Source organism: Podarcis bocagei (assembly GCF_964188305.1).
Source record: "Podarcis bocagei genome assembly, chromosome: 4".
Classification (NCBI taxonomy): domain Eukaryota; kingdom Metazoa; phylum Chordata; class Lepidosauria; order Squamata; family Lacertidae; genus Podarcis; species Podarcis bocagei.
Window position 1 is genome coordinate 5,802,972 of NC_138128.1, and position 229,582 is coordinate 6,032,553.

General features: G+C 45.5%; 6 protein-coding genes and 2 long non-coding RNA genes across 21 annotated transcripts; 3 read left to right on the plus strand and 5 right to left on the minus strand.

The window, feature by feature from the left end:
* Positions 1-7,443: 7,443 nt before the first annotated feature.
* On the plus strand, positions 7,444-25,275 carry LOC308584952 (cytochrome P450 2J5-like). Of its 2 annotated transcripts, none has more exons than XM_081190353.1 (9): positions 7,444-7,661; positions 9,981-10,143; positions 11,984-12,133; positions 14,410-14,570; positions 16,118-16,294; positions 16,808-16,949; positions 18,183-18,370; positions 19,075-19,216; positions 24,646-25,275. In XM_081190353.1, exons 1-9 carry the CDS (start codon positions 7,494-7,496, stop codon positions 24,936-24,938), a joined length of 1,584 nt encoding a protein of 527 aa, XP_081046479.1. In that variant the 5' UTR covers positions 7,444-7,493; the 3' UTR covers positions 24,939-25,275. The 2 variants fall into 2 exon arrangements, with proteins under 2 accessions (XP_081046479.1, XP_081046480.1); XM_081190354.1 differs by lacking the exon at positions 24,646-25,275 and adding an exon at positions 19,805-20,323.
* Positions 25,276-43,029: 17,754 nt separating this feature from the next.
* LOC308584975 (cytochrome P450 2J4-like) lies at positions 43,030-55,481 on the minus strand. The gene is made up of 9 exons (XM_081190388.1): positions 55,207-55,481; positions 53,265-53,427; positions 52,293-52,442; positions 50,067-50,227; positions 48,936-49,112; positions 48,574-48,715; positions 48,189-48,376; positions 45,292-45,433; positions 43,030-43,617 (listed from the first exon to the last, which is right to left on the minus strand). Exons 1-9 carry the CDS (start codon positions 55,384-55,386, stop codon positions 43,439-43,441), a joined length of 1,482 nt encoding a protein of 493 aa, XP_081046514.1. The 5' UTR covers positions 55,387-55,481; the 3' UTR covers positions 43,030-43,438.
* Positions 55,482-73,440: 17,959 nt separating this feature from the next.
* On the plus strand, positions 73,441-90,027 carry LOC308584993 (cytochrome P450 2J4-like). The gene is made up of 9 exons (XM_081190415.1): positions 73,441-73,737; positions 77,599-77,761; positions 79,328-79,477; positions 80,206-80,366; positions 80,720-80,899; positions 82,615-82,756; positions 87,554-87,741; positions 88,401-88,542; positions 89,195-90,027. The coding sequence occupies exons 1-9, from the start codon at positions 73,567-73,569 to the stop codon at positions 89,371-89,373; spliced, it is 1,476 nt and encodes a 491-aa protein (XP_081046541.1). The 5' UTR covers positions 73,441-73,566; the 3' UTR covers positions 89,374-90,027.
* A 765-nt stretch (positions 90,028-90,792) lies between these two features.
* Positions 90,793-118,965, minus strand: CAPN10 (calpain 10). 8 transcript variants are annotated; one of them, XM_081190247.1, is made up of 14 exons: positions 118,943-118,965; positions 115,732-115,820; positions 114,316-114,462; positions 110,406-110,537; positions 109,094-109,290; positions 106,781-106,998; positions 105,639-105,780; positions 104,007-104,173; positions 103,089-103,372; positions 102,200-102,402; positions 100,423-100,678; positions 99,020-99,225; positions 97,380-97,425; positions 90,793-92,605 (listed from the first exon to the last, which is right to left on the minus strand). In XM_081190247.1, exons 2-14 carry the CDS (start codon positions 115,732-115,734, stop codon positions 92,576-92,578), a joined length of 2,031 nt encoding a protein of 676 aa, XP_081046373.1. In that variant the 5' UTR covers positions 115,735-115,820; positions 118,943-118,965; the 3' UTR covers positions 90,793-92,575. The 8 variants fall into 8 exon arrangements, with proteins under 8 accessions (XP_081046373.1, XP_081046369.1, XP_081046374.1 ...); XM_081190243.1 differs by lacking the exon at positions 118,943-118,965 and adding an exon at positions 118,802-118,942; XM_081190248.1 differs by lacking the exon at positions 118,943-118,965 and adding an exon at positions 118,802-118,942 and having other exon boundaries at positions 114,316-114,519.
* Positions 118,966-120,227: 1,262 nt separating this feature from the next.
* On the minus strand, positions 120,228-150,488 carry RNPEPL1 (arginyl aminopeptidase like 1). Of its 2 annotated transcripts, none has more exons than XM_081190125.1 (11): positions 149,442-150,488; positions 143,072-143,212; positions 141,103-141,254; positions 140,071-140,187; positions 138,398-138,633; positions 136,192-136,305; positions 133,249-133,361; positions 131,333-131,441; positions 126,593-126,820; positions 125,114-125,256; positions 120,228-123,395 (listed from the first exon to the last, which is right to left on the minus strand). In XM_081190125.1, the coding sequence occupies exons 1-11, from the start codon at positions 150,471-150,473 to the stop codon at positions 123,123-123,125; spliced, it is 2,658 nt and encodes an 885-aa protein (XP_081046251.1). In that variant the 5' UTR covers positions 150,474-150,488; the 3' UTR covers positions 120,228-123,122. The 2 variants fall into 2 exon arrangements, with proteins under 2 accessions (XP_081046251.1, XP_081046250.1); XM_081190124.1 differs by having other exon boundaries at positions 138,386-138,633.
* Positions 150,489-150,739: 251 nt separating this feature from the next.
* On the plus strand, positions 150,740-153,575 carry LOC308585151. The gene is made up of 2 exons (XR_014007083.1): positions 150,740-151,693; positions 153,510-153,575. It is a non-coding gene; the product is annotated as an uncharacterized lncRNA (long non-coding RNA).
* ABCC5 (ATP binding cassette subfamily C member 5) lies at positions 153,471-198,120 on the minus strand. 5 transcript variants are annotated; one of them, XM_081189923.1, is made up of 30 exons: positions 197,962-198,120; positions 193,716-193,899; positions 182,254-182,414; positions 181,847-182,002; positions 181,354-181,501; positions 176,878-177,111; positions 175,896-176,069; positions 174,952-175,099; positions 174,378-174,526; positions 173,800-173,907; positions 171,955-172,305; positions 170,672-170,743; positions 170,189-170,313; positions 169,798-169,870; positions 169,227-169,430; positions 168,477-168,620; positions 168,178-168,280; positions 167,460-167,644; positions 166,173-166,319; positions 164,960-165,089; positions 163,744-163,897; positions 163,501-163,629; positions 163,147-163,333; positions 161,967-162,056; positions 160,694-160,883; positions 159,393-159,552; positions 158,167-158,245; positions 157,146-157,259; positions 155,560-155,724; positions 153,471-155,098 (listed from the first exon to the last, which is right to left on the minus strand). In XM_081189923.1, exons 2-30 carry the CDS (start codon positions 193,842-193,844, stop codon positions 154,997-154,999), a joined length of 4,311 nt encoding a protein of 1,436 aa, XP_081046049.1. In that variant the 5' UTR covers positions 193,845-193,899; positions 197,962-198,120; the 3' UTR covers positions 153,471-154,996. The 5 variants fall into 5 exon arrangements, with proteins under 5 accessions (XP_081046049.1, XP_081046050.1, XP_081046051.1 ...); XM_081189924.1 differs by lacking the exon at positions 197,962-198,120 and adding an exon at positions 196,999-197,023; XM_081189925.1 differs by lacking the exons at positions 174,378-174,526; positions 174,952-175,099; positions 175,896-176,069; ... (4 more) ...; positions 193,716-193,899; positions 197,962-198,120 and having other exon boundaries at positions 171,955-172,420.
* A 1,014-nt stretch (positions 198,121-199,134) lies between these two features.
* On the minus strand, positions 199,135-212,760 carry LOC308585244. The gene is made up of 3 exons (XR_014007191.1): positions 212,624-212,760; positions 202,158-202,276; positions 199,135-199,537 (listed from the first exon to the last, which is right to left on the minus strand). It is a non-coding gene; the product is annotated as an uncharacterized lncRNA (long non-coding RNA).
* Positions 212,761-229,582: the final 16,822 nt, after the last annotated feature.

Genomic DNA, 229,582 nt, shown 5'->3' on the forward strand with positions numbered 1-229,582 from the left:
CGCCGAGACCACATAACACCAGTTCTGAGAGATCTGCATTGGCTCCCAGTACATTTCCGAGCACAATTCAAAGTGTTGGTGCTGACCTTTAAAAAAGGCGAAAGATTTATATGATCTGAGAAGAAGCCAGAGTATAATGACCTTTAAAGCCCTAAACGGCCTTGGTCCTGTATACCTGAAGGAGCGTCTCCACCCCCATCGTTCAGCCCAGACACTGAGATCCAGCGCCAAGGGCCTTCTGGCGGTTCCCTCATTGTGAGAAGTAAGGTTACAGTGAACCAGACAGAGGGCCTTCTCGGTAGTGGCGCCCACCCTGTGGAACACCCTCCCTTCAGATGTGAAGGAAATAAGTAGCTATCCTATCTTTAAAAGACATCTGAAGGCAGCCCTATTCAGGGAAGTTTTTAATATTTAATGCTGTATTGTTTTTAAAACTTGATTGGGAGCCGCCCAGAGTGGCTGGGGAAACTCAGCCAGATGGGCAGGGTATTAATAAATTATTATTATTATTATTATTATTATTATTATTATTATTATTATTATTATTATTATTATTATTATTGAGTTACCACCAGTCTAGCAAATATTCATTGTTCCTCATTCATTGCTTGTGCACAAATATCCGGGACCGATTTCTTGCAGTTCTCCTGTGTGTTTCAGAGACGGCAAGGGATTAGCTGAATAAACTATTTGGTCAGATCTATGTTCTGAGCTGTGAGTGTATTATTTGATAAAGGATGAGCTTTTACATGCCACCCCAGTCTCTGTGAGCGCTACAAGATTCTAAGGGTTGCAGGCACACTATAAACAGGAAATGAACACATAGCCACTGTGGTTTTAAACTCGTTCATTTCCTGTTGATGGAAAAGTTGTTGATGTTACAGATGGCCTGACCTGCTCCTATGGATCAGATAAGAAACTAAATAACTGATCAAGCTGGCCGTAATGAGGTCACCACAGGTGTCCTATACTAGCCTACACATAAAATCTTCTTCACAATTTTCTATTTCCTTCTGGAAATAGTCCTTTTGAAAATAGCAGGAGTAGCAAGAAGGAGCAAATAATTTACTCGATGAATATTGAAGAAGGCAAGCTGCCCCCTGGTGTATACAAAGTACAAAACTGGGTTTACTAACCACAAAAATGGGTTGTTCCACCGCCCTCAGAAGCTTAGGGTGGTGGCAGTCCAGGAAAGGCATTATTTGTAGCGGCCCCTAAGTTGTAGAACTCCCTCCCACCTCTTTACCCTAGTTTTTGATACGTGAGATGCGTATATTTTTAGAACCCACCTTATTTTTATAATATAAAGTTGTTCATCATCATCATCATCATCATCATCATCATCATCATCATTGTATAATATTGAGCCAGGCAGAGGGCCTTCTTGGTAGTGGCGCCCTCCCTGTGGAACCTCCTCCCACCAGATGTCAAAGAGAACAACAACTACCAGACTTTTAGAAGACATCTGAAGGCATCCCTGTTTAGGGAAGCTTTTAATGTTTGATGTATTACAGTATTTTAATATTTTTTGGGAAGCCGCCCAGAGTGGCTGGGGAAGCCCAGCCAGATGGACGGGGTATAAATTTTTTATTATTATTATTATTATTATTATTATTATTATTATTATTATTATTATCATTATTATCATTATTATCATTATTATCATTATTATCATTATTATCATTATTATTATCATTATTATTATCATTATTATTATCATCTTTAATAATCTAAATCCACATCTCTTTGAAATTATACAGTCATACCTCATGTTGCGTCGACTTCAGGTAACGTCTTTTCAAGTTGTGTCCCATGGCAACCCAGAAGTACCAGAATGGTTACTTCTGGGTTTCACCGCTTGCGCAGAAGCGCTAAATTGCACCACGCGCATGCGCAGACACGGCACTTCTGGATGAGAACACTTCAAGTTGCGGATGTGCCTCCGGGAGAGATTATACCCGCAACTCGAGGTTCCACTGTAGTTGCTATCCCTCTGGATTTTGACATACCATATGCGTTGCGTGGCAAATCCCCTCCCCCCCATGTGAAATGAAGACCCCGGACACATTATTTAAGGTTAATGGGCATAAAAGGCCACAACTTTATTGATTACAGGAATTTAAAGGTATTGGCCTTAGGCATTGGCTCCTATCGAATACCCGGCATGGAGAAGGGTTATCCACAAGCCGTGGGAGTCCTGTTGAAGTACGCCAACTAGGATCCCACGGAGGCCCTTACCTCCCTAGGTTTCGGACAAGGCAAGGCCCCCCGGAGTCCTCTACCAGACTATCCTTTTCGTTGGGGGAAGGTGATGGCGCTTCCTTCCCCCTCATTTGCATAACAATTACCCCTGCCAGTGCCTGACCGCCAATCAAGCAAAGCTTGCTGCCAGTACTTTCAAACCTGTAACCAACTCCTAATCCCTGCTATGATGTCCCCCAACCAGATATCATTTCCAGCATCTGACAGATGCACACCATGCAATCTGTAGAGGGCTTCGTTGCTGTACTGGATGCCTGGGTGGTCTATGACACACCCACCCAGAGCTGCCACTCTACGTGCCACAGCCCGCTCCAAGACCTTTCTTGCTTTATTGATTCCAACCAGGTTCAAACTATCCCTCCATGTCCTCCTCTCGAGCAACGAGGACCACAAGATGGTAATGTTTGGATAAGCCGCCATCAGATCAGCAAAATCGTCAAAAATGTTCCATCTCAAGTCTATAGCTTTGCGGTACGCTAGGTCGTTCTCCCCCAGCTGGATAACCAGGGCATCAGGTGGGCCCTCAGAGGCTGCTCTCGCCATCACGGCTGGCTTGAATTCGTTCCAGCGCATCCCCCTTTGTGCTATCCATGCCAGCTCAACATTTGCAGGTAAGTTCACTTCAAGAACACTTCAAGTTGCGGACGTGCCTCTGGGACAGATTACATTCGCAACTCAAGGTTCCACTGTAGTTGCTACCCCTCTGGATTTTGACATACCGTATGCGTTCTCATAATTATTTAAACCTCTCAGTTTGAGTTCATTAACCACCTCTTTCGTCTGATGCGTTTGCTGTCAAAGTATTATATCTGCTTTGTCATTATTCAGTAATGTTTCTGTCCTCCTTCTTTTCATCATCAGCGCTTGGACCTGTGTAGGAAAATGGTTGTTAGTGCCCATGTGGCAAGATGGGCGCGTGGATGGAAATTTACTGCAGCCTGACCTTTTGGCAGGGCAGGCTGTGCTAGGCATGATGAGCGCGTGAACACCTCATGCAATCCTAATGATTGGCCCACGTAGCATAGCCTGATTTATTACGGGGTCTGGTGTGATGACCTGATGCCAAAATATAGCAACTTCTTTGTCTGCGGGCAGAGGCAAGGTTGCATTCTTCTGGTTGTTACTTTTGGAGTACGGAACACAGTGAACGTTGGGCTGGAGGCAGAGAGTGTGTTTTTTTTTACTGTACACAATAAATGTTGGCTGTTAGGCTCTTTTCATCTCATCTTGGTGTGAGGCTGATTTTTTAACGATGGCGAGCGGGTTCTCGTCATTTGGTGCCCCCGTGTGATTGACTTCGGACTCCACGTCGTTTCGCTTCGTCAAGCGCTCACCTCGCCCGGCAAGGGTTTCTGACGCGTCTTTCATCCACTTTGGATCCCGGTGAGTGCTCCCATCCCCTTTCGCCATTATGGGGCAGTCTCTTTCTCCGCCACAGAAAAAGTTTTTTGATTACCTTAAATTTCTTTTGGCCAGCAACAGCCTTGTCGTTCCAGATGCTGATCTTAAGTCCCTTATAGAAGCCCTGGACACTCACTGCCCCTGGTTTCCCCAGGATGGCAATTGGGATTTCAAAGACTGGGGGAAAATAGGGCGATTTTTCCAAAACCATCCTCAAATTGATGTCAAAGTTTTGCATGCCTGGTGTAAAGTTTACAAAGCTTTGTCGAGCTTAACTCCTGCGAATATCCTTCTGGCTGCTGCATCGGCTGCTTTACCTCCCCTCCCGGCTCCCACGTGGCCTTCGGAAACACTGTCTTATCTACCTCCTAAACCGCCAGACATTTCTCCTTCGGCTCCTCTCATCCCTCCCCCACATTCTTCGCTTTCTACACCTCCCATTACCACTCCTCTTCAAGAGTCTCTCCGCGCTGCTGCTCCGTTGCTGCCTTTTAATTCTGACACTCCAAATCTTTTCCCTGTAATTGTTCCTGCCGCCCCGGGGGGAGGCCCAGCCCGGCATGAACAGTTTGATTTGAGATTCATAAAGGAACTGTATTCTTCTGTCAGGGACAATGGCTTGCATTCACCTTACACTCTGGGACTGTTTGGCACTATTTTTCAGCAAAACCTGATACCAGAGGATGTAAAATTATTAGCCCGCACTGTTATGCAGCCTCATCAAATGATTTTGTTTATACAAGGTTGGCACTGGGCCTGCCAACGTCGTGCTGATGGGATTCGAAATAATCTTAACAATGCTGCACAGGTTGCTCACCAGGCTGCTTTGGCTGCCGCCGCCGCTGGTGCTCCTCCACCTCCAGCCCCTGTTATGTTGACCCAAGCTGATGTTCTTGATGGGTTAACGGGCAGAGGCAATTTTCTTACCATTGCCCAACAGCTAATTCTCGACCCTCAGTACTGGGAAGCCACTACAGCCGCTGCCCAAGAGGCTTTGGCCTCTGCCCCTGATGACAAGAATGAGCGCGGTGGCCGCTGGGGCAGCGTTAGACAGGGCCCTACAGAGCCCTATGGACAATTTGTTGATCGCTTGTATAATACCCTCAAGCGGCAAGTTCAGGATGTGGCGGCACAAGAAGTGATTGTCCGCCAGCTTGCGTTTGATAATGCAAATGAGGACTGTAAGCAAGCGCTGCGCCCTCTGATGGCAACATCAAATATAGCCATTGCTGATATGCTTAAAGCCTGCCAGTCTGTGGGCACTGAGACGCACAAAGCCCGCCTTTTAGCCACGGCTTTGTCCTCCACTGTGTCCCAGAATCCTGCCAAAGATAAAACCTGCTTTGGATGTGGCAAAGTAGGCCATTTTCGTGCGCAGTGCAGATCCACCACGCAGCAACGTCGCCCTAGCACAAAGTGCCCCATTTGTAAGAAGGGTTTCCACTGGGCCAACCAGTGCCGCTCCGCTGCGCCTCAACAAGGTCAACAACAACAACAAAATCAGCAGCATCAACAAAACCAGCTGACGGGAATTGGATAAAGAGTTACTTGGACCTGCCCACCTCCACTCTGTCTCCACTATTTTCTGCCCTTAAAGGACATAAGGATCCAGCAGACAAGATCACAGTCACCTTCCACAGCTGTTCCAGTGTTTCCTGGCACGTTGAAAGGCCATCTTCATCCCTACCACATTGGCCCCCCTTCCCCCTAGGAAGCCACTGCGACTACCAATTACCATTATAGTTTTGCCGCCTCTTGTTTGGGAAATGAGCCTGGCTTTGAAGGATGCCCTCGCCGGACTGGCATCGCTTGGGTTTTGCCCCCCAATAGCAACCATCCCATCTGTGTCATCACGCTTCATTGGGCTTGGACTTTTGGCTCAGCAGTGCAAGGAGCAGTACATCAGACTTATTTACAGCAAATGGGCTCCTGTGTCTGCAGACATGGTTGTGTGGCTTCTTCTGGATTGTGGTTTTTACATGCCAATAATCGAGCCACGAAATATCACGCAGGTTGCTCGGAAGCGGCCATTGGAATAATTTACCATTCTCATCCTTATTGCCCCCCCAAGCAACCAGTTTGGCATCGTCGCCATTGGCCCCACAATTCTACTTCACACGGGTGGAGTCCCTCTGTGGACATTATGAAGCGCCGCCTTCATCGTGCTGCTCTTTTGCAGAAGGCCTGGAGGCCTGAACCATATCATCAGATTTGGAATAATAATACTTATGTTAGAGACATAAATCATTTTGCTTCTCTGCTTAATCTTTCTGATTGTTGGGTGTGTACGCATATTCCTCCTCAATCGAAAAATTCTGGCATTTTATTACATGGTATTCCTGTAAATGCTTCATATAAGATTAGCAATAATATGAAGGACAATCGTACAAGTTCACCTCCTGTGTTTTTATCGCTTGTTGAAATAGCGTCTCATTGTTTTCGTTTCAATCATAGTAGCAGTAAATTTTTAGGTCATTATCCATATTGCAATTGGACCTATGAGTATGTTAATGGATCTTCTTGTTTTCTTAATGTTACCACTATGAGTGGTAGGCCAAAAGTTTTAGTTAATAATGTCATAACCTACATGACTTATGACCAACAGGCTGTGTGTAGAGATTTTTATGTTTGGTTCGACTGGATGAGAAAGAGCAGTAAATCTACATGTTTGCTTCAATCTGATTTATGGTTACTCTGTGGCACAAGGGCCTACAAAGAAATCCCCTCTGCTTTTTCTGGAACCTGCACTTTAGGAGTAGTGATACACCTGGTGTATAAAATGGACAAGCTCCCAGCAGTTCGTTTGCGTAACAGAAGGGAAGTACAATCACCTATTTCTCATTATATAGGGACAGCTATCTCTAGGTCTCTTCTGCCCCCTTTAGGTGTAGCCATGAATTACCGTGATCTGCATAGATTGGCAAACTGGACTGAAGCCTTGTTTAATTCTACTATCTCGGCTTTGAAAATGATTAACATGGAAATGTCGGAAATAAGAATTGTGGCTCTTCAGAATCACTATGCTTTAGATGTAGTCCTTGCATCTAAAGGTGGAGTTTGTGCTTTGATTCATTCTCATTGTTGTATGTATATAACTGATCAATCGACCAATATCTCCGCTACTATTGATTATATGGAACAAATGATAACCCATAATCCTTTGAATCCACCTGAAGGTTTTGATCCATGGGATTGGTTATTTTCTTGGTTGCCTAATGCAGTATGGTTAAGAAAAATATTATTGATTGTAATTGCATGTATTGTTGGCTTTATTATGGTGTGCTGTTGTATTCAATGCTTGCCTTCTTTGATTTCTCAATGTACTGCATGGTGGTATCGACCAAGACCCACCACAGGGGTTACAAGGGGAATTTATGTTGCAAAATATAAACGCTTAGGTAATGAGATATACGATTCTGATTAAGGTTCCCTCTTATAATATAAATATTATTCTTCTGGTTGTTACTTTTGGAGTACGGAACACAGTGAACGTTGGGCTGGAGGCAGAGAGTGTGTGTTTTTTACTGTACACAATAAATGTTGGCTGTTAGGCTCTTTTCATCTCATCTTGGTGTGAGGCTGATATTTTACCGATGGCGAGCAGGTTCTCGTCAGACCTGTTCCTGGAATGTTCCTGCAATGTACTTGATCTACCGGCATGTGGAGTCCTTGTCTGAAACACCTTTGAGGTTTGGTAACTGTCACTGTTGAGAAATATACAAATGCTGGAGGCAAATCTGTAACGCCTTCTCTGCAGGAAGAATATGAAAAGCAACCCAACCTGCCTCAGACATCCCAGAGCAGAGCTGAGGCTTAAACCTGAGGTGGCAATGGAGATCAGCAGCTGCCTTGCAGTTCTGGCGGTGTCTCTCCTGAGTCTGCAGTTCTTGAAGCTGCAGTGGGCAAGGCGCCACTTCCCACCTGGACCACTTCCGCTACCTCTCCTGGGGACCCTGTGGTGCTTTGGCTCTGGATGGCATCAAGACACCCTCTCCAAGGTACCCTTTTTTGCATATTAAGGGTTGTTTCCTAATATGAGGGTGTAGCAGTAGGACCTCCCAGCATCTGGGTCACAGAGGAAGGGCCTCTATTTGTTGCTCCAGACACCGACCCAGTTTCCTGAAGGCTACTGGTGGCATGTGAGGTGGGGTTCTTCACCACCCCTGAAGGCCACAGGCTGACTTATGGGGCACAAGGCAAACTGCTTATTGCTGTGCCTTCCAATACCTCCCCTCCTCTCTCTCTCCCTCTCCACTCTGCCTGACACAGGGGTGCCAACTTGAGTAAAACATTGAGGGGTCCCAGGTAAGCCACGTCCCGCATAATCAATCACAAGACGCACATCATTTAAATGGCAGTGTCCATCAACTTGGGGGGGGGAGGACCTGGCCCCCTCAAATATTTTATTGGGGAGGCTGAAGGGACCTCTACCCTTAGGAGTTGGCTCCTGTGGCCTGGCATGTGCACTCCAACTCATGTTCCAAGGCATGTTATAATTCTGCCCTCCCTCCACCAAATAAATAGTAGGGAATGGGTCAATCTGTCTGTTTCAGTTTCTAATTTTTTAATTTATTACAATCCCACCACGTATGGTAAAATGTCCCCTCCTTTTCCTTACACTTCCAACACATATTTGAGCTAGTTGGGGTGATATGATATGATAGCCATGTTCAAATATATAAAAGGATGTCACATAGAGGAGGGAGAAAGGTTGTTTTCTGCTGCTCCAGAGAAGCGGACACGGAGCAATGGATCCAAACTACAAGAAAGAAGATTCCACCTAAACATTAGGAAGAACTTCCTGACAGTAAGAGCTGTTCGACAGTGGAATTTGCTGCCAAGGAGTGTGGTGGAGTCTCCTACTTTGGAGGTCTTTAAGCAGAGGCTTGACAACCATATGTCAGGAGTGCTCTGATGGTGTTTCCTGCTTGGCAGGGGGTTGGACTCGATGGCCCTTGTGGTCTCTTCCAACTCTAGGATTCTATGATTCTATGATTCTATGATTCTAGTTTTATACATTTTTCCTAGCTGCACTGGTGTCATATACCATCTATACATCATCTTCATATAATTTTCTTTCAACAAAGAACAATCTGTAAATTTAAAATCAATTTCCCATAACCTTTCGCAATCGTCCATCATAATATTATGACCTGTATCTTGTGCCCATTTGATCATGACTGATTTTACCTCTTCATCTTTCGTCTCCCATTCTAACAGTATGCTGTATGATTTGGATAATTAAATAACCTTTAAAAGAGGGGAGGGGTATTGTTTTTGTTTGCTATGTTATGTGTTTTTATTTTTTCCTATTGTAAAGTGCTCTGTGATCCTCAGATAAAGGGTGTTATAGAAAATAAATAAAATAAAATAAAATAAAATAAAAACTATCAGCTTATCCCAGGAGTTTAGAAATGTTGGAAAAGAGGAAATTTTCGGAAAGAGGAAAAAACTGGATGACATTGCAACAAAGATGTAATTACCCTTTGTTGCAATTTGGCTGTGGAATTTCATGGAGTTGGTCCTGAGCACAGGTCATCAAGGTGAATCATTCAGAGCAATGTAAAGGTAAAGGTACAGCGCTCATCTCGCTTTATTGGCCGAGGGAACTGGTATACAGCTTCCGGGTCATGTGGCCAGCATGACTAAGCCACTTCTGGCAAACCAGAGCCGCGCACGCAAACGCCGTTTATCTTCCCACAGGAGCGGTACCTACTTATCTACTTGCACTTTGATGTGCTTTCGAACTGCTAGGTGGGCAGGAGCAGGGACCGAGCAACGGGAGCTCACCCCATCGCGGGGATTCAAACCGCCGACCTTCTGATCGGCAAGTCCTAGGCTCTGTGGTTTAGACCACAGCGCCAACCGCGTCCCGCAATGCAAAATAGCATGCTGCAAACCCAATTTGTTGCTTTAACTGCTCCTGTTTCTCAAATCATACCAGTCATGGACTTTTCTAAAGCATGGGGTTAGTTGGGTCATGTTGCAGAGAAAGTTTTCAGCTGTGCACAACTGGAAGGGACACATTGCAGGTGGTTGGCTATGTTTATTTGAACCCAATGCCCTGCACTAATTATGCTCATACAGTTATGCTTTTTAATTTTATTGTTTAAAATACTGAATTCTGCACATAGTGTAGAAAACAATACAACAGAATAGGGGAAAAATGATGAATCACATTTTGGTGGACAGTACATATAAATAATATAGACGACTAGTGTCCCTGGTGCTATTTTTCTACAAAAAGAAGTGCAGGAACTCACCACGAATGCCTCTCTTGTTCTCATATATGCCTTTTTAATTTTAAAATGACACAGCTGTCCAAGGTTTACGGGAAGGTCTTCACCATCTGGGTTGGGCACAAGCCGATGATTGTTGTGAATGGCTTTCGTTTGGTGAAGCAAGTGCTCAGCAACTACTCGGAAGAAACCTCATGTCGTGTAGTAACGCCCTTTGTCAGAGACACAATGAAAGCAAAGGGTAAGTGTAACCCATAAAATCATTCCCACTGCCCCCACCTCAATGTTGTTGTTGTTTAGTCCTTTAGTCGTGTCTGACTCTTCGTGACCCCCTGGACCAGAGCATGCCAGGCACTCCTGTCTTCCACTGCCTCCCGCAGTTTGGTCAAACTCTCATTAGTAGCTTCAAGAACACTGTCCAACCATCTCGTCCTCTGTCGTCCCCTTCTCCTTGTGCCCTCCATCTTCCCAACATCAGGGTCTTTTCCAGGGAGTCTTCTCTTCTCATGAGATGGCCAAAGTATTGGAGTCTCAGAACAGTGCTTTCCGTAACCCAATAAGAAAGATATGAACACAATAAAATTCAATTAAAACTAGTTTAATTGATTCAATGAAATTGATCCAGTGATGCCAGCTTCTCAAAGCCTGGTAGTCATTTACACGTTCAGTGCACAGCTGCCGCCCTCTAGCCTCTTAGTGTTCCAACTTTGGGAATTACTGGTCTAAGAAATTATTCTTCTATTATGTTCTGGGTCAAGCCCCCACCCAGGACACCTGGGACTCCCATTTGGATATCTGGGTAGCAGCCTTCCCATGATACACAGCTCCCTGTGGAACATCCACCCATCAGATGTCAAGGAGATAAAGAACTGTACAACTTTTAGAGGACATCTGAAGGCAGTTTTTTTAATGTTTGACATTTTATTACATTTTTATACATGCTGGAAGCTGTCCAGAGGGGCTAGGGAAACCCAGCCAGATAAGAGGGGGATGATGATGATAACAATTCCTAAAGAAAATATGGCAAGTAATGGTGTTCATTCAATAGCAATAGTGGGTCCACTTACAATATACTACATGAGAATCAGAAAATTTATCATGGATAAAGATATGAAGAAGGAAGGCCTGACCGGGGGCGGGGGGGCTGGAGTGGGGAGGGAGGGGGGGAAGTAAATCGGATGGTATTTTGAATTGATTTTGTTATGTAAGCCTTTTTTTCAGAAACCATATAGATTAATCTTATGTAGTTAGGCATTGTAGTATGAATGAATTTTGTTCTGTATTCTTTGTTTTATAGAATATATATAATAATGTTATGTTACTAAGCAAATTTAATAAAATAGGAGGGGGGAAGAGAATCAGAAACTTTATTGTTAGTTAACCTTTGTTTTGCTTTGTATTTATGTGCTTAAACCTTGATTTTTTTTAAAAAATGAATTTATTTTGTGTTTGTTAAATTTATTTTGTGTTTGTTAAATTGTTGGCTTTTGTCATTTTTTAATATACTGACATGCTCTGTATTTCGTATATTTGTATTTCGGCGTTTTGAATGTTTGCTGCAAGCCACATTTGACACAGCTTGTTGCAGAAAACCGGCATATTAGTAAACTTACAGGGAGCGGTGCTGGCATCTGTCTATCTCGAGAAACAATGAAGGAGTGCGCCTTGTGGGTGAGGTCAAGCTGTTGGAAGGCTGCAGCGCCTGCTGTGGCCGTAGAGACCGATGTGGGAGAAACATGTTTTGTTGCAGCTGGGGCAGATGAAGGTGCCGGGTTGTGCCGCTCCAGATGCAATGTCCCACCTTCTCCCAATATCCACCTATTCCAAAGAACGTTTGTGCCCTTAGGCCTTACTCACAGTCAGTTCAGGGGTGCAACCAATGAGCAGGGTTCTCGTAGACTTAGAATTTCAGAGCTGGGGGTGCGTTGCAAGAGGGAACTCCAGCAGGTGGCAGCAGAGAGGCTGCGGATGGTGCATTGGAATAAAGCACAGCAGTCAAGCGGCTGTCTCTTGGCCATGTTTTCTACAGATGGTTGGCTTGCAAAATTCATTTCTGAACAATAATATCTTGCTGCCCTTAGGTATCCTGTTTTCAAGTGGCCACACCTGGAAGGAGCAGCGGCGTTTTGGGATATCTGTGCTCCGATCGCTGGGCCTTGGAAGAAGAAGCATGGAGTTCTGTGTGCAAGAGGAGGCTGGCCACATGGTGGAGTTCTTCGCAAGCAAGAGAGGTCAGGAATATCATTGATTCTAAGGCACTTTTCCTAACACCAGGAATGAACCAGATCAGTCACCACCAACCAGGTCCCTCCAGATGTATTAATAATAATAATTTTTATTTATACCCTGCCCTCCTCAGCCAAGACCGGGCTCAGGGCAGCTAACAACCAATAATAAAAACAAGTTGATTGAAATACAACTTAAAAAACAGGATTAAAATACCACATTAAAACATTAAAATGCAGCCTCATCACAGGAGGAGAAAGGAAAAAAGAAAGAGGGGGAAGGAATCAAATTGATTCCAAGCCAAAGGCCAGGCAGAACAACTCTGTCTTACAGGCCCTGCGGAAAGAAATCAGATCCTGCAGGGCCCTGGTCTCATGAGATAGAGTGTTCCACCAGGCCGTAGCCAGTGTTGAAAAGGCCCTGGCTCTGGTTGAGGCTAATGTAACTTCCTTAGAGTCCGGGACCTCTAGGGTGTTGCTACTTATGGACCTTAAGGTCCTCTGTGGGGCATACCGGGAGAGGCGGTCCCGTAGGTACGAGGGTCCTAGGCCGTGAAGGGCTTTAAAGGTCAAAAGCAGCACCTTAAATCTGACCCTGTACTCCACCGGGAGCCAGTGCAGCTGGAAAAGCACTGGGTGAATATGCTCCCATGGCAGAGACCCCGTGAGGAGCCTCGCTGCAGCATTCTGCACCCGCTGGAGTTTCTGGGTCAGCTTCAAGGGCAGCCCCACGTAGAGCGAATTACAGTAGTCAAGCCTGGAGGTGACTGTCACATGGGTCACTGTGGCCAGGTTGGGGCGGGAAAGGTAAGGGACCAACTGCTTAATGCGGCAAAGGTGGAAAAATGTCGCCTTGGCTGTTGCTGTAACCTGTGCCTCCATGGAAAGGGAGGTGTCAAGGATTACACCCAAACTCTTAACGGAAGGCAATGGCACTAATTGGGCTCCCACAAGAGAAGGGAGTTGGTCCCTCATCCCCGTATCATCCTGGCCCAGCTAGAGGACCTTTGTCTTCGAAGGATTTAGATTTTGGACTGCAGTGCCCATCATTCATAGAATCATAGACTTGTAAGGGATCTCAAGGGTCATCTAGTCCAGCCCCCTGCAATGCAGGAATCACAGCTAAAGAATCTTTGACGTATGGCCATCTGTCATGGACTGGTGGGATGCAGAGGACTGATGGGAGGCACCAGCTGGGGAACTCCCAAGGGAAGAAGGCTCAGAGCCCAGGGAGTGGTGGTGGGATGGTGATGAGTGGTCAGTGGGAGAAGATTGGGAAGAGGAGGTGTTGGAAGCCGAAGAGGCAACAGGGTTTAGTGATCAGGAAGAGGCTGAGGCAGAGAGCTATCCAGAAGCAGAAGCAGAGGCTGGCGAAGAGAGAGGGCAAGAGGCAGAGATGAGGCTGGCTGCTGCTGAAGCTAGGAGGACTCTCCTTCCTGCTGTGACCAGCTCCCCTTCCCGCTGGTCTCCCAGAACATGAAGAGGGATGAGTGAAGACAGGCAAGATGATGAAGCCTCAGATTGCTTGGGAAGGAGCCGGAGAAGGAAGAGACTTAGGGAGCTGTGGAAAACCGGGGACTTTTAGTCCTTGAAACTACCTCATAGCGGCAAATCCTACCAGGAAGCGTTGCTGTGCTAGGCCTGGCCTCCAGAGCTGTCTGTGTTTTTTTGAATAAAGAGTTAACTTTGCTGGAGCCGTGTGAGTTATTGCTGACTCCAGCTGCATCCAACCACTGCGTAAAAACCTCTGGTGAAGGAGAGTCTACCAGATTCCCAGGGAGTCTGCTCCACTGCCAAACGGCTCTTGTCTACACTGACATGGGCTTATGAGTATTGTTGTACAAAACATCCGGAGGGAACCAGGTTGAAGGCTGCATCCATGAGGACTGGTGTTAACAGGGGAATGTGAACAGTTTTGCTGGATCAGAATAAAGGCCCAGGAATGGCTGCATGGAGAAGCAAACAATCAGGTCACAGGGGGGGGTGCAGTCTGTTTCTATCTGCTGTGTGTCCACTTGGTGCCACAATGATGTCAGGTGATTGGCAGGTAGGTTGCCCTGCCCACTTGTCAAAGTTGGCCCCTTGGAGTGGATTCCTTTCCCCCTGTGATCAGAAGGCCTAAAGGAGCAATATGGTTAAAAGAAGAGCAAAACAAACAAGTTGCCCTTAGAAGGGAGCAGGAGCTGAACGATTATGCAGATAAACTGTATGTGACCTTTCCAACACACATTCAACACTGCTCAGAGTGTTCATTGTGACAGAGGACACCTGTATTTTTCTAGGCGAATCTGTAGACCCTAGAACCCCCCTCTTCCATGCCTTCTGTAGTGTGATCTCCAACGTAATTTTTGGACACCCTTTCGACATTGAAGACAAAGTGTATCAGAAGCTGATAGAATGCATTGAGTACGAAGCACATTTTTTCCTCTCCACATTTCATTTGGTGAGCGACTTTGCTATTTTGCTATATTATATTATTGCAAGACAAAATGTCATCATCCTGCAGTTTGCACAGTAGCTGATAAGCTGTGAGGGGACGGGGGTTAGGATGATGTTTAAAGGGAGAGGGTTGCAGGTAAGTGGGGTTGGTGAGCAATGCAAGTGGCGGGGAGCAGCCTCTAGTGTGTATTTATACCTGAAGGAGCGTCTCCACCCCCATCACCCAGCCCGGACACTGAGGTCCAGCTCCAAGGGCCTTCTGGCAGTTCCCACACTGCAAGATGTGAGGTTACAGGAAACCAGGCAGAGGGCCTTCTCGGTGGTGGCACCTGCCCTGTGGAATGCCCTCCCATAAGATGTCAAGGCAATAAGCAATTATCTGACTTTTAGAAGACATCTGTAGGCAGCCCTGTTTAGGGAAGTTTGTAATGTTTGATGTTTTATTCTGCTTTTAATCTGTTGGGAGCCGCCCAGAATGGCTGGGGGAACCCAGACACACACCACACACACAATCTTACCAGTTTTGCAAGGCACTTTCATGCCACCTCTTGCCTGGCCTGATCCTTCTTCTGTTTGAGGGAGGTACCAGCCATCAGGGAGAATGTGCTGGGGAAAGTTGATTCCATTTGTGAAAGCTTGATGGGACACCTCAGGCCTACTTGGTGTCAGCAATCCAATGAAGAGACATGAGCAGTGGGACACCTGAGCCAATGTAGAGCTGCACTTAGAGTGCCAGACTAAGACCAGGGAGACCTAGGTTCAAATCCCCACTGGGCCATGGAGCTCCTTGGGTGACCAAGGGCCAGTCACTGCCTCTCAGCCTAACCTACCTCACAGGGCTATTGTAGGGATTACCGTATTTTTCGCTCTATAAGACACACTTTTTTCCTCCTAAAAAGTAAGGGGAAATGTGTGTGCGTCTTATGGAGCAAATGCAAGCTGCGCAGCTATCGCTGAAGCCAGCAGAGGAAGAGCTCTTGTTCTGCTGGCTTCCCAGAGAAGCGGGAGGAGGAACAGAAGGGAGCACTTACGGAGGCTCTTCCGTCCCTCATCCTGCTTTGCTGGGAAGCCAGCAGACCAGGAGGTGCTGCGCAGCTCTCCCTCTTGCTGTGTTGGCTTCAGGAATAGCTGCTCAAAGCCTCTTCAGCAAAGCAGGAGCGTTCCTCCCGCTTTGCTGAAGAGGCTTTGCGCTGCTTTCGCTGAAGCCAGCAGAGCAAGAGGGAGAGCTGTGAAGCACCTCTTGTTGTGATGCCTTAGCCTGATCCTCCCTCCTCCTTCGTCTTCAACAACATTCGATTCAGAATATATTTTTTCTTGTTTTCCTCCTCTAAAAACTAGGTGCGTCTTATGGTCGGGTGCATCTTATAGAGCGAAAAATACGGTAAATGAGGAGGGAACCATGTCCACTGCCTTGAGCTCCTTGAATAAAAAGATGCCCATTGAGGCATCTGGTTGGCTACTGTGAGAACAGGATGAGGACGCTGGACTGGACGGGCCATTGGCCTGATCAAGATCCAGGACTCTCCTTACGTTCTCTCTCTCCCCCTCCAGTTGTACGAACTGTTTCCGTGGCTGATGCGCCACCTCCCAGGACCCCACCAGAAGGCCTTCTCATGCTTGGAGCATATCCATTCATTTGGAAGGAGTGAGATCAGAAGGCACAAGGAGAAGAGGGAAACAGATGAACCACGGGATTTCATTGACTTCTATCTGGATGAAATAAATAAAGTAAGTGGCTGTTGGAATGGGGACAATTTGCTCTTCAAAGGCTCTGAAGGAACACCATTCTCTGTAGGTTGATGGGCTCTGTCCAAAGCGTGGATGTATGAGTCTGCCAGTTTTGGTTTTCTCTTCTTCTTTCTTAGCCTCAAGTCCAGTTTGCCACGTTTCTGCATAGCTTGTGGATTTATTTATTTCATAAGATTTATATACTGCTTGATAGTTTTAAAAAGAGAAAAAACAAAAAAAAAACCCCTCAAAGCAGTTTACAAAAGGAATAAAACAATGAATTTGTCTAGTGTTGGACTACTACCTGGGAGACCAGGATTCGAATCCCCACTCAGCTCACCCCAGTGACCATGGCCCAGCCACTGCCCCTCACAGCCTAGCCTACCTCACAGGGGTGTTGTGGGGATTAAATGAGGGTGGGGGAGAACCATGTACACTACACCCCTTGAGCTGCTTGGAGAACAAAGATGGGATATCCGTGCAATAAATCAATATATTCATTGTCAACAACAGAAGGATGACGACCCCGAATCGACCTTTGACGAAGCCAACTTGGTTCATGTCATTTACGACCTCTTCACAGCCGGGACAGATACTGGTTCATCCACTTTGTGCTGGGCTCTGCTCTTCATGGTGGTTTATCCAGACATCCAAGGTGAGAGCCGGGATGTCAATGCTCTTGAAATGTTTCAGTCCAGAGGGAGTTTGTGCAGAAGCTGGGCACCGGAAAAGCGGAAGAGGGCCGTGGCCCAAATCAAGTACAGTTTTTTTAATGTGGTGTGTGAGAGAGAAAACCCACATATTCATTGTTGGTTTGAAAAGTTCCTAAGCATTTCTGTACACCCACATCAACATGTAACAACTAGGGCAACTCATTGTATCTTCTGGTATAAAGCCCTGTCCTGATGGCACCACCAGTTTTCAATATGTCTTTCTGCCCCCGTGATTTGGAACTCAATAGGTGTCCATGGTCACCATATTGTATTACTGTCAAAATGTGTATATTTGGAGAAATATGCACAGTTTCCCTCTTTTTTCCAGTCTTCAGGTCTCTTTATTTCTTCACCAGTTTGCAAATTCCACTCCCTGCCCCATGCTCCTAGTCCTCATGATAATCTGTCAGCATTTTAAGTGCGTATTTCTTCCCCCAAAACCACATTTTTGTATGCAGTGTTTGCCTAATATAGATACTTTTGCAATATCTAAATAATATAAAGCATTTCCCCCTGTTATTTTAACTACGCCAGGCACACCTTTCCCTAATACACATATTTCTGTACACATTTTCTATTGGGGAATTGCATGACTTTCAGGGCTGGTGCTCAGCGGCCATTTCTGATACTTTGAATCACTCTGAGCTTGTGTTGGAATGCATTAATTGTTTGATGAATTTGTGTTTGTTTGGGTTTTTTGCCTTATTTATACACTGTTGTGTTTTTTATATGATTATAGAGATTGTAATGTTTGTTAATTTTTATGCTGTTGTTAATTGTGAGACACTTTGCACTCAATACTGTTTTTGCAAATGTGGGATGCAAATAATAGAATGATAGAATTGCAGAGATGGGGGGGACCCAAGGGGTCTCTCTTCCAACCCTCTGTGATGCGGGAATCACTTTTATTATTAAATTGGGTCAAATCAAATGATTTGGAGAAGTGCACATTTTGAAGAGTAGTTGTGTTTTGGTACTTGTCTTGTTTTGAAAGGGGCGAAATGGGAATTTGTATGCAAATCAAGCAAAATTTCATCCCCACCCGTATCCTTAGGAATTCATTTCCACCTCAATTACAAATGTCTTTATGGACTGAGGGTGCCGTAGGGTTTCTAGAGCTGCGCAGTCATCATAGTAAGATTGCTTTGGTTCTAAATGTGAACATGATTCCACAGAGAAAGTTCAGGCCGAGATTGATGCTGCCGTGACACGTTCCCAACGCATCTCCTATGAGGATCGGATGAACCTGCCCTACACCAATGCTGTCATTCATGAAATCCAGCGCTACAAATACGTTCTCTTGGTTGGAAATTTCAGGCAATGTGCAAAGGATGCAACTATTTTCGGTTTTCCCATGAAAAAGGTACAGAACTTCCCCCCCCCCCACAACAAAATTAAAATTTAGTGCACATCCTGCCAATAGCTACACCGATGAGAGTCTTCTAGATAATGGGCAGCATGTGCCCAGCAGATCAAGTCTCCCTGGTTTGTTTATACTCCACACTTCCTCACAAATGAATCCCAAGGCTGCTAACAAATACATCATAATACAAAGTACAATCAGGGCTTTTTCCCCCAGCCAGAACTCACTGGAAATCAGTTCTGGCACCCCTCAGGTGGGTGCCATCGCCATTGTAAGAGAACAAGGGAGGTATTCATGGTGAGTTCCTTCACCTCTTTTTCTAGAAAAACAGCACTGAGTACAATGATAACAAAGCCCACCTAAAATACCAATTAAAGGCATACAAAACAATCATAATGAAAGAAATTGTGCAGTAGTCTGACTTCCTGCACCCCTATAATGTTTTCCTGAGCTGGGCTCAGGGAAGAATTTCAGGAGTCACAGATGCCCATATTAAATGAGAGCTAGATTCTTCACTGGCTTGGATCAAAATCTGAGCCTTGGAAGAATTACAGGATTCCTTTCATGTATGTCTACCAGCCGTCCCAGCCTACCAGAGCTCTCCTCCCTTTCTGTTTATCTGGCAACTCAAGGTACCAAAAGCAGCATTATACAGCGGTCCGAAGGCCAGGTTAAACTCAGGCAGTTTGTGTCTCTCTTTGCAGGATACAGTAATTATTCCTGATATAGCATCTGCACTATATGACCCTGAAGAGTGGGAGACGCCTCACCAGTTCAACCCAAACCACTTCCTGGATAAAGAAGGGAACTTCTTCGTCAGAGACGCCTTCATTCCATTTTCAATAGGTAAATGTGACTTGCCATTCAGTGCAGAGAGCAATGTAATGGCTGGTTCTAGAGCAGAGTTTCCCAACCTTGGGTCTCCAGCTGTCTTTGGACTACAATTCCCATCATCCCTGACCACTGGTCCTGCTAGCTGGGGATGATGGGAGTTGTAGTCCAAAGGCAGCTGGAGACCCAGTGTTGGGAAACACTGGGCTAGAGCAAGGAAGGGTGGGGCTACATTTTTTCAAACCAAGGACCACATTTCCTTTTGGGCAAGATACAAATGTGGGCAGGGCAGCGAATACAGATGTTGCCTTGTGACAGTTTTCTACGCACACTCCCTCTGTATCCCCAAATCCAGGCAAAAACACCCAAGAAGGGTATGAAGGAGGGTTGTTGAATGGTGCGACTCAGGAGGGCATGGGATCTGGGGGGAGCGCCAAGGGCCAGGTAGAGAGGTCTTAAGGGCCACATACCTTAGGCCTGAGGTATCCCAATCCCTGGACCAGAGACGTCAACACAACATGGGCGAAATCTCTTGGAAAACCTTACGTTGTTGGCCACCCTAAGCTGTCCAGTTATTACAGTGGGTAGTATCTCCTTCCTTAGGGAAGCGTCTCTGTCTTGGGGAGAATCTGGCGAGGATGGAGATTTTCCTCTTCTTCACTAACCTGCTGCAAGCGTTCACGTTACGGCTGCCTGATGGCGTGCGGGAGATCAACACAAACTCTGTGAGAGGAGGGTTAGCTGTGCAACCGTATCCTTACATGATCTGTGCTGTTCCTCGCAAGGCTAGAGCTTGGAAGAGGGAACAAGAGGCTAGCCCAGAGAGCCTAGAAGCAGACGTCACCAAACCAAGCTGTTGTAGTTTAGTCGTTTAGTCGTGTCCGGCTCTTCATGACCCCATGGACCAGAGCACACCAGGCACTCCTGTCTTCCACTGCCTCCCGCAGTTTGGTCAAACTCATGTTCGTAGCTTCAAGAACACCGTCCAACCATCTCGTCCTCTGTCGTCCCCTTCTCCTTGTGCCCTCCATCTTTCCCAACATCAGGGTCTTTTCCAGAGAGTCTTCTCTTCTCATGAGGTGGCCAAAGTACTGGAGCCTCAGCTTTAGGATCTGTCCTTCCAGGGAGCACTCAGGGCTGATTTCCTTCAGAATGGAGAGGTTTGAGAGACTTCCGGGTTAGCGCGAAAGGCTAATGGCGGATTCCCTCCGAGCTCCGGAGGAAATCGGCTCTGTAGAAGACGGGTCTTGCCGCGGCGGCGACGTGGGGACCCTCAGAAACCACAGGCGCTGAAGCCTGTGGACCTGGTGACTCGGCAGGCACCATTTGCGCCCCCCGACCTGCGAAGGAGCCTTTTTAAAGGCTTCGGAGCGGGGGACTGAGAGTGGCGTGGTGCTGAGAGTAAACCGCTTCTTCTACGGAGTGAAGCCGCAAGCCATGGCCAGAGAACGCTGACTTCTTCCTTTGAACATTTGGACTTTAAAAGTAACAACCCGTGAGTAGTACAGAAATTGGAACTAAAAATCGCTTTTTCTGAATTTGGCACGATCGAGGGAGGTGCTAAAAGGAAGTCCGTCTCCCCTTCCTGTAGACAAATTAAAGCAAGAATTGATAACTAAGGTTGAGAGAAAATCCTTCTCTTTACAGGATAAAAGCTATTAATTCCACGACTTGGCAATATAAGTAACTGTGCTGGAGGATAAGAACTGATTTTAAGAGCTGAAGTGCAACCCCCCGGGACCCGGGAGTGATCCACAAGAGAGCCTGCTGAGGAGACATAAAGAGTTTGACAGCTGTCAAATTAGCTGTCAAAGTTGGAAAAGGAAAAAAAATTGGTTTCTGCTATCTTTGCTGGTTGTTTTTGTTACAATTTGACTTTAAACTGTTGAAAACAAAGAAGAATAGAAACAAATTAACTTGAATGTTGATTTGGAGGTGGAAGGAATATTAAGTAACTAGAATCCCTCTAGAGGGGGTTCTGAGACATTACAATGGCTGCAGATGGAAAAATACAGGATGAGCTGGATAGAATGTTTTTTCTCTTGGGAAAGTTACAAGGTCAGAGTGAAGCTTTGGCTACAAATGCTACAACTTTGAATTTAAAAGTAAACAAACTTGCTGTATGTGTCAAGGACTTGACTCAAGAAACCTATGCAGCTGAACAAGAAGAGATATGTGCTGTTTCAGAGGGGTGGGAAGGAGGAGCTGAAATGACGCAGACGACAAAGGAGAGCCAGAGGCCTGCTAAGATAGATGCTAAGAAAAACAAGATTTGGATGATGAGAGCTTGGTTTGAATTAGAGAATGAAGAATGGAGGGATCTCCCTATCGGGAGATCTGAAGACCTACGGATTACAAATCTGATCAAGGCGAAAGTTGGAGCATTTGGGACATTTGGACTTAAAAGTAACAAGAAACAAGATTTGGGCTCCACTTTTGAACATGGAGGTCTGGTTGGAAGAAACATAGACCCTATTGGGACAGAGCTTCTCCAAGAACTGATGTCTAATATAAAGGACTACCAAAAAAACCGGCAGAGAGGGACTGAGAGAGATTTGAGGGCCTCGGACGTGAGATCTCCAGGCTGATAGTGGATGGACTGATGGACATCTTTTGGGGATGGAAACCGGGAAAGGGGGGGGTGAGAGTTTTGGAATCCAAAGGGTGTATAATTATATGGTTTTTTTTGCTATTTTGTTTTGCAATAAATATAAAAATTGGGAAATTCGTGGAAGGGAATTTGGGCCGACCTTAGAAAAGGGTGTAAAGAATGAGTATTGTTGTTTAAATTGAGGTTTATAAGTTAAAACTGGTTAATTAAGATGAATTAAGTATAATAATAATAAGGTAAAAGCAGGGGACAAGAGCTAAATTATTGGAATTGGAATACAAGAAGGGGAGGTGTGGGGAAGTCAGAGAAAGAGGTTAAGGAAATAAGGATTTTTAAACTATATTTGTTATTCGTGTTGTGTTTGTTTGTGTCTTTGTGTTTGTTTAAAACTTTAATAAAAATGTATTAAAAAAAAACACAGAATGGATAGGTTTGATCTTCTTGCAGTCCATGGGACTCCCAAGAGTCTCCTCCAGCACCATAATTCAAAAGCATCAGTTTTTCAGTGATCAGCCTTCTTTATGGTCCAGCTCTCACTTCCCTACATCACGACTGGGAAAACCATATGTTAACTATACGGACCTTTGTCAACAAGGTGATGTCTTTGCTTTTTAAGATGCTGTCTAGGTTTGTCATTGCTTTTCTCCCAAGAAGCAGGCGTCTTTTAATTTTGTGACTGCTGTCACCATCTGTAGTGATCATGGAACCCAAGAAAGTAAAATCTCTCACTGCCTCCATTTCTTCCCCTTCTATTTGCCAGGAAGTGATGGGACCAGTGGCCATGATCTTAGATTTTTTGATGTTGAGCTTTAGACGATATTTTGCGCTCTCCTCTTTCACCCTCATTAAAAGGTTTCCTCCTCACTTTCTACCATTAAGGTTGTGTCATTTGCATATATAAGGTTGTTGATATTTCTTACGGCAATCTTAATTCCAGTCTAGCCTTTCACATGATGAATTCTGCATATGTTAAATAAGCAGGAAGGCAATATACAGCCTTGTCGTACTCCTTTCCCAATTTTGAACCAATCAGTTGTTCCATATCCAGTTCTAACTGTAGCTTCTTGTCCCACATAGAGATTTCTCAGGAGACAGATGAGGTGATCAGGCACTCCCATTTCTTTAAGAATTTGCCATAGTTTGCCAATGAAGCAAAAGTAGATTTTTTCTGGAACTCTCTAGCTTTTTCCATATCCCTCATGTTTGCAATTTGGTCTCTGGTTCCTCTGCCCCTTCGAAATCCAGCTTGCACTTCTGGGAGTTCTCAGTCTACATAAAGCTTAAAGCTGCCTTGTAGAATTTTAAGCATAACCTTGCTAGCGTGTGAAATTAGTGCAATTGTGCTGTAGTTGGAACATTCTTTGGCACTGCCCTTCTTTGGGATTGGGATGTAGACTGATCTTCTCCAATCCTCTGGCCACTGCTGAGTTTTCCAAATTTGCTGGCATATTGAGTGTAGCACCTTAACAGCACCATCTTTTAAAATTTTAAATAGTTCAGCTGGAATGTCATCACTTCCACTGGCAAGACGTCCATATCTTTCTGGTATAATTCCTCTGTATATTCTTGCCACCTCTTCCTGATGTATTCTGCTTCTGTAAGGTCTTTTCCACTTTTGTCCTTTATTATGGTAATCTTTGTACGAAATGTTCCTTTCATATCTCCAATTTTCTTGGACAGATCTCTGGTTTTTCCCATTCTGTTGTTTTCCTCTATTTCTTTGCATTGCTCGTTTAAGAAGGCCCTCTTGTATCTCCTTGCTATTTTTTGGAAATCTGCATTCAATTTCCTGAATCTTTCACTATCTCCCTCACATTTTGCTTGCCTTCTCTCCCCCACTATTTATAAGGCCTCACTGGACAGCCACTTTCTTACATTTCCTTTTCATTGAGATGGTTTTCGTTGCTGCCTCCTGTATAATGTTACGAGCTTCCATCCATAGTTCTTCAGGCACTCTGTCCACCAAATCTAAATCCTTAAACCTGTTCCTCACTTCCACTGTGTATTCATAAGGGATTTAATTTAGATTGTATCTTACTGGCCCGGTGGTTTTTTCCTAATTTTGCTATGATGATCTGAGCCACAGTCTGCTCCAGGTCTTGTTTTTGCTGTCTGTATAGAGCTTCTCCATCTTTGGCTGCAGAGAATAATTAATCTGATTTCGATGCTGTCCATCTGGTGATGTCCATGTGTAGAGTCGTCTCTTGTGTTGTTGGAAAAGAGTGTTTGTGATGACCAGCTTGTTCTCTTGTCAGAACTCTATTAGCCTTTGCCCTGCTTCGTTTTGAACTCCAAGGCCAAACTTGCCAGTTGTTCCTTTTATCTCTTGATTCCCTACTTTAGCATTCTAATCCCACATAATGAGAAGAACATCCTTCATTGGTGTCATTTCTAGAAGGTGTTGTAAGTCTTCATAGAATCAGACAATTTCAGTTTCTTCAGCACCGGTAGTTGGTGCATAAACTTGGATTACTGTGATGTTAAAAGTTCTGCCTTGGATTCGTATCGAGATCATTCTATCATTTTTGAGATTGCATCCCAGTACAGCTTTCGCCACTCTTTTGTTGACTATGAGGGTGACTCCATTTCTTTTACCGGATTCTTGCCCCCAGTAATAGATATGTGGATTCTTGCCCACAGTAATAGATATGATGGACATCTGAACATTCGCCCATTCCCATCCATTTTAGTTGACTGATGCCCAGGATGTCAATATTTATTCTTGCCATCTCATTTTTGACCATATCCAGCTTACCAAGGTTCATGGTTCTTACATTCCAGGTTCCTATGCAATATTTTTCTTTACAGCATTGGACTTTCCTTTTGCTTCCAGGCATATCCGCAACTGAGCGTCCTTTCGGCTTTGGCCCAGCCGCTTCATCAGCTCTGAATCTACTTGTACTTGTCCTTCGCTCTTCCTCAGTAGCGTGTTGGATACCTTCCGACCTGAGGGGCTCATCTTCCAGCATAATAACTTTTATGTGCCTGTTGTCTTTGTCCATGGAGTTTTCTTGTCAGGGATACTGGAGTGGCTTGCCATTTCCTGCTCCAGGTGGATCACGTTTAGTCAAAACTCTCCACTGTGACCTGTCCGTCTTGGGTGGCCCTGCAAGGTATAGCTCATAGCTTCTCTGAGTTATTCAAGCCCCTTCGCCATGACAAGGCAGTGATCCATGAACCAAGCTACTTTCCCATGAATCCTGATGGAGAACACTCAACTGCATTGGTTAAGAAATCTGATGTTGCTGAACAGGAATTCCTCTGTAGAAACCCAGTTTGTGGGTACAGGGCTTCCTAACCAAACTCAACAGTGATCTTCTAGATGTGAATGTCTTCCAGCTGCTAATTTATTTGCAATACGATTCAACACTTGTTTTCAACTGGGACCTTCTGCATGCCAAGCAGTTGATCTACCATGGCTCTTTTCCCTAATTGCAATAAGGAATAAACCAAGTCATAATAATAATAATAATAATAATAATAATAATAATAATAATAACAATAACAATAACAATAACAATAATAATAATTTATTATATATACCCCGCCCATCTGGCTGGGCCTCCCCAGCCACTCTGGGCGGCTTCCATAGAAACCAAAAATACAGTAAAATATCACACGTTAAAAACTTCCCTGAACAGGGCTGCCTTAAGATGTCTTCTGAATGTCAGGTAGTTGTTTATCGCTTTGACATCTGCTGGAAGCGCGTTCCACAGGGCGGGCGCCACTACCGAGAAGGCCCTCTGCCTGGTTCCCTGTAGCATTGCTTCTTGCAATGAGGGAACCGCCAGAAGGCCCTCGGCGCTGGACCTCAGCGTCCGGGCAGAATGATGGGGGTGGAGACGCTCCTTCAGGTATACTGGACCGAGGCCGTTTAGGGCTTTAAAGGTCAGCACCAACACTTTGAATTGTGCTCGGAAACGTACTGGGAGCCAATGTAGGTCTTTCAAGACCGGTGTTATATGGTCTCGGTGGCCGCCCCCAGTCACCAGTCTAGCTGCCGCATTCTGGATTAGTTGTAGTTTCCGAGTCACCTTCAAAGGTAGCCCCACATAGAGCGCATTGCAGTAGTCCAAGCGGGAGATAACCAGAGCATGCACCACTCTGGCGAGACAGTCCGCAGGCAGATTGGGTCTCAGCCTACGTACCAGATGGAGCTGGTAAACAGCTGCCCTGGACACAGATTTGACCTGTGCCTCCATGGACAGCTGTGAGTCCAAAATGACTCCCAGGCTGCGCACCTGGTCCTTCAGGGGCACAGTTACCCCATTCAGGACCAGGGAATCCTCCAAACCTGCCCGCCTCCTGTCCCCCAAAAACAGTACTTCTGTCTTGTCAGGATTCAACCTCAATCTGTTAGCCGCCATCCATCCTCCAACCGCCTCCAGACACTCACGCAGGACCTTCACTGCCTTCACTGGTTCTGATTTAAAAGAGAGGTAGAGCTGGGTATCATCCGCATACTGATGAACACCCAGCCCAAACCTCCTGATGATCTCTCCCAGCGGCTGCATGTAAATGTTGAAAAGCATGGGGGAGAGGACAGAACCCTGAGGCACCCCACAAGTGAGAGCCCAGGGGTTTGAACACTCATCCCCCACCACCACTTTCTGAACACGGCCCAGGAGGAAGGAGCGGAACCACTGTATAACAGTGCCCCCAGCTCCCAGCTCCTCAAGACGGTCCAGAAGGATGCTATGGTCGATGGTATCAAACGCCGCTGAGAGATCCAGCAGAACAAGGAAACAGCTCTCACCTTTGTCCCTAGCACGCCGGAGATCATCAACCAGTGCGACCAAGGCAGTTTCAGTCCCATGATGAGGCCTGAATCCCGACTGGAAGGGATCCAAATGGTCCGCTTCTTCCAGGCGTGCCTGGAGTTGTTCGGCAACCGCTCGCTCAATCACCATGCCCAGGAATGGAAGATTTGAGACTGGGCGATAGTTGGCCATCGTGGCCGCATCTAAAGATGGTTTTTTAAGAAGCGGTTTAATAACCGCCTCTTTCAGTGGGTCTGGGAAGGCTCCCTCACGGAGGAAAGCATTCACTACCCCACGAAGCCCATCGCCCAGCCCTTCCCGGCTAGCTTTTATAAGCCAGGATTGGCAAGGATCCAGGAGACAGGTGGTTCGTTTCACTCGTCCAAGCAGCCTGTCCACATCCTCGGAGGTAACAGATTGGAATTGATCCCACTCAACTTGACTAGACAGAACTCTAGCACTCTCCCGCCCCGGCCCTGCTCCCATGGTGGAGTCTACTTCTTCCCGAATCTGAGCGATTTTATCTGCAAAAAACTTTGCAAAATCATTGCAGGAGAACATTGCAGGAGAACATTGCAGGAGAACAAGTCATTTCAATCATGTGTCGGCCATGTATTGATGAGGAACCTAGCATATAATGAAACTGGTCCTTGCAGGCTACAGAAAGATACAGCTCTTTCACATGAAGGACAAGCATGAGTGCAGCTTTCCCAGAAAGCAGCTCAGGTTTCGCACAAATTGTAGCCCCACGCATATCAATTTTCTGGCTCAAACTTCATCGTTCATGGGCTGGTTTATTGGCAAACCACCCTCTCAGCCTGAGGCCCTGTCTGTATTGTAGTAATAATACTGACCTGCTATACAGGATTGCTTCCTTGCCAGTGTAGGTGCCTTGCCAGTATCATGTTTGAGGCGTTCCCAAAGTAAAGGATGGATTGAACTCTGATTAATAAGAATACACACAGAGGCTTGAACCAGCAAGACTCTGGGAAGGGTGCGTATAATAATCTCTCTCCCTCTACACCTCTGCCCAGGTCGTTTTATTCACAAAAGAACTTTTTACAGAGTGTTCGTAAGAACCAATCAGATTTCTTCTGAGCATTTCAACAAACCCCACGTGGGGAAAAGTTAAACTACCTAAACTAATTAAGCACGGGGTAAACAAAGAACAGAACTACAAAGGAGTACATTTGGCAACCCCGGAGGTGATAAACAAGCAATATACTTGATAAGAAGGATGGCTAGGAGGACAGCGATCATTATCACCTTCATGTGAAACCTGTTTCCTGGCCCTAAGATTAACATCCTAGGATTAACATATCAGAAAGGCTACTTCAAAGAAACTTGCCCACTGTCTTTGATGACCCAGGATGCCTGCCTGGCTGTGTATGTGACTTGTGAAGAAAGAGAAATGGAACAGGGATGCAGAGATGTGGATTGATCAAGAATCATATCAAAATAGTTCAAACCCAGTCAATGCAATGCTTTCATTGCTGACACAGATGGCTTACTCTATATTTGTTATAATTCCTCATAGCAATCCCACCTGATCACCACATCTCACCGTTTTTATTAATTTTTTATTTTTTAAATTTTTTATTTGTTTTGTTTTTGTTAAGAGTTTAAGATAGTAGAGATTAAGGTAGCAGAGGTACTGTGTTCTCTTCATGTTCATGTATGTGTTCTTGTATCACATAAAGACATCTAGCAGACATTCCTAAAGCAAAGTGCAACAACCTTTGCCTATTCTTTTCTAAAACTGAGCAACCAGGCAGGACCCATGTTAGTCTGTTGAGGCAACACTGAGCGTCAGATAAATTTGCAGGAATGTAGTTATAACTTCTTGGATTACACGTGAAAAACCAGCTATCTGGTAAGAGCACATGAGCATAATTAAAAGTAATCTGCTGAACACGTGAACAATTCCAAGTTGGCCTTCCTCCTTTCCAGACAGTGATCTACTTTCTTACTGCAGTTCACAATCTGAACACAAGAGGTGTCTGGCGGTGCTGCAACTCTAGGTGTTTATAACGAGATTGCGTCCAGGGGTAACTTTTGTGTCACTGTTCCCCTATCATGGAGATTGGTATAACTAATGATACCTTTAGAAATCCATTTAGAGAACCACTTTCCCATGTGTGTGGCATGTGCCATGTGAAAGGCTGTGTACAAACTGGGATTATACAATTTCCTAAGGTAGTGTGCATATCATGTTTCACTCAGACAAAAATGAGAGACATTAGCAATTTCAGCTAAATGCATTCACATATTATAGCTATGACTAGAAGAAGTTTAAGGGGAAGATAGATACAATGAGTACTAGGTATCAAGAAAACAAATAATATACATGTTAAAAGCAGCATAGAGTTCAAATTTAGCTGAGTAATTAGAGCTACTAAAAAAGTCTCTGGTGCTTCTGGAACATCATGATGCTGAAATCGTGTCCTGGCATCAGAGGTCAAGGTCTTCAGCATTCCCCATGTCACCTTTGGGCATTCCTCAGCCTTTCGAGGATGAGGACGGACACGATGGACTTTTGCATGGGGCTGCTGAGCCTGTAGAGGTGGAGTCAGGGTCATGGTCCTTGCAAAGTCCGGAAGGGATTCTGCAGGCCTTTGTGCCAGTGCATGTCTTGGCCTATAGGGATGGATACAGCGACTTGGAATCCACACAGGACCTGAGGAAGTAAGACCAGTAGGGCATCCTTGCCTCTAGGTAATTAAAGAACCAGGTCCCTGTCACTGTGGGTTGGGGAGCTGCTGGTATGTCACTAGAGAGCGTTCCAGAAGTCATTCCAGAGATACCTCTTTCCTAGAATGGCATTCCATAGGAGAAAATTTATTAAGAAAGGAAACAGTTACCGTATTTTTCGCTCTATAAGACGCACCAGACCACAAGACGCACCTAGTTTTTGGAGGAGGAAAACAAGAAAAAAAATATTCTGAATCTCAGAAGCCAGAACAGCAAGAGGGATCGCTGCACAGTGAAAGCAGCAATCCCTCTTGCGGTTCTGGCTTCTGGGATAGCTGCGCAGCCTGCATTCGCTCCATAAGACGCACACACACTTCCCCTTACTTTTTAGGAGGGAAAAAGTGAGTCTTATAGAGCAAAAAAATATGGTAATTGATTTAAGGTAAAGAGAACAGGAGTTAAAGCGCAGGAAGGACATCCACCAACAATATCCTTACCTTGTGTCATAGGAATGAAAAAAAAATTGTTATCAGCTGTATAATTCCCTGATGAAAAAATGCATGGGTATCAATTGCATTAGAAAATAACGGACAGAAGGATTTTAGAGCAGAATCAGCATATAGATTTCCTTCTGAAATTATATCTTTGAATCCTGTATGGGAGCAAAATGTGAGCAGCATAGAAAGGCATAGTTCTATGTGTTAAGAGATATTTCGGTGTCAAGAACAAAGAGAGTAGATTAAAATCTAGCATAGGAGAAAGATAGGAATTAGCCAAATGTGATAAAAAAATATCCCACTTCACACAAAAATCACAAAATGCAGTGGAAGTGCAGGCTGGTCTCTGTCAGTTTTCTGATTAGCTGCAAAAAAATATGCCAGTTATTTTCAGAATCCTTATACATAGAAGTGTTGAATAGGAACCTGTTTTTGGACAGAAACCAATTTTCAGGGTACCTGTTGAATTAAAACTAGGCGTGACTCTTTAGGAGGGTTAAAATAAACTATCCCAAGTTAATCAGTAAAAGCAAACTGATAGGAAAGAGAAGAACTCATTAAGGATTCGTGCTCCTGTTTTAGAAAAAAGCAAATAACGAACAGCAATCTCAAATCCGGTGTTAGGCAAATATAGCCACTTTAAAATCACTATTCTATCAGCAGCGTCTGGGGGGAAAAGTAGTTCTGTAGGTGAAAACACTGTATTAAGGAAAATCACTTGTATGGAGTGACTCCAAAACTCTGCAACTGCTGTAAAATAAGTTCATTAGGAATTTTAAGTTTAGGGAGGAAAGGAGAAAAAACAGTCTGCAAAAAGCAATGAAGAATGAGTCTCACTGCCTGAGGTGGAATCAGACCTGTATGCTATGTCTTAATTTTATAAACCATCATAGGGCACTGGAACTGAAAAGTAGCAAGTTCTGCTGTCAATAGATTCAAAGCAGCACTGCCCTTAGTGGCATGGCGCAGATTTGTCACAGGAGCAAGTGTGTTAGAAGAGATAGCTGGCTCTGCTGATTTAGCTTCAGTAAAATCCTGACAATCAGCTGGCACAACAGTCTTTGTTCTCCCATTCAAACCCAGGCTGGAAGGCCATCTGTTGTGGCATTGCCTGTCTTTAGCAGGATGCACAGAAGGAGACAAAGCTGCTGCTAGGAGGGCAGATTTGTGAGTCTTGGTGTCAATATTCTGGCAAGGCTTAATCATTTGAGCAATCTCTGTTTCTGGCTTCTGGTACATCGCTTTAAGAGCAGTCTTGCAATCAGCATTTTCATTTGCATAAACCAATTGTTTCATTAAAACTTCAGAGGCTTCAAGGTTTGGAATTAAAGTACTGGCTCCTCTTAGCCCATCAAGAATGCCATGCAAGCCATTTTCTGTCACACTTCGCTTCAATTTTTTAAAAACTGTGAAGGACAATGGTTCATGGGCTCTCTGTCCCTGTGCATTCTGAACAACAGGACAGACTGATAATAACGGTAAGGTGTCAGCTATTTTTTCGTCACTGCTTCCTTCTGCCATATTTGAAATAACCAATTTTTGCACTGTGGTCTGAGCCCCTTGTGGGCACTGGTCCACGGAAGGTGGCATGGAATTTACATTCGACCCAGGCAAATCTTTAGCAAAGGAAGGTGCCAATGGAATTACCTTTGGCATGACCTCAGAGGAGAGAGGCTGGAAATCTAGAGGCTGAAATGGAGGGAACAATATTATGGTATTTTTAAAGGCAGCTATGAGTTGCAACAATGTGGGAGCATTCACAGAGACAGTTGGTGATTGCAGTAAAGGGTTAGCGAGCTTTCCAACTGCGTCTGTACACAAATGCCAGGTATGCAAGATTTGTACAGATGCCTCAGGATGTGTATGGAGTGCATCTCCCAGCTCATTCCATTTCTTAATGTCGTAAGTAACCCCCTCTGGAAACCAGGAGCACAATCTCGCAATCTCTAACAACAATTTTTCTACTAGGGGTGCTAAATGCTTATCATGCCCTGCCTGAGCTAGCAAAAATAACAAATTATTCCTATGCTTTTCCTGCCCATGTGAAAGCTTGCTTCCCATGACATCACCTGAAGGGGTATAGACGCGTGTCTTTGGGGCTCGTTCCGAGCGAATGAGATCCTAAGTCCGGGAATCGTTTTGCGAGAGATGATCCACCGCGACCGAGGGATAGCAGGTTGCTAGCTCTGAGGGGAGTCCAATCCTGGGGGTTTCCTTTTGTTGAGGTTTCCTTTTTGCTTTGCCTCAAATGCTGAGGTTTCCTTTTAGCTTTGCCGCACACGCTGGGTTTTTGTTTTTTTTTTTACAAGCCTCACACAGTTCCCTTTTAGGTTTGCCTCACACGGTTTCCTTTTTAAGTTTGCCTCACACGGGGCACCACTTGAGGCGTTCCCAAAGTAAAGGAAGGATTGAACTCTGATTAATAAGAATACACACAGAGGCTTGAACCAGCAAGACTCTGGGAAGGGTGCATATGATAGTCTCTCTCTGTGTCTCCAGCCCCCCTCGGCCCAGGTCGTTTTATTCACAAAAGAACTTTTTTACAGAGTGTTTGTAAGAACCAATCAGATTTCTTCTGAGCATTTCAACAAACCCCACGTGGGGAAAAGTTAAACTACCGAAACTAATTAAGCACGGGGTAAACAAAGAACAGAACTACAAAGGAGTACATTTGGCAACCCCTGAGGTCATAAACAAGCAATACACATGATAAGAAGGATGGCCAGGAGGACAGCGATCATTATCACCTTCATGTGAAACCTGTTTCCTGGCCTTAAGATTAACATCCTAGGATTAACATATCAGAAAGGCTACTTCAAAGAAACTTGCCCACTGTCTTTGATGACCCAGGATGCCTGCCTGGCGAAGCAACTGGGTTGTGTACGTGACTTGTCAAGAAAGAGAAATGGGACAGGGATGCAGAGGTGTGGATTGATCAAGAATCATATCAAAATAAAAAAAATTCCTTCCAGTAGCACCTTAAAGACCAACTAAGTTAGTTCTTGGTATGAGCTTTCGTGTGCATGCACACTTCTTCAGATACACTGAAACAGAAGTTGCCAGATCCTTCTATATAGTGAGAAGGTGGGGAGGGGTGTTACTCAGAAGGGTGGTGGGAATGGGAGATTGGCAGATAGCTGAGAGAGCCTGTTGACGACTCTTAACGACTGTAATAGCTCTTACAGGAAAAGGCAAGGGGTGAGAAGGTGAGAAATGGTTTAGTCATGTATAGTGAGATAAGAATCCAATGTCTTTGTTCAGCCCAGGTCTTTCCATGGTTTTAAGTTTGGTAATGAGTTGTAATTCAGCAGAGAAGAGTCGTCAACAGGCTCTCTCAGCTATCTGCCAATCTCCCATTCCCACCACCCTTCTGAGTAACACCCACCTTCTCACTATATAGAAGGATCTGGCAACTTCTGTTTCAGTGTATCTGAAGAAGTGTGCATGCACACGAAAGCTCATACCAAGAACTAACTTAGTTGGTCTTTAAGGTGCTACTGGAAGGAATTTTTTTTATTTTGACTATGGCAGACCAACACGGCTACCTATCTACTACATATCAAAATAGTTCAAACCCAGTCAACGCAATGCTTTCATTGCTGTCACAGATGGCTTACTCTATATTTGTTATAATTCCTCATAGCAATCCCACCTGATCACTACAATGTTCACCTAACTGCCTGCTTTCCCCAGATTTTCACATTGGGGCATGAGTTTCATTTAACATCCTAGAGCCAAAAAGGGTAGCAAAAACCAATTACATCTTATTGTGAAACTACTGCTTTACTTCATCAGGGGAGTCCCTCTTCATGGTCCCTATGCAGGATGCAGGATATGCTATGGGGGCCAGGAAGGAGGGGCCTTTTCAGTGGTGGCTCCTCCCATTTGATATTCCCTTCCTATGGAGGTGGGTTTATGGGTTTGGGCAGCTGGTTAAGACTCGCCTTTTTTCAGTGGGCATTAGGAAGAGAAAAGACGTGGTTGGAGAAATCAGCTGGTTGCTGCTGCTTTTAATAAATCACTGTTTTGTAGGTTGTTCTACCTCGTTGTGTACTTCAGGGACTGTGTTATTTTATGCATTCTTTTTTCCATGTTTGACTTTTATAAACCACCCTTTGTACATGCCACAGGGTGGTTTGGAACAACCACCCAACTGGATAAATGAACGAAATGAAAGAAGTGGACTCACTATCAGGGTTTGAGTAAACACTTGCAATTAAGAAAACAAGCAAAAAAAGTTAAGTTGTAATAATGGGGAAATAACAAAGGGTAAGAAGTAATGTGGAAAATATGATACAAAATTGGTAAGATTATAACAATATTTAATTAAAAGATTATAAAATGAAAGTAGAAGAAAACAGGCAGGAGAAGTAAATATATAATGAATCAGAAGAGGAGGTTGGGGGAAGTGGGGCGGTAGGGGTTTATATATCTTTTTTAAAAAAAAAAACATTGATTGTGATGAATATAAAATCTGCAGAACTCAATAAAAACTATTTTAAAAAATGAATGAAATGAAAACAAGGTGAGAACATCAATGTATGTTACATATGCATTATATAAGGGTCTGGTGACTTCTGTTTCAGTGTATCTGAAGAAGTGTGCATGCACATGAAAGCGCATACCCAGAACAAACTTAGCTGGTCTCTAAGGTGCTACTGGACAATTTTTTAATTTATTTTGACTGTGTCAGACCAACACGGCTACCTACCTGAACATATGCATTCTGTTGATTATAATTTATTTTATATTGCTATATGAGGTCTCAGGAGAGAAAATGATCTACTATTTTATATGTAAGTTAAGAGAGGTGTGTGTGTGTGTGTGTGCGTGCGTGCGTGTGTGTGTGTGTTTAATTTCTGTTGGGAAACCGCATAATATTAATATAACCTCAGTGGAGGTCTTGCTCTGGCATTGGAGGGGACACTTTGAGCAATATTCTACTAAATAGTTGAGCAACTCAGAAGACTTCCACTTGCAAAATGGGACTCCCTCCCATCTTCTCTCCCCCCATGTGACACCCTGCAGCACCCTCAGGTCTGTTCTGAAAGGTTGGGGTGGGAAAACTTGAATACAGTGGTACCTCGGGTTACATACGCTTCAGGTTACATACACTTTAGGTTACACACTCCACTAAGCCAGAAATAGTGCTTCAGGATAAGAACAGAAATCAGGCTCTGGTGGCGCGGCGGCAGCAGGAGGCCCCATTAGCTAAAGTGGTGCTTCAGGTTAAGAACATTTTCAGGTTAAGTACAGACCTCCAGAACAAATTAAGTACTTAACCCGAGGTACCACTGTATATTTAGGGGGTAGTGTGTTTGGGGGAAGAGCAGGGAATCCCCATTGCACAGGTGGAGGTTGTTCTGCTCATGCAAGCAGTCACTCATTGTGGCAGCTGAATGCTTTGGGAAGCATCTCTGGGACTTAATGATAAAACGAAATGATTCAATACGTTACTGGACACCTTGGAAAAGAGGCCAGTTGTTCACGGAGCTGAGAAGCCATGACGTCACCAAGAAATTTCATTTGCCATCTGGACATACAAAAACCTCTGGAGTACTTTTGCATTTGTACAAAAACAAAAGGTCCTTCTTGTAATCAACAGGGGAACAAAAGAACAAATGAACACAGTAAAGCAAGGCAGTGTAAAAAAATAAAAGCCCAAGAATTAACCAGATGTCTGGGGGAAGGGGCAAGACCGAAACCTGAGCTAGTGTTCAGTTTGCTGTTATCTAATATTTTGGTTGTGAAGTTGGAACAAAAGCAGTTTCTGTAAGCTTAGATGGGGGGGGGGCTATCTTCTATCTCTCAGTTTCTCAATTTTCCGGTCATAATGTCAGTCTGCCCCAGTTCCACAGCCGTTTGCAATTTTTGTAAGAGTATGCATAAAAAATTCATATGCATGTTTGTTCTCGCGCCTCTGTATGTACCCCCAAAATATCCATTTTCATGTCTTGCGCCATCCCAACATTTGCTTAAAAGCTTTGGTGAAAACTCCAGAACAGATTTAGGAGACACACAGGGCTTGAAGAAGGGGGAATCTTCCATTTTGCAAGGAGAAATCCTTGCCCTGATGGAACCAGTGACTTAGGACTGTAACCCCATGTAAAAAATAAAATAAAATACAGTGACCTCTTAGAAACCAGGGGCTGAAAATCCAGCATTGTGATTTCCTCTCCCATCCATCCTCTAAGATCAAGAGCATGGAGCCTATGGCATCCCAGATGTTTTGGGAGCCCAGCTTCCATCAGCCCCAGCCAGCATGAAGCGCCCAAAGCCTTATGGGAACAAAAAGTGCACTCATGAATGCATCTCAAAATCTTCTGCAACCTTGGACTTCTCAGGAGACAAATTCACCTGGAAAGTGTTCCCAGAAAGTAAAACCACTGACCTAATAACTTATGTACTTCTATGTCCCATGGCTTTCATTCTCTGATTTATCCAGTAACCTGACTTTCTTTTCAAAAAATCACATTCCATTCAAACACACACCACATGCTGCAATCCTCCCAAAAGTATACCAGTTTTAATGGCAGACCAATTATTGTAAACTGTATGGTGGATTACTTCAGCATAGAAAGTGCTTGTCTGTGTGCACACATCTGCATTTAGGAAATAATTTGAGATGAGGGGTATGGTGACCATCCCAATGTTGCTGGACTTCAACTCCCATCAGCCTCAGCAAGCAGGGTCAATAGTTGGGGACGATGGGAACTTTAGTCCAGGAATTTCAGGTTCCACTGCCCTGTGTTGAGCAGCAAGAGTTCAGCACCCTGGAGAGCTCCAATGTTCTGCTTCAGATGGGGCAAGGAACTGGGTGGGCTAGGGGGGAAGGGCCAGGAACTTGCTGGACTCCCAGCTCCCATCAGCCCCAGCCAGCAGGGCCAATGGTCAAGGGTGATGGGAGCAGGAGCCCAGTGTCCTTGGGGTGTGTGTGAGGCGTTCCCAAAGCAAAGGAAGGATTGAACTCTGATTAATAAGAATACACACAGAGGCTTGAACCAGCAAGACTCTGGGAAGGGTGCGTATAATAATCTCTCCCTCCACCCTCCGGCCCAGGTCGTTTTATTCACAAAAGAACTTTTTTACAGAGTGTTCGTAAGAACCAATCAGATTTCTTCTGAGCATTTCAACAAACCCCACGTGGGCACAAAGTTAAACTACCAAAACTAATTAAGCATGGTTAAGGGAAGTTCTCTCTCTGCACATAACTGTCGCATTATGGGAAAGTATTGCTTCTTTTCTCTTGCATTCCAAAGCCATCCAAAAGCAAATCTCTCATTTGCAAAATCGTACACACCACATTAAACAGGACGTTGGACTTTCTGGCCTGTGGGACTCATTCACCCAGTGGCTCACTGGCTGGTTGCCAAACCTGAATTGACTTCGTAATCTCTTTCAATATGCCATTGTTATAATATGTATATTGATTTTGCTATGTTGCTTCCTCCAATGCATTCCTGGACTCATCAGTCTCTTGTCTCGGCTTCTCTCTCCCCCTCAGCCACCCAATAAAATCACTGCTGCCTACTTTGCAAAATTACAGCACCAGCAGTAAACATTAGGGGAGATGTGGCGAACTTATTTTGGGCATGCGCTGGCAGACCACGTATCCCGAAATATTTTTGTCCCATCGACCCTGGCGAACTTATTTTGGGCATTCGCTGGCACACCACTAATCCCAAAGTATTTTTGCCTTATTTACCCAGAACGCCTTGCAAACAAGAAAAGAAAGGGGGAGATAAAGGGAAGTTCTCTCTCTGCACATAACTGTCGCATTATGGGAAAGTATTGCTTCTTTTCTCTTGCATTCTGGGAAGTCTTGCTTCTAAGCTTTGTTTTGCTCACGCTGCACAAGCTGTGCTGATGCTAAGACATTCCATCATCACCCTGGTACGTTCTGTTCACCTTGAGTTTACACCATATCAATCTGTACTTACCCCTCCTTGTACATTCCTTTTTCGTACCACTCTGGTACGGGCAGTCCGAACCCATGCCTGCGTAAACTCCGCGTTCCTTTTCCCAGTCTATGACTAATGTCTTATATGCAATAATTAATGTCTTGTATGCAACCCTTGTTTTGAACTTATGTTAACCAATCAGCAACAAGCACACGTGGCAAACGCAGTAATATTCAATAAAAGGGAGTCTCCGAGGCTTGCTCGAGAGACGCCTCCCGTATGACACCTATCTACTCATCTGTCGTTTCATTTTCAATCCAATAGCATGGGGTAAATAAAACAGAACTACAAAGGAGTGCATTTGACAACCCCAGGAGGTGATAAACAAGCAATACACATGATAAGAAGGATGGCCAGGAGGACAGTGATCATTATCACCTTTATGTGAAACCTGTTTCCTGGCCCTAAGATTAACATCCTAAGATTAACATATCAGAAAAGCTACATCAAAGAAACTTCCTACTGTCTTTGATGACCCAGGATGCCTGCCTGTCAAAGCAACTGGCAGTGTACGTGACTGGTCAAGAAAGAGAAATGGAACAGGGATGCAGAGGTGTGGATTGATCAAGAATCATATCAAAATAGTTTAAACCCAGTCAATGCAATGCTTTCAACGCAATGCTTTCCTGCCAACTCCATCCGGCCTAGGGGGCGGGGCCTGCACTACCACTACAGTTTAGAGGCCTGAGCAGCTACCGGCAGCAATGGACAAAATGGTTTTAAATGTTTTAATTGCTTTTAATTTGCAGCACCTTAAATGGTGGTTGTTGTTTTTTATAATATTATATTATTTCATTATTTTATTTTTGCTTGGGGTGGGATAAGCATTTAGTCAGCGCTATTGTTTCTTGCTTTGTTTTGTTTTGTTCTGTTTTATTATTATTATTATTATTATTATTATTATTATTATTATTCTGTTAAATTATTATATAGTTTGTATTTTGCTTTTTAAGGGGAAGGATCATGGCTGCCTGGGAGTGGGCCTCAGCCAATAGATTGGGTGGGGCAGGTTCCACAGGAGGGGATGTATTGGGACACCCGATCTCAGTGATCACGGGCAGGAGGAGGAGTTATGCTAAGACCAGACCATGTCATTACCGAGGAGGCAGGTTTAGTCGTTTGAGGATTATCCCTGCCTCCAGGTCTGGTCCTCACCAGAAGGATACAGTAATCAGCAAGGGAAACCCACATGACCTGAAAGTGTTGCTGTGCAATGCCAGGTCAATGATGAATAAAACCACTGCCATCCACGACCTGATTGTGGATGGAGGACTTGACCTGGCATGTGTGACAGAGACCTGGTTGGATGAAGCAGATGGGCCTGTCCTTGCCACTGCTTGCCCACCTGGTTTCTCTTACGCACAGCAACCCAGGTCATGTGGGCGGGATGGGGGGGTTGCAGTGATTTTTAGGAAGTCATTAGTCTGCACCAGCTGTCCTATTGGGAAGACCCAGTTTTCTGAGTGCATGTTCTGGAAGTTGGGCAATAGGGGCAGTACAGGATTCCTACTGGTGTATCGACCCCCCGGCTGCACCAAGGATTCCCTGCCCGAGCTGCTTCAGGTCGTGGCGGATATGCTCCTGGAGACACCTAGCTTGGTTGTCCTGGGGGATTTTAACATCCATGCCGACACGACCTTAGAAGGGGCCGCTCGGGACTTCGTGGAAAGCATGGCCTCCATGGGGCTGTCCCTGAATAAGTTTGGCCCAACTCATAGCCGTCGACATGCCTTAGACTTGGTGTTCACCTCTATGGATGTTGGTGATCTGACACTAACTAAAAGCGAAACAAAAGAAGTGCCAAGGTCAGATCACTTTCTGGTGCAACTGGACTTCTCCGCAACCCTTCCCCTCTGCAGGGAGGTGGGACCGATTCGGATGGTCCGCCCCCACCACTTAATGGATCCAATTGGCTTCCAGAGAGTGGTAGGGGATGCTTTATCCCAAGTTGATGGCCTTTCAGCTGATTCCCTGGTGGCACGCTGGAATGCGGAGTTAACCATGGCTATTGACTGTCTGGCTCCGAAGCGCCCTCTCCGATTGCATGGAGCCCGGACAGCCCCGTGGTTTTCCCCGGAGCTGAGGGTGATGAAACAATCGTTGAGACGGCTAGAGCGCCGGTGGCGGAAAACTCATTCTGAATCAGACCGGACACGGGTTAGAGCTCAACGTCGAGCCTACCAAGTGGCAATGGCGACAGCGAAGAGGGTCTTCTTCGCCGCCTCCATTGCATCTGCAGAAAACAGCAGCAGGAGACTTTTTCAGGTGGTTCGCAATCTATCGGAACCACCTGTACCACCGGGGCCTGGTAGGGACCCCAAGATCTCCTGTAATGCTTTTGCAAAGTTTTTTGCAGATAAAATCGCTCAGATTCAGAAGGAGGTAGACTCCACCGTGAGAGCAGGACCAGGGCGGGAGAGTGCTAGAGTTCTGTCTGGTCCTGTTACATGGGATCAATTCCAATCTGTTACCTCCGAGGATGTGGACAGGCTGCTTGGACAAGTGAAACCGACCACCTGTCTCCTTGATCCTTGCCCATCCTGGTTGATAAAAGCGAGCCGGGAAGGGCTGGGCGATGGGCTCTGTGGGGTGGTGAATGCTTCCCTCTGTGAGGGAACATTCCCAGATCTGCTGAAAGAGGCGGTCATTAAACCGCTTCTTAAAAAAACATCTTTAGACCCGGCCAATTTGGCCAACTATCACCCAGTCTCAAATCTGCCATTCTTGGGCAAGGTAGAATCATAGAATCATAGAGTTGGAAGAGACCACAAGGGCCATCGAGTCCAACCCCCTGCCAAGCAGGAAACACCATCAGAGCACTCTGCTTAAAGACCTCCAAAGAAGGAGACTCCACCTCCTTGGCAGCAAATTCCACTGTCGAACAGCTCTTACTGTCAGGAAATTCTTCCTAATGTTTAGGTGGAATCTTCTTTCTTGTAGTTTGGATCCAAGGTGATTGAGCGGGTGGTTGCTGAACAACTCCAAGCACGCCTGGAGGAAACGGACCATTTGGATCCCTTCCAATCGGGATTCAGGCCTCACCATGGGACTGAAACTGCCTTGGTTGCGCTGGTTGATGATCTCCGGCGGGCTAGGGACAAAGGTGAGAGCTGTTTCCTAGTTCTGCTGGATCTCTCAGCGGCCTTTGACACCATCGACCATAACATCCTTCTGGACCGTCTAGAGGGGCTGGGAGCTGGGGGCACTGTCATACAGTGGTTCCGTTCCTTCCTCCTGGGCCGTGTCCAGAAAGTGGGGGGGGGGGAATGAGTGTTCAGACCCCTGGGCTCTCACTTGTGGGGTGCCTCAGGGTTCTGTCCTCTCCCCCATGCTTTTTAATATCTATATGAAGCCGCTGGGAGAGATCATCAGGGGGTTTGGACTGGGTGTTCATCAGTATGCAGATGACACCCAGCTCTACCTCTCCTTTAAATCAGAACCAGTGAAGGCGGTGAAGGTCCTGTGTGAGTGCCTGGAGGCGGTTGGAGGATGGATGGTGGCTAACAGATTGAGGTTGAATCCTGACAAGACAGAAGTACTGTTTTTGGGGGACAGGGAGCGGGTTGGTGTGGGGGATTCCCTGGTCTTGAATGGGGTAACTGTGCCCCTGAAGGACCAGGTGCGCAGCCTGGGAGTCATTTTGGACTCACAGCTGTCCATGGAGGCGCAGGTTAACTCTGTGTCCAGGGCAGCTGTCTACCAGCTCCACCTGGTACACAGGCTAAGGCCCTACCTGCCTGCGGACTGTCTCGCCAGAGTGGTGCATGCTTTAGTTATCTCCCGCTTGGACTACTGCAACGTGCTCTACGTGGGGCTACCTTTGAAGGTGACCCAGAAACTGCAATTAATCCAGAATGCGGCAGCTAGACTGGTGACTGGGAGCAGCCGCCAAGACCACATAACACCAGTTCTGAGAGATCTGCATTGGCTCCCAGTACGTTTCTGAGCACAATTCAAAGTGTTGGTGCTGACCTTTAAAGCCCTAAACGGCCTCGGTCCTGTATACCTGAAGGAGCGTCTCCACCCCCATCATTCAGCCCGGACACTGAGATCCAGCACCGAGGGCCTTCTGGCGGTTCCCTCATTGCGATAAGTGAGGCTACAGGGAACCAGACAGAGGGCCTTCTCGGTAGTGGCACCCGCCCTGTGGGACAGCCTCCCATCAGATGTCAAAGAGATAAATAATTACCTGACATTCAGAAGACATCTTAAGGCAGCCCTGTTCAGGGAGGTTTTTAATATGTAACGCTGTACTGTTTTTAACACTGATTGGGAGCCGCCCAGAGTGGCTGGGGAAACTCAGCCAGATGGGCGGGGTATAAATAATAAATTATTTATTATTATTATTATTATTTCATTGCTGACACAGATGGCTTACTCTATATTTGTTATAATTCCTCATAGCAATCCCACCTGATCACTACAGGGGGGGCCACAGTTTCCCCCGCCCTGTGCTGACATACACAGGCCTAAAGGTTCTAACTTTGGAATTCTGATTCAAGACTATTCCTCAAAAAATGGGTGGGGGTGGTTGAAAGCACTTCTCTCCTTGGCAGGGAGAACTTAGTTCTTCATGTTTCAAGATGAAGAAGGTTAGAGAAAAACAAGGGGTTGTAATCAAATGAAAGTAAAATAGTATTAATTTAAAGGGTGTGTTCTCTCCCTTGTGATTCCTAGCAACTGGTATTCAGAGGCAATGCTTTTAACACACCCACACTAACACCAGCAAAAAATGATCTTGTGGCTGGCCTAACTATGGGGAAGAAAAGGAAAATGGTTGTGAGCCATGACTTGGTGTTAATGAACTGGTGTTGCCAAGAGACCTCAGCAGAGCATGAACAGAAACAAGTCTGTCCCAGATACGACTGATCTGCAGCATCCAGCAGTAGAACAGAGTAGGAAAATAATTCTCTATGCAAAAAAGAAAGCAAAGCAGAAAACTAAGCGACACAGGAGGAAATTTTTAACTGATTAAGATCTTCCATCCTTGTGGGTGTTTTCTGCACCTTTTTGAATAGAAGGCTGGAGCAGTGTTCATGGAAGCTGGACATGATGTCAGGTAAGGTCAGAAGAGAGAGACAATGCCCAGTTAGGGTGCCTATGGCTGAAAGACAAGAATAAAAAGAGCTGCGTAATGTTGAAGTCATACCTTAGACCAGTAATTCCCCAAATGTTTCTGGACAGTGACACCCACCTTCTTGGTTCCATAAACTCATCCCCAGGGCCCTATCTGCCCTTACCCTCTAAAAAGGATTATTCATTATAGTGGTTTGACAAACCCACTAAGAAAGATAATAACACAATAAAATTCAAAATAGTAACAACTTCACATTTATTCAAAATCCAGTTTAAAATGTTTCATCTAATTAATTCTACAAAACGGAAGAACTTGACCCAGTGACCCCAGCTTTTCAAAGTCTCTTAGCTGCCCCCCCCCCACTAATGCCCCTGCCCCTGTGGGGTGATATTGCCCACTTTGGGATCCACTGCACTCAGACCTTATGGACAGGTATTGTTGTGTATTTTCAGGCTTTTCCTTTGCAGTCAGGAGGTATAGAAACTTATTCCTTGTCTCACGACAAAAGTTTTGATTCTCAGGACTCTGAAGAAGCTACGCAACCCCACACCAGAAGACGGATGCTTTGGGTTAACAGTACAGCATGTTTCCACCTTGCAACTTTTCCTAAACAGATTTCCAAAGACATGAGATGCCGGGTCTATCGAGGGATAGCGCAGATCTCAAAGTAGTGAGGCTGCAAAGTGCCCCCCAAAACAGGCTCTGTGTTGACATCTTTCGTCCCTTCCGCCAAGTGGAAAGTGAACGCCTGCAGGAGGTTGGAGAAGAAAAGAAACAGCTCCGTCTTGGCCAGGTGATCTCCCAAGCACACTCGCTGCCCTGTAGGAGGAGAGAAATGAAGTCAGGCTGTGCACCGTAAGGACATAAGGAGAGCTCCGCTCTTGGATCAGGAAAAGGGGGGCCCATCTAGTCTGTTCTCACAGTGGCCAACTAGGTGCCAATAAATTTACATCCATTGCCATTTGGAGAACTCTTAAGTTGAAAAGCAGGGCATACCTTTCTTAGAAAAATAATATCCAGATCTTTCACAACACTTTTGCTCAGTATTGACACAAAACCCCACCACCCTCTGCTGCTGCCGAGGGCCTGAGGCTAAGCGCTCATTAGTGTGACGACTCCAGGTTCATCCCAGGGCATGAAGATGCATTGGGAGCCTAGAAGGGGCAAACTGGATTCCCATGGGGAAATCTGCTGACCTGGATCAGTGGCGGAACATCTCCAGGAATGGCTTAGAACAGGCATAGGCAAACTCGGCCCTCCAGGTGTTTTGGGACTACAACTCCCATCATCCCTGACCACTGGTCCTCTTAGCTAGGGATGATGGGAGTTGTAGTCCCAAAACATCTGGAGGGCCGAGTTTGCCTATGCCTGGCTTGGAAAGTCCTCCTTCCCTGCCCCACATCTGAAACCCTGGAAAGACACCGCCAGGGTAGACAAGGCAGCCCCCGTGTTTCTATGAAAATGAGCCCCTCCTAAGAAAATACGTATTCCTAATAGCCATGATAGCTTGTCTCCACAGCTGGAGAGGCAGAAATGCTTCCAAATACCAGTTGCTGGAAGCCATGGAAGAGGACAGGGCTCTTGCGTTTGAAACCTGCTTTGTAGTGATCAGGTGGGATTGCTATGAGGAATTATAACAAATATAGAGTAAGCCATCTGTGTCAGCAATGAAAGCATTGCGTTGACTAGGTTTAAACTATTTTGATATGATTCTTGATCAATCCACACCTCTGCATCTCTGTTCCATTTCTCTTTCTTGACAAGTCACGTACACAACCCAGTTGCTTCGCCAGGCAGGCATCCTGGGTCATCAAAGACAGTCGGAAGTTTCTTTGATGTAGCTTTTCTGATATGTTAATCTTAGGATGTTAATCTTAGGGCCAGGAAACAGGTGATAAAGGTGATAATGATCGCTGTCCTCCTGGCCATCCTCCTTATCATGTGTACTGATTGTTTATTACCTCCAGGGTTGCCAAATGCACTCCTTTGCAGTTCTGTTTTGTTTACCCCAGAAATATGTGTGCTTAATTAGTTTTGGTAGTTTAACTTTGACCCCACGTGGGGTTTGTTGAAATGCTCAGAAGAAATCTGATTGGTTCTTACAAACACTCTGTAAAAGTTCTTTTGTGAATAAAACGACCTGGGCCAGGGGGTGGACAGAGAGATTATTATACACACCCTTCCCAGAGTCTTGCTGGTTCAAGCCTCTGTGTGTATTCTTATTAATCAGAGTTCAATCCTTCCTTTACTTTGAGAACGCCTCACTGCTTGAAGGCATCTCACAGGTGTCTGGTTGGCTGGCCACTGTGAGAACAGAATGCTGGACTAGATGGGCTATTGGCCTGATCAAGCAAAGCTCTTCTTACGTTCTTATGTTCTTCATATATGCCTTGGGCAGCCTTTGGCGTGCTACTATGTCTTTCAGCTCCCAACAATGCAAAGCAAAACCCTCAAGGAAACCACCAAGATTTTGTCTCCAGCCTTTTCATCTACCTAAAGAAAATGGGATGAAGGCTTCTGGACAAACGAAATTTCCATCCTTGTCAAGGAAGTGGTTGGGGTTGAAGCTTTCAGGCGTCGCCCATTCGTTGGGATCGTACAAGGCAGAAGCCATGTTTGGAAAGATCATGGTGCCCTGGAAAAAAAGAGTCAGAGATTCAGTCCTGCCTTGCTCCAGGGAAGCAGACCATACACTCAGCTCTCAGTTCAGTAAAACCCCTCTCTCAAATATTTGCATGATTCGCTACCAAACTGGAGAAGCAGAGGGCTCTGGCAAAGAGAGATTCAATTGGCCTCTTGTTGGCCAGAGATAATGCTCTGAGCATCTTCACCTCTCAGGGATGGTGCAACATCTTCTGCGATGGGGAAAGACACAAAGGCTGTGTGGACACCATACTTGTACAGCACATTTAGTGACGATGGCTTCCCCCACAGAATTCTGCACACTGCAGTTTATTGAGGGTGCGGGGGGCTGTAGCTTCATTGTGGATAAACTACAGTTCCCCTGATTCTCTCTCTCTTTTTAAAAAATGATATTTATTGAAAGTTTAAAATTACAGAAAAAAGTGAAAAAAACAAAGAGAAAAAAGAGATTAAACAATACAAGTCAATACATATAAAAAGGGGGGGAAGAAAAAAGAGAACAAAACACACAATACATCAAGACCAAAAACAAAAGCAAAAAAATTAAAAATAGATCCAATATTTCCATATCTTTATCTTTCATTAACTTGTTTTATCGACTTCCTCACACCTCCCTTTTTTGTATTCTAGTTATTAATTATTTCAGCAAATCCTTTCCATCTTTCACTATTTTCTGTCATTTAATTATCTTAATTCATTTTAACCTTATCTTACCATAAAAAACCCTAAAACTTAAAACTTATTTGTACATAACTCCTTATAACATTTCTACTAAAGCCATATAGTTTCATTCCAACATTTTTCTAACACTCATAAATTTTACAATATTTCTCTAAATAAATTTTTAAACTTTCTTCCAATCTTCATCCACCGTCTCTTCACCCTGGTCTCTGGTTCTGTCAGTCTTTTCTATCCATTCCATCTAGTCCATCAACCTGGTGATCTCCTGTCCGAGGCTCTTAACTCTTTTCCATGTCCCTTCTGCAGATCTTCTTCATATTTATACCTACACTTTACTTTGTCTTCTGCTGATCTTGCTCTTAATTTCCTTCCTTTGTCACTGAGGAGTAGATCTCGGGGAGACTCCAACCTAACAATGTCTTTATCCCTTCTCGACAAGTCAGCCCATTCTCCATAGACAGGGCCAAAATCCAAAACATATTTCAAAACACGTTTCAAAGTCCCTCCAAAGTTAAAGGCCCCACCACTCCAATCTCCCCCTGGCCCAAAACCAGATCCCAAAGGCCAGAACATCCCTGCATAAGGGGATCTTTCCAACTCTCCTTCTCCAATCCAAGCGGGACTCCATCTCTCCAAATCTGGCTTTCTCCAGATTCGATCTTCAAAAGCAACAGCTTATGCTCATACAAGGCCGAGGCTCTCTCCACTTGTATTGCTTGAGGTTCAACAACAACCTCCTCCTTTGTCTTCTCCTCAGCTTACCATGTCAAAGCAGATTCCTGGGTCGGTTCCTGAGTAGTTTCTTTATAAGTATTCACTTTTTGTCCCAAATCAATCCTTTTTTGTCCAAAGTTGTCAATGCTGGTAGTCATCGCATCCATCTTCTCATGAAGCTGTTCCAATAAGGCACTTGTTTTGCAAAAAGCAATCACTAAGGCTTCTTCTGTCCACATTCTTGTCCAAGGTCAAGTCTAATTCTCACGGTCTTTAATCTCTACAGCTGGAGACTTCCCCAGCTCCACTCCTGCAACAGTTTCAAGAGCTCCCTCTAGGGGAAACAGTTTCTATTTGTATCTGTCTTTTTTTTAAAAGCGGGTCCAGCAACAAAGTTAACAAAGTTAATTTCGATTTTCAGATATTTTGCTCCTTTCAAGTGCAAAAGGAAACATTGGAATCAATATGTTTCTCTTGTTTAACTATCTTGTCAACATACGTTTTATTCACAGTCAATGAACTTTCCCAATACATCGCTCCCTGGCAGCCCGTTCCCAGGTTCAAAACAGTGGTAATTTATCTTTCTTCACTCTCTCTCCTGCAGGCTTAAACAATCTAAACTTTCCCCCTCTTCTCCTGCTTCCAAGGGGGGTTTAGTGATTTTAGCCAATGGAGATTTAATCCTTTACAAAAGACTTTCCAGACTTTAGCTTGCAATGTCTTTGCTTCAATCTATTTACAAAAGCGGAAGGCGGACTTCCTGTTTGGAGCCTTCCTGCTTCGGTGCCAAATTAAAGATGTTTAGTAATCCAATTTTCCATTTTACTCATGGGTAGTTGTTTAAAGTCCAATTGTCCACAGGAAAAAGTCAGCGCTCTCCGGCAACAGCAATGTGGCTTCACTTCGTGAAAAAAGCAGTCGATTCGAAGCACCGCGCCGCTCACCCCACGTCGCTCCGGATCCCCAAAACCGGGTTTCCCCGCAAGTAGGGGAGGCGCAAAAGGTGCCAGCCGAATCCCACATCCACAGGTTTCTCCCGCCTGTGGTTTTTAATGGGTCTCCGCCTCGCCGTGGCGGTCCAGACCCTGATTTCCACAAAGCGGATTCCTCCCGGTCAGAGGAAATCCGCCACTGCCGGAGGCGCTAACCCGGAAGTCCCAGTTCCCCTGATTCTCTGGGGGAAGTCATGTGCTTTAGATGTACGGTGGGCAGAATGTCATTTCCTGCCCGATAAGAAACATGGCCAGCTTTCCTTTGATGGTAGAACTAAAAGTGGTATCTGATAAACCTCTGCCGCATTTTCTTAGACATTTGAAGGAAGCGGGGGATGTGGGCAGTGGAGGTTCACTTACCCTCTTAATGGTAAACTGTCGAATCATGGTGTCCTTCACACATAACCTGGGCAACCCAACTGCGATGATGTTGCTGAATCGCTGGACCTCATGGATCACGGCATTGGTGTAGGGCAGCTTCTTGCGATCCTCGCCGCTGATCATTTGACCAGGAGCCATAACCGCATCAATCTCCTTCTGGATTTTCGCTGAGTGGAATCCAAACACATTCATTTATTTACACACACAAAAAAGCGCATGCAAAACTTTTTAGAAAATTCATCCCAACACAACGGTTGGTTGGCATGAAAGACAACGTTTTGCTTTCTTCCGCATCATTCAGAAGACGCAGCAGTTGAACATCATTTGCACAATTCGAAAGTGGTGCAGCGTTACATCATCTCACCTTGGATGTCTGGATAAAGCACCATATACAGAACTCCCCAGTAGAGAGTGGTGCTGGATGTCTCTGTTCCACCCAAGAAGAGGTCAAATATACACTGGATCATGTTACTTTCATCGTAGGCTGGTTTGGGCTGGTCTTTCGTCTGCAGAAGAGAAGAAATAGAAAAATGGACACACCTAATGTCACCCTTGCAGCTGTAAATTTTCAAGGGCTTGCAGCTAAACATTCACAAAGGAGCATTTCCCAGCAGGAAGAAAAATACAAATTCTAATTGGGGGTGGAGCAATTGCTCAAATTATGGAGAAGAGGATGAGGACAGCACATCCTGAGCAGTTCTGGTAATGAACAAAGAAGCTACTTACTTTCTCTATCTGAGCAAGGTAACTATAAATGAAATCTTGAGGGTCATCTGGGAGTCCTGCAATCTGGTGCTTGTTGATCTCCTTCCTTATGAACGAACACACAAAGTCTCGGGCGGTCAAGGCCTTCTTGTGAGGCCCTGGGATACACTTCATAAGCCAAGGCATGACATTATAAATCTGGGGAAAGAGACATGAACAGATGGAGGTGCGGAGAAAGTTGCTGCGCAGTATTAGAGCACCTGTCCTGTGCACAGAAGGGGACAGGTTCGATCCTTGTCATATCCAGGTAGATCTGGCAATGTCTCCACATCTGCAACCCTGGAGAGTTGGTGTGGACAATACTAGCTGGAACCGAGGTCTGACTCAGTGTGAGGCAGCTTCTTCATGTCCAAGGCAACCATGGGATCGCTTATCTCTATATGAACCTTCCCAAGCAATGTTCAGGTCATCTGGGAAAGCCCTGAAGAGGCTTAGGTGACAGTTACAAGGAGCTGAGCCTTCGGTGGAAATCCCTCCCTAGAGAGGCCTGCCACACTCTTTCAACTATAGGGCTGGTTGAGGCCCAGCTGCTTCAGAAGGCCTTTTAGGTAGTAGGCTGAAATAGGATACCCTCCAACACATCAAGGCAAAAAACCGGGTGCAGGTCTTCCAGGGCAAGTCATGTGACCCATGCGAGAGCGTGGCCCTGAGATTGCGGTGCCCAAAATGGGCACCATGCTCTCATGAGAAAAAGTGGGGTGTCCCGGTTTTATCAGGACACTTGAAGGGTATAAAATAGTTCAATAATTTCTGAATTGCACCAGAAAATACTTCCCATAATTGACGTGTGAACAGAACATGAATCAAGTTTGGTTTGGGGTAGAACTTTGAAAAATTTCTAGCTCATCTTCAAGTTCACTTACATGTATTTAAAAAAACAAACTTTTTGGACTCCTTGGGCCTTCAAACTTAATTATCATAATTGTTGGGGAATATTGTAATTGTTAAATATCATAATAAATACGATTGTATTTATTTCCTAAGGAAATTCTTCCCTCACCACAAACTGTCTAGCAAAAGTGAAACCTTTTACTGCTGTTCCTTTCGGGAAAGGAAATATTGAAAAGCAAAGCAAAATAGCGGCTTACTTACGTTGTGACCGAGACTGCCAGCAAATTTGAAAATGGCCTCCATTGCTTCCAGGAGCTCGTGAAATTTCTTGTCCTCGGTTGAGAAGCGATGCCCAAACACCACGGCGCAAATCACGTTGGAAACGGCAAGGGTCAAAGCGAAGGACGGATTCATGGGTTTCCCTGCAATTGGAATCATCAAGTGCCCATTTGTGAACAATCCTGTCAATGTAGCAGAAGAAGCAGCAACCAACCTTTGCTCACCTGGTGTCCTTCAGATGTTTGGGACTACAATTCCCATGAGTTTCTGGATGCAGCTTGGTCACGTAAGGCTCAGATAGTTGTCGTGGCTAGAAATGCCTTTTACCAACTGAAATGAGTATGTCAGTTATGACTGTTCCTGGACTGGGAAAGCTTGACCAAAGCAGTTCATGCATTGCTTATTTCAACGTATGAATGCTGCGACACAATTGCTGCCAGGAGCGAGGCCTTGTCAGCATATGACATCTGTGCTCAGAGACCTGCAATGGCTGCTCATTTGCTACCCAGACAAGGTCAAGGTGTTCCCGTTAATATATAAAGCCCTTAACAACTTGGCACCTGAAAGATCGCCTTACCCAATATATGCCTAATTTGTAAGAACTCCATCTTTTAGTTTCTTCCTATTTCCACCACACTTTGCTTCCTGTTGTTGGATAAGTTGTTTTTTGTCTGGTTTTTGTCCAGGGTGGGGCAGGGGCTGCTTTAGGAAAATTCATTTGTTGTTATTCATTATTATTGTTGTTGTTGATTAAATTTCTATACAGCCTTTCATCCAAGCATCACAGAGCAGTTTACAAGATAAAAACACAAAAATCCATGACATAATTTGTATACCTGCAGGTCTCAGGGTAGCTACACCACAAAAATCACAATATACACAAAATACATAATAAAAACAAAAACAACTCAATAAGCCAGCCCAAAAGTTACAAAATAGTCAGCCAGCAATGCAGGATCTGACCCCAAGATAATTCCTACACAGCTGGCTATTTTGTAATTCTTTGGCTGGTCTTAATAAATATATTATTTTTGGGTGAGATGTAACCATAAACAAAAATAGCCAAAGTGTGTGTTGGCGAGAGGTGGTGTGGGAGATGCTTCAGAAGAATTGCCTCAGTGTGGGCCGTGATGTGATTTCAGAACTGTAGAAAACTTAAATTCAGAAGTAAAAGAGAAGCGTTTCTTTCATATTACAAGTCTGAGATAACAAGAAGTTCTTATCTCACCCATGCTTATTGTTTCAATGTGAAGCGGCATCGTTTGATTCCTGGGATACCTTAATTGCCTTGCAAGACCAAAATATTTTGATGCTGAAATTCTCTCATTGAGTAATGTGGCAACAGAGATATGGGGACACTTTTCTGGATTAATCTGAAGAATCAGCCATGGCCTCTGCACTCAGCCAACCCAGGATGAAGATCTGAAGAGCCAGCATGGAGCAGCAGTTAGAGTATGAAACTAAGATTTAATAGATCCAGACTTACACACCCTCTCAGCCTTGAAGCTCACTGGTTGACTTTCATATATCACTCTCTCACACCCTAACCTACCTCACAGGGTTGTTGTGAAGGTAAAAATAGTTGGGGGTAAGGAAGATCAGTGTATCCTGCCTTGAGGTCCTTGGAAGGAAGCTTGGCTATAATCGCAATAAATACAAGTATCCAGTGCTTTTTTTCTGGGGGGACGCATACCCCTAAACATTTTGTGAATCTAAGTTTGGCCTCATTGAGGGGCAGTATTAGGGTGCGGTATTAGGGTGCCCTAAACATTTTTAAGGGGGGTGAAAGCACTGCAAGTATCTATTACAGTTCTTCATACAAGGTTTGAAAAAAAAAATTTGGCTACACGATTTCAAAAACCTGCTGGTTTTCCCTTGGTCTCCAGCCAAAGGTATTTTGTTTGGTGTTTTCGTCTCCTCTTTGAGAACAGGAGAAGAAAGCAGGCTAAAACTGGAATCCAGTGCAATCAATATTTATGGCTTGCAACCATTGGTCAAATAGATGCCTATTAGCACAGACATAAAACATGAATAAATGCATGTTCCATCTAAGATGCAATCAAAACTAAGAGGAACCTTAAAACTTCCTGAGGTTGCTCTTAGATTTAGCTTGCTGAAATTAATGAGAGCATAAGAAGAAAACAGGGTTCTGGACTGGAAAATAAATTAAAGGGCACATTCTCCCTCCAACCCTGAGCTGTGCCGTACCTTTAGTGCTCCTAAGGTTCTCCACCAGGTGATAAGCTTCATCTTGGATCTGGTACTCCAAAGTCCTCTTCCCCAGCCCCAATGTCTTCAGAGTCATCAGCGAGAACTTCCTCTGGTGCTTCCATGTACTGCCCGTTGACAGCAAGATACCTGGAGGCATTGAAAGTCAGCTGCGGACTGCTGCAGTGACCCATTATTTGCATTCAGAGCACAGAATCCAAACCTTTTCGAACTATGCCAGGAGGTTGCCACCAAAGCCCTGTTTCCAGTGCCAGGACTTTGACTAGCATAGACCCTGACTCCAGCTACAAAAGCTGAGGCTGATAAAGAAGCCAAAGAGCGTATTAGCTGTGAGCCCTGGAAGACCTCCTTCCATCTGTGCTGGGGGGGCGGAGCCCTGAAGGACTGATGGATGGATGGACTGACTCCAGCTACAAAAACTGAAGCTGATGAACAGACACTTGAGCTGAAGTATTGCTTGGGTGTGGAAGGGCGGGTTGTTGCCCTTATTGATTTTTTTTTGTATCTTTGTTTTATATCTTATGATTTATGCAAAATATGTTTTATTTATTGTTTATGGCTAATTCTATCATGATCATACATGATATTTCATGCCATAAGCTGCCCTGAGCATCAATTTGTGGGAGGGGATCGCAATTAAGTCCTTGTGAAAATTCATCAGCATTTGGGTGGAAATCTTTGCAAAACAGTTTCCCCAAATATAATGCAAAAGGGATCTGGGAGGAGCTGCAAGCCCCTCTCTCTGGAAGCTGAGGAGCTTGTGGGGTCTTGCTAAGCCAAGATTTGCACCGTGTGAAACAGCCAGTTGATTTCATAAGCAATAGGTTTCTGAGCACTTTATAACCAAAGTGTACTAAAGAGGAACTCCACTAAAACCACAGAGCCACTCCTTCAATTCTGCTATGGGAACAACATGACCCTCTGGTTCCTAAGCAAGCGAGACAGCCTTACCTTTATTGTTTGCCAGAGCTCTGAAAAACGGGACTACTGGCCGGCCAACTACATCTTCTGGGTGGGTGGTGAGACCGTCTTTCACAGCTTGGAACCCATCCAGAACTACCACAGGGTGAGGACCAAACCATACAGTATAGATGTCCCCATAGGATTTTGCCGCCTGTAGGAAAACACCAGGGAAGCTCAGGCAAATAAAAACCACACCCAACCTTTGAGCAATTCTGTTCTTAGTTTTGGGTTGGGCTAAGTTCATTAAAGTCATGCATCGCTTCCCAATTTTAAAAGCACCAAAGTTTTTTGGTTGCAGCGAAGTGTCTAGAAATGCCATAACAAAACCGTCTGAACACATTAAAAACAGCAATACAGTATTATATCGCTGGCGAGGAAAACAAAGAGGTCTTTGCTTGGTGACTAAATGATGGCAAGGTTGGTGCCTGGCAGGGCTCACTGGGCAGAGTGAGGCCACTTTGCCCTCCATGCAACCTTCTAAAGCCATCAGAGCCACGTACGGTGGCTCACAAGGGGCTCGATAAACCTTACTGATTGCTTCACATTGCAATCGGCTATAAAGAGGAGATGGGCTGAACCTCATTGCCAGACAGTGATGGGTGAATCTGAGAGTTTGGGCATCTCTCAGTTTCTCACTTTCTCAGTCTTAAATTCAACCCTCCACATTTCTGCAGCAATTTGAAATTTTGCTTTTGAATCCTCATGAAAAATCACTCAGCATTTTAGAGGGAATTTCTCCTAATAAACCTATTTTTGCATGCAGTAGAATCATGGAATCTTAGAGTTGGAAGGGACCCCAAGGTCATCTAGTCCAACCCCCTTCAGAGCAGGACTCTCAGCTAAGCCATCCATGACAGATGGCCAGCCAACCTCTGTTTAAAAACCTCCAAGGAAGGAGAGCCCACCACTTCTTGTGGGAGACTGTTCCACTGCTGAACAGCACTCACTGTCTGAAAGTTTTTTCCAAACGTTTAGTCAGAATCTCCTTTCTTGTAACTTGAAGCCATTGGTTCAAGTCCTGCCCTCCAGAGCAGGAGAAAACCTGTTCCCTCTTCCATGTAACAGCCCTTATTATCTGAAGATGGCTCTCATATCTCCTCTCACTGTCCTCTTTTCCAGGCTAAACATACTTTACGGACTTTATGGATAGAAAGAAAAGTCAAGGTAGCCTATAAGCAAAATATAAATCTATGGCATGCACAATGCAACTTTAAGATTCTAACTTAATAAAATCAGTATCCTAGCCTAATGGCCAATAGAGTCATCTTCATATGCTATGACACTGACAAACTGGAAATAGCATGCAGAATCTCATGAAAACAAACATTGTGCAAAGCCAGTATCAGACATGTTTTGATTGATCAGCCTTCTTCTGACAGATAAAGAATACAGAATTCCAACTTGAGCATGAATCCAGAAGGTATAATTGCTTTTACGATGTGCTGCAGCAAGAATTCATTTCTAAATTTCCAAATTTTAAAACACAGAGACTTTTAACAGAGCACACTGGCCAACCCTCCCCCCCCCAAAAAAGTAATCATCCTAAAGAAAGGCCAATACCCTAATTTGAAAATGAGGGGGCTGTGGCCACAGAGACCCCAGTATTTAAAAAATCATTTGACAACCAAGATTTTAGCATATCCAAAGTTCCAAAACTCAGAGCATCAGAAGAAGCCCTAAGATGAGTCAGACTATTGGTGCATCCAGTGACTTGTCCATTGTGACTTGCAGGTGATTTTTAGGGTTTTAGAGAGAGAGGACTACCATCAGATGCTGGAGACCATCTGCATGAACAACGGATGCTTGACCACTGAGCTTGACCACCCTTCTCCTATCAATCTCCTCTTATCAACCCACTGGCCATTACGCTCCCTTTGCTACTGCCCATTCCTCTATCCTGCCGGCCAGTCAAACTGCTGGAAACAGATACCTTGGTCAGGCTCTCGCGACTGACGTTGAAAAACTTCACCTGCCATAGGCATCCGATAAAGGGGAGAGGCGTTGGTCCTGGAGGGAATTGTCGTTTTCTCCATTGCAGCTTCACAAACTGGACAATCAGGAGGCAGAAGAGGAGGAGGAGGAAAATGGAACTTAGTGCCGGCATTTCCATGACTCTGAGTTGCAGAGAGGCACGAGTCGGGCACCTTGCGCTCTTTCCCGTGGGTGTGAGTGCATCTCGTTTGCTGTGCCTGAATTTCAGGGCCTCCCCCCCCCCCACGCTGATTTCAGATCCTGTCTCTGTACACCTCCAGGCAGGCACTTTTCCTGCGTCGTAACATGTTCAGAAAATTGTTTTATGGAAAGTTTATTAAAGTCCTCCCTCGCCTGAATATGTCAGATCAGTGTAGGAGGGATTAAAGTTACGAATTAATTTAAAGATGACAGCTGACACATTTGGTTGACGTTTCCCTGGTGCATCAACTGCAGCTGTAAAAAGTATGGTTGAATGAGCACCTCTTAGGTAAAAATCTGTCTTTTGTCATACTTCCTTGGTGCATTTGCTTTTAACAGCTTTTACGTTTTGTGTGCTTTATGGACTCATTGCTCACTTTTCGTTTGGAAAGCAATGGAAAATAATAATAATAATAATAATAATAACAACAACAACAACAACAACAACAACAACAACAACAATAATAATAATAATATCTGATTTATCTAACCTACTCTACTGGAGAAGACAGAAGTTCCTGGCGTGCTTTGGTCCATGGGGTCACGAAGAGTCGGACACGACTAAACGACTAAACAACAACAACACTTTACTGGAAGACGAAGAAATACAGTGGTACCTCGGGTTAAGAACTTAATTCGTTCTGGAGGTCTGTTCTTAACCTGAAGCACCACTTTAGCTAATAGGACCTCCTGCTGCCACCACTGCAGGATTTCTGTTCTCATCCTGAAGCAAAGTTCTTAACCCGAGGTACTATTTCTGAGTTAGCGGAGTCTGTAACCTGAAGCGTATGTAACCCGAGGTACCACTGTACATTACAGTCTCAGGAAACTGCAAATAATCACAGTATCCACTAACATCAGATGCAATTATTAAAACTGAGAACAGAAACAATGAAACTTTCACACAATTCAAACAAAATGCCCCCCCCTTTCCTTTTTACAATAATCACTGAAACATCTACTACTTAAACAGGCAACCTACTTGAGTGACTTTTCCCTCATTTTTGTTTTGGGAACCTATCATTTAAATAGTCAAAAGAGATCTGCCAAGTAACAAGCTTGTTTCCCACTGAGAGCAGTATTTTAGGGCCAGGTGAGATCTTTGCCTGGGGCAACTGGTTTTCACTGGGCTGGGTATTCCTGCCAGGGCTGTGTGGTCTAGCCAGCCATGAAATGAGGATGTAACTTAGCATTCCTACAATAGTGCGTATATAGCAGACATAAGTCCTTTGGCATAAATTTGATTCATGGCAGGCAGTATAAGTTTTTACCAAGTTTTTGCCAAGGTTATGGCACTGTCCTGAGCCTCTTTAAAAAACATTTTAACAAAAAGCCAAAGCTCTTCACGCATCACTCTGCAACCCAGATCTGATGGGTATATTCCACTGAGTAACTGAGCACAGGTCACAAATGACGTCTATTTTATTGGTATCAAATAGCTGAACCAATATGTTTTGAAGTGCAGCTTTTTAGGGGCCCAGGGAAATGAGAGACAGCTGGTGCCAGAGAAATAATATTAATAATGATGAATAGCAATGAGGATGATGAGGAAGAAGTTGTCAAACCTTATGCAAACTAAGGCATATCAGTCTGGAATCAAAGAGATAGATAGGTCAGTTCAAGAGGTTGAAGATACAGAGATAATCTGGGAGGCCCTAATATAGGGTGGATCTAGACACAGAAAAACCCCCACTATAAGTAAGTCAGAAATTAGATCGTTATAACAAAATAAAAAAATCTCTATGGAAAATCACATTTTAAAATTTCCTGCTCTCTGGCACCATCTGGTATTGCATGTTTATAGCGCATTCAAATCGCTGTTTCATTACTAATGTAGCTGAGTCCACCGTCTGTTTTATCCCACGCGGAACCCTTCCTCTGCAAGCTAAGTTGCATTCAAACATCCAACATGAACAATCACACAAAAAACATTCAAACACCTAAACATTTAAAACCAATCAGTTCTATGAACAACAAGAAGAAGAGGAGTTTGGATTTGATATCCCGCCTTTCACTCCCCTTCAGGAGTCTCAAAGCGGCTAACAATCTCCTTTCCCTTCCTCCTCCACAACAAACACTCTGTGAGGTGAGTGGGGCTGAGAGACTTCAAAGAAGTGTGACTGGCCCAAGGTCACCCAGCAGCTGCATGTGGAGGAGCGGAGACACGAACCCGGTTCACCAGATTACAAGTCTACCACTCTTAACCACTACACCACACTGGCTCACAATTAGTGAGATTCAACAGTAAATTAATAGAAGCAAATTGAGTCATAAAACCAGCCTGTAGCCAACGGCACCTGACTACGTGCATGCTGACATTATCAGTTGCCAACAGATTGCTTCTGTGGCCTGGAATTTATGCCTGTAGCTCAGGGGTCAGCAAACTTTTTCAGCAGGGGGCCGGCCCACTGTCCCTCAGACCTTGGGGGGGTGGGCGGACTATATTTTGAAAAAATAACGACCGAATTCCTATGCCCCACAAATAACCCAGAGATGCATTTTAAATAAAAGGACACAATCTACTCATGTAAAAACATGCTGATTCCTGGACCACCTGCGGGCTGGATTTAGAAGGCGATTGGGCCGGATCCGGCCCCTGGGCCTTAGTTTGCCTACACATGCTGTAGCTTTTCCAGGGATGCATTTCGTTCTTCACACCTTCTAAAGATAAAACAAATGATGATGAAACTCTGCCTCCCACTCTTCCATTCTGTCCACCTGGTTCCCTTCTGCCTTGACCAAGTTCCTTCCACACAGGCCTTTCCCATCTCATACGCCCTTCTACTCTGAGAGATTAGACTGACAACCAAAGCATAAATTTAGAAAATTGTTTTGGAATTATAATCAAAGGAATTGCAAATACATGAAAAAGGTGTCTTATTATGGCACTTGGAAGACCAGCGGATTTATTGTGGCACTTGAGGCCACATGTTTCTGATGAAAAACTTCGTGCAGCAATTAATCTTCCTGCTGCAAGACTCCTTGTGTGTGTGCATGTGTCTGTTTGTGTACAATAGCTAAAACAGCTGCTAAGGCAATAGTAAGAATGCTCATTCAGTTGTCTTCAGCTGCTTCCGTGCTGGGCAGACTAGGGAGATGTGGGAGAAATCTGATTCTGTTCACATTTAAAAACAGTGCTATGTAATTTGCAATTTCCAAAAGAGGATGTGAAGCGAAGTACAACCATCCCTGGAAATTCACACCTCTCCGAATTTTGCAAAAATCCATATACTAAGGTGTAGTGGTTAGAGTGTTGGAGTAAGAGCTGGAGGTCCAGGGCTCCAATTCCAACTCAGTCATGAAGTTCATTGGGTGATCTTGGGCCAGTCACTGCCAGCCTATCTCTCAGGGTTATTGTGGGGACTGAATGAGGAGGGGAGAACCAGGCACACTGCCTTGAGCTCCTTGAAAAAAGCTGGATATAACTGCAATGAATAAATAAAACGAAGTATGCATAAAATTCAACGTAAGTGAAAATAACATACCAGAAAGATTAGGCAGAATTGCATAGAAACACGTGTTTAATTGAGGACATTTGCTGGTGAGTTTTTACGAGGACATTTTTAAAAAAATTAAACCAATCCAGAAATGTGGAGAACTGAAACTTACAACTGGAAAAATAAGAAACAGAGAAACCACAATGAGCAGATTTCCACGTTTCCCTCCTATACAGTAGCTAACACTTCCTTCACACTTTTTAGAAGGCATCTACATATCATGATCAACAAAGAAGCTGAACAGGTCAACGTAGGAGTTGGACTAAGAAAATCGCCATCCTCATCATTTGCTCTCCAAGGGATGCTCTTTGCATGGTGGCAAGAATAATACCATTGCTCACTTGTTCTTCTTCTCCTGCTGACTGGGGAGGAACAGGTTGTGGCAACCCGTTTGTGGGAGGTTTTAATGTGGCTTTAATCAAAGCATATAATCAGTGGCTTGAGGTGGTTCCCACAATTCAAACCTTCAAAGTAAAGCTGGCTGAGGAGAGATCGGATCTCAACACCTGAACAGCAACTTTAGCTTGAGACACATGTTAAGGACAGCGATGACTCATGGCTGTTGTCAGACCGGTTTCTCCAAACAGATCCATGAGGAGAGGCATGCAATTAGAACCAAAACCTTGAGATATCAATAATTGCACAAGCTTCAGACCAGAGCTGGTTAGATTTCTGAGTTGTCATCAGACCCTGAGTCTGAGATGAGCCAGGAGCCAAGAAATAATACCCGTGAGAGCAGCCAGCGGTCAGGATCTGACAGTCAATGAAGAAACCAGAAGCTGTGAGCAAAGGCTCCATTTTCAAGTTCTTGGTTTTTAAAAAGAATCCTCTTGTATGTGCCATTTTTAATTGATGAAGTAAGCTGGCCTGGGAAGGGCCAGAGCTCAGTGGGAGCGTATTTGCTATTCAGGCATGTATCCCAGTGTCACGGTCCGGTTTACAGGTGGTTGAAGTCCTGGTGGAGGACGTCGGGACCAGGGGCAAGATGGCGGGGTGGGAGCAGGAATGAGAGTCTGGAAGCCAGGAGTCCAGAAGCCAAGGGTCCAAGGCTCTGGAAGCAAGGAGTCACGAAGCCCAAGGCAGAAAGCGTGTTGCTGTGGCAAAGAGCCAAAGGGAAATGCTGACCTTATATCCCTTTCCGGCTCTTGCCACCAGGTGCTGTGAGTTACCAGTCGGCCTCACCTGTGCGGCCATGCCTTGCCTCTAGAGAACAAACTTAGGAAAGCCCCAGTCCTGCGAAGCCCTACCGGTCACAGGGCCTGGCTCCTGCACGCACTCCTGACACTGAGGCTCAATTCCTGGAATCCCCAGGTAGGGCTAGGAGAGACCTTCTGTCTGAAACCCTGGAGAGATGCTGCCAGGCAGAAACCTAGATCTAAAGAGAGAAAGCTGTGTTTCAACATTATGTAATAAATGTCTCCCACTGATTTCAATCTGACTAAAGTGTGGCTAAAGTTCTCTGGACTGGGCTCTTGTGGATGCTTGGCTGGCTGGCTGGCTGTTGAAAGTGTTTGCCACCATTCCACTATGCACCCAGGACCATAGCTGTCAACGTTTTCCTTTTTTTAAGGGAAATTTCCTTATTCCGAATAGGATTCCTCGCAAGAAAAGGGAAAAGTTGACAGCTATGCCCAGGACCCCCGGGGCCTCTCCCACAATAACAGTGACATGACATGAAGCGTCGTAAAATATCCCTGAGCCATAAAAGAGCTAACAAATTTTAGTAGAACGGGCTCCGCAGAAAAACCCAGCTGCAACTGCCTATTGTGGTAAGAATTCACAACACGAAGCATTGTAACACTGAACGTTGTAAAAGGTTCAAAGGCGGCAACACCCTAAAGACAACAAAGTGAAATCTAATTTCAGTGGGTGTCCAACTCTTTTATTGAATAAATGTGATTATTCCTCGCACGTTTCACTGACAAGTTGTTACTTAGGAAGGGGGCCAGAGAGGGAGAGATGGTATAAACCGGCATTTTGAGAAGCTCCAGAGCCGGTTGGCAGTTATCTGGGCCCATTCCCCTCTGCTTTCAGGTCCATTTACAACAGCCTTGGTCCCCCTGGCTGATGACATTTGCTGACAGGGGGAGTGTGACTCTGCTTGATCACCTTGATCTCTCTGAAGGTTTTATAACCATTGAGCGGGGAGCTCTTCTGTAGTGACTCTGGGCAGTGGTGGGGTTGGAGACCCTTGTATTACAGTAGTAGATAGGTAGCCGTGTTGGTCTGCCATAGTCAAAATAAAAAAATTCCTTCCAGTAGCACCTTAAAGACCAACTAAGTTAGTTCTTGGTATGAGCTTTCGTGTGCATGCACACTTCTTCAGGGTATCTGAAGAAGTGTGCATGCACACGAAAGCTCATACCAAGAACTAACTTAGTTGGTCTTTAAGGTGCTACTGGAAGGAATTTTTTTATTTTGACCTTGTATTACAGTTGTTCTCATGGAACTTTGGAGTGTCAGGCATAGCCCTATTGGCTTTAGCCCAAACGTAGCAGAGTTTTCCTGCACAGCAAAGAAGCTAGTTGCGGCAGTAATGACTAGTCAGCTAGACTCAGAATAACTATTTACAGGATTTATTAAAAAGGGAAAAATAAAACCAGCAGAGTTTCTGCATACAAATAAAAGCAAAATAAACCCTCTCTTTCTTTCTCTCTCTCCCTCATAACCATACACAGCACTTCTAACTCCTAACACACCTCACATCAAACTGTGCTAGCAATCCCTAGATAACAGAGTTGAGTGCTGCTCGTTAACCAATCAGAGTGAGTAGTTTCTAGGTCAAGCAGACCTGGGCTTTCTGCCAAGAGTAAATTGCCACCAGCTGGAGTTAATTGGTGAAGCTAGAATCTGCAAGTTTCTCACGAGAACCAATTAATAGAAACTGAAACCGAAACTGAACACCCCCTCACAGATTCTGCTGAACAATTAACACCAAGTACACCTATGTAGGAGATTATTTTTCCAGCAAACCTAAACCCTTGCACATTCGCTTGTTCTTTATCTTTGCCAATGGTTTAGTTAATACATCTGCTACATTTTCTTCACTTGACACATAAGTACAGGTGATTACATTGTCTTGTACACAGCAACGTACATTTTGGTATTTTACAGAGATATGTTTTGAACGCGATTTGAAACCCTCTGTTTTACTTAATGTTATACAAGCTTGATTATCAATGTAAACTTGTACTGGTTCTCCACAATTTACATTTAAATCTGCCATCAAATGCTTGAAATAAATCACCTCGTTGCACAATTCACTCAATGTGGCGTACTCTGATTCCGTTGATGACACACTTACAACGTCTTGCTTGCGTGACCGCCAGCTGATTAAAGCTCCACCGACCATTATAACTAGTCCTGTGACAGATTTTCTATCTGGCAAATTTCCCCAGTCACTATCACAGTAGCAACTCAACATTTCATCCTCTGAAGAATTTAATTGTAACATATAGCCAATTGTCTGTTTCAGATACCTCAGAACTTGTTTTACCCCTTTCCAGGCATTTAGTGTGGGTTTTGAGACCAATCTACTTAATATGCCTACTGCGTAGCTAATATCAGGTCTGGACCACTGTGCTAGATACAATAAACTTCCAATTACAGAGTGATATACATCAGGATGTTCAAATTCAGGACTCTCATCTATGTGAAGTGTTTTTATGAAACCTGGATCCATAGGCACCACTGCCCCTTTGCAATCCTGCATCCTGTATGTAGTCAGTAGTTGTTTAACTTTGTTCTGCTGACTAATTAGACAGCTGCCATCTTGGGCCCAGCACACTTCCAACCCTAGATATGTCCTAACCGGGCCTAAGTCCTTCGTACACCCACCTGCAGCCTACAATCTTTGCCCCCTCAGGTGCTGCTACTGGTGTAAAAACCTTGTGCTCATTCAGAGAGGACATCTCTTCCTCCATTGCCTGTTTCCAGAGCTCTGCCTCCTCTTTTGGTAACTTTAACACCTCCTGAAAACTCTTGGGTTCTGCAATTACACTAAACACATTTGCAGTATCTGGGGAAAAACGCACCGGAGGCACTCCTTTGTTTTGTCTTTTAGATCTTCTGGGAGAAAATTTTTCTTCTGACCCACTTTCCTCCTCAGAACTACGACCTCTCTTTTGTTGCTTAGCAACTGGGCTCTGGCTAACTCCACTTTCTTGAGAGCTCTTATCTGAACTTTCCTCCCCCTCAGACTCTGATTCTCTACGTTTACCTTCAGAGTCATGGAGCTCCTGGGAAGGTTCAAACCAAACCTCAGTATTGGCATGTAGTCTCTCCCAGCCACTATGTTCACAAAAACTGGCATTCCTGGAGATCACAATGCCATTTGTCCCTTCAGCAAAGCGGAAACCTTTTCCCAGCTCCTGGTAACCCACAAACACTAACTGTTTGGTCTTAGGATCTCCCTTCTTTCTCATTTGTTTCGGAATTAATACCCAGGCTTTTGATCCAAACACATGCAAGTGGTCAATTTTAGGTTTTTTCTGAAACAATTTAAAGTACGGGGTTGTACCTATTGTTTGATGAAAGAGCCTATTTTGGAGATAACACGCGGTGAGCATGCTCTCCCCCCAATAAGACATGGGTAAATCAGCATCATCAAGCATGGCAAACATCATATCTTGTAAAGATCTGTTTTTTCGCTCTGCAACGCCATTCTCCTCTGGGGAAAAAACGTTCGTTTTTCTATGCCCAATGCCACGCTTTTGTAACCAATCTTTAAAGGCATTTAACATAAATTCGCCACCTCTGTCCGTCTGAATCCTTTTGAGTTTAACAGACAGAAATCTTTCCACAGATGCCACCCAGCCTTTAAACTTAGTGAACACGTCACCCTTATTCTTCATGGGAAAAACCCAAGAATAACGCGTGGCGTCATCCACAATTGTTAGTGAAAAACGCGATCCACCCCTGCTTACAGCAAATGGACCAATTACGTCCATGTGAACCAGCTGTAGCGGTGACTCACTAACTCTGTCACTTCTGGGGTAAGAGACTCTGTGGGTTTTAACCTTTTTACACACATTACAATCAAGGTACTTGTTACAACTCTTTAAATTACCCCCATCAGCCAATTCAGACATTTTTAGTACACTTTTCCAGCAAGCATGCCCCATTTTCCTATGCAATAAGTGCACACAGTTGTCATGTATAGCTTTGTTATTCACTGCAGGCTGAGATTTACTGACTACTGCTGCAACTTGAGATCCTGCTTTAAGCCAAAACAAGCCTCCCTCTGACTTAGCAGTGCCTAAAATCTCACCAGCCTTCTTAATAATGCAACTGTCTCCTTCAAAATACACTTTAAACCCAGCTTTTAGCAAACAATCTACAGACATCAGATTGCTCCTTAATGACGGCACACAAAGTACATTTTGCAGGCATTCACGAAGACAAGGAACATAAACTGCACCCCCTGAAATCACTTCGGAAGTACTTCCGTCTGCTAGAGCCACCTGGCTGCGCTGTGCTGAGTTCTTGGAAACAAACAATTCATCTGAATTTACGATGTGGCGAGATGCTCCCGAATCGACCACCCAGACCGCTTGTTTCTCATCAGCAATCTTGACCTCGCCGGTCACCAGCTGAGCCGACTGTTTTTGTTTGAAGAATTTCTTTTTCCGCTGCTGCTGCTGCTGATCTTGTCTCTGCTCCTGCACCGGCAACTGAGACTTGACCAACTCCGGACATTGTCGTTTTAGATGCGCTGAAGACCCACATCGGAAACAACGCCTAACAGCAAACGCTGACTCCTCACCAGTACGCTGCTTTTGCTTCACCTCTGGCACGGCATGAGAACTCCTTCCAAACTGCCCGCCAGTAGAAGCCTCTGCAGCCACCGACCTTTCTTGCCTCTTCTGCCATTCTTCAATCAAACGCCCAGTAACGTAACTGACTGATAAATCATGCTCCGGTATGCCTTCTAGAGACAAAACTAAATTATCCCAGCTTTCCGGGAGAGAACTCAAAATAATAGCCACCTTCTCCTGCTGGTCTAATGCACAGTCTCTTTCCTGGAGCGCAGCAAACTTTAACTGTAAACTGTGTAGGTGTTCCTGCATTGTAACCCCAGGCTGTAACATTGCCTTGTACAATGCCTTGCGAATGAACAGCTTGGAAACCGCTGTCTCACGCACATGGAGTTCTTTAAGTGCTTGCCACACACCTCTAGCTGTCTTGATTCCCCTCACATACGGCAACTGGGAATCTTCCAGCCCCAAGACAATTGTGGCCCTTGCTCTTTGGTCTTTATCGAGGTCTTCATCATCAGGCTTCGTAGGAAACTTACTCACCACTTGCCAGAGACGATCCCTCTGCAGCACTGCCTGCATGCGTTCCGACCACAGCAAGTAATTGGAGTCATTCAGACGCTCAAAAGCCATCTGAACTGGTTGTGAGGCCATCTTGAGAGCGATGTCCCTGGAACCCGGAACCAGCTACTCACGACCACCGAGAGAGAAAACAGGAACCACAGCACCCAGCACTCACACGCTGCAGCTGTTGTCCTTGTGTCCGCTGCGTCACCAGCTCACCACGGTCAGGAACCAGCCAGGAACAACAACTTCTGGAACTACTGGAACCAACGCCGTTGATGCTGACACCACCGCAACTCAGGCTGGCAGCACAATGCCCATAACCTCATGGAACTTTGGAGTGTCAGGCATAGCCCTATTGGCTTTAGCCCAAACGTAGCAGAGTTTTCCTGCACAGCAAAGAAGCTAGTTGCGGCAGTAATGACTAGTCAGCTAGACTCAGAATAACTATTTACAGGATTTATTAAAAAGGGAAAAATAAAACCAGCAGAGTTTCTGCATACAAATAAAAGCAAAATAAACCCTCTCTTTCTTTCTCTCTCTCCCTCATAACCATACACAGCACTTCTAACTCCTAACACACCTCACATCAAACTGTGCTAGCAATCCCTAGATAACAGAGTTGAGTGCTGCTCGTTAACCAATCAGAGTGAGTAGTTTCTAGGTCAAGCAGACCTGGGCTTTCTGCCAAGAGTAAATTGCCACCAGCTGGAGTTAATTGGTGAAGCTAGAATCTGCAAGTTTCTCACGAGAACCAATTAATAGAAACTGAAACCGAAACTGAACATGTTCTGCTTCTACCTTCAGGTAACAACAACAACAGTTATTATGGCTATCAAATTCGTATGTTGTTGAGAAGATGTACCAGGCACAGAGCTGGCCCAAGACATTTTGCTGCCTGAGGCAAAGGACAAGATGGTGCCTCCCCTTCCATGTTCAGAAGGTGGCTGGTCTGAGAAATGACTCAAACATCAACGCTGGCAACAGGATAGCAGCATCCCCCAGCACACCTGAGGGTTGCTGGCTAGTTCAGTGGGGGCAGAGCAGCCACAGAGGCAGTACTGCTGCCACCCATCAGCAACTTCGCCCTGAGGTAGTTGCTTCCTTCTGCCCAATGGTTGTGCCAGCCCTGACAAGGCACTTTCAAATTGCTTTGCAATGTGCGGTCGCAATCCTGCGTTGGACAAAATGCTCATTGGCATTACAAATGCCTCTTCCACATTAGGAAGGATCGGAAAGCATTAGGTAGAGCAGTGTTTCCCAACCACTGTTCCGCGGCACACTAGTGTGCCGTGAGATGTTGCCTGGTGTGCCGCGAGATGTTGCCTGGAGGGAGGCGGGCGAGTCGGGCGGCGAGAGGCGGGGCGGCGGCGGCGAGGAGAGGCCACCCAGCGCGGGGCTCTCGCCATCTGCCTGCCTGGCTGCCTGCAAGCTCGGCGGGCAGCGCCTCCGTCCGCAGCGCCCGCCTCGCGGCTCTCATTCCCTGCCCCTGCCAAAGCTCACACAGCCAAGCCGCACTCTCCTTCCTGCCTCGCTTTGCTGCCTCCTCCCCCCCACCCCCAAAGCTTGGAGGTTCCCCGGCAAGGGGGAGGGGAAAAAATTGAAACTTACACTTTCGTGCGTCCCTCCCGGCGTGACGCTGCGCGCTGATGTCACGGGGCTGTAATGGTGGTGTGCCTCGAGATTTTTTTCATCAAACAAGTGTGCCTTTGCCCAAAAAAGGTTGGGAAACACTGAGGTAGAGCACATTCTGTAAGCAGAAGGTCTTCTGTTCCATCCCTGGCATCTCTAATTAAAAGGACCAGATGATTGGAAACACTTCTTGAACGTCTCAAGAAGCCAGAGCTGGTCTTGGGTGAGTGTTACAACACAACGTGCAAGAAAGTGATCCAAAAGCTCAGAAATTTGGCACATGCTATGGGTACATGCTACAGATCCAAGCTTGGGGCATGATACTGTTAAGTTTGCACATGCAAAATGTGGGCTGATATGGCTTTGTCACTCTAATTAAGAGATCTGATTTAAATGAGACAAATGCCTAAATAATTAATACCACAATTTAGAAGATGTCTCAATATGTTTACTATTACAACTTTACCATAATCTTGCTCAGCAAAATGTACATGAATCTATGCAAACTTCATTGCAACTCTGTGAAACTGGTTTAGCGTAGCCTTGGCAGCCCAAGTGCTAGGAAATGTGTGGCTAGTCTTTCCCCCTGGCAAATATTCAGTTTACTGATGATGCAACTATTCTTTACCGTTGCTGTGTTGCCATGCAGTATTTCTTTTAATTAAAAGCTGACAGACAGACAGACAGACGGACAGACAGGGTTTTATACTTTGGAAATTATCCCAAATTCAGGGGGTGGGAAGCCTCATATTTCACTTATTTACAAGGGCTCTTGGGTCTGTAATAGTGTACAGCGAGTCTTGAGCCCAGCTCACATCTGCAGGCAATCTCTACGGATGCAGTTTAAAAGGTGGTTTTAAAAATGTGGGCTGGGGGCTTCCTCAGTAGGAGTCTGTCAATGGGAAGATCAGTAATGTGTTCCCCTCTGCTCCCAGCTTCGTGAATTGTCTGTCTTTCATTACCTTGAATGGGGTCTACTGCCGATGGGAGTATGAGATATGATAGAAGTATGTTAATGGGTTTTTTATAGCTGCAGATAGTCCTACGAATGGGCAGGAGTCGGGGTCTGAGCTGAGTGCTTGGCAGATTTATTCATTCATTTGGGGGGTTATAGGTCTCCTTTCTCCTCTGAGAAATGAAATACTCCAACTGCAGCAAAATATTAGAAACAGGAGAAAGCAAAAAGTCAACAGAAAAACAACCTCTTAAATTACATATACCGTATTTTTTGCTCTATAAAATTCACTTTTTCCCTCCTAAAAAGTAAGGAGAAATGTGTGTGCGTCTTATGGAGCGAATGCAGGCTGTGCAGCTATCCCAGAAGCCAGAACAGCAAGATCCCTGTTGCTGTTCTGCTTTCTGAGATTCAGAATTTTTTTTTTTTCTTGTTTTCCTCCTCCAAAAACAAGGTGCGTCTTGTGGTCTGGTGTGTCTTATAGAGCGGAAAATATGGTATATAGGAGGGAGCAGTAAAACATGGAACCCCCCCCCCCAAAAAAGCTAGGACTAAACAAAAGAAATCTGTGCAACATATAATTCAAGAGAGAGCTGGGAAAGTGCAATGAAACCAGTAGAGGATGTTGTGATGCTCACCTGACCTCCTGACAGATGTGTTGCTTCTGCTTATTGGGAAGAAGAGGTGGAGGTTCAGGGGAGGTCAGCACAGTGTATATGCACTGGCAGGAACACCAGATTAGCCCTGATGGTGTGGTTGCACCACATCCACCTCAGACCTTTCCTGGTAAGCAGCAGCAATACAGCTGTTGGGAGGTCAGGTGAGCACTGCCACCCCACCAGGCTTTCTGCTGCTGAATGGAACAAGAGAGAGAGAGAGAGAGAGAGAGAGAGAGAGAGAGAGAGAGAGAATTTTTTTAATAATAATATTTATTAAAGTTTCATAAACAATCAAAAGCTTCAAAATTTAAACATAAAATACAAAAACCAAAAAAGCTACAAAAATGAAAAAATACAAAACACATAGAAGTACACAATAAAAAAACAGTTAACAGAATAGAAAAAAAAGAAAAGAAGAAAAAACACCAAAAAACAAAACAGAAAAAAATAGTATTTTCATATCTTATACTTCATTCACTAGTTTCTTGACCTCCTCACGCCTCCCTTTTTGTATTCCAGTTCATATATTTAGTTCAGCAAATCCTTACCCTCTATCATTTATCCTTACTCAACATCTTAACCTATAATAAATATATATTTTCCACCATTGTCAATCCCTATTTACATATTCTTATTGATCTTTTAACCAACACCGCTTATTTTCAATCCAACATCCCTTTAACATTCATTAATTTTACAGTATTTCTGTAGATAGTCTTTAAATTTTTTCCATTCTTCTTCCACCGCCTCTTCTCCCTGGTCTCAGATTCTGCCAGTCATGTCTGCCAATTCCATGTACTCTATCACCTTTATCTGCCATTCTTCCAGGGTGGGTAGATCTTGTGTCTTCCAATACTTTGCGATGAGTATTCTTGCTGCTGTTGTTGCATACATAAAGAAAGTTCTGTCCTTCTTTGGCACCAATTGGCCGACTATGCCCAAGAGGAAGGCCTCTGGTTTCTTCCGGAAGGTATATTTAAATACCTTTTTCATTTCATTATAGATCATCTCCCAGAAAGCCTTAATCTTTGGGCACGTCCACCAAAGGTGAAAGAATGTACCTTCAGTCTCTTTACATTTCCAACATTTATTTTCGGGCAAATGATAGATTTTTGCAAGGGGTCATATACCACCTATGACTGGGGGTCATATACCACCTATAGATCATTTTCATAATATTTTCTCTTAGGGCATTACATGCCGTAAATTTTATACCTGTGGTCCACAACTGTTCCCAGTCAGCAAACATAATATTATGTCCAACATCTTGTGCCCATTTAATCATAGCAGATTTAACCGTCTCATCCTGAGTGTTCCATTTTAACAGCAAGTTATACATTCTTGAAAGTATCTTTGTTTTAGGATCTAACAGTTCTGTTTCCAACTTTGATTTTTCCACCTGGAAGCCAATTTTTTTATCTAGATTAAAGGTCTCTCTTAATTGGTAATAGTGAAGCCAGTCTCGCACTTTATCTTTTAATTTCTCAAAGCTCTGTAATTTCAATTTGTCTCCTTCCTGCTCCAAAATTTCCCAATATTTTGGCCAGAGAGAGAGAGAATTTGACTGCCAAGTGCACAAAAAATTGCATATCCCACACACTCCAGGGAAAAGGCCCTTTCCAGGCATCCTGCCCACCACCTCAGAAAGCAAAAGCATGTGTGAAAGGGCTGCCCCAGATTATCTCAGAGGGCAAGCAGATGCATGGCAACCGAAAAAGGCATCAAATTAAAAACATGCCAACTTTTGGGCACAAAGAAAATAGTGGGAGCACACTAATGAGTGATCGTAGTTAAGCCCTTCTGGGTCCAGGGAGCTTCACTTCCTTGATTTCCAGTAGTGTTGCCAAAAGAGGGAGGGGAACAGCCTACTTTGTTCCTGTGCTTTTAAAAGCACCTTGATTTGTAAAAACGATAGTCTCACCGATTGCTAATATCTGCAGATCAAGCTGCTTCTAGAAGCACGAGTTCATAATTTCACATTTTAAAAAGCTGTTTCCCACACTGCTGACTTCGTTAATCAAGTGCACAAGTCTGAGTTTGTTTTTCAGATTAGAAACTAAAAAAGGTCACCCCAGTCCTCCTCTTCAGTTACTACGACATTCCCCAGGTGCAGATCTCTTTCATCCACAGCTGTCAACTTTCAGATTTGAAAATAAGGGATCAGCAGCCTCACCTGTCCCCGGGGCCAGTCTACGGGATATCTAACAATCCCGGATAGCAGTGGGAAACGGTGCTGGAATAAGGGAATTTCCCACTAAAAAAGGGAAGGTTGACAGCTATTGTTTCATCGCTTGCATTTATTTTGAATACCTAGATAATTGTTTTGCTAGAAGAGAGAGAGAAACAAACACGCTGATAAGATGTTGGTTTCCCAACAAAAGAGTTTCCCATAAGTGACATCTTCCTGTTCCCCTCAAGCATGGTGTGGAAACCCATTCTGTGAGTCACCTGGCAGATACCTTGGCATCAGAGAATACTCATAAATCACACCTTAAGTAATGACAGATTAAGGAACGATCTCGACAGTATGGCAGAGATTCATGACCAGCTGTCCTGACTCTTTAAATCTGAGAAGAAAGCAGTTGAGTGGGGAGAAAAAAGTGAGCTCAGGTTATGGCAAAAAAGCTCTGGGGCTGACATTGGCTGAGATGACTGGCAGAATCCGTGATCAGGGGAAGGAGACGGCGGAAGAAGAATGGAAGAAGTTTAAAATTTACCTTAAGGACTACTATAAACTGCATGAATGTTAGAATGTCGAGGTTTTGAGAAAGAAAGGGTTACAGCGATATAAGATTAGAATGAAGGAAAGATTAAGAGGACAGAGGCTTGACAGAACTATTTAGAGGTTGCTGAAAAACTTTGGACATTGGGATACAGAAAGGGGTGGTATGGGGGAGTCCGAGAAACAAGGTTTATGAAAAAAAGGGTATGAAACTATACATGTTTGTATGTCTTTTTATATGTTTGTATTGTTTTAAAAAAATTTTTTTGTAAAACCAATAAAAATCTTTAAAAAAAAAAAAAAGCTCTGGGGCTGAATGATGGGAGTGGAGATGCTCCTTCAGGTCAGCAGCAACACTTTGAATTGTGTTCAGAAATGTTCTGGGAGCCACGGTAGATCTTTTAGGTCAGGGGTTGGCAAACTACGGCTCCCGGGCCGGAGCAGGTCCACCAGGGTTCTAAATCCGGCCCGCCCGGCCATTTAAGAACATGCCATGAAGCCGAGACTCCTGACAATGACGACGGGAGGAAGAGACGGAGTGGCGGCAGCTCTGCCAATCAAACGCCGCACCTGGTTTACCTCAGCGCGGGGACGTCTCTGTCGAGCAAACACCGCGCTGTGCTGAGGTAAACCAGGCGTGGCGTTTGATTGGCAGAGACGTCCCCGCACCACACTGAGGTAAACCAACCACGGCGTTTGATTGGTGGAGCCGCCGCCACTCTGCCTCTTCCTCCTGCCACCCCCGCCCTGGTGCTCCTGTGGCTGCTGCTGCTCTGCATTCCCATGAGGGGGGCAGCAGTGGCGTTCCTGGAGGACAGCCGGCCCAGGCTGGGGCTTAGCGGGGTCACCGCCGCCGCCGCGCTCCCATTAGCGGCCGACATGACGGTGGAGGATGATGAGGCCAGCGGCGAAGTGGCCCAGGCGGCCTTCACCTCCGGGGAGCAGGAGGATGAAGGGGCGGAAACGCTCACACGGGTGGCAGCTGCTGGTGAGGCACCAGCTTGTCCTTGTCTCCATCTCCAGGTTCCTTGGAGAGGGACACTGGGCATTGCACACCACTCTCAACCGGCTCCTGCAGGCTCCCGACTTCCGAGGCGCCCAGCTCCCGTGAGCACGCCAGCCCATTCTCCAATACTTCCTGTCTGGCCCATGATAGTGTCTGAGGGACAGTGAACTGGCCCCCCATTTAAAACGTTTGAGGACCCCTGTTTTAGGTGTTATAATAAATGCATTCTATCCTTAGAACAAAGGAAGGAAGTCAATATGTGTATATGTATGTAATGACTAGAGTAGAATGACGATATGGTTTTATTTGTAGGTGTGTGTTTTTGTTTTTTGTGTGTGCGCTTTTTTTCTTGTGTGTTTTTTTTTACTTCCCTTGTTTGCACTGTTTTATTTTGGATTCAATGTTTGTAATTTTTGTTACAAACATTGAAGGAGCGTCTCCACCCCCATCGTTCTACCCGGACACTGAAGTCCAGCACCGAGGGCCTTCTGGCGGTTCCCTCACTGCGAGAAGCCAAGTTACAGGGAACCAGGCAGAGGGCCTTCTCAGTAGTGGCACCCGCCCTATGGAATGCCCCCACACCAGATGTCAAAGAGAACAACAACTACCAGGCTTTTAGAAGACATTTGAAGGCAGCCCTGTTTCGGGAAGCTTTTAATGTTTGATGTATTATAGTATTTTAATATTCTTTTGGAAACTGCCCAGAGTGGCTGGGGAAGCCCAGCCAGATGGGCGGGGTATAAATAATAAATTGTTGTTGTTGTTGTTGTTGTTGTTGTTGTTGTTGTTGTTGTTGTTGTTGTTGCAATTTTGCATTGAAAATAAAAAAAATAAATAAATAAATGCATTCTAAATGCATTTACTAAATGCATGCATCAGGATGAAGTGCAGGTGAATTTTCATGAGGAGTTAAGGAAATAAATAAATCATGAACTGTGAAGAACTGAATTTAAGATGGGGGAAATGAGAAGCTGGGAGAAAGCAACACTGAGACAGAGTCATTCATCCCTACCTGAGATTCATTGGGAGCCATCCCTCCTTTCTCCAGTCCTGCCCAGCTGACCTCATCACCGGCCGCTGAGCCAGTGAGAGCTCAGAGTGCACAGTAGGTGTGGCTTAGTCAAATAGTGGGGGGCCCCACACTCATTAATACCATTTTAAAAATAATAATAATAATAATAAACCAAAGAAAAAGGAAGGGAGAGAAAGAGAGGCAATGTGTCTGCAGGAGAGATGACTGCAGACACATCTCTTAGCAATAATTAGAACCAGGAGGTTTTCTGAAGGAGAGACCGAGGACAAAGGATGAAAAGGGACGTTTAGGGGGATGATTGGGCTAAGTGGACTTTTCCTACTCACAGTCCTCTCTCTCTTCGTTATACAGTTTCTGAAGCTGCTATGGGCGCGGACTCACTTCCCCCCAGGACCGACGCCTCTTCCCGTTATTGGCAATTTGTGCCTCCTGGATTTTTCCCTTAAGAAAGAGATTCTTGCTAAGGTAATTATTGGCTGGTGGGCAGGTAGGGGGGGGGACAAAGGCATGGTGCCCGGGGTCAGGATAACGTGGGTCATTTGCCCAGAGCTTACTTAAGCATTGTTTTGATCATTACTACGATATTGGCTGAGCCCCCAGAGGGCATCTGGGGAGAGATTAGAGACAGTCAAACCTGTCCATTTTGGTTTCTCAGTTTTCTGATATTAAGTTCAGATTTCCACATTTCTGCATTGGCATGCTATTTTTTAAAAGTCCTTGTGAAAGACCTCCCCAGCATTTTTCTGCAAAAATTTCCCAATACACACACGTTTGCAAGAGATTTCCCCTAATGTAATGCATTCTTATATGTTATATCCACTAATGTACCGGTATGTAATGCATCTCGATGCACACGTTCCCCAAATATGCACATTTTGGGGTCACATTATTTGATTGGGAAACCACATTGCAAAACTGAGAGAGGTGCAAATTTCAAAGGATAACTGTTTCGGTTCACGTCATGGTTTCATGAAGTGTATGTTCAGGAGTTTCATATTAACGAGTGAACAGAAGCAAATTTCTTCCCCATCTCAAGGAGGGTTGGACTAGATCAGGTCAGCAAAGTGTGTTTAGAACAAAGTTAGGGACCTTCAAGCTGGGGAAAACAAAGATAATTAAGTAGAGGAAAGAGAAAGAGAAGATTGCAAAACTGAGTCTTCTTACCTGCTTTATTGGTGCCTCGTGTTTCTATACAAATTCTCTATTTACTTTTAACCCAGCAAAGTTGAATTAGATATCCTTCATCTCCCAAAAGAAAAGAAAAGAATTTATCTGGGGTCCCTTGATTTTTATTTTCTGTAAAAAAATTAAATAAATAAATAAAAAGTTACAGGGACCCTGGAAAGCCACTGGCAGTCAGTGTAGACAATGCTGAGGTAGATGGACCATAGCTGTCAAGCGTCCCTTATTTGGCGGGACAGTCCCTTATCCCAGCGCCATGTCCCGCTGCTGTCCCTTATTGATGATGTCCCTTAAATAAGCTACTGAAGGTATTGGGGCCCTTTCTATGTCCAGCTGTCCTTTGTCAACAACAAATTGTTGCTTTTTTTGTGTTGAATATATGCTATATGGTAATTTATGGACCTAATATGTATCTAAAGCCATTTGCACGCAACAAAATATGTATTTTATCAAAGTAATTGTTGATCCCTTATTTTGGCTGCTGCTCCCTTATTTTCAAATCTGTAAGTTGACAGCTATAAGATGGACCTTTGGTCTGACTCAGTAGAAGGCAGTTCCCTATGCTCCTCTCCTAGTAGGTTCCCAGCTGACTGCTGCATGGCAGGGGCAGAGATCTTTTGCCCTCCCCAGAAGGCACCATGAGTCAGAAGGTTATTTAAAAAGCAACTTGTTTACCGAGACGCTCTCAAGTTGGTTAAGTAGTCTTTCCAAAGGCAAAGAAGTCTTCTGTCTGAAAGAAAAGGACTCCCCAGGAAGGAGAGATGGTAATCTCCACACTCGTTCTCTGGCTGCTGCTTTAGTGCCCTGCGGCCATATATATCATATTCCAGTGCAATGCTAAACCATAGTTTTAGCGCTATGCACATGGTCAGCACTGCGCCTCAGGCTGGAGTGCTCCCCCTAATGGTGGGTGGGCTGGGCCCACATCAATTTGCATGCATTTGCAAATTGCAAGTTCATTTGTAAGTCTGTATCTGTGCGCACACAAAGAATACAAACAGGCGAAACTTCTCAGAAGTGCCAACCAAAAAAAAAAAAAGGTTGACAATACATTCCAGAACACTGGTTCCTTCTTTAGGAGCAATTGTAAACGTTCAAATTGTGCCTTTACAACCTTGTGTTTTGGACCACGATTCCCATCAGCCACAGGCAGCACAGTCGCCAAAGTCGCACTGCAGTTCACCAGGAGACTTTTCGAGGCAAGACTTTTGGGAAGCCCTATGCAAGGTGTCTCCCCGTATTGCCAGGCAGCAGCCTGTGGGCAGCCAGCCTGATCTGGTCTTCTGAATGCCAGCAGTCATGGAGAACCTGGCAGGGCAGATGCCAGCACCCGAGGCTCTCTCTAAAAGTACTGCAGTTCTTGAGGGAGAAGGCCCACCATTGGTGCTCCATGACTCAGCAAGGAGCCAGCTGTGGCACACCCAACCAGGCGGGATACTGGCTTGGTCCTGGAGTGCCCAACCAGATAGCTGCCAGCATCAGGGACCAGAGCAGAAGTAGCAGCCAGGAAGGGCAGGCCTGCTCCAGGGTTGTGGTCATGTGGCAGCAGAGCCTGGGCAGCTGGGATGGGATATGCCCATTTCACAGAAGGCGAATATGCCTCATGGTAGGGCTGGCACCCCTTCCTCTAGCTGCTACTTCTCCACTCCACGTTGTACATACTAGCTGCTCCCAATCTTGTTTACACATTGCACTGCAGACAAGTAGAAGTTGTTACCACATACGTACAAGAGTTTGTGTGGTTAGAGCATGGTGCTGATAATGCCAAAGTCTCAGAGTTGATCCCCCTACGGGACAGCTGCCTATTCCAACTCTATGGTTCTGAGGCTCAACTATAGCAACCAACTAGACGACTGTACAGCTCAAATATTTGTGCACAAGGTACATAGATTGTACCTTCATCAGTGGCGTGGCGTGGGGGGTGCAGGGGGGCCCGGCCGCACCGGGCGCAACATCTGGGGGGGCATGCTCACACTCGCAGCTCTCTGCCCCTACCTGGCTCACTCACTCTCTCTCACTGCAATGCTGGCTGTGCGAATCCGATCTGAGCTGCTGGGTCGCCACCCACTGTGGAGGGGGGGGGGTGCCAGGCGTGTGGTGCGGAGAGAGAGCGAGGGACTATCTGGAGGAGGGACAGTGCAGCAGCTGCCCAGCGCAGCGCTGAGCGCGGGAGAGAACCACACCAGTCCAGACCAGGCAGCAGCAAGAAGCTGGCGGCGGCGGCAGGTTAGGGCCGCAAATTACTTGCCTTGCCCCGGGTTAGGGGGCGCAAATTACTTGCCTTGCCCCGGGTGCTGACAACCCACGCTACGCCGCTGACCTTCACTGAACGTTGCATGTGAACAACCCTGCAGTGATTTGGGGTTAAAGGACTTCATGTTCCTAACCTCTGCAATCTTTGTAACAGTCCTCTAAGGCAGGTCAGTATCCATAAGAAAGTAGTCTCCAAAATTTTTCACGGTCAAGGCAAAATCTGAACTCAGAGCTTTGTGGTTCACAGAACTGCATAATTCCCAGACCCCAATCCTTTACTGATCCCTTGCTAAAATAAAAATACCAGAAAATCTCCTTTCAGCTCACTTCTTCAGCTGTGGTTTTAACCAATTTTTAACCACACTGTGCATAGCTAAACTATGGAACTCCTTGCCACAGGAGGCAGTGATAGGTTTCCTGTGGGCATCTGGTTGGCCATTGTGAGAAGAGGACGCCGGACTAGTTGGGCCATTGGCCTGATCCAGGAGGGACCATCTTATACAGTGGTGCCTCGCAAGACGAAAAGAATCCGTTCTGTGATTCTCTTCGTCTAGCGGTTTTTTCGTCTTGTGAAGCAAGCCCAGTGACGGATTAGCGGATTAGCGGATTAGCGCTATTAGCGGCTTTTAGCGGCTTATCTGCTGATCGGATCAGCTGATAAGCGGCTTAGCGGCTTAGAAAAAGGGGGAGGGGAGGGGGAAAAACCAGCAGGAACTCGCAAGACATTGTCGTCTTGCGAAGCAAGCCCATAGGAAATTCGTTTTGCGAAGCACCTCCAAAACAGAAAACTCTTTCGTCTAGCGAGTTTTCCGTCTTGCGAGGCATTCGTCTTGCGGGGCACCACTGTATTCTTGCTTTTTAAAAAAATAAAAATGATAATGAACTTTCTAGTTAGCAAACATCTATGGAGACATCTACACCATCTGGGCGGGAACCATGCCTTTTGTCGTGCTGAATGGATACAAGGCAGTGAAGGAGTGCCTTGTCACTCACTCAGAAGAGACTGCGGGAAGAGCGCTCTCACCTTTCTATAAGGATCTGATGGGCGAAAAAGGTAAACACCAATATTATTATTTTCTTGGAAATTAGACTAAAGCAGATCTTTGGTGTCCTTCGGATGCCTTGAACAAACAGGTGACAAGAAGAAATTTGGTAAACTCCTGGCACAGAGATACTGCAGAGCTGCAACTCTTTAAATTCTTCCTGCCAACTGAGGTCCAATTTCAGTTTTTGACATCACCCCAACTCTTTCTTAGTATCCAAGAGATAGATAGAGATAGATGATAGATAGATAGATAGATAGATAGATAGATAGATAGATAGATAGATAGATAGATGATAGATAGATAGATAGATGATAGATGATAGATAGATAGATAGATAGATAGATAGATAGATAGATAGATAGATGATAGATAGATAGATGATAGATAGATAGATAGATAGATAGATAGATAGAGTGGTACCTCGGGTTACATACAGTTCAGGTTACATACGCTTCAGGTTACAGACGCCGCTAACCCAGAAATAGTGCTTCAGGTTAAGAACTTTGCTTCAGGATGAGAACAGAAATTGTGCTCCGGCGGCGCAGCAGCAGCAGGAGGCCCCATTAGCTAAAGTGGTGCTTCAGGTTAAGAACAGTTTCAGGTTAAGTACAGACCTCCAGAACAAATTAAGTACTTAACCCAAGGTACCAGTGTAGATAGATAGATGATAGATGATAGATAGATAGATAGATAGATAGATAGATAGATAGATGATAGATAGATAGATAGATAGATAGATAGATAGATAGATAGATAGATATGAAATATGGAATCCTGTTTCAGGGATATTAAAATAAACTGTTTTCTTTAACGCTTTTATGAATAGAACAGATGTTAACCTTTACAGGTTTGAGCACTATCTGTGCAGAGCACTATCTGTGCAGAGTATTTACACATACAATGCTATTTTTCTAGAAAAAAAGAAGTGCCAGAAATCACCGCGAACACTTCCCTTGTTCTCTTAGAATGGCAATGGAGAGGCGCCGGAACTGAGCTGCCATGTAGCATTACAAAGAATCTGTCATTCACATTTCTTTGTGACTGCCTAATAACTTAATTGTCACAGCCTGTACCTTCTGCAATGCATTTCCCTCTGACCTCACTGCTTCCCATCCTGCCAGTAGCTGAGGATATCACTTTGTGCATCTTACGAAGTGGACTGTGGTCTAGAAAGCTCACACTGGCCTTTGTCAACCTGGTTCTCCCTAGATGTTTTGGATGACAACTCCCACCAGCCCATCCAAGCCACCTGGAGAGCCCCAGGTGAGCAAAGACCGGCTTGTGCCATAGTTAATTTGCCAGCCTTCAAGGCACATCTTTAACTGTTTAGCCACAATGGATAAATGCAATTGAAAGAGTCTGTCATTGCCAACATTATTGCGGAGGGCAAAAGATATATTCGCCCGTCGTGTTACAGCTGCGCTGCTTGACACAGAAAAAGGATTTTCTTTGTGATCATGGTATCTGTTGTGATCATGGTGTTTGTTGTTATATGTTTTGTTCTTTATGAAAACGCTAATAAATATTCATTTAAAAAAAGAAAAAGAAAAAGGATTTTCTTTTGTGTCACACAGGCATTTATCCTACGAACAACCATAACTGGAAGCAGCAGAAATACTTTGCCATGATGGCACTAAGAAGCCTTGGGGTGGGGAAGAAGCACCTGGAAGACAGAATTCACAACGAAGCCCACCAACTCCTAATGGCAGTGGCAAGCAAGGAAGGTAAACTCACAGCCAGGCAGCTTTCAGTTTTTGATTATGATAGCTCTCTCCACACGACACATGATCTGGGGTTCCTTGTTGCAATGGACCGATCTGCAAGGCACTCAGAAAACAACTGTGCAGAAATGAAAGGGTCCAGCCCCGTCCCTCTGGAATTCATCTGACGGCTGATGCACTTGCCAAAATAACTGGTTATCTTGCAAAGTGGTGGACACAGCTTCCTTACAGCGCTTGCCCTGCACAGCAGCTGTTTCCAAGTGATTCAATTAGCTTTTAATTTGGGATGAGATAAGTCCCTGCCCAATACCTTGAGCAGGTTTGTTTTGTGGCTATGAACTCATCTTCTGCCAGTTCTGCCACATATGAATTCAAAGCGGAGTGTGGACAAAATGAAACAAACGAGGTTTGCTACAAGAGAGAGGGCCTTTTCAGTGTTGGCACCCCAGAGGTGTCTGGCTAGTGCCAACATGACAATCTTTTTAGGTGCCCGGTGAAGGCGTTTCCGGTTGTAAATGTTTTTTACTGCATTTAAAAAAGAAACTTTATTATTTTTAAAAAATAAATGCAAAATACAAACAACATTGAACATATTGATACAAAGGGTGGGGGGGGGGACTAGAATATATTAGTGGGAGGGGAAGAAAAAGGAAAAGAATACCCTACATTAATTCATTAGCGATGGTGTGTGAGTGTGTGTACCATGCCACTAATACTTCCTGCATTCACAGGTTTAGCCTTTGACCCCCAGACCCCCATAAACCACGCTGTGGCCAACGTCATCTGCTCTTTGCTGTTTGGGCATCGCTTCGCCAGTGAGGACGACTCTTTCAACCGACTGATAAAAGCCACCTATTTGATCGTCTTCATTCCGGCTTCTTTCAGGGGTGGGGTGAGCTTCCTTCTATTCCTGCTCTTGTCCTCTTGAAAGCCGTTTTCCGTTACGCTTCCTCAAATTAAGTGAAAACAGGGACCTTTCCGCTCAGGGTCCTTGTGTTCTCGCCCCACACAGTGCATGCTGCAAAACTCCACCTATTTTCTGGGTTTGGCACGACCAGCTGCTGCCTTCCTTTTTATTCTTTTGCAAGATCAATCTGCATGCTTTGCAGAAACATTGCATTCTTCTGAGAAATGTCCGGCCTCCCCTTTCCAGCACATTAAGGTTACCTCAGAGCCGTTTTTTGGGTCACTCGGAATTAATTTCATGACAGTCCTCCTCACCTGCATTTTCCTTTGTTGCCACAGGTATATAATGTTTTCCCGCGGATTATGCGCCGCCTACAAGGGTCGCATCAACAAGCGTTTGAATACAACAACTTCCTCCATGCCCTTGTGAAGGACGAGGTCCAAAGCCACCAGGAAAGATGGAAGGAAGGTCAAGAACCAGAGGATTTCATTGACCTCTACCTGGACCAAATGGCAAAGGTAAGAACATGGCTTCTGTCCAGTTTCAGCACCATGCCTGTCCTCCTGAGGCAAAGCGGCCTTGGGCAGGGCTCAGCATGGCTGCTAAGAACAAGCCGGGCTCTGATGTTGCTTCACCCACAGCCAGCTAGCTTTAGGGCACATTTATAGCACTATCTGAAGAAGTGTGCATGCACACGAAAGCTTATACCCAGAACAAACTTAGTTGGTCTCTAAGGTGCTACTGGACAATTTTTAAATTTTTATTTATTTATTTAAAGCACTGTGATGCTGCTTTAAGCAGCCACAGATTCCCCCAAAGAATTCTGGGAGCTGTGGTTCGTTAAGGGTCCTGACAGTTGCTCAGAGGCCCCAATTCCCCTTCACAGAACTTCAATTCCCAGAATTCGCTGGAAATTAGGGGTGGAATCCCTACTACAGTGGTACCTCGGGTTAAGAACTTAATACATTCTGGAGGTCCATTCTTAACCTAAAACTGTTCTTAACCTGAGGTACCACTTTAGATAATGGGGCCTCCTGCTGCCACCGCGCCACCGCCACGTGATTTCTGTTCTCACCCTGAAGCAAAGTTCTTAACCCGAGGTACTATTTCTGGGTTAGTGGAGTCTGTAACCTGAAGCGTCTGTAACCCGAGGTACCACTGTACTCTGGAAATCATGCTAGAAAGGCCCATGAAGACCCTGACAGAGGTTGAATGGGCCCTAAATGTAGCACCTCCGTATTGATGAATTGCATTTATATGCCACTCACAGAACGTCAGAAGTCCTCCGGGCAGTTTAAAACTCAGTGCCAAATGCAGTCCAGAGTCCAAAACAATTAAACTAGTTAGCAACAATAGAAAGCAGCAGAAGACAAACTATCTACAAACAGGGCTGGTCCACATGAAGGAAGATGAAGCGATTGCCTCAGGTGGGACGATCCACAGTGGCAGCAGATCCAGCCTTCAAGGGATGCCTCACTTGTAGCAACGGCTACGGGACACCCCTTGGAGGCCGGATCTGCCTTTCCCACAGCAGTACCCCCCTCGCAATACCACCTCAACAGCAGCCTCTTGCTGAATAGGAGGGTCTGCTGGTCTCCTTCCTCCCCTAGGAAGGAAATGGCAGGGGCTGCCCTCTGGGGTCTCCTGGGCTCTGCACCCACCTGGCACGAGTGGGCCCCTTTCCCCCACACAACGGCCTTTGATTCCTAGTTCAACCATCGGGTCAGATTGATTTGATTCTGCCCCCTGTGTGTCTGATGTGGATCTTCACTCCCTGTTCTTTCCTGGTGGGGAAGCCCCGCCATTTTGTGGTTCACCACAGGTGCCAAAATGTCTTTGAGCTGGCCCTGTCTACAAACCAGCCTAAGCACAGCAGCGGTAAAATCAATTTTGAAGCAGCAAAGAGGAAAAAAGTTGGCACAAGAATCTGAAAATATCCGATAAATATAGCTTTGTGCTTACCCTTCCGAATGTTGTTGCTCATTATTTGGAAGCCCCCCCCCCCATTTTCTGGGGGGCAGGGATAGGCTGGGAGTGGGGTATAAGTATCTGCAGAGAAAAAGGAGTGTTTCGGGAGCCCTGGCTGCTCAGCAACTGAATCTCTGGCAACTGAATCTTTGACTCATGACCTGGCTCTGCCTCCAAGCCTGGCTGGCCAAAAAGGCCAAGGAAACTTCACAAGCACCTCTTGTTGGATAGGGATCCACTAAGCTTTTCTGCATTCTGCCCACAGAGCAAAGATGAGCCAACATCCACTTTCAATGAAGACAACTTGGTTCAAACTGTAGTTGACCTCTTGATTGGAGGGACCGTGAGCACCACGACTATCCTCTACTGGGGATTGCTTTACTTGTTAAAATATCCAGACGTTCAAGGTGGGTCACTCATCATCATCATCTGCATCATGTTATTTGCAATCCGCCTTCCCATACTTAAAACCAGAGGTTTACATTTGATGTGCGGAAAACGCATCAAGAAGTACGCAGCCCAACTGAACAGTTTCCACATTAATCGTAACATGATCTAAAATAAAGATGTACAAAAATTTAATATCAATAACAGCAACAACCCCCACTGAACCCCCAGGGCCAAGGGTCTGTTCAGCAGCCTCAGCTTTTGTAGCTGGAGTCAATCAGCCAGGGCTCCACCCTCCCTGGCCAGGTGTAAAAAGGCTTGCAAGGCAGGCAGCAGGTCTTCCAGGACTCACAGCCAAGGTTGATGCCATTGCAAAGTGTGTTGCTAATGCTGATTCAAGAACTGTATTGCCCAGTCCAGATGTAAGCATGTGCAAGACTGTGCATGCGACCCAGGAACATCAGCTGGGGATGAGCATCCATGACTGTGTTGCAATGGGAATGGGAATGCCCATGTCATGTACGCAGAATGGTATCAGAGGTCATTGTTTTATGGTCCACCTTGTATTTGCCAAATGCAGGGCAGAACGGAATACGGTGCCTTCTAACCAGTGGTGTGGTGTAGCCAGTGTGGTGTAGTGGTTAAGAGTGGTAGACTTGTAATCTGGTGAACTGGGTTCGTGTCCCTGCTCCTCCACATGCAGCTGCTGGGTGACCTTGGGCCAGTCACACTTCTTGAAGTCTCTCAGCCCCACTCACCCCACAGAGTGTTTGTTGTGGGGGAGGAAGGGAAAGGAGAATGCTAGCCACTTTGAGACTCCTTAGGGTAGTGATAAGGCGGGATATCAAATCCAAACTCTTCTTCTTACATCCCTAGCCTAAGCTGCACATTGCATGAAATGTGTGATCCCATTGAACATGTCTGGATTTGGGGCTAAAACAGCACATGTTGTAGAGCAGTAGTTCCATAAACTCTTTCCCACTGCCCCCGACCCGACCCTGTAAAAAGCATGATTCAGAATAGCGGTTTGCACAACACAGCAACATTCAAAGCAGTAACAGTTCACTGCACATTTAGTCCAAATTCAATGAAAATCGTTTAGTTTAGTTCATTTGACAAAATTGATTAACTTGGTCCAGCACCCTTCTGTTGCCCCCTGGCCTCTTAATGCCCCCCCAGGTAACCCCGCCCACTCCCAGTGGGTGGTACCACCCACCCTGGGTCCCTCTGATGCAGAGCATGATTAAGAGCAAGACTAAGTTTTCTCCCCCTGCGTTGCTGCCATAAACCACCCCTGCCCAAGCTACTGTTTGCATTGGAATGGGACTCAGCTACTGGGGTCAGCAGCAACTTCAAGGGGGCAGGTTTTTTCCAGGACCATGGAGAGAGGAGGAGGAAAATCAGCTTCCCACTGGCCAGAGTTTCAATCCTGACTAGGCCCACCCGCTGCTGTTTAAAACAAAACAAGAAACACACCCAGGGACATTCAGTACAATGTAAGGCCCCCATAGAGAAAACACCCATAAGTAGAGGGTCGGTAATACTTTTGTGATGCTGTTGCATTACAGTTAATATAGTTCTAAATGCTGTATTTTGCCATGGGAAGATTTTGTTTCGAACAGCAATTACAGTGGTGCCTCGCAAGACGAAATTAATCTGTTCTGCGAGTTTCTTCGTCTTGCGGATTTTTTCGTCTTGCGAAGCACGGATGCACCCTGGTACTGTATTATAATGGGATAGCGGGCAAAGCACAAAGCGGGTCGCTCCCTAGCAGGAGGAGTTTCCCCAGCCTGGAGGATCTGTTGCCAGGAAGAGGCAAAGACACCCCCTCCCACCTCCCCACAAAAACAGCCCCCCTTCCTCTGTCGCCAAGCCTTGCCGCGTCTTTGCTCCGCCAAACCGCGTCCCACATCAAAGCCCCAGCCCGCTCCTCTGCCTCTCTCTCCACGAGGTGCCAAAGGAAGTTCGAGCCCAGGAACCGAGGGCGGACGCACGAAGCACCCGGCGCGGACTCTCCCTTGCTCCCCCCGTTACCTTGCGCCACACCGCTGGGCTCCCCCCAGTCTTGGCAGCTGCTCCCGGCTTCTTCCCACCCCCACAAAGGCGCCTTCGCGGCGGCCCAAGCGCAGTGGATGCCTCCTCCTCCTCCTCCTTTGTCCCACTTCCTTCTGCCTTCGCGCAGTTAGGGCAAAATGGAGCAGCCACGTGGGGAGGGGGAGAGAGAGAGAGAGAGGCAGAGGCGGCGCAGAGACCCAGCCAGATCTGCTGGATCCCAGCCCACCTGCCTCCTCTGTGCCCTCTCCAGAAGAGGATCCCTCTGGAAAAGGTAGGTCACTCCCTCACTCGCTCCCTGCCAGCCCAGTTCCCGCTTCAAAAGGAAACAAACTCACAAGACGTTTCGTCTTGCAAAGCAAGCCCATAGGGAAATTCGTCTTACGAAGCACCTAAAAAACCGCAAAACCCTTTCATCTTGCGAGTTTTTCGTCTTCCGAGGCATTCGTCTTGCGGGGCACCACTGTAAAAAAATAATTGAATGCATTCAACAAATAGACTAGCTAATAATGACTGTAGAATAACAAAATTGCAAAATTCAGTCGACTACATGTGTGAAACTCCTAAAATTACAAAGTAAGCTGACAATGGTGCAATCCCAGATTAAAGAGCAGTGAGAATTGAGTCAGACTTGCAAAGCATTTTGCAAAATATTAAGAGAGTTGGAGGAAGGGTGTGAATCTCCTGTAACAGGAGCGAAATGAACAGGTCTAGGCAGAACCTTGAAGAGTTGGGTCTCACTTCCTGCTGAACCGCCGCAGGCAAAAGTCAACCAGTGTAGCTTCCCTGTCAATGTGTTTCCTTACCGGGGGAAATTCTGCCTGCCATGTGGCTGTGAAAGAAATAGGAGAGCTTGAGGGTAAAAAAGCAGGGTGACCACAGCATATTGGTATGGTCTGGGGCAGTATGTTCTACAGCCTTGCATTAACTTACAAGGCACATTAACAAGGATACCCCAAACTCACTATATCGCTGCCTGATCACTGAGGTCTGTGGCAGAGTGAGTGGCCCTCCGTGGCTCACAGCTACAGCTTGCAACTATCAGGAGCTGTACGTTCAGCATTGTGGGCCCAATCCTGTGGAGCTCTCCAAAGGCTGAGATCAGAGAGGCCCTTCTCTGTTGAAGTTCGGGTGTTTTTTATTCCAACAGGCATTTCTGGTTTTAGGGTGAATTTTAACTGGCTTTGTATTTTGTAATTCAGTTTGTGGAATTCAGTTTAGTGCTAAGAGGCTGGTATTGAGCAATGGAATGTTCTCCTCCTGCCAGGCACCTCCAGGCACATTCCAGGGGTGTGTGAATCAATATATACTGTCTTTTTTGCACCATAACACTCACTTTTTTCCTCCTAGAAAGTAAGGGGAAATGTCTGTGTGTGTTATGGAGGGAATGCCTATGGGTGGCATGCCTACGGATTTTCCTCCTCTAAAAACTACATGCGTGTTATGGTCGGGTGCGTGTTATAGAGCGAAAAATACGGTAACTTGTTGAAATAAAGGAATCAACCTTATGACGGCCCATTTTCCATATGCCTCAAGTCCAAAGGGTCCAGGGCAGAAATGGGGAACCTGCAGCCCCTCCAGATGTTGCTGAACTACAATTCCTTTCAGCACCAGCCAGCACGGCCAATGGCCAGGAATCATGGGAGTTGTAGTCCAGGACCATCTGGAGGTCCACAGGTCCTCCACCCTTAAAAATAAAATTTTGAAAAATGAAAAATGAAAGAGGGAGAGTTTCTTCACATGTGGTGGACATGTAAAAAAATGAAAAAAAAAATTGGGATATGATTTATAACGAATTGAAAAAAACTGTTTAAATATACCTCCCCCCAAAAAAACAGAAGCCTTTTTGCTGGGATTGATAGGAGACGAATTAAGAAAAGCAGATCAGAGACTGTTTATGTATGCTACGACTGCTGCCAGAATCTTAGTAGCCCAAAAATGGAAAACTCGGGAAATACCAACACTCGTGGAGTGGCAGACAAAAATGGTTGAATACCGGTACAGTGGTGCCCCGCAAGACGAATGCCTCGCAAGATGGAAAACCCGCAAGACGAAAGGGTTTTCCGTTTTTGAGCTGCTTCGCAAGACGAATTTCCCTATGGGCTTGCTTCGCAAGACGAAAACGTCTTGCGAGTGTTCCAATTTTTTTCCGATTCCCCCCCCCCTTTTTCTAAGCTGCTAATAGCCTTTTAGCCGCTAAGCCTTTAATAGCCGCTAATCCGCTAAACCGCTAATAGCGCTAAGCCGCTAATAGGGTTGCTTCGCAAGATGAAAAAAACCGCTAGACGAAGAGACTCACGGAACGGATTATTTTCGTCTTGCGAGGCACCACTGTATGTAGAATTAGCAAAACTGACCCACAGGATCCGTAACCAAGAGGAAACAAAGTTCAAAAATGAATGGAGTAAATTTGTCGAATATATAGGTAATAACTGTAGAAGTTTAAAGACTGTAGTAGGATTAAAATAAATTTTGTGATGTGTATAGAATGCTATTAAGAATCTGCGAAAAAAGAGAAAATTTAATAAGAAAACCTGTTGAGGGGAGGAAGTCCATGCACGATAGTGTGTTTAGAAAATAAGTAGAGATATGATTGTGGAATGTTAGAGTATTTATTTTGTTTATGTTAAAGAAAACTCAATAAAAAGCATTTAAAAAATAATAATAATAAAATAAAATAAATCCACGAGGTGGTATGAGGAAATGAAGACTAACAAGTAAGAAGGATTCTGCTGGCATCCATTAAGGGAATTATTTATCTGCAGAGAAAATCCATGAGGAAATAGACGCCGTTCTGAGACCTTCCCACGTCATCACTTACGAGGACCGGATTAGAGTGCCGTACACCAATGCTGTGCTTCATGAGGTGATGCGCCATTGCAATGTGTCCATCACTGGGCCTTTCCGGAAATGCTTGGAGGACATCACTTTGCTGGGCTTCCCCCTTAAAAAGGTACAAGATGCTCCTTCCCCCAAAGGCAGCACAGGCGGAAAGGTGGGGTATGAATAAACAGAAAATAAATATAATAATCATTGTGACCATTATTGGCACCAGTCAGGAGCTGGGATGCTTTGGGTTCCTCCAGGCAGCCTGTTTATTTGATTACATGGAGGGCAGACAAGGCCCTGTCTTGCAAAAAGGTTTGCCCATCAGTTGTTTCACACGATTTTGAATCATGTTTCTCATTTGTTTTTATTTTGCTTATTTATTTCATAGAATTCATACGCTGTTCGATTTTTTTTATTTTTTTATTTTTTAAAAGCAGTACAGTTGTACCTTGGAAGTCGAACAGAAACCGATCCGGAAGTCTGTTCGACTTCCAGAACGTTCAGAAACCGAAGCGCGGCTTCTGATTGGCTGCAGGAAGCTCCTGCAGCCAGTCAAAAGCCGTGGAGGCCCGGTCAGACGTTCAGCTACCAAAAATTGTTCGAAAACCGGAACACTCACTTCCGGATTTCAATTGTTCGGGAGCCAATTTGTTCAAGATCCAAGGTACAAAAAGGATAAAATAGTAATATTATCTCTAGAAAGAACTAACAAGGATGTTCTGATGGCAACAATTAATTTGCAAACTCATCCGAAGTAATTCTCTCCTTCTCCCTTTTGCGCAGGGGACCCTGGTGCTGCCCAACCTTCACTCGGCGCTGTATGATCCAGAGTACTGGGAGACCCCCTGGACCTTCAACCCGGGGCACTTCCTCGACTCGTTTGGCCGGTTTGCGAGCAATAAAGCCTTCTTGCCTTTTTCGACAGGTAAAGAACCTACTCCTTCTCCTTCCCAGGATGCAGACTTAATGGTGAAATCCCATACCATGGTGGTGATGATGATGATAATAATTATTATTATTATTAATACCCCGCCCATCTGGCTGGGTTTCTCCAGCTACTCTGGGTGGCTCCCAACAGAAAATTAAAAGCACACTAAAACTTCAAACATTAAAAACTTCCCTGAACAGGAATGCCTTCAGATGTCTTGTAAAAGTCAGGTGGTTGTTTATTTCCTTGACATCTGATGGGAGGGCGAGCGCCACTACCAAGAAGGCCCTCTGCCTGGTTCTCTGTAACCGCGCAGTGAGGGAACCACCAGAAGGCCCTTGGAGGTGGACCTCAGTGTCCAGGCTGAATGTTGGGGGTGGAGATGCTCCTTCAGATATACAGGACCAAGGCCGTTTAGGGCTTTAAAGGTCAGCACCAACACTTTGAATTGTGCTCAGAAACGTACTGGCAGCCAATGTAGGCCTTTCAGGACAAGTGTTATATGGTCTCAGCGGCTTCCGAGTTAAACAGACCACCTTTGATGATAATTGGGTAACATCAAATGAGCATGACCAACACAGTAGGCAAGGGCTTGGAATTGTGTCTTTCTTTCATGGAAGCCATTCTGTCCCTTCGGATTCTCCTGCAGGCCGCCGGTCCTGCGTGGGAGAACCTTTGGCAAGGATTGAGCTTTTCATCTTCTTCGCTAACCTGCTGCGTGCCTTCAAGTTCCACCTTCCAGATGCAGAAAAGGAAGTCAACATGGAAGCCATTAATGTAGGTACCTGTCAGCCGCACCCGTATAGGATCCTGGCAATTCCACGCTAACCCAACCTGGCTGCAATTTCCTTCCAGGAGAGCTGGGTGGGCCGATGGGGAGATGTTGGAAGAGCCCGTGTCATCCATTCTCATTGCCAGCAGTGGCTTGCAAGCTTCTTAGAGCTGCCACCCTCAACCTTAGTTACCTGTTGCTCAGGTGAACTTCAGCTTGCACCAGGAGAAGCCTCCCGGAAAGAATCAATGAATGGCCATTTTCTCCCTCTCTCCAGGTGAGAGATGGAGAAGTGGCTGAGAGAGAAAACCCAGGTGGGAGCTGGGAGGAAAGGCAGCCACAGGTGACAGGTGTGGCTTCCACCCAAGGCTTGCGGGTTAATTGCAGCGAACTTTCTGGAATAACAATTCTGCACCTCCCCCAATTCTTATGCTGCCATTTTATTTCTTTGTTAGGCATTCTTCTCTCTCCTGTTCATTTTTAAGTGACTAAATTAGGTTAGTTTATTCGTAGTGTTTTATACAACTCAGTAGGGATTGGTTCCTTTGCATTTACTTATTGACAGTATTAAATCTAATTGTTCCTAGTATGTCTCTTGAAATGTTATCCTGACTCTTTGGGAACCGTTTTGTGGAGATCACACTTCGTGAACCCGATGGAAGTGGGCTGAGGTTCATAAAAGCTTGTGCCATAATAAATGTGTTTATTAAGTGATGAAAGATTCTTTGTTGCTTTATCACAAATACCATGATAGCCCAGGTTTTGAACACCTGCCACGCTTAATTCCATGCTGCTTCCTGTGTCATTTTGTAGACAGCAACCTGGAATGTAAGTGTTTGCCTTTCTCTGTAGCTAAACGGTTATAACCAGACCGCACCAATGACTGCAGGAGGCGCCAAATAAACCATGCAGGGCTGGGTACTGTGCATATTGACAGCCCTTGTTATCCATTTAGGAGAGATACCATCTCTTACCTCCAGGATCTTCCCACCCACCCTTTCCCACTAACACGGAAGGAAAAGGAGATTGCATATACACACATACATATATACAAATACATACAGGCACTCCCTGGTCTCCAAGCTTGCTCTGCTTTTCCTAATTTCCCGTGGTAGCATGTTGGAGCAAAGCAACAAAAGGGATATAGGGAGTGATTGCCACTACAAAGAAAATTGCCTTTGCTTTTAGAAAAGCTGCTCTGCAATCCCAGGCAAGAAATATTTTTTTCAGATGCCTCATTCTGTTTCCTGTACAGGCCTGTCAATTTCCTGTATCCAAATGGGGCAGACAAATTGAAAACGTAGACAGTTGCAAAGTCTAGTGGGCAACAGAGATGCCTGGAAGAGTTGTCTATAGCAGAGAAAAATGAGGCCATTTTCCATTTTCCTTACCGTTTTCAACACACAGACACAACCAGCAAAGCATCACCGTGAAAAAGCACCACAGTATAAAAGAACACAACTCACCAAAAAAGCTCGTGTGAACGGAATGCCATTTAACATTTTAATATATTATTTTCAAAAGACATTTCACCGACGACCTCATTTATTAAAAAAAAATACAATATTTTAAAATCTCACTTAAGAAATGCTTTCCAAGGAAATCTGGAAAAAGATCAGTTTGAACTATAGAGGCATAACTCTCCCCAACTAATAATTTTAAAATTATAGCTCTTCTTAAATCCGTCACGTGCAATTTCCTCCCCGCAAACAGTTTCAAAACAATGCCTTATTACAAAGGGGATTATTCTCGCTTCTCCAGCTCACATTCTCCTGAAAGAAGCTCCTTAGAATCTCCCCAAGCAGATAAACACAACTGTTTAAATAACTTAAATAAATAAATAAGACGCTCTGGGCAACTGCAGCTCAGCTGCTGCAAGATCAGGCCCACCAAAAGGCTCACCTATGCGGCTAACTAAGGCAGGAAATTCCAGCCAGGATTATTGGGAGGTTTTTCCTTCATGCCTCACCAGATCCTGGCCAAGGTGGAGCTGATCGAGTGGAGGGAATCACCGAAATCAGGAGGCGGAGAGCCTGAAAAAATGAACGTTGGAGTGCGGTGGAAGAGCACAGTGGGAAATTGAGAAAAAGGAATGGGAATCCAATGAGGCAGGAACAGAAGCACGGGGTTGGGCTAGATGACCCTCGGGGTCCCTTGCAACTCTATTCTATGGAGCTGGGAGAGGAATCCAGTTTAGACAGAGCTGTTATACCTCCTGAGTCCTGTCCTCTTATCGCCCTCCACGCGATACTCATTTTTTGGGGGGAGCCTTGACCGTGAAGGACTAAGCCACTAAGGGATATGATGCGAGGTTTGCTAAGGGGATGGTTTTCCCAAGCAGTTTTGAACAAGTCTGCCCAACAGCCAACCTGCCTTTGTGGGCTGAAGACAAATAGGTTTAGAAACGTATTTTTTTCACCCTTCGGTTAACTGTTCACAGGTGGAGACAGGCAGGCTGCTCACTCACTGGACCCGTTCACGGTTATTGTCTCGAGGCGATACTGGTTCCATATATTATTAATTATTACTATATAAATCTGGTTTTATTTTTTGTCTTGCACATTTTAATGGAGAGCAAGATAGAAATGCCTCAAATAAAATAATGTAAGCCATCTCCTGCATTTACACCTCGTTTGGGGCAGCCAATACAGTGGGGGGGGGTGGATTGTCAAGCACCTAAGACGCTGCACCCAGCTGCGAGTGCCGTCTTGCATATGTGGAAAGCATCGCTGGCTGCAATCGCCATCTTTTAAAAAACTTCCTTCCTGAAAGGATGGTAGCATTTCCTGTCTGCTTCCTCCTGGCCTCCTTTCCCTTCTGTTTCCAACGCTTACTTGGTTAACGGTTTGGTCTCTGAGAAACCGACTTCCACTATGAACACACACACACACACACACACACACAGGGCAAAAGTCTCACCACCACAGAATCAGAACAGATTTGAACACAGCACATGCACAGCGGTGCCTTTCCGCCGATATTTAGTGAACGAAGTACACCAAGCAAAGTCCATGGATCTCGACACAGTTCATACGGGGGTATTTGAAACAAACAAACAGAAGAGGAATTGGAGGTGAGATTTCCTTCCATTTGATTTTAAAGAGAGGGTGACTAAGAGGACCAGATGCGACTCCGCCTGGGGGGAAAACCCAGTTGGGCCCAACATCCATTTGGATCGTTTCAGGTTAAAGCAAAAACAGCGTTGCCCTTCCCAAGGCGCCCGCCACTTCCTCCCTTGCTGGGTGTGCCAATTCCAAATTACATTTTCATCACAGCTTTGAAGGAGACCTGCAGAATGAAAGAAAAACAAACATGCACGCTGTTGGAAACAAAAACAGAAAACTGCTGTTTTGTGGACTCCCCCCCCCCCCCGTCCCAAAGCCTTCAAGAAAGAGTCCAAAGGATAAATCCACACAGTCAAGATGTCTGACACGAATGGCATGGAATTCAGAGAAGCTGCGCTCTTATAAGCAAGCAGAGTGCCTAGTCCTCCTGATATGTCCAGAGAGGGCTTTCAGTACACGGATGCTAGTTAGAGAGAGGTGTGCTTCTAGGGTGGGAGTCTGAATCGGGTGCTAAGGGCCTTTTAAAGCAGATTTTAGCTTGTCTATGAAGCAGCACACCTGAGCTCACAGCTACCAGGGCTGCATCATTCAATAACATCCCAAACCTCTCTGGAAAGGGTAAGATGTGTGCCCACTTAGCTGACTTGATCATCCAAGTCGTGTTATATGTCTTGGAGAAGACTTACATTGTTTGTTGATGCTAGATTTATGTTAGGAGTTGGGGAGTGCTTAATATTTATATTCCGCCCAGCCGGCTGGGTTGCTCCAGCCACTCTGGGTGGCTTCCAACACATATAAAAGCATAATAAAACATAATAAAACACTTTTCAACACAGGGCTGCCTTCAAATGTCTTCTACAAGTTGCGTAGTTATTTATCTCTGATAGGAGGGCGCCGCCACCGAGAAGGCCCTCTGCCTGCTTTCCTGTAACCTCACTTCTCTCAGTAAGGGAACCGCCAGAAGGCCCTTGGAGCTGGACCTCAGTATCCGGGCGGAACGATGGAGGTGGAGACGCTCCTTCAGGTATACTGGGCCAAGGCCGTTTGGGGCTTTAAAGGTCAGCACCTACAATTTGAATTATGCTCAGAAACGTACTGGAAGCCAATGTAGGTCTTTCAGGACTGGTGTTATGTGGTCCTGGCGCCCACTCCCAGTCACCAGTCTGGCAACCGCATTCTGGATTAGTTGTGATTTCCGAGGCACCTTCAAAGGTAGCCCCACATGGAGTCACATTGCAGTAGTCCAAGCGGGAGACAACCGTAGCATGTACGACTCTGGAGAAACAGTGTGTGGCATTAAGGAACTACTTCTGAATATGTGTTGTGTCTAACTTGCACTCAACTGACCCCCACAAGAATTCTGGCCTGCACAAGCGTGTTTGGAAAATTACGAAGGTTGCTCTGTAGAAATAAACTTTAAAAAGGGATATTCTAGGTCTGTATTTCTTGGCTCTGCTTAGGCTTCTCCATGGTGATTTAAAAACAAGCCAAGTAAGAACTGTCCACAGAGGAGTGGAGATTTGGCTGTCTGGATCTGCGTATAATAACACTGGCCTACCTCAGAGTTGTTGTAAGACCAGCAAGGCTTTAGAAAGCCTCTTCGCCACCCACCCCCTTCGGATGTTATACCTGGCTACTCTCTGCCTTGCTCATCCAACTCATAAATCACAACTGCTGGCAACTTATTTAAATGGCTATTTTCAGGAGTGATTTTGAAAGCCTTTTTATTGTTCTAAGAAATCTATGCATATAGGCAACAAAAGCTGTAAGAGGAAGGGATGTTAATGCTTTTAAAGCAGGGATGAGGGATTTGTGGTTCTCCAGATGTTGCTGAATTAAAACTCCTACCGTCCCCGGCCTCTTGGCTCTGCTGGTTGCAAGGGCTGATGGGAGCTGGAGTCCCTCAACATCTGGAGGGCCACGGGTTCCCCATACCTTCGTTTTACAAAGTCAGCTTAACATGACCAAAGCAGCTCACAGACCAGCAAATTAGTACCAGGGCGGCTTGTAAATTCGGGACTCTCAAGAAGACACGCAGCAGGATCCCATTTGGAGATTGCATTCCCCTTTTTTATATAGTGGGAAGATCAAGGGGGGCAGAACAAATATGGGGTGCCTGGAGTGTTTTGCTATTAGATTTTCTCTGGGATTTTCGGTCAAAATAGCTATGCCAACCCAAAGGGCTCTTTCGGGCTCCTTATAACTTCCTTGGGAAATAGAAAGGATAGCTCAGTTGGTTAGAGCATGGTGCTGGTAACGCCAAGGTCACAAGTTCGATCCCCGTATGGGACTAGGCGATCCTCAGGGTCCCTTCCAAATATGCAATCCTATGATAAGATGAAAAGAGGTGGCTGTTTGGCCTGATCCAACCCTGGGGCAGGCTTGTTCATAACAACAACAACAACAACAACAACAACAACAACAACAACAACAACAACAACAACAACAACAACAACAACAACCGCCCACCTGGCTGGGTTTCCCCAGCCACTCTGGGCGGCTTCCAACAGAATATTAAAATACAATAGTCTATTAAACATTAAGAGCTTCCCTAAACAGGGCTGCCTTCAGATGTCTTCTAAAAGTCTGGCAGTTGTTTTTCTCTGGTATGGGGGCATTCCACAGGGCGGGTGCCACTACTGAGAAGGCCCTCTGCCTGGTTCTCTGTAACTTGGCTTCTCGCAGGGAGAGAACCGCCAGAAAGCCCTCGGAACTCGATCTCAGTGTCCAGGCAGAACGATGGGGGTGGAGATGCTCCTTCAGGTATACTGGGCCGAGTCAGGCAGAAGACATCACCTCGTTCACGTTGTCTTCTGAGCCACTCCAGTGGTCATTTCTCAGAGCACTTGAAAGGTCCAGAAGAGCCCGCCTCCAAGGTCTCTTCCAGACAGTCTGTCTGTTCAGTATTCACCCCGATTTGTTTGCAGGGAGACTAGGCAACACTGGCTTTTGAATGACATTGAGAGAGCCAGTGTGGTGTAGTGGTTAAGAGCGGTAGTCACGTAATCTGGGAAACCGGGTTCGCGTCTCCGCTCCTCCACATGCAGCTGCTGGGTGACCTTGGGCCAGTCACACTTCTCTGAAGTCTCTCAGCCCCACTCACCTCACAGAGTGTTTGTTGTGGGGGAGGAAGGGAAAGGAGAATGTTAGCCGCTTTGAGACTCCTGAAGGGGAGTGAAAGGCGGGATATCAAATCCAAACTCCTCTTCTTCTTCTTCTACTGTTTCTGGGAAGGTTAGATGGTGTTGCCTCAAAGCAAGCAAGTTGCCCTGCCCTCTCCTCTGCATTCCCCCCTCACTTTCCTTATTGCACAAGGTTTCTCTTGGGGAAACTCGGGGACTGCACAGTCAGCTACAGTTGCCCAATCTGAATTTCCCTGTGTGTGCTGGAATCCCACCCAAAAAGAACGACAGTCTGGACGTGCCCAGGAAGTGCAAGGGCAGGGGAGAAGGGCACCCCTGGGAGCCACGTCTGCAGTAACAGGGTGCCCAGTGTCAGCTGAGGCAGAAGGTCCCTCTGGGTTATTCAGGGAGGCACACGAAGGAGGACCCCAGAGGGTGATCTCAGGGTCCGGGGCGGTTTACATGGGGAGAAGTGGTCCTTGAGGTATTGCAGTCCTGAGCCATTTAAGGCTTTGCAGGTCAAAACCAGCACTTGTAACTGGGACCGGAAACTAATTGGCAGCCAGTGCAGTGCATTAAAAGAGAAAGGGGTTGTTATTATTATTATTATTATTATTATTATTATTATTATTATTATCAGTCATACCTCTTGTTACGTTTGCTTCAGGTTACGTGTTTTCATGCTGCGTCCCATGGCGATCCGGAAGTACCGGAAAGGGTTACTTCCGGGTTTCACCGCTCACGCAGATGCGCAAAATGACATCACGCGCATGCGCAGAAGTGGCGAATCACAACCCGCATGTGTGCAGACGTGGGTTGTGTTCCTTTCATGTTGCAAACAGGCCTCTGGAACGGATCCCGTTCGCAACCAGAGGTACCATTGTATTATTATTACTATTATTATTATTAATTGAATTTATATGGAAGAACTTCCTGACAGTAAGAGCTGTTTGACAGTGGAATTTGCTGCCAAGGAGTGTGGTGGAGTCTCCTACTTTGGAGGTCTTTAAGCAGAGGCTTGACAACCATATGTCAGGAGTGCTCTGATGGTGTTTCCTGCTTGGCAGGGGGTTGGACTCAATGGCCCTTGTGGTCTCTTCCAACTCTATGATTCTATGATTCTATGATTCTACCTCCCTATACCCAGAGGTCTCCGGGCGGTTCACAGAATAAAATCAAAATATAAAACCACAAAATACACAATCAAAATCAAAAAAACAACCCACTCGTAAACCACTTTGATGTTTTGTTTTTTGTACAAAAATCAATCAGTGTATAAATTTTATGAAATAAATACATGTCTGGATGGCACCAGATTGGGGAAGGCTGAACTCCATTCTGATGGGTAACAGCTCTCTTTCCAAGAATCTGGATAGGAATCTTCCAGCACCACTGAGGTGTCTCACTGAGCCAGACCCTTGGTCCGTGGATACCTCAGTATTGTCTACACTGACTGGCAGCAGCTCTGCTCTCCAGCCCAGGCCTACCCGGCAATGCCACTGGGGTTGGAACCTGTGCACATGCACAGCAGATGCTCCGCACTGAGCTATGGCCCTTCCCTCCGCACGAGGCAGGAAGAGAGGAGAGGGGCAGAGACTGAAACTGATGGGAGGAGCCTCGAGGAGGAGAGCCCAGACAAGCCTACAAGTCACTGTCCGCTCTTGGAATCGGGGCGTGCTCTAAGTCAGCCTCAGCCAACCTGGCTCCCCCCCCTGTCTGGGGCCGATGGGAGTTGTAGTCAAAAACAGCTGGAAGGCACCAGTCTGGCCTGATGCTGCTCTAAGCGACTGCCTCCTGTGCCAAGCTGAGAATTTAAAAATGCAATTAAAAACACAATTAATTTAACATGAACTGATTTTCAAAAGTGCCACTTGCCTCTTGCAGCCTTTGCCCCAAGGTCTCCTTGCTCCGAATGCTCTTCCTGTGCAAAAGAAGATATTACTATTGCAAAATACAATGTAGGGCCAGTCCTACATCATTCACCAACAGCTTCAGAGATATCCTGAAGGAGCCATTTTTTGCTGCTGCTGCTTCCTTTGCTTCACACCTTGCCAACACTCACCACCCGACTTTGCCATTAGAGGGGCTAATGAAAGCATGAGCTACAAATGGCAATTTCTGTTGAGAATGGGAAATAGCTGTCTATTTTTTACATTGCTTACACTGGCACCATTGGCATCAATAAAATATTATCTTAAAGGTTTCAAAATAGGTAAGGTAAAGGTAAAGATAAAGGAGCTCTGGACGGTTAAGTCCAGTCAAAGGCAACTATGGGGTGTGGCGCTCATCTCGCTTTCAGGCCGAGGGAGCCGGCGTTTGTCCACAGCTTTCCAGGTCATGTGGCCAGCAGGACTTCTGGCAGAACAGAACACCATGGCGGAAGCCAGAGCGCACAGATTTCAAAATAAAACAATACAAAGGAGGACAACTACAAAATGTGGCAAAGTTAAATAGAAATATAAATAAGAATGAGAGAACGCATTTCAAAAGAAGACATTACTTAAAGGAAGTCAAATATACCGTATTTTTCCATGTATAAGACTAGGTTTCTTAACCAAAAAATTAGGTTTAAAATTGGGGCTCATTTTATACAAAGGGTAGTGCTGAGGGGTGTTTTCTTAATTTGGAGTCCCCCAAAATAGAGGCACCTTATACATGGAGGCATCTTATACACAGAAAAATAAGGTATTATGTTTTTATTATTTATTACAGTGGTACCTCGGGTTACATACGCTTCAGGTTACATATGCTTCAGGTTACAGACTCCGCTAACCCAGAAATAGTGCTTCAGGTTAAGTACTTTGCTTCAGGATGAGAACAGAAATCATGCTCCGGCGGTGCAGCAGCAGCGGGAGGCCCCATTAGCTAAAGTGTGGTGCTTCAGGTTAAGAACAGTTTCAGGTTAAGTACGGACCTTCAGACCGAAGTAAGTACTTAACCTGAGGTACCACTGTACTATGAATTGTTCATTGGTGTACGTGATATTCTGTGCATTTTGTTATGTTATTAAAATTACTTTTAAAAACCTGGTAGTGAAAAATTGTTTTATATTTATAGTGTGGATCAGTTCCTAGAACAGGACTCTCAAAGAACAGGACTCCCCAGCCAAAATGGGGGGAGACAAGACAAGGCAGGTGCCCAGTCATGTTTTGCAAAGACATCCATGTACAGTGGTACCTTGGTTCTCAAACTTAATCCGTTCTAGGAGTCCGTTCGACTCCTGAAACTGTTCAAAAACCAAGGCACGGCTTCCTACTCGCTACAGGAGCTTCCTGCACTCAATCGGAAGCCGCAGAAATACTTACTTCCGGGTTTGCAGCGTTCGGAAGTTGATTTGTTCGACAACTAAGCCGTTCGAGAACCAAGGTACCACTGTATTCTGAACCTGGTTGTCTCCAGATATTTTGACACTCCAACTCTCATCGTGCTGGAGCTGATGGGAGTTGATCTTTCCAAACATCTGGGAGGCAACAGGTTCAGGAACACTGATCTAACAGAAGCAAACATGGCTTTACCTGTCTATTTTGGTAGCTACGATCACCGTGAAGCTGCCTTCTGTATCTGGCAAATACGTAGAAGGAACAATGGCGTAATTCCCTGAAGAGAGGCGGCACAGCTGGCTGACTTCCTGCGAGTAGCAATGGGGAACACAACTAACCACCGGCTCCAAGTGCAGGAAGGAAGACGAAGGCATTTTCACGTTGTTGTTGTCGCTGGGGACCTAAAAAGGATTGCAGGCTGTTAAGAAGGCTGTGACCTTCAGGTATCAACTCCCTTAAGTCAACAGCTGGGCTCAATTGTAACACAAACCCAAAGTCTGCCCACAAATCATGGTTTGTTTAAGGCCAAGAAACCAACATCTGTGTATGCAACTACAGCAGCAAGAATACTCATCGCGATGTATTGGAAGACACAAGATTTACCCACCCGGGAAGAATGGCAGATGAAGTTGATGGACTACATGGAATTGGCGGAAATGACTGGCAGAATCCGAGACCAGGGGGAAGAGTCGGTGGAAGAAGATTGGAAAAAGTTTAAAGACTATTTACAGAAATATTGTAAAATTAATGAATGTTAGAAAAATGTTGGAATGAAGTTATATGGCTTTAGTAGAAATGTTATAAGGAATTAAGTATAAATAGATTAATAGAGAATTAAAGGGAAAAATAAGGTTAAAATGTGTTAAGATAATTATAGGATAGAAAACAGAGGAAGATGGAAAGGAATTGCTGAAACAACTAATAGAAGTGGAATACAAAAAGGGAGGTGTGAGGAGGTCATTGAAATAAGTGAATGAAAGATAAGATATTGAAACTATTTGATGTGTTTTAAATTGTTTTTGTTTTGTTTTGCTAGTTTAATTGTTTTTGTTAGCTTAGTGTTATGTATTGTTTTTGTTTTGTATTGTTTATTTTTCTTTTCTTTTTTTGTAATGTTTAAATTTGTAGGAAAAGTAATAAATATTATTATTATTTTAAAAAAACACAAACCAGCATGTGAAACTGGGGTTTGCAAGTCACAGCTTGCACTAACCACAGTTTGCTTTTATGCCCAAATTCAAAGATGGCTGATAAACCACATTTGAGGCTACTGGTCTGCCTCAGGAAGGAATTGAACTGCCTCAGGAAGGAATTGATCTTCAGTCCCAAGAAGATAGGAGAGAGAGAGAAAGACAAACAAAGACAGAGACACAGAAGCAGAGAGAGAAGCAGTTCCAAACCATGGTTTATCGGTTGTACTTATGGAAACTCCATAAGTGTGGGTTCTTAATCACAGTTAGCCATGGCAGAAAAGGCCTGTTCTTGTGTTGCCACCATCTGGACCTCAGGTGAAGGAGGCACATGAAGAAGGGCCTCAGAAGATGAATGCAGGGCCCGGTCAGTTCATATGGGGAGAGTAGGTCCTTCAGGTCACCTACCTGGAAGATGTGAAACCCTATTGGGCGGCACTTGTTATCTGGGCAGTGCTGGCGGAGGGCAATCTTGATGCTGCTCTGCCCCACGCCTGCGGGGACGGAGAAAGGGAAGCAGGGGTTGGTGTGGAAGGACGGGAAGTTGCGGCTGCCGCCGGCGTTCTGCCCTTTCCTCCAGCAGCCCTCCAGCCGGGCTGTGTCCCACTCGCCCCCCGGGAGTTCTTCGCGGATGGCGTTGTCAGGCGACGGGAGTTTTATCTCACTACAAAGGCAAGGCGAGGAGGACAAAGAGAAGAGATGGGGGAGAGAAGGGAGAGAAGTAGGGTTAACAAAGGGCACTTCTAGACCACAGAACCCATCATGGTGGTTCTGCGTTAAAAGGTCAACCCCCATTGGTCAGAAAATGGAAAGCGTAATGCTGGTGGACAACAAAAGAGGTTTAAAGACTGTCTCAAGGCAAATCTAAAAAAAATGTAGTATAAACACCGACAACTGGGAAACACTGGCCTGCGAGCACTCCAATTGGAGAACAGCCTTTACCAAAGGTGTCATGGGCTTTGAAGACACGCGAACTCAGGAAGAAAGGGAGAAACGTGCTAAAAGGAAGGCACGCTTGGCAAACCGTCCCCATGATCAACTCCTGCCCGGAAACCTATGTCCCCACTGTGGAAGGACGTGTGGATCCAGAATTGGCCTCCACAGTCACTCACGGACTCACTGTTAAAAACTGTGTTAATGGAAGACAATCTTACTCAGCTACAAGGGATCGCCAAAAGAAGAAGAACCTGGGTCACCAAACCCATATGTGATCCCTTAAATTGAGATTCATCTGGACATGTTATGCTTCTCTAAAATAAGTTATATCCTGCTCCTGCCCACTCCAACCTGGCTTAAGACCTGATTTTGGAGGGGGAACCACACTGCTTGATGACCTGCAGTGGGGCAGGGACCACTTCCTGGTTCTCTTGGAACCTCTTAGTGGCTTCTCATAGAACTGTAGAGTTGGAAGGAACCCCAAGAGCCTTTAGTTTAACCTCCTGCAATGCAGGAATCACATGATGGATGGCCACCTAACCTCTAGTTTGAAAACCTCCAGTGAAGGAGAGTACACAAACTGCTGAGGGAGTCAGTTCCACTGCCGAACAGCTCCTACTGGCAGAAAGTTTGTCCTCTTGTTAGGGGAGTTGGGCATGTTTAACCTGGGAAAGAGGAGGCTGAGATGAGATATGATTGCCCTCTTCAAGTATCTGTCACACAGAAGATGGGGCAAGCTTGTTTTCTCCCATCCTGAAGGGTAGGACTTGAACAAATGGATTGAAGTTACAGGAAAGGAGATTCCGACTAAACATCAGGAAGAACTTTCCGACAGTAAGAGCTGCTTGACAGTGGAACTGTCATGGACTCTGCATCCCTGGAGGATTTTAAGCAGAGGTTGGATGGCCGCCTGTCATGTACGAACTAGCTGAGATTCCTGCATTGCTGGGGGTTGGACTAGATGTCCCCTGGGGTCCCTTCCAACTCTACAATTCTATGATAAAGCACTTGCAGTAACAGTGCCCACCATTATTTAAATCACAGGGTGGGAAATCTCAAGACGCAGTTTCACACCGACTGCCAAGCTCGGTGGCACAGCACCTGCCTCCCAACCCTCAGCATCTCCAGGACAGAACTTGTGTCTGAAACTGTGGTGAGATGCTGCCAGCCAGAGTTGGCAAAACTGAGCTAGACGGACTCGTGTGCCACCCTCCCTCCCCACGCTGCATTTCCATTCTTTCGGATGCACCTGAGGGAGATTCTTCCGCTGGAGAAGACCCGAAGCAGGAAGTTGCCCTCAGCATCGTTCAGGAAGGTGCTGGGGATGACCAGGTAATAGCCAGGAGGGAGGTCACAATGTAGGTGCACCTCTCGGTTGTAGGAGTGGCAAACGGTGCTGGAAACTGGAGGAGCAGAGAGCGTCTTTGGGAGGCTGAACTGTTTCTTTTCGACCTGGAGGGTGGAAAAGCAATGGCAGTGCTGCAGAGGTCTTACAAAGTCTTACAAGTGGTCAAGGCAAACACGAAGCAGGAACACAAAAGCATTCGTGTCCCCTGGAAAGAGCTGTTTGTGCTTTGCCCCAGGAACCTACTGCAGTGTATACAAAGAAAGCCCCCATAATCTGGCCTTAGAACAGGTTTTGTGCTCAGCAGTATTATTATTTATTAAATTTGTATACCGCCTACCACCCATATATTTCAGGGCAGTTCACAAGATAAAACTACAATGGCTTAGTTGCTGAATGTGAGTGTTCCAGTTTCTGGACATTTTTTTGGAATCAGAAATCAGGAAGACCAAAATTTTAACAGGGAATGGGGAAAATTTATAATTTATCTTAAAAACCACTGTAAACAGCTAAAATCATTATTAGGATTGGAATAACACTTGTAGTTTAATGTTGAATTTTGGATATAATGGAGATGTAAAAGCTTTGGATTATTATAAAAGATGCAGGAGGAAATGGTTAACAAAAGGACCCACAAAGGGGAGAGAGAATTTCAGGAGAATCTTGTCTTTCTGTTGGTTGTTGGATAATTGACTGTAAAACTTTAAACTGAAAAACTCAATAATTGTATTTTAAAAAAAGAAACATTCTGTATAAAGAGGCGGCCCAGATCCCCCCCCCAGCTGCTTGTTACCTTCCATATGTGGAGTCCCACCGCATGGTAATTTTTGCCTCGGATGCCATCGTTTAAAGCGGGATCCGCTTCCACTAAGCGGGGCCAGTTGCGGATCCTGCCCGCCCAGTCGGTGCTGTGCTTGCGGTGTTTCTGCAGGAGGGCAATGCACACCTCGCTCTGCTCAAAGACCCTCAGCCAGAACTTGGGGTTCATGGGGAAGGTGCTGTTGTTGCGGCAACCGCCTGCGGACTGGCCCCTCACCCAGGACCCGTACAGCTTCTGTGTGTGGCTCAGCACTCTGTCTGTGGGGAGAGATGGGGGGGGGGGATACTGTATTTTTTGCTCTATAAGACACACCCGACCATAAGATGCACCTAGTTTTAGAGGAGAACAAGAAAAAAAATATTCTCTCCCTCTCTGTTTAGCACCCCTTCAGAGAAGCGGCAGGAGAAACGGAGCCCCTTCCATTTCTCCTCCCACTTCGTGGAAGGGGCGCTGCACAGCTTTCCCTCTGCACAGCGCCTCTCCAGCGAAAGCTGCACAGTGCCTCTCCAGCGAAGTGAAGCCAGGAGAGCAAGAGGAATCGGTGCGCACAGATCCCTCTTGCTCTCCTGGCTTCAGCGAAAGCAACGCAAAGTCTCCTGAGCACAGTGGGAGGAGCGCTCCTGCTGCGCTCACGAGGCTTCACGCGGCTATCCCTGAAGGCAGGAGAGCAAGAGGAATCGGTGCGCACCAATCCCTCTTGCTCTCCTGGCTTCAGCGATAGCTGCGCAGCCTGCATTTGCTCCATAAGACGCACACATATTTCCCCTTACTTTTTAGGAGGGGAAAAGTGAGACTTATAGAGCGAAAAATACGGTATGCACACATCGCATCACTGAGCCAGAGCAGCATTTGGGGTCAAGGGGAGACTGCATCGCTTTCCTTGCGTCCTACCAGTGTAAAGGCTCTGAAGCTGTCCTTCTTCAGTAATCGGGTACCCAGTTATGATCTCATCAAATTCCGCAAAGAACTCCTCCTCTTCGACCCAAAATTCTCCTTCCTGGATCTGGGACAACAGCTCTGCAGCAACCACAGGGTCCAGTTGGCTCCACCCTGGACCACTGAAGAACAACAGGCAACAAGGACAAACATGAATGTCAGTGCGGGGGCTAGAGTGCCGGACAAGGACCTGGGAGACCGGGGTTCAAATCCCTGCTCAGCTCACTGGGTGACTTTGGGCCAGTCACTCAATCTCAGCCTTATCTACCTGACAGGGTTGTTGTGAAGATAAAATGGAGAGGGGGGGAGATATGGGGAATTAATATAATAATAGATACATTTTTTATTATGACTATTATCATTATTCACAATGTCGTTCAGTGTTTCCCAAACTTGGGTCCTCCAGCTGTTTTGGGACTACAACTCCCATCATTCCCAGCTAGCAAGAACAGTGGTCAGGGATGATGGGATTTGTAGTCCCAAAACAGCTGGAGACCCAAACTTGGGAAACACTGGACATGGTACTTTAACGAAATACCAAAGATTAGGTCCCTACAGCAAAATAGAAATTTCCCCTCAACTAGCCCTGCAATGTCACTCTGAGGCACAGTGGGAAATTAGTATGGAAGCTGCCATTTTAATTTCCCACAATGCCCCAGGACCAGTGCTACATCCAGGGCATTGGGGAAGGGCAATTAAAATGGCTCCTCCAAGACACCCTACAAGAGAGAGGCCAACTGGGCTGGCAAGTTGGGCTCCTGGGTGAAATGGAGAACTACAGCTCCTGTGGTTTTAAGAGGTGTATAGAAGACAAGGTATGCCATCTGAAAGTTCGTCTTGTCCACAAGTCCTTAAGGTGGAGGAAGGGGCTCTGTCCTCTTCCCCACCTGGACACCTTCCTGAGAGGCAGCCTATCTGGGCATCTCCCACTCTACGTCTGGTTTGGCCTGACAGAAAGAGCCAAAAGTTGCCATGCTTCATTGGCGCAGAAAGACGAGAATGGTTGTTGGCACACAGGCCAGTAACAAGCAGCAAAGGTAGGTCTACATTTCCTGTCTTCTCCGTGGCGAGTATGTTAGCAAAAATATAACCCTCTTCCCATTGGGGCGCACTGCCCCACCAACCTCAGCCAGCCCCCACCTGCCTGCCTCCTTACTTCCAAGCAGTCCAGAAGGTGGCCCTGGTTGTCAGCTTCCTCCTCCTTAGGCCCTCCTTTGTAGGGCTCAGAAAGGATGGGGGCGGAACTAGGATGAGCTGGCTCTGCCTGTCAATGGGCTCTAGCGCCACCTAGGGTTGGGCTCCCTGCATCCTACCCTACCAGCCTCAACCAGTCATCAATGTCCCCCTTTACAGCCCTTCAAAGAAGGGAACTGGGCTGCGAATGGGGCAATTAAGAGTTCTGCCACCACTACCAATGTATGAAGAATCCTCCCGAACCAATATAAGCAACTCGCTTCCTGGCTTGAGGACAGACCTGAATAAGCATTTATGGCGTTTGCAAATGGCATCCGATGAAAGGCCCACGCAGGGACAGAAGCACGGCACAGGAGCATTCTTAAGAAACTGGCATGTGGAACACCCACTCACCCCTCCCTCCAGGGCCCTTTCCAGCAACGCCTTCCCCAGGGGTTACGGATCCGCAGCAGGATGATCTCCTTCCGAGACACTTTGGAGAGGTCCTGCATGTCCACAACGATGAAGGCATGGAACTCCCCCAGTTCGCTGGTACCTGGGCATGCGGAGAAGGCAAGCAGTGGTTTAAAAAATGAGCAGCATTCATTTCACAGAAATGCCCCACAGACATGCAAACATCATCTCTTTGCAATGGCAGCTCCCAGTTTATGGAACCCCCTGCCAGTTTATGGAACCCCCATGAGTTTATGGAACCCCCATGAGTTCCCAGTTTATGGAACCCCCATGAGTTTATGGAACCCCCATGAGTTCCCAGTTTATGGAACCCCCATGAGTTCTCAGCAGCTGCAAACTAGCAGCTCATTGTTTACACCATGTGATTCATCTGATGTTTCTGAGCATGAGACAGGATGTTCAACGCTCTTCTCAGGGTTGTGTTCTCAGTGTAACTTGAGACCTTCCTGTTGTTGCTGCAAAGGGGGAGTGAGTGAGTTGTACGGAGGTTTCTGAGAGAGCATACATGCTTTGTGCAAGCTCGTGTACAGTGTACAGTCCGGGAATAAAGTAGAATGGATTAGACTACTTTCAGACTGTTTTTCTTTCTTCTGCTGACATGCAAGGGGAAAGGCAGTGTGCATCTCTCAAAAGGGGAGTGTCGCTTATTACCGATCTCCCTGGACTGACCGAAGACCAGCCCGGGGCAGATCACCGGCAACAGGCCCCAGTGCCTGGGAAGAGGAGTCAGCCTTTCCCGAGGGGGCCATTCGCCAACACCCCCTTCCTATTATCTTTCTCCAGGCATCAGTTCAAGGTCTTATTTATTTGCAGAAAACTTCAGTGCAGCCAGAGTAACTATACTGGGATAACAGTATCGCTAATGGTTTTAGTTACGCTTCTGGTTACTGTACTGTGTTTTAGATTATGGTTTCGAATGCTAACTGCACCTCAGCAATGAAATACAAGGGTGTGATTGTCAAAACCTTGAAAATGAAAACCGCTTACAACAGACGCATTTCAGAAAGCGGCTTGGCCATCCACAGGCTTCTTGCCCAGCTAAATTCTGAGACTGAAGAGGCTTTAAAGAGCTGCATGTTTACCTTGCCGTGAGCTGAAGACGGAGCAGCTCATTACGCATTTCTCTTTCAAGTTCATCAGTCTCCTAAATACCGCCTTCTCCAAAACTTTGCCTGCCCTCTCCCTTTCTGTGCTCCGGCCTGGGTCTTTTAGGGACCACCTCTCCGCAAGGCCTCCTGTCAGATCCACGAGAGCGTCAGCAACCTGGCCTGCCCAGAGCTGTTCGTAAGATCCATGCACCCTAGAGAGAGAACACACAAAAACTCCAGGACATCATACCAGTACTTCAAAAGAAAGCTGAAGTTGGTGAAAACATGTAAAGTCCCTGCCAATGCTTGGGAAATCCGCTAGTGCATCAATTAGTGGCGAATGTATCAGAGTTACTGAGGTGAGTCAAGCCTACTAAATATTTTTGGTGGCTAGAAGCTTTCGGTGTGTTTTGCAAAACCAGGCAACTCTGATACATTGGGCACCAGCAGCCAAAATTATCCACACAAATGGAAAACGCTATGTCATCCACGCGTATTTTTGTAAGGAAGAAAAATAAGTGCACCGGATTTAGAAAGCATCTAGAATCCTGCTGAAAAGATTTTTGTTTAGAAAAATCTGAAGAGGTAACTAACTTTTCCACAATTTCAGTCCTCACTAAGCAGAAAGCACAGCTAAGGGCAATTCTGGAAAAGAAAACAAGGGCTGCAAAGGACACACAGGCCACGTTTGCATGTAACACTAAACCATGGTTTAGTACTGCATACAGGAATGGAAATGAGTCTGAGCCAGGCCTTGGGCTCAAACCCCACAAAAGTTACTCCCATGCTGCTGGGAGAGTGACGGGGCCAGCATCTCCTTCCAGTTCCTCCTAATCTTAGCTTCTTCTTGAGTGTGAACCAAGAGTGGTGTTTCATCACAAACCCTGGCCAGTTTAACAAGCCAATTCCACAACCCATAATTCAACAGGGGCTTGTTTTAAAACTGTACAATGCATAATTTTTCTTGATTTTATCCACTAGGAGAACCCCATCAAGAGTAGCAGGTAAGTCTTTGCAAGACGTTTTGTAAGGTGAATTATTTGAAATACAGCAAAAAAGACAATGAGAAGAATTATTAGTTAAGGGCATTAAAGGTAATATGGAATTAAGAAAAGTATAAAGGTAAAGGTACCCCTGCCCGTACGAGCCAGTCTTGACAGACTCTAGGGTTGTGCGCTCATCTCACTCTAGAGGCCGGGAGCCAGCGCTGTCCGAAGACACCTCCGGGTCACGTGGCCAGCGTGACGAAGCTGCTCTGGCGAGCCAGCACCAGCGCAGCGCACGGAAACGCCGTTTACCTTCCCGCTGGTAAGCGGTACCTATTTATCTACTTGCACCCAGGGGTGCTTTCGAACTGCTAGGTGGGCAGGAGCTGGGACCGAACGACGGGAGCTCACCCCGCCGCGGGGATTTGAACCGCCGACCATGCGATCGGCAAGTCCTAGGCGCTGAGGTTTTACCCACAGCCACCCGCGTCCCAAGAAATGTATAATATATGATAAATAATGGTAAATAAATCATCAGAGGCATTGACAGAAGTCCAAAAATATTGTATAGGATGAGAAGTTATGTTGTATGAATGTTGGAATTAATATGTTAAAAATTAATAAAAATGTACAGTGGTACCTCGGGTTACATACGCTTCAGGTTACAGACTCCGCTAACCCAGAAATAGTGCTTCAGGTTAAGAACTTTGCTTCAGGATGAGAACAGATATTGTGCTCCGGCGGGGCAGCAGCAGTGGGAGGCCCCATTAGCTAAAGTGGTGCTTCAGGTTAAGAACAGTTTCAGGTTAAGAATAGACCTCCGGAACAAATTAAGTACTTAACCCAAGGTACCACTGTATTAAAAAAAAAGAAAAAAGGAGCAGGTAAGTCACAATAGGAACTGTCATCCTATAATTAAGTTCCTGGGATTTCTGGGCTCGTTTCTCTCCCAGATGTTAAGGAGACCTTTTGAGCCCCTAGAGGGCAAAAGTTTGGCCTGTCACTTGGCTCTGCCCAAAGAGGAACAAGGCAACAAAATGGACTGATTGTCAGTCCTAAAAGATGAGCTGTTTGCCCTTAGGGAATTATCAGGGAAATCCTCTCATTTTGTATTAATTCCCGGTGTCAAAGTAATGAAGCCAGGCAAGCTTTCAAATGTTTACGCCCCTTCAGGGTTCTTCCGACCACTTCCATGTGTGGAAGATCACACACAAAAGGAACACTCAGCGCAACCAAGACTTGTTTGAAAATTGCTGTGTGCATCTGTGCAGCCAGGCACCCGCTTTGCAATCCCCTCCAGGGCAGGTCCCTCCACACTTACTTGGCATAGGCCTTTTCCAGGAGAGGGAGCCAAAACACATCTTCCGTCTGGCACTGGGAGAAGCAGAGTTTGCCCCCCAGGCAAGGTAGGCGGTCATCTATGGTCACCTCCACCCAGTGCCCAAATTGCCAGACCCGGCAAGTGAAACAGCCTCTGTATTTCTCATCTCTCCAGCTGGGCTGACCCGGAGGTATCACCTGCGAGAACAAAACAAGAGCAAGTCAGAGGGAACAGGAGCAGGCAAAGGCTTTTGCATTCTGCGTTTGTGGGCTTGCTGCTTGAGGGTGTAGGCGCCCGAAGACTCCTTTCCTTCCTGCCTTCTTAAAACATAGCAAGATTCTAGTCCTTATGGCTACAGGAAAAAATCTTAAAATCATATGTGCAACCTGGGGAAATTGCACAAGGAGCAGGGCAGTCCTTTGGTAACTTACGGCCCCTTCTCTACTCTTCCAAACACACCTTGGCCAGACATCTGTATCTATTCTTCCTCTCATTTCCTAAACAGAAACGTCTGCTTAATATGTGAAGTTTAATCTGACTGGGAATCAGTGGTGAGATTTGGAGTGATTTAAAGGACCTGTTTTGAATCAATCAGGTAATAATAATGCGGTAAAAGTAGAAGTACCATCGATGAAAGATTGGCGACATCAATTTTTTGAAATGATTGAATTAGCAAAAATGAGGGCAACAATTAGAATGCAATCTAATCAAAATCTCAAACAGGAATGGAAATGCGTAGAAGACTACATGACCAACAAGAATTTATTGATTTGTATAAACTGATTTCACAAAGTTAAGTTAAACAGATATATAAGAATGTATGTTTAATTATTAAGATACAAAAATACAATCACAATAACAAAGTTATAAAATAATAACAAGGAAGTTATGCCCAGGTGGAGGGAAGACACAGGGCAAGAAATAAGAAGCAAATAAGAAATGGCTAGATGTTGGTACATAATGGAATGTGAAAATGTGAATTTATACAATGTAATATAATGTAATGTGTATTACTATGTAAAAATTTCATATTTTTATTGTGACATTAATAAATTAAATAAAATAAAATAAAAATAATGCAGTAAAATGCACCTTATGTTTCAGAGGCACTGTGCCAAGCTAGACTTCCTGGTGCCAAAACAGATAAGAGTCAAACATCCGCAACCTGTTGTCTTCCAAGTGTTTTGGACTGAAACTCCCATCCATCATGTTGGCTGGGGCTGGTGGGAGTTGTAGTTCAAAACATCTGCAGAGAACCAGACCGTAAGAACATGGATCCTCTCCCAATCAAAGGAGCAGCACTGTCCTGTACCTTGGCCAACAAGTATTTGCTCTTCTGCAAAGCGGCACAGGCACACAGGAACCAGCAGTCTCCCAGCATCCCTTGCTTGACTTGCCACTCATATTGATTGTCGGAAAATAATCGAGGTGTAGAACAAATCTCCTGGTGGGGAGAAAGAGACAGTGCAAGTTTACTGCTAACTTTTTATAGAGCCAATTGTATTTCAGGATTAAACAGCAAGGCTCTGGGATTCTGCTTTGAGTGGTTTTACAGAACAGGTTGGTTCTATTCCTTGGAGGTTTTTAAGCAGAAGCTGGATGGCCATCTGTCACGAATGCTTTAGTGGAGATTCCTGCAACTGCCGGGGGTTGGACTAGATGACCCCCAGGGTCCCTTCGAACTCTACGATTCCATAATTCTATTGCATGTTCTGTACTTCATCATTTGTGACTAAGCCAGTGCTCCCCGCTCCCTGCCCGATTCACTTGCTACCTATTTTGAAAAGTTGCAGAATTAGTTAAAGCATGTAAGTAATTTTATTATTTTATTATTAATTTGGGCTCTTTTTTTGGTAGTTAAGGAACATGTTTTCCTCAAATTAAGCATGAGGCAATTGTGTAACAAGTCACTGCTCTGGAAAAATCTGGAATGGTGTGATCATACAGGTACTCATTATCTATAAATGGGCAGCTGCTGTCATGGGTCATAAATCAACCCTCAGATGCTGTGCACAGAGGTGGAAAATAAACCTAAGGTTTTAAGAATGGAGAAGCAAGTTCTGGGGAGAGAAACAAATGGTACTGTAAGTTTCCACCAGCTAAGACAGGAGCCGATTGTTTCGCACCAAAATAACCTCCGCTTGCCCCATCCAAAGCAAACCTGCATTTCCTAGTACAGCTTCCCCACTGTTTTTCAAATGTGCATGAATTTTTTTTTATAGTAAGGGACACGGGTGGCGCTGTGGGTTAAACCACAGAGCCTAGGACTTGCCGATCAGAAGGTCGGCGGTTCGAATACCCACGACGGGGTGAGCTCCCGTTGCTCGGTCCCTGCTCCTGCCAACCTAGCAGTTCGAAGCATGTCAAAGTGCAAGTAGATAAATAGGTACCACTCCGGCGGGAAGGTAAACGGCATTTCCATGCGCTGCTCTGGTTCGCCAGAAGCGGCTTAGTCATGCTGGCCACATGACCCGGAAGCTGTACACCGGCTCCCTGGGCCTGTAAAGCAAGATGAGCATCGCAACCCGAAAGCCACCTGTGACTGGACTTAACTGTCAGAGGTCCTTTACCTTTACCTTTATGTCTGCATAAAGACAGGGGTGCCCTGTTAAAAATAAAACGTGGTTTTGCAAACTTTTCACCTGAAGCACAGGAGCAGGAATGAGGTTGATCTGGGATTCTATTTGCACAATTAGAATGGAATGAAGGAGGGTGGGGATGAGTGTGTTAACAACACCCCCCCCAAAAAAAAACAATTAGAGGAAAACACCGGCTGTACCCATGGAGGCTCCTCACATGATTTCTAAATCACCTGGGAAGCATCCTTCCCCACAATTGAAAAGGCTCCCTGTTTCAGAAGCTGACCCTCCACATTGGCGAGGACAAAGAGACTTGCATCCTTGTTCGCACTCTGCCTGACCACATGGAGTACTAAAATGCCTAGATTGAGTTGATGTGGCTCAGGCCAGCTGGGAAACCCAGTTCATTGCAGATTCTATGATTTTATGAAATTAATAATCCACCATGGCTGCTCTTAAGAGCCTCACTCTTGTCCTCACCCTGGGATGATTAAAACAAAACAAAACAAAACAACCCAACAACTTACTGTATTTTTCGTTCTATAAGACACACCAGACCATAAGACACACCTAGTTTTTCGAGGAGGAAAACAAGAAAAAGAATATTCTGAATCCCAGAAGCCAGACCACCAAGAGGGATCGCTGCGCAGCGAAAGCAGCAATCCCTCTTGCTGTTCTGGCTTCTGGGATAGCTGCGCAGCCTGCATTCGCGCCATAAGATGCACACACATTTCCCCTCACTATTTAGGAGGGGGAAAGTGCGTCTTAGTTAGCAAAAAATACGGTCAATTTGTTATTTGTTCGGCTACTCACTAGGATTTTGCTTTAAAAAAAAACCCCACATCAGTCAAATGGTCTCTATGGCTGGTGGGTTTTGAATGTATTTTATTTATTAATTTAATTTTAAAATTTACACACCACTTGACAGTAAAAAAAACCCCTTCTGGCGGTTCCCTCATTGCGAGAAGTGAGGCTACAGGGAACCAGACAGAGGGCCTTCTCGGTAGTTGCGCCCGCCCTGTGTAACGCCCTCCCATCAGATGTCAAAGAGATAAACAACTACCTGACATTCAGAAGACATCTTAAGGCAGCCCTGTTCAGGGAAGTTTTTAATATGTAACACTGTACTGTTTTTAACACTTGATTGGGAGCTGCCCAGAGTGGCTGGGGAAACTCAGCCAGATGGGCGGGGTATAAATAGTAAATAATAATAATAATAATAATAATAATAATAATAATAATAATAATAATTACTAAAACAGATTAAAATTGCCCCAACTTCCTAAGCAGGTGGGTAGGCTTGTCTAAACAAGAATGTTATTTGCAGGCACCAAAAAGAGTACAGTGAATGTAGTGATCAGGTGGGATTGCTATGAGGAATTATAACAAATATAGAGTAAACCATCTGTGTCAGCAGTGAAAGCATTGCGTTGACTGGGTTTGAACTATTTTGATATAATTCTTTAAATTAATACTATTTTACTTTCATTTGATTGCAACCCCTTGTTTTTCTCTAACCTTCTTCATCTTGAAACATGAAGAACTAAGTTCTCCCCACCAAGGAGAGAAGTGCTTTCAACCACCCCCACCCTTTTTTTTAAGAATAATTTTGAATCAGAATTCCAAAGTTAGAACCTTTAGGCCTGTGTATGTCAGCACAGGGCGGGGGAACCTGTGGCCCTCCCTGTAGTGATCAGGTGGGATTGCTATGAGGAATTATAACAAATATAGAGTAAGCCATCTGTGTCAGCAATGAAAGCATTGCGTTGACTGGGTTTAAACTATTTTGATATGATTCTTGATCAATCCACATCTCTGCACCCCTGTTTCATTTCTCTTTCTTCACAAGTCACGTACACAGCCAGGCAGGCATCCTGGGTCATCAAAGACAGCGGGCAAGTTTCTTTGAAGTAGCCTTTCTGATATGTTAGTCGTAGGATGTTAATCTTAAGGCCAGGAAACAGGTTTCACAAGGTGATAATGATCGCTGTCCTCCTGGCCATCCTTCTTATCATGTGTATTGCTTGTTTATGACCTCAGGGGTTGCCAAATGTACTCCTTTGTAGTTCTGTTCTTTGTTTGCTTAATTAGTTTTGGTAGTTTAACTTTTCCCCACGTGGGGTTTGTTGAAATGCTCAGAAGAAATCTGATTGGTTCTTACGAACACTCTGTTAAAAAGTTCTTTTGTGAATAAAACGACCTGGGCCAGGGGCTGGAGGCACACACAGAGAGATTATTATACGCACCCTTCCCAGAGTCTTGCTGGTTCAAGCCTCTGTGTGTATTCTTATTAATCAGAGTTCAATCCATCCTTTACTTTGGGAACGCCTCAGTGAAGGAGCCTGCTTACTTGATCTCAAGAGGCAGGGAGTTCCAATGTGCAGGCGTTGCCACACTAAACAATCGAGTGCTCAGAGATGTGGAACGGGTCAAAGGATAAACCAGGACATTTGTGGTATGAAAAGTTACTGGATTTCACCTGGAAGTTACAGCACATGCACTGGTTGGAAGTGAAGCAGTTTGACTACTCCAAAACCTTGGCAGATGCAAACAGTATTGAAAGTGGGATTGCGTTTAACTGCCCTGAGCACAAATCATCACGAAAGCACAATAAATAGGGTGAGTGGAGGACCCAAGACAAACCTGAGGTCTCAGCCAACAAATCTCCCCCCTGAAATGAGCCAGAGGAGTCGAGTAGTTAAAAAAGAGAGAGTCATCGTTAGCCGGAAATGCGAGATCCTTGTAAAGATCTCCCTTGAGATCCAACGGCTCCCGGTCTCCCAGCATCTTCTATGATACAGCAAATATTTGCATCAACGTCAGAGGCTGCAGGACTCCAATTTAAACCTGCAACCGTATCAGAAAGGAGGGAAAGGGACCACAGTTATAAAGATACACACTGTCAGAAAAGAAAGGGTGGTGGGAAAGGAGAGAAAGCAAAGAAGTCATAATAATAATAATAATAATAATAATAATAATAATAATAATAATAATAAATTTATTTATACCCCGCCCTCCCTAGCCAAGACTGGGCTCAGGGCGGCTAACACCAAATATAAAAACAACTGATTAAAATACAACTTAAAAACAAGATTAAAATACAACATTAAAATGCAGCCTCATTTCAGTAGGAATTCAAATCAAAAACTTTTTGGGGATGAAAACGTCAAATCTTCACCAAGGCCAACTATCCAGACTGGTCCTACATGGGCCAGAAAAAAAGCCAGGGAAGTCCCCAAATAGGAGTTCCATCACAGCAGGAAAAAGGAAAAAGGAAAGAGGGGGAGGAGATCAAGTTGATTCCAAGCTGAAGGCCAAGCGGAACAACTCTGTCCTACAGGCCCTGCGGAAAGAAATCAGATCCTGCAGGGCCCTGGTCTCATGAGACAGAGCGTTCCACCAGGCCGGGGCCAGTGTTGAAAAGGCCCTGGCTCTGGTTGAGGCTAATCTGACTTCCCTGGGCCCGGGACCTCTAGGGTGTTGCTATTTATGGACCTTAAGGTCCGCCGTGGGGCATATCGGGAGCGGCGGTCCTGTAGGCCCCCAAAAAGAGGCTCCTTTCTAATACAAGATCTCGGGATCACAGAATGGACTAGGCAGGAGGTTTTGAGTCAGATAAAAGGAAAGACTTCTTCATGCAAGGCATAGTTAACTTACAGAACTCACTGAGAATGGCCACTAGCTTTGAAACAGGACTGATCAGATCCCTGGGCTGGTTAGGCATGACAGCCAAAAGGAGCCTCTAGCTTCAAAGGCAGTATACCTTTGCACAAAAGATTCAAGAGGCAGAGAGCAAGAGAAGGCTGTTGCCCTCACAACTTACTTGTGGGCTTCCCAGAAGCACCTGGCAGGGACCGTGAAACTTTTGGGAGTCCATTAAAGGAGGGATGTTAGGGAAGAGAACTGCAACGTCATTTAGGGATGACTTTGCGCTGTTTGTGGACAAAGTCCAGAGATGCTCTAAAATAGCAGAAGCGAATGCTCTCCTTACCCTATAGGTAGCCAAGAAAAATCAGACTCCTGCTCCCCCTAGCGTGAAATGAACGTTAAGTCACTTACCATGCCTGCTCTCTGTTTCCGTCCCTTTTACCTGCAATAGTCTTCATTCAGAAACCCCGGATACATCCTAAAGAACCCACAAGCTGGGTCTATAAAAATGGGGGGGGGGGAGGTACAGAGAAAGGAATCAGTTTGAATGGGGAAAACCACACTCGATACTAGTGATTCCCAACCTTTTTTTGGCCGTGTCCCACCTGAGCATCTCTAAAATCCTGACCCCCCCCCCCCGTGACATATAATTCTTATTATTCAAAAAGGGATCTCCTATTCACTCGGAGTAAGCCTAAAAGGCCGTTAACTTGGTCTAAACTCATTCTCAAATTGCCTCACTTAAAAATCAAATTGCCCCCCTGTGGGGCGTGTGGGAACCACAGCTCTACACGGTGAGGAGCCGAGTGAGAAGCAATGAGGTTTTCCCGGCCTTTCAGGCAAAGCAAACAGAATCAGAACTCTGTAACCGGAAACTCCAAATTTCTGCCCCTGATATAAATATAATTTGCTGTTCTTATGAGGTTGGCCCTGGCTGAGGCGGCGATGGTGATGCCAGCACTGCCAGAACAGGATAGGGAGATATGGCAAAATAAATGAACATTTTCCCATTTACTTGCAACAAGCCCCATTGGCACTATAGATATAAAGCAGTATTGTGCTTTAAACCATCAAATCTTCCCCAAAAGAATCCTGGGAACTGTAGTTTGTTAAAGGTCCTGAGAGTTGTTAGAAGACCCTCCTCTCCTTGGGGGCGCTTCAATTCCCGGAGTTCCCTGGGAAGAGGGGCTGGTAGATCCATGGAGGGGGACAAGGCAGCTCCTAACAGCACCATTAACAAACTACAGCTCCCAGAATTCTGTTTATGTTGTTGCATGACTTGGCACAAATGTATCAGGTGTTCGGAGAAGAATGCTGCCTTTTCATTTATCTAGGATTATTTTTAAAGGGCAGTGTTTATTTATATTTTATATTTACACCTTTTATTATTATTAAACAACTATCTGACTTTTAGAGGATATCTGAAGGCAGGACTGTATAGGGAAGTTTTTAATGTTTGACGTTTTACTGTGGTTTTATTAATTGTCGGAAGCCGCCTAGAGTAGCCAGAGCAACCCCCCGTCAGATAATAATAATAACGATAATAATTGTATTTTTAAATTAATATTTTGGATTGCTCTTTGCAAATCGCTTAGGGGTTTTCTCTCAGGTAAAGTGGTATATAAATGTTGTACAATAAATAAGCAAACACAAACAGCGTGCTGCCCTTCTCATGTGGAGGCAGTTTGAAGAGGCCGCTCCCTTCATCGCCAAGGCAACCCTGCTCACACTTCTTCCCCACACAATGCCAAGCAACAATGAAATGCTCACAATAGCCCCCACAGAAAAACCCCATTTATGGGTCTTTGCGCCCACACCACATTTAAAGCACATGACTTGCCTATGCCAAAGAATCCTGGGAACTGTAGTTTGGAGAAGTCCCTGGCACTTGTGAGGGGGAAAACTACAGTTCCCAGGGTTCTTTTTTGTGGGGGGGAGTCTTGCGCTTTAAATGTATGGTGTGTGGATGAGACCGCAGGCATCCTTGGACACAACTGACCCCCCCAAAAAGCGACATCAGAAGCGCAGCAGAGCATCTTCACCCTCAGCAACCCCAGATTCACCATAACCAACATGGATGTTGCATCGCCAACACCATGTTCTTTCATGCCATCAAAAGCCAGTGACACCTCATGTCCCTTGTCTCCCACAAACGCACGCAGGGCCACACCGGTGGACATGTCAGCCTACCCCCTCAGGGCTGGATTGAGACCTTTAGAGGCCCTAAGCGATTTAAAAGATTTTGATGACTCCGTATATGTCTAATTCAGCCGACGCAACCAACAAACATGCGAGCTTCAGTGGACCGAGTGGCGCTTTGCCAGTTGACAGATTCTAATTTTGTTGTATTTCCAAGATTAATGTATACCATTAATATCTATTATTATTCTATTATTATTATTATTATTATTATTATTATTATTATTATTATTATTATTATTACTATTATTTGTGTGTGTGTGTGTATATGGAAACCCAGCCAGATGGGTGGGGTATAAAAAATAAAATTATTATTATCATTATCATGCATTTTTTTCATTTATGTAGTAGGTTTTAAATTGCTGTGGTGGCCCCCTTCTCTTGACGCTTATTTTGCCTCATGGTTGATCTAGCCCCAATCCCCATCTTTCTCACCGCAGATCCAAGCTATTTCTTCATTACGTTCCTATCCTACCTTTCCTCCAGGGATCCCATGGCGGTCTCCTTGATTCTCCCCTTCCCCATTTCACCCTCACTACAACCCTGCGAGGCAGGTTAGGTTGGGAGCCAGTGACAGGTCACCCGGTGAGCTTCATGGCTTCCCAAGGCCTGGTGGTGCAACACCCCAAGCCAGTATAATGCATCTATATGCATGCCATCCCCCCCAGCCCCATCTTCTAAATCTGTGCTTTCAGCTGCTGTGCAACAGGCTGAACTTTAATCAGGAAAAAAAGAGAGAGGAAGGCAGCAACCCACTTCAGGGCAGGATGATAATTTCCACAACAACTAAAAAGCCCAGGCGCCTTGTTCTGTGTTGCATTGCATCGCCATTCCAAGCAGAAACCCAGCACCCTGGACCACACCGAAGGCCTGTCCATCCCAGTCTGCCCAGCAAGCCGGGCCTCCCTGTTTTGCGCGCCCAGCACCTGTGAGTCACAGGTACAGTGCCTCGGAACATGGAGGCTCGCTAGATGCCATGCCCGATCGCTGCCGATTGCGCACCCCCTTTTAGCGCCCTTCAAGCAAATGGCCACCTCCATTTCTGGATGGCAGCGAATTCTAGCACGCCAGGTTCCCCGCCTGGAATCAAGGCAAAGCCATGCCTGGGGCAGCCCTACCTTGGCTTCCGCTTCCTCCCCTTGCCCTAGCAAACAAAGCCCCTCTTGTTCTCTTCCCATGGCAAAGCAACTCTGCAGGCAGGCAGGCATGGTCGTGCAAGCAAGCAAGCAGCCCCTTTCGCCCCTTGCACAGCGCGCTCTGCATCCATCATCCCCGGTCCCACCTTTCAGCCAGATCGCAGCGGAGATCTCCTCTCTCCAGCCAACCCAAAGGAAGGTCCGAAGCACACAATGCAGCCACGACCAATGGCAAAACCCCCTTGTTCCCGGTGCAAAACACACACACACAAACCCCCGTGCACTACCTTTGTAGCCTAGAAAACTACTATTCCCATCATGCATCTGCGACGACGAGCTGCAAGGCTCCCAGCATGCATTGCTGGCCGGAGGAACTACACGTCCCAGCATGCCCTTGGCTTATTTCCTCCCTCTCGCCTGTGCAAAACTGTCCCGGGGTTGTTGTTTTTTTCTCCTTTCAGATCTTTGAGCGTAGGCAAGCTGTGCATTTTCTAAAAACAGTAACTCAAGCTCTGGCATAGAGTGCCAAATAAGAGGAATGGTTAGTAGCACACAAAAATGGAACCTCCCGGTTATCAACCCGCATCTGTTCCGGCGCATAACAAAATCTGGGACTTGAGCTGCCTTGAATTCAAAAACTGGGCTCTCTCGTCTTCTGCAATGTTTGCTGTCCTTGCAGTGCAGACCACAGCTTGTTAGGGCTTTTTAAAATACCTGCTGGCAAGATAAATCTTAGGATCATTCCAGTTCTTTTCATTTGCACCCGCCTCCCCTCACTTAATTGCACATGGAATTTCCCTTTTTTTGCAGTTGCCACACACCGACCCCAGGATCTCTTTCTCTGACCATTCGCCACCAGTTCAGATTCTATTCGCATATACGTGAAGTTACTGCTGGCCAAAACTTGTTAGGTGAAAGCTACATTAAAACACCAACCAATTTATTTATTGTCCCCCCAACAAATATCCTGGCTATACCCATGGTCCATGCCTACATGCCACCAGTGATCCTGCTCTGCACTGTTATGGATCCGTTGCTAATCCAGCTTTAAAGAGCACGCAGACTCCTAGCTACTGGGTCAGGCTGTGATTGCTCAGTACTTAAATCTCATTACTACTGTATATAGAAATTAATCACAAAGAAGCAACCAACATTGAGCAAACCAAGAAATTCTTAAGGTTTGCTGAAAAATACTTGCTGAAGGGGTCTTACATCCTTCCCTGGGGAGGGAGCTTTGAACCTGGAATCACCCGGCTAAGCACTGTTAATTTGCCCAGGCATTTTAGGGATGACTGCTGTTAGGTTTTGTGCTGGTGATCTTAACAGTGCTCAAATTGATTTAGTGTGCATAGTGTTACTGTTTTAAAATTTTGTAACCCACCATGAGAACTGGATGGCAAGTGGTCCATTAATGCCCAGAAATAAGTAATTAAGTGTGCCTCTGGCAAAGTCTGTGAAACTTGCATCAATACTTTCGTGCCCTGCTGTGATATTTGTCTGGGGTAGGTGGGTCTGAGGTTGAGACAAGCATAGATGGTGCAGTGGGGGGTGGGAAAACAGGCAAAACAGAGATTCAGAAAGTCACAAAGTTTAGTTTAATTCAACATTTATCAGTGATGTTATCATAAGGCATCAATGTACGTTTAAAAGGAATTTCCACCAGGGTTACATACATTCTCTCCGGGTTGGGGGGGGGGAGGATTGGAATAAAACAGAGGCCCAAGGCAGCCCAGGGTGCAAGGTGGGGGGGGGCAAGACTCTGCCAGGCTGGAACTGCTGTCAAAGGGGGGTGCATGCCAAGAGTGGCCAATTGTTTGCAATGTATCAGGTGGGTGTGTGGAAAGGGAGGGAAACCCCCACCATATCCCCCACTAATTTTAACTAAATTTAATCTCTGTTGTGAGGGAGAGACGAGCTTGCTGTGACTTCAAGGTACCACAAATTAGGTGAAGCATCTTTCCGATGCCTGTAGTTCATTATTGCTTTATCAAACTTTGAGGCGAAACACTGACGCTGCCTGAAAATCAATTTAAAATCAAAGAATGGGTGGGGAGAACAGATATGTAAACAGCAAGCACCTACTATTTTTGTATGTTCGGACTGCTTCTGAGATGCCTCGCTCCTGTCTGCGATATGAGTTGAATGTGGCCTCTCTTTTTCCAGAACTGGCGACATTAACCAATGTTCTTGTTGAAATGTGGTGGCCACGAGCGCTGGCAAATCCCATGGCTGCTCCACACTACTTTGTGCAACAGACAGGGAAATGAGGAGGGGAATTGTGTGTGTCCAAAAACTGCAAGGGAATCACCGACTGCAAATCCCAAGGAAGAGTCCGCCACGTGTTCCCCAAGTGCACGGGGACAAGACATCTACGGTGGGGGGGGGGGACTCTTCGGGCTGAGAAAAGCAGTGACGTTTCAGCAAAGGGAGGGCCAGATACACGAAGTCACACACCCTTATCAGACAAAAACACACACGCTGAATATAGAGCAACCTCCCCCCCCCACACACACCTGCAATTTGCACTGCCAAAAAAAACCAACCCAGTTCATTTCAACAGATCCTTTTTTGGTGATGCAAACTGTAGGTGCTGGGAGCCTGATACAGATCGGAGCCATGGTGTGAGAGGTCAAGGGCTTTTATCCCCCTTGGGTACGCTCCCCATCTGGACCAAGTCCCAGTGCCTGCAGTTTGCTGCTTCCTCCCTCCCTCCTGCAGCCAGCACAGAACTCAAGTAGGAGGAGGGCCAAAGAGGAGACGTTCAGGGAGCCTGATGGGAAGCCTCTGAGGTTTGCATCCATCCAGCCCATGAATCAAAGGGCTCCCCATCTGTTCTTTACAGGATCACAGCAGCAAGCACCAGCATATTCTCACCTACCACGAAGCGTTAAGCAGCCCTTCGGGCACACTCAGCTCTCAAAATGGCAAACAGAGTTAATTTAAAAACACACACGCATTCCTATACTGCCTCCACCCCTGGAAGATATGGCAATTCCCAGCACCCTGTTTGATTTTCGTTGGAAGCCTCTTTGTAGACCTATTTGTTCAATCCTCAGCTCTCTGCTTCTTGCAGAAAAAGGCGCTCAGAGAGAGATATTAAAAACACAGCCGCTCCCACAGCAGGAAAATGTGACGCTGCACCATTTTGTCCACTTCCAGCCATCTTCTGAAAGATGCACCAATGCCTCTACATACGGTTGCCCTTCCATTCACTTTTGACAGACGGCAGTTCGGCTGGCTGGTCAGAAGGGCATTGCATAGTCAGTCTCTGTTTCTCTCTGCCTAATGGCCAGGAAGGAAAGGCTTTGCTGGTGGGCAGCATGGCTCTGATCTCAAGAGACGGCTTTGGAAGAAGCTGGCTTTCATATTCAATGGTTGCTTTCTCATCCAGAGAGAGAGAGAGAGACTTAAAAATGTCCTTAGCCAAGACACAGGCTGAACAGGACACAAAGCGTATCATTCTGCACTCAAAACCTAGCCTGTTTGTCCATTCCTATGACCACTGGGAAGCACCAACAGACCAGAGAGACAATCCAACAGAATCTTCACTTCTTCTGGCCTCCTTTAAAATGAGCAGGATTTGCACATTTAACAAATGTGGAAAGTTACCGGAGGATTGTGCCTGAGTTTGCCATTGCATCCCATTTGTTAATTTGCAATATGAGTTGGGGATGCGAGTCATCCTTACCTGCTGTTTTCAGAGCTGCGTTCCAGACACTAATGAAGGATTTGCAGTGTAGTTTTAGGAAAACAGGCCCCCGGCCCCACTGCAGTTAGTTGAGTGGGTTTGGGTGTCAAACATCCCGCAGAGGAGAAAATCAGAAGTGAAATGAGGGAGGATTTCAAATCCACCCCCTGTCTCCTAGCCTTTAACGCCTGACCAGCTTGATGAAACCAAGGCATTGCTTGAAGGCATTGTTCTAAACCCTCCACCTCCTGAGTAACACAGTAAAAGAGCACAAAAACGGAACAGACTCCCCCATCACTCCTTTTCTGTTCTTTGCAGAACACTGCCAAACCTTCAAATCTCCATGATCCTGATCGTGTTCCCCACTCCCTTTACTTCCTTGTCAGTGCACAGCCAGTGGCGACTTTGCCTCTCTGAAGGCCTGGAGGACACAGACCCTCCCAAGTGCCCGAGAGAGAACTCTTCCCGCTTGCAGTGGGAGAACAAAAGTCGCCCTGGAATCCACATTCATGATGCATCAAGTCAACAGATCCATCCCATAACAGTTCCCGCTTGCAGCTAGAAGGGGAGACATCCCTGATATCTGGCTGTGCCAACGAATCGGGCACCGGAAGGCACATTTGTGTGTGTAATGGGGGCAGGGGTGGGTGGGAGCGACGACAAGAGATCCAGTCTCCCCCCCAAGCTGTGGCACAGAGGGTCAGGAGGCAGCACTTGGTTCACGTTGCCCCTCGCCTGGCTGCTCCTCCACTTTCAAAGGCCCGGCATGAGCTGGGGAGCTAAGCAGACACGTTTACGTCCCTGAGAGAAATGGCACTGTGTGCAGCTTCTGGGGGCTTGTCCTCTACCACAGCAGCCAGAGGGTCTGCCATAACAGCTGCCGCATCCATGGCAAGGAGCGGGTTCAGGCCCTGCGTTAAGATCTGCTGAATGGTCTTCCGCAAGTTGGGGTGCAACTGGTTCTGGGTCTGGTAGAAAATGTCCAAGGCAAACGACTTCAGGGTGCCGGTGCAGAGGTCCTCGTACAATGGAATCGTGTACATCCGCGACATCTGCAATACAAATGGGACTCAGTGACCGTACAAAAATAAATATGCATTCTGGTTTAGAGCTAACAAGGAAAACTGATAGATTGGTGGTACTGCATAAGCCAGCCAAAGGACTGACCTATTATTATTATTATTATTAAAATTTGTATATCACCCTTCATCCAAAGAGCACAGGGCCGTTCACGACATAAAAATACAAAATAAGAACACAAAATACATAACGAAACAAAAACAAACCAATAACCCTCTCCCACAAAAACATTTTTATTATTGTGCAAACACATTATTCTTGTATCCTAGTAAAAGGAAAAGTACTAGAGAGCACAGCGGCAGATATGTTCTATGCAAATGAGACTATTTTATTATTTTGCTAGTTATACTGTTTCAAATGTGCCTTTTATATTTGACTTCACTGTTTTCTTTTGAAATGTTTAAGATAATTTTTTTTTTAACTTTGCTCTGCTAAAGGTGCATTCTGCAGTCGTCCTCCTCTGCAGTATTTCTTAAAAAAATGTTTAGGATAGTATTTTAGTTTCCTGTGAAATGTGTTTGAATGTTAATTGTATTTAACTGTACACATTATATTCAACTTTCTTCAGTAATGTTTTATTCTGAATTGTTTTATTTCCTGTTTTAATGTAGGTTGTAAACTGTTTTGAGATTCCCCCCCTTAAAAATATAAAGCAGTATAGAAATGAAAATAATAATAATAATAATAATAATAATAATAATAATAATAATAATAGGGATTCAAAAGTGAAGATATAAATATATTGGCTTCTTAAAATCTACTGAAACACCATGAGTTGCACCCAAGATACACTCAGACGCACTGAACTCTTAACAAAATAAAAAAATTCCTTCCATGCATGCACACGTCTTCAGATCTGAAGACGTGTGCATGCACACAAAAGCTCATACCAATAACAAACTTATTTGGTCTCTAAGGTGCTACTGGAAGGAATTTTTTAATTTTGTTTTGACTACGGCAGACCAACACAGCTACCTACCTGTTAGCGATGTCCATTAAATTCATTGAGTCCTTCTTGTTACACCCTCATCTCTTCTCATCTCTTATCCCTCCTCTCTCCTCTTGGGCGATGCTTCTTCGCACCATTCCTACCCAGAGTCAGTGTGGTGTAGTGGTTAAGAGCGGTAGACTCGTAATCTGGTGAACCGGGTTCGCCGGGTCCTCTCCTCCTCCTCCTGCAGCTGCTGGGTGACCTTGGGCTAGTCACACTTCTTTGAAGTCTCTCAGCCTCACTCACCTCACAGAGTGTTTGTTGTGGGGGAGGAAGGGAAAGGAGAATGTTCGCCGCTTTGAGACTCCTTCGGGTAGTGATAAAGCGGGATATCAAATCCAAACTACTCCTCCTCTTCCTACCCACATCCAAACTTTTCCTCCACCTCTTGATTCCCTCCTCCGTGTAAAGCACCTCCTACGGATCAGGAAGTCTTGGTTTGGCTCCCAACCTTAAACTCGGCAGGCGGCCTTTGGCGAGCCACCCTCTCTCAGCCTCAGTCCTCAGCCTGCGCTACAGGAAACATAATACTGACCTGCCTAACCTCATCCAGCCCACCAATGAGTTCAGCCACCAGTTTCCACGTGCCGACAAACTGCACCACACACTCGGTCAATCAGCAGGAGTTCCAGGGTTGTTTCATGCCCAAATATCATGCACCCGAGAGACGCAGGGTGTTTTTAATCTGGAAGTTAGTACCTGGTTTTCCAAGAAGCGCCGGACTTTGTGAAGATCGGGATGGTAGTCGTTGCGGACAATGATCTGCAGCCAGCGGATGCGAATCTCTGCGTTCATGCCATCCAACTGAGCCGAGTAGCACTCAGAGAGCTTTGATATCACCTCTGAAGAGCACATACGGAAACGTTCAGAAATGGAACCAGGAGGCCTGGCAATTCTCCAACCCAGAAGGGCTTCAGACCCTTGAGAAGACTGAATTTGCAAACCTAAGTCAACCACACCTTAATGCAAAAAATGCCCCTAGATTTTAGTCTGCCTCTGGCTTCCTCTGAAGTTCGTATAAGCGAAGGCAGCTAACATTCACTGCCATTCACAGCATGGCTGCTTCAGCTCATATGGTGAGATGCTCTGAACAACACTAAGGAGGAAATGAAACTCACAGGGACATAGGAAGCTGCGGTGGATCGTGCAGGTCCACTGCTCCATCTAACTCAATACTGTCTGCACTGGCTGGCAGTGGTTCTCGAGGCACAGAGACCTTTCTCAGCTCTACCTGGAGATGCCAAAACCAGACCTGGAATTTTTTTGCATGCAAAACATGGGCTACCCTTCCAAACTGCAGTCCTACCCCCAAACTGGCTACAGGCATGCTGATCCCAGAGGTGAGTGTAACAGTTAGACCGGATCTTTGCAATTTATAAAAAATACATGCTTTTGCCGTCTCTAGAGAATCCACAGCTGTGAAACACTGGCCAATTTGTTTCTCCAAATGGATGTGGCGAGATGCAGCGTCTTGCGACCATCTCTTTTGCTTAGGAGTTTGCAGTGTTTCCTTGCTGGCTAATAAGCCACCTGGCTGTCAGAGTCTATTACTGATAACTCTGGAAGACCTGAATATTTATTATTTGGTTATTGAATTTCTATACCACTTAATATATTAAAAGTATCTCTAAGTGGTGTACAAAGAGCTTAAACAACAGCAGACGACTTAGATATTACAAAAATAAACAGTTACAAATTAGAATGTTACATTAATACAAAGTTATGTGGGGGGGGGATGGGGAGAGAGAGAGAGAGATCAATTCATTTTCCTTCTGACACATCCGCCTCCTCAGCCTCTGGATTCTCACCCAGGGCCCAAACAAACTCTCAGCAAGTCCACAAAAGTCTCACAACAAGAATAGTTCCTGGAAACAGCAGACATCACCCTAGTCTCCCACTCTTTGTGAGAAGGCACAAGGCATGTGATATGTCCTCAGGCTGTCCACAGCTGTGTCCCATTCAGCTGCACTTGCCACACCCAGTTTCAGGTACAGCAGGCTTATCAAGTTTCCCAGGGGATCCTGTCCTCTCGTCCTCCAGCTCCATACTACTGGCTGGTCACTCATGCCCCCATTTTATACTTAGGGCCATATGGACCTTTTACTCGCGACCTTCCAATTATTCTGTCTGAGCTACGTAGGGACTCAGATGCTCACCTGCCAGCTCAACAAAACTCACCTTCGGGCAGCGGAGACCCGTCCAGCAGCCTGTCAAGGAAGAGCACGGTCTGGAACGTCCGCCATTCTGCGATATCAATGCTGCCAGCAGCAGCCACAGCATCCAGAGGCTCTGTAGTCCAGAGGCTAAAGAGCGTCTCCACGGGGCAGGTCAGACTGGATCCCTGAGATAAGTCTGGCTCAATTAAAGGAGGACCCGTCGCATTGAGCCAGCGTTCAAACTCTAGTCCTGCAACAGACACACAAAACAGAATCAGACAGGGAGCAGCCTTCTTTTCAGTCAGGTTTCTGTGAGTGTTTGCAGCTATGTTATACTGGATCAGGCTGCTGGCAGAACACTATCAGAACTTTCTTGCACTCCCACCACTGATGGAAGAACGTCCCTTCAATATGTTTACATTTCCAGCATTTGTTATCCACCTTATACATCTTTGCCAATTTTACGGGTGTCATGTACCATCTGTAGAGCATTTTCATCATGTTTTCCTTCAATAAGGTACATGCCGTAAATTTTATATTCTCTCTCCACAACCTTTCCCAATCCTCAAGTTGAACATTGTATCCAAAATCCCTTGCCCACTGTACCATCACCGATTTTACTTCCTCATCCTTCGTATACCACTCCAACAGTATTTTATACATTTTTGACAGATTTTTATACTCATTATTTATTATGTCTTTTTGGAAGTTTGATTCTTTTTCCTCATAACCTTTTTCCTTCAACTCTTTTTTAAACATTTCGTTTACCTGAAAGTAGTGCAGCCAATCATATGTATATACCTTAACTTGATCGTATGATTTTACTTTCCATCTCCCTCCTTCATTGGTTACCATTTCTCCATATGTTCCCCACTTTGCTCTCAGGATGGCCATCTGTCTTGGACCCCTTAGTTGAGATTCTTGCATTGCAGGGGGTTGGACTAGATGTTCCTTGGAGTATCTTCCAACTCTACTGAAGGAATGATCGCCAGGCGTGGAGCACACTTCCACCCGCAGACAAAGCCACAGCTGTCTGAACATCATGCCCTCTATCTAACCTTTGATCTCTTAGTGGTCTGCCGTGCCCTGTCTGTGACCTTTGTCTCCTTCGTCATACACTGTGCAAGGGGGAAAATGATGCGGTGGAAACAGGTGCCAAAATAACTTTGTACCACCCCACGATCTGAGGATTGGAAGATGCATAAAGGTCACAGTCCAAAATGTATCTGACTGGTTTTGCATATTGTGCTAATAAAAGGAGCCTCCACAGAGCTAGCCGGCAGCTTGTCTTGGAGCATGCTTGCCAGCTTGCTTCTGCACAGCTCACCTGCAATACCAACTCCCACCTCATGCCTTCACTTCACTCTACGATTCTGTGATTCTATGAAACTGGGACGTTCAGAATGCAAGACATGTGCTCCACAACAAAGTAAAGCAAAGCATGAGCCCCAAGTCTACGGACCATGTGCCAAGGCAATCTTAATCTCCAATATCACAAAACAATCATGCCTCTCCCTTCTCCCCACTCCAAGCCCTACTCAGATAATGCCATGAAATAACACTATTATTGTTTACACTGCAGTCCTTGGATATGACACAGCTTGGGGTCAGGAATCCTGGAAATCATCTGCCCCAGTACAGATCACACCAAGCTTTTAAGATCTTCCAAGGAGACCCTGCAGGTAAGTTCATGACCATTATTATTATTAACATTTCTATACCCCCCCTTCCACCTGTAGGTTTCAGGACGGTTCACAACATGAAATGCAAAATAAAAAATACAGAAAATATATAATAAAAACAAGAACTGAGCAATAACCTACTTCCCTTCCCACAAAAACATTTAAAAGGGTATCATATGTTAATTAGCCCAAGACCAGGTAGAAGAGGAATGTTTTTGCCTGGTGCCTAAAGGTGTATAACGAAGGCACCAGGTAAGGCTCCCTGGGGAAAGCATTCCACAAACGGGCAGCCACTACAGAAAATGGTTTGTCACCACATGGCACTGCAGAAGTGGGTCTTCTTGATGAGAGCAATACCCTATGATATCCCCTTCCTTGAGTTATCGGTGAGGTGGAGACTGCAATGAACTTTAAATGCTGCTTGAAAACTCTTGTGTTTACCCAAACTTCCCTGGACTCTGACTCTTAACTTTTTAATTTTCTGTTTGTACAATGCTCAGTTTGTGACATGTTTGGCTGTATCCAACAAAGAAGGTCCAGTGAAATTAATGAACCTCAGTCAGTCACATCCATTATTTCCAATGGGTTTATTTGGAATAGGGCTGACATCGGATACAACTCCTATTTTCTTCTTTTAATGTAGATTTTAGCAATGGATCAGAATGGAAGATGGAATATATCTGGTAAGGCTTGGGCTGGATATAGAAGGTTTTTTAATATGACCCAGGGCTACGGTGATTCAATGAGCAGGTGACCTACAGGGAATATCTGGAGAGATGCACACAAAAGGATTGGACTTGCATGGTCTTATGCTGGACCACTTTGAAGAATTGCAGGCATCCTTGCCAAAACAAACTAACAGTGGAGGCTGGCATTCCAGTTAACCACATGTGCTTTGACAGGAAAAGTAGATGCACACCAGATAAGCCTGATTTGCCACCCGATCTGCATGTGGGGTTCATTTTGTTGCTCTGAGCAGTTTCAATTTCTCTGAGACACAACCCCACGGCTTTGCACAAATCTGTGGGTTGTTTAAAACACAACCCTAACAAGTAGCAGGGTGTCAAAGGCTGTTGAGCAGGGAGTGGCAGGCAGTTCCACAGGCTCAGGAGGGCCTTCAAGGAATTTTGCAGCAGTTTAACCTGCCTGCTCAGATGGAGGAGCCAAGCGCACCCTCGCTTGCTTCTGGGATCAGCTCCACCTTAGGAAGAGTACATACTCTAGAAGACAGGCTAGAAATCCACCACATAAAATCCACAAAATGTGAAGATAGGTGCCGTCTCTACTGAAGACCTTCACCATTCAACAAGCCTTTTAAGTGGAGTTATTATTATTATTATCCTACTCTGTATCTGTATTGGATCTGAACTGTTTTTACACACGAAACTGTCTTATGCATGGCTTCATCGCTGATGTTTTCACTGTTAAATCACTTCAAGGTGTTTCATAGGAAGCAATTCATAAATGGAATTAAATAAACAAGCGACATAATTCTGTCGAGCCTGGTTTTCTTTCTTTCTTCTCCTCAGCACCTTTTAGAGATGATTTTCATGATGGATCCTTCTTTCTGCTTTCAGGCACAACACCAACCAGTCAGAGAGGGGAAGGAGAACAGGGGCAAACTCTTGAAACTGCAGATGGTAGCCCATGGAAAATATATAGCTTGAAACTGAGCAGCAATTAAATTAAATGCAAATACAAGCCACGCAGCTCTCCACATGTCTTTGCTGCAGGCCACACCCTGTTAAATACTTCCCTTTTCTCCTCCCAGCTCTAAGTGGTGTGAACTTAGAACAGCAACAGCATGAACTATATTCAGATTCCAGTATCAGTGATGAGTCAGCCATCGAAAGCAATTCACAGTTGTGACTTCCTTGAACCAAGCCCCTGGCTTCTCCTCCTTTGCTACGAATTGCAACCTACAGATTTAGCTTAAGCTGCAACAGTGCAAGAAACAGTTGAATCACTGGCAGGCCGGAGGGGACAGCTCTTTGCTGCTTCTCATAGAATCATATAATTGGAAGAGACCTTCCATCGACCCCCTGCAATGCAGGAATCGCAACTAAAGCACCCAGGACAGGTGGCTAGCCAAGTTTCCAATGAAGGAGAGTCCACCACCTTCTAAGGAAGTCTGCTCCACTGCTGAACAGCTCTTACCTACGGGACCCTCGTACCCACGGGACCGCCTCTCCTGGTATGTCCCACGGAGGAGCTTACAGTCTTCAAACAAAAACATCTTGGAGGTCCCGGGCCACAGGGAGGTTAGGCTGGCCTCAACCAGAGCCAGGGCTTTTTCGGCTGTGGCTCCAATCTGGTGGAACACTCTGTCACAAGAGACTAGAGCCCTGTGGGACTTGACATTTTCCACAGGGCCTGCAAGACAGAGCTGTTCCACCAGGCCTTTGGCCAAGGCACAGTCTGACCCCCTCCTTTGGTAATCCTCATAGAACTCTAGCCCAATGGTTGCCATTAATTTGATTTTGAATTGATTTTAGAATGAATTGATTTTAGAATGCTGTGTTACTTTTATTGTTGTTAGCCGCTCTGAGCTCAGCTTCGGCTGGGGAGGGCGGGTTATAAATTATTATTATTATTATTATTATTATTATTATTATTATTATTATTATTATTACAGACAACAAGTTCTTCCTGATGTTCTTGTAACTTGAAGCCATTGGTTCAAGTCCTACCCTCTGGAACAACATTAAGCAAGCTTGCTGCATCTTCCATATGGCAGCCCTTCAGATATTTGAAGATGGCTATCACATATCCTCCCAGTCTCCTCTTTTCCAGGCTTAACATTCCCAGCTCCTTCAACCGTTCTTCATCAGGCTTGGTTTCCAGACCCTTGGTTTCTCCCATCCCATTCCAGCCTCTACACCACCTGACTGCCAAAGAGGCCCACACAAAACATCATGACTGTGGAGCTGTCCCCTCTCTCTGTCCCTGTCTGAATGGCACAACAGCTGCTGCACTGCACACCCACGGAATGAAGTTGATGTTAGCGCAGAAGCTCCCAGGGTCATTTATTCTCACCGCGCTTCAACGAAAGCAAAAGCAGCCAATGTGTTCTTCTCTACCTGTTCTGCTCTCAATGCATTGTTCTTTCAGTTCTGGAAAAAAAGCCAGGAAGGAATCCAAGAGATCTTGGGCCACAACACTAGTGAACTTGTACTTCTCGATGTAGGCCTGGAAAAGAGCCGGGAGAATGGGTCAAGGAGTTGGCAAGTTTCAGGGGAAAGAGAAAGACAGTTAAGTAGCAAAATCATATAAATAACGGGGAAGGAAGGGCAATAACGGAGAAGGCGAAGGGGGATGGAACAAGCATGCAGAGGAAAAAGTGAGATGCAACAGGTAAGGAAAGTCTATTTCCCACAGGAGACTGCATAGGGGAGAGAGACAGAGAGACAGAGAGAGAGAGAGAGAGAGAGAGAGAGAGAGAGAGAGAGAGAGAGGAAGGAAGGAAGGAAGGAAGGAAGGAAGGAAGGAAGGAAGGAAGGAAGGAAGGAAGGAAGGACTTATGTAAACCCACATTACCACCAACACCCCAAATCATGAAACTCCTTCCTCCTAAAGATTCACTAAAGGACATTCATCTGTCACAAGAACTTCCTTTAAATTATTTGGCACTTCAATCCTTTAGGAAGGCCAGGCTGAATGCAGAAATAAAATATATAATGCTCCAGAAAGTTGTTGGTAATTGGAGAGCAGGGATGCAACTGGCTTGCACGACAGGCAGCATCTCTTGGCGTACATGAACACAAGGCTCAGGCTAATCGCAGAACGAGCCCGAAGCCACGCCTGAGAAAACCAGTGGAGATTTATCTAGCATACATTGCCATGTCAGCTGCTTAGATCAGATTAGAACAGTATGCCCCGCTTTTCTATTAAAATATCACTCAGAGCAGCTTACAGTGAAAAACAAAAATACAATATAAGGATACTAAAATGAAACAATCAACGTATTAATATTAAGAACAACAGTAATATATATCCCCGTTCCTGCTCCTCTTGCTGCATCCAGCCCAGCAGTTTCTGGAGCTCTGACTCAGGACCCCTTAAGCATTGCCTCACTTTCCAGGCATCAGCTCTTCACCTGAAGACCACCAGCACCAGCCTCTATTTTCTAACTGCTGCTTACTTGATTTCTTCCTTAACACTTGTGGGGATGGGGGGACAAGCAGTGAAAGGGGGGTCTCTGGCAACATGTAGGCCACATTCTCAAGATGGGTGTTTGCCATGAAACCCCTTCTGTCTTGTATTCCTTCTCCACTACCTCCCAACTCATTGCTTTGACCGGTCTTGAAAGACCTACACGGGCTCCCAGTACGTTTCCGAGCACAATTCAAAGTGTTGGTGCTGACCTTTCAAGCCCTAAAGGGCCTCAGCCCAGTATACCTGAAGGAGCATCTCCACCCCCATCATTCTGCCCGGACACTGAGGTTCAGTGCCGAGGGCCTTCTGGTGGTTCCCTCATTGCGAGAAGTGAGGTTACAGGGAACCAGGCAGAGGGCCTTCTTGGTGGTGGCACCCGCCCTGTGGAACGCCCTCCCACCAGATGTCAAAGAGAAAAACAACTACCAGACTTTTAGAAGACATCTGAAGGCAGCCCTGTTTAGGGAAGCTTTTAATGTTTAATAGACTATTGTATTTTAATATTCTGTTGGAAGCTGCCCAGAGCGGCTGGGGAAACCCAGCCAGATGGGCAGGGTATAAATTTATTATTATTGTTGTTGTTGTTGTTGTTGTTGACTGAGTTGTTTTAACTGGGACCCTTTGCTGATCTATTTCACTGAGCGGTCTCCTGCAGAGGTATCCTCATCTAACAGCTATTTTCAAGCCCTTGCTTAAAGCATGCCAACTGCCTCTCCTCCTCCTTTTCTAAATTTGACATCCCTCTCTTTCTCCTGGGTGTCTCAAAGGGAAATGCATACAGGCAAGAGTCTCACATACATGCACACGGACACACCCCGCCTCTGAAACCCAAGTTACTAACTCGAAGGAAGGCATCAAAGCGTGCTGGGTCTCCACAGAGCTGAGACAGGTAGTAAACAAAGCAGTAACCTTTCTCGTACGTGAAGAGGTTCATCAGATTGCTAGGATTCACACCTGCAAGAGCGAGGGATGGGGGATAGGCAAGGGGAGGGGAGGGAAGGGAAGGAGAGAGAGAGAACACAGTAGTATCTTGGTAAAGCTGCAAGCAAAAATGCCATCAGAAGCTTCCTTGGTCCACAGCTTTCCCCCCTCCTCCTTAGATTACGGCTTTTAATGACTTATTTATACAACATCACCAGTGTCTATGGTGCTCCATAAAGTTTCAGAAGCAAAACATGAAACAGGCCCCTGCAACCCCACATGCCAAGAGTTTGCAATCTAGAGCAGGAAATGGAGAAGGCAAGAGAGAGAGACATGAATCTGTGGTCACAGCCACACTTCTTCAACCAGGCATTTGGTTGATTAGGATTCTATGGCTTTTAAAATCTGTTTGTGGGGGGGGGGGTATTGGCTTATTTTTGTTTTATTATGTATTTTATATTCTCATTTTCTGTTTTTCTGCTGTGAACCACCCTGGGATAAAGGAAAGGAAAGGAAAGGAAAGGAAAGGAAAGGAAAGGAAAGGAAAGGAAAGGAAAGGAAAGGAAAGGAAAGGAAAGGAAAGGAAATCAGGAAGACCAACATTTTAATAAGGAATGGGGGAAATTTATAATTTATCTTAAAAACCATTGTAAACAGCTAAAATTGTTAGTAGGATTGGAATAACACTTGTAGTTTAATGGTGAATTTTGGACACAATGGAGAGGTAAAAGATTTGGATTGTTCTAAAAGATGCAAGAGGAAATGATTAACAATAGGACCCACAAAGGGGAGGAGGGAAATCGAGGAGATTCTTTGGAATCTTGTTTCTATGTCGTATGTTGGATATGTGACTGTAAAATTTTAATCTGAAAACCCCCCACAAATAAATAAATTTATAAGAAGGGAAGGGAAGGAAAATAAAAATAAAATAGCACCCTTGTACCACTTTCATAGTTTCCTCTAAAGGATCTTGGGTACTGCGGTTTGTTAAGGGTCTCCTAAGAATTCTCATCACTCTTTACAAACCACAGTTTCCAGGGTCACTTGGGAGAAGCCACAGCTGTGAAAGTGGTGTAAGAGTGTTTCCTGGAGGAAGCACACAAAGAAGGGCCTCAGATGGTGATCACAGGGTCTGGGTTGGTTCATATGGGGAGAGGCGGTCCGTGAGGTATTACCATCAAGTTATCTAGCAGTTAGGCCTTAGTAATCTCCTGGGGTTCTTACAGTGCAATCCTACAGAGTTCAGTGGGGCTTAGGCTTACTGTCAGGCAGTAAGCACAATTCCAAGTGTTGGTGTTGACTTTTAAGGCCCTAAACTGCCTCGACCCAGCATACCTGAAGGAGTGTCTCCACCCCCATCGTTCTGCCTGGACGCTGAGGTCCAGTGCCGAGGGCCTTCTGGCAGTTCCCTCACTGCGAGAAGCAAAGCTACAGGGAACCAGGCAGAGGGCCTTCTTGGTAGTGGCACCTGCCCTGTGGAACGCCCTCCCATCAGATGTCAAAGAGAACAACAACTACCGTATTTTTCGCTCTATAAGACACACTTTTTCCCTCCTAAAAAGTAAGAGGAAATGTGTGTGCATCTTATGGCGTGAATATAGGCTGCACAGCTATCCCAGAAGCCAGAACAGCAAGAGGGATGGCTGTGCAGCGATCCCACTTGTTGTTCTAGCTTCTGGCTTAACCGCGCGAAGCCTCTTCAGGGCAGGGGGAGCCTTCATCCCGCTGCCCTGAAGAGGCTTCGTGCGGCTATCCCAGAAGCCAGAACAGTGAGAGGGATCGCTGCGCAGCGATCCCTCTTGCTGTTCTGGCTTCTGGGATTCAGAATATTTTTTTTCTTGTTTTCCTCCTCCAAAAACCAGGTGCGTCTTATGGTCTGGTGTGTCTTATGGAGCGAAAAATATGGTACCTGACATTTAGTAAAGGTAAAGGTACCCCTGCCCGTACGGGCCAGTCGTGACCGACTCTAGGTTTGTGCGCTCATCTCACTTAAGAGGCCGGGAGCCGGCGATGTCCGAAGACACTTCCAGGTCACGTGGCCAGCGTGACGAAGCTACACTGGTGAGCCAGCACCAGTGCCGCACACGGAAACGCCGTTTACCTTCCCGCTGGAGAGGTACCTATTTATCTACTTGCACTTAGGGGTGCTTTCAAACTGCTAGGTGGGCAGGAGCTGGGACCGAACGACGGGAGCTCACCCTGCCGCGGGGATTCGAACCGCCGATCTTACAATCAGCAAGTCCTAGGCACTGAGGTTTTACCCACAGCGCCACCCGCGTCCTGACATTTAGAAGACATCTGAAGGCAGCCCTGTTCAGGGAAGTTTTTAACATGTGACATTTTGATGTATTTTTAATCCTTGTTGGAAGCCGCCCAGAGTGGCTGGGGAAACCCAGCCAGATGGGCTGGGTACAAATAATAAATTATTACGATTAGTAGTAAGGACTGCAGCCTTATAGACCCTTCTGTAGTCAAAGAATGTAAAGAAGCAGGGAGATGAGGGAAAGAAGGGAACCCGGCAATGCAGGGACGTGTTGTGGGACTGAAATCCAAAATAACCACCTCCATACTTTATCGCGAAAGCTCGTTGCCTGCCCCTAATTTAGAGCAGCATTTTGATAACAACTTCCACTGTGCTGTGATATTTCATGCTTGGCCTCTCTCTGCGACACTGAATTTGCTTTGTGGAACTGACCCAGGATGCAGCCACCTATTTCAGGCTTCAAGGGGTGGAGGGGTGGGATGAGATTACAGCCATGATAGCAGAAGCTCATGCATAACAGGAAGCCAGAGGTGGTCAGGGTGAGCCGGCCTGTTTTATAAAAGCCGAGACCCAGCCGGCTAATCTCAACGCAGGACATACCTGGCTCCAGCTTCACCTGAAGCTTGCTAACAGGGTTGTCCTCCCCAAGGAGCTTCATCTGCCTGTGGAGGGCATCAAGGCGGAAGGCAGTCTCCAGGCACGTAAAGGCAGCACCTGCACACGAAAACAAAATGTGTTGGTGCCTGAAGCCTGCAGCCCAAAATCTGGCTGTGCATTTCAAATATACATGTGGACTTCAGCTTCCCTTCCCGTTGCAGCTCCTAGCCACCTCTTTTCTCTTATCATTCTCTCTCCCAGTCCCTCCGGCCCTCTCACACACCTCCTGTGGCCTTCTGCTTTTGCCTTCCCTCCTCTGGACTGCTCCCAGTTCGAAACCCCATTTCTTAACCTCCCCGTGACCCTCCCAATTAGGCCTGCTCTCTTCACGGGACCTCACCATTCTGACCCAGTCCTTGCTACCATCTGAACAGCTCACCCACTGGCAGACTGTCCCCACCCTTCTGTGACATCATGGAAGGCCACCCAAACACAAGAAGCTACATTGCCAAATTGCAAAACCCCTCAATCTTGGCATTATAATTAACATTCAGGGAAAGAAATTAGTTCATTCAGCCTTACAACAATTTTACAGAGAAGGGGTGGGCACACTTCAGGTTTGTGGCATCTGCTTCCTCTGTTTTTCACTAAAACCCCAAGGGAACCCAACTGGAGCCAACTGCAAAATAGTGGGTAGGATATAGACTTGGAATCGGTGCACACGCTTAGCCCAGGAATTTATATCCAGAACCTCAAATGAGCTCATAGTCCTTCCACACAAAAATCCGCTCCTGGTTTCCCCCGAAAGCTTTCTTTAGTTCAGCAGCTTAATTTAGAGAATTCTGATCTACTGCAGATTGCCCAGACATCTACCAGTTGATTGCAATCAATCTTCTGCCCGCAACTGCTGTGAAGTAGGTCACTGCTTCAGGAACTGGTGAAATGAAGGCCAAGAGCAAGCAGCTAATCTGAGATAAATGACTAAGTTGAAATCCTGGGTTTCCCAAGAAACGCCCAGTGTTCAGCAGAGGAGATGGCACAGGATCTCAAGGAAGCAGGTGATGGAATGGTGTAAACTTTAGGGCTGTCACCCTAAAGGCAATTTTAAATCAAATTATGTGACAGCTGCTACCACACGTTGAGCTGTTCAAGTGCATCACATAAACTGGGACATTTTCTGCATGGAACTGGAAACCTTTTCATGTATCAGTTAACCAAGAATCAAGCTGCAACCCACAATTCATCGACTCCAGAGTAGTCTCATTAAAATTCAGTTGTTTCCGTTTCAGTGGTCCAATCTCTCCTCTGATTTCCTATCTTATTTGTCTTCAGAGGTCAAGGTTGGGTATGATTAAAAGACTAGGAAAGCAGGATTCTTGGTTCGGTACATATAAAAAGATGGAGGGGGGATTTTGCTTGATGCTACTGTTACATGTGTGCTGATGTATCATTTGATTAAACAGAAAGAAAAAAGGTTAACAGCAATTGTGAGATGATACAGGATTGCAGGACTCTGCAACCTGACTACCCTTCTAGAATTAACGTACTGAGACAAAATACTGAAGCAACTTTTTTTAAAGCTAGTTCTGGACTAGTTAAGCTTCTCTCTTCTTGCCCTTGGGATACTGCTTAAACAGCCCTCGCGTTAACTGTAAGGTTGTTATTGTACTTCACCAGATCTTAACCTATTATAGTATTTTTAAGAATGGATTCCAAATGTCACTGAAATTCTCCATGACAAGTCTGCGTTTATATGCAAGTTGTTCATACGTTGCGAGTTTGTGTAAGTCTTCAATCCAATCGTAGAAGGGAATTAGGGCTACTCGAGGCGGGATCTAAAACCCACTTCAAATAATGGTTTCAGATCTTGATTAAATAATGATGGCTTTCGCCAAAGGATGGACAAACTGCTTTACGGATGTCGGGAGACAAAGGGGAAATTTGCTCCCGGGAGGGGAGGAGCCGTGGGGAGGTATCTTGAGCCTGGCTTCCAATTTGTTGAGAAGGGTTATTTGGGAAGTATCAGGAGCTCCAAGAGATCTAGAACGTCAGGATTGCAGCTCCCTGATGCTTGGTTAGGAACTGTAGATGCTATAAGAATGGCAGCTCTTGAGGGCCCCTGCTAACGGCACCCAGGTTGCTGAAACAAGCTCTTCTTTTCAAATGATGTAAACAAGGTCACGGAAGCGCCACCTACCCTGCCGCTTACCATAGGTCTCAGTGGTGATCCGGCGCTGAGCGTAAGTGGCCAGCCCCTCGCTCAGCCACATCTCTTCCCACGTGGCATTGGTGACGGCGTTGCCAAACCAGCTGTGGGCCACTTCGTGGATGACATCGATGATGAGGAATTCGTCGCTCTCCAGGATGGAAGAGATTATGAAGGTGAGGCAGGGGTTCTCCATGGCGACAATGGGGAAAGAGGGAGGAAGGAAAACGATGTCGTACCTGGAAGGGACAAGGAGGGGGCGGGCAGGACGCAGGTCACTCTCAGGACCTTGGAGCCATAATTCTCACAATTGTGTGGAAATGCATAGAGGAGTCCTCCTTCCCAGCAGTGGAGGACTTTGGGCTCTCAATTTCAGCAGCGCCCTGTGAGAGCCTCTCGAGCTCTGTTCTAAAGCATTGTTTTGGTGCCCCAGTGCGACCTCACCAATCACGCCACCCTAAAACTGCCTGTTCCCAGTCTCTCCTAGCCCATCTGTGCACTCTGGGTGCAGTGGGAGGAGCACTGCCATTTAAGCGGTAGGGTTGGCTGTATGTTACACATCCACCACTTCTCAAAGGAGCTGAGAGCGGCAAACCTGAGATTTTCCCATGTTATGGGGGTAGATTAAGACAGGGACTGGCTTTGTGCCCTGTAACACACTGCACAAAATCAGTTCTGGAGTTCCTTTATAATGGCACACAATCCAATGGACTAGCCCCTTATTTATCACAGTCTTTCTACTTGCAGTAGGAGAATGAAAGAATAATGCAGCCCTCCACAGCTACGGCAATGCCTCCCCTCCCACATTCACCTGCCACCATTTAAGAAGGATGTTGACAAGCTGGAATGTGTGCAAAGGAGGGCAAGGGTCTGGAAACCAAGCCTGATGAGCAACAGTTGAGGGAATTGGGTATGTTTAGCCTGGTAAAGGGGAGACTGGGAGGAGATACGATAGCCATCTTCAAATATCTGAAGGGCTGACTCATGGAAGATGGAGAAAACTTGTTTTCTGCTGCTATGGATGGTAGGACCCGAACCAATGGATTCAAGTTACAAGTAAGGAGATTCCGACTAAACATCGGGAAGAAATTTCTGGCAGTAAGAGCTTTTCAACAGTGGAATGGACTCCTTCAGAAAGTGGTGAGCTCTCCTGCTTTGGAGATTTTTAAACAGAGGTTGGATGGCCGTCTGTCATGGCTGCTTTCATTGAGATTCCTGCATTGCAGGGGGTTGGACTAGATGACCCTCAGGGCCCCTTCCACCTCTATAATTTTATTCTATGATTCTATGACTCCATAAAGAGCCTTGAATAATTGTTGTATTCTTGATTGAGGGAGGCTCATTATAGCCGTTTGAAAAACCACCATTTAAAAGTCTAACATTTCACCCATTAGCTCTGGATTCTGATCCTTTTGCACTCTGTGTCAGAATGAGCCAGACTTTATATTATTCCACGTTTTCTGTGCAAGGAAACAGCGTGCTCACAATTTGTCAAAGCACCCTTAACTTCAGAATAAAACCCTTCCGGATGAGGCACCCATTGGACACCTGATACCATTCTTGGTACCCAAAAGGTGTGGGTGGCAGGCTAGAAAAGAGGCCCTTGGAACTCCTGAATCACTGCCTCTACAGATACCTTCAAGTTTATTCCAAAAGCGTGAATGCACCAAACCTACCTTCCCCATATATAGGGCCCATAGAGGCTCTCTGCAGCGCTGAGCCAGCGCTCAACCCGACCCGAGAGTTTGCTGATAGCTGTTGACAGCAGGCATGGTTCCGCCCACACTTTGCTCCTGTTACAAAGACAGCAACAGTCAACTCACTGACTTCATGCTGGTTCCGCCATTCATATCATTCACTAGTGATTTTGGATCCCCGTTACAAAAACTAAAATAGACATTTGCAGACAATTTCAAGGTCAGGAGTTGTCAACCTGGTCCCTACCAGCCAGTAGTGGGCATTTCAGGATTCTAGGTGGGCGGGAGGGGGTTCTACGGCACAAGCTGAATCCTCCTTCCATCGAGGACTGGTGGGCGGTAAGGAAATGTTACCATCAAGAAAGATGCATTAGTGGGCAGTAGGATAAAAAGGTTGACTACCCCTGGTCTAAGTATAGTTCCTGATTGATGATTAGGTAAAAGCCACAAATATTTTCCTGGATATGGAGATGCCACACTGTGTGGCAGGTGTCTTGTGGCACAACTAGTCAGCAGTGTTCAAGCTGCACAGGTCTGATCTACAAGTGTGCAGTGTCCCATGTCACCAGGAACAGCTTTTCCTGATCCATCCGGCTCGATGACTTCCAAGCACAAGCCTTGCATTTATGCATTAGCCTGGTTGCCGCAGGTGAGCAAGGATTCCGTGCAGGCGAGCAAGCGGGCTGGTGGAGGAGGCATAGACTGCTCCATCCTTCCTTGATCAGTCCACTTGGTTTCTGTGACAGAAAGCAGGAGAAGGGAAGTCTATTCCTCCACCACCAGCATGGAAATGCAACAGGCCAGAGGAAGGCACCTGGGTCACTCTATCCCTTCTCCACCACTCTGCTCAGTAGAAAGCAGTTTTCTACTCTTCCACCACCAGCACGAAAATGCAGGCTAGTAAAAGAACAATGAAAACATACAGGCTAATGAACTTTGTGGGTGCATTTGAAAGGCTGCTAAAGCAGCTCCTCACAACGAGCACAGCTCAGGCAGACAAAAGTAGCTTACCTAGGACCAACGTCTGCAGGTACAAGGTCCCCTGCCACCAGTGCCACAAGGTAAGCAGGAATTGGGTATTCCATGTAGAACTGATAGGTGCCCTCTTCTTCCTCATAGGTGCTTTGGGTAGCACTCATCAACACTTGCATACCTGCAGGAGCCTGGGAAACAAGCAATGGGCTGTCAGGATGCTCTACGGGCCAAGGAGACTAACAGCTGGTTTGCACAACACTCAGTTGCCTAGTCTGCACATCCCAGCAAGCTAAACTGTGCCTTACCAGGACTGTATGCAAACATGCAGAGTCCTGGAGAGGAGCAAGCAGCCACTTTGCTCTTCCCTGGTCCTTTTTGTTTTTCTTGTGCTGCGCTGAGCTAAGCCAAGGTTTGACTTGGCATGACATCCAAGCACAAGGAGGGCTGTAACTCAGGGGAAGAGCATCTGCTTTGCCTGCACAAGATCCCAGGTTTAATCCTTGGCGGCTCCAAGTAAGGCTGGGGAAGGCTCCCTATTTAAACCCTGGAGAGTCGCTGCCAGCCTGTGTTGACAATACTGAGCTAGATAAACAAGGCAGCAAAACCAAGGCAGCAAACAAGGAGCAAAACCAAAAAAGGAGTGGGGAGCGGCTGAGAGTTCTTCTCTGGGAACTCACATATTCACTGTTTGGTGACATGCAAACCAGGCAAATGTGCACTAAAAAAAATAAAAATTGCCCATGCAATCCAAATTCCTAAGACAAACGGAACTCTATACAAACTGTGAAAATTGAGCAGATTTTCATAATTTCTCCAAGTCTGCATAACTTTTTGTTGCTCTGCCAGTCACTGGTAGGTCAAAAGAGCAGTAAAGGGTACTAAAGCCCCAGCTCCTACCATTGGGAAATCCTTCCTGCCAACCCTCTGGCATCTGAGATAACAACAACAAGAGATTAGACAGCCAAACAGCTTTTTCTAGGAAGGATATTCAAGAGGTGTGAGCAGCATCGGTTGAAGCAAGATGTCTCTGCCCTAGCCTGGGGTGAGAAGAAGGGGAGATTGTGATCCACTAATATAACAACTAGCCAGTTTCTCATGGACCAGTATTGTCAGCCTTTCAAAAAGGATGCTGAATCAGACTTCAATTTGAACGTCAGGCAGCTACATTTGTGAGCGAGCGTTAATGCTCAAAAGCATTTAACGCAAATTAGTTATGCCTTAAGAGAGCCTCAAGTGTGTACTCTTGCTTTTTAAAATTTAAAGCACACCCGTGGACTGAGGGTTCTAGTAATAAACAAAACAAAAAAGCAATCCCACACAAGTCTGAAGTCAGCTCAGCCTAATCCTCCAACCACTTGAGTGAACAAGAAGAAGAAGAAGAAGAGTTTGGATTTGATATCCCGCCTTTCACTCCCTTTAAGGAGTCTCAAAGTGGCTCACAATCTCCTTTCCCTTCCTCCCCCACAACAAACACTCTGTGAGGTGAGTGGGGCTGAGAGACTTCAGAGAAGTGTGACTGGCCCAAGGTCACCCAGCAGCTGCTTGTGGAGGAGCGGAGACGCGAACCCGGTTCACCAGATTACAAGTCCACCGCTCTTAACCACTACACCACACTGGCTCTCAGGAGACACAGATCAAAGTCTCTTGTGCTGATTGAAAGGGATCAAGAGGTATAAAAGACAGTGGCTCATGGATGCCCAATAATTTTTATTTCAGAGTCCAAATCCTGAAGAAAAAGAACCAGAGTTCTTTGGGAAGAGGGGGATGCTTAGAACCTGACTGCCTACCTGCACATGGCCTTCTGGCAATAAACCCAGCAGATAAAGGAAAAGTTGTTAGCCAAATACCCATCCCAAAAGTATTAATATGGTATAAGGGAAAGCACCAAACTTTTTTCCTGAGCAGGTCTGTTCAGACAGATCCCAACATTTCACAGAGTACAGCAACCTGAAGGACTGTTTCTCCTCCCTAAGGAAACGGTGGTTTGTTACAGGCTTCCTCCTACCTTGACAATGGCGGAGTAAGTACATTTCACAGCTGGCGTGTCAAAACAGGGGAAGAAGGAGCGGTTGCACACGGAATGGCCTTGCGTGAAGACAAATGGCTTGGCGTTGCCGTAGGTCAGCTCAGGATCCAGCCACCAAATCTAATGGAAGCAACAAGAAGGAATGTCTGAGAAATGACAGTAATAAAAGCAATGGCCCTAAGGGAGCAGAGAGTATTTTTTAAAAGAGTGAGACGGGTTTCATTTTATTAAACTGCACACATCACTCATGAGGGAAGGGGAGAAGGAGGCAGACAAGCTGGCAAATACCCCACCCTGTGTCTGTCCATGAGTAAGCCAGACTGTGTCCTTTTCCAACACTGGCACAACCATAGTGGAGAACCAACCAAATGCCCTGTATGAAAGTGAACCAGGAGAGGCAGGCAAAGACACCACCGCAGTTTATCCATGTTGAAAGCTGTCTAATTGTTAATAGTTAATTACTTAGCCAGTCCGTACCACTACTACTTAACACACCAGAAGGAATGGCTCCTCCCAGACGTACCTCATCACCACTTCAGATCACCAATTCTTTGCTCTACCAAACTCAACTGCCTTGAGGAAACATACCAAATGCCATCTCTGCATGCTTTTTGCCAGCAAGCTCAAGCATCAATTTTTGTTCAAGAAAGGTGTTTAAAATAACACTGACAGATGCCCAAGCTGGTGTCATTTCCACATTGCTGCTGCTAGTTTTGAAGTATTGTTCTGTTTGTAACAGGTATTTTGTTTTAAATGTTTGATTCATGACTTCAGGCATTCTATCAAAAAGTGACAGTAAGCTTTATAAATAAAAATGTATATTCAGAGAGCATCAACAAGTCAAGGGCTGGCTGGTTTCTTCCGAACAGACTTATTTGTCCCACACTTTCCCATCATGTGTGCTTGAAGGTTTTCCGTTTTATCTTTTCCCTGGTGCCATACATCTGCTCTGATTTCACAAACCAGAATAATAGCACGTTTCTCTATGCTTGATTTATAGCAAAGAAATAACTTCTCTGTGTAATTGCAGGCAAATTTTCCCCCCATGTGATTGTTCTTCTCAGCAACCCTAGCTCACCTGACCTTACCATAACTGGAATCCTCCGCACTGGACTAAACTCCACTGGCGGCATCACAATGTGTACAAGTGCCATTAGAAACAGAATTAAAATGCAATGCCAAAAACAGCAGCAGGACTTACATATATGCCTAATTTCTACATACACAGCAAGCCTTGCTCACAGTGAATCCAGATGGCCCTTAGCCACGTGGTAGCTTAACCTTTGCTTCTGCCGTCCAGATGTTTGGACTATTATTTATTATTTTTATTTATTAAATGTGTATACTGCCCCACACCCGTAGATCTCAGAGTGGTTCAACTATAACTCCCACCAGCACAAGAACATAGGAAAAGCTCTCTCATACTAAGAATGGAAGCCCTTTTTGGACTATCTCGGAAATATTATAGTTTGATGACCTTGCAAGCGGGATCTGAAATGTGAGCAACAGAAGGAATTAGAGAATATAGTATTGATATATTGGTATAAGAAGGTATTGTGCAGCAAGCGGGGGACTGAAACACAATGGAAAATGGGGCGGGAAGTTGAGATAAGTTAAAATTATTATGTATTGAAGTATATATGTCCAACTTTTGAAAATTCTATAAAAATTATTACAAAGGAAGCTACCTCATAGTGAACCAGGCCACTGGTCCACCTTGCTCAGTACTGCCCACACTGACTGGCAGCAGCTATAAAGGGTTTCAAGCAGGGGATGTTCCAGGCCATACCTGCCAGCGACTGAACCTGAGACCTTCAGCATGCAAAGCAGACAGCTAGGCTGGCTGGAGGTGCTGAGAATTGTAGTTCCAAACATCCGGAGAGGACCAGGTTGGTAACTTTCCACAGTGTGCATGCAGTCAGCTGGCAGCCTGGTCATCTGTCCTACCCTGCCAAGTGGTGCAGAGAATCTGACTATATTCCTGCCCTTAATCAGAAACCCAGAGGAACAGTAAGAGTTTCCTCACTTATCCGGACAACACAGATCAGCAGAGGGAAAGTACTGAAAAGGCTGCTGCTACCCCTCAGCTTCCAGCACCAAGCCTGTTGGCAGCCACATCATGGACTTGGCATCAAAGGAATTATGCATGGTCAAAAACACACTACATTTTACATTCTTTTTCTGATTCAATGATTAATCTTTCGGTTGGAAGAAATAATCCAGGAGTCGTCCCAAACTAGGTTGCCCAGGCTCCAGACACAGACACTCCCATATTAGATCAACCCTCTCTCTCTCATGGCCCTCAATCATAGCTGCATGTTGGGCCAGCTGTGACGTCGGTAGCCAGCTGACCAATCCCCTCTCTTCGCCCTCTCCCTATTTTTAAAAATTCCAAGCTCTAAACAGGACGGAGAGATTCAAGCATGCCATTCATTTAGTGGGCATCTAGCTAGTTCCATAACATTTCGATCTCAAGGCTACAAGCCTATTTTTTATATATATTTGGACTTTTACGGTAAAGACAGTTCAAGCCTTCCTACAAATCTGCGCTTTACGCCAAACAGCATAAGGAGAAATGAAATGCTCATAAAATGTGTGCCTTGTTCACTTGGAAAGAACAGCAAGGGAGGAGTGCAGAGAAACAGAAGGAAATTAATCCAGAGCTGTGTCAACATTTCGAACGAAATGGCACAGAGGTCTCCAGCTGTCTTGACCACGGGCAGCCTTCCAAGAGGCAGCACAGAGAAAAGGCCTTTCCACTGCCCTCTTTTTAGAACCTGGTGGACAAGCATGGCTTGTTCCATTGTCATGAAAAGCACACAACAGTAAAGATAAGAAGTTCAATTGTCCGATTATCACAAAGAGAGAGAAAAAGATTTACGAGAAAAATACCAACCATTTATGGATAGCTGCTCCTATAAGTGGGTTAAAGCCCTATTTTCTCGCCCTCACCTATCAAACAGGGTGAAGAGGGAATGGAAAGGCCCTGAGGATTTGAAATAAGGATGGGGAAATCTAAGTAAATACTACATTGTCCAGCAGTTGATTTCAAACAGATGGGAAGGAGCAAATAAATTCCAGCACAAAAAAGGATGATGGCCAAAGGCAACAGACTCTGTCATCCCAGGGAGGGGAGGGAACTGCCTCAAGAGTTAGCCTCAGCATTGTATAAGACCCAGTGCTTTGTTGTGGTGCACGATGCTATGGAGAGTGCTAGCCCTGTGCAACTAATCACCAAAGTATGTAAAAATAAAAAAGGGAATTATAGCTCTGCAACCCTCAAAGAGCCTTAGGCCACCCTACATCCACATGATCAGGAGACTGTTCCCTTTGAGACACTCTAGAACTGTGTCCAGCCCATGTTTTGTTTGCCACATTGCTCTCATGGCAGTATATGCAGAAATTAATAAGGAACTGGGAGTGCACACCCCAAATTAAGCTTTGGGGCATCATATACCAAACACCCACCTCCAGAAGAGTGGTATCTATGAGACACCAGAGCACTGTGTCCACCTGGTGTCATTTCTGAGCAATTCACTGAAAAGTATGCTAGATCTACATCAAGAACTGCCCGATGTATGTGGAAATGAGTAAGAAACTGGGATTGTGCACACCACAAAACCAAGAGACTATCACTTTTGGACTGCCCTAGCATTATTTCCAACTCAACTCTTTCTTTTTGCAAAAGACACTGTTGGCCATGCTGCCCCATGCAAATATTTGCAAATAAATATACAAATAAGGGACTGGAGCTGCACAGCCCACAATAGGCTTGGGGCCACCACAAATCATACTCACCCAACCAAAAGACTGTCACCTTCAGGGTGCCCTAGCACTGCACCCAAGAGCATTGGATCCACACTAATAATTGCCAATGCATGCAGAAATGATCCAGGAACTGGGGTTGTACATCTGGCACTAAGCTTTGGGGGTTGAATTAGAGGACACTTCGAACTCTATAATTCTATGATATCAATAAGACTATTTCATTTTGGTGGAAGGGACTGTCAAGTTCCTTCTTCTTCTTTTTATTGGCTATTATTTACATAGGAGCTGCCTACCTGATCGTCTCTTGTAGCAGATACGTTAGGGTGACTCAAAGGCAATAGTCTCTTGCTTGCAGAAGTGCATAACCCCAGCTCCATATTTTCATATACGTTGGCCATTATTGGTGTGGGCACAGCCCAGCATGTGTGATGGTGTCTTGCACCAAAATGAAGCATTCTGTGGCGATTCAAAAGCAACAGTCTCCTGGTTGTACCAGTGTGTGATTTTGTGTGGCCCACATCGGTTGGGTGCACGCCCCCAGCTCTTTATCCATTTCCCCTTATATACTGATAATAAATGGAATGGAGGAAATACACTTCTCAGTATCCTGAGCCAAATCAAAGCACTGGGTGGCTGCAGTGCTAGGAGTGTCTCATAGAAGATACTCCCCTGGAGCTGCAGGTATAAGACTTATTATGGTAGCCCAAAGCTTTGTTTGGAGTGCACAGCTCCAACTCCTTATTTGCAAGTAGGATTACCATGTGTTAAAAAGCACTGCACAAAATCAATGGCTTGATAGAGAAGAATTATTGAGGATCTTGAGGATCTAAAAGGGGAAAGTCACAGAGATATACAGCATACCCCAAAGCTTATTTTGGGGTGCAGTGGAACGTAAGCCAATTGCTTACTGAAACTGCTCATATCGCATCGTTGCAAAATGTCTTGGGGAACTGGCAACTAGATACCAACACCAGTCCTATTTGCCCCTGGCAAACTTTTTAAAACTTTTTTAAAGAATCCTTTAAATTCTGGTTTCATGAGTGTGCTGAAAATTCTGTGCAGGGAGATCTCTAAACCCCCCTCACAGCGTATCCAGGATTCTCTGGGGAGAGGGAATGGCTCTTATTCCAAATCTCAGTCTCCTTGACTTAACTGCCTTGTGATGGTACCATCCAAGAGTGTCCTTGACAGCAGTTCCCCAATTCTGACCCTACCTTCTAGAAAGAATGTGGAAAAAAATCAAAATCTGAACATCTTCTGGAAGTGATATAATATCCTATATAATAGAGAGGATAGAGAAATAGGGAGCGGAGGCAACATTTTAAAGAAAATGTTATTCCATGAAGATGTTTTGTTATGCATTCAAGTTATTATCAGACACCTGTTAAGTCTTTGAGGTGGGGGGAGTTGAGTTCATTACAAATGCCATGTTCATTGGAAAGGATAAGGCAGTGTTAGCAGCTGTCACAAGGTGACCTGTAACAGATAAAGAGCAAAGTATCGCTGGTTGGAGAGTGAAGGGAAGGGGAATTCAAGTGGATCCCTGCCCCCACCTGTCCCACATGCCTACTTGCAGAGGAGACTTTCCAATATTTTAAACCAGTTGCATATGGTATCCAAACTGGGAAACTGTGCATTAAGGGCTCATTGGTCCTGGTTTGATATTCTGATATGAAGGGAGCCTTCAGACCAGTTTTCTAGCTCAGATGTCAGAGGAAACTGTGGTTAACAAACCAGAAATCTCCAATACAGTTGGGTACACAAGAGGATGAGGGAAGCAGAGGGGAAAGGAGCAACTGAACTTTATTAATCATTTGTTGTTGGGTCAGCCCCATTACGTTTGATGCAGACCAATGTGGCATGACAGCTAACGTGATGGATTTGGAGGTAAACCTCAGAGAAGTCTTTCCACATATTTTTGCCTGCCACAAAACCCTTGCCTGTCGCATAGGACGCTAGAATGCATTCTAGGAAACACTGAATGAAGAGGAAGAACCTTTATGGCTCTCCAGGTTGTGTTGGCCTCCAACTCCCATCAGCCCCAACCAGAAGGCCAATGGCCAAGAATGGCAGAAGTCATAATCCAATTATATATGGCAGACCAGTTTCCTGTCCCTGCTCTGGAACGTGCATCAATTGTTCTGGTTTTCTACATCTAATGGTCTAGCTACCACTGTGGCAAAGTTCCCCACTTGAAATGTATTTAAATGCATTTTTTTTTATTCTTTTTATCAACTTGTCACTCAAGTTATTTTTCTGCATCCCTTACTGTCAGTTTGCATTTCTTTTTCAATAATCTGCTTTCTTTTTCTTGTTCCCGTCCCCTGGATAAGGCCTCAGTTTCCTTAAACAAAGCTGGCCTTTATAACTTCCTTGACTCTGTTGTTTAACCACGCTGGTATCCTCTTAGCATCTTCCGTACTCCACCCGAGCTCATGTCAAAGGGCAATCAGCTCCAGATCTGCACAGCCTCCATGACCATCACCCCCACTGCAAGTTATCCCCTAAAATGACACCACGAGCACCACCCACCCACCCCAAAACACAATCTTTGGGGTTGCGCAGAGAAAGGGGCACTTACAGCGGGTGCATCAATGGTGGTGTAGCGGATGATGACCTGGAAGGGCTGGTGAGGCTCCAGGGAAGACGGTAAGGAGATGGTGAGGGCCGAACCGTAGTCCGTGAAGGGGTCCACCCTGAAGAAAAGCGGGCATGGGGCCACCGAGGCCGGCGCAGGGTCGTCGGGGAAGGTGGGAATGGGTGGAGGGGGCACCCCAGGCACGAGAGGAAAGTCGGAAAAGGAGCACGAAAAGTGGTTGATGGGGCTGGCCGGGGCAGCGAGGGGGGAGTGGGGGGCAGCCGCTGCCCCCCTCAGGGCACCCTCGGGGTCCGGCGGAGGGGTCCCATCCTGAGGGGCAAGAGGGCAGTCTGGTGAAACCAGGAAGTCGGGGGGCCCCGCCACCGGGCAGCTGTGGTGGCAGCGGTGGGTGGCCAGGGGGTCTGCCGGGGGCCCGGGGCCCGCCAGCTCGGGGGCCAAGGGCGGTCCCAAGGCCGAAAGTGCACTGGGGGTGCTGAGCGGGCAGTGCGGGTGGGGGTCCGAGAGGGGCGTGGGAGAGGGGCACCCCCCCGTGGGCGGGGAAGGGCAGCGGGTCAAGAGGCGCCCGGGGGCCGGGTCGCTCCTCTCCGGGCCGGACAGCTCCGAGGAAGAAGAGGAGGAGGAAGAGGAGGAGGCGGGAGCGGGGTCCCAGGCGGGGCACCTCGGGGCGCCATCCCCGCCGCCCCCAGCCCGGCTCTCCGCGCTGCCCGGCGAGGCGGCGTCGGGGAAGACGAAGCCGCAGCGTCCCCCGCCGCCGCCACCGGCCGGGGAAGGCCGGAAGGCGACCGAGGCGACCCGCAAGGCCGGGTGCGCGTCCAGCACCAGGGCCTGCCGGCGGCTCTGGCTGCCGCTGCTGCCGGCTCGGCGTCCCCGCCGGGCGCACAGCTCCAGCACCGAGCAGCCGGCCAAGGCGCGGGCGTCGGGCCGCAAGTGCAGCCCCAGGCGGAGGTGCCGGAGGCGGAAGAGCGAGGAGCTGGAGGCCGAGGCCACGTCCGGGGGGCTCTCCGAGGCCGCCATGGGCGGAGGGCGCCGGGCGGAGAGAGGCGCGCGCGGCGGCGGCGGCAGGCGGCCCAGGCGGCGGCTATGTGAAATCCATGGGCGGGAGGCGGCGGCGCGGCGGCGGGAGGCTCGCGCAGGCCGCTCGGCAGCGCCAGGAAGAGGCTCGGCCCGGCCCGGCCTGGCCCTGCCCAGCGCCGGGGCCTGGCTGCCTGACGGACGGGCTGACTGGCTGCCGGGCTGGCGTGCGGCGCCTCGCCGAGGGTGCGGGGCCGTCGGCCGCCGGGAGGCGCCCGAGGGAAGCGGGAGGCGGCTCGGGGCCAGGAGGAGGCCGGCAGCGGCCAGCAGGGGGGAAGGGAGAGCGGCGGAGGAGGAGGAGCGGAGGCCGAGGCCTCGCCGTGTGGACGGCCACGGAGAGGATTCGGGTCGACCCTTAATATATTTCCCCCAGGCCAATTATTTCGTTTTCTCTTCTTTGGGAGACACATTGCACTGAAAAACAAAGCCAAGCAGAAGAGACTCTGCACATGCTCTGGGGCATTGTGTGTTGGCAGGGCGTTTCAAAAACACACACACACGGACGTTAATTTTAAGTTTGAAATCCAAAAAATAGGTTAAACACACTCTTTGGGCAGAGCAGCTTTTCCCATAGTACAGGGGTTCTCAAAACCTTTTTCTCTGGGCAAGTGATGCAGGTATATTTTTGTTTTGTAAACATGGGAGGAAATTCACACAGCTCTCCTGCCTTTCAGCTGGGTCACTTCCTGTGCGGAGAAGTGGTCCTTTTGGTACTTAGGCCCTGAGCCGTTTAGGCAAATCATTTTGCCTACTGAATCAGTATGCCTGCTTGTTAATAAGTTTTGTCTCCTTTATCTAATCTCAGGACAAATCAGAGTGTTGCATCCAGGTTATAAAGAGTAGACCTACTGAAATTACTGGTCCTGAATAAGTCATGGTCATTCATTTCAATGGGTCCACACTGGGTAGGGCTAATATTGGATACAAGCCAGTATAAAGATTTGTACCTACTAAAATCAAGAGCAAAAATGACCAAACATTCACAGAGCTGGATTTTTGCTTAAGTGTTCAATTACAATAATGAATCATCTAATAAAGGAAACCAGCTTGAATTACTTTTTCCTTGTTTTTGTTTCGGGAGCCTATTATTTCAGTTGTCAAGAGATATTTGCCAAGAAGCAAGCTGGTGTTCTGCTGAAAGCAGTATTTATAAGAGCCCTGTGGTAAAAATTTCCCTGCGGCAATTGTTTTAACACGGAGTGGGGGCAGGGCTGCTTGTGTGCTGGATCCATCCCCTGGCCAAATTTCACCTAGCTCATGGCATCAAGTGCACATTCTTGTTGTGCCCTTTCCAGCCTTCCCCTTGGGAAAGTTGAGGTGGCGCAGGAGTGTTGCGTGCTGCTCAAAGGCGCCGCTGAAAGGTGCACAATAGCATATGCCCCCAACCACCTGGCAGGTGAGGAGGCAAAGAAAGCTATCATACCTTTGCCTCTCCTCAGCTCTGGATTGGAGGAGCGGATTCCCTAAATGACTTTGTGGTGAGTAGTTCCCACTTAACTCAGTGAACGCTACTCCTGAGTAGACATGCATACAGCTGCTCAGCTTCTTTACTCCTGTGATAATTTGCTTTCTCAAACCATGCTGTTAACCAATCAGCATAGAAATAAAGCTTGATCCTTAACTGCAAGGGCACCTTCCATCCTGGCATGGAACAGATTATTACTTTTGCAGAGCCAACAGAAGCAACTGCCCTTCTTACCATATACATTGATACCTCTGGTTACGAACTTAATTCATTCTGGAGGTCCGTTCTTAACCTGAAACCGTTCTTAACCTGAGGTACCACTTTAGCTAATGGGGCCTCCGGCTGCCACCGCCGTGCAAGTCCAACCCCCTGCCAAGCAGGAAACACCATCAGAGCACTCCTGACATATGGTTGTCAAGCCTCTGCTTAAAGACCTCCAAAGTAGGAGACTCCACCACACTCCTTGGCAGCAAATTCCACTGTCAGGAAGTTCTTCCTAATGTTTAGGTGGAATCTTCTTTCTTGTAGTTTGGATCCATTGCTCAGTGTCCGCTTCTCTGGAGCAGCAGAAAAATAACCTTTCTCCCTCCTCTATGTGACATCCTTTTATATATTTGAACATGGCTATCATATCACCCCTTAACCTCCTCTTCTCCAGGCTAAACATGCCCAGCTCCCTTAGCCGTTCCTCATAAGGCAAGGTTCTTAACCTGAGGTACTACTTCCAGGTTAGTGGAGTCGGAACCCAAGGTGTTTGTAACCCGAGGTGCCACTGTACAGTGATTTTACTTACCCCTGTCCCAGCATTGCTTTCTTTAAAACTACAAGTGTGTTTGATGACATTTGTGCCCCGCCTTTGCTTAAGGAGTTCTGGGGTTCTCCCCTCCCCTCCCCTCCAGCCTCGCAACCACCTTGTGAAGCAGATTAGGCTGAGAGACAAGGGACTGGCCCACTCTCCCGATGAGCTGCATGGTGCAGTTTGGAGCACGGAGTCCTTAAATCTGGGTCTCCCACTCCTAGAGTCAAATACTTTAGCCGCAAAGAGACACTGGCTCTTCCTTACACCTCTGCAGAAGGGATGTAGCTTTGTGTCCCCTTTACTGCTTTGCACTGCAGTTGGGATGCAGCCAGTGCTTCTGAAGAAAGAGCTTCAGCTTGATGTACTAGGGATGTTGATTTGTTCATGCAGCTGACACCCAGTGCTCCCCCCCCCCACAAAAAATAGGTGCCAGTACTTACCATGAGGTTGTTAGAGTAAGTATCCAGATGGGCGGGGTATAAATAATAAATTATTATTATTATTATCACACTTTTTAACAACAACAAAAAAGAGGTGCCTGTACTGCGTACCCTTGAGTACCCCCTTTAAAAAAACCACACTGCTGGCACCAAGTAGCAGCAGCAGGGCAAACGCCATGTACTTTATTGCTGGGAAGATCCCCACCACGGCCCAAATAATAGAACGCACACAAGAGTTTTACAAAGCCCAAAATAGTTTTTATTCACTTTTTCAGATTTCTGTCTCAACAAGACAATTTGCAAACATGCTAAGGCTATAAAATGTCCAACTGGACCAAAGGGGGAAAAAAGAGGAGAAAAAAAAAGACATGCAACGCTGACCAATTTTAAAATCACAGCTATTACAAGACTGACCATGCCCACCTGGGCTACTGGCCCCAGACAACAGGGATGGTGTACAGTAACCATGGTAACGTACCACACAGGACTCAGCACCTGAGGTAGGTCTCTTTACAGTAAGAAAATAAAATTTCCTACACCAGTGTTAAACCCTGATCAGCAGGAGCCTGCTAAAAATTGCAGTGGTGGTGGTGGTGGGAGGGATAGTTATAGTAACAAATATGCAGAAAATAAAAAGCTTGCACGCAGACAGAGTAGGGCAAAGAATTAATTGTTACAAACACCCAAGTATCTGAAAAACTTCCCAAGTGAAGTATTAGCGTATTTAGATCACTAGATCTATAATTCAGCAGAGGCCACTTTGAAAACTTTTGCAGACAGCACCAGGGTATCAATCTGATGGTGGTTAATTGCTGTAGTTCATTAATGATGGATGGATGTGCTCAGCAAAGCAGAAGCAGTTTGCATTTCCTTTCTATAAAATATAAACCGAACTCTGCCAATAGAGAATGTGTATTCACATTCCCTTTATTGCACCAGAGCAAGTGGCAATGAGTTTTTCTTTAAAGGTACCTAATACTAATGTGTGGTTCTTCCTCTCTTGCTACTGACAAAGCTCATTTATGAATCTCACAAGAGACACAAAGAAACCTGACCCCCACTGCAGGCGTGTTATGGGAAACAGCTGCCACTACTTCCATGTGCCCTAGCAATGTGCCAAAGAGCATGATGGGTCTGAGGAAACCAAGCCACATCAACAGAACCCATCTCTCCTCTGTGAAGGACAGTGACAACAGGACACAGGAGGAGACAAGGGCAAAAGCCCACTTCCATCCAGAGATCTGGGAAACTCCAGCGCTAAGAGAAAACAGACTGCAGAAGACGAAACAGGGTCTAACGCAGCCTGGAAAATCCAGGTTCCCAGTACCGTAAAACTGTACAAAAATGATAGAAAAGAATATGCACTGGTATTAACACAGCGCTCATTTTAATATAAAATAAACAGCTTACATTTCCACTGTAAATATAGGCTATGTACAGAATTCTGTATAGATATAGCTACATGTATAAAGCTTCAATATAGGCCTCTTGATAAATTTATAATCATGGCTCCCTGAGCCATTTTGTAGAGTGCATTTAATAGCAAAAAACTAGTAACAAGAATATGGAATAAATACCATAATAAAAACCATAAAGAACCCTCCTTACAGTACTTTTTAGAAAAGAACTGAATCATGACCCACAATGCTAAAAATTAAAAGATGAAAAGGCAATAATCTGCTTGGAGAACATGAAGACAGAGGAGTTCCTGCCACAGGCAGAAACTGTTACCCTCCCAATTAAAGTGGCATTGCCCTGAATTTTAGCCCTTGACAGCAATCTTATTTTCTGCAGCAGCAAACATGGCATAGAAGCGAGAGTTCTCATTGGACAGGAGAACCGATGGAGTATCAAATTCCATCACCTAAAACAAAAATTAAGGGGGAGACCATTAGAGATACATGGAATGTATACCATTAAACCTTTCATTTACCAAAAGGAGTAACATTTGAGTGTAACAACAACATTAAAGCAGTTAGCCTTCCTCAACCTAGTGCCCTCCATATGTTTTGACTATAGCACCCATCAGCCCCACTCTGAAGCTTTCAAAAACTAGTTTTAAACCACCCCAACAAAGAACCTGTTCAGATTTTCCTTAAAAGTCTCTAATTAAGGATATCAAGCCACCTCTTTAAGGCAGTGTGTTTCACTGCTAAATAGCTCAGAAGTTTTAACATTTAAACCAGACCTGAGATCTCTCCTAATTATGTAAGCATTGCACAATTCTGTCCCGGGTTGAAGAGGGGCTCGTTGCATCAGCTTGAGAACACTAGTTCTGTGTGATCTTCTGCGGAGGGGGGGGGGGAAGGTTCATTTCTTGCTCACCTGTCCTTGCATCAGAACCATGATCCGATCAGAGCCCAGAACCGTATGCAGGCGGTGAGCAATTGTCAGCATTGTGCAGTCTGCAAATGCCTCCCTGATAGTCTCCTGGATCAGCAAATCAGTCTCTGTGTCCATGGCAGCTGTTGCTTCATCCAGGATCAAGATCTGAATAGAAAGCGTAACATGAACGTTGTTAAAAATAGAGACATACGCCTCTCTCAGTGCTCCCAAGAAGGACCAAAAAATGTAACAAAACGAAACAAAGCCCTAACAGAAGCTGCCAAGAAAACCAAAGTGCAAGTAGGAAAGTAAGTACAAATAGACAAATAAGCCAAGAGAATAAATAAAGTACTTTTCCTAGGTGAGGGAGGGAGACTAAACAGAGAGAGTAGTCACAGGGAGCTGCCTCTCATGGTGGGAATCCATAGACCTTAGTTGTCTGGAGTCCTCCTGCTCTGCCCCAGGGAACAGCCCACTATGAAAGGACTCAAAGGATCCACTGGGTTCACCAGGTGTTCCTGAACTGCAACGCTCATCATCTCTGAACATTGAACATTGGCTGACGGGGAGTTGGAAGTCCAACAGCATAAAGAAGGCACCAACTTGGTCACCCAACAGGGTCTTAACCCTAGGAGGCTGAATTCTACTTTGCACTGGCTCTCTCAATACAAAAATATAGTGCAAACTTGAAACACCACCTTAGTTGGGGGGATTAGGAGGGGGAAGCATATTAGGCTGTTGGGATACATTGGACCCCTTTTATTATTTACTATGACTCTAGTATTTCACCTATGCATTTAAAGTTTCTGTTTGCTCCCTCTTCTGCTTCTTTTGCTTCAGGTCCTCCTAATAGCCCAAAGAGCCTAATAGCCAATAGCCTAATTGGTGGGTTGGATCTTTTCCCTAGGCACAAGGCACAGGCTTGTTTGCCCCCAAAGAAACAAAAAATAAATTGCAGGATTTTCTCTCTGTACGTGCTTCTTCATTGCAAAAAATTAAGTTGATATTGTGGGGCCCAGTGTACCGCAATAAATTTTGTGTCCAGCTAGGAGTCTGCTGGACCCCAATAGCAGATTGATACTGTCAGGGGTTCAGAGACAGAGGCACAGCCCTGACAGATACTATCAGAATAAATGATGGATAATGGTTTTTTTAAAAAAGGGACTGCCAAAAACTTCAAACATATGCTGGCTTTTATTGTTTCCTTCTTTTTAAATCCAACACGTGCATGCAATGTGCATCATAGTAGATAAATGCCCTAGTAGCGTAACAGGAAAGGAGCTGAAACTGTATGCACTCTTCTGCCTGTGCAGATGAGGATAGACCAAGCAAGGAGGTAGAGGATACAAGGAGGCAAAGGATACAAGGCGGCAGAGAGTAAAATGCAGAAAGCTAAACAGGTTTCACTTCTGGGATCAGAGGATGTGTACTCTGAACAAAGACAGCATTCTAGAAAATTATCTACAGTAAAAGATGTGGTAGCCAGTTGACTATTGCTTTAATCCTGACATTGGAACAAGCTTTTCTTAGGGAAGAAGATAATATGCCAAATACATATGGCCTTTGTCTTCTACACACCAGCTCACCTTACAACGGCGCAGTAATGCCCTGGCAATACAAAGCAACTGCCTCTCCCCGACAGAGAAGTTCTCGCCATTTTCCATCACTTCGGATTCAAGTTTCATGGGCATCTGAGAAATCTGAACCAGAACAAGGGAATAGAGATGGATCAATGATGTGGTCTGGCACTGTTGCAGCACAACAGTGTTTTCCAGGGGCACCACAACTGGTTATGAGAAAAACGAAGTGTGTCACAAGAGTCCAAGCACCTCTCATGCAAGGAGCACGACACACAGATCCAAGATTAAAAGTAAGCATTCTCCTCTGATTTTTAGAAACCTCCAGCAAGGACCACACCCCACACCAGATTAACACAGCATCACCAAGAAAGAGCCCTACCTCAGTCAACAGTGTGCACAAGAATTCATCTGGCAAGGTCCTTTATTAATTTAAAGCATCTGAATCACTTTTACTCAAAAGTGAGTAATGATCTCTGACCCTGTAAGCGTGCAGGTCGGCAGTGATCTTGGAAACCATGTACAAATTGTATGCATATGTGTGTCCTAAAAGCTGTTATCCAGATGGGTTATGCTGACCCCCATTATGTGCATCACTGCACATCTGTGCAAGTCTCCTTAATCCTTCTTCCAATTTTCCAGTTGTTTATATGAGCCAGGCCTCACTCTAAAAAACAGAGCCAGCAAGGGTATGTGACCAGTTAACAAATGTTCTTAACTTCAAGCCAGATAATTTGCACCTTATTAGCTTTCCCTGCATTTTTTTCCTTTTACAAAAGAAGATAAAGGACTTGTTTCAGTCAATCCTATCCAATTGCTCTATGCCTAAAGGAATGACCAAGGGTACCCAGATGGGTGGGGTATAAATAAGAAATTTATGATGATGTTGATGATGATGATTGCTTGCTAGAAAAACTTTTTTCTCATGCAAATGGGATCATGGTGACACTGGCAACCATCTTACATAGCCATGGTGCTCCACTTGGGCTGCTAAAGAACCCCCAACCCTGTCACCAATCCCCTTACTTACACAGTCCTTCATGTGAGTCCTCTCCAAAGCATCCCAGATTTGCTCTTCACTGTACTGTGTGAAAGGATCCAAGTTATATCTAGAGGAGGGAAAGAGTGTGACAGGATAGGATCACCAATTCTCTTCTCGAAAGGCATGTAAGCACCCACCAACACACAAGCACCATAGAAATCAGGCCATCTTCAAAAGACAACCTCAAGGAAGCCAAAATCAAAGATGAATTGCTCCAAACCAGCCACTTTGCCCAACGCTCTAATGCCATACTAAGCGGACATGTTTTTGTGACTTTCTACAGCCAGCACCACTGGCTTAGAAGTCCATAAGACTGAACCATCTTTGTTCACACAGGTTAGGTAAAACTAAGGCGTGCTCCCAATAACAAGTGTCTAGAGCAGAGGTGGCGAACCTGTATTGGCCTGAAGGCCAACCCTCCAGGGGCTGTAGAACTAGAGTTGGAAGGGACCCTGGGGGGTCAATCAAGTCCAATCCCTGCAATGGGTGGGCTGAAACCACCAACCTTCTGGTTAACAGCCTGACACACTGACCCATTGCGCCACAGAGGACAATTGTGGGTGTGGCCACCATATACAGTTACACACAGAGAGAGCCACACAACCCTCCCTCCTCGGTTGAAATCACAGATTAACTGTGGAGTGGGGCTTATCAACTGGGTGACAGGAGAGAGGGAAATCTGTATCCCTCATAAGAGTGCTGGGCTCTGCCCAACCCACTGCTGGGTCTATGGTATTATTATAATCAGCTCCCACTCCCCAAATCAGTGATACCTGAGGGTGGGATGGGGGAGAAGCTCTTGACCTGGGGGTTAGTCGCAATGGCAACCATTTATCACAGAATACTTAAACCAACTTTTCCCAACCTGGTGTCCTCTGGCTGCTGCCAGACTATAGCTCCCATCATCCCTGACCATGAGCTATGCTGCATGGGGCTGGTGGGATTTTGGAGTCCAACAACAACTAGAGGGCAACACATTGAGTAAAATCGAGTCAATATTTAAGCAGCACTAAGACCCTTAATTCAATTACCTTTTGCCGTACAAAAGGAACAAAATGGGGACAGTGGAAGTAGACAGCAGCAGTGAATCACTGCTCCATGTCCCAAGGCAATGGAACTCCTATTGTGGCTAAGGCAATTTCATTTGAAGGGTGGCAAGTGAGGGAGAGGAAGATGCAAGCTCTTTTCTACCTCTGGCTATGGGTGAAACTAACCTCACGGTACCACTGAACAACACAGGCTCTTGAGGAATTATGGACAACTTGCTCCGGAGATCTGCTAAGCCAATGTCATTGATTTTCACTCCATCAATTTTAATGCAGCCTCCTGACAGTTCAACCAAGCGGAAGAGAGCCATTCCTAGAGAGGACTTCCCTGAGGTGGAAAAGCAAGGAGGAATTAAGGGTTAACTGGTGACTTCTGTAACACACAGTCATGGTCCAAGTCCAGACAACAGACAGAAGCAAATACATTAAAAACTCACTCCATGAATGGTTAAAATTAGAGGTGCCATGTCAGCCATTTAGCAGCCAGAGTTACTTTTTTAAATTTGCCTAATAAATTTAGATTCCACCTTTCAAGCAGTTCACAGCTTAACATGATGGCTTATAATTCAATAGACATAATATAAAAGTGAAATGGGACAAGGAGAGGAGAATAATAAAATGCAGGTTCTATGGCCACCTCTGACTGCAATTCTGAGAGTGAAGGAGCCAAAAGACTATAATAAAAACAACTCTGACCAGAGAAAAAGCCATATTCCTGGGAGGAACCCAAAGACACTCAATTTATTTATACAGTGGTACCTTGAGTTACATACTTAATCCATTCCGGAGGTCCATTCGCAACAGGAAACCGCTCCTAACATGAGGCGCGCTTTCTCTAATGGCGCCTCCTGCTGCTGCAGCGCCACTGGAGCGCGGCTTCCGCTCGCATCCCGGGGCAAAGGTTGCAACAAGGGGCATCTACTTCTGAGTTAGCAGAGCACGTAACCCGCAGCATTCGTAAGGGGGACGGTACGTAACACAAGGTACCACTGTATTTATTTATAAAAAAAAAATTCTATACTGCTATATCTTAATATATATCCAAGTCACTTAAAACAATACCAACATAAAATAAAAGCATTAGAAAGACAAAAAGAAACATCAGCAAACCATTTTGGAAGGATGTGCTCTTTACTGCCTGCATAGGCCTGGCAGAAATGAAAGGTTTTCAAAAGGCGTTTAGAAGTTGGCACAGAAGGTGCCTGCTGAATCTCTCCTGGCAGAACATTCCGCAGGATTGGGCCAACGGGACTAAATGAAGCCAAACCATCAAGTTTTATTGTAGTGGGTGTGTCAATTGTGCAGGTGCATATAGTTGCCAATGTGCAGCGTGTTCTTCAGAAATAACAAGACACATAAGCCACTAGGTGGCTCCAGTCAGCTTTCATTGGTACTGATGGCAGCATTTTCACAAAGATACATAGGGCTGGATTTCAGCTTCCTGGAGTGTTGCCTAGATGTGTCCTTACCTGACCCTGTCCTTCCCACAATGCCAATCTTTTCCTTGGGTTTGATGGTGAAGGACACTTTCTTGAGGACAAGCGGCAAGTTCTCCCGATACCGCATTTCTGCATTTTCGAAGATGACTTCTCCTTCCTGGGGCCAGTCTTGAGGGGGAGCCTTGTTCTTAATCCGAGCTGGAGCCTCCAGAGAAAGAGTCTTAGAAAGTTGCAGAGGATAAAAAAAGAGGTCAGGTGTTAGCTGAGAACAGTGGCCCCAGGAATATGTTCTCATAAGAGACTACAGCTGGTAACTGACTCTTCAACACAAGCAAGATTCAACAGAAACTGACACATCATGCATGGGAGAGATGGTGCAGCTCCTGACCTCGAAGCATTTCTACTGAGATCAAGGCACTCTTTCCCTCAAATCCTCAGTCATGGAAGCAAAATACCCCATGATGATGGGACAGCTCCTCTTACATCCAATTTGGGAACAAAAGTGTCAGAAGCTTCTGGAGCAAAGAGCTGTCTCAGTTACAGCTATTGTCCAAGGTATTGGTTTCTCAGAGAATTCTCTCACCCCTCCTCATTGCATAAACTGGATGCATTATGACTACATAAACTTTTGGGGATAATTATTGGCAATGCGGGGAATAAATCTAGGACATAGAGGTGACCTTCTGTCAAACTCTTTTCTCAGCTCTCTGTTGAATATTGCTGTTGTATATTGCTGTTGTATTTCCAAAATTTTATTTTTGAGAGCAGATTAACTGATATTCAGTTCTGACAGCCCCTAAAACTGAGGGGGCGCCTCCTCCCAGTGGAGATTTCAGACGCTTCCTGAAATGGATGGGAAAAGTCACCATCACAAGATCTCATCCCCTTCACGAACAGAACATTCCTTCTTTCTTTATTTTGACAAGTGTTCTTCCTGGAGTTCAGTTGCCAATACTGTACAAGAGTTACACTGTGCCAACACAGTGCAAAGTAAAGTGATTTCATTTAAACAACAATCCTCCACATTTTTATGATCATGCCACCCACACAGTTAAGCTCATGTCACAATGTGTCAAATTAAGCCAATTTTTAAAATATATTTTTCATTAATGCTTTTAATGAAATTTCCTAAAAGAAATGAAAATTAATGCAGTCAAATGATACAGAATAAATCAAGACAAAGTGTTATATACATACATGTAAAAATTAAGCCAGTACAGAGCACAGTTAAATGGCTGGAGGGACTTTTCTATAGACAGGTCATCTAAGACCAGTAAAAGCAATAGAAAAATATTTTGGGTACCTTGATATAGTGGTCAATCCTCTCCACTGAGGTGAAGCGGGCCTCTGTCTCTGAAGCTAGCCTGACTGTGAACTGGAATAACCCTGTGAGCTGATGACAAAACAGACAAGGACAAACAAACAAATAAATAAATAAATAAATAAACAAACAGACAAATAAATAAATGCATTTTAAAAGAGAAAGCTTCTAAGGACTGGTGATAAACATTTTAGATTAATCTGAGTAGTGATATGCAAGGAACCAATATGGAATCTGAACTATTGCCAGAACAGTAGAAGAACAACATGAGAATTATAAGAGGCTCTTATATTTAACCTAAAGAAAGTTATTTGAAACCTCAAAGAAAGCAATTTCATTCTACTCTTTCCTCCTGTTGTCCTACTAGTCTGTAGGTAATAAGAGTCTGTGTTGGTAGCCTATTGAATTAATTGACCACAAAGGTGTGTTTTCTATCCAAATATAATGGCATTTTAAAATGAAAAACACTATTTACTTTTAAAAATTAAAAACAGCTTCTGAACACAGGCTAGTGGTTATGATTTCTCATCTTAATTTAAATCTTCTTCCCCTGGAATTCTTTGTGAATTTAGCTTTCCAAGTAAACATCAAACATTAATGATTTCCTTATACTGGGCTGCCTTCAGCTGTCTTCTAAAAGTTGCAGTGTTATTTATCTCCTCGACATCTGACAGCACAGGGTTCCACAGGGCTGGTGCCACCACCAAGAAGGCCCTCTGCCTGGTTCCCTGTAACTTCACTTCTATACTGGGCCAAGGTCGTTTAGGGCTTTAAAGGTCAGCACCAACACTTCAAATTGTTCTTGGAAACATACTGGGAGCCAACGTAGGTCTTTTAGGGCTGGTGTTATATGGTCCCAGTGGCCACTCCCAGTCACCAGTCTTGCAGCCGAATTCTGAATTAATTGTGGTTTCTGAGTCACCCTTAACATAAATGCAAAAAAAGAAGAAAAGCTCCATGGTATTATGTAATATCACAGCAATCCAGCCAATGTCTGTGGGCTCAGACAGAGAGGCAAAGCAGGGTGGCCAGTTTTTAGCTTTTATTATAGATATGGTCAAACAATGAATTTTTGCTACTGCACAAGAATGGTGTTTCTACTTACACCTGGAGTTCAAAGATTCAAATGCAGTTTTGAAAACTTCAGAAGGGAAGCCATTACCTGAACAGCATAGGAGATGGCCAGCCCAGCATAGGCAGGCGAGATCTGGCCGTGCATGAGAACAATCATTAGGCCAGTGGTCGTAATGAGGGCAATGCTGACAATATCCAGTCTGACAGCGAGCCAGCGCATTGCACAGCTGAACAAGTAGAAGGGTGATTGATTGTCATCCAGCAGTTCTTGATATCTAAAAGGAAAATGATGAGAAATATTAGTAGGATTCTAGGTAGCTTACCTTTGTTTTAAATGCAGAGAAATTTCACCAAAAAATGACTGCAGTCAAATGACAGCAGTCAGTATATATGGAGTCCAGTAACATGCAAATACTGTGTTTCAGAGAAGTAGAGCAATAACCTGCGCAGAAACTCCTGCCCTTTATTGTATGCGTGGATTGTAGAGAGGCCTTGAATGCTTGATGTGATGTGTGACAGGAACGGGGACTGTGTAATGTTGTCCAGACGCTTCAGCTCCCGAATGAAGACTCTGCAGAAAGAAAAGAATCAATTGGAAGCGCGAGATATCTGGCCCTGCAAACTACTCGTGTCACCTGTCTGGGGGAACATGACTGCAGAATCCCTGAACAACGGTTGCGTTTACCTCGATACAACATGCAGCACTATAAAAAGGACGACAAGGGGCCCAACTGCCATCAGGAACCATGGAAAGACACCAGAGATCACTCCCACACAGAAGAACACCAGGATGACGTTCTGTATGAACATTTCCGCTTGAAATGGCAGGCGAACATCAACTGGAAAAAAATAGACGGAGATGGCAGTCTTCACATAGGAGACTGAACACAAAAAGAGTTCTGATCTGGTAAAAGCTCTCCTTCAGAAATTCAGGTCTCACTTCTACCCAGGAAACAGAAACTTACCACCATATTCTTCCAACCCAGGCCATATCTATCCAGAACTCTAATTCTGGCTGTCACCATATCTACAACTTGGTGTCACCATATCTACAACCAGGCTTGTTCAGCTACAGAAATACCAACCTGCCATTTTAGGAAAAACCCTGACCCACATCTTCATTTGGAGCCATGCTCTCCCCTTTCATCTATATGCATTTGTGGGAAAAACCTTGCTATATATATGGAATATATGGAAAATAACTGTTTACAGCTGAAAACGCTGGCAGCATTAAGATAAATTCAATAGAGTAAAAAATAATAATTGATGGATGTAAAAGTGGAAAACTGATTTGAATGGTTATAGTAAAATATGCAGGGATGTATATGCAAAATGAACCATGGAAGGAGAAGAAGGGAAGTCACTGGATATTTTAACGTTTGTAAAATGTTTACTTGGAATTGCAAAATTGAAAATTTAATTAAAAATAATTTCTAAAACCTCACTAGTTTTCATACTAGAAAAAGTCAATAAGGACTTCCCCTGGGCTGCTTTGGGAGGCAGAGAGTGGGGTATAAATTTGACAAATAAATAAAAGAAATTACTCTGCCCCACCAGTCATAGATATGTTTCATATTTTACATGCATTTTTAAAAGTTTCCATAACATCTGGCGGGGGGGTGTTTCAACATGCTAAAAAAAAGCATGTGGTACAGTCTTATTGGAACCACACCACTTCAAATTGGCAGTTATTCTTGTATATTTATTTTCCACATGGGTATGGGTTGCATGCTTGAATGTCAGCCATTTTTTTAAAAAAAGAATCTACACATAGAAAGCTTGCCACCAGAAGAGGTAGCCCTGGCAGAAACACATCCTTTCCACAGTTACCAGTTAGTCCAAACTCTGTAAGTTAGTCACTTACAGAGACCAGGTATAGGTCATTAACAGAGACCAATTACCTTCATCCATGTCTTTGGAGAACCTATTAAGAATTCGCCCTGCAGGAGTTGTATCAAAAAATTTCATAGGGCTGCGAAGAATCCGTCGGAAGAGCTCATCATGGAGCCTGGAGGAGGCTCGCAATGTCCCCTGCAATGAAAATAAAGGAAGTTTATGGAATTAGACAAAGATATCTGGTATATGCACTTAAAACTAGGCTGCAGAACCTACAGCTCTTCAGATGTAGATGAACTCACAGCATCCCTGACCTGCCTGGGGCTCATGGGAGTTGGTCCAACAACATCTGGAAGGGCAGATTCACATCCCTGGCTGACAGGCTTCAAAATGGAGATTGACAGAACATCTCTCAATATCCTTCCCACCAGCTCCTTTCAAAAGAAGAAGCTAGGCTACTGCAACCGCAAGGAAGCATCACTCCTTTCCTTCCTCACAATGCAAGAAGCGAAGATTCCAAAAGAAAAAGCAGACTGTGCAGAGAGCCCTGGGAATGCTTTCTAATTGATATCTGGGATGACTCAAACTTGGGTGGTGGCAACTGGACTGAGGGGGAGGGAGAATCTTCAGTCCATGGGTAAGCCAAACAGGGTTCTCATTTAGCTTGCAAGTCTATTTTCCCCAAGTCACCTGCTCCACACCTGACATTGTATGCAAAATCAGGTGCAGACACAGCTGAAAATGAACAACTGGGAACCTTAAAGGATGCATCCAATGTTTCCTTGGAAAGTGGGGCTTGTATTCAGTACTCTTTAAATCTTCCACCAAATGCCAACCTTGCTGGGACTGCTTACTGCACTCAAGAGCAGCTCCCAAGCACAGGCAATCCTGAACAAAGTCAGGTTGGCAGTTGGTGCAGATTAATGGTGGCTACAAACCCTGCTGGGATCCCCTGGGCTCAGGAACTCCAGAGTGGAATGAAACCCAACCGAAAGCAGATTTGGCAGCCCAGCACCAATCAGCTGTGGCTGCAAATCCCATTTTCAGCAGGGATCTCCATTTGTAGCCCAGTTTGAGTGTGCTTTCAATTCTTTCCCTTGAATCTGAGTCACCTGACACATCACGGGTTGACAGGCAGGTGCCAAAAGGAAATGAAGGAATATTCCTCTGCGATACGACACAAAGCCAGCTCACCTCAGTAAACCTGGCCATTGGGCTCTGCTGCACAAAACGAAAAAAGAAGCCATTCTGTTCCTGCCTCTGGAGACATACACATACCTTGACAAAGACGACGCCACGCACAACCTTCAGAATCAGCATGATACCCATTGAGAGCGCATAGATGCCAGCATAGTAATGCATATGTGGGTTGTCCTTCATACTGCTGCTCACAACCGTTTCATTTCCCAACATGAGAGTAGTGTTCTATTAAAAATCAAGAACATACACAGTATATAGATCTGCCCTGTTTCACAGTCAGTTGACAAAACTTTGTACTAGCCTTGAATTTCTATATTTCTACGAATGAAACTGCTGGTGGAATTTTTAGAGTTCTTCTGGAAGTCTAGGATAATACAGCTAAATATACACTTTAACATCGAAGCAATTATTTAATTAAACCATCAAATCAGGCTCACAAGTTTGTTCTTGAAACAATATAAGGCCACGTTCCCTCTGAGAAAAAGTTATTTTGGCTGACAATTATCTTGGAAAAAAACTTTCCCTTGTATACATTATTGCACTTACAGATCTGTCATTCTCCATTCTTTATCCTAGCTCTTTCTAGATACTGGACCAACAGACGCTGTCTCTCAGCCACCTGGTTCTGCTCCAGTATCAAAGCCTCCCTAGAAATAGTTATTAACAATTTTGATTACTAGCTCTCTAAGCTCATTTTGCATATGATTGCTATAAGCTTAAACTACCCCGTCTCCCAAAGAACTTACTTTCTTCTTGTTGTAAATTTCAACAACCTACAAGGAACATGTGGGTATAGTAATATCAACCTACCCTACAAGACTTAAGTACAGTCAAACCTCGGCTCCTGAACGCCTCCATTTTGGAACGTTTTGGCTCTCGAACGCCAAAAACCCAGAAGTAAATGCTCCAGTTTTAGAACATTTTTTGGGAGCTGAATGCCCGACGCAGCTTCCGCGTGAGTGAAGGAAGTTCTTGCAACCAATTGGAAGCCGCGCCTCGGTTGTGAAACATTTCAGAAGCCGAACGGGATTATGGAACGGATTACGTTCGACAATCGAGGTTTGACTGTACTGCAACAAGACGATGTATGTAAAGCGCTCAGAATGTCTGAAAACACTTTATAAACGACAGGTATTTGTGATCCACTGACTGACAGGATGGTGTTTTAGCAAAGCTGCTGTCTGGCTGCTTCTCACCCTTGTTATGGGAGGATTTGCAGGTGGGCCTGTAGTTCTGTGGGACAGCACATGCCTTGCAGGATCTAGCCTGGCATTTACAGCTAAAAGGACTGCAGAGACCATGTGATCCCATGAAGACAATCTCTTCTTAATCCACTAGCAAATCAAATATATTGTTGGCTCTTACCCCACTGCCTTGCTTGATCCAGTAACTCAGCCACCAATTGCTGAATGCAGTGCTGCCCACATTCAATATAAAGAGAGCCATGATGATGATAAAAGCAATGGGGCCTCCAGCTGCTTGGATATAGACGCCGTAAACTGACCAAGGGACAGAACCTTTGCCTTTCTCTTCCAGCTGCATGAGTTGACCTAAAACACACACATACACAGAAGGGGGGGGGAGACAGAGAAGCAAGAAGTGAGCAGACTAACAAGGCAAGACCCAGAGACTGCTATCTGTACTGTGAATGTTTCAGCATCCTCCTTAAACAGATTTCCCTATCTATGCACGGCATATAGTTTTAGAAAACAAATAGATTGAAATGATTAGTGGGTCAGAATTAAGTTCTGCTCTTTGTTCTCTCATATAAAGACAACTCATATCAGTATTCAGGCCCTCACATCACTCACTGCAAGTTTACAAGTGTTAACACAAATTTCTCTGTCCAGATGCTGTGTTTTAATGATTAACCAGCATCTCTGTGGCACACAAGAACTTAAAGCTTCAAATGCCAAAGGGCAAGATGGGTCGTCCACACCTAAACCAGGTTGTCAGCTGTATTGAAAACCATCTGGAATGTACTAAATCCAAACAGAATACACTCATGGACTAGATCACTTTAAGCCAGAGTTCCATTTGAGCAGAAGTAAGTTTGCATGCATTTCTGGGTGGAAAACGGTACCTTCTTCCTTCTTGACTGCTTTCTCTTTCTTCACAGATCCTGTTTTAGTGCCTTTATCTGGGTGCCTTTTCAATGAATTGTTTGTGGTTTTCTTTAAATTAATCTGGGGGGGAAACAAATGGGGGGAAATGGACACAACCTATTTTAACTCCGAAACAGCACATTCAACAAAGATAATTGCAGAGACGGTTCTCAGTAGAAACTTCCTCTATCCACAAGAAAAAAACCAATGACTAGTCACTTTCCATGAGAGCTGCAACAAATGGCTTGCAAGCATAAGAAAAGGTAGTAACAGATACCTCAATGTGTGGAGTCTCTCCCAGTTGCAGGTTATTAAAAATGGTTGCATAGTCACCATTCAAATTCATCAGATCCTCATGGCTTCCCCTCTCAGTGACACAACCCTCTTTCATGAAGATCACTTCGTCACAATCCACAAGATACTACAAGGCCAAACACAGGGAGAGAATTATTACTGTGTGAGGTTGCTATGCCCAAATTCCTTTTTCATTTCCCCCTCCCTGATGTTAATGGGTTATCACAATTCCATGAAGCAACTAGCCCAATAATATAGGTTTAATTACAATTACACCAAACAGTACTTCCATCTGTTTATCCTGAAACTGTGTCTAGTCAGCTTTACTGAAGAACATCGTTACTGTTTTTTTGAAAGCAGTTTATTTCTGTCTAAAATGCCCATCCCTGTTTTATGATCCACTAGATTTTTCCAAACTTGAAAACCCAACTGCTGCAGCCTCATTTCCTTATTCTGCACATTAACCACCAGGTGTACTGTGCATGTGGCTGCAGTTATTTAATTCTGGATGCATTTCCTTGGTTTCTCTCTGCAGACTCCCTTGGCTGCCTTCCCCTCTGCGCTTACACTTAACATAGTGAAGATGCCTCTTACCTTTCCCCTCTGTGGAGCGATCAGCAATTTGGGCTATACAGATTAACAGCTACTCTCAACAGCGGCATCTACCCTCATCCAAACTTACTTTTCCCACGTCAAACTGATGGAGAGGCTGAGGGTAGAACCACAAGTGTACCTGCAGCTGGTGGGTGATAAAGAGAACTGTTTTTGACTTCATGTGCTTCCGTATTGCACTGTTGAATATGTGGTTTCCAACATGGGCATCCAAGGCGCTGAGAGGGTCATCAAGGATGTAAATGTCCTTGTCGCTGTACAGAGCTCGAGCGAGGCTGATTCTCTGGCGCTGCCCCCCACTCAGGTTTGCGCCTCGTTCACCAATCTAAGTTAAAGATGCTTTGTTAAAGGATCTCCTTTTTTATCACTTAAGATGAAACATTACATTTATATCCTGTCCTCCTTCCAAAGACCTCAGAGAAGTTGCACGATAGCCCAGCAAGATGGGAATCAGTGTTTATTGGCCCAAAAACAACAAAGGCCTGCACTACGTTTCCTCCACATTTGAGCCAAACCACCTAACTGCTATAGCTCACTGGGCTTGTGAATCCTGGGAAGTAAGTGCAGTCAAAGGCAGAAAGAGAACATGACATGGCCAACAGACCAGTACACCAAAATAAGGTGTGTGAGAGTGCCTGGCCTTATAGTGAGCTGTTTGCCCTGGGAGAGTGGCTGCCTAACAAGATTCCTACCTCTGTCAAGTCTCCATTAGGTAGGATAGCCAGATCAGGTCTGAGACAGCAGTCATTCAGCACAGTGTTATACCTGGAAAAAACACATTTTTAAAAAGCAGTGAACAGCAACATTTCCAGGTATGGTGTTAGCTGCAACAGAGGAAGGAAGGACTGAAAAGGAGCTACGAAAAATTAGAAAAGGAGCAAATATACCAAAGAAACCAAAGGCCAGAAATTGCAAACTTTTAATCAGACTAAGGCAGGCAGTACATATTACAAAAATGCTTCAGAAGGCATGCAATGATAGTACGGAAATAAAGGGACATATGGAGTATCTTTTTTAACTCGCACCAAGCTGAACCAAGCTGAACATTTGCAATTTGTCAGTATATCACTACAGCTTACAAACCTTTCTTCTTCAAACTCCTTCCCGAAGAGGATATTGTCTCTAAGTGTTGCATTGAGAATCCAGGCCTGCTGGGCTGCGTAAGCAAATGTTCCATCCACAGAAATGCTGCCTTCCAGCAGAGTCATCTGAAACAAGCAGAAGAAAATCGAGAAATGATACCATTCCACATCTGTATGGGAAAGGTTTTCCCTCTTATACTCCCCCCCCTGCCCTGCTCAACCTCTCGAGCACAAAAAAGCATAGCTTGTTTCAAGTTCAGCATGCATAGCTATTTAAAACTTTTTAAGATCTTAAGCATGCCTCACTTGTTTATGATCCAAGTCTGAGGTCTGATAAATTATTTATCATGTGGACTAAAGGTACATTGAGCAAAATGCAACTGCTGGTGGCACAGAGATTGTGCTCCTCTCACAGGCAGAATGCAAACAGAGCCAGCAAAACAGACAGCGTGAAAAAATAAGAAAACATGAGATTGTTTCTCACCTGCCCTAAAATGGCTGAAATGAACGAGGTTTTCCCACTCCCCACGCTGCCACAAATGCCAACAAGTTTCCCCTAGATTAGACCGTAAAAAGAAATGTTATTCTAACAGAAATAGTATTTCATGGTAGGAAGCAATCTTAACAAGTGCAAGGGGTGGGGAGAGGAATCACTGGCAATATTAGATTATATACAATTGGGAGGCGGGGAGGGAAGGAGGCAAGAAATCTGCAGTACTGGAGAAGGCTACCCTCAGCATTAGTATTTTTAGTGTCACATCAGTTCCCTTGCCAGGAAGTTGCCAATATCTTCTGGACTTACTTGCCACAAAACAACTTCCACAAAACTCAAACTATAGTAAACTCAAAGCAACGACCAGCACAATTCTATGCACATTGGTGATTACTCCCATGTAAGCATGCACAGGACTGCAGCATCAGTTTTTGCATTTTAAATTTTTATTTAGATACACTTATATTTCACCTTTCCTTCAATAAGTTCAAGGTGGCATATCTAGTTCCCCTCCTCCCCATTTTATCCTCACAACAACCCCTGTGAGGTAGGTTAGGCTGAGAGTGAGCGGCTGGCCTAAGGTCACCCAGTCAGCTTCATGGCCAAGTGAGGATTTGAACCCTGGTCTCCCGGGTCCTAGGTCCAACACCTTAACCACTATGCCACTGGCTCCACACTGTGTTGAAGGGAAGTCACTTTAGCCTTTCACTTAATTATACACAGCACTGGTGTTTATGTGTGAAAACCTATAGGAGCACTCACATGGACCCTTCCTGTGGGGCTATATAGTAGGTCACAGCTCTGTAGCATGCCTGACCCTCTTTTCAAGACTTAATATAGTGGTGCCCCGCAAGACGAATGCCTCGCAAGACGGAAAACTCGCTAGACGAAAGAGTTTTCCGTTTTGGAGGTGCTTCGCAAAACGAATTTCCTATGGGCTTGCTTCGCAAGACGACAATGCCTTGCGAGTTCCTGCGGGGTTTTTTTTCTTCCCCCCTTTTTCTAAGCCGCTAAGCCGCTTATCAGCTGATCCGATCAGCAGATAAGCCGCTAAAAGCCGCTAATAGCGCTAATCTGCTAATCCGTCAATGGGCTTGCTTCGCAAGACGAAAAAACCGCTAGACGAAGAGAATCACAGAACGGATTCTTTTCGTCTTGCGAGGCACCACTGTACGTGTATTATTGCACTGATGTACTGAAACTGTATTTGCCGCAAACACAAAACACAGCCTTTTAAGTTCTGATGCAAAGGAGAGAGACTTTTGATTCCTCACCTTCTTGATTTCCAGGTCAACATTGTAAAGAACCCTCTGCAGCCGGACATTTGCTAGATGGACGTTTTTGTTCTCCTCCTCCGGGCTTGGTGGGTCGTCGCTGTCCACTAAGAGTTGACCCTTCTGCTCAGCTAGCATCGCCTGCTGTCCCTCGCGTTGCTGCAACTTCATCTTCTCTTTCTTGCCCTTCTCTTTCTTGCCTTTTTTCATTTTAGGAGTCATCTTTGGGGAGCTCTGGACACTGGCATGGGAGGATTCCCATGCCAAGGTGGCATTTTTCACCTCTATGGCGGTGTGTGGGTTGGCTGGTTTTTTCCTTACCATATGAACCTCTTCCATTAGAAACAAACTCTGATAGGAGTTGTGAGAGAGGTGCAAAGATGAGACACCTGGTCAAGACTGGAAGGGGACAAGCCTACGGCACACTCACGCAGCAACACACATCAGGCTATACAGTGGAAGGAAGCTGAAGAGCAAAAGGTAGCTCATTAGTGAAAACTAACTCCAGGTCCACAAAAGGGCCTGGCTAGCCATGAATGTGGTGGTTCTCAGACAGAGAGTCTTCTGCAGAGTCACCATTCTCTGGACACAAATATGGTTAGGTTCAATATTGTCCGTCCCCCCCCCCCCATTCATCTTGCATTTCAGGGTTTGGAGGATGACATAGAGTGACAGGAGGAAGCAGAGGAAAGGTTTGCTCATTAGAAATCCCACAAGACTTAGGGATGCAAAATGTTTCTTAGCCAGTGTTCGGGGGGGTGGGGTGGCTGAATTCCCTGCACAAAATTCAGTTGCCTAAGAATTTGACAAGTTACAAGAAACTCTGAGGATAGTACAGAGGCTCTTTATCATGTTTTCCACCACATCCATATACACATATAGTCTTAGGTTCCACAATATCTGTCCAACAGTTTAGCACAGAAAAATCAAATGAAAACCAAACAGTTTCCAGTTAGTTAAACCGCTATTTCCAACCAATATGCACCTTTCCCTCAGATACCAATTCCCTACCCAGAAATAATGATGGGAATTGCACTGGACTACTAAATTAGGTCTACTCTACTCTGAGCAAAACTCAGTTGATTCCTCTTTGTATCTTTTTGTAATGATTCTGCTGCTGCTCTCTCAAATAATTAAAAATAATTAAAATGGGCTAAATCGCTAGCTTGCTTGAGGAATTTCTGAATGTTCAAGTGCCAGTAGCTTAAAGATCCAAGAGCCATTTATGCATATAAAATGTATATATACATACATATGTAAAATGGCTTTGGCTTTGGGGAAAGAGTTGGGCTCCAGCCAAAAACTCCTAGAAGCCCAGAGAAAAAGGGGAGGGTGTGGTATATCCAAGCTGCAGTGTGCATCCTGGTTGTGTTCTGATATGCACTCTCAACACACACAGGACAATGGTGAGGTCTAGCAGCCCGGACAGCTCTCTGCTGCAAAGGACTGAACATCCTAAAATAAGCCACAGAATCTCCTGTAACTCACAGGGATTCCACAGAAGAAACAGATATGGTTTTCTGAAGATTGAAAGTCACTGTTCTAAGCAACCAACTGATACTATAAACTATTATGGTTACCTATATTCCTTACAGTAGCCTGAAATCCTCACGTTTGAAAATGCATGTATGACATGCTGTCCATGTTTCTCTACAGGCTTGTGCTTAAGAAGGATGCAATCCTACACTCACTTTTTACAATGGAGGTAAGTGCATACTTTAAGATTTGAGTCAGTATATTACAGTAAAATGGCCAATCTTGCAATTTCAAGAGAAGTCAATAATGTCTACATCACACCCTTCTTGGGCTGAAAGGAGCTAAAGTAGCAAGGTTGCGACTGCTCACCTTAAATCTGTCGGCTGCAACAGATGCTTCAGAAAGAGACTTCACAGAAAAAGGTGTGACTTTCAGAGCAAAGGTCATTGAGTTGAATACTGTAACCACAGTAAAAGCCTGAAACACAAATGGAAGAATTTTTAGCACAATATTTAAAAGGATGCCTCCTCCTGTATCAGCCTGCTTGAGCATTAACATCAGCAAAAGAAACCCTGCTTGTAGCCCCAGCCCCTAATGAGGGGGGGGGGGGAGAGAGAGAGAAGTGCGTGTGAGGGCCTTTTCTGTGGTGGCCCCGTCCCTGTGAAATAACCTCCCCTTTGAAGTGCTTTGTGCACCCGCACTGCTGACATTCCACTGACAGGTGGAGACAATTTTGTCAAGGCCCTTGAGGATAGGAGAAGTTGGATCCTAAAGTTGGTAATTATTGCTTTTATCTGTTCACCCCTGATTTTTCAACTACCAAGGTGGAGGAAAGCTCTCTCCACCCAATGTAATGGCAATGGGAAGAAGCGTCACAGACCAGAAGCAGGTAAAGGATAATTTCAGCCACCCAGCCTGCCCATTCCCATGTCTGAAGTTAACATTACCTGAGCTGCTGTTAGATCATAGCCAAGGATCATATGAACAGAGAAGGTCACCACACTGGCAATGACTACAACTATGGGAGCCACTCCTACAGTGATGCTCTGGACATATCCAACACGTTCCAAGATTTTGCGTTCTTCCTCTCTGATTTCTGAGAATAGAGAACACAACCGCAAAACACATGAGACAAGCAGAACACGCAGCACATGCATGAAGCTCTCCATGTTAGTTAGAGAACTTTCAGTCATGACATCACAGATATGTTCCAGAACTAAACTTATCGTGGAACAAAATGATGATATAGATAAGTACTAATACCAAAGACAAATAATATGCCTATGTTTTAGGTTTTAAAATGCCCAGCACTGGAGCGCGTCATTTTTAAGACTAGCAATCCCAAGAATGAATGCAGATTGGCTCTCTCATTACAAGCAGCCATACAAGTTCAACAACAGTGAGAAAGAAGTTTCCAGTGTCATGACCAGGTTTCAGCCGAAGCAGAGTGCTAAATGATCTAGCAAGGTCTCTTTCTTGCCAAATTGTTGGGAGGTGGAGAGAAAGGAAACTGACACTCACTTTGAACATTCTGAGAGAAGGCTTTGACCCAGGCATACATTTTAATGAACTTAATGTAATTAAGAACTTCATTCATTTTCTGGACACGCTCATCGGTTACAGACACACACTGCCTTCTGAAATAAGCTGTGAGGCGGGATGCAAACATCTGCAATGAAAAGAGGCACCATAAAACCCAAGAGCAGACACAGTAGGATCACCTTTAACAACAAACAACACATATTAATCAAAGTTCACCAGGGCTGTGCAAGGTGACTTAATGGTGGTTTTCTCATCTCTAGGGGTCTTGCTGCCCAAGAAGGCAGGAAGGCTATCTGAAAGCATCCAGACACAGGATAAGTGGCAGGGAGCATTAAAAGGAAATAACAAAGTCTGCCATGAACAAACCACATTTCATTTCTCTTGCTTAAAGCTACAACTTTCTAAATGCAGTAATATTATTCAGAAGACTGGGTTTTTTTAGAAAACAATTTTGGGTTACGTTTTTATATGTCAGTCATTGCAGTAGTTTTAAAACACTGTTTAGATATTGTATGTGATGTACTGTGTGCAATATGATTAACATTATATAGTGTGTATTTACTAAATATATTACTTGGGGTATTTTTTAAAAAATGTATGTTTTTAGACTTCATGGTTTTTACAGACATTTCCCTAAATAGTTTCATCAAAAAGCATTGGGAGCCATATCTATTTGTGTGGTTGACTTCTTTGCAGATTTACTACAACTGTAATTGATCCTTATTTCTGTGTATCATCTAGCAAAGAAGATCAGTGTTTGACCTTCATATGCAACCACCAACATGCAGCTGACACACTTTTTCCTTTACACAAAGGAAGTGCTACTCATTTAAAAAAAAGCATCACATTTGATTGAAGCAGACTTTCTGACCTTTCCTTCCTAAATACATCTTCAGCTCATAGGCAGATAGGCACCTACTCACCATTGCTGGGTAGAAGAGAATGAAGACTGCCGATCCCAAAAAACCTGTTGGTCCCAGTATGATGACATTATAAACCATGCCAAGAATAGCAACGATAGGACCTCCAGCCAACAAGCTACCCACTGCTGTCGCCTCATACATTCTCTGTCCATCATTAGAACACATGTTTATGAGCTGAAACACAATGCAAATGAAAGATGACCAGGGAGAAGAGATGCACATTATCCTCAGAAGATTTAACTCCTATTATTTACAGGTAGCTTTTCTGCACATGTGCATTCAAAGCAGTGTACAACAACAATTTAATTCATTTTGTTTTTTAAAAAAATTACCAGTCAATGAAATTGAACACTAAAAGGCAGCTATGGAGCAATACGGCAAGAAAGAAAGAAACTCCAAATGACTGTTCAGATCCAAAGGTGGGGAAAGAAAACTCCCCAGCAAGGGAATTCCACGTTTTTGAGTACCACTGCAGAAGAAGCCCTGCACTTGATATCCATCAATTGTATGGCCAGGAAGGGCCAACCGTATCGCTTGGAGAGATTCATATGGGTGATGCTGGACTTCCAGGTAAGTCTGCCCCTACCCCACGCCAAGCCAATTAAGATGAAATGCAAGAGCAAAGGCACTTGCAGATAAACACTCCTTGAAGCAAGCATAGCAGACCATTTTTTGCTTCCCACCTTCAGAAGTCTTGTTATTCTTCCTGGCTTTACTTTAACCAGGACTAGTTCAGATAATGACTAAACAGCATGTTATCAGAAGGCACTTGGGACAGGTTAAGGCTATGGAGGGGAACACACAGAGCCCTCTACATAAACTGCTTGCCTGAGTTAACTGTCTAGCTGGGGGTTGTATCTGCTTGACTCGAACTGCAGGTTACTCTGAGTATGTGGGGGCATCCCCACACCACCCACTCCCACCTCCCCGCCCCCAGCTATTTTTGTTTTTTGCAATGGCAAAAGGATGCCTTTCAGCCTACCTCTCCCAAAGACTTTTCCTTGATATTTTTCAGCTTGAGTATTTTCTTAAAAGCCATGGTAAGGATAGCTCCGCGCAGTCTGACCCCAGTACGGTAATTTAAAGCCCAGGTTAAAGCCAAGGACCAGGAGCGCACTATCTCTGTCATTAAGAGGCCAAAAACTAACAAGAGGCTGTACTGCAGGTTGGGCTCCGTTTGCTGCGTGTATTCAAGGAGGTGTTTCACAACAAAGGCCTACAGGGAGAAATGCAAACATGCATGAACACCTCAATGTGCCAGAGGAACCATTTAATTGTTTTATGTTAAGTTAGAAATAAGGAGCTACTTCATTTCCAGTAAGAAATATGTATTGTTGATTGGAAGTCTTTGGAACCACAGCTATTAAATAATCCATGCTGAAAACAAGCAGTAAAGTTAAAATTCCGCAAGTGAAATAATTTCGAATTTTTCAATGGTTTATAAGAAAATCCTGCTCCTTGAGGTAATCTAACTTAACATAAATCTGTCAGTTAGCTGAAAGCAATCCATCATCATATTCTTTATAATAATCTGTACTTATGCAAAAACTGAGCACATCTTTTTTAAAAATAAAAAATAAAAGATATACACATGACATTAAGACCTGTTTTATTTCTTTGTTTCAAACGTGCTTATTTGATAAAAAGGAACAAATGTACCTACAGTTGAACTGGGGAAGAGTGTGAGAAGGACATTTTGCAAAACATTCCTGAAAATAAACATCAGCAGTTTAATAGTAAAGAAAAGGACAAGCAAGAAAATAAAAAAGGCGATAGCAACAATTAAAAAAAAAAACGCAACCCTTCTCCCACTCCACCCCGGCCTCCCCCCTCAAAAGACAAAAACAATTTTACCTCGGCAATCACATTTCAAACACCACCTGCAAAGAGAGAGGGAAACAGCACCAAAGCACAAGTCCCCCATCGCGTGTGCTGACCAAGGGGCACAGTGCAGTACACAACTCACGTTCATCGCAATATTAAGTACTAATAAATGGAAGCAGTAGCTTTATTATTATTTTGTAAAGTGCCACCATATTAAAATGGATAAAAACATCTCACAAACACTGTACAAAAGAAAAGAAAAGAAAGGTGCTGTGGAAAACATACAAATCTGCACACACAAGGAAAAGTTATACAAGGCCTGAATCCAACATACAGTCTGGCTTCCGACACAAAACCAAGTTAAAACTTCACATACACACAGAATTTAAACGATACATGAAAAAGCAGAGCCAGTATTTGTTCACAAAGTCCGAGGAAGAGCGAAACTTGTGCGGCTAGTCAGGAAGACTTCCAAGGCCAGGTGGGCTTTCGTGATTGGTTTAACAGAGCTCTACTACGATAAGACTTCCCAGTCGGACTTTTTCAACGATGCCTACAGATGCTGGCGTTTAGGGTTCTTTAATCAGAGCTGAAGTACCTTTGCCAACCACAAAAATCTGAAACCAAGGCAGCGGTTTGGGAAGGCTTTCAGAGTCCGCAGGAAGTCCTCTTGACTAAACTAAGCTTTGCAAATCAGAGTTCTGTGCAACACAAGAATGGATGGGAAACGAACGCACACTGCTTCAAGCAAAGGTAATAGCTGCTAAAGCCCAGCATCAAGTGACAGATTAAAAAATGGAGGCAGAACAAGCACGTGAGTCCTGAGGTAGTCAACTCTGAATGTCATAATCGAGAACTCAACTGTATAGCATTTCTCCCATGCACTTCCACGTGCACATGTTAAGAGCCAGGTGTCCATCATGTTCCCAAAGTGACCATTAAAAGCACAAAAAGAGAGCCTTATACAAATTCCTGATCAAAGTGCAACAGCTCATGTTTCAAGGTTATGTAAGCCAGCTTTCTCCTCCATTGGCCTTGCTTTACATCCTTCATGTTCAAGACATAGCAGGCTATGCAGCTGGCTTGGTGTTACTTAAGCAAGAAGGTATTTGGTTCTTTCCTAGCATTCAATCCTACAAAGGCAGCTGAGTCAGTGGAAGAGCCAATAACTCCTGAGCCAAAACCTTACAACACACTGACAGGTGTGGTACAGGGAAAAACGTCTCTAGCAGAGCATGTGCAACATCAGAAGGAATTCTCTTCTTCTCTAATTTAGAGTGTTCCTTTTTATTGCACACGAAATCAGAAACTCCAGTGTAGAATAAGAGATGTTGCTTACACTTTTTTAAGATCTGAAGAAAGTTGTTATAGCAATATTAAGAGGGAAAATGACAACATTTTCAATCTTATAACATTGTTTTTGGTTAAAGCAATGAAGAGAATACCATCATATAAAACTGTACAAAAATTATAGCTACCAAAACTAGCAGAGGTATGGGAAATTACTTCTGAAAACTATCATGGAAATAGCTGCCCTTAGCTGCCTGACTATCTTAAGCATTCCCATGAATAAACGTCACCTTACCTTTCATCTTGGCGTTGGATTCTGCCCAGCTTGACTGTCTCATTCTGATCGCAGAATACAGCCATCCTGGAAATTCTAAAGAACAGCTTCTGTCATTGGTTCCACTACAGAGAAAAATCCCTCCCAGCTGCATCCAGCTTTTACAGCACAAAGGAAGCTGTGGCTGGAGTTGAACTGGAAGAGTTGGAGGCTTACCTCAAATAGCTCCCCCTTCCAACCAACCCCTCTCCCCACACCCCACAATACACCTTCTTCAAAAACTAAATGAGGAATCAAACTGCACTTCACTGCAACAGGAACTTTTGCTGTTCTTCCAAAGAGAAAAAGCTGCTTCTGAGCATCATCCAAACCCAAATTTAATACCTTTGGCAGGACTGAGCAAACCTGAACATGAAATGCTTAGCAGCCCCCACAATAGAACATATTTTTAAAAGATGATCTCATTCTGAGCTCTACAGGCATTAGACAAACCCATGTTGTCTCAACTGGATGAAGGGTTAACATGAGTCTGAAAACAGTGCCAGGAAAGAAATTTTTACAAAATATACTTTAAAGGGGGAGGGGGCAGACTATTGCACATTTGGATATACAAGGAACTTATGGACAGTAACACCTCTATGTTTAAGAATTTTAAGAACTGCTGCTTCCCATTAGCATACCATGTTTACTGCTGAGAATGGCAATTTGCAAAAATGGCTCATCTTTACTTAGCAATACAAAAGGGTAATTTGGGTGCTCTGGTTTCAAGCACCACTTTCACATGAAAAGATTTAAAAACAAAAAACCACTGATATTTCAGCATGAACAGCAATTAGGTTTCAAAGTAGTGAGGTAGTAAGGATTCCTCTCTTGTTCCAGACAACAAACTCAATTAATAGAGTTCTTCATTCAGAGAACACAGGTTACTGAGTAATGGAGGATGTGCACAGATTAGGTACATCCTAATCCTGCACAGAGTATATTCTATTCAGTTCCTTCCTGTCTTGCAGTTTGGTTTGATGGATTGGAATCATGTAGTCCAGAGACATAAGGGACAACTCTGCTACCGACTCTATGCTAGAGGTAAGAGCATCCACAGGGCCCTGTAGTGAAACAATGACAGAAGCTCTTCTTGGGGGAAGCTTGTTCTGATTAAACCTCATTCTTACTGGCAATTAAAAGCATTATCAAATAAAGCCACTTGCAAGTGATTCAAAGTTCCACCACCAGCTATTAACAAACAAAACAGAACAAAGAAAACCAAGAAAAACTACTTACTCCCTTCTTAACAAGGAACGCAAGAAAACTTTCGAGATTTAAGAAAATGAGTGGGATTTGGAAATTTTTAAAGAGAGAGAGACAAAAGACAAGACTGTTTTTAACATTAACCTCAGCTGTACTTACCCAAGCATTGAACCATCCCGCTTAACAGCACACTGAAATGTGTACTACAAGCAATAACACTGCTCCTACTCCTCAAGGGAAATTTGTAGAGAATAGATTTAGTCAAGATGTTAAAGAGTAAATCTTGCACAGCACGTGCAACAAACAGGCGACAAAAAAAAATGCTGTGAATGTCAAGTCCTACATGCTGCATCTTCATTACCAGCTACAGTCTTCCAATCATGCCACCAGAAGGATAACCTATCCGACTGCCTTTTCAAAGAAGTCGAACAACACTAGCTCTGCAGAATCCTCTGAGCCCTGTTTCCTACAGATCTTAAGAAGTGATTTAGTACCAGCACTCCATTCCATTTCTTGCAGAGAGCACTCAAAGCAAGTGACCTAACAAAGGACTGCTTTGCTGCTTTCCCCCAAAATTCATCACCCTCCCGTATCCAGCCACCTGGTACAAACAATAAAAACCGCCACATACACACAGAACAGTTTGAAAGCTTTAAGATTCCTGCAGCATTCTGAAAAGACTTATTCATTTTCTGCAAACTGCAAGGCATATTTCTAACTAATCAAAACATTTCGAAGATCCTCTGCAAGAACTTGGAATACATTAGCACTGGCCATGGGATGGAGCCCACTCTGGATGTTAGACAAAGGATGGATAGTACTTACTGGTCCACTGAAGCCAGCAAGTTGTGTGACCATCAAGCACACTATGGAAATGATGAGCCTAGTGCGACAGAAGACCCATACGACCCTTCGGAGAGAGGCATCATCTGGCCCACGTTCATGCAGTTCTCGCTGCCACAATCTTTCCAGCCTGGAACAACACAAAATACAGATGTAAGGAATCTCACCTCCATTTTCTTCAACATCAAATAACATGAACTAAATGGGACAAGAGTAGGAAATTTTTAATAAAGAAAGAAGGAGAAAGAAGAAGATCCAAAGAGAAGCCACTGGCATAGCCCTTAATTAGGACACACACACAAAATGGTCTTCAGTTCATTTCTGAAGGTGAGGAAGAAGACAAAGAAAACAGATAGGAGAAATTTCCAGAAAGAAGTAGTCAGAACAGCCTTCAATCACCACCTGACACAACATCTTACAGTAGGCTATCCCAAGGAAGGCAAATCTTTTTAGAGACAACATAGCAAAAACATACCTTCTGCAGTTAACCTCCGACGACTCATGGGTTGATAAGGACCATACATCTTCTGTGAACAGTTCTCCTTTCTTATAGGCTGTTCGTGCCAGAGGAGTAAGCCAAGAGAATGTCAAATAGGAGAAAAGTCCGGCATTGTCTATTGGATGTCGATGTCTACAATTAGAGAAGAGATATCATAACAAAACCAAAAGCATAAAACACACTACAGCTTTCAGAAGTAAAATAAGACATTTAATTATTCAAGATGGTGGCTGCCACTTTTTCTTAGAAAGCTTAGCTGTATGAGTGGGAACTCAGTTTTTAAACTCAAAGTTGCTATTTTTCCAACAAGCATGCTTCTATCACCTCTAAACACTTCTATTTTCAGGTCAGCTGTGTCTGTAGTTTAATACACCAAGTCTTACTTTGAAGTAGTCCGGATAGGTTTCATCAAGTTCAAGCCATGGTGATATTTTCCTCTGTGATGGCCCTTATCCAACACGCCCAAGTGAGAATTTGTTGGGACATCTAATGGAAGACCTTCTGCCCGAGCAGCTGTTTCCAATGCATCTTGGAATTCAAATGGCTTGACAGGAGAAAATAGAATGCAAATAAATTGGATTTAAAAGCATTTTCTGCCTCAGTCCATTTCATATCTTAAGGATCCTAGCAGAATGGCAGAGCACATACTTTGAATACCCCACTTCAATCTCTGACACCTCCAGGTAAAAGTGGGAAAGACTCCATCTAGAAACCATGGCTAGGCACTGCCAGTCAGTGCTGACAATGCTGAACTAGATAGGCCAGAGGTTTGAACCTGTATCAGTCACCTTCCTGTATTCCAAGCAATTCCATGGCCCTGCTTAATGGGGGCTAGTGCATTCCCATCTACAATAGGAAAACCACAGGATTGCTCTTTGCTGGAGGGAATGGCATCAGATCATCTTTTATCTTCTCCTCTGACTGAATATCTGGTGACTGGCAGACTGCATCATATCCCTCAGAGAAACACTCTGAAGACCACCAGTAGTTTGCATTTAAATTATAATCCCTCAAGCAATATAATCCCTCAAGCGACATTTCTCCTATGGGCCTGAGTCATGGAGCACCATATTGCCAGGGGAATTGAAATCTACATAGCTACAACACAGCCCTCCACCACCTAATGCAGTGGCATATGTAGAATCTACAGAATTCCAGCTTTCCAGGGGCAGATACCATAACTACTACTTCTTCTCCTCCTCCTCCTCCTCCTCCTCCTCCTTATTATTATTATTAGAGAATTTATAGAGCATTAAGAAAAGGCAATACCAGTTCTAGGATAAGAAACTAACAAGGTCTTTTGTGGTGCTTCCAGCAAGCTGGAGCCAGGACTTCTATATGTCCTGCCAGGATTTTTCCTTGACCTTACTCACTCCTGTTGCATGCGTCTGAAAATTGAAGTTCCATTTTGCTGTTATGGTTAATAGCCACTGATAGACCCATTCTTCCTTGCCTGCCTTTCCTGACTGATGAAAATAGTTCTCATCTGGTACATTGATATATCTGATTTGTTTCTTTCTGGCAACAGCCAGTGAATACACCCAGAACAGTTTTCACAAGATCCTGTTAACAACCAAAGTTAGTAATTTCCAAACACTGGATGAAACAGGTGCGACACCATTTAGTTAAAGCTGCAAATTAATGTGGTTTCTCCACCCACCTCAGAGCAGCTTTTCAAAAATGAATTTCTAACTTGCTTGCTTTGGATAATTTGAAAAGGATATTCTGTGTCATGCAAACCCATTTCATTGATCTGTGCCAACCCCAATTCATCAGGGAGTTCAAAATAACAAAAAGCTTTCACTTCATTTCTCAAACAATTCGAAATCCTCCAATCAGGAGAAATTCTGATTGCTCATTAGGAGAGAGACATTTGCTATGTACGCACCAAGGTTTCCATAACTTTATCCATTTGTCCTACAAAAGTCATAGCGGACATGACTCTTAAAGAAACAACAATTCCTTCCTACTTGCATGCAACTTGGAAAAAAGTATTTATTCTTCAAAAGGAAGGAGAAGTTATTGCATATACTACCAAGCTCTGGAAGCCCAGAAACTGTATCCTTTCTACATAACCAATCACAAACCATGAGCTGCATTACATAGTCTATACTGTATTAGGGTAGTCAAATTAGGCCTAGCAACAAAGGATGCCCTTAATAAGGCAGAGCTAAGTCCAGCTGTTATTGTTCCTTGGCCTAGAATACCACTCCTGAAATTAAATAGCAAACACCAATTGTCAGGTTTTTTTAATTTATCAAAACTCACCTTTTCAAACAGGGGAATCTGTAGATATCAAACGTGTGACAGAGAGTGGAATGTTCAGTTAGGATGTAGGAAACCCAGCCCACTCATTCTTGAAGTGGGATTGGGCAAGTCACTAATTAATTTACAAGAATGCCACAAAGCTAAAATACCACATGAAGCTGCTAGCAACAAGAATACCCAATACTTTACAGATTCTTTTTTTAATAATGTACTTTAAAGATGTGCTTCATAATTTTACTTACTTACAAGACAGATGACTTAATGACTTTTTACAGACAGGAAGAATCTAACAGTATAATCTAACGGAACAATAGTATAATCTAATCTCCAATATATAATTAAACAATTGGTGGTGTATGACACAACCTTTGACTAGTGCCTATGTGGTACAGAATACAAATTGAGCTGAAGAGAGTTAAGGTGTCAGAACATGCCATTCTATTCTTCAGAAGAATAACTCTGCCTCTTCACTCAGTAACATGGCAAGTATTTGAAATTTTCCTGGCCACTGCTCTGCTCAAAGCACCAGCCTCTCTAGCACATAACGAAGATGTTATTTTGCATCTTCATCTTGTAGCCCAGTCGAGACACAAATGTGACTTCCAATAGCATAGCCTCAAGTGAATTACTCAAGCCCTGATTAACTTTTCAAAAACCTTCTCCAGTTTGCCTCAGAGCTCCCACGAGACACAGTAATTGAAAATCCTATCATCCTCTATAATCCCACACACGAAGCTATTACATGTGATTTGAAAATCACAAGGCCTTTATAGCTGTTCATTTTCTGAAACCATACTAAGAAGGTGGGGAAGAGAGAGAGAGAGCACTCATGAAATAAAACAGCCAATAACGTACTATACTGTATGCATGTAGCTCAGCATAAGAGAAAACTGGAGGTGCAGGTGGTTAACCTTAGCTAACCTAAACAGGTATTGCTTCCGGAAAGAAAAATTACATTGCAGTACATATTTCATTTCAATGACTAAAGCAGATAAGAGAAAGCTGCAAGCACCAATAACTGGTTTACAGGGTTTTCTAGGAAGGTTTTTTTTAAAAAAAAAAAAAAACCCTATGAAGGAACCCTAAGATGGTTGGATAGTGCCTTATACAGTCATACCTCCTGTTACTTCCGGGTTTAGCCGCTCGCGCATGCGCAGACGCTCAAAATGATGTCATGCACATGCGCGGAAGCGGCAAAACGCGACCCGCGCACACGCCGTTGCGTCTTACGTTCTGTTCAGGATGCAAACGGGGCTCCGGAATGGATCCCGTTCGCATCCCGAGGTACCACTGTATGCCTTAAATGAAACTCCTGCAACCCAGCTGGTGTCAAATGTATTGCTCTACTTTCCTTTGGACCACATCAGCAAAGCCAAGAGAGGGGTCTTTTGTCTGGGCAGCCCAGGACCTCCAAACACATAGTGCCCTTGCTGCGGCCCTGGGGAGGTCACTATGGTGTTGCTAATGCAGCAGTCTGACTTCACCCCCAGAGGCGCACTCCATTGTCTTTCAAGACAGACTGATGCCAACAACAAAGTAGTTACGGTAAATTAATCCATGTGTTGCCTGGTCTGGGATAATGGCTCACCAAATATGGGTCCTTTAAGGGAACATAGGGGGGGCTCCATGCCAGAGAGCAAGTGCGTGGGCTTCTCTCCCTCAACTGTCTGAGTTAGAAACACAAAAGGCCAGAGTTGACTGTTGAATTATGTGAGCTATAATCTGGAAGCAAAAGCTATAATCTGGAAAGGCACAGAGAGAGAGAGCACACCATGTCTGACTTCTCCTGGAATCTAAGGCTGTGGTGACGGGAGAAGCAATATCCTCTTAGGGTGTTAATGCTGTGAACCCCTCAGTCATAGGATCAGCTTGTATTGTTGACAATCACCTGTCTCAAGAGACAATGGAGTGCGCCTCTGGGGCTGAAGCCAAACCAATGAAGAATCACAACGCCTGCTGTGGCTGCAGAGGCTGGTGGCAGTAATAGTAGTAGCGGTAATAGTAATAATTCATTATTCATATGCCACCCAGCTGACTGGGTTGCCCCAACCTATCTGGGCCGCTTCCAACAAATTAAAATGGATCTGTGTAGGGTTTGCTCCTTAGTTTTTTTCTCCCAAAGATGTTCCACAAGGCAGTGGGTATGGATTTTCCCTTGGGTTATGTGTGTAAGTACATATATGCATATACATATGTACATATACATGTGTGTGTGTGTGTGTTGTATATATCTGTAAATAAACCATATATCATAAAGACACCAAGTCTCCACTGTGTCTCATTCTGAACAAAACATGAACTCTGGGTAAGCACCTGGAACCCCCAGAATCTTACAATGCTTGGGGATTGGGATGGCATGAAACAATATTTTTATTGTAAGCCTGTTTATTTTACTGTATTTTAATGTTAGTATATTTTCTTATCTTGTTCTAAACTGCCCTGAGATTCCCAAATAGGTGGTATGTAAATACAGTTGTACCTTGGTTCTCGAACAGCATGCGTTCCAGGAGTCTGTTCGACTTCTGGAACCATTTGAAAACCAAGGCATGGTTTCCAATTGGCTGCAGGAGCATCCTGCAGCCAATCAGAAGCTGCTCCGGCCTTTCCGCTTCCGAAAATCGTTCGAAAACCAGAACACTCACTTCCAGGCTTCGACCGTTTGGGAGCCGATTTGTTCAGGAGCCAATGTGTATGAGATCCAAGGTACAACTGTACAGTACTTTAATAAATAAAATAAATTACTTCCCTCAGTCATGTCACAAAGTCAACTAAAAAAGAGCCTAAAATAATGTAAAGGAGCTCTTCTACCTGGAAGTACTACATCAATCCTTAAACATTTCTGGGCCACGACAGCATAATGCACAATTACTACACAGCTACAAGCGCATTTCTCATCCTTACTTCAAGGCGTCACAGGCCATTAATGCAGGTATGAATAGTGTTCCTTTGGTCTTCAAGCCACGGTGGAGCAGGCGGGGGACCATACAGAAAAAGAGCATCTACCCCTGCAATTCTTCCATTTTAAAGTGTATAAATGGCATGCACCTCCTAAGCATGTATTTGCACTGTAAAAATATTCAGAACCTGCAACCCTGGACTCATATGCTCCTAGCCCTGCCCCCATCACCCTTTAAGATTACCCACATCATTAAGATTACGCACATCTTGCCACCTAGAACCACATAAACTGTTGTTAACTTATGGTTCGCTGAAAGAAGACAACTCCAAACCATTAAGTAACGGTCTTAGCAAACTTTGATTAAGATTAACAACAACTTAGTGTTTGGACGCAATGTTAAACTGTAGTTAAACTAAAATGGAACTAGAAGGTTCTGATCTCTTCCTCACAGCCAGGGAGGGGGGGAGTACACAAGGCTGAGGTTCAGTGCAGCTTACAATATACATATATATGGCAATGTATAATCTCTGGATGGTGGTGGAAAGAAACCACAATCTATCTTAAAAAATTTATTTTACAAGGATTCTGCATTATAGAAGGGTACAGCTGCAGCTAGCGCTTTAGTGGCCTCATAGTTGCTGACAAGACTGAATTATGCATTGTTTGTTTAATTATTACATTATTTCTACAATTAACTTAATACACTCTAAGAACAGAGTTTTGGCTGCCCACAAGAGCAACTTGCATTTCCTCCCTGAATACTTAGCTGTGTAATCCAAAAGCTCTACTGATATTTTTTAATGAAATGCAACTCAAAGAGAACATTACAATCTTTTCTGAATATTAATTTTCATCAGCCAGAGTACAGAGAATCCAGTCCATTTTACTCCTTGTTTGCAGAGAATTAGCAGGAGCTTCACCAAACTGGATTAAGTACCAACTTATTTGCACTTCTACAGTCACACAATTAAGTTTCTGGCTCACTAGTTGTCCCTGCAGTTAAGAATAATGAAAAGAACAGCAATGCGTCTGCCAGAAGCACAGTGAAATTTAACAATCAATAATTTTATGCAGGGCTGTTCTTCGCAGATCAGGGGTTGGGGTCATAGTGCGCAACTTATCACAACTCTAGGAGTATTTGGGTCCTCTAATTATTGAGAAGTCAAGACAGCAGAGAGCAACACATTCATGCAGCATAACATCCTGCCCTCCAGATGCTTCGAACTACAGCTCCCTTCATGTCTAACTGCTGGCCATGCTGGCTGGAGCTGATGAGAGTTGTAGCCCAAAACATCTGATGGGCACCAGGTTGAGGAAGGCTGCAGTAAAGAGACTGTCACATCGTTATGCAAAGCTCCATCATTTTAACCTAGTTTAAATATTTGCCTAACATAACCAAAGCTGCTAGGGTTCTTCAGCAACATGCTTCCCTAAAACCACTGACGTAAAATATGAATACAACTCTCACAAATAGTTACTCAATTCAGCACATTTACATAATGTGTTCCTTGCACAGTCTCTCCTCACACTGTGTGATTTGTGGACTTCCTTGCCAAGCAAGGTGTTAAAAAGGCTTAGTTGCAATAAATTACAAAAAACATGTAGCCTGGAGGAAAGAATAGCAAGAGTTTGATCACTTCAGCAACTTCGTTTCTACATGTCTTTTATCGTTCTAGCAAGGCCCTTCATTATTTCAAGTGACAATTTAATACTTTTGTTTTTCAACGAGGGCCACAGCCAAGTTTTGGGTTTGGTTTTTAAAAAAATAGAAAGAAAGAATGTGAAAGGGCGCACTATTGCAACATTTCCCATGTCTCCTCCATGGGATGCAGAAATGCCTTCTGTCCACCAAGGGCATCTGAAGGCTAGGCTGCAAGGACACAGGAGGGGCCTGAATTGCAATGACAGAAAACAACAAGACCCGCCTAGTGGCTGCCTGGCACAGCTGGGAGGAGAAAAGAGAAGGCGAGTACAGACCAAACACCCTCAAAAAGAAGAGGGCATGAACAATAGTTCTGCAAGAAAAGAGGAACTTAGATATATATTGTTAAGGAGTTAACAGGATAGCTTCAAAGGGGAGGCTAGGCAGATGACAGAAATTGCATTGGTAAGAGCAATCCAGGAGTGCTATGAAGCAGAGGCAAGCCAGTGATTATATGGCATTGCCATGTGGGGGGGCATGAAGCTGCCTCTCACGCTGCAGTTTTATTTATCGAGAGTCTAACACAATAGAAAACTGAAAACAGAAGGTCAAGTGTCGTGTGATGGTAGGAATAAAAATAATTCTATAAGAATAGCTTTGTAAGTTTTATATACCGATCAAGGGGAAATAAACTGGTAATAAGGTACCCCAATGGAAAATGGACAGGTGTGAGAAATACAGTATTTAGAACCAACATAATTAATTAGGACCATCAGAAGTCCCCAGATTTATAAGACAGGATTATGATACTGTCTGTTTTTAATCTCTTTTCTAATATTTCATTATGTGGATTAGCCTCTTTTTCCCTGTTGCTGCACAGACTTGGAGAGCTCAAATGAAAACTCCAGAATGACAGCAGGTCATAGCAAGACTGATTTCCTGTCTTGTTTCAGGCAAGAAAATGCTACTTGTGAATCATTCTGAACACAAGGAACATAAAGTGTGGAAGAGCATACTGTCATGGTCCAACATTTTTCCAAGCATGAATGATGACAAAAGGCTGTGTAGCCTACACTGTGAAGTGGAAAGGACACAAGCAGACCAGCTAAATTTGTAAATTTCATTGCTGATACCAAGAGGATATTTCCTCCCACTCCACTGGATAATCCTTTCACTTTTTAAACTTTAACAGGGCCACAAAACTCACTGTTCTGGGTTGAGTGGCAAGGTAGTTAGTTGAAGGGGAGTAAAAAATAGCCCCAGATCAGTTTAAATCCAAAGAAACTCAGTCTCCTCTGATGCCCTCACACACCCGCAAAATTGGCTCCAAAATGCTGGGAGATATGCTCTGGAGCAAATAGGGAGGAGGACACAGAAGAAAGAAGGGGAAGCCCTGTTGGATACAACCCCCTAATTCTGATTTTGATAAATGTTTGGCTCAGCCCATTTTTGCAACACAATTGCAGCTCTCTTGATGTGCGTATCCAGAAATGGATATTGTATTATCCATGCTTTCGACACCTTTTTAAACTCTTTCCTCCACAATTTCACAAACATTGTTCGCAGATACTTAACAGACCCACGTTCAATTGGCCAGATTATGATAAAGGAAGCCTCCAAGGAGAGCAGAGAACATTAAAAATATGCTACATTAGCTGCACAGTCCACAGACAACTACCCCTAGCTGCTTCAAGCTTCTTTGCTGAGAATGTTACACAATGCATAAACCCAAGCTAGGACATAAACCAATCTGAAGAGCTATCAGACTACAGTGGCTGCAATGCTCTCAAATCCTTGTAGTTTAAAGAGAATGATGCCTGCCTATAGAAACACTGTTGTCACCAGAAATGTGCCACTTAAGTGCTACTATTGCAGTGTTTCCCAACCACTGTTCCGCGGCACACTAGTGTGCTGTGAGATGTTGCCTGGTGTGCCGCGAGATGTTGCCTGGAGGGAGGCGGGCGAGTCGGGCGGCGAGAGGCGGGGCGGCGGCGGCGAGGAGAGGCCGCCCAGCGCGGGGCTCTTGCCGTCTGCCTGCCTGGCTGCCTGCGAGCTCGGCGGGCAGCGCCTCCGTCCGCAGCGCCCGCCTCGCGGCTCTCATTCCCTGCCAAAGCTCACCCAGCCAAGCCGCGCTCTCCTTCCTGCCTCGCTTTGCTGCCTCCTCCCCCCCCCCACCCCCAAAGCTTGGAGGTTCCCCGGCAAGGGGGAGGGGAAAAAATTGAAACTTACACTTTCGTGCGTCCCTCCCGGCGTGACGCTGCGCGCTGACGTCACGGGGCTGTAATGGTGGTGTGCCTCGAGATTTTTTTCATCAAACAAGTGTGCCTTTGCCCAAAAAAGGTTGGGAAACACTGTACTATTGGATTCTGGATTTCACCAGTGGAACCAGCTTAGTGAAAGGTCACCACCAGCATTTGAACACAGGCATTCTAACTTCCCCTAACTATGAGAGCAATATTCTGCTGAGTCACAAACAACAGCAGGAAGCCTATAGCATTAAGGAGAAGCTAAGAGCTGGCACTGCACTTGAAACTATGGCCCACAGCGCAGTCTTTGAGGTTCCAAGCTCTTATGGGGCACCTGCTTAAAAAAACAATGGCAGGGGGAGTTTTCCATTAACTCACTTGAACACATTCCTTCATTTGGGGGCAGGAGCAGCAGCACAAAAGCACCACATATATTGCAGCATAAGCTTTTATGGGACAGAGCTGCATCTTCATCAGATGCAACAAAAAAGAAGATGCAGCCCTGGCTCAGTTCACATCACAGTAAGAGGGTTATAGGGCTGGGCAATATTCAACATTTCAAACATATTCAGCATTTAAACATGGTGTGATAGGAATTTTATGATCTTAGATATATCAAAATGTTCATAAATGTACTAACCAAGCACGTACATAGATCAGCACAGGAAGACCGACCTGGAACCATTTTGATTCCAAAACTGAGCAAATGTTTTCTCTGCAAGGTCAAAGTGGGAAACCTCCCCACTGTCTCTTTCCTCACAAATCCTGTCTTAAGGGCACGTTTAAGATATGAATAGGGTGTGAGCCTGTGACATGGCCCAGGAACTAAGTATTTATCATTACAAAAGACTGGCCAGGCTACCCAGGAAATCCAATCAAGTAACCTGCCAGACAGGAGATAAACAATGACAGGGGAAAAACAACATTCAAATTTCTGTTTTAAGACCGACTTTTCTGTGATGTAGGTATGATGTATCTGAGGGGTGGTCTTGATCTAAAGGGTGGCAATTCCCAAGTCTTTATAAGGCCTTGCGCACCATTTTCCTGGGTTCCTTCTCTCTCCTGCTGTTGAGGGGAGCACCCTGTTGCAACAGATCCATAAAGATCAAGCTTGCTAGCTGCTTTGCTTCTCAATATTCTCTGGTTGGCCTCTGTTATTCTCTCCTACCAATAGGGAACCTATGTAAGGACTCTATATGGGCTCTTGAATACTCCATAAGGGAAAAGGGCAATTTTTGTTTACAATTTTTGTTTGCCGCAAGAGCTGAGGCGGTTTCACCCCAGCACCTAGCAGGCTGGGACAACACAGCCTTTTTCTATGGCTCAGCTGGGGCACAAGAGGGCTCCCACTAACAAGACTCAATGTCAAAATAAAAAAAATCCTTCCAGTAGCACCTTAAAGACCAACTAAGTTAGTTCTTGGTATGAGCTTTCGTGTGCATGCACACTTCTTCAGATACACTGAAACAGAAGTTGCCAGATCCTTCTATATAGTGAGAAGGTGGGGAGGGGTATTACTCAGAAGGGTGGTGGGAATGGGAGATTGGCAGATAGCTGAGAAGAGCCTGTTGACGACTCTTAACGACTGTAATAGGTCTTACAGGAAAAGGCAAGGGGTGGGAAGGTGAGAAATGACCTGGTCTGAACAGAGACATTGGATTCTTATCTCATTATACATGACTAAGCCATTTCTCACCTTCTCACCCCTTGCCTTTTCCTGTAAGACGTATTACAGTCGTTAAGAGTCGTCAACAGGCTCATCTCAGCTACCCTTCTGAGACCCCTGTAAAGAGACCCCTGACCATTAGGTCCAGTCGTGGCCGACTCTGGGGTTGAGGCGCTCATCTTGCTTTATTGGCCGAGGGAGCCAGCATACAGCTTCCGGGTCATGTGGCCACACATCAAGAGCAAACTGGTTGACATTCCACAGGTGCATGCATGATTCGAAGGGTGCATTGCTTTAAAAAAAGCAGGTGATGAAGCATCAGCACCAAGACATACAAGGTTCGATCTACAGCACCTCCATTTAAGATCTTGGGTAACAAGAGTTGGGAAAACTAATGAAAGCAGCTGCCACACAAATCTGACTCTACTAGGCAAGTCCATCAGCAAGGATACACCAGTACCAATAATAGCATATAAATAAGCCAGTGACAACCACCAATTTCATTCAAGCAGACAACAGGGAAAGTTTCTACTATCCAAGAACTCTCCTTCCTTGGAAGTTTTTAACAATTATATAATTCTGTGATCTGTGAGAGTGTATCCTCATCACAGGTCTCTTTACTGCATGACACATAATCTACTGGAATCTGGCACACAGTATTTTCTGTGACAGCAACTGTGAAATTCTGTTTGCTTGTTTGTTTTTATTAAATCAGTGGTTTAATAAAATCAGTGGTTTTTATACCACCCTTCATCTGAGGATCACATGGCAATATAAAAACACAAAAATACATAACATAGTAACAAAAATTACCAATAAAACACATCAGTTTAAAAGGCCGCAGATGGGTTTAATTAGCCAAAGGCCCGAGAGAAGAGGAATGTTTTTGCCTGGCGCCTAAACATGTGTAACAAAAGCGCCAAGTGAGCCTACCTGGGGAGAACAATCCACAAGTGGGAACCCACCACAGAGAAAGCCTGTTCTCATATTGCCACCCTCCGGACCTCTACAGGCTCTTCATATGTTCTCATTATAAATATGAAGCTGATGTAATAAAATTAAAACTACTAAACTAGGCAGTTCCAAAAGCTGCCACTCAAAAGACAAAAATCATAGCTCCTGACCTTGTGTTTGTCTTGCTGGTAATTCAGCCCATCTTGTTCTTCATGTTGGCCTGGGCTGCCTCTCTCCCTCACATTTCTATACCCAGGACTGGGTATAACATATTCTTTTCCTAGATCGATATCTTTCATCTTCTCCTTCTGTTAACGCCAGGGTTAACAAATGTTATCTGCCACACAGAAAACTCTGGAGGAAAAAGAGACAAAGCAATCTTGCATTAGAATCATCACACCCCGTATCTTCTTAAAGGATGTTTTAAACAAGCTTGGATTGCAGTTTTTGAATCCTATAGCAACATATGACCATGCTACTATCCTTCCGTTACCACCTGCAGGTCCATGTCAGAAATTAGGCAAGCGCCAGGCACATTTTGTGACTGGTGCGGGTCCAACTGCTGTCACACAGAGATCTCTTAATGCCAGGTTGGTGATTGGGGAAAGCAAAATGTCACTTTGAGAAGGATCTGAAATATTTTATTTCAAGCTTGAATTTGATTTATTCTGGATTGTTTTATTTGATGTTTTAATGTGTTGTAAACTGCTTTGAGATTTGTTCTTTACAATTTAAAGTGGTATAGAAATGGAATTAATCATCACCATCATGAATTTGGAGGGGGGGCGGTGCCGAGACATTCCATTGTGGCAACTGTAACCTAGGTCTAAGGTGCCATTGGGCGATTAGATTATATACCTGAGTGTCTAACATTGCTGCAGATTATATATACAGTGGTGCCCCGCAAGACGAATGCCTCGCAAGACGGAAAACTCGCTAGACGAAAGAGTTTTCCGTTTTGGAGGTGCTTCACAAAACGAATCTCCTATGGGCTTGCTTCGCAAGACGAAAATGTCTTGCGAGTTCCTGCGGGGTTTTTTTCCTTCCCCCCCATTTTTCTAAGCTGCTAAAAGCCGCTAATAGCGCTAATCCTCTAATCCGTCAATGGGCTTGCTTTGCAAGACAAAAAAAACGCTAGACGAAGAGAATCACAGAACGGATTCTTTTCGTCTTGCGAGGCACCACTGTATATCCCATGCACTACCCCAGCAGTGATCTCAAAGTAAAGAGAAACACACACACTACTCCCTAAAAAGTTTGTCATGCAAGTTTCAGAAGCAGCATTGGGAGTCCATGTGCCTGAAGATAGCTTTATCATCTGTTCTAAAACACTTCACAATTCTTAACATGCAGCAGGATATCTGCAAATGCAGAACCCAGCCATGATCTTGACAAGCACAGAAAGGTCATGAGGGACTAGTGTATTTGACTGAACAGACCTATCAACACACTCCTGAATTTCACTACATGTTTCCGAAAGAAAAAAGCACAAGATGTAGCAATATGAATAAAACTAAGCTTTTGTCGGACAGAACTATGCATTAGGAAGAATGGAAACCCAGCTATTCTAAGCAGCACAAGGCACAAAGTTGGCTACAACAAAACACATACTTTAAGTTCCTAGAGACAGAAAGTGGCAAAAAAGGGCTTATGCCTCATGGTAACATAAAAAACAAATTGCAGTTCTTTCCACAGCTGTAACAGACTAGTCTATAAGGAGTTATGGTACTTCCAGGGACAGTGTCTATGGGTGCCAATCTCCACAACAATTGTTGCTATTTCAGACTGAATATCCATATCAGCAAGGAAGGTATAATTGCTATTGCACAAATATAGCAATAGCCGCTCTAAGCATCCCAACGGGAAGAACATATTCCTTTTAGAAATCTGTTGTTTAATCTTTATTCTTATAGGACCCCACTCAAACTATTTTATGTTACTCATAACTAGCTAAGAATCTTTTTTGCACATAAATCTTTCAAAGAAACAGGTTTATTTTTAAGGCAAGGGAAAAAAGATGCTGTCACTTTTGAAGAAATGCACATGCAGAAACAAGCTGTTATTCTCTGCAAGTTCAGTTGAATGTTATCTTACACTATGCAATAGTTACAGCCAGTGCACTGTATTAATGCACCTCACACTGTCTCAAATGTGGTACAACTAATACAGCAACAATGCAAGTTCAGTGTATTAGTCGCTAAGGCTGCAGTCCTAATCTTATGTAATGGAGTAAACACCATAGAATTCAATTGGTCTTCGTTTCAAGTAGAAAATAGTTGGGATCGCACTGTAAGCAACTATACCTTCCATAGGAACTCCTTCATGTTACTATGTTTTCATCCTCCCAATGACGTCCATATTCCTTTCCTCACCCTTTTTTAAGGTTATGGCAACAAATCAACTGTCTATAAAGCCATCCCTTGGGGTGGGGGGTGGGGAGTCACCTTGATCTGGTGTCATTGCCTTTGATACCCCAAGGGCATTTAAAGCAGTCTTTACAAAAAAAAATAATACATCATCATAGCAGATCTATGAAACAGCCTCAGAGTGCATGAGTCTGCAATATCTTGCTATGTTGCCATGAAATAATCATTTTTGTCATTGGTAAAAACTGCACAAGTCTTCACATGAATTTAAAGATCTTTAGAAAAGCTATTTTGCATTTGACTTGTTCCAAGGGATCTATACTGAACCCCCTCCCCCAAGAAAAAAACATTCACAGAACACCACTCCCTTATAAAATTTCTGGGTAGTCAGGAGGATGATTCTGCATCCTCTCTCTGTGCTGCCAGATCTGATGCTTGGTCATCCATTACTTTGTTTGCAGCACCATCTGTGGGGCCAATTTATAAACAGCAGCAAGCAGTTCTTGTTTTAAACAACACTTTTAATGCATAATTTTAGAACTGTGGGGCAGCGGCGGCAGCACCTATCCTCTGTTTCTCAACCCTTACGTCTCTTGAAAGGTACCCAGCACTAGACAGCCTCTCTTCTGCCACTGAAAACAGCAGCAGCAACGTAAACAAGGGAGGGGTCCTCAAACTGTAAACTGCTCTGCATAGGCCATTTCACAATCCCATTCACTTCCATGCAGATACCTGAAGAGGGTGAAGGGCTGCCTTTTAAAAAGCACAGCAAAGTGAAAGAGGGAGGACTTGTTTGGATGCCTGAAAAATCATTATTCTTTGTCACTAGATTTGTAGAAAGATGTGCTGTTCTGCAGGAGTGTGCAAGGGAGGGAGCATCCTAAACCACTGGTAGGGCAGGAGAGGAAAAACACCAGGTCTGCACCTTCTTATCTCTCTCTCTCACACACATACACACACCAATTTCTGTATTCATTCATAGGCTCCCCCCGCCTCCATAAAGAAGTTACAAACAAAAATTCAAGGAGTGCAATCCGAATCACACTTACTAGAGAGTAAGGCTGCGATCCTAATGCCAGCCACCTACCTGAGAGCAAGCCTATGTCACTATTGAGCACGGTGGGCCTCCCTCCCAAGTAAACAGGCACAGAAGTGGTCAGCCAGCCCTTCAGAAGGACTCCCAATGCCCTCTCCCCCCAGTTGCCCCCCCCCCCACTTAAGGAAAGTGATGTCTGTTTCACTGCCCCCTTCAAGGCTCTGCCCCAAAGGTCTCGGTGAGAAAGAGCGTGGGTGGCAGAAGGAACTGCCCAAGTTTGCAAAACGAAGAGGAAGAAACGAATCTAGGCTCCTGAATAAACTGGGAATGATGGGGAGGTGGAGGTTTTTTATTGTTGTTTTTTTGCTTGGGGGAGAAGGAAGAAAGGAGGAAATGAGATTCCACTTCTTACTGGAACCGAGGCTGCGTCAGCAATTAGGGAAGGCCGACCTTTTGGTACTGTTAATCTGACTGCATATGCAAATCTATAGATAGATATGTATGTCCCCTTTCCAATCCTGCCCGTTCCTGGCCCCACCCCGCACGAAATGTCTCATGCATTGATAGGCCGCCGCCCCCTCCCATAAATCAATTACAAAGAAAAAACCCCAGCCCAAAGTCAAAGGTATGGGGGGGGGGAGAGGGGCGCCTCCCCGGCGGATCTCTTTCAAAATGTCCTCCTTCTCTCCCCCCGCACCTTCCAAAACACCCCCCCAAAAAAAACCCCAACAGCCTCCACCTTTTCTTTACAAGGAACTCCGTTCAGAGTCCAGGGTGGAGAGAAGGGAAGTCTTCAGGAGCAGCTCCCCCCAAAATATATATATAACCCCCCCCTCACAAAAACGACGCCTGAGGTCCCCATAACAGCCCCTGCCCCCCAAAAAAGGACTTCTGAGGAGAACAAACCTCATTTAAGCCGTCCCCCCCTCCTCAAGTGTCTTGTGAGGGGAGGGGGGGCATTTCCCCAATTTAAATAACCGGGGCCCCCCTCTATTTGAATAACCGCCCTCCTACCTGGCTTGAGCGACAGCGCCTCTACAGCCCTCGGCGGCACCGGAGCCACAACTGGGGTCAATAGGCAGCCCGAGAACCTCAGAACGGCTCCTCAGTCGCACTGCGCCTGCGCGGGCACCCGCGGGCAGCCCAGTCCGCTACCACTTACCACCACCACCACCAGCAGAGTCTTCTTTTCCCCTCCGTCGCGGGGTGCTTCGGGAGATGTAGTCCGCGTTCCCTGCCGGTGCCCCTACTCGAGCAGCGGAGAGGTACTACGCATCCCACAAGGCAGCGCGTGGGGCGGCAAGCCGGCTCCTTTCCCCGCAGGCTCCTCCCACTTTTATCCTCTCCTCTCGCCGGCCGGGTCCTGAACGTTCTGAGCGCCTCCCGGGTCCTTCTGGGCGCTTCACACGTGCGCTTCCCACCCCCTAGGGCGGCGCACGTGTCCGGGGGGTGGAGGGTTCCCAGCTCCGGCTTTGGGGTATATTACAGCGGGAGCTGCAAACGGCACGAGCCGGTTTTGAGCTGCGCGGACCCGTGCGAGATTTTCCCTGGTAATGGGGTCCCATTGAACTGAATGGGGTGCTGTGGGGCTCGCTTCTGTAGGCCTGTTGTCGCTGTTAATCTGCAGTCTCTGCGCGCGCGGTGGTTTTGGGGAAAGGGGAGCTTCTCCCCACCACCACCCGGAATGAGCTCCGTTGGATTTTTCTTTGTAAAAAACGCCCATAGGATTTTGCGCTGGTGCTGAGCCGGGTTCATAGGATGCGCGGAGTGGATAGGAGTGGTTTAGTTTTATTTGACAAGGTTCATGTACCGCTTTAATCAACAAAAACCTCATAAGTAGTTCAGATAACCAATGTAAAACATTCAGTGCGAGTACCAGTAACTTTAACAACAAACTGGTCTCGGGGTCGTTGCTTCTACCCCCACGTTAGGAGAAAGCTTTCCTGCGTTACAGCGGGGTGGTCTACACATGACGCTCTTGATCCCTTCCAACAAGTCTATGATTCTATGAAATGTACATCAAGTTTATCATAGAATCTTAGAGTTGGAAGGAACCCCCAGGGTCATCTACTTCAACCCCTTGCAATGCAGGAATCTCAGCTAAAGCGCCCATGAAGATGGCCATCCGACCTCTGTTTAAAAACCTCCAAGGAAGGAGAGTCCACCACCTCTCGTGGGAGTCTGTTCCACTGCTGAAAAGCTTCTACTGTCAGAAAGTTTTCCCGAATGTTTAGTCAGAATCTCCTTTCTTGCAACTGGAAGCCATTAGTTTGAGTCCTACCCTCCAGAGCAGGAGAAAACAAGCATGCTCCCTCCTCCATGTGACAGTCCTTAAGATATTTGAAGATGGCTATTACATCTCCTCTCAGTCTCCTCTTTTCCAGGCTAAACATACCCAATTCCTTCAACTGTTCCTCATAAGGCTTGGTTTTCTGACGCTTGATCATCTTGGAAACACTCCTCTGCGCATGTTTCAGCTTGTCAACCTCCTTAAATTGTGGTGCCCAGAACTGGACACAGTATTCCAAGTGTGGTCTGACTAAGGCAGAATAGAGATACTATTACTTCCCTTGATCTGGACACTAGACTTCTGTTGATGCAAAGTAGAAGTAAAATCAGTATTATCAATGGGCAGGGAAACAAAAAAAAAAAACCCAAAATCCTTCCAGTAGCACCTTAGAGACCAACTAAGTTTGTTACTGGTATGAGCTTTCGTGTGCATAGCTTTTCTTGTGGCTGCCACACTGAAAGACTAATTGCTAGCAAGTGTGGCACAAACGTTAGTTGGCACTTGTAAAGGTGCCAGTTCCTCACACCAAAACAGTCAAGTGGGCATGTATTGAGAGTAAGGTGGTCTGTACTTTGTGCCATTCATTGCATTGTCCTCTGATAACCATTTGCAGTTCCATCCTGCCCACACTACGCTGCTGGGAGCAATGATGCAGCTGATGAGGTGCACTCTAGTCTACGGAAGCATATGCTGTGATGTGCTATTGATAGCAACTGGCCTTAATGGCTGTATTTACCGTCAGTATCAGAAGCAGCGCATAGTTTCTGAAACTCACAGGAGAGTTGCAGTTGCGTTCATGTCCTGCCTACAGACTTCCCACGGGCATCTGGCTTGCCATTAGGAGAACAGGGTGCTGGACTAGATGGGCCATTGGCCTGATCCAGCCCTAAGGCTGGATGTCTAGGATATGGGGCAGGGAGAGTTAAAAGGCCACGAATGCCTTGGTTGTGGCTTTGTTTCAAAGCTGCTTCTGTGTTTTATTTCTGTAGCATTTTACATAGTTACTATCTTAGTCTGCAATCAACGCACTTGCCTGAGAGGAAGCCCCGTTGGCTTTAGTGTGGCTTACTTCTGAAGAAAACATGTCTAAGATGGCACTGTTAATTATTTTCCTGTATACTCCCCTGAGAGTTTTAACTGAAGGGCAGCGCTGACATTTTCTAAATAAATACATGAAATGCAAGCACTCCATTAGATCCTAGCAGGCCCAGAACTCATGCAAGAGAAGAACAAGGTGACCTACTTACAAGGATAGTATAATTAGCAATGGCTTCCTACCTTATTGACCACCTCACTTGAGGCTAAATATGTAGCATCTGCTGTAGGAAGGAAATGCTTGGGCCTTGATTCAAAACCCAAGTAAGTGAGAGTGGGAAACGGTTGCTGCTGAGAGGCAAAGCTAAGGCCAGAGAAAATAGAATAATAGTCATCTAGTCCAACTCCTGCAATGCAAAAATCACAGAATCCCTAACGGGTGCTCCCTCCAATCTCTGCTTTAAAACCTCCAGTGAATGAGAGGTCCATCACCTTCCAAAGCCCTTTCCACCCATTTAACAGCTCTTACTGTTGGAAATGGTGCTGGAGGAGACTCTTGAGAGTCCCATGGACTGCAAGAAGATCAAATGTATCCATTCTTCAGGAAATCAGCCCTGAGTGCTCACTGGAAGGACAGATCCTGAAGCTGAGACTCCAATACTTTGGCCACCTCATGAGAAGAGAAGACTCCCTGGAAAAGACCCTGAGGATGGGAAAGATTGAGGGCACAAGGAGAAGGGGACGACAGAGGACGAGATGATTGGACGGTGTTCTCGAAGCTACCAGCATGAGTCTGTCCAAACTGTGGGAGGCAGTGGAAGACAGGAGTGCCTGGCGTGCTCTGGTCCAGGGGGTCACGAAGAGTTGGACACGACTAAACGACTAAACAACAACAACAACTGTTGGAAAATTCTTCCTAATGTTTTCTCGGAATCTCTTCTCATTTGAATCAATTGGTTTGGGTTCTACCCTCTGGAGCAACAGAAGACAAACTTGCTTCATCTTCCATGGGACAGCTCTTCAGATATTTGAATAAATGGCCAAGGGGTAGCTTGCAATAACAGGCCAATCTAAATGTAATTTGGATATTTCTCCTGGAGCAAAGTATGGGGGAAGTGCTATAGTTAATTTGCATATGTAAGTTATTGCTACAGATGATTTGCATGCACTCATTTTTACAGTCCATGCTCCTCATATGTAGAGCAGGGATGGCAACCCGTGGCCTTTTGGATGCTGTTGGAGGGCTCCCAACAGCGCCAGCCAGCAGAGTCAAAGGTCAGCGAAAACAAGACGGGGGGGGGCGGTGTCCAGCTCTCAGAGGATGACCTCCAAACCATCCTAAATATCTTCGCAGAAGCTTACAGAAAGCTTGGCCTATCACTCAACATCCAAAAAAACCAATGTGTTGCACTAACAAACACAAAAATTTTCAGAAATAGACTTGAAAGAGAAATTGCTGAATTACAAATTATTACCAAACTTAAAACCATGGAGAGACCTGGTCTGAATAGAGAAATTGGATTCTTATCTCATTATACACGATAAAGCTATTTTTAGCCATCTCACCCCTTGCTTTTTCCTGTAAGACCAATTGCAGTCATTAACAGTCGTCAACAGGTTTACCATGCCTATCAGCCAATCACCCCTCCCCACCCTCTCCTTACATATAAGGGTCTGGTGACTTCTATTTCAGTGTATCTGCAGAAATGTGCATGCAGACGAAAGCTCATACCAGTAACACACTTACTTGGTCTCTAAGGTGCTACTGGAAGGAATTTTGTTTTGTTTTGTTTTGTTTTTTGTTCAAATACAAAACAACCCCTCTGCAGCACCACAAATCCAACTCAATAGTATAACATTGGAAAGTGTTGATCACTTCTCTTACCTGGGTGGTTATCTTTCCACATGGGCCAATATTGATGCCGAAATCCGGCATTGCCTGAGCTCTGCGAGTGCAGCTTTCTCCCAATTGAAGTGCAGAGTGTTTGAGGACCGGGACATTTGCTGGGAAAGCAAAATGCTTGTTTACAGGAGCTATTGTACTACCAACCTTACTGCATGCTTGCGAAACATGGACCACTTATAAACACCATCTCCAACTCCTCAAAAGATTCCATCAACGGTGTCTCCGAAAAAAATTTGCATGTCACTTGAGAAGACAGGCAAACTAATGCCAGTGTACTGGAAGAAGCAAAGATCACCAGTGTTGATGCAATGATTCATCAACTTCATTGGACTGGTCATGTTATTTGGATGCCTGATTATAGTCTTCCAACGCAACTACTCTATTCCGAACTTAAAAATGGAAAGTGTAATGCTGGTGGTCAACAAAAGAGCCTTAAAGACTGTCTCGAGGCAAATCTAAAAAAATGTACAGTGGTACCCCGCAAGACGAACGCCTCGCGAGACGAAAAACTCGCAAAACGAAAGGTTTTTTCGTTTTCGAGTTGCCTCGCAAGACGAATTTCCCTATGGGCTTGCTTCGCAAAACGAAGCTTGCCCCCGGGGACAGCGGGTCTTCTCTTTTGAAGCAAGGGGCCGCGGGGAGATAGCCATCTCCCTGCAGCCCCTTGCTGCAAAAGACCGGGGGAAGCGGGGAAGCGAAGCGCTTCGCTTCCCGCTGCTCCCGGACCTCTTCTGAAGCAAGGGGCTGGGGGGAGATAGCGATCTCCCTGCAGCCCCTTGCTGCAAAAGACCGGGGGAAGCGGGGAAGCGAAGCGCTTCGCTTCCCGCTGCTCCAGGACCTCTTCTGAAGCAAGGGGTTGCGGGGAGATAGCGATCTCCCTGCAGCCCCTTGCTGCAAAAGACCGAGGGAAGCGGGGAAGCGAAGCGCTTCGCTTCCCGCTGCCCCCGGACGTCTTCTGAAGCAAGGGGTTGCGGGGAGATAGCGATCTCCCTGCAGCCCCTTGCTGCAAAAGACGTCGGGGGGAAGCGGGGAAGCGAAGCGCTTCGCTTCCCGCTGCCCCCAGGACCTCTTCTGAAGCAAGGGGTTGCGGGGAGATAGCGATCTCCCTGCAGCCCCTTGCTGCAAAAGACCGGGGGAAGCGGGGAAGCGAAGCGCTTCGCTTCCCGCTGCCCCCAGGACCTCTTCTGAAGCAAGGGGTTGCGGGGAGATAGCGATCTCCCTGCAGCCCCTTGCTGCAAAAGACCGGGGGAAGCGGGGAAGCGAAGCGCTTCGCTTCCCGCTGCTCCAGGACCTCTTCTGAAGCAAGGGGCTGGGGGGAGATAGCGATCTCCCTGCAGCCCCTTGCTGCAAAAGACGTCGGGGGGAAGCGGGGAAGAAGCGCTTCGCTTCCCGCTGCCCCGGACCTCTTCTGAAGCAAGGGGTTGCGGGGAGATAGCGATCTCCCTGCAGCCCCTTGCTGCAAAAGACGTCGGGGGGAAGCGGGGAAGCGAAGCGCTTCGCTTCCCGCTGCCCCCAGGACCTCTTCTGAAGCAAGGGGTTGCGGGGAGATAGCGATCTCCCTGCAGCCCCTTGCTGCAAAAGACCGGGGGAAGCGGGGAAGCGAAGCGCTTCGCTTCCCGCTGCTCCAGGACCTCTTCTGAAGCAAGGGGCTGGGGGGAGATAGCGATCTCCCCGCAGCCCCTTGCTGCAAAAGTCGTCGGGGGGAAGCGGGGAAGCGAAGCGCTTCGCTTCCCGCTGCCCCCAGGACCTCTTCTGAAGCAAGGGGTTGCGGGGAGATAGCGATCTCCCTGCAGCCCCTTGCTGCAAAAGACCGGGGGAAGCGGGGAAGCGAAGCGCTTCGCTTCCCGCTGCCCCCGGACCTCTTCTGAAGCAAGGGGTTGCGGGGAGATAGCGATCTCCCTGCAGCCCCTTGCTGCAAAAGACGTCAGGGGGAAGCGGGGAAGCGAAGCGCTTCGCTTCCCGCTGCCCCCAGGACCTCTTCTGAAGCAAGGGGTTGCGGGGAGATAGCGATCTCCCTGCAGCCCCTTGCTGCAAAAGACCGGGGGAAGCGGGGAAGCGAAGCGCTTCGCTTCCCGCTGCCCCCAGGACCTCTTCTGAAGCAAGGGGTTGCGGGGAGATAGCGATCTCCCTGCAGCCCCTTGCTGCAAAAGACCGGGGGAAGCGGGGAAGCGAAGCGCTTCGCTTCCCGCTGCTCCAGGACCTCTTCTGAAGCAAGGGGCTGGGGGGAGATAGCGATCTCCCCGCAGCCCCTTGCTGCAAAAGACGTCGGGGGGAAGCGGGGAAGCGAAGCGCTTCGCTTCCCGCTGCCCCCAGGACCTCTTCTGAAGGCTGGCGGGGGGCAAAAGTCTTTGTCCCCCCTGCCTGCCTTCCCAGGGGCTTTTAAATCGCCCCGGACAGCGGAGAAGTCCTCCGCTGTCCGGGGGGATTTTAAAATGCCGCCCGCCAGCATTTTAAGATCGCCCGGACAGCGGAGAAGTCCTCCGCTGTCCCAGGGTTTTTTAAAATGCTGGGGGTGGGAAGAAAAGCCCTTGTCCCCCCCCCCAGCCTTCAGAAGAGGTCCGGGGACAGACTGTCCCCGGACCTGGTCTGAAGGCGGTTTCCCTAGGAACGCATTAATTGATTTTCAATGCATTCCTATGGGAAACCGTGCATCGCAAGACGAAAAAACCGCAAGACGAAGAGACTTGCGGAACGAATTAATTTCGTCTTGCGAGGCACCACTGTAGTATAAACACTGACAATTGGGAAACACTGGCCTGCGAACACTCCATTTGGAGAACAGCCTTTACCAAAAGTGTCATGACCTTTGAAGACGTTCAAATGCAGGATAAAAGGGAGAAATGTGCTAAGAGGAAGGCACGCTTGGCAAACCCTCACCGTGATCAACTCCTGCCAGGAAACCTATGTCCCCACTGAGGAAGGATGTGTGCATCAGAATTGACCTCCACAGTCACTTTCGGACTCACTGTTAAGACAATGTTCATGGAAGACAATCTTGCTTGGCTTTGAGTGATCCATTGCCAAAGAAGTAGAAGACTCCTCTCCCATTCACTAAGGACAGGGAGGGTATGCCCTTTTGTCAGCTATTTGCTAGTCATTGTACACCATTTACCCATAATTTCCCTAACAAAGGAGATACTTGTCAGGACCATTTAAATCATGGCTTCTTAGGCTCCTTAAGACAAGAGGGTTGGTGGAACCAGCAGTGCAGCTGATTGTTATCAGCAGGGAGGCATTTGTTAAGTAAATGGCTCACAAGGCCCAATAAATATTTGGCAGAAATTCTCTCCCCTCCCCTTCCCTTTCACTCCTTAGGCATGAACCTGGTGACTCCAACATGCAAATGTTCCAAGTCTAATGTGAGGATAGTTGAAATCACCCATTGCTGCAGCATTTCCTGTTTCAGATGCCTACTTGATTCCATTCTCCATATCATGATCACCCTCAGCGTTTTGGTCAGGAGACCAAGTGTTCAATTACTAAACCATCTTAATTTCAACTTCCGCTTTCCTCAGTAAAACAGTGGACACTCATATGGAGCAAAGGCTTATTTAATTCAGTTGCAGATGTGGTTGCTCTCCAACTCCCATCCGCCCTAGCAAGCAAGGGATAAGAAAGAGTTGTAGTTTATCAACACATGAGAGCAGCAGGTTCTGCACTCCTGTTTTAAATATACCTACCAGCCCAGGGGGACTGGGCCTTCAACAAAACCAAGTGGGTGGGACATAGTGTCTGTCAATCACCTGACATCATGATATCAGATGACTGACAAGTATGTGGGACAACACAGCTGTCAAAGTTTTCATTGAAGCTTCTGCTAACACAAAGCTTTGTGCTATTGGACCAAGGTGGGCTCCCTACTTGGGTGTTGGGAACTGTCAGGGAACTGCCATCGGAGGAACGGGAGGTGGAAGGGCTCACAGAGGCTGGGAGGGAGTCAGCAGCGAAAGCAGGGACCAGCAGGGGGAGAGAGGGGTCTCTGGAGGAAGGTCTCATGAATGCGGAGAGAGACGCAGCAGCTAAAGCAGGAACTAGCAGGGAAGAGGGAGGGATCAGGGACACGTCCAGCGAGAACAGCGGGGAGGTGTCAGAAGCTCCCATAGGGAGACCCATTCTTCGCCGGAAGCTGCCACGTCGTGAGTCCAGAAGACGCATTTCCGTTAAGGAGCTTCTATGCTGGAAGCGCTTCCGCAGACAACCACTGTCGGAATCTACAAGTGACTAGGGCAGACATGTTTGAGGAGCTCTGTCACACACAGAGGTTTGTGGAGTTGCACAAACTCTGAGGGACCACGATTTTACGCACAAGCAGCTAATCATCCCATCACAGCATTCCGACAGTCTTTGTAAGCTGCCTGTGCAGGAGAAGGCATCATGAGCGACCCAGCCGGAGCCGGAGAGGCAGGAGTTGGAGCGGGTCCAAGCTTGGAAGATAGGTACCGAGCGTTGGAAATCCAATTGGCGCTGCAGACGGCTAGGCTTGAGGAGAGAAGGGCTCAGGATGCAGACAAGAAGGGGAGAGCCACCCAGTTCAACAGAAAGGTACCAGGATTGGTGCAGAAATTTGGGGGGGACCCCAAGGACTATCATGCCTTTAGAACAGAGATGCAATATGCCCTCAATGTGCAGTTTGATGAATTCCCTGACGAGGAATCGCGAGTGGCTTTCGTGATTGGGCATCTTGAGAGGGGGGCGAGAGACTGGGTTAGGCCCCTGATGGCAACGCACAATGACGTCCTAAAGGACACCATGAAGTTCTTTCGTGCAATGGATCTCATGTTTTCTAGCGATATTGAGGAGGGAGTGGTGCGCAGACAGCTAATGGCTTGCAAGCAGGGAAGCCGATCTGTCCGTGAGTACTGGACTGAGTTCACTATGCTGGTTCACAGATTGGGGTGGGACTTATCGGCGGCACCCATTCAAATGCTATTTGAAGAAGGCCTGGCTTCGGCCGTGAAAGACGAACTGTCCCGGGGTCCTAGGGCGGATTCCATGGATCAGCTGACTAAATCTGCACTGACCATAGGCGCGCGCCAGGAGGCGAGAGCTTTGGAGAGGCGGGAAGGGAAAGGGGAACGCTGGAAGGAGTTCCGCATTCCTGAGATTCCAGAGACAACTTTCCCGCCGGCAGAGCCGATGGAAATCGGAACAGCGCGCGCGCGCGCAGTTTCAAAGCCCAGTGAGGGGGCTAAGAAGGAGGGAAAAGGCGCCCGGAAATGCTATCTCTGCCAACAGCCAGGCCACTTTGCCAGAGTCTGCCCCCAGAGGAAGGAATGGCAAGGGATGGTGGGAGCTGTTGAGGGAAGAGAGCAGGGAGAACCGGAGCAGGTAAAAGCCAACGCCTGGTTGCCACAGTCGGGGCACAGCAGCCAGGCCAAAGAGCAGTGAAAGTGCCCATGCCAGAAGCTCCTCAACCTGCTCTAGTGATTGAAGTGTCACTAGAGCTGCAAAATGGACACCCCCTAAAGATAAAGGCGCTGTTGGACTCAGGCAGCTCCTGCAATTTTATGAGCAAAGAGTTTGCTGCTGAACACCAGATACAGACGATCCCTTTAAGCAACCCCCTGCAGGTGACCACGATCGATGGCAGGGAGTTGTTGGGAGGAGGGGTCAGCTTGCAGACCGTCCCAATGATAATGAGGGTGGCAAGGCACACAGAACTGATAGCGTTTAATGTGGCCACCTTGGGAGGCGCTCCCATTATTTTGGGAATGAGCTGGCTAGCGCTACATGATCCGCTGGTGGGCTGGCATTAGAGAGTGGTTTCTTTTGGTTCAGCACATTGCTTGGAACACTGCAAAGGGGAAAAGGGTTCAGCAGGGGCCCAAGCCACCCTAGCAGGGACAGAAGTAATGGAGAAGGTGAAGGTACCACCACAATACGCAGATCTCAGCGACGTGTTCAGCGAGAAGGAAGCTGACCAACTACCCCCGCATAGGCCCTTTGACTGTCAGATCAATTTACTCCCTGGAGCACAGCTTCCTGTAGGCAAGTTGTATGCCATGTCAGACAGAGAAATGCAGGAGCTGCGAGAGTTCATTGACAAGAACCTGAAAAGAGGCTTCATCAGAGAGTCCAAAGCAGCGGGGGGTAGCCCAGTGTTTTTTGTGGATAAAAAGAACACGGACAAGCCGAGACTTGTGTGTGACTTCAGGGGGTTAAATGCAGTGACAGAACCAGTGGCTTTCCCTATGCCCAGGATTGATGACATTTTGACCAGGGTGCGGAAGGGAAAGATTTTTACAAAGCTGGATCTAAGGGGGGCGTACAACCTGATACGTATAAGGAAAGGGGATGAATGGAAAACCACCATGTTCACCCCTTTGGGGGCATTTGAATATCTCGTTATGCCATTTGGATTACAAGCAGGCTCAGCGTGCTTCCAATCGTTTATGAACCACGTACTGGGGCCTTTGCTTTACAAGAATTGTGTGGCCTTCCTAGATGACGTGTTGGTGTATTCGGAGAATGAGGAGCAGCATGTGAGAGACGTCAGAGAAGTGTTGAGCAGGCTGCAAGCCAACAGGCTGTGGGTGAAACTGGAGAAGTGTCAGTTTCATACCAAGGAGGTGGAATTCCTGGGGTACCGCCTGTCAGACAAGGGATTGGCCATGGATCCCGGCAAGGTCCAGGCAGTGCTGGAATGGAAAACACCCAAAACCAAGAAGGATGTGCAGAGGTTCCTAGGGTTTGGAAACTTTTATCGTAAGTTCATCCGAAACTTTGCACACCTGACGGCGCCCATTACGGACTGTCTCAGCAGTAAGAAGAAATTTGTTTGGACTGCGGAGGCGGAGCGAGCGTTTGAGGAACTGAAAAGAGCCTTCGCCTCTGAAGGACAACTTCTGCATGTGGATTTACAAAAAAAGCTGAGGGTCGAAACAGACGCATCTGACAGAGCCATAGGGGCGGTGCTGCTTCTTCTGCAGCCAGGGAAGGAGGAGTCAGAGTGGCGACCATGTGCCTTCTTTTCGCGAAAGCTGAACAAATCCGAGAGGAACTACACGGTGTACGACCGGGAACTTCTTGCTATTCATGAGGCTTTCCGGAGATGGAGGCACCTGCTAATTGGTGCACAACATAAGGTGCAAGTGTGCACGGACCATAAGAACCTAGAGTATTGGAGAACTGCGCGAGTGCTCAACCAACGGCAGTTGAGATGGGCACAGGAGTTCTCCAAATTTAACTTTGAGATTTGTTACGTGCCAGGCCCAGAGAACGTTAGGGCGGACGCTCTCTCACGCAAACCTGAATATTTGGAGGGGGAGGGAGCACCCGAAGAAACCCATGTCATTCCAGAGGACCGCTGGGTGTGTGGGGCGGCATTGGTGGGGCAAAGGGAACTGGTAGAGGGAACGGTGCATGATGAATACGCCCAGGACAAACTCAGGGGTCTCAGGAGGGAGGGAGACAAACCCGGGGGTTTTGAGGAGAGAAACGGGGCGTTGTATTACAAGGGAGCGTTATATATACCTGAAGGTGAATTGAGGGAGAAGGTACTCAAGCAACTGCACGATAGCCCCACAGCAGGGCATTTTGGGCAACACAAAACCATGTGGCTGGTTACCAGGGAATTTTGGTGGCCCAAGGTCAGGGAAGATGTGCGGGAGTATGTGAGAGGGTGTGACCAATGCCAACGAGCCAAGGGGGAGAGGCGGGCACCGGCAGGGTTATTAGAGCCACTACCCACACCTGAAAGACCATGGGAAACAGTGGCAATAGATTTCATGACTGATCTGCCAAGGTCCAGAGGGAAAACAGCCATCATGGTTGTGGTAGACCTGTTAACCAAAATGGCCCACTTTATAGCCTGCTCACATGCGGTCACGGCAGAAGAAACCGCTAAATTGTTTGTAGAAAATGTGTTTAGGTTGCATGGTGCCCCCTTGAGGGTGGTTTCAGACCGAGGGAAACAATTTACTTCCAGGTTCTGGAGGAAGCTCATGAGCTTACTGCATGTAGAGGTTAATTTCTCAACTGCCCGGCATCCTGAAACCAACGGGCAGGCGGAAAGAGCTAATGGCGTCCTCCAGCAATATTTGAGGTGTTATGTGAATGACAGAGAGAATGATTGGGTGGAGAAGCTGGCGTTGGCAGAATTTGCCTACAACAATGCAGAGAACGTGTCCACAGGGATGAGCCCCTTTTTGGCTAATTACGGGTGCCATCCCCGAGCCTTCCCAGGGGGGGAAGGGGAGAACTGGAGCGTTCCAGCTGCAGAACAGTTCGTAGAAGAAATGGAAGCGATCCATCGCCAGCTCCAACTTAACTTAAACAGGGCCAAGGAGGAATATAAGAGGCAGGCAGACAAAAACAGAAGAGAAGGTGAAACCATTAGGGTGGGGGACCAGGTGTGGCTGTCAACCCAAGGGTTACCATTCAAAGGGGGTTGTAAGAAGTTAAGACCCAAAAGACTGGGTCCATTTGAAGTCACGCAGCAGGTCAACCCAGTGGCTTTCAGACTCCGGTTACCGAACCACATGAAGCTGCACCCAGTTTTCCACAGGTCGTTGCTGTCACCGTATAAAGGGGACAGAGAAGGGAGGGTCACTAGGGGACCAGCAATGGAGGAGAAGGAACACAGCTACCATGTAGCGGAGATTCTCGATTCCAGGTGGAAGGGAGATCAAGTAGAGTATTTGGTAATGTGGGAAGGGGAACCGGAGTCGGAAAACACCTGGGTCATGGCAGAGGATGTAGATGACGAGGTTTTAATAGAAACTTTTCATCAGAGGTTCCCACGTAAACCTCAGCCAGTGGCGAGGTTCCGGAGGGAATACTTTGCCACCACCGACGAAGAAGAAGAGTTGGAGGGGTTCCCTGATTCCGAGGAGGAGGAGGATTCAGCGAGCCGGAACGAAGACCGATGGAGGGAAATGTTCGAGACGTCTGAAGATGAAGAGGATTCTTTTCGGGGTTTTATCTCCTCACCGCCCAGAGGAGAGAGAATGGGCGGGGGGGGAAGGGGGCCCTGGAGGGGAGGTGGATGTCAGGGAACTGCCATCGGAGGAACGGGAGGTGGAAGGGCTCACAGAGGCTGGGAGGGAGTCAGCAGCGAAAGCAGGGACCAGCAGGGGGAGAGAGGGGTCTCTGGAGGAAGGTCTCATGAATGCGGAGAGAGACGCAGCAGCTAAAGCAGGAACTAGCAGGGAAGAGGGAGGGATCAGGGACACGTCCAGCGAGAACAGCGGGGAGGTGTCAGAAGCTCCCATAGGGAGACCCATTCTTCGCCAGAAGCTGCCACGTCGTGAGTCCAGAAGACGCGTTTCCGTTAAGGAGCTTCTATGCTGGAAGCGCTTCCGCAGACAACCACTGTCGGAATCTACAAGTGACTAGGGCAGACATGTTTGAGGAGCTCTGTCACACACAGAGGTTTGTGGAGTTGCACAAACTCTGAGGGACCACGATTTTACGCACAAGCAGCTAATCATCCCATCACAGGAACATACCTTTCTCCCGCAATTGGGAGCTCACATTAAGCTCCCAGTTGCTCCTTTTGTAACCAGGTGACATAGATTGTCAGGTATGGAGCAGGTGGGCACGGCTTGCAAGGAACAGCCTGGCAGGCAGTATTGGGACCACTGCCCGGCCAAATTTGGTCCATCATCCAAAATTCCCCACCCACAACCAAAACATTGCAGTTGTGGAGCACTCTTGCCTTTTTTCAGGATACTCCATTCCTGTCCCACCCTTCATTGCAGGGGGTAGGGCTAGATGACCCTTGGGATCCATTCCAACGTGATAATTCTGTGACTCTATGAATCATAGAATCATAGAGTTGGAAGAGACCACAAGGGCCATCGAGTCCAACCCCCTGCCAAGCAGGAAACACCATCAGAGCACTCCTGACATATGGTTGTCAAGCCTCTGCTTAAAGACCTCCAAAGTAGGAGACTCCACCACACTCCTTGGCAGCAAATTCCACTGTCGAACAGCTCTTACTGTCAGGAAGTTCTTCCTAATGTTTAGGTGCAATCTTCTTTCTTGTAGTTTGGATCCATTGCTCCGTGTCCGCTTCTCTGGAGCAGCAGAAAACAACCTTTCTCCCTCCTCTATGTGACATCCTTTTATATATTTGAACATGGCTATCATATCACCCCTTAACCTCCTCTCCTCCAGGCTAAACATGCCCAGCTCCCTTAGCCGTTCCTCATAAAAGATTCACAGATACTTAGCGTTCTTTGGCCACTGAGCACATTCTGTCCTCATTGGGTTGTCTGTAGCCATTTTTGCCCTGTTAGGTTTGTTCCCTCCTAAATAAATATGTTTCTACTTCTCCAAACATTAGGGTTCACCAAACACAGGGGTACCTCTCTCGTACTGATACCTCACTCTTATTTCTCATTGGCCCCATGTCACCAAGTTTGCTATTTGTTGGTATATGATGATGATGTCAAGGCTGAGCCTACAAAACATAGATATTTTTAATATTTAAAAAAGTATACCGCTCCAGGGTAAGAACCTGAAAAAGGGCGAGGGTGATTTAACACTTGGGAAAGTTGTTTCTTTGTGACTTGGGAGTTGGCCACAACCGTCTCCTGGCACCCGATGAGAAACAAGACACCAGGAAGGACAACATGAAGCCATAATTTCTGACGAACAAATGCAGGTTTTGTTCTGACATTGTGTTCCAGAGCTCCTTTTTAAATGTCCTAACCCAGCAAGGAAGAACAGTGCCTGGAAGAAGCCATCTGGGGCTGCCAGTTGTTACATGCACATAGTTGCCCGTCAACAACAGCCAGATCGTCTCCAATAAAACTCTCTTCTTTTGCCTTCAAAAAAAAGACAAAAAGAGCCAGATAGGAACCGTTAACTGCAATATACTTTATGGTCCTCATGTCATCTGTCTTCACCATAATTTGAATGGGACCAATCTATATCACCTATATTTAATGGATAGAATCAACCAGAGTGTTGCACACACTGCGTGTCACACACAACATATATTTAAGGCACATGATGCTTCTCTGCAAACAGTCCTGGGAACTGTTTTTTGCCCCTTACAGGGCTGCATCTCCCAGCACCCTTGACAAACTACAAACTACAATTCCCAGGATTCTTTGGGAGAAGTCGTGGGCTTTAAACATGTGGCATGTAGCCAGCCACAAATATTAAATTTTCATGAGGTAATTCATATGTATAGATACCCCTGGGAAATTAAGGTGGTGGGTCTCTGCACTTTGCAGTCTGCCAGGCTACTGTAATGGCCCAAACTTTAGCTTCATGGCTGAATGAGGGAACCTTTGACACTTGAAAAAGAGAGTAATTAAATTGCCTAAGGGCCGCACTCCCATCTAAGCAATCTTCTGGGGACCACATGCAAATGGTGGATGGGAACAGAGGCGAAGCAACAAATGTAAATGTTAACTTGGTACAGTAGGCTAGTTTGAAGGAAGGTGTGAAGTAGGGCTGGTGGGGTGTGGGGCCAGGAGAGAGTTGCGAGGGCCAGATAGAGGGGTCTGGGGCCGCATCTAACATTCATGTCTGAGGTCTCCCAGCCTCACTCTAAGTGCTACAACATCAAGAGTAATATGAGATGCCTTGGGGACAGTAAATGAGGTGAAGGGACAACAGCAACTGTTCTTTGAGTTATTCTCCTTCTCCACAATTTCTCTTCCCTGGGGTGTGAGCCTGGGCAGTGTGTATGGGGCCCTGGGCTGCCCAGATGACACAAACATCCCCTCTTAGCCTTGCTAATGTGATCCAAAGGAAAGGAAAGCAATATGTTTGGCACCAGCTTGGCTGCAGGAGTTGCTAGAAGCAGACAGTGTACAAGGTACCATCTAACCACACTGAGGGCTCCACTCCAGATTTGCATCGGGTTTACTTTGCTTCTCCCAAAGATATCCCACAATGCAGCAGGTATGGATTTTTCCTCTGGGATTTACTCTCAAAGCATTTCTGACAAAGGAGGTTTAGGACCAGAGTTTTTGTCCTCCTAGATGGGCTCCCTTCCCAGGATGATGAGCCCCATCTGCCCCTCACATCCCTCTACATCTCATGCAGAAAGGATTACCGTACATTTCCATGGACAGAACTAGGACAGGAGATATATCTGATGCCATGGCTTCTGCCAGTTGCTACGTGACCCTTGCAGACTCGGGGGCAATTCACAGGAGCCTATTTTCCCCAGGGAACGCTCTTTACCAATCACTTTTCAAAGAGTTCCTGGTTTCATCAGAGGCTCTTATCTCTTGCAACTCACTTCGCCTTCTGATTCATCCCTTTCTGGCAGGTGAAAAAAACCAGCTGCTGTAAGCAAGATGTTAGGTTTGAATTCCAGGGTAAATGAGGGTAAACACAAATTGTTACAGCTTATAGTTCAGTTTTCTTATTATTAAATGGAGTTCTTGTTTCTTTGGACACACATTTCAAGTCTATTTAATTCGTATATTGATTGTTAAATTCCATTCTGATTGTCTTTATCGTTTTTGTAAAGAACTATGCAGAAACTCTGGTTTTAGTATGCTGGCTGTTTGACCGTAATAATAAACATTAATTCATTCATTCCTACTAACCAAGTGGTGACTGAGAAAAAGCCTCACCGCTAGCGAAAGCTCCCAGTCTTTACGCCACACATTAGAATAACTCGGGCAGGGCAGGGGATGCATGTTTTTAATTGTTTACTTGCTCCTGCAGATGGTAAATTGTTTCTTTGCATTGGGCCTGTAAAGATCTGGTTGAAATGTCACCGCCCATCCCTCACCTTGATCATTTCTTGCCCTGGTGGGGTATCTTTTTATTCATTATATTTTATTAAATTTCAAAAAATTCACATATACACTTCAAAACACAACAATTTTTTATTTTTTCTTTTACTTCCATTCCCGTTTTCCATGGTGTTTACAATTTCCCCCCTTGCTTATAATCATAACCACCATACAATAACACTGTGAGCCAGTGTGGTGTAGTTAAGAGGAGCGGACTCGTAATCTGGTGAACCGGGTTCGGGTCTCCGCTCCTCCACATGCAGCTGCTGGGTGACCTTGGGCCAATCACACTTCTCTGAAGTCTCTCAGCCTCACTCACCTCACAGAGTGTTTGTTGTGGGGGAGGAAGGGAAAGGAGAATGTTAGCCGCTTTCAGACTCCTTCGGGTAGTGATAAAGCGGCATATCAAATCCAAACTCTTCTTCTTCTTCTCTAATTTCTTCTGTTGCTCATACTTCAAATCCTGCTCATTAATTCATCATACTATATTGCACAAATATTCTGAAAAAGGCTTCCATTCTTCCACATAACAATCTTCATTAGGTTCTCTTATTTTAGCTGTTGGCTCTACCAATTCCGCCTAGTCCATCGCTTTTCTTATCCATTACCCTGGTGGGGAATCTCTAGCTTATGGGCAACCATTTACCTGCTTCTGTTGCCACAGCACCCACTACAAAAGACAATCAGCACCAATTTTGGGTGAGGCCTCGCCCCAAATAGATGCAGTCATGCCCAAAATCGGCACAGATGGCAGCACCACTTCTCCACTGGTTGAGGTGGCAGGGCAGATGGGGCACCCACAGGCATGCTGCTTGGGGAACTTCTGCCGCCTGAGGCAATGGTCTCACCCTGCCTAATGGTTGGGCTGGGTCTATATGACCCGATCCAGCAGGTTCTTCTTAGGTACCCAGCCAGCCAGAACCCTGATACTGAGCAAATTGATCTCAGAGGTCCCATTTGCTCCAGTCCAACCAACTGCAAATTACCTGGGCTCAGATTGCAGCCTGATTACGGAGTACTTTTCCCACACCACAATGGCGCCCTGCAAAATCCTTTTGCAAGTGCTTAATAACAGGCTAAGAGGAAGGGTTGCAAAATGACCTGTATGAAGAAAACCACAGAGGATGCATTATACAGTGGGAAACTTGTAATAAATAGCCTTAAGCATGGACTCGCCTGGTGTTTTTAACACACAGTTCAGCCGATATCTTATGCTTCTTTTCTAATTCTGTCTTAGCTCAAGAACACATTTAATGGAGTGGCCGGGTTGGAAATAAATTCTTCTTCTCTCAGTTAACCTTCTTCATCACTGTCTTTTGCTTTCTTTAAGATGAAGAACAATAATTTCTGATATAGCAGGATGTGCTGCCCAGGGTTAAGTATTGTTATAATTTGGGGGGAGACCCCCAAACCCAACAAGACTCCCCTCTCAGCCTTGCTGATGTGGTCGTAAGCAGAGTAAGGCATTTGGCACCAGCTTGGCTGCAGGAGTTGCTGGAAGGCAAGATTCCAGGCAAGTTAAAAAATACAGTCTAAGCTTCCTTTCTGAGGAATATAGCAGGTGAAATGGAGGAAAGTGGCTATAAAATAAAGGGTCATTTTTGTGGCAGAGAACCAAGTAGCAAAATAATGCAATTTAAAATAAAATAAAAACCTATTTTAAAACAGTATCAGCTACAAACATTTTAATTTTAATGCTGCTTTTTAAAGATTGATTTGTGGCAAGCAGCCCAGGGAATATTTGCTGAGAGACTCCTATATAAATGATAATAGTAACAACTTATCTTCCTTCTCCTCTAAGGGCTTTTGTCTATTATTGCCCACCCAAATCTTCAAAACTTTCTTGATGCAAAATCCTTTCTATCATGTCCTCTGCTTGCTCCTTTTCAACACCACACATAATGAGCCATGCGAAGTGTTTTTTGTTTGATTGTTGGTGCAAATTTAAGTATAGTTATTATTGTAAACTAGAATAATGGCTTGAACTTTAACTGAGCTGGTTTGGCCACAGTTACCGGTAATCAGATATCTTCCTGTAGAATATTCCACTGGGAGCTTTGAGCTTGCAAATATAAACTGGTTGGGTTGAAATTTTACTGCTGTTTGGGGTTATTTTATTCTGAGTGGTGTATTTTTGTTTTGTAAGCATGGTTGGAAATTCACACAGCTCTGTTCACCTCCTGCCTTTCAGCATTTGCCGCCTGAGGCAGCTTCCTCACTCTGCCTCCTGGTAGAGCCAGCAACGTACGGAGAGTACCACTTTGGTACCATGAGTCCCTTGTAAGCAAATGCAACTATTTTCTGCCGGGGAGCACTGTAGACATGCATGCTGGTTCCTTAGATCAGTGGTTCTCAATTTTTCCCCCTAGGCCACACTTTCAGAATAAAAATCTGCTTGTGCCACACCAATTTTTTTATTGATAAGAAATACATTTGGAAGGTGGGAGAAGAAACACCTCCTCCAACAGTGCTTGGTTAATAACAAAGAATACAACTACTTTATAATATCATCAACATCATCAATTTATTTATCTAGATGCCTCCCATCTGACTGGTCTACCCCAGCCACTGAGGGCAGCTTACAACAAATTAAAGAAATTAAACCTATTGTCACAGGACTGCCAAGGAATGTCTTTGAGTCGGGGGGGGGGGGCAGGGGGGAGGAGAAGAGTCAGAGTGGGAACAATCAGAAGGAGACAGAGAGGAAGTGATGGAAGGGGAAGAGGGAGAGAGCCAGGAGGCGGGAAGGCTCTCTGATGCTGAAGCAAAGCCCCAGCACCGCACAGGGAGTTCAGGAACAGAGAGTCTATGCCTGTGCCTTTGGCACAGGAAAGGAGAGGGTTAAGGAGCAGGAATCAGAGATGTCCCATGAAGCTTCCCCACCTTTTCTGTTGGAGGAGAAGCAGGAGAAGACCACTCCCCGAATCTGAACTGGACAATTCGGATGCATGATTGTACTGTGCTGCTTGTACATATGTAAAATAAAGAACTGTAAATATCTCTCTGAGTGAGCAGAGGGTGCTTATTGCGAAGAGCATACGCAAACCATCACACCTATTAAGCACAGTAAAACATCAAACATTAAAAACTTCCCTATACAGGGCTGCTTACAGATGTCTTCTAAAAGTCAGATACAGTGGTACCTCAGGTTACATACGCTTCAGGTTACAGACACTTCTGGTTACAGACTCTGCTAACCCAGAAATAGTACCTCGGGTTAAGAACTTTGCTTCAGGATGAGAACAGAAATCGTGCTGCAGTGGCAGCAGGAGGCCCCATTAGCTAAAGTGGTACCTCAGGTTAAGGACAGTTTCAGGTTAAGAACGGTCCTCCAGAATGAATTAAGTTCTTAACCCAAGGTACCACTGTAGTTGTTTATTTCCTTGACATCATAGGGAATCCAAAAAGCATAAAACAATTCAGCCACATAAGAACATGGCTGATTCCCAGAACACAATATTGATTGTCCTTGAATCTTCCTGCCACACTTGCCATCCTCTCCTGCTACACCAGTGTGGCATGCCACACCCTTTGAGAACCACTGCCTTCAATTCTTACAAGGCTTTGGTTCTCAGTGGATCCTGCGGAACAGTTCTACATGACGATATTGGATCAGGCCGAATGAGAGGGGGTTGCATCTGTCCCCACCTCATACAGTGAGGTCACCAGGGGCCCCCAGTGATGTCTTCTTGGGTGCACACACATTTTTGCATGCAGAGACCCTGCAAAAGCACATGGCTACCACTTACTTCTGCGTGGAAAAGTATTGAGGACAGTGTTGCCATGGGGTTGTGTGTGCCCACTATCGAAAGACCAGCACTGATTGCAGAGAAGATGCAATGCAAAAAATGTGTAGGCTCATTGAGCACACATCCTCAGCAGGGGCTGCAACGCACCACCCTTTCATGTGCAACTCGCCTATCAAAGTGACTCAGCATTTTGCTAATCCCAAGATTACGTAAATCTGAGTGTGCATTTGTTCTACTGACCTCCTACCTGCTTACACACCCACACTTACCTAATAAAATCCCAGGCTCAGCTACCATTATAGGGTGTGTGCTGTTACTTTTCTGGCTTATGAAACACTTTTACATGCTAACATTGATGCCGTTTTGCCATCTCAGTATAGCTTTTCCCTCAACAACCTATGTCACTATGATTCCTTTTGTAAAGATGATGAACTGCAGCGAAGATTGTGACTTGCCATCGGCCATGCAATAATTGCATGGAAGATTTAGGACTTGCTCGGACTCCCCCGGACCTGTCACTCACAGAACCATGCTGGCTCCCAGTACTGGGTTTCAAAATACAGGCTAAACAAATTCATTTGCATAAGAGAGCAATCTTTGCACAAGTTACAGAGCACAGGGTTTGTAGCTTGGGTGTAATTTCTCATCTCTGTATAATTTGGGCTTTAATGAAATATGGGGCCTAGATTTCACACATCACTAACGCCTAAGACGCCTCATTTCTTTCTTTCAAGGATGGAAAAGCAACTTCTGTCATTTTAGCACAGTACAATATGGTTCTATAACAATGGCTCTCCAGCAATGACACTTGCATAAGAACACCAAGGGGGACTTTGTCAAAAGCCTTACTGAAATCAAGATATACTATGACCACAGCATTTCCCTGATCCACCAAGCTTGTAAAGGTAAAGGTAAAGGGACCCCTGACCGTTAGGGTTGCGGTGCTCATCTTGCTTTACTGGCTTCCGGGTCATGTGGCCAACATGACTAAGCCGCTTCTGGTGAACCAGAGCAGCGCATGGAAACGCCGTTTACCTTCCTGCTGGAGTGGTACTTATTTATCTACTTGCACTGGCATGCTTTTGAACTGCTAGGTTGGCAGGAGCAGGGACCGAGCAACGGGAGCTCACCGTTCGAACCATTTGCACCATTTGAACCGCTGGTGTTCCGATCGGCAAGCTTGTAACTCCATAAAAAAAGAAATGATTCATCTGGCATGACTTGCTTATGAAAAACCCATGCTGGGTCTTAATAATCACAGTATCCTTTTCTAAGTGCTCACAGACTTCATTATATGCCTCCAGTCTACAGGGACCTCACTTGTTCTCCAAGAATTCTCATAGAGACACAGGCTCTGAAATTACACCTGCAAGCTTCTTTGTTTTATTTTATTTTAAATTTATTTTTTAAAAAGATTTTATTGGTTTATAAAAGTACATGCCTTGTTTCTTTTTTCAGGTTGTACAGACTTTCTTACAAATCAGTTACATTTGTTATGAGACATTAGTGTTGGGGAAGAAGTGGGGGGAGAGGAGGCATGGTGTGGTGAGGCTTATATTATTTTGTATAGTGTACATGTGGGGTTTTGTGTCAGCGTCAACTGGGTAGGCTGTCTTTTTATTCGTTTATTACATTTCCTTAGTAGTGAGAGGTATTGGGGGGGCAGGTGTGGTTGGTTGGCTGCAGAGGGGTTTGTTTGCATTTGTGAGGCGGGGGCTTGTTGGGTCAGGTAAATCAGATTGATTCGTATGCTGTTGGTGAGTTCTTGTCATTGTCTTGTTGGGCTGTGTATGTGATAAAGGGGAGCCATACTGGGGTGAAGGCATCCTCTTCTATTTGTCCCCGTGTCAGTTTCAGTTTATTGCTTAGCTTTTCTAGTAAGGCTGTTTCCCATACAATTTGATACCATTGGTCCATGTTTACTCCTGATAGGTCTCTCCAGTGCCTGCTATGAGGCTTCTGGCTGCTGAGAGTAGGTGGATTATAAACTCTGTATAATGTGCGTGGTCATTATGTGATCTTAAAGATTTTCAGTAGTGCCAGTTCTGGGGTGAGTTCTAATACCTGTTCAGTTATTTTGCATATCTCTTGTAGGACTGCTGTTCAGAATGGTTGGATTTCAGGGCATTCCCACCACATGTGGAGATATGTGCCTGTGGAGGTGCAGCCTCTCCAACATCTTGGTGAGGTTCCTGGGCATATCGGTGCCAGTTTCCATGGTGTTAAGTACCACCTGCAGGTGAGTTTCAGAGTGAGTTTCCTTCTTTTGGCCAATATGGACTTAAAGGGAAGTTTAGACCACATTTTAGTCCATTAGGTGGAGTTAATTTCATAGCCTAAACTGTGCTCCCATTGTTCTTTGATTGTGTCAAGGGGGTTTGTGGGATGTTGGAGCAATATTTTGTATATTGTGCATGCCATCCCTTTGCCATGTCCCTCAGGAGAATTTCAAATGTGGTCAAGGGCCTAGTGGCTGCTGATTTTACTGCTGGATTGTTTAAGAAGGCGTGTAGTTGATGGTGTGTTAGCCAAGGTATTTGAGTCTCCCCTATTTTGTCTTGAATTTCTTGTGTTGGTATGGGTTTGTTGTTTTGTAAAAATCTTCTAGACACTATAGGCTTCCAACGTTTTTCTGAAGGTGTGGAAGTCATTGCACTCTCTAAAGCACAGGGGATTTCCACTGGAAAACTAATAGGTCATGTGAACTGGAAACCAGAATAAGGACATCACCATACAATGTTCCTAGTGCTACGAAGGCAAGAGTAACAATAGAGACTCTCCAATAAAGTCAGCCTGGAGTGCGTGGGAGTGCTTTGCTCTCCCCGTGAAAATCTAGCAAATACAGAGGAAAGATTTACCAAGGAATGAAGTGTTTGAGAAACTGCAGCTGTAAACCAAACAGCATTAAGCCAGTACACATTATGTTGGAAATGTCAAATCTAACTTTAGATTTATCAAGCCACTGGTTTCCATCCACCACACAAATTCCTGTGAGGCGTTAGAGGCTGCCATAACTACATCTAGGTGTAATGTGCCTTGGGTGTGACGGATATGGGCAGTGATTAACTTACCTGCTCTGTTTGCAGCCCAATCCTGGAGTTCTGCTCTCCAGGCAACACACCGGAGATGCTGGTACCTTCACAACAGGGGTCACCCAGTGAGCTTCATGGCCAAGTGGGGATCTGAACCCAGGTCTTCTAAGCCCTAGCCCAACACTCTGGTTTCCCAAGCCACTCTGGGCGGCTCCCAACAGAATATTAAAAGCATGATAAAGCATCAAACATTAAAAACTTCCCTAAACAGGGCTGCCTTCAGATGTCTTCTAAAAGTCAGATAGTTGTTTATTTCCTTGACATATGATGGGAGGGCGTTCCACAGGGTGGGTGCCACCACCAAGAAGGCCCTCTGCCTGGTTCCCTGTAACTTCACTTCTTGCACTGAGGAAACCACCAGAAGGCCCTTGGAGTTGGACCTCAGTGTCTGGGCTGAATGATGGGGGTGGAGACGCTTCTTCACCATATGGGCTGTTGCCCACACTGGAGACATATTATTATTATTAATAATAATAATAATAATAATAATAATAATAATAATAATAATAATAATTTTATTTATACCCCACCCTCCCCGACCAGAGCTAGGCTCTGGGCGGCTAACACCAGTTAAATTACAGTAAAAACATAATGGGGGGGGGACCCAATTTAAAATACAGGTTAAAATGCAATTTAAAATGCAGCCTCATTTTAAAGTAGCCCATAGATCAAGACCATAAGGGGAGGGAAACATAAGGGTCAGACTGAGTCCAAACCAAAGGCCAGGCAGAACAGTTCTGTCTTGCAGGCCCTGCGGAAAGATGCATTCCGCCAAACAGATTCAGGCACAAAATTATGGTTCAGGAGCATAGGCGCCGACTCCATGGGGCTTGAGGGGGCCCGAGCCCCCTCAAAAATTCGTTTGGGGGGGCTCTGCCCCCCCAATAATCTCCGGCGCCCCTCCAGCAGAGCGCCATCGCCGCCCCTCCCCCAGCCCAAAATGCACAGGGTCGGGCTGCATGCCTCCTGCCCTCCCTCCCGAGCAAAAGCTCCACCCAATTTCCTTCGGAGCTGATTAATAGGCGCAGCACGCTCTCCCCTATTCGCTCACGAGGAGGCGGCGCCACTTTATTTGCATATTCATGAGCTTATTTATTATTCATGAGCTTTCCTGGGCCCCCCCAATATTTTTTATAAGTCCGCGTCCCTGTTCAGGAGCCTTTATTCCTTTGATTTTGGAGGAAATCCAGGAGTGGAGTTTTGTGCAAACGGCTTGTGAGCTCAGTTCTGGTACTTGGGTGGCTCAGGAGAGGATTCCTTGAGCCTGTCCTCAGAGGCACCCTGACTCTTCATTCCCAGTGTGTGAGTCAGGCTCCCGAGCCATTTAACTCTGGTTGGCCTAATCTGTGAGCGGGGGACTTTTTCTTCTTGCTGCTGTTAAACATTTAGGACGTTTACCCCCTTCCTCCCGGCTTCCCCCAGAGGTGAAGACCCAGTGCCGTTTAGAGGAGGGGGTGAATGTGTAAAGTATTTGTGGTTTCTGAACTGAGTGCGTAAACAGCAAAGACTTCTCAACGTTGACACAATTCCCAGAGCCCAGCCTTTCAAGATAAACATCTATGACCATGAGACTAAGGATAACATTACAAAACATTTGTGGTGGAGCAATGGAGCAGGAAATGTTTCTTAAAGGCACAGTCCTACACAGGAGTTTTCCTGGATGAGGGGCTGTTATCTTCTGGAGCCGCACTACATCTCTGGAATGACCAAGAGATGCTGGTGGACCACTCCATCCCCTTCTGCAGGTGAAGTCACGCTTCCCCTCCAACACACAAGCTGATGAAAGCTTGCTCTCTAGCAGGGCGCAGACAGCAGATAACACTCTGACAGTCCCCTTTCCCAGTTTCCCAAAGATATTGCTGCACGCCACCCTAATCTCCAAGTGACATGAGTTTCCAGAGATTCCAAGCGCTTGCCCAAGATTCATATCCACCAGCAGAGACTGTGGTGTCTTTATGATACAGTATATGGTTTATTTACACATATATACAACCCGAGCCTACGATGAAGGGGTTCACAGCATGGACACCCCAAGAGGGCCTTGTTTCTCCCATAGCCACAGCCCTGGATTCAAACATCACTGTCTTCCTCTTTTCCCAGATTGCTGCTCCAACTCACATCACTCCAAACTATCTGCTCTCAACTTTGCCTTTTCCCTTCTCACTACCCATGAGTTGAGGGAGGTGGCACCACCCATTTGTCACCTTGCACAGAGCCACTTCCTTTGTTCCCCTTCATGGCGCATCACATCACCAGGAAGCTAGCTAGCTATTTCAGGAATTAGGTGGTCCAGGAACTCCCCCCCCCACCAAATAACAGTGTTATGCCCATTTCTCTGAAGCATTATGTCCGTCCTGGGATTGACTGGTTGCAGCCACTCATCAATCAGAGTCCCACCTCCGTCAAGCAGACCTTATAAATGGAATCCATCTGACCGCCCAGAGGGAACCAGAAGCCTATTTGTAGGTAGCTGTGTAGAGCAGAGATAGAAATGTTTGTTTTCTTTCCTTCTCCCTTTTGCTCTCTTCATAATTGCTGCTGGAGTTTATGTGCATTTGTGACAGCTTGTGGGAGGCTGTGTCCTTCTAACACTGCCTTGAACGTCTGGGCTCTTGCCACACATTCGTGTCTGGGGAGAATTGGAGGAAAGCAAGCAGTTCAGTTTCCTGGAGAGAAAAGAGAGGTGGGAGCTGGATGCCCCATCAACTTTCTAACTGATATTAATCGCTTGCAGCCTTAAGAACTGATTGCCCTTGTCTCAAGGTCGGAGAGGGGAACAAGGACTGTGCAAGAGCTCGCTGTAGCTTGACGTCTGTAGCAACTGTTTGTGCAAATAGCCTGAGAAATGAATCGATCTTCCTATGTTTTGTTTGGACGTCACGTCAGCGGCTCGTACCAAAGGAATATACACGTGTTGCTGTAGATAAAAGCTTGAGGCATGGAGGCATGCAAGCCAAGACCTGCGCGATCAGTTAAAGCACCAAGGGGAAACTTGTGCCTTTCTTCCTGTGCCAGGATCCACACGGCAGGAGTCCCAAGTTGCCCTGAGCAGAGGAAAAAAAGGTTTCTCAAGTCCGCTTGCAACAAAACATTTACAAGAATAGACCAGGAAGGGGTTTTTTTTTTGGGGGGGGGGGAGTGGGCTTCTGGTGGTGGTCGCAAGGGGTGGAAACACTTGGGTGAAAGGAAAACACCCATTCTTCTACTTCACCATCTTTATTAAATTCTCTGTCACTTTGTATGGAAGAAAAACTTTCAAAGTGGCTTGACAAGATATTACGCTGATAGTATGCAGTGGTCTGACTTCACCCCCAGAGGCACACTCCATTGTCTCTTGAGACAGATGCCAACAACTGTGTTCCTCTCTTGATTTGCAAACAGGGACTGAAGCAGAGCAAGAGCTCCAGCTGGTGGCTACGAAGTGAACCATCTCTGGGGGAAGCCAGGGAATGCACTGGCTTTGGGAAAAGCTCCCACACCTTTTCAACAGCAGCCTGGAGACTGGAAAGGAATGTTTTTAGCACAGGGTTGGGGAACCTTATTTCAGCCAGAGGGCCACAATCCATTCTGGGTCACCTTCCAGGGGCCATGTGCCAGTGCTAGGACAAAAGTGGGCAAAGCAATGAATACAAATTCAACCTTCCTACAAAAGGCTGGTTTCCAGACACAGAGACACAGCTCTCTATCCAGGCAAGAAAGAGGGTGCAACATAGGGCAGCCCTGGGGAGGAGGTGTTGCCTGGAAAGAGTGTCAAAGGCCAGACAGAATCTATATCTGTAGCAGTGACCAGGGGAGGAATGACAGCTGGGAGGAGCACAGAGAGAAGCGAAATAAAAACAATTAAGGTCTTATATATATAATAAATGTTCATGGATGTGCCAGGCAAACACGTACATAAATGTATGGGCCACATGTCTGAGGCAGCACAGGAGGGCAGCCCTGGAGCCATTTTGGCTCCCAAACTGACCAAATGTTTTCTCTGCAAGGTCAAAGGAAAATGGAAAAGCCTCCCCACTGTCTTTTCATTCACAAAACCTGTCTTAAGGGTATGTCTGTGTATGAATAGGGAGAGCCTGTGACCTGGCTCAGGAACTAAGTATCTGTCACTACAAAAGACTGGCCAGGCTCCCCATGGTATTCAATCAAGTAAGCATTAACAGGTAACCTGCCAGACAGGAGATAAACAATGACAGGAGATAAACAATGCACTCAGATTTCTGTTGTAGACCGCCCCTTCTGTGATGTAGGTATGATGTTTCTGGGGGTGGTCTTGAACTGCAGAGCGGGCAATTTAAAATGTCTATATAAGGGCGGGCACACCTTTGTTTGATGTCCTCCTCCTTCTCCTGTGTGTGAAAGGAGCACCCTGTTGCAACATTTCAATAAAGATCAGGCTTACTAGCTGCTTTGCTTCTCAGTATTCTCTGGTTGGCCTCTGTTATTTTCTCCGACCGATGGAGAACCTGCAAAGGACTCTATAAGGGCTCTTGTGTCCCCCAAAAGGGAATAAGGGCAGATTTTCATTTATTACAGAAGAAATGCCATGGTGCATCTGCAGCAGCACAACTGGGCACCTTCGTCTGTCCCAGCTGCAACAAAACATGTCTCTCCCGTATGGGTCTCTACAGCCACAGCAAATGCTGAAACAGGCCAGCAGTTTGCTCTCACCCGCAAAGGCACATTCCTCCACTGTCTCCTGAGACAAACAGAAGGCAACCTCTGGTTATCTCTCTGTGTTAAGAGACTGCTATTAAAGGTTGAAGCTGGGCCAGTGAGCTGTCCTCCTGCTTCCAGATCCCTAAATCAGCCTTCCATAACCTGGTGCCTAGAAATCACTTTTTTTTTTTTTGCCTACAACTCCTTTCTGCCCGAATCAGCATTCCCTCAGAAACGGTCAGTCCCATTAACCAAGAGAGAGAGAATGTCATGACTGTGTGATTTTGCTTCATTTAAGATTGCTGGACTTCTGATTCCAAACTGAACATTTTACTATTTCTTATGAAGGTAAGGCATAAGACTATAAACTTAGGAACCACTTCCTTGCTTTGTCACCAAGACCTGCTGATTGGCTTCAGCCAGTTCTAACATTTGCTCCCCAGTTGTTGGAGGGATGGTGAAGTATTCCCACAACATCCGAAGTGACATTTCCCCCATCTCCATCTGACAGGAAACACCAGGAATAGATTCACAGCTCTTGTCTTCACTGTGCTGTTGGCAAATGCTATCTGTCCTCCCACCCCCCAAACGATAGTACTTTGGGGTGTGATGTCCGCAAAGAACGCCTGCTAAAAACATTCTTGTTTAAACAAGCCTACCCAGATGCTGAGAAAGTCAAGGTAATTTTTATCTGCTTCAGCATCTGAACTTTTGTATGCTTTCAAGTAGGGTTGTGAATTTTTCTTGATTTGGCTGTTTTACCTTTCGTAAAACGCTTTGAAGTTGCTGGGTTTTTGTTTTTGTTTTTTACAATCAAGTGGTGTGTAAATTTTATGAAACAAATAAGGAGAGTAGCTTCCCTTCATTTCCCTCAAAGGCCTGGAAACGATGCCTTATGAGGAACGGCTAAGGGAGCTGGGCATGTTTAGCCTGGAGAAGAGGAGGTTAAGGGGTGATATGATAGCCATGTTCAAATATATAAAAGGATGTCACATAGAGGAGGGAGAAAGGTTGTTTTCTGCTGCTCCAGAGAAGCGGACACGGAGCAATGGATCCAAACTACAAGAAAGAAGATTCCACCTAAACATTAGGAAGAACTTCCTGACAGTAAGAGCTGTTTGACAGTGGAATTTGCTGCCAAGGAGTGTGGTGGAGTCTCCTACTTTGGAGGTCTTTAAGCAGAGGCTTGACAACCATATGTCAGGAGTGCTCTGATGGTGTTTCCTGCTTGGCAGGGGGTTGGACTCGATGGCCCTTGTGGTCTCTTCCAACTCTATGATTCTATGATTCATTTGTGAATCCTCTTCCAACCTGGCCACCCCCCTCCCTTGAACCTTCAGATACAAAACGAGTAAGGTTTCCAATGCTCTTGGTGTCTCCCTTGTCACTTTTGATGTATTTGGTCTTTAAGTTTCACTTTCTATTATGACTGATTAGCACAGAGAATGAGGGAAACAAGGAAGCAGATGCTGGATACATCTTTCCTTTTCTTCGATGGGGTTCCTACTTTACCCCAGCAGTTGAAATGGTAATACTTCCTTGCAAGATTATTATTATTATTTCTAATTAAAAGGTAAAGGTTGTATTTCAGATTACTGACTATATTTGCCACTGGAGATGCTGCCAGGGATTAAACCTGGGGATTTGTGCATGCAAATTACCGTAGATGTTCTATCACTGACCTTCAGAAGGGTTAGAAGGAATCAAGCAGGCCTTAAAGTATCCTGGACCCAAGTCATTAAGGGCCTTGCACATTAATACAATGACCTTGAACTTGGCCCAGTAACTTATGATCAAACAGTGCAAGGTTTTTAAGCACAGGAGTTATGTGCCGGTGGTAGTTTGCCTCTACCAACATCTAGCTGCAGCATTTTGCACCACCTGGAGCATCCACACCAGGCCCCCAAGGGTAGCCCCACATGGTGTGCATTGCAGTAATCAAGCCTTGGGGTTACCAGAGCATGAATCATGGTGGCCAAACTATCCCTGTCCAAGACATCGCTGGCACAACAACAACAATTTGACTGGTTTGCCCCAGCCACTCTGGATGGCTTCCAACAAATATAAAAGTACAATAAAACATCAAGCATTAAAAACTTCCCTACACAGGGCAGCCTTCAGATGTCTTCTAAAAGCTGTATAGTTATTTATCTCCTTGATATCTGATGGGAGGGCATTCCACAGGGCGGGCGCCACTACCGAAAAGGCCCTCTGCCTGGTTCCCTGTAACCTCACTTCTCGCAGTGAGGGAACTGCCAGAAGGCCCTTGGAGCTGGACCTCAGATGGGGGTGGAGATGCTCCTTCAGGTCTACTGGGCCGAGGCCATTTAGGTCTTTATAGGTCAGTACCAAAACTTCGAATTGTGCTCAGAAACGTATTGGGAGCCAGTGAAGATCCTTTAGGACCGGTGTTATATGCTCCCTTTGGCAGCTCCCAGTCACCAGTCTAGCTGCTGCATTCTGGACTAGTTGTAGGTTCTGAGTCACCTTCAAAGCATTTGGCGATAAAATTCCTAGCCACTGAGGCTGCCTGTGTCACCTTCAATGACAAAGATGGATCCCCAAACTATTAACCTGTTCTTTCAGAGGGAGTGTAACCCCATCCAGAATAGGCAGCTAACCAATCTAATCTCCTCAAGTAGTTTTCTGGTATCAAACAATCTGCAAGTGGCCTACCTGAACTCTTCTACTGCTCAGCGTCATGGTGTCAAGGCTAGTATTGCCGGCAGCACCGTTTGTACAAAGAGGAGCTCCTTTGCTGACGCAGCGTCCTTTATCCGAGGCAGACGCTCTCTTGCGCTGACATGCCAGCTAATCCTCTCCCACCATTTTGGGCTGCTTTATTTCCCCAGGGCAGCTGGTCTGATGCAGCATCTGTTTCTCAGCAGAAGTCTAATCTAGCTGTTTTATTCCTGCCAACCAGCACAGTTTCTCCTCTTCAAACCCAGCCTTGCCTTCAGTGATGCTGTAAACCTTTAGTCTAAAAATCCTTGCCAAGCCTATTATCTAAATAATACACTCATTAGCTTCCCCCCGCCTTGGAAAAAAAGATAAATGGGTCAAGATCTTGTTTATATTTCGCATCAGGTTACAAATATGCTGTCTTTTCCTAGATTACTACAGATCCAGGGGTACTGGTATGGCCTTGGTCCAGTATAACTTAAGGAGCGTCTCCACCCGCACAGTTCAGCCCAGAC

What these genes read in the sequence shown, in the direction of transcription:
- RNPEPL1 (XM_081190124.1), bottom strand. Translation starts at nt 150,473, where the DNA reads ATGGCGGCCTCGGAGAGCCCCCCGGACGTGGCCTCGGCCTCCAGCTCC. An exon ending in GGGCCCTATATATGGGGAAG is followed by an intron (nt 138,634 to 140,070) that starts GTAGGTTTGGTG and finishes TGTCCCTTCCAG; the next exon opens with GTACGACATCGTTTTCCTTC. An exon ending in GGCGCTTCTTGGAAAACCAG is followed by an intron (nt 123,396 to 125,113) that starts GTACTAACTTCC and finishes TTTGTATTGCAG; the next exon opens with ATGTCGCGGATGTACACGAT.
- ABCC5 (XM_081189923.1), bottom strand. Translation starts at nt 193,844, where the DNA reads ATGAAAGATATCGATCTAGGAAAAGAATATGTTATACCCAGTCCTGGG. An exon ending in TCGGAGGTTAACTGCAGAAG is followed by an intron (nt 181,502 to 181,846) that starts GTATGTTTTTGC and finishes GTGTTGTTCCAG; the next exon opens with GCTGGAAAGATTGTGGCAGC. An exon ending in TTGCAGCCGACAGATTTAAG is followed by an intron (nt 172,306 to 173,799) that starts GTGAGCAGTCGC and finishes AACTCCTATCAG; the next exon opens with AGTTTGTTTCTAATGGAAGA.
- CAPN10 (XM_081190247.1), bottom strand. An exon ending in CTGGAAAAGGCCTATGCCAA is followed by an intron (nt 106,999 to 109,093) that starts GTAAGTGTGGAG and finishes TTCTCTCTCTAG; the next exon opens with GGTGCATGGATCTTACGAAC. An exon ending in GCTTCAGAGCCTTTACACTG is followed by an intron (nt 103,373 to 104,006) that starts GTAGGACGCAAG and finishes CTCTCCCCACAG; the next exon opens with ACAGAGTGCTGAGCCACACA.
- LOC308584975 (XM_081190388.1), bottom strand. Translation starts at nt 55,386, where the DNA reads ATGGAAATGCCGGCACTAAGTTCCATTTTCCTCCTCCTCCTCTTCTGC. An exon ending in AGCTCTGGCAAACAATAAAG is followed by an intron (nt 52,443 to 53,264) that starts GTAAGGCTGTCT and finishes CAATGCCTCCAG; the next exon opens with GTATCTTGCTGTCAACGGGC. An exon ending in GAACCTTAGGAGCACTAAAG is followed by an intron (nt 50,228 to 52,292) that starts GTACGGCACAGC and finishes TTCCAATTGCAG; the next exon opens with GGAAACCCATGAATCCGTCC.
- LOC308584952 (XM_081190353.1), top strand. Translation starts at nt 7,494, where the DNA reads ATGGAGATCAGCAGCTGCCTTGCAGTTCTGGCGGTGTCTCTCCTGAGT. An exon ending in TCCTCTCCACATTTCATTTG is followed by an intron (nt 14,571 to 16,117) that starts GTGAGCGACTTT and finishes CTCCCCCTCCAG; the next exon opens with TTGTACGAACTGTTTCCGTG. An exon ending in GGTTTATCCAGACATCCAAG is followed by an intron (nt 16,950 to 18,182) that starts GTGAGAGCCGGG and finishes ATGATTCCACAG; the next exon opens with AGAAAGTTCAGGCCGAGATT.
- LOC308584993 (XM_081190415.1), top strand. Translation starts at nt 73,567, where the DNA reads ATGATTGGGCTAAGTGGACTTTTCCTACTCACAGTCCTCTCTCTCTTC. An exon ending in CGGCTTCTTTCAGGGGTGGG is followed by an intron (nt 80,367 to 80,719) that starts GTGAGCTTCCTT and finishes TTGTTGCCACAG; the next exon opens with GTATATAATGTTTTCCCGCG. An exon ending in TGGGCTTCCCCCTTAAAAAG is followed by an intron (nt 87,742 to 88,400) that starts GTACAAGATGCT and finishes CCTTTTGCGCAG; the next exon opens with GGGACCCTGGTGCTGCCCAA.